Source organism: Dendropsophus ebraccatus, chromosome 6 (genome assembly GCF_027789765.1).
Source record: "Dendropsophus ebraccatus isolate aDenEbr1 chromosome 6, aDenEbr1.pat, whole genome shotgun sequence".
NCBI lineage: Eukaryota > Metazoa > Chordata > Amphibia > Anura > Hylidae > Dendropsophus > Dendropsophus ebraccatus.
The window spans coordinates 7,668,785-7,949,362 of record NC_091459.1 but is presented as its reverse complement, the minus strand read 5'-3'; the positions used below and the strand labels follow the sequence as shown (position 1 = coordinate 7,949,362).

The window sequence follows — 280,578 nt, the reverse complement described above, 5'->3', positions numbered from 1 at the left end:
CTGTACTCTGACCCAGGAAGTCTCCTTCACCTTCCAAATCATAGCAGATCCTCTTCAGGCTGGGGCTTGCATCAGGGGACAGGACTGTGGAGGTAATCTCTCCATAGCTGTAACCCCTCTCTCCCCAGACAGAGAGTGCTGCCTGTATGTGCCCACATCTGCCCTGCTCATTCCTTCATGCTCCCTGCAGTCTCTGTCCGCCCTTGTGTTTCCCATCCTCTCCTTTACTGTACAGTAACTTATAATATCACAGATTCTGCTGTTTCTGAATGTTTGTTTCATCTGTTTTACCTGTTATTCAAAATAAAAAAATCATTATATTTGGGGCGGGGAACCAATTGTCTGCATTTCTATGATTTCTTATGGGAAAATGTGCTTTGGTGTAAGAGTGGATTTGGATTACAAGTGCCGTCCCGGAACGAATTATGCTCGTAATCCAAGGCACCGCTGTATTTAGTTTTTAAAGAGTCACTGTCGTATTTTTTTTTTTTTGCAGAAATCAATAGTCCAGGCGATTTTAAGAAACTTTGTAATTGGGTTTATTAGCCAAATCTGCCATTATCTGCATGTAAAAAGCCTTTTCCCAGGTCCCCCCCTCCCTCCTTCCTCTTTTTCATCCACTCTGAAAAATCTGAAAATTGTGACTTGTTGCAGGAGTCGTCCCCTGTCTGCTCTAGGGAGAGGGGAGGGGGGAGGAGGAAGGAGGGAGTTAGCCGGCAGCAGAAAGCAGATAACAGAGGATTACAGGCACGGAGCTGGGTGACAGCTGTAATCCGAGCTCAGACAGGTCACTGGTGACTGTCACAGGAGATATCCCGTGAGGGATTTGTAGATTAACTCTTTGTTGTCCTGTTTTGGTCTTTTCTTTAGCTCTCTCCATAGGAGAACAATGAAGACAGGGGGGAGAGCTTCAAACTGCTTTTTCATGATAAAAATGCATTTTTCGGATAATAAACCCAATTACAAAGTTTCTTAAAATCGCCTGGACTATTGATTTCTGCAAAAAAAAAATTCACGACAGTGACACTTTAAGTAGTTATATAGATCTGACTAGATAATAAAAACTAATAGTGTAACTTTGACTACACCGTTTCCCTGAAAATAAAACTTAGTAGAGTTTTTGCTGAATTGCTAAATATAAGGCCTATCCCGAAAGTAAGATCTGGCAAAGTTTTTGTTTGGAAGCATGGCCGCCGAGCAGAACACCAGGGCATGTAACTGGGATTGTTTTTAGCCCGCCGACGTTGTCCCCTACCTTCACCGTCCGTTGCACAGCAGCTGCATGCAGGACATGAAGATCGTCACCTGCTGCCAACCCCAATGTTACTTTTCCTTGCCGTCCTTGCCTGCCACCATCCCTGTTGTCCCCTACTGCCAGATGTAGAGCTGCACCCAGTATGCTGTTATCCTGTCACCTGCCGCCACGCCGTACACTGTCCCTGCTGAGCTGTACGAGTGTGCTGTAGTGAGCTCCCCCTGGTGGCCAGAAGCCACCATACCGTGTGCTCTGTCTCTGCTGTACGAGTGTGCAGCGGTGAGCTCCCCCTGGTGGACAGGAGGCTCCATACCGTATGCTCTGTCCCTGCTTTGCTGTATAAGTGCGCTGTGTACGCTCCCCCTGGTGGCCAGAAGCCACCATACCGTGTGCTCTGTCTTTGCTGTGCTGTACGAGTGTGCTGCGGTGAGCTCCCCCTGGTGGACAGGAGGCTCCATACCATATGCTCTGTCCCTGCTGTGCTGTATTAGTGTGTTACCATTTACCATAATGTGAACAGGACCTAAAAAGCAACAAGAAGATGGGGGGTATGTACCACCCAGTACAGAGTGCTCACTTGCTGACATATCAAAACAATACACATGAACCACAAAAGAAGAAAGGTGTATGTCAAAAATCGCAATGGCACCCCAATAATATCCAAATTTCCCCATCTTTATTCCAGATATATCAATAATCAAAGGAGAACACACACGTTCCTAAGCCAAAATATTAAAAACATATAAAAATTCCCACACATTGGGTACAAGCCAGTACAGATCACTTTACAGCAAGGGCATAGCTAGGATTTATGGGGCCCCATAGCAAAAAATTTTAAGGGGCCCCCCCTTCCCTACGCACAACACAAAGCACTGCGCATATATATATATATATATATATATATATATATCTGCTTTACTGCTGGTGCACTGATAACCCCTGACCTCTGCACCTGCCCCTCTTACACACTGCAGTACATAAGGGGTTAAGCAGAAGGACACACGCTCTCACCTTCTCCCCCCCTAGGCCCACCTCCTGCATGGGCCCCATAGCAACTGCCAACCCTGCCTCTTTGGTAGCTACGCCACTGCTTTACAGCAACCTCCTCTTATCACCACAGACAGAACGGGAAGTCTCAGCTTAGTAATAAGGTCCCCAAACACGTCTGTTGACCGAACCCGCCACTCATGGCTATGACTACCATCGTTATTGTACTGACTGACAGAGCACAGTTGCTCAACCAGGAATCACCATATAGCACGACCCCTTTATTCGTACAGGTGGATGGGGTTATCGGCATGCGGTAGGCAGAAGGTGGAAAGGCCGTCTGCCCATAAGTGTCCAATTGTATCTGCGTCCTGGAGATGCGGACACCACTGAAAGTGCTGCCCACCTTAGGATCTGGGCATGAGCCTTGAGTCTCCAGCCAACCCCCCCCCCCCCCCATCACCTCCCGTAACCCTCCATCACCACCACCCCTATCACTCTCCATAACCACCCCCACCCAGGGCCGCCAACAGGGCATTACTGGCAGTACAGGTGTATGGGGCCCGGCCTATGGGGGGGCCCGGGTCTCCCACACACTTCACTTTTATGAGAAGCCTGGTATACAGACAGTGCAGGGAGAGGGGAGAGCTCCCGCAGATGTAAGGGGCCCCTTCTACTTAACTAAAATCATTAGGCCCTCCTCCCCCCTGCACTGTCTGTGGACCGGGCTGCAGAATCCCCCCCTCCCTCCACAATGGACCGGCCCCCTCCTCAGCAGCTCCCAGGCTCATGTGGAGCTGGTGACTTCCGGCCTGTGTGCTCTCCCAGATGACAGGAAGATGCAGCGGGCCCCCTCTCCTCTCTCCTGCCTCCCCCTCTCCTCTCTCCTCCCTCCCTCCTTCCATCTCCTCTCTCCTGCCTCCCCCTCTCCTCTCTCCTCTCTCCCCTCTCCTCTCTCCTGCCTCCCCCTCTCCTCTCTCCTGCCTCCCCCTCTCCTCTCTCCTTCCATCTCACAAACTTCTCTGGCTGCCGTCGTCTCTGCTGCAAGGTCGGAACATGAGGGGGAGGGGAGGAGCCGCTGTGTGAGGAGCACTGAAGACTGAATGGGTCCTGGAGCTTCCCTGCATAGAGTAAGTGTGTGTGAGAGAGTGAGAGTGAGTGTGAGTGTGTGAGAGAGAGAGAGAGAGAGAGAGAGAGAGAGAGTGTGTGTGCCCCCATCCTGGTATAGTATATAAATCTGCTACTGCTGAACCAGTCCCTACCGTACTGACAACTCGGCTCTGCTGTGCCTGACCAATGTAACTGACAACTCGGCTCTGCTGTGCCTGACCAATGTAACCGACAACTCGGCTCTGCTGTGCCTGACCAATGTAACCGACAACTCGGCTCTGCTGTGTCTGACCAATGTAACCGACAACTCTGCTCTGCTGTGCCTGACCAATGTAACCGACAACTCGGCTCTGCTGTGCCTGACCAATGTAACCGACAACTCTGCTCTGCTGTGCCTGACCAATGTAACTGACAACTCTGCTCTGCTGTGCCTGACCAATGTAACCGACAACTCAACTCTGCTGTGCCTGACCAATGTAACCGACAACTCAACTCTGCTGTGCCTGACCAATGTAACCGACAACTCAACTCTGCTGTGCCTGACCAATGTAACCGACAACTCTGCTGTGCCTGACGAATGTAACCGACAACTCAGCTCTGCTGTGCCTGACCAATGTAACTGACAACTCTGCTGTGCCTGACCAATGTAACCGACAACTCTGCTGTGCCTGACCAATGTAACCGACAACTCTGCTGTGCCTGACCAATGTAACCGACAACTCTGCTGTGCCTGACCAATGTAACCGACAACTCAGCTCTGCTGTGCCTGACCAATGTAACTGACAACTCTGCTGTGCCTGACCAATGTAACCGACAACTCAGCTCTGCTGTGCCTGACCAATGTAACTGACAACTCTGCTGTGCCTGACCAATGTAACCGACAACTCGGCTCTGCTGTGCTTGACCAATGTAACCGACAACTCGGCTCTGCTGTGCTTGACCAATGCAACAATGCGTCTGAAGCACTGGAGGCGGGCCGGCTTGCCCTAGTGGGAGGGAATTCCCTCCCCTCTATGACGGGGCTCCATTATAATCAATGGAGCCGCGTCATAGGGGGGCGGGGGATTCCACCCACTGGGGCAAGCCGGCCCGCCTCCTGTGCTTCAGACCTAGCACGGTACCCGTGGATAGAACGGCGCCGTACACGGGAACCGGGCCGCAGTTCTAAAAACATACCACGGCATCGGCTTCACCGTGATGGCGGCGTTCTATCTGTGGGTCATATTAAAGAGGATGTGTGTGTGTGTTGATTTCTGTGGACATGGAGTCTGGAGGGGTGATGCTGTATGGTATCTGTATATTATATCCAGGCTGTATGGTATGTGTATACTATATCCAGCATATATATATGTGTATACTACATCCATATATATATATATATATCAGCAGCGGCTGACCAGGCATGCTGGGGGTTCTAGTTGCAAAGCAGCGGCAGACAGCACATCTAATTTCAATTTGTATGTTAAGTGTGCTGTTTGTCTGCCGGTACATCCCCACCCCAGCTAGCTGGGAGTGATGTGCCCTGTGCCAACCACACAGGTCGCACCCCCCAAAGGCCAGCCCTGAGTCAAAGATACGTTCCATAGTTTTCGTTAGTGGGGGGGGGGGCCCAGACAATTTGGCTGTATGGGGCCCCGAAAATCCTGATGGCGGCCCTGCCCCCACCCCATCACCCTCCATAAACAGCCCCCTCCCCATCACCCCCGTTCCAGCAAATCCAACCTACCTGATGTTCCAGAACTTTGCTGGTGTATTCTGGTCTTCCGTGGGGGATGGTCTTTGGAGCTGACCGTGACTGTCTGTATTTCAGGATCAGCTTCCTTTTTCCTCTATCGCTCGGCTTTGCTTTATTGTTTGATGACTCTTATTGGAGGCTATGGGGGCTGTTTTGCGTGACATACAGTAATATTGACAAATTAAAGCTCCACTTATTAAAGGACACGCTGTGAATTTCAATGACCTGCACCTCTGATTCACTGTCCCTAATGAACCTTGCTGCTCACTGCTGGCCGAAACATCATCAACATCAATATCACAGCATCGTTTCATCACTCATAGGGTCAGCCTTATGTACAATGGTTGAGGCCATCATGTTCTGCGCCTAAAACAGCTTCTAAAATTTGTTAAATTGCTCTCAACTAATATAGTTAAAGGGGATGTGTCACCTAAATTTTCTTTTCTAATCTTTTATTCTATTCTGTCTTTTTTTATGACTGTAAGTTTTTTATTTCACTATTTTTACATTGTTATGGGAGCGGCCATTGTACCTGGGATGTTTTTAACAGCATTTAGTGACCTGCTTTACAGCAAGACTCATGGACATAGATGACAATAGACAGACTCTGTGCCCTTGAGATGAATGTGAGACAATACTGAGCGCGCTCTGTGACCTGTGAAGAGGTCATTCCACAGGGAACTGCTATTGTCTCCTCTATCTACTGGTGTCACATGACGCTGCAATGCTGTACAGATCACTTTACAGCAGCCTCCTCTTATCACTATAGACACAACATGAAGTCTCAGCTTAGTTTTGCCCCTAGTGGTGAGAATGAAAACTGCAAGAAATCAGGATTATTTAATAATTAGATAAAAAATGAAAAATTATATAAAAATGTCACCAAAAATTCTTCAAAAATATGTTTAACATAAAAACATTATTTATACAATAAGTCATTTTCTGATGAGACTTTCCCTTTAAGCTTGTAGGGCTCATCTAGTTAAATATTTTGGCAAATTTATTTTGAAAACTTTTCTCTTCCTAATATTTCTGTGTAGATGTGTAGGGATACAGTGTATATACTGTAAAATAATATAGTATATATAATATAATACCAGCTTGCCAAAATTTTTACTTGACGAGCACTATAAGGTTAAAGGGGTAGTCAAAGCAACATAAAAATACAGGCAGGGGGTGGTAAAAACATTATGCCGGCATGCAGCACGTTCCAACACATTTGTTGTGGCACTATTTTTAGCCATGGTCAAAATCTTTTTCTTTCAAATCAACTGGGGTCAAAAAGTTATATATATATATATTTGTAATTTACTTCCTTTTTAAAAATCTCAATCCTACCCATACCTATCAGCTGCTGTATGTCCTGCAGAAAGTGGTGTATTCTCTCCAGTCTGACACAGTGCTCTCTGCTGCCACCTCTGTCCATATCAGGAACTGTCCAGAGCAGGAGAGGTTTTCTATAGACCAGGGGTAGGGAACCTTGGCTCTTCAGCTGTTGCAAAACTACAACTCCCATTGTCCCTGGGCAGCCAATGTCCGCTGAATTTAATAGTGAAAATGGTGAAAGGACAGCGTAAAAAGAAAAACTGTAAGAACAACTAAAAAATAACGTCCGGTGTTTGCAAAAGACGTCCGAAAATAATTGACATGATCATTATTTTGACATCTGTGCAGTAATCGCCCGTTATCTTATACACTATGTGCATTGGACGTCCGTCATTCCATTGACTTCAGTGCATTGCATTGAAGTCAAATAAATAGTGCCAAAGGACATCTTTTTTAAATAGAAAAAGCGGATGCCTTTTTTTTTTTTTTTTTGACATTGTGTGAACATAGCCAGGGGCTGATTGAATGTTGGGGCCATTTGCCAATGCTGGACGTCTTACTTGAAGGTCTTGGATCTCAGTAAAAAAAAAAAAAAAAATGTTCCATGTGCAATTCCTAATACTATTACTACAGTTCTGCTTGTCCAGTATGTTTTTCCTTAGAGGATCACTCACATGTGACAACGACAAGACAAGTCCATTTCCAGCCTATCCTGTACTGATGCTTAATCCTAATGACTGTCCATGTTTCCGCCTCTTCAGACATCTTTCTTCTCCATTGTATATGACCAAGTGTCACTTCTCAGAATGTTTGCGTCACCCTGGAGGATATACTGTATGTTTATTCCCATCCGAGGCGAAAACACTGAGTGAGAAAGTAGATCGAAGTTGCGGCCGAGCGAAGTGAAAAACTGATCCGGCCCATTAGAGCGTGTGTGAGATATTCATTTTCTTGACTAGAGATTTCTCGATGCCTCACAGTCACCGGCATAGATTTCCAATCCAATCTCGTCCTGTTGTTATGTTTAATAGCAGATCCCACCGAGCGGGGGCCATGATATCACTGCGCTTCATTCCAGGACAGCAGCACTGGTTTAACCCCGTACAGGACAGAGCTATCAAAAGAAGAGGAGGAATAGATTGCAGACTCATAGAAGGACGACTAGATAAAAATACTAAATATAGTTCCACGTACGAGGAAGAGTTTCATGTGTCTACACCAGTAAGGCTGCGTTCACACTATGTTTTTGCAATCCTTTTTTTTTTTTTCATTTTTGCAAAAAACGGATGCAATTGTGTGCATCCGTTTTTTTTTTCTAACGTACACAAAAACGAAATTGATCTTATTTTTGTGTATGTTAGGCTAGGTTAACACTTCGTCTTTGCAATCGGTTTGTTTCATCCGTTTTTTTGCAAAAAATGGATGAAAAAAAACGCATGCATTTGTGTGAATCCGTTTTGATCTGTTTTTCCATTGACTTCCATTGTAAGGCTATGTTCACACTACGTAAAAGTACAGCCGTTGTTGCCATCGGCAACAACGGCCGTACTTTGTACGGGTGAACACGCCGCATGCTTGTTTATGGCATCCCGGCCGGAGCGTATACACATCGTATACGTTCCGGCCGGGATCCCTTGCGGCACCCCAATGAAATGACGTAGAAACCCATGTCAGTTCACACAATGAAGCGAGAAGCTCCGGCCGCTTGCTTCATTGTGTGCTGTGAGATTTCTGATGTGGGCGTGCGGTGATGCGTCCGTATGAGAACACTGCGGCCGGAAACATCATCCGGCCAGTACTTAAGTACCGGGCGAGATGATCTTTGCAGAGACCGGCTGTTCCGTGACCCGGCCGGTCTCTTACGCTGTGTGAACATAGCCTAAAAAAAACTGATCAAAATGGATCCGTTTTTTTTTTGGCAGACACAAAAACGTAGCTGACACTATTGTGTCCGTTAAAAAAGACGGATCCGTTTTGATCCGTTTTTTTTACAATGCAAGTTAAAGGAAAAACGGATCCAAACGGATGCACACAAATGTATCCGTTTTTTTTACAAAATACGGATGAAAAAAACGGATTGCAAAAACGCAGTGTGAACCCAGCCTTAAGAAAAAACGGATGTGTTTTGATCCGTTATTTTTATAATAGAAGCCAATGGAAAAACGGATGGACATAAATGCTAACGGATGTTAGCATTTTTTCCTTTGTAAAATGAATCTATAAATAATGGAAGAAGGAAATGTGGATTTTTATTTACTATTTCTGCACATCTGCAGGTGTGAACATGGTATTAAAGGGAAGAATCTAATCATCTGATAGCTCCCTATAGCGTATGGGGCACTGAGGATGAGGGCAGACTTGGACTGGCCTGCAGGGGAGCAGGGAATCCCCCGGTGGGCTCTACACCTTAGTGGGCCCCTGAGCAAGAGGTGGGCCTCCCTGTTTAGCAGCTCCAGGATGACATATAATCCCCGGGCACTGCTGCACGCGCCTGTGAGTTATATGCGCTCATTTGTAACTCCTCCTCTTATACGTAAACCTGCTGACTAGTAGAGATAGCATCGCTGGTCACATACACAGCAAGTGGTGTATGTTGGGTGGGCCCCTAGAATCCCTGGTGGGCCCAAGGTACCCCATGCCGACACTGGATAAGGGTAAGTTTCTTACCTTCATCCTCAGCGCAGTTTTCTGTAATATAAGGATTTTAATCCCTATGTCAATAAGTTCTTTTGGTGCATTGGGGGGCAGGACTACTACCCCTAATGCACAGATTCAGCGGATCCTTGCAGGGTTCAGGGCAGGGACTCAAGTCTTCCAGTACTTATCAGCTGCTATATGTTCTGCAGGAAGTGGTGTATTCTCTCCAGTCTGACACAGTGCTCTCTGCTGCCACCTCTGTCCATGTCAGGAACTGTAGAAAACCTCTCCTGCTCTGGACAGTTCCTGACATGGACAGAGGTGGCAGCAGAGAGCACTGTGTCAGACTGGAGAGAATACACCACTTCCTACAGGACATACAGCAGCTGATAAGTACTTGAAGATGAGATTTACAAATCTCACTTCTGGCACCAGTTGATTTGAATGATTTTTTTTTTCTGCTGAACTCTCTCTTTAATGGTTTTCCTACCTTGAGGGCCTTTTGGTGGCCGCAAACCACTGCTTACTGGGAACAATCCACAAGATCTTAGTCTAGTCATTACAAAGTTTCCCCTGATGTCACTTAGATCCTAACGCTTATCCATTTTTTCGGATTCAGTCATAGCCACTTCAAGTACTTACTTCACATTCTGCCTAATACTTCTTAACATTGAAATTGCAGCACCAATAAGGACGAGCATAGATTTGGTTGTCGAGTCAGTGATATGGCCGCAGAAAAATACAGACGTACAATTTGTTTTGTGTTGCAATCTGTTTAGGCGGCCTTCCAATCATGTTATCAGAATACGTCTACAGACGGGTAGTCAGTGTATACTGCAGTGTATGTACTTCAGTCCTACAGCCTATAATCTTATAATGCAGCACGGCCCACAGGAATTCTGCCCGGTGCGGCACATTGTCAGTCTAGGCCTGGAATCAGGAGGCAATTTTCAACAGGACATCACTAAGCTGCATGTTACTCGTGTCACTGTGAGCAGCCTGCATGGCTGAAATTGCTACCATAGCTAGCTATATATATATATATATATATATATATATATATATATATATATATATATATATTTATTTTTTTTTTACAGAGAACCCTTTAATTCCTGCAGAATTAGAGATGAGGTGATAGCACCTCTGGCCCTGGTGCAATGTCACACTGTCCCCTCTTCCTCCTGAGTTATACTCTTCTGCTCTGTCTTAATCCTATGAACATCTTTGATAAAGAGACAAACCTTCCTGTGCTATAAGAACCTTCCGGATCTCACTGAAGTACGGCACAAAATGGGATTTCATTTTAAAAAGATAAAGAAGTGAAGAATGGGGCTTCACAGGGGCATTGTCTGATTTGTGGCAAGTAGCAGAGACTATTCATCTGAACAGAAGGTCTTGGATTTAGCTTAGAAGTGGTAGCATTGGGGATTTAAGTCTAATTCCCATTTCGAGGTGCTCTTCAGTCTATGCAGTAAAATCACACAAGTAATGGCACAGGTCGTAAATAAAATCCCAATCTGCCAGTCTCAAAAGTTAGTCCTTGCCGAGCACTATTATAAAGAGACAAAGGAGGGTTGTAAGGGAAAAGTTAGTGGCATAGCTACCATAAAGGCAGACCATGCAACTGCTACGGGGCCTGTGTGGAAGGGGGGCCCCCTCAGCAAAGTGTGGCCTGCCTCCATGGTAGCAGCCACAGGCCCTCACCAGCACTGACAATTTAAGCAGATCGCCCATATTCACTGCAGTGCCCACTCGCAGAGCAGGAAGAAGAAGGAGTCGCCGGAGGACACAGCAAGCAAGGTGAGTATGTGTATTGTTGTCTCTTACACGGGGCAGGGGGAAGGAGGGTTGCCAACAGGAGACTACCTACAGTGGGGTCCTACGACATTGGGGGATGCTACATAGTAGGTGGGCTATTTGCCAGGGGGGTGCCTGCTGGGGAGGGGGGTGATAACTACCACGCAGAATTACCTACCTTAGGAATACTTCATACTGGGCAGTTACCTACAGGTGGATTAGCTACATGGGGATACTGCCTACAGGGGGATTAGCTACATGGGGGTACTAGCTAAAAGGGGGATTAGCTACGTGGGGATACTACCTACTGGGGGGATTAGCTAAATGGGGGTACTACCTACAAGGGGGGATTGGCTACATGGGGGTACTACCTACAAGGGGGGATTGGCTACATGGGGGTACTACCTACAAGGGGGGATTGGCTACATGGGGATACTACCTACAGAGGGGATTAGCTACATGGAAGTACTACCTACAGAGGGGATTAGCTACATGGGGGTACTACCTAAAAGGGGAATTAGCTACATGGGATACTACCTACGGGGGGGGGGAAGGGATTGGCTACATGGGAGTACTACCTACAGGAGGATTAGCTACATGGGGGTACTACCTAAAAGGGGGATTAGCTACGTGGGGATGCTACCTACTGGGGGGATTAGCTAAGTGGGGGTACTACCTACAAGGGGGGATTGGCTACATGGGGGTACTACCTACAGGGTGGAATAGCTACATTGGAGTTCTATCTACAGGGGGATTAGCTACATGAGGATACTATCTACAGAGGGGATTAGCTACTTGGGGGTACTACCTGCAGGGAGGATTAGCTACATGGGGCTACTATACACAGAGGGGATTAGCTACATGGGGGTACTACCTAAAAGTGGGATTATCTATATGGGGGTACTACCTACAGAGGGGATTAGCTACATGGAAGTACTACCTAAAAGGGGAATTAGCTACATGGGGTACTACCTACGGGGGGGGGGGGGGGGATTGGCTACATGGGAGTACTACCTACAGGGGGATTAGCTACATGGGGGTACTACCTAAAAGGGGGATTAGCTACGTGGGGATACTACTACTGGGGGGATTAGCTAAGTGGGGGTACTACCTACAAGGGGGGATTGGCTACATGGGGGTACTACCTACAAGGGGGGATTGGCTACATGGGGGTACTACCTACAGGGGGGATTAGCTACATGAGGGTACTATCTACAGAGGGGATAAGCTACATGGGGGTACTACCTAAAAGGGGGATTAGCTATATGGGGGTACTGCCTACAAGGGGGATTAGCTAAATGGAAGTACTACCTACAGAGGGAATTAGCTACATGGGGGTACTACCTAAAAGGGGAATTAGCTACATGGTGTACTACCTACGGGGGGGGGGGGATTGGCTACATGGGGGTACTACCTACAGGGGGATTAGCTACATGGGGGATTAGCTACATGGGGGTACTACCTACAAGGGGGATTAGCTACATGGGGGTACTACCTACAGGGGGATTAGCTACATGGGGGTACTACCTACAAGGGGGATTAGCTACGTGGGGATACTACCTACAAGGCGGATTAGCTACATGGGGATACTACCTGCAGGGAGGATTAGCTACATGGTGAGTCTACCTACAAGGGGGATTAGCTACTTGGGGATACTACCTACAGGGGGAATAGCTACATGGGGGTACTACCTACAAGGGGGATTAGCTACATGGGGATACTAACTACAAGGCGGATTAGCTACATGGGGATACTACATACAGAAGGGATTAGCTACATGGGGTACTACCTACAGGGGGATTAGCTACATAGGGGTACTACCTACAAGGGGGATTAGTTACATGGGGGTACTACCTACAGGGGGGATTAGCTACATGGGGGTTCTACCTACAGGGGGATTAGCTACATCGGGATACTACCTACAGGGGTGCACACAGTCAGGGCCGTATTAACAGCTGCTGCTGCCCTAGGCACTAAACCTTAAGACGCCCCATCTTGGGGAGAGTGGTTCATGGTTTTTAACGGCTTAAAACATAAACAAATTTCCACATTGAATTAATGATTAGAGCCGTCTGCATTTTGTCTGAAGGAATTCTCACCACAGGATTGGTAGGTAATAGCTCCAGGCATCACATTTAACACTGCCATACTGTGACTGGGTAACACCGCCATACCCGACCTGACCAATACCACTATACCCCCCCCTTGAAAAGATACCGGATTTACTGGCAAGTCTGACCGGAAGGTGGGAAACTAAAAAAATAAAAAAAAATTACAAGTAGTTTCCTTCCCCCCTGCCACCTGGTGCTGCCCCCCTGCAAGGTGCTGCCCTAGGCACCGGACCATGGGTGCCTAGTGGTAAATACGGCCCTGCACACAGTGGCTGCATTATAAGACCTTTCCATGCTGATAACATGAAATCTGATGGAATCCTGCCTTCCCATGATGCTCGGCATTCTACTGCTGCTATGTATGTTCATGAAGAATAAATCCCAGCATAGGAATCCCTGGCTAATCTGCTCTGGAAATGCACAGTGTGCGCTCACTCTCCGCCTGATATAATTACCCTTAAGCTGCCTGTAATGGGTTTTTTACTTTGCACTGATATATTTTCTTTGTTGATTGGTGAGAACACAAATGTCTCAGGACCCGGGAATTAACTCTTTCATGGCTGCACTTTATTGTCTATTAATTTACTTCTATTGGACCAATCATAATAATGGTAAATACAATTATTTCATTTCATACACACAAGGGGGAGGGGGTCTAAATGATGGCGATCTACGCGCGGTTTCCCTTTAAGACTGTCCAAGCTCTAGACATAAGGAGCAGCGCTGTCAGAACGCCTGCCGGAAAACAGAGATCTGCAACAATGGGGATCACAGGTGACAAAACAACAACCACCACATAGCACAAAGCTGTCATGGAATGCTGACTTACAATTTAGCTTTAGAATGTTGACATAGAATGTAGGTGGAGATGAATGAAGCAGCCGGAAATTCGTTTCATGAGCTTTGCTAATTTTCGGTCAAACTCGTTAAGATTCGCAAATTGAATTTCATTAAAACAGCCCAAAATATAGTAGCTACAATACTGGGACTATTACAGAAGAATTGGTTAAAGCATGTTGTTGTAAAAGTGTGAAAAATCAGAAAATCACTATTTAAAAAAAAGTCAATCAGTCACAAATTTCCACCATTCCTCTCCTCTCTGTCCCTATATCACTCTGTTAGTCTCTCCTATCCTCTCCTCTCTGTCCCTATATCACTCTGTTAGTCTCTCCTATCCTCTCTGTCCCTATATCACTCTGTTAGTCTCTCCTATCCTCTCCTCTCTGTCCCTATATCACTCTGTTAGTCTCTCCTATCCTCTCCTCTCTGTCCCTATATCACTCTGTTAGTCTCTCCTATCCTCTCCTCTCTGTCCCTATATCACTCTGTTAGTCTCTCCTATCCTCTCCTCTCTGTCCCTATATCACTCTGTTAGTCTCTCCTATCCTCTCCTCTCTGTCCCTATATCACTCTGTTAGTCTCTCCTATCCTCTCCTCTCAGTCCCTATATCACTCTGTTAGTCTCTCCTATCCTCTCCTCTGAGTCCCTACATCGCTCTGTTAGTCTCTCCCTGCTCTGCTGTAACTGCCTGCTGTCATCCTGCTCTCTCCTCCACACACAGCCGACTGGCCGCCTCCATTACCGAACCTCCTTATATAGAGGGGGGAGGTGCTGACATCACAGAGGAGCCTGCAGCTGATTGGACGAGCACTAGGGATTATGGTTAATCCCTTTCTCCCGCCCAGTGAGATGCCTTTCTTATAATACTACACCAGAAGGTGCCCCGATGTCTTTTTTTCATACAATGTAGGTTTAGAATGTAGACGTTAGACTCCAAGGTCCCTGATTCCTGCTCTCTCATATAGTATACTGTCTGTGGTCCTCTTTTTCAGACCCATGTTTAGTGCCCCCAACTTGTCTCTGTCACCCTCTTTCCCTTTGCAAAACTTCCTTAGAGACTCTTCATTAGCTCATGCTCTTGTCATACAAAGGTCCTTAAGCTTCTAGTTTCTGGTTGGCTCTGCTGAGCTCTAGCTGGTGTGGAAGAATTGTAAATAACATCATCCTGGCTTCTAGCTTCTGTGTAGTTTTTGCCACAATTTGCGTAAAATAGAAGAACAGTACTTGACTCACTGTTCGGGAGGAGAAGAAGGGCCCACAGAGGGCAAAGGCCCATCTGGCATTTGCCAGAACTGCCAGATGGTCAGTCCGGCCCAGCTGTCAATCAGTAGCCGAAGGGTGAAGCCCATTTTCCTGCATATCAGAAGTAATCTGTGTTCTTCTGTTCAGCATTTCTGGGACAAGTTGATGCCGCCCTCATAAACCTAGTGACAGATTCCCATTAAAAGATAATTCCTTATAGTATGATGGCGAACATAAAGAAGCATCCTAAGCCTGGGCGTTCATATTTTAGAGGCCATTTCTATTTGCAGTGTTTACATGTTTGTACTCCAGCGTTTTCCATGGACAAGTTTTAAAGTTCTGCTGACTCTTGGTTTTGTTGTTTGTCTGCCCCTTTCATAAACTTTCATGTCTCTTGCTTCTCTGTGCCAGTTGTTCTATTAAAAACAGTGTATGAAAGGTTAACTAGAAAATGACTTGTTATAAGCCAGAAAAAAAATGATTAAATAAAAAAAAAAATAATTAATTGACGGTCACAAAAAGTGGACTAGTATCATGGCATAGTATCAAGGCGTTGTCCAAATGGTTAAAGGGGTACTCCAGCGAAAATCTTTTTCTTTCTAATCAACTGGTTTCAGAAAGTTATATAGATTTGCAATTTACTTCTATTTACAAATCTCAGGTCTTCCCATAGTTATCAGCTGCTGTATGTCCTGCAGGAAGTGGGATATTCTCTCCAGTCTGACCCAGTGCTCTCTGCTGCCACCTCTGTCCATGTCAGGAACTGCCCAGAGCAGCAGCAAATCCCCATAGAAAACCTCTACTGCTCTGGACAGTTCCTGACATGGACAGAGGTGGCAGCAGAGAGCAGTGTGTCAGACTGGAGAGAATACACCACTTCCTGCATGATATACAGCAGCTGATAAGTACTGGAAGACTTGATATCTTTAAATAGAAGTAAATTACAACTTTCCAAAACCAGTTGATTTTAAAGAAAAATATTTTTTTAAGGAGGTGTTGTGCTGCTTTATTCTTCAGTGATCAGCTGTAATGTGTTCGGGATCTCAGCAGCATCACCACAGGAGAAATAAGAGAAGGTAAAGTTATGTATAATGGAAAAGATTCTTATACTGACAAAATCTCCTTGAAGGACATCTCAGCAGGTCCCTAACTCTCTTCTCCGTGCATGGTACTGTAAGGGGCATTGTTATTATATAATCCCTTCTTAAATGCAAATCAGATCCACCAGGAGTCAATGTCCTCGGAGTTGTAACATTGATGCAAATAAAAATAGTAACGAGGAGTCAATAAATGCAGCATTGCAGCGCAATCTATGGGACCATCGCTATTGGCTGGGAGCTGTCCAGTAACCCCCCCCCCCCCCCCCCCCCCCTCTCTGCAATATAAAAATTAAATAAATAAAACACCCATAAGCATTAGGCTCCAGGCAGCCCACCTGCATCTCCTCCCCCCTCTTCCCTGCTGGCAGTCAATGACCCTTCGCTGTCAGGGTGCTGCATTTAACTGTTGCAGAACTACACATACAGTAAAAGGGCCTCCAGTCATACCTAGTCCAGTATGTGTTATAGCCACAACCCTTTAGGATCTCCATCCTGCCATTGGGAATTGTAGAACCAGCAAGACAAGTGTACATCATTTTTCCACCTCCAAACTCTAGAAACCCTAGAAACACAGATATTTTTGGGTTACCCTGCTCCAGCCAAAAGCCTGCCTTCTTAATGCAAGAACTGCACCTTCTTAGTAGGTAATTCATTGCACTAAAGTCCCTAACTAGTTATAGTCTAATACAGTGTAAGACTTCATCTATGTACATAACCACCAAGGGCAATCCAAAACACTGTTAGGGTCCTATTCCACGGCCGATCAATAATGTAAACGAGCACCGATCTGCTAGATCGGCGCTCGTTTACTGGGCCTATTCAATGGACCGATAATCGTTTAGCGAGGGCTGCAGGGACATTGTTAAACAGCATACATTACCTCAACGGGCTGCAGGTCTTCTCCTGCGCTCCTTCTCCCGGTGCCGCACGCAGCAGCAGCTTCAGAGAGGCCTGTCTGAGCTGACAGACCGCTCAGCCAATCACTGGCCACGGTGGTCCTGGCCACTGATTGGCTGAGCAGTCTGTCAGCTAAGACAGGCCGCACCGAAGCTGCTGCTGCGCGCGGGATCGGGAGAAGGAGCGCAGGAGAAGACCTGCAGCCTGGTGAGGTAATGTATGGTTTGTTAAATCGTTGGTCGCCCGCCTCGCACCTCTATTCCACGTAGCGATGCATGGTCGGTGACTGATGATTTTAGGTTTGCACCTAAATGAACGATCAGCTGATGACACGATCATGGCCTGATTGTTGTCTCTATTCCACGGAGCGATAATCGGCCTCATCACTGTGCTCGCCTTGGACAGGTGAAGGATCCTTACAGAAGTTTTCAAGGGCTTTTGTATATTGTTACCCCAACCAGGCCTGGCATATATCCCCATTTCACTAGAGCAGGGGTAGGGAACCTTCAGCTCTCCAGCTGCTGCAAAACTACAACTCCCATCATGCCTGGACAGCCAAAGCTTTAGCTCTCCAGGCATGATGGGAGTTGTAGTTCTGCAACAGCTGGAGAGCCATGGGGGTATAAGTATATATTGTGTTGTATTGTGTTATGTGACTTAGATCCTCCCTAACAGTCACTATAGGAGATATCCAGGTAACATACAGAGATGCGCCATTCCTCCTCTCATCTAATCGCTATGGCTTCTTCTTAGCAATAAATGCTCCAGAAAGAGAATAAACCATATAATAAGAGATTATTTTACAGATTTATAATGTAATTGGCTGTGACTTGCTCCTGATGAGGGGGGCTCCCGGGATCAGCAAATCACTAATTCCAGTTGGAGAATCTCACTGCCGGGGTCATAAATCCTCTTGTTGTTCTATTTGCTGGTTAGACCGCTCGGCTTTTATTTAAAGGGGTACTTCGTCAAAATGTTTTTTTTTCTTTTAAATCAACGGGAGCCAGAAAGTGCCAGAGATTTGTAATTTGCTTCTATTGAAAAAAATTTATAAATACACAAGTCTTCCAATACTTATCAGGTGCTGTATGTTCTGCAGGAAGTGGTGTATTCTTTGCAGTCTAGAAAGCAGGAGATGTTTTCTATGGGGATTTGCTGCTGCTCTGGACAGTTCATGACATGGACAAAGGTGGCAGCATAGAGCACTGGACAGCAGACAGCAGGACATACAGCAGCTGATATGTACTGGAAGACTGGAGATTTTTTAATAGAAGTAAATTAGAAATCTATATAACTTTCTGGTACCAGTTGATTTAAAAGAAAAAAAAATAGACAACCTCTTTAATAGCTGAGAGAGTGTTTGTACCGTGCTCCTGTGGGCAGGAAGAGGTTAACCTACCCGTTTCCTCCTCTGTGTATTTTACTCATTGAAGGAGCTTGTACTTTTTCCCATATTTACCAAGCCTCCAGTGCTGATTTAATGAAGTGAGTCACTTTATAGGCTTTTAATTATGTTGCTATAATTAACATTATGATTATCAACCAACAGATCCTCCAGTGTGGATATAAACTTGCAGGAGGGTGGAGAGGTGAGTCAGGAGGACAATGAAGATTCACCTCCCATTGACGGCTAGTAGAAGTTATCAAGGTCATTATATGAAGGGGATCTCATTACGGAGAGTAGTCTTATGATGTACAACACCCAGCTGACACTTGACTGTTAACCCTTTATTTTTTTCAAGTATTCATCAGAGGACGTTGGGCCTTGGGGTCGCCCTCCCATAGATGTTCCGCAGCAATTCTGCTAATTTTCCTGTTGTAGATTTACTATCTATATTAACCTCTGTCTGTTACTGTTTTATTCATTGTTATTCGGGTAATTTTCCTTTAAGGGTGCGTTCACACCTACAGCATCAGCAGCAGATCCGCAGCAGATTTGATGATGCAGCTTTCATGCTGTGTTCAGTTATTTAAATGAAATCTGCTGCAGATCCGGTAAGTGTGAACGTACCCTTAGGAGTTATCCTTCCAGTAATTTCTTCAGTAATCTGCATAATTACCTATTGGATATGAAGTATATGTTCTATAATTACATTTTCAACATTTACTCCTTCTGCTTGGAGATACAGTTTTCTTTAAAGGGGTATTCCACTCAAACATAACTTTTGATATGTTGCTGCCCATGGTGAGACAAAAAATTCCTTCCATACTTGTTATTATCTATTCAGTCTCCTTCCCCCAGTTCTCAGCTGCTGCTTTCTGCTGAACACACAAAAATCCGTCATAAACAAGTCCCTGGCAGGCTTTATCTGCAACATTGTAGCTTCTTTGTAATGCTGGGAGGATTATTCTAAGGTTAAGTTGCTGATGAACTCAAGTTGCAGCATTACAAATAAGCTATAATGTTGCAGATACAGCCTGCCAGGGACTGGTTATCCATTCCCCACAGATATAATATCAATGTTCTATCTTTAGGATAGGCCAAAACATTTTAAATAGCCCCTTTAACTATTAGCGTCTCTATGTTCCTGCACTTATATCTTTATACCTATAACTGCCAATTATATTACATTAACATTGGTAAATCCTTTCAATTTTGTCTGTATCTGGCAAATGTAATGTATGAGTATGGCCATAACCCATAACTGGCTATAACTAAGACCCTTGATAAAACTTGTTGGCGAAATGCAGCGTTGGGTGAGTGGTGATGCTGGGCAGAGGGCTGAAGTGGTGAGGAGTCTTCACATAGGTTATATGAGAGATTATTAGTGGCTCAAATATAGGTGTTTTTAGTTACGCATTATTATATGTGATTATATTTGTGGCCCCCCTTTACTTTATCTTTTTGGCATTTGTTTAGTGTGTCCCTCCCACCCTTGATTATTATTACTTGTGTTTTGTGCTTGCCCTCTCTACCGTTCATATATATACATATATATATAGGCGTATGCATATTTGTACATATATTTCATTTGTTCTCTGCCCTGCTATCCCTCCAATGAACACTACCGTCCAAAAGTTTGGGGTCTCATTGAAATGTCCTTATTTTTGAAGGAAAAGCACTGTACTTTTCAATGAAGATAACTTTAAACTAGTCCTAACTTTAAACAAATCCATTCTATACATTGCTAATGTGGTAAATGACTATTCTAGCTGCAAATGTCTGGTTTTTGGTGCAATATCTACATAGGTGTATAGAGGCCCATGTCCAGCATCTATCTCTCCAGTGTTCTAATGGTACAATGTGTTTGCTCATTGGCTCAGAAGGCTAATTGATGATTAGAAAACCCTTGTGCAATCATGTTCACACATCTGAAAACAGTCTAGCTCGTTACAGAAGCTACAAAACTGACCTTCCTTTGAGCAGATTGTGTTTCTGGAGCATCACATTTGTGGGGTCAATTAAACGCTCAAAATGGCCAGAAAAAGAGAACTTTCATCTGAAACTCGACAGTCTATTCTTGTTCTTAGAAATGAAGGCTATTCCATGCGAGAAATTGCTAAGAAATTGAAGATTTCCTAAAACGGTGTGTACTACTCCCTTCAGAGGACAGCACAAACAGGCTCTAACCAGAGTAGAAAAAGAAGTGGGAGGCTGTGTTGCACAACTAAGCAAGAAGATAAGCACATTAGAGTCTCTACTTTGAGAAACAGACGCCTCACAGGTCCCCAACTGGCATCTTCATTACATAGTACCCGCAAAACACCAGTGTCACCATCTACAGTGAAGAGGCGGCTGCCGGATTTTGGGCTTCAGGGCAGAGTGGCAAAGGAAAAGCCATATCTGAGACTGGCCAATAAAAGAAAAAGATCAAGATGGGCAAAAGAACACAGACATTGGACAGAGGAAGATGGGAAAAAAGTGTTGTGGACGGATGAATCCAAGTTTGAGGTGTTTGGATCACAAAGAAAAAGGTTTGTGAGACGCAGAAGAAATGAGAAGATGCTGGAAGAATGCCTGACGCAGGGGCGGATTACCTTTACCATAGGCCCCGGGCTGTTCACCAAGCCTGGGCCCCCCCACCCCACTGTAACTATGGCAGCACTAGCCTGGCGTTCATAGTACAGGACAGATAATGTCATGATGTCCTGATTTTTGCAAAATTGCCATAAAAAACCTGTGATTTTTGCAAATCATGGCGGAAGTGTAACCAGGAGACAGTGCACCACTGAAAGTATAAGTCTTTTTGGGTGGTCATGGGCCCCCCAGGAGCTCAGGGCCCCGGGCTGCTGCCCGGAACGCCCCTATTATAATCCACTACTGGCCTGACGCCATCTGTTAGCATGGTGGAGGTCATGTGATGGTCTGGGGTTGGTGCTGGTAAGGTGGGAGATTTGTACAGGGTAAAAGGGATTGTGAATAAGGAAGGCTATCACTCTGCCCCGCCATGCCATACCCAGTGGGCAGCGCTTGGTTGGAGACAATTTCATCCTACAACAGGACAATGACCCTAAACACCTCCAAATTGTGCAAGAACTATTTACAGCAGAAGCAGCAGCTGGTATTCTATCATAGGTAATGGAGTGGCCAGCGCAGTCACCAGATCACCACCCCATTAAGCTGTTGTGGGAGCAGCTGGACCAGGCCCGCTTCTGCCATGAGGCGGAATGACCGACCCGCGCGACCCGATCACCCCACTCACTCACCACAGCCTGGAGGTCCGTGACAGCTGCAGGGTGACATTGCGGGACCTGACGGGATCTGGAGACAGCAGAGAGCGCGGGCCGGCTGCGGCGTGGGACAGGTGAGTGGATGGCTGCGGCGACGGGGGGGAGGGGGGGGGTGCCGGCCATCACTCGGGGCGGCCGCCTGAGGTTTGCCTCAGGCGGCAGAAACCCCAGAATCGGCCCTGAGCTGGACTGTATGGTACGCCAGAAGTGCCCATCCAACCAATCCAACTTGTGGGAGCTGCTTCTAGAAGCGTGGGGGGCAATTTCTCCAGCTCACCCCAACAGATTAATAGCTAGAATGCCAAAGGTGGGCAATGCTGGAATTGCTGCAAAAGGAGGATTCTGGGAGGAAAGCAAAGTGTGATGGAAGAACAATGTTATTTCACATACAAATCATTATTTCTAACCTTGTCAATGTCTTGTCTCTATTTTCTATTCATTTCACAACGTATGGTGGTGAAGAAGTGCGACTTTTCATGGAAAACACAAAATTGTTTGGGTGACCCCAAACTTTTGAACGGTAGTGTATGTACTTGCTTCCTGCATTTTTAATGAATTTGTGCTTATTTATGCTATGTAATAAATAAAAAAATATTTTTTGGTAATATTTGAAGTTATTGTCCAGCATTGTTGTTTTCTATTGGGTATATATTGTATATATATATTCCAGAATAAACCCCCAGGTCATAGCGGGGTTAATTAACAAAAGATGGTCGTCAATGAAAAGAGCCTTTACCTTGTGAATATGGCTAAATTTAAAGGGGCTCTCCGGAACTAGAAAAAACACAGTTACTTTCTGTAAAAAACAGGAGCCCCTGTCTGAGTCTCTGGTCCGCGTGTAACACGTATTATCTTCCTTATCAAATATTTGTAGAATGAGAACTGATTCTTGTAAGTGTTTTCCCCTCCTCTTATTACAGGCTTTTAGCGGTACTTTCCATCTGCTTTTAGAGCATTGGTGAAGTAACAAATACATAAAACATAAAACTTGTGCTTTAGCTTCTTGTAATCACTGCTTATAGAAAAAAAAGTAATGTATGTATATATACTGTACACCCCCCAGGATTTAATTACCCCAAGTTTACTCTGAAAGTGGGACAGATTGGATTGTATGTAAGAACGGTTATTATTGTGAAACATGAGAGATTATTTGGGACTTACAAATATAACAACAGATTTATCTGCACGGAATTCACAAAATGAGATTTTCTGTCAGAGCAGGATAAGCAGCTGCTGTATGTGCCGCCATATTGTTCAGAACAGTCCCAATGCCTATTGGCAAGGGTGGGATTAAAATTTTAAACAAGTTCCCTGTCCACTAAGGTGTACTATCACACACTTTGACCCTGAATATAATACTGCCACACACTATGCCCCCTGAATATAATACTGCCAAATACTGTGCCCCTGAATATAATACTGCCACACACTATGCCCCCTGAATATAATACTGCTACACACTATGCCCCTGAATATAATACTGCCACACACTATGCCCCCTGAATATAATACTGCCAAATACTGTGCCCCTGAATATAATACTACCACACACTATGCCCCCTGAATATAATACTGCTACACACTATGCCCCTGAATATAATACTGCTACACACTATACCCCTGAATATAATACTGCCACACACTATGCTCCTGAATATAATACTGCTACACACTATGCCCCTGAATATAATACTGCCACACACTATGCCCCTGAATATAATACTGCCACACACTATGCCCCTGAATATAATACTGCAACACACTACTACACTACTGTGCCCCCTGAATAAAATTCTACCACACACTGTGCCCCCCGAATATAATACTGCCACACACTGTGCCCCCTGAATATAATAGTCACATACTGTGCCCCTGAATATAATACTACCACACACTGTGCCCCTGAATATAATACTGCCACACACTGTGCCCCTGAATATAATACTGCCACATACTGTGCCCCCTGAATATAATAGTCACATACTGTGCCCCTGAATATAATAATACTGCCACACACTGTGCCCCCTGAATATAATAGTCACATACTGTGCCCCTGAATATAATGCTGCCACACACTGTGCCCCTGAATATAATACTGCCACATACTGTGCCCCCTGAATATAATACTGCCACATACTGTGCCTCCTGAATAAAATTCTACCACACACTGTGCCCCCTGAATATAATACAACCATACACTGTGCCCCTGAATATAATACTGATACACACTGTGCCCCCCGAATATAATACTGCCACACACTGTTTCTCCCTGGTTTAACTGCATCTGTTCTCTTTACTCCAGATTGATCTACTAACATCCAGAATTATCTGTCTTCCTCCAGGCTCCTCTGTTCCACCACCAGACTCCTCTGCCCCCAAAAGACCCCTCTGTCCTTCTGCAAACTCCTCTGTTGTTCTCCACACCACTCTGTCCCCTCCTCCACACTTGGCATACAGAACATAGAAACACTGATGGGGCCGGCCTATAGTATATGGTGACTGCACAGAGGGGCCTATTACTACAAGGGAACTGCACAGAGGGGGCCTATACTATACAGGGGCTGCACAGAGGGCATCTATATTATACAGGGCTGCACAGATGGGGGCTATAATATATGGGGGCTGCACAGAGGGGGGATATATTATACAGGGGCAAAGAGGAACCTATTCTATATGAGGGTTGCATGTAGAGCCTATACTATTCAGGGACATATCTGAAACCTATCCTATATAAGGCTATGTTCACACTACGTAAGTTTCCGGCCGTAGCACGTTCCGTGAATAAGCGGCCAGAGACTTACGTAGTTTGCGTACAATGGAAAGTATACGATGTACGGCTGCACAGTTCAAACTATATACAAACTTACGCCCAGATTGTACGTGGTGCCGTAAAAAATGAACCAGACCATTGTTTGCGGACGAAAATGCCGTAACTTACGCCCGTAGCGTTACATGCGGTCCCGTACGTACTGGTGATTTCTTCATTTTTGCAGCTTTTTGTGCGATCCAAAAGGTTCTGTGGGGTGTCCGGGGCTAGGCAAAGATTTCCAAGTAAAAGACCGCTGTCATATCGCTACAAAGGGCGCTCGGGAAGCGTAAGTAGACTACGGGCGTAAGTTCGCGGTCCATACGTACAGAAAGGCTCTGTTCACATAATGATGAAATTGAGTGGATGGCCGCCATATAACAGTAAATAACGGTCATTATTTCAATATAACAGCCGTTGTTCTAAAATAACAGCAAATATTTGCCATTATATGGCGGCCATCCACTCAATTTCACCATTGTGTGAACAGATCCTTTCTGTGTTTTTAATCCACTCCTGGTTTTGGTTGCAATATGAGGACCACAATACTGACTGAAATATACGTAGTGTGAACGCAGCCAAAGGCTATGTTCACACTGCGTATATGTCCGGCCGCATATTTTCGCGGCCGGACATATACGCAGTAAGCTGCAAAAATGAAGAAATCACCACTACGTACGGGACCGCATGTAACGCTACGGCCGTAAGTTACGGCATTTTCGTCCGCAAACAATGGTCTGGTTAATTTTTTACGCCGCCGCGTACGATCCGGGCGTAAGTTCGTACGTAGTGTGAACTGTGCAGCCGTACTTCGTATACTTTCCATTATACGCAAACTACATAAGTCTCCGGACGCTTATTCACAGAACGTGCTACGGCCGGAAACTTACGTAGTGTGAACATAGCCAAAGGCTGTAAAGATGAGGCCTACACAGTCTGGGACCTTACTGTAGAGGGGCACTGAAGGACCCTACACTATATGGGGGATGTAGAAAGGAGGACTATACAGGGCCTAATAGTATAGGCGCAGGGAAGCCTAAATACTATATAGGGGCTGCACACAGAAAGTATATCTATGAGCCAGATGGAGAAAAAAGGAAAAACAAACAACTTTGATTAGCAAAAAACATCACCTGCAATTCAGGCAGAAAAGAATCCCCCTGTGAGTCACTGGATGTAACTGCACTATAATCACTTATAAGGTCTGCAGAACCTCTGTACAGCTGGATATACCTCTGTTCTGTCACTGCTTAGGAAAAATATTGGTCTTTAAATAGTGGATTTTATTCGGTGACAGTATGGTTGTATTATCCAGTCACTGTACACTGAGGGTAGTGGTCATGGTGTGATGGTATTATTTGTCCTGTATATACTGGTATAAGTTTTTACTGTAAGCTTTCTTATGTCAGTTTTACCCAGTATTTTTCTACTTAGTACATAATTATCCCGCAGATCCAGATGTAACATTATACTGTCCTCCCTTATAGTCCTCACTTCCAGTATCCTTCCCCCATTTATAGCCTTAATATCCATTGTTTTTTCAAGATGAGCTTTACTTTTTAAGGTTTTCTTCCAAACCCATAAATAACCCATAAAATTTCTATAAACTTTTATTGGGCGTAAAATGCAGAAAAAAAGCAATTACATCATTTTTATTTATAACATTCACCAATCACCTGAAATAATGCGTTCTATTTTACAGGTTGTTACCGTCTCAGTTACACCACATACGTCTCGGTTATTTACTGCTTTGTGATGGTTATTTAATTAAGTGTACAAAATGTTTTATTGTGGCTCTTTTTATGCTATTGTTTTGTAGTCACTTTATACTATATAGATATAGCTTTATATACCAGAAAATAACATCTGTGATGGAGAACAGAGATAGAAATCGCCCCAACAGGTAGCAGTGTAGCATGAGGTTTACTATCCGGCCCCATTCACACATCAAAATATTCCAACAATTTTGTCCGTGTTCCGCAAAAAGTTACTTGCAATGCATCCATATTGTAGTTGTGTCTTGCAAAAAGAGCAAAGATGCCTGTAAAAGAGGGGATGGCAACGTATCCACAAATTGCAGAGGTTTACAGGTATCAAGTCTATACGGCACGGATCACGGCTGCAACAGAGATCAGTAATAAATACTGACGTACGCAAGGGTCCATCAAATACTGACGCAAATAAGGATCTGTATTTGCGCATACTTTTAGGCTATTTTAACACATTTGTACTAAACACGGCCGCTGTTTGGCACTCTAAAACAATGACGCTGTAGTGGATGTCAAACATCGTCCTTTGTCGCACTGAAAATTTTATTGTTTTCAATGCACTACAGACGGAAATAAATGACGTACGTTGTGTGAACAACGTCCGCTGTTTGCCTTGACTTTAATGTAACACATTTTTATACCAGGATGGTATACAGGTGATAGGGAGTGACAAACAGGAACATTACAAAATCGAAACATGTTACATGAATGAGGTAAACGGCAGTCTGGTACATGAGGAAAGAGAACCCTGCCCACAAGGGCTTAGGGTCCTATTACACGGGACGATTATCGTGCGTAAAATCGTTATATCGTTCAAATTTAAAAGTTCTGTGTTATTGCAGGCAACGATCGAAAAATCGTTTGTGTGTCGTTGATTGTTGATTTAGATCTGAACCTAAAATGATCGTTAATCGTTCGCTGTAATTCCACATTCATTCGCATTTGGTCACTAATCGTTCAGTGTAATTGCACATCGTTCATTGTTTTGCTGGGATCAGAAGGAGTAAATGACCATAGTAACGATCGTAACTAACGACCATCGTTCTGTGTAATATGGTGAACGTTTTCAGGTTAACGATCAACAATATCGTTTTCAATTGTTTATCGTTAGTCGTGAATCGTTAAAAATCGCTACGTGTAATAGGCCCCTACCATCTACAGCAGGGGTGCCAAACTCAGGCCCTCCAGCTGTTTCAGAACTACAATTCCCATCATGCCTGGACAGCCAAAGCTAAAGCTTTGGCTGTCCAGGCATGATGGGAATTGTAGTTTTGTAACAGTTAGAGGGCCTGAGTTTGACATGTTTGATCTACAGGTTAAGGGGAGGGAGACAGACGATAAGGGGGATAAGGGGCATAATAGAATCTTTCTGGCACCAAGCTGAGTGGCGTACACAAGGATGGGCTTATCTGGCTTCATACCACTGCTCTCCACTTCTAGGTCATGTAGGTTTACAGTCTATGTAATGCTGGCTGCCATCTTGAAAATGTTTACAGTCCCCGAGCAGATGGCAGATACCATTAGAGCTGGAGGAGGAAGAAGTTCTGATGTCCTCAGCATAGAAAGTCAGGAGCACAATTTTCTGGTTATGGTTGGAGAACAAAAGTTGGGTTTTCAGAGCGAATTGGACAGAAGATAAAATCGAGTTCCTTAGATGAAAAACCTAGGATGTCTAGTAGGAAAACCAAGAAAATATGTTCTTATATGGTCTAATAGGTTATCACATCCCCAGAGTAGATACCATTCAGTAGGCTTCATATGGAACAAAGACAATGGGCCTTATTTACTCACAATCCGGCAATTTTAAGCCGTTATGGTGATTTATTTTTTTTGCCAAATTCATTCATGTGGCACATGCCCTATGTAAATCACAAAGGTTTTTCACAGGACAAAACTAAAATCTGGTTGTCCCGCTAGAAGTTACTGTTTTTTAGAATAGAAAACCTGTCAGGTTTATGGACAAAAACAATGGGTTTGTTGAGTTTGTGGACAAACTATGTCGTGTGCCTTTAGTAACAGTAGAGATGATCAAACATCGGGATTTTGCAGGTTCGATCGAACTCAAACATTCTCAAACCTGATTCCCGATGCCTTCCCGTTCTGTGGGGAAGGAGGAGACAGCACGGGTACCGCCTGGAATTCCGGGATACAGCCTGTTACCTATTCTGTATCCCGGAATTCCAGGCGGTACTGGGGCTTTCTCCTCCTTCCCCACGGAACGGGAAGGCATCGGAAATCAAATGCGGAAGGTTTGAGAATGTTCGAGTTTGATCGAACCTGCAAAATCCCGATGTTTGATCATCTCTACCCAACAGATCCAGTAGGACATCTCTGATACGGGAAGAAGCTTACGAGTATCCTCTCGTGAAATTTGTAGCTGGTTTTAAACATTTTGGGTTGGTTTCGGGGAAGTTTCTATTTCGGGGCTATGATGAAAGCTTCTGGAGTGGTCGGACGGGCTTCTCAGTTCTAGAGTCGTCTCTATACAGCCAGGGCTCAAACACTGAAGATTACTTTCCTTCTGGAGCAGATGTCCTTATGATACCCGAAGTAGTGAGATGAAGCGTCAGCTCTATTCTCCCGATCAGTCCTTGTTTTCCTGCAGTGACCTGCTCTGTTCCTTCTATATCTCCCATAACTCCTCGGCTGACATGTTTAAGGCAGAACTTGTGCTGTTAATGGAAAGCTTTACCAGTCATATATTCCACTGTCCTCGGAGCGGCAGAGATTAAATATGTGATATCCTCAGCGAACAATTCATCCAAACTGCCGGAATTAAATATAGTGACCGGATCCGCTTACACACCGGGGAGTTTTATTCTGAAGGGCTGGATGTAAATGGATGCCACCCAGCTGCAATAAAACCAAATCAGATCTACACAGCAATACATACCTGGAGCAGGGGAGGGTTTTTTTGTTTTGTTTTTAAAAGTTTTGGGTTACGTCAAATATATTCTCAAGACTCAACCCCATTAAGACTAGCATTTGGAAGTGAAAAGATTTTAACTTCTTGAAAACGCTATATTCTGACAATTATAATAGTAAAAAGTGTCAGAAAATGACTTATTGTATAAATGATGTTTTTATGTTAAACAGATTTTTTAAGAATTTTTGGTAACATTTTTTCAAATTTTCTATCTGTTATAAAATAATCTGGAAATCTTGCAGTTTTCATCTCACCACTAAAACTAAGCTGAGACTTCCTGTTGTGTCTGTGATAAGAGGAGGCTGCTGTAAAGTGATCTGTACAGCATTGCAGCATCATGTGACACCAGTAGATAGAGGAGACAATAGCTGCTCCTTGTGGTCCTCCTCTTCACAGGTCACAGAGTGTGCTCAATGATGTTTTACATTCAACCCAAGGGCACAGACTCTATTGTCGTCTATGTCCACAAGTCTTGCTGTAAAGCATGTCAATAAATGCTGTTAAGAACAGCCCAGGCAATATGGCCGCCCCCATAACAATGTACAAAAAGGGAAATAAATAAAAACTAAAGTCAGAAAATAGAAACAGATTAGGATAAGAACAAGTTTTAATATCTGATACTAATCAGTAACAGAAAATTTAGGCGACACATTCCCTTTAATCTTGTTTCTGACTGTCATGTTGTTACTGCAAAAAAGGTTTATAAATGGTTAAAAAAAGGTTTAATTTATTTTATTTATGGACAAATGGACATGTAAAATCCAAATATAAATTTCTCTATAAATTCTGTGGTCCCTCAGGTTACCAGGAAATAATATGTATAAAATACACAAGGAGCCGGGTTATTGGGAAACTACAAATTACCAGAGAGAAATATTGCAATAACCATATAATCATAAGTAATTGTAGAAAGGAATACAATAAACCGAGAAATACAACGGACAAACATTATTTTCAACTTTTTTTTTCTTGGCCATCTTAAATAGATTGTTTTGTGAGAAGATAAACCATCACGTTTTTTTTTATGCTTTTTTTTTTCTTTTTGTCATTTTCTATATCTAAAATTAATCCTATAATCTTTCCATTTTCTCATTGACCACTGAGCCTCACTGAGCTGAAAATGTTTTTGTTCTGTAGAGATCATTCGTCAGCTGTTAGGCTGAGTTCACACTACGTTTTCTTTTTTCATTTGTATGTATTCATTTTGATCCGTTTTTCCTTTGACTTCCTACTAATGTCTGCAGGTATCGTGCAGGAGAGACACTGAGTCAGATCCCCGGATCGTCCTAGAAGTGACAGGACACTGGTGGGTTTCTGGGTAGGTGTTAGGGTTCTGCTGCTCAGTTTCCTCCGTCAATCCGTTCTCCATGGATCTGGGGTATTCTGTGTGCATTCAGGGCTGTGGATTTTTGTCTGCATTTTATGGCCAGTGAAGCCGTGTTATGAGGTTTTGTTAGGCCTGTTATATGCGTTTGATGGTCTCCGATGTGTGGTCTAAGAGGTGGGGGTCAGACCTCAGTCTCAGCAAGCAGATCTGGTTCTTTTCTTATAGGATGTTCACAAAACAGAATTCAGGCAGAATTTCAAGCTTGAGATTCCGCCTGTCCCATTGCCTCCGTCCAAATTCCACAGTGTGAACGGCCCCTAACATGGAATCCCTACAGGCAAATAACTGATCCAGAACGATTACTTGTCTAGAAAACAGCACAAATAGATGTAGGTGAAGGTGTAAATGTATGTGTAGTAATGGGCTGCAGATTTTTGGTGCTGAAGGGGGAAGGGGGGTTAGGGACGTCATTTTACTATTTATCTCAATGAACATAAAGGCTAGATGCATCCCTGTCAGTAATCTCTTCACATGTTTAAAAGCATGTCTAAAAAAAGCGACTTCCATAGAAACTATGGATATCTTGGTTATACATTGCTGCCATTACAGCAAAAATACATTCAGCCAAAACAAAAAATAAAGAATCAATACTTACCTGTCCCTGCAGCTCGGTATCACCAGCTCCCCGACTGCCAGCCGCCAATTCCTTTTGGGTTCCAGTGTCATCATGATCTAGCAGGAAGGGCCTGCTCAGTCACTGACTGCAGCGGTGTCCTCTCCTGTCACTGACTGGCTGAGCAAACATTCCTAAACTAGGCTGTGACGAGGCAGGAGCTGCAGGACAGCATCTGGGAGCAGTGATGCAGGGGAACAGAGAGAGGTAAGTATTGATTCTTTTTTATGTTCCCTCATGCCCCCTGCCTGCACTGTAATTTTTGTTCTAGCTGGATTTCTCCTCTGGGTCTGGGGGATACTAGTTCTCCTTAAGAAGAGTAGATCTTTCATATGATCACTTCCTTCTATGAACGTGTTGTATTGCTGTTCCTCTTACAAAACAGAGACTTTATTATTCTCCTGATAAAATTTTGTTTGGTTTAACAAAAGGGAAAAAAAATAATATACAGTGGTACCTTAGTTTAAGAGTAACTTGGATTAAGAGCGTTCTGCAAGAAGAGCTCACAGTTTTTCAAAATTGTAACTTGGTTTAAGAGCATTGCTTTGGTTTAAGAGCTCCCTGTACTGGGTGGGAGGAGAGTGGGGGAGGGGCAGGGTCTGCATAGTGGGGTCTACAGCCCCGTACTCTGACCCAGGAAGTCTCCCTCACCTTCTAAATCATAGCAGCTCCACTTCAGGCTGGGGCTTACCTCAGGGGACCGGACTGTGGAGGTAATCTCTCCATAGCTGTAACCCCTCTCTCCCCGGACAGAGAGTGCTGCATGTATGTGCCCACATCTGTCCTGCTCATTCCTTCCTGCTCCCTGCAGTCTCTGTCCGCCCTTGTGTTTCCCATCCTCTCCATTACTGTACAGTAACTTATAATATCACATATTCTGCTGTTTCTGAATGTTTGTTTCATCTGTTTTACATCTTATTCAGAATAAAAAATCATTATATTTGGGGTGTGGAACCAATTGTCTGCATTTCAGTGATTTCTTATGGGAAAATGTGCTTTGGTTTAAGAGTGGATTTGAATTAAAAGCACGGTCCCGGAACGAATTATGCTCGTAATCCTAGGCACCACTGTATATATATATATATTTTTCATTGCCCCCGGTAGCCAGAATCCTACTCCACACTGACGAGGGCCAAATACCCCGAAACTGCAGTCTGTGGATGGATGCCTAGCCTTGGTAACCCTTGTCTTATGTCGTTATACTCGCCACAGAGTTAGACTTTGACTTACAGGGGCCACCCTGGTGTTTCCCTATTTAGGTCCCAAAGCTCGCAACAGAGTGAGGACCTGAGGGACTACGTATCAGGGTGGTTTGGTGCTCTCCCCAGGGCCGCTTTAACCAGAGAGCACATGGTGCACGTGCACCGGGCCCACTGGTTAAAGGGGCCCCCCAGAGCAGGCCGGCCGTTGCTATGTGCGACCAGTGTGGTCGCACAGGGCTCCGGCCACCAGCCTGTCAGGGGGGAGCACCATAAATGAGTAATCTACTTACCCCTCCATGGCGCCCCCTGCACGGCCCCCCCGTCCGCCGCTGCCCCCGCCCGCCCGCTGCTGCTGCGGCGCTTCAGCAGCAGCGATACTGACAGAGAGAGAGCCATTGGCTCCCTCCCTGTCAGTCACTCTTGTGGCCGCACTTCCTGCGGACACAAGAGGCGCACTCTCCCTCTAGCGCCCGACGTCACTGGAGCGTTGGCGCGAGGGGAAGGGGAGTGCAGCTTCTTGTGACCGCAGGAAGTGCGGCCTCAAGAGGGAAGAGAAGAGGAACGCGTGGACCTAGGTGAGTAAAAGTGTTTGTTTTTTTCAATGTTATATGGGAGGGGGAGCACATATACTATTGGGGAGCACAGGGGGCTATATACTATGAGGGAGCACAGAGGAGCTATATACTATTGGGGAGCACAGGGGGCTATATACTATGGGGGAGCACAGGGGGCTATATACTATGGGGGAGCACAGGGGGCTATATACTATGGGGGAGCACAGGGGAGCTATATACTATTGGGGAGCACAGGGGAGCTATATACTATTGGGGAGCTATATACTATTGGGGAGCACAGGGAGCTATATACTATTGGGGAGCACAGGGGGCTATATACTATTGGGGAGCACAGGGGTCTATATACTATGGGAGAGAGCACAGGGGGGCTATATACTATTGGGGAGAGCACAGGGGGGCTATATACTATTGGGGGGAGAGCACAGTGGGGCTATATACTATTGTGGGAGAGCACAGGGGGGCTATATACTATTGGAGAGCACAGGGGGGCTATATACTATTGGGGAGAGCACAGGGGGGGCTATATACTATTGGGGGAGAGCACAGGGGGGGCTATATACTAATGGGGGAACGCACAGGAGGGCTGTATATAACTGGAGGAGCACATGAGGGTCTATATACTACAGGGACACCTTAAAACTATGGAGGCACAGAGGGGTGTAACTATGTAGGAGTACAGAGGGGTGTAACTACTGTATAGGGGTACAAGGGACCTAACTACTGTATGTGTTGGAGCCTAAAATATTTCTCTGGCAGATTCTGGAGAGAAGATTCACAGCCAGGAGAAGACTTCAAGGTGGCCCAGGCTGGATGGAGAGAAAAAGAAAAGGTGACAGACTCTGATCGGAGAAGACGCCCCCGGTGAGTCACTGGATGTAACTGCACTCTGTTTTAGGGTTGTAGTGTTAGGGGTCATGATGTGGCGGTATTATGTAATGGTATCATTGGTGATATCTTTCTGTTTAGTTTAGTGCAGTTTTTATGTAATATGTAATCACTGTATGGTGGAAATAGTGGCACTCTTGAGGGCTGTGCACTGGGCCCACCAATGTATTAAAACGGCCCTGGCTCTCCCCACTAGGAGGCACCCCTTGGCAACGGGCTTCCTTCTCTGGAGAGAGGGATATCTGGCTATTCCCGTGTTTTGAGACTCGTAACTGAGACTCCACAGACCCCTTCTTTGCATATCAAATTTTGTATGGGACAATCATTGGAGACTCATAAATGAGTACTCCATTGGCTTTTTTGGCTGTTCTCCCTGAGTTCAGTGATTGTTGTGTTTTGTTGGTATATATATATATATATATTGCCCTAAATAAAAAATAAATAAATATGTGCAACAACAAAGCCGTATTTATGCATATTTAAATTGAAATAAAATAAGATTTATGGAAGAAATGTATAAACTTACAATTGTCGGTAATCCCCATATTTCTCTGCTTGGAAATCCTGAAACTCCCAACACTGTCCATCTATGATCAAAAAATCAATGAGTAAATTATTATTTTTGGTAGAAAAGTCATTGCTCTGAAGAGGATTTCATCTGAGCTGTGGGAAGGTCGCTGCAGGTTCAATACAGCAACAGGGCAATTCTAAAGCTGTGTCACATGATCACATTAGAGAGTGGGCAATATGGTGGTCTCATATATATATATATATATATATATATATATATATATATATATAAAACATGATAGATGGACAGTAGTAGTAAAGTAGAGAGAAAAACAGGAATCTGGAGAAGAGGAAAAGAGAAGAGCGGAAGATGTTCCTGTAATACTGTTTTTACTTTATTTATGGAAACCATATCTAGTATATCTTCATATTTTAAACATATACTAGATAGTACTAGATATACTAGATAGTACCATATCTTCATAGTTTAAAGAATTTAGGCTGGGTTCACACTGCGTTTTTGCAATTTGTTTTTTCCCATGCCTTTTATGCATTTGCATGCATCAGTTTTTCCATTGACTTTCATAATTGACAAAACAGGATCAAAAATGGATCAAAACGCATTTCTAGGCATTGACAAAAACGTGATCAAACACATTTTTGTGTACGCTAAAAAAAAAAACGGATGCATTTTGATTCCTTTTTTGATACTTTTTTCTAATAATGAAAGTCAATGGAAAAACTGTTGCATTTGTGCGCATCCGTTTTTTCGTCAGTTCCTCCTCCATGTTTTGCATATAATGGATTGCAAAAACGCATTGTGAACCCAGCCTTATAGGATTATTTTGAATATTAAAGGGGTCATGTGTGATTAGAAAAACACAGCTACTTTCTTACAAAAATAGCGCCACTCCTGTGCCCAGGTTGTGTGTGGTATTGCAGTTCAGCTGCATTCAATTCAATGGAACCGAGCTGCAAAAACCCCCACACCCAAACTGAAGACGAGTCATACTGTTTCTGGAAGAAAGCGGCCATGTTTTTCTATCACCCCCTTTAATGAACATATGTGTACTTAATATTAGAGAATATGTAAAAATATGAACACTAGTGTAAGAAAAGATTAATCAAGTATAGTATATAGCAAGATTGTCTGTATTACCCATAGCAACCAATCAGGGCTCAGGATTCATTTTACCACTAATTTAATGATAATCGCCAGTCTTCCGGTACTTATAAGCTGCTGTATGTCCTGCAGGAAGTGGTGTATTTTCTCCAGTCTGAGACAGTGCTCTCTGATGCCACCTCTGTCCATGCCAGGAACTGTCCAGAGCAGCAGAGGTTTTCTATGGGGATTTGCTGCTGCTCTGGACAGTTCCTGACATGGACAGAGGTGGCAGCAGAGAGCACTGTGTCAGACTGGAAAGAATACACCACTTCCTGCAGGACATACAGCAGCTGATAAGTACTGGAAGACTGGAGATTTTTAAATAGAAGTAAATTACAAATCTGTTTCTCTTTCTGACACCAGTTGATTTGAAAGAAAGAAAAAAAATACCAAAGTATTAAAACTGGGGAATATGCAAAGAACGAATCCTTTGTGTCTGTACAAATAATACATATGACCTTACCACATAATAATAGAGGTATTACTATAGCAGGATGAGATATTATAACTAAATTCTTAATAAGTGACAGTTTTGGTTTCCTTGGTTTGCTAAGGTGTCTATTTTAGAAATCCTACTGTTATTCATCCCTGAATGTTCAGCCATGAAGGGGTTAAGCAGGGGTGCTCGGTCTCCCCCACACTTGGTGTAAGTGATTGCTCACACCTACCATCCACCTTCAGCTCGTTCTCTCTACAGCTTTCACCTGCTCTGGGGCTAATAGGAAACAATCCATCATATTTGGGTCCCGGAATCTCATCAGGCAGTGTCAGCCGGCTGTATATTTATCAACAGTCACTGAAGCAATTTCCCTTTTCTCTTTGTCCTGTCTAATCAATATATAGCAGCTCGATAGGAAAATGAATATTGTCACTGCAGGGGCCGGCTAAAGTGTGCGGCAATATGCAGCCAGCCGGATGGCTCAGGCCGTGGAGGCCGATAGAGGGAGATTAGCAGTCGGTATAGAAACAGCTGAGATGCAAACACTCTAACGGCACACAAAGTGCACAAGGTCCGACAGCCTGGTTATTAAAGTGTATCTGCCATTTTTTATTTTATTTAATTTTTTTTGCAGGAATCAATAGTTCAAGAGATTTTAAGAAACTCTGCAATAGGTTTTATTAAGTAAAAAGGTCTCTTTCTGTACTAAAAAAAACTGTTTACTATCCTCTCCTTCCTTCTTATCAGGCAAAGCTGTTTTCATTACATAGGAGCAAAGTGAAGACAGGTTTGCTGAGTCCATTATAACCTATGGAGGGTGAAGGAGCCGAGGGGGATGAGTGAGCAGGGAGAGAAGAGAAGCAGATTTATAGTTTGGAGACTGTCTGGGCACATAAAACGCTGGATTCACAGGTCAGAATGCTTATCTGGGAACTTGGTGAGAGAAGATTGCAGGATGATGTGCTGTGCAGGGCTGCCTTTTCTACTCTCCGTGCTCCCTCATCCCCCTTGGCCCCTCCCTTCTCCATAGAGCATAATGGACACAGAAATCCTGCTTCTTCTGAAGTGAGGGGGGGGGGGGGGGTAGGAAAACAACTTTTTGAGTACAGGAGGAAACTCTTTTGCTTTAAAAAAAAAACATACTACAGAGTTTCTTAAAAATGAAAAATAGTTATTGATTCCTGAAAAATGACATTTATATCACAGTTACATTTTGAAGACAATGAAAACGTTTCCAAGAAGGTGTTAACAAACAAAGCTATCCAAGGAAATAGCACATAAGATCAATGCATGTGCAGCTCACAAAGGGAGATGGATGGGAAGGATAATAAAGTTTCCTCATGCCTGACGGCTGAATAGTGCCTGATGTCTCAGTGTGAACTAGGACATGCATCTACTGGGAACGGCTCATGGTGGAATTTCACCTCGGTCACAAAGTAAACAATTTTTCAGCTGCAAATAATTTATTTGTAAGTTTTCAATCTATAAAATCTGTGCCGGATCGGCTTGGTGGCTGTGTCACTAAAAGAGGTGTTTGGCTCCTGTAGTGCAGAACAAAGTATAAGCTAAAACCCATAATACTATAACTAGCGGCATGGTGCCACATTAAACAGGACACCGCTTAGCAACAAAGCCGTCATACTGTTGAATGTTTTGATCACAGACAGTATCAGTAGCTTCCTATGCACTATGCTGCAGGAGTCAGCTGACCAATTGATTGTTAGCCAAACTATAACAAGCATTTAGTATAAAAAAGGGTCTGGTTAAAGGGGTATTCCTCTTCTGATATGTCGCTGCCCATGGTGAGACTAACAATTTCTTCCATACTTGTTATTATCTATTCAGTCAGCTTCCCCCAGTTCTTAGCTGCTGCTTTCTGCTGAAAACACAAAAATCTGTGTGTGAGGTTCTCTCTCTGTCTGTCTCCCCCTCCCCCCCCCATCCCTTCTGAGATGGCCGATGTAATCAAGTCCCTGGCAGGCTTTATCTGCAACATTGTAGCTTTTTTGTTATGCTGGGAGGGTTATTCTGGAGTCAAGTTGCTATTGATCTCACTGTGATGATTTCTCCCAGCATTACATAGAAACTACAATGTTGCAGATAAAGCCTGCCAGGGAATTGTTTACATCGGCTGTCTCAGAAGGTAGGGGAGGAGGAGGGGCAGACAGAGAGAAAAGCTCACACACAAATTTTTGTGTCTTCAGCGGAAAGCAGCAGCTGAGAACTGGGGGAAGGAGACTAAATAGATAATAACAAGTATGGAAGGAATTGTTAGTCCCACCACGGGCAACAACATATCAAAAGTTGTTTGAGTGGAATACCCCTTTAATATAGTCCCAGGATCCCCATCAATTTGTGACTGAAGGCTATATCTAATGTTTTTGTAATGGGGCCACAGAAGGGGGCCTAATACTATATGAGTATCTTTGTGCAGAGAAGCTGAACTGTTCAGGTTCAGCAATGTTCTCTAAACCGAATGCTCTGCATTGGACTCCCTGCAGCTGCAGACGTTGGATGCCGCCCTTACCGTGTATTGCCTCTTTACCTGCTGATTTCATCTTCTCCTGCTCTCCTGGCTAAGATCCTTGCACTGTGTACCTGTTAACCCACAGCCTGCTGAATCTGACTATATGTGTTCTCCTGGACTCTAAACCTTGGACTGTTAGGGTCAGTTCACACTACGGAATTGGTGAGGAATTTCAAGTGGAGTTAACGATGTGGATTCCGCTGGAAATTCTGCCTGTCTCATTGATTTCATGAGATTCTTAAATCTGAATCTTTGAATTTGTGAATCTGCCATCTGCCCAAACAACATGAAATGTCATTTGGGCAGATAGTGGAATTTGCCCGACCTAAGAATGGAGTCTATGGTACGGGCACAAGGTGGTGGGGGGTGAGTGGTGGAATCCACGTGGGATTCTCAATGTGAACCCACCCTTAGGGCCCTATTCCACCGGACGATTATCGTTCGCATAATCGTCAACGATTAACAATCTTAAACGACCGCTGTTGCGAAAGACCTGAAAACGTTCACTCATTCCCATGGAACGATAATCGTTACTTATGATCGTATTTACGATCGTTTTTTCTCCGCTATTTCTTCGCTATTGCGTTTGTATCTACTGCTAACGACCGAACGAGGTCTTATTTAATGCGAGCGATTTGCGAACGTTTTGCGAATGAGCAACGATAAAAAGAGGTCCAGGTCTTATAAAGCGATCAACGATTTCTCGTTCGGTCGTTAATCGTTAATTGCATTTCAACCGAACGATTATCGTTTAGATTCGAACGATTTAACGATAATCTGAACGATAATCGTCCGGTGGAATAGGGCCCTTAGGGCCACTATATGATAATCCTGATTGCTCTGCAGAATCAAAGTTTTTCTCACTGTCGCCAGACAATTAGAATCAATGGAGCCGGGTCACGGGGGGAAATGGGGGGGTGTTGGAGATCGTCACACTGGGGGCCGATATTGGGGAATAAACTGGTGCAGTTCGCGGGAACCTGTCGCGGCACCAGCATCCCCGCTCCGGCACCAGTCTATTCATGTAAGAAACACAAAGTGATGTACTAGTGATAAATTCACTTTCAATGAGCTAATCTCCCCATATTACCTATATTATTCCCTATATTCTCTCATATTTACTAACACGTAAGACATTCCCGTTATGATATGAGCCGATATCATTTACATCCTAATCCAGCTGTGTCCTGCCTTTTAACCATCATTTCTTAGGCCAGAAAAAAAGGCTTGAAACAGAGAGGACATATTGTCTAAAAAGTGAATTTCACGCACGACTATCCTCCGAACTCATTCACATCAGCGGGATCCTTTTTACCACGAAGAGAAGAAAAAGTTAATTAAAAATCTCCCACAGTCTTTAAAAAGACGGCTGATTTTATAAGAAGAAAAATAGAGAAAAAAAATAAGAAGATATTAGAGATGAAAAAGAAGAGTAATAGAGAGATTGTTTCTGAAGAACCGACCGACGCGACCAACCGAGTGTGAAACGTCAGCGACGTCCAGCAGCTGGAGAAGCTTCTCTAATCCAAGGTAATTGCTTCATTAAATTGCTTCAATATTTTCCCACCTTCACTTATTGGCGACCGGTCCGGCTTCTGTTTATCAACATTTTAATCAATTTTTATCTCTTACTTTCTTATCCTTTGGAGCATGATGGAACACGGAAAGCACCTGACTGCATCATTTTCCATTATTAAAGGGGTAGTTCAGCAAAAAAGTTTTCCCTTTCAAATCAGCTGGTGCCAGAGATTTGTAATTTACTTCTATTAAAAAAATCTCAAGTCTTCCAGTACTCATCAGCTGCTGTATGTCCTGCAGGAAGTGGTGTATTTTTTCCAGTCTGACACAGTGCTCTCTGCTGCCACCTCTGTCCATGTCAGGAACTGTCCAGAGCAGAACAGTTCCCCATAATGTTTTCGTTATAGTTGTCATGAAGATGAAAGGTTATGGCGTACTCCATGTACTGTGTCTACTAGAGGCTACATTAAAGAGTCAGCAGGTTTATGGCGTCCTATCTCAGGGTAGGTAACTACTGACAGAGAAGCTGAACAGAATGATGTATCACTTACATTGTTCTGTGCAGCTGATCCAGAGATCTCCTCCTGAATAACATGGACAATAAGTAGTCCTCCCCATTATGTGCATGAGCTCAGTAGTCCTGGATATTCATAAGAAGCAGAAAACTCCGCCCACCATCTGCTGATTGGCAGTTATCTATCCATGCTGTGTATAGGCAGTCAACTGTCAATCAGCAGCTGGAGGGCGGGGGGAGGGGTGTGTCAAGAATCCTATTCTCCTGCATATTAGGAGAACGGCTGAACAGAATGCTGTAAGTAATACACCGATCTGTTCAGTATTTCTGTCAGTAGTTTAGGCTGCCCTCATTTAAAGCGGTATAAACCTACAGATTCCCTTTCAAATCTCGTAAATATTTATGCTGCTTGCTTGTAAACATGTGACTTGTTTCTCTAGTGGACCCTGAGGGGTTAAATTGTAGTTGTTGTCATATTTTTTAAGTGTCCCGTTTGTTTTTTCTTTCCTTATTTTATTTTAAGCGTGTTTGGCAGCAATTCCGACTCTAATAGCTTCACTCTCCTCATTCCTCCGGCAGGTCAAAGCTGGAGAGAAGGAGAGTGGGAGGAGAGAGGAGGGGAAGGTGCATTTGGAAATGAAAAACTGGCTGTAACAAACCTCAATTACGCTGCCGACCTCCTTCCCTTTGTCTGACTGATTGAATTGCACTAATTAAAACAAGCAGCGCTCAGTCTGGAGGCCTCGGGGACAAATTGCCGGAGATAAGGTGATTGCCAACATGAGCACAGACCATCCTGGCCACAATATGGGGCATTCTGTACATGTACTAATCTGTGTACTTCCCGTTTATACTATGTCAGACTCGTGGTACACCCATTGTGGCAGTGCGGCTGCTGGTGCATCTTTATGCTACTAAAGTAGAAAATGTTGGGTAGTTAGGGTTGTGCAGTGAGAAAAAATGGTATTTGTACAACTCATAGGGTGATAAGGAGCAACCAGAGAGCTCTGTGAGGCTGCCGAGCCTTTCTGGAAAAGCTCTTAGACTCGGGAAGTAACCAGATTTTCCAGTCTGTGGGACCCAGAGGAAAAAAACAAGACTGGTCAAACACATGGGCCCAGTTTAACCAATTTGCCGAAAACTTTTTTTTTTTTTCTTTAAGATATTTTATTGATGGCATTTCAAGTTAAGAAGCATACAGAGTAGTATTCCTTATTGATAAAGATGACAGAAAGAGTCGCACGCAGGCGCCATAGGACAGTATGTTTACGGCATTTTACTCTGGTGTTTTCCATAGTAACCAATCTCAGCTCATGCTTTACAAGTATATCTTAAAGGGACAGTGTCATCAGAAAATGACTTATTGTTTAAATATTATTTTTATGTTAAACATATTTTTAAAGAATTTTTGGTAACATTTTTTTTTTTAATTTACCATTTTTCTATCTATATTATAAAATAATCCTGATATCTTGCAGTTCTTATTCTCCCCACTGGGGCTAAAACTAAGCTGAGACTTCCTGTTGTGTCTGTGGTGATAAGAGGAGGCTGCTGTAAAGTGATCTGTACAGCACTGCAGCATCATGTGACACCAGTAGATAGAGGAGACATTAGCAGCTCCCTTTGGAGTCCTGCTGTAAAGTGTGTCACTAATTGCTCTTAAAATGAGTAAATTTTTTATTACATAAAATCAGCTCAGTAGAGATGGCCGCCCCCCATAACAATGTAAAAATAGTTAAATAATAAAAAAAAATTACAGTCAGAAAATAGGAACAGATTAGAATAAAAGAACACATTTTAGTATCGGACAAGTTTTAGTAATCAGTAAAAAAAAATCTAGCTGACACTTTCCTGTTATTGAGCGCTGGTAAAATTAAATTTGAGCTTTGATTGGTTGCTGTGGGGAAAACCAGACAATATGGCAGCTTGATAAATCTGGGCCCTGGGGTTTGTTGTCCCCAGTGTGTCCCTGGTGCCCAGTAGTCGGTTGTCCCTGGTGCCCAGTAGTCAGTTGTCCCTGGTGTTCAGTAATTAGTTGTCCCTGGTGCCCAGTAGTCTGTTGTCCCTGGTGTCCAGTAGTCAGTTGTCCTTGGTGTCCAGTAGTCAGTTGTCCCTGGTGTCCAGTAGTTTGTTGTCCCTGGTGCCCAGTAGTCGGTTGTCCCTGGTGTCCAGTAGTCGGTTGTCCCTGGTGTCCAGTAGTCTGTTGTCCCTGGTGCCCAGTAGTCAGTTGTTCCTGGTGTCCAGTAGTCGGTTGTCCCTGGTGTCCAGTAGTCAGTTGTCCCTGGTGTCCAGTAGTCAGTTGTCCCTGGTGTCCAGTAGTCAGTTGTCCCTGGTGACCAGTAGTCGGTTGTTCCTGGTGTCCAGTAGTCGGTTGTCCCTGGTGCCCAGTAGTCGGTTGTCCCTGGTGCCCAGTAGTCGGTTGTCCCTGGTGTCCAGTAGTCAGTTGTCCCTGGTGCCCAGTAGTCGGTTGTCCCTGGTGTCCAGTAGTCGGTTGTCCCTGGTGTCCAGTAGTCAGTTGTCCCTGGTGCCCAGTAGTCAGTTGTTCCTGGTGCCCAGTAGTCGGTTGTTCCTGGTGTCCAGTAGTGGGTTGTCCCTGGTGCCCAGTAGTCGGTTGTCCCTGGTGCCCAGTAGTCGGTTGTCCCTGGTGTCCAGTAGTCGGTTGTCCATGGTGCCCAGTAGTCAGTTGTTCCTGGTGTCCAGTAGTCAGTTGTTCCTGGTGTCCAGTAGTCAGTTGTCCCTGGTGTCCAGTAGTCAGTTGTTCCTGGTGTCCTGGTTGTCCCTGAGTCTTAGTATTTTTTTTTCCCCTTTCAGACTAATTTTGATGTTTTGTACAAGACCTAACCTCTCCACGTGGCCTCGGCGTTCGCTTTCTCTCCTGGTGCCTGTAGTCGTAACAAATACTTCCCTTGTGAATTAAATAAATGTTGTCATAGCAGAGCTGTAACGGCTATGCTTTTAGGAAACTATATCTGAAGTCCCATACAATGATCAGTGTTTGGGGTACCAGCACAGTGACAAGAAAATATCAAGTCTATTCTCCTGAAGAGTACAGAGTCTTTTATGTACAGTATTAAATCCAGTGTTTTTTCAGCAGCATTTTAAAGGAACGGCTTCTATTTATAATGAAACACTGACAGCGATTCCACAGCCATTTACTGACAGGTGTGATGTTGATACCTGCTGGTTTTGGGGTAGCGAGTTCCAGAGTATGGAGGGGGGCTCGGGCAATGTCTTGGAGGCGGTCGTGCAAGGTACGAACAAGGGGGGAGCGCAGAAGGAGGTCACTGGAGGATCAAAGGTTGCATGAGGCACTGTAGCGGGATATCAGGTCAGACATGTACAGAGGGGACAGGTTGTGGATGGGGAAAGGGGATGAGTTCTGTTTTGTCCATGTTGAGTTTTAGAAAGCAGGAGGAGAAGAAGGAAGATATGGCCGATAGACACTCTGGAATCCTGGATAGCAAAGAGGTGACATGTATCATGAATTACAGGCTATATAGGACCCCATAATTACTGTCAGAGCATCTACAGGGCACAAGCAGGTACAGGAATCGGGCAGTGATCTGGAGGAGCCTCTCTATGTACATGATAGATCCATACGTCATTAGGCCAGAGTTATTTCCCAGCCCTTCAGATCTTTTACTATATGAACTTGTGTGGTGGACGTTATTTAGTATTTTTATGGGAACCTCTTTATGGACCTTTCGTCCGTTATCTACGAGACGCAGCAGAATATTTTAGTGTTTTGTAAATAGAAGATAATAATGTTATACGTCGCTCCAAGCGCAATAAATGAACAGATGCTAGACCCCCGGGCTCGGACGTTCTGCAACCAATGTGGACAAATCGGTCACACTTTCAGAGGCCTAAAGGATAAATCCTGTATGGTTCCCCGCGTTCTGCCGACGTACCTGACAATACTGTTCTGCTGTGCTGCTGGTGCACAGGGCTTTGTATTAGGAGCAGGTGCCTCGTCCCCCCACCCCCCAGGGAGGGCACTAATCAGGGTCAGCTGGTGTCATCACCACCCCCGCACATGGCTGACCTGTATATGAAGGGAGCCCAGCAATCCTCACTATTGTTAGACACCAGATAATCACCAGTCGTGGTAAATCAATCAGTTTTAGATTGAAAAAGAAAGTCGAGAAATACGCCGAGTCTGTTTAAAAGTAGCAGAAACTGATCGGGCGGGAACGGTGGAGGATTTGGCAAGAAAACAGTGGAGAATTATATCACATTGGACTGATTAAAAATAATAAAAAGCTAAAACCTAAAATGAAAATCTAAAACTTCCCCATCGGGTCCTCATGCCAGAGAACTGGTAGTCAATAATAACTTTGTTCTCAAACAAAATTAGAAGGGTATTCTCTCCAGTCTGACACAGTGCTCTCTGCTGCCACCTCTGTCCATGTCAGGAACTGTCCAGAGCAGCAGCAAATCCCCATAGAAAACCTCTCCTGCTCTGGACAGTTCCTGACATGGACAGAGGTGGCAGCAGAGAGCACTGTGTCAGACTAGAGAGAATACACCACTTCCTGCAGGGCAAACAGCAGCTGATAAGTACTGGGAAACGTGAGATGTTTAAATAGAAGTTATTACTGATCTTTATAACTTTCTAAATCCAGTTGATTTGAAAGATTTTTTTGCTGGACAACCCCTTTAAAATTCTCCTGCTTAAAATAAGTCAAAATTTTATTTTTACCTTGTAGGGATAATATTTTGCTAGATAAGAAAAACACAAGAGACAAACACCTCCTCATATCTCAGCTTTATGTCTCTGCGTGTTATAAGAAAGTAGGATACTGGGGCTAACCACAGATAAGCCAAAGTTTTCACCCTCTATTAACCCATAATCCACTGAACCATATTTTGTAAACGTGTGAGATTGTTTTTACAATTTCATTTACTGTTTATGTTTTTATATTAGACTCAGGCTATGTTCACACACGGTATTGTGGTAATATTTTTCAACCAAGACCAGGAGTGAATTGAACACACAGAAAGGCTATGTTCACACACTGTTAAAAATAAGTGGATGGCCGTCATTTAATGGCAAATAATGGCCGTTAATTCAACAGCCATTCACTCAATTTTAACAGTGTGTGAACATAGCCTTTGTGTGTTTTAAATCCACTCCTGGTTTTGGTTGAAAAATACTGAGCCAAAATACTGTGCCTAAGGCTATGTTCACACACCGTACTTTATAGAAAAAAAACGACTGTTGTTTTAAATTTACACAACAGTCTTTTTATAATGCAATGATTTGCATTGAAGTCAAAGCAAACAACGGCTGTTTCACACAATGTATTGAACAACGGCCATTGTTTTTAATGCAATAATGGCCGTTGTCTGTACCTTGTGTGAACATAGTCTAAGCAAGGGAGAATGCATCCTTCTCAGATTAGCGCCAAAACTTTGAGGCTTCCGAATGTGTAGATCTTACTTAGTTGATGTGTAAATTAGTCTCCCAGTGCTGGCTATGTCATCTTGCCCTAAATATTCCAGCATTAGAGCGTCCCATCCGTTCCAAGGAGAAAAGTCAGGAAACCATTCACTAACACTCGATCTCGGGAAGGATTTCTATTCTCTGCTGTCAGAGTTTCTCCCATTCTTCTTGATTACGGCCTAAAGGATTAATCACAGTTATACTGGATGATCCTTCACAATGGCCGCCCAATGGAATCAGCTTTATAAGCGTCACTCCATTACGGTACATCACAGAATATTACAGTGGAGTCAGGTCATGGGAGGGGGACAAGTTTCTTTTTACTAACATTTTGAATCCAATATAAACAATTGGTTGTAGTGTTGGATTCCAAGAGGTATTTAAAACTTGATTTCATTTAAAAGTATGTGTTAAAATGTAAAAATCCTTAAAGGGGTTATTCGGGTAAGTAAAATATATGCTGAATTATCCCTCCCTCCTGGAGACTAACAATCCATCCCATACATGTCATTACCTTATCTGTCTCCTTCCTTGAGATTTGAGCTGCTGCTTTTTGCTAAAGCCACAGAAAACTGTGTGAGAGCTGTTGAGTCTGTCTATGCTTGAAGCCTCCTCCTCCTCCCTTCCTTCTGTAAAAAAGACCCGATCTGCAACACTGTAATAAAGGGAGAGATAATCACAGTGAGTTCATCAGCAACTTGACCTCAGTGTAACCCTCCCAGTATTACAAAGTTGCTGCAATGTTGCAGAAAAAGCCTAACAGAGACCTGTTTAACTGAACTGTCTCAGAAGGGAGGAGGAGGAGGGGGCTGAGTGCAGAGTCAGACTCAGCAGCTCTCACACAGTTTTCTGTGTCTTTAGCAGAAAGCAGTAGTTCAAATCTCAGGTAAGGTAATGACATGTATGGAATTAATTGTTAGTCTCCAGGAGGAGTGATTATTCATTATGTATTTTATCTAATTGGATAACCCCTTTAAAGGAGAATTCAGGACAAAACATAAAATCTGGTGCAGGCAGTGGGTGGGGACGTATACGTACCCGTCCCTGAGCCCTATGCAGCGCAGCATCACTATCTCTCTCACACTGTTGCAGTCACTGACTGGCTGAAAGTGGCCATGTTTTTGTGGTGCTGGATAACCCCTTTAAGCATCAGGAGTTATATTGTCTTTGAAATAGCAGTGGGTGTGAGCAGCTATGAATTGACAAAGCACAAAAGGGTGAAGACTTGCTTTTTTAGCAGCCGGTGAAATACAGGGGGAGGACAACAGTATACATTATGTCCTCAATGTATGATGGGAGATGTTGTCCACAACGCACATAGGTTACCTCTGAAACCTAGCACACTTTTGCTGCACTCAAAAGGAGCACATAGGGAACAATAGAGAGACAAAAAAGTTATTGTTTAGGATGTGGGAGTAGTATTACATTGTTACCTTTGTGCAGCCTCTTTCCACACTGTGGAATACCCCTTGAAAAAACAGAAAGGTTGGAATACACTTTTGTATTCAGAGCTTGGACAGAGCTGCCGAGGTGATAGGACTGGCCGTTGGCTGAGCCACAATCTTTTGTTGAGATGGAGACCAGAATGTGCCAAGCAGCGGGGCCGAGCACTGTTATACTGCAGGAGCAGGTGATCAGGCAGCCCCTTTAAACTTAAAGGGTTTGATTTACTAAGATTGCCTGGTCTACACCTACACCTCAGGGTTATAGTTTCCCAAACCAATAGATTTATCAAAGTGTCCTATTGCCTTTAGTTAACTAAAACCCAACCTTCCTGCCGCACTAGAAGTGGCTGATATTTAGAATGGAAAACCCGTAAAAAAATTACAATTTGTTTAATAAATATGTGGGTTATGTCGGGTTTTAAAGGACACGCCCACTTTACGGTTTTGCGCCACAAAATGACGGGTGTGTCAGGTTTTTGGCATTTTTGCATCGCTTAATGTTAGTAAATAAGGTGAACAGTAAACAGCAAGGAAAATGGACGCAAAACCGGCGCTTTTCTGACAGAAGCACTTAAGTAAATCAGCCCCAAAATGTCACTATGTGCAGTCAGCAGTTTTAGGCTGCATCACTTGTTCAGTGATTTTCAAGGATCGTGGATGAAGTCCGCTATCTACCTCCGCGATCAGTGGTAAACCATCTGGTTTGTATCCGTTTTGCGTCCGTGTTTTTCAAGGATCTGTTTAAAGCTTTTGAAATTACACTGATTACATCATATCCGTGTTTTTTTCACGGATTGTACGGATGTCCAAGGAAGTCAGATCCGTGCAACTTGTGATAAACACGGATCTCATAGACTTCTATGGGGGAATCTGTGCTGTGATCTCGTCTGAGTTACGACATGTCCTGTTGTTTCACAGAACAGGTTGCAGATCCATGATCACGGACAACTTGGTGGACGGTGTGAATAAGGCCTCAGTGTCACTGTGAAAAGTCTATGGCTACTCCTGTAGATCTCCAGGTATAATAAAAGACTTCAAACATATAGTCAGAGGTAAATTAGGAGACCCAACTTTAATGCTACTCGCATTAGTGCTCATCTCCCCCCTCAGCCTGTAACTTGGTTATATCTCATAGGGTCAGAGCGGCCATCTATACGGGCAAAGTGCATTACATACAGGTCATCTAAGGGTAATTCCTCCAAGGACGGCTCCATTTTTAACCCGGTCTTTTGTTAGACTTTAGCCCTGAGTCTCATCACTCATTGTGGTTGTCAATTAGAATTGGACTTATTAATGCTCTGATTAATGAGCTGCACTGCTTTTATCCATTTACCAGTCTGTGACATAGTTACATCCATCACACTGTTCATGTAGTATTGCTGTCACACTTTTTCTTTATGACCTATGAACAATAACAGTGGAAGTAACAAAAACCTCAAACCTTCCCACAGCAACCAATCAGAGCTCAGCTTTAAGATCTTAAATACTGTGACTGGTTGCTGTAGGAAAAGAAGACATGCATTGTGTACATACAGTATATGACTAGTCGCTGATCTGGTGTAGCACACATAACAACTGTAACAACATAGTGCCACCATATTTTCTAGTGATGTACACAGAAGTATCTGCTAATATCAGTTCTTGTTCCTACCACATTTTCCCAAAAATAAAACAGTGTCTTATAATAATTTTTGCTACCAAAGATGTTCTAGGTCTCATTTTCAGGGGATGTCTTATTTTTCTATGAAGAAGAATACGCATGTCACATGAACAGCAGGAACAGAGCGTACAGTATGGCAGCTTCTGGCCACCAGGGGGAGCTCACCACAGCACACTGGTAAAGCACAGCAGGGACAGGGTACGGTATGGCAGCTTCTGGCCACTAGGGGGATCTCATCACAGCACACTGGTACAGCACAGCAGGGACAGTGTACGGTATGGTAACTACTGGCCACCAGGGGGAGCTCACCACAGCACACTGGTACAGCACAGCAGGGACAGCGTATGGTATGGCGCCAGCCGACAGTATGGCAGCAGACTGTGTGCAGGTCTACATCTGGCGGTAGGTGACAAGGATGGTGGCAGACAACAGGCCTTTCGATGCCTTGCTTGCATATTTACAAGTGGTGGCGGCGAAAGGGAACATCGGGGTTGGTAACAGATGACGGTCTTCATGTCCTGCATGCAGCTGCTCGGCAACGGACAGTGAAGGTAGGGGATAATGGCGGCGGGATAAAAAGAATCACAGCTACATGCCCTGGTTTTCTGTTCGGCGGGCATGCTTCCAAACAAAATCTTTCCTAGGTCTTACTTTCGGGGGAGGCCTTCTATTTAGCAACTCAGCAAAACCTCTACTAGGTCTTATTTTTGGGAAAACAGGGTAGAAGTGCTCATAATCTTATTTTCTTATCTCTTACGCCAACATCAGACCTAATCTTCTAGTAGGCCAAATGACATTACCAACATGGTCATGTAACAGAATTATTATTATTATTTTTTTAATTTTCTGCATATTTACATGTCAAGAATGGAAACAGTTAATGCACCGATTGTCATTATTCATCTTTATGGGTTTTAGTCACAGGTTTTGCTCAATTCTCTTTTAATTCTTGGATCTGGTTTGACCTCTGAATATATAAATATACGTTATACATTTACAATTGACTAAGAACACGGGGGGGAACGTGGGACGATCAGTTGCTAATTTGTTACAAGAATAAAGTTAAAGGAACACTGCACAATATATAGGAGACCCCCAATATTTAAGAGGGCAAAAGAATTCTGATTTCCCCAGGGCCTCATAAACCCTGCGGGTCCATCCTATAACTACGCTCTCCCAGTCTGTATTATGAGGCCGCAGAGAAATTGATTTCAATAATTCCAAGAATGACAATGCAAATCCCTCTGGATGACGGCCAGGTAATTAGCAAATGTGCGGCAGAAGAAAACACACCGGGAAAAGAACCCAACCATGGCTGGAGGTCACTGACACCGGATACTGAACATTGACTATGATTACAAATTCAGCCCATGATGAGGAAAGCAGATGATGTCATGTTTAGTCCATTTAAAAAATAACACATGACAAGTGATAATATCCACGTCTATGGATAGAGCGCAGTCATTTAGAAATATGACTATGGCTATAGTAATACCAGGATTTATACCGCTCCCACACTGACATGGAGGGGGATTTGTGTATCGGTTGTTCTTTTCCCTTGTGATTTATGTCGCTCAGGCCGCCATAAAAACCACAGGAAAATGAGTTGCACTAGTAGTCTGAGGAGGCCCTCATCGATTGTCTAGGCAAATATAAAAAACTCAACTTGAGAGCAATTTACACCATCCCACAATCTACAAAAAAAAAGAAAAAACAATAAAAATGACATTGTATGATTTTCAGTTTAAAATGCATCTCTATTAATGCACCTGTTCTCGATCTCTATTCAGGTCTAAATAGAAATTTCCTCTGGTTGCTTTTTAGCATGATGCCTTGTAGGATTTAATGCTAGTTACAACCACAAGAAAGCACCAATATTGGGATAAACCAACATATTGAAAGAAGCTATTTATATAACGAAAAGGAAAAAAAATATTCAAAATTTATGAATAAAACAAGCAAAAAAAAGGGATTGTTCACCCCCCCCTAAAATGTTTTTTTAAATTAACTGGTGATAGTAAGCTTTGTAACTTACTATTAAAAAAAATCTCAAGTCTCCCAGCTGCTGTATGTCCTGCCTGCAGGAAGTGGTGTACTCTCTCCAGTCTGACACAGTGCTGCCACCTCTGTCCATGTCAGGAACTGTCCAGAGCAGGAGATGTTGTCTATGGGGATTTGCTGCTGCTCTGGACAGTTCCTGACATGGACAGAGGTGGCAGCAGAGAGCACTGTGTCAGACTGGAGAGAATACACCACTTCCTGCAGGACATACAGCAGCTGATAAGTACTGAAACAATTGATACTTTTTAATAGAAGTAAATTACAAATTTTTGGCACTCTCTGGCACCAGTTAACATATATATATATATATATATATATATATATATATATATATATATATATATAAAATGTAATGTATATACTTTAATATTTACTATAAATAGCAAGAGCTGCACGGACATCACTAACTATATATATCATCGATCAGTAACAACATCCCGTGGTTTACTGAGTTCCCTGGTTTGGATCATCCCTTGTCAGATCAGTAGGAGATACATGCAAGTAATGACTTGTGGTAGAAAGGAGATTGGGGACGGTCATCTAAATGTCCCCGGAGCCGAAAAACCCTAAGTCCATTGACCAGTAGTATTATTGAAGTGAGTGACAGGGGCTCCCAGAGACCGGCTTCATACAAGAGTGTAGCCTCTATCTATTATTCATTAGCATGAATGGATTTTTAATTGGAAAAAATGAATTGTATAAGGAGGCTGTGATTGATGGTCCTCGCTCGCTCACTTATGTAGAGATGAGAAGGGAGGGGCAGAAGTCAGCGGGAGAAGGAGGGAAGGAGAGAACAAGACGAGGTGTCATTCTCCTGGACAACTGCCAATCGCTAATATACAATCTCCAGGCTCTTATTTACAGCCAAACCCGAGTTCTTTACATGAAAACCTATCATCTCTGCCACATGACGGCAATCTCTCCAGGTAGAGAAGGATAGGTTGAAAAATGTGTTATTACATTGTCAAACCCCCCTACTTGCCGGAGAAAGTTATTATACTGTCACATATATATATATATATATATATATATATATATATATATATATATATTGCTCCAAAAATAAAGGGAACACTTAAACAACACAATAAAACTCCGAGTGAATCAAACTTCTGTGAAATCAAACCGTCCACATCAAACTGTCAACACTGATTGGCAATTTCACCTGCTGTTGTGCAAATGGAGGTGGAAATTATTGGCAATTAGAAAGACACACTCAATAACGGAGGGTTCTGCAGGTGGGGACCACAGACCACTTCTCAGTGCCTATGCTTTCTGGCGGATGTTTTGGTGACTTTTGAATGTTGCTGGTGCTTTCACACTTGTAGTAGCATGAGACGGACTCTACAACCCACACAAGTGGCTCAGGTAGTGCAGCTCATCCAGGATGGCACATCAATAGTGTCCAGAGGCATTACCAGGAGACAGGCCAATACACCAGGAGACGTGAAGGAGGACGTAGGAGGGCAACAACCCAGCAGCAGCTACCTCCGCCTTTGTGTAAAGAGGAACAAGAGGAGCACTGCCAGAGCCCTGCACAATGACCCCCAGCAGCCACAAATGTGCATGTGTCTGCAAAAACGGTTAGAAACCGACTCCATGAGGATGCTATAAGGGCCCGACTACCACAGATGGGGGCTGTGCTTGCAGCTCAACAACATGCAGGACGCTTGGCATTTGCCAGAGAACACCAGGATTCACCACTAGCGCCCTGTATTCTGCAGAGATGAGAGCAGGTTCACACTGAGCACATGTGACTGGAGTCTGGAGACGCCGTAAAGAGCGATCTGCTGCCTGCAACGTCCTTCAGCATGAGCGGTTCAGCAGTGGATCAGTAAAAGGGTGGGGGAGGGGGGCATTTCTTGGGGGGGGGGCAGCACAGCCCTCCATGTGCTGCCACAGGTAGCCTGACTGCCACTAGATACCTAGATCCTCAGAGCCCCTGTGAGACCATATGCTGGTGCGGTTGGGGTTCCTCCTAAAGCAGGACAATGCTAGACCTCACATGGCTGGAGTGTGTCAGCAGTTCCTGCAAGATGAAGGCATTGAAGCTATGGACTGTCCGCCCGTTCCCCAGACCTGAATCCCATTGAGCACATCGGGGACATCATGTCTCCTCCATACACCAAGGTCATGTTGTATCACAGACAGGGAGGAGATCCCTCAGGAGACCATCTGTAAGCCGTGTACCGGGGTGGGCTCCCCAGCGAAGTCAAGAGCGAGAGAGACGACTCCAACACCAAGGTAACCCAAATAGAAATTTTACTTAAATGCATCAATACTAGTCCCACAGGTAGCAATAACCCCAAACCCTGACAATAATACAATAATAACAATAATACAACAACTAGTGGAGACCCCTGTGCTACACAGCGTGTCGTTACACTGTATCTAATGCGGATGTTCACAACAACTTTTACCTACCAGCAGTCTCAGATAGACCGGACGCTATTTACCTCTTAATACCCTCATAAGACAGGAACCAGTGGGTGTGGATGCGTTCCTCAGGCGCACTCGTGGTGCAGCACAGCAGTTTACAATCTTAACAATAAATCTATAAATCCCAAACCACAATTTGTAGGTAAGACGACAATCGGCCGAGAATATTGTCAGACGGGCAATGCCGTGGTATATGAGTCCCACACGGAAAGGCTTGTGGCCTAATACAAACAAGAAACCTAACTAACTACTTGTAGGCCGTGACTCAGTCTCTCATACGTTGGCGTGCAGCTACTGTCTGTTTTACATGAACACTCGGTCACTGTGTCCAGATGAGAAGCTCCTCTGCCATCATCCAGTCCCACGATGGCGACCACTGTTCACAGCAGCACGATCCAGCAATCGCCAGCAACAACAGCTGATCTGCACCGCAACCAGAAGTCCCAGCAAACCAATTCCCAGCTTGGATGGATCAGGATCATCACCAACAGCTCACAGGGAAAATGGCTGCCCTCCTTGACAACTGAAAGACCGTTAGTGATGTCACAGACATGTGACCAGTCACATGTACTTCATGTTAATGCTCAACAGTGGCATCTTGTGGCCAAAATAAAGAATTGCAGGTACAGTTACAATGACATCTCCTACACATCGCCCACCTCATCAGGAGCATGCCCGGGCCTTGTAGGGAGGTCATACAGACACCTCATCAGGAGCATGCCCGGGCCTTGTAGGGAGGTCATACACCTCATCAGGAGCATGCCCGGGCCTTGTAGGGAGGTCATACAGACACCTCATCAGGAGCATACCTGGGCCTTGTAGGGAGGTCATACAGACTCCTCATCAGGAGCATGCCTGGGCCTTGTAGGTTATACAGACACCTCATCAGGAGCATGCCCGGGCGGTGTAGGGAGGTCATACAGCCACCTCATCAGGAGCATGCCCGGGCTTTGTAGGGAGGTCATACAGCCATCTCATCAGGAACATGCCCGGGCCTTGTAGGGAGGTCATACAGACACCTCATCAGGAGCATGGCCGGGCCTTGTAGGGAGGTCATACAGACACCTCATCAGGAGCATGGCCGGGCCTTGTAGGGAGGTCATACAGACACCTCATCAGGAGCATGCCCGGGCCTTGTAGGGAGCTCATACAGACACCTCATCAGGAGCATGCCCGGGCCTTGTAGGGAGGTCATACAGACACCTCATCAGGAGCATGCCCGAGCCTTGTAGGGAGGTCATACACCTCATCAGGAGCATGCCCGGCCCTTGTAGGGAGGTCATACAGACACCTCATCAGGAGCATGCCCGGGCCTTGTAGGGAGGTCATATACCTCATCAGGAGCATGCCCGGGCCTTGTAGGGAGGTCATACAGACACCTCATCAGGAGCATGCCCGGGCATTGTAGGGAGGTCATACAGACACCTCATCAGGAGCATGCCTGGGCCTTGTAGGTTATACAGACACCTCATCAGGAGAATGTTTGGGCCTTGTAGGGAGGTCATACAGACACCTCATCAGGAGCATGCCCGGGCCTTGTAGGGAGGTCATACAGACACCTCATCAGGAGCATGCCCGGGCCTTGTAGGGAGGTCATACAGCCACCTCATCAGGAGCATGCCCGGGCCTTGTAGGGAGGTCATACACCTCATCAGGAGCATGCCCGGGCCTTGTAGGGAGGTCATACAGCCACCTCATCAGGAGCATGGCCGGGCCTTGTAGGTTATACAGACACCTCATCAGGAGAATGTTTGGGCCTTGTAGGGAGGTCATACAGACACCTCATCAGGAGCCTGCCCGGGCCTTGTAGGGAGGTCATACAGACACCTCATCAGGAGCATGCCTGGGCCTTGTAGGGAGGTCATACACCTCATCAGGAGCATGCCCGGGCCTTGTAGGTCATACAGCCACCTCATCAGTAGCATGCCCGGGCCTTGTAGGGAGGTCATACACCTCATCAGGAGCATGCCCGGGCCTTGTAGGTCATACAGACACCTCATCAGGAGCATGCCCGGGCCTTGTTGGGAGGTCATACACCTCATAAGGAGCATGCCCGGGCCTTGTAGGTCATACAGCCACCTCATCAGTAGCATGCCCGGGCCTTGTTGGGAGGTCATACACCTCATAAGGAGCATGCCCGGGCCTTGTAGGTCATACAGACACCTCATCAGGAGCATGCCCAGGCCTTGTAGGTCATACAGCCACCTCATCAGTAGCATGCTCTGATTAAATATTATAAGTTTGATTAAAAAATATATCTAGAAATATATACATTCCTTCCTTTAGTATCGGCATAAAGTAAGTGTATGGAAGTATTTGGATGTCTAGAAAGATGAACATTTAGACCACAGTGCTGGTAAAGTGGACTAATGTTAAAGGGGTACCCCAGCAAAACAATATTTTTCTTTTAAATCAACTGGTTTTAGAAAGTTATATAGATTTTCAATGTACTTCTATTTAAAAATCTCCAGTCTTCCAATACTTATCAGCTGCTGTATGTCCTGCAGAAAGTGGTGTATTCTTTCCAGTCTGACACAGTGCTCCGTTGCCACCTCTGTCCATGTCAGGAACTGTCCAGAGCAGGAGAGGTTTTCTAAGAGGATTTGCTGCTGCTCTGAACATTTCCTGACATGGACAGAGGTGGCAGCAGAGAGCACTGTGTCAGACTGGAGAGAACACACCACTTCCTGCAGGACATACAGCAGCTGATAAGTACTAGAAGACTTGACATTTTTTATAGTAAATTTTTAAAAGTAAATTACAAATCTCTGGCACCAGTGTTTTGAAACCCCTTTAAATGTTCACGTTGCAACAAATATTCCACCTTTTTTTTTTTAACAAATAAAAATATAATTGAAGCGACAGAGGAGATAGAGGAAAACAAAATGCAATCACAGGCTAGCAACCTATATCAAAGGGAAGATTTATCCAGGAAAGAAGATGGAAGACACAAGGCTAGAAAATCTACTGACTGAAAGAGAACTGCCAGCAGCTTATGTACAGTACAGGGTGTATAGTCAGCTACACTGGTTGGAGGGACCTGAGAGTTACATAGATATTAATGTAGCAGAGGGCTCATAGCTATAGAAGGTCCCTGTTCCTCTTCTACATATGAGAGCAGTAGTATTGTGAAGGACACATGATGGTTGTCAGGCCTTGCAACAGACAGTGCATCAGAGCGTGGGAACTCGCAGTCTTATGGATGTCAATACAGAACATTTTATTCCAGAACATTTATAGTTATAGTATCTATAAAAATTGTTGAGGTTTAATATAGAGACTACCCCAACATACTGACTATATAATATGTGACTGCTGAGAATATCTTTACCATTCAAATTATAAAAAAATTCATAAGAAAATCACATGACAGCAGGAGTAGTTAAAGCAGGGGTAGGGAACTTTGGCTCTCCAGCTGTTGCGAAACTCAAATCATGACTGGACAGACAAAGCTAAAGCATAATGAGAATTGTTGTTTTGCAACCGCTGGAGAGCCAAGGATCCCTAGCCCTGAGTTACAGGCTATGGACACTTTTTCTTCTGGCTCTCTTCTTCTTATGCTAGGTCTGTATCTTCTCTCTCTCTATGGCCTGTGTGAGCTCTCCTCAGTGTTTCTCCCCCTCCGTGTTCTGGTGTGTAAGTCCTTCTACTGCTCTTATCTCTAACACTGATTGAGAGAGGAAAGTTCATCTGACAGGCAGCTAAATGGTAGGAAATTTTGAATAAAGACTATTTAGAAAGTAGCTGTCCAAATTGTTCTAGTAGCTCTAGCCTGGAATACACTCATTTACATGCAAATTTTTACTCATTTTTTTTCTTGTGTTTCCTGACTACTACACTACAGCTGCTGCGGCATCATATGCATTATATATCTGCTGCATAAAAGTAACATGTCCACTCATTACTGTAGGAAAACAGAAACTTTACCAACCTTGTCTCATTCAAAACTGGAGAACCTGGGATATGAGAGAAAAATTAAAGTCAGAAAATGGAAACAGAATAGAATAAAAGAACAAGTTTTAGTATCTTATGCTGCGTTAATTTGCCCGATCGTACAATTAACGATTTCGAAAGAATGATGTGTTTTTTATAACGATCAGCGTTTAGACGGAACGATATATCGTATAGAAATATCGCATTGCGATCGTTTTACGATCTCACACATAGGGTGAATCGGTGAAAGACCGTTTACATGTTGATGTGCGATTTTTTGCGAACGACAAATGACGATTTAAAAACATGTTGTAAGATCAAAATGAACGATTTTTCGCTCGTCACTTGATCGTTCGTTATCGTGCAAATTAGCACGATAATCGTTCCGTGTAAACGCAGCATTACTCTAATCAATAAAGGTGATCTGAGGAATGTTCTGCCATGATGAACGCACATGGGCATGGGCACATGGGAAAATCACAATCCGCTGCTTGCAGCTCAATAAAAAAAAACAAAAAACGGGATGTTTTGGATATTTCCATTTTTTATGATTTGCATATCATAGATACACCAATGGATCCAATGATTTTTATAATTTTGCAACAGTTTTTTTTAGTATATTTATGGTTTAGTGGGGTAAAAGAAATTACAGAAACAGGTGTCCCTCTAAGGGTGCCTTCACACCTACCCGATCCGCAGCATTCGCATCGAGATCCGCTGTGGATCCAGTGCCACTCATCCCTATAGAGCACATACTCGTGTATGTGTATGTGAATTAACCCCCCGCCAAGAGCATACATTACCTGCTCGGCGACGCGGCTGCATGTGAGGCTCCTAGCTCCGGTCAGCCAATCAGTGCTGCCATGTACTGATTGGCTGAGCGGGACTGGAGCCGAGAGCCTCACATGTAGCCGCGCCGCCGAGCAGGTAATGTATGCTCTTGGCGGGGGGTTAATTCACATACACGCAGTGGGATGCCAATCTTGCTGCAAGTATGTGCTCTATAGGGATGAGTGGCACTGGATCCGCAGTGGATCTCGATGCGAATGCTGCGGATCCGGTAGGTGTGAAGGCACCCAAAATCAGAAATTGGTGACCTATGGCCCTTCAGCTGTTGCAAAACTACAACTCCCATTATGCTTGGACAGCCAAAGCTAAAGCTTTGTCCGTCCAGGCATGATGGGATTTGTAGTTCTGCAACAGCTGGAGGGCCACAGGTTTCCCATCCCTGGTCTAAATATAAATATTTGGTTATTAGCCGGACAAGGACAATGTAAGAATGATAGACGTGTGCGGCCCTTTCATGGTGCAGGTGAGCGGCGGTGTGATTAGAGCCAATTAGAGCGGGGCATTATATATGCATGTCTTCTGAGGCTGATACTGCTCGCTCCTGCCAGAGGACAAGTTCACAGGAAAGTTAATATAATGTGTTTGAGCTCTGAAGAGCCATGTAATGTAACAGGACGTCAGCTGCAATTAAATCGGATGATAAGGTAAGTGAAACCCCAGAAGGGGAGAGACAATTGTGACATTGTGACACTTTTAATTGAAATGATTGGTGGGTTTTTTGTATTCGGTACAAGTCATCTGTGCTGAAGGAAAACTATTTATTCATCCGGTGATAGTTACTATTAAGGGCACACTGCATCATTATGGTCTGTGGGATACAGCTAAAGCCGGGACTAGGGCTCAGTCCAGGGATGGGGAACCTTCAGCCCTCCGGCTTTTGTAAAACTACAACTCCCATTGTGCCTAGAGAGCTTTAGCTTTGGCTGTCCAGGCATGATGAGAGTTGTAGTTTTGCAACAGCTGGAAAGCCAAGGTTCCCTGCCCCTGGCTTAAAATTAGACTAACCTAAGGGGACCATAGACTGTAAGATAAAGCTAGTAGCCATAAGGAACAAATGAATACACCTAATTCCAGTTTGTTTAAATCAGCTGTTTAGAATTGTATTTAAAGGGGCAGTTTAGCAAAAAAAATTAAAAATCGTTCAAATCAACTGGTGCCATAAAGTGACAGAAATTTGTAATGTACTTCTATTAAAAAAAAACAAAACTCCAGTCTTCCAGTACTTATCATCTGCTGCATGTCCTGCAGGAAGTGATGTATTCTTTCCAGTCTGGAGAGCAGGAGAGGTTTTCTATGGGGATTTGCTCCTGCTCTGGCCAGTTCCTGACATGGACAGAGGTGGCAGCAGAGAGCACTGTGTCAGACTGGAGAGACTACACCACTTCCTGCAGGACAAGCAGCAGCTGATAAGTACTGGAAGAATGGAGAGTTAATAATGAAGTAAGTACATTACAAATCTCCAGCACTTTCTGACACCAGTTGACTTGAAAGATTTTTCTTTTTGCTGAACTACCCCTTAAAGGGGTAGTCCACCAAAAAAAAATTTCTTTCAAATCAACTGGTGCCATAAAGTGCCAGAGATTTGTAATTCACTTCTATTAAAAAATCTTAAGTCTTCCAGTACTTATCAGCTGCTGTGTGTCCAGCAGGAAGTGGTGTTTTCTTTCCTGTCTGACCCAGTGCTCTTTGTTGCCTCCTCTGTCCATGTCAGGAACTGTCCAAAGCAGCAGCAAATCCCCATAGAAAACCTCCCCTGCTCTCCAGACTGGAAATAATACAACTTCCTGTTGGGCATACAGCAGCTGATAAGTACTGGAAGACTTAAGATTTTTTAATAGAAGTGAATTACAAATCTCTGGCACTTTATGGCACCAGTTGATTTGAAAGAAATTTTTTTTTGGTGGACTACCCCTTTAAATATAGGTAAAAATATACTTATTTTATAATATATATTTTTATGGAAAACCTTTTAGAAGAAACATTCCTCGTAAGTGTGCACGAGATTTTACGTTTTCAAGGCATTATCTTCTATTAGTGCAGCCACTGTCATTGTCTAGATACCGCCAAAATTCTAAAATGAAAATGGAAAAAAAAAAAAAAAAAAGTATTTGTTATAATATAATTTGTTTATGTACCATTACTGTTTGTTCCAAAATGTATTTCCCCCCTAATGATCGCCCATAGCTGTTTATACAGCGGTCACTAAGGGGCTTTATGTGATGCCCTTTCTATGGCTGCAGCCTAGCAGTCCGCTACATGTCTCCTAGGCTGAGTTTCGGTACTAACAACTCCAATCCAGGTTAAAGTGACACTCTACCCACAATCTGTCCCCCCCCTAAACCACTTGTACCTTCGGATAGCTGCTTTTAATCCAAGATCTGTCCTGGGGTCGGTTCGGCAGGTGATGCACTTATTGTCCTAAAAAATAACTTTTAAACTTGCTGCCCTGTGTCATATTGACATGGCCTAGAGTGTGTGTGCCCTAGACCTCCACCGCCTCTCCCTCCTTCCTCCCCGCCCTCCTCATCATTTGGAATGCCCCAGGCAGGATTTCTCCTGTTCATCACTTGTCTGAACACTGCGCAGGTGCCTTAATGATCCAACACATGTGCAGTGTTCAGACAGGAGACGATTAGGAGAAATCCTGCCTGGGGGTGTTCCTAATGATGAAGAGGGTGGGGAGCACGGACGGAGAGGCGGTGCAAGCCTAGGCCACCGACACTCAAGGCCACGCCAATATGACACAGGGCTGCAAGTTTAAAAGTTATTTTTTTAGGACAATAACTGCATCACCTGCCAAACGGACCCCAGGACAGATCTTGGATTAAAAGCAGCTATCCAAAGGTACAAGTGGTTTGGGGGGGTCGGATTGTGGGTACAGAGTCACTTTAACCTGTTACGTACCATGGTAAAATCCTAATCATGACATATATGGAGAGTGTAACCAGCCGGTTACTGGACCAAAGAAGGAGGACCCGTTCTACTTGGGTTAGCGCAGGAGTACTGGGATGTATAACCAGACATATATACCAACTTCGTATATCCACGGCACATGAGATATAAAGAACCGATTACCATATATATATTACCATTATATCTCTCGTGGCTGGACTATATGTGCCGTGGATATACGAAGTTGGTATATATGTCTGGTTATACATCCCAGTACTCCTGCGCTAACCCAAGTGGAACGGGTCCTCCTTCTTTGGTCCAGTAACCGGCTGGTTACACTCTCCATATACTCCTTTCCCACCCCTGGTGGTGACAAACAGCTGCGGAGTACTACTTTACATGCTATCAATAGAGTTGTGCCTAACTTTGCACAACTCCACCAGGTGAGTGGTTTTTTGTAGTTACCTACTACCATACACCTGATCCTCACCTACTGCACAAGGAAGCGCCCCCGCCTTCTTCCCTTTTCTCAATCATGACATATGCATCTGTAGGCCTCGCACCATCAGCAGTCCTGGGACACAATCACTGGTTATCCATGGCAGCGGGAAAGCTTCTGGCAGCCTTCTAAAGCAGCATTTGCATATGTCTCTCTCCCCCATTCTTTGCAGCTGCTCTCCCAGTCCTCTATAGAGTTCTATGGGTGGCAGCTTTAGGATGCATTCACAAGTTCCTCGTGGCTCTGTCATTACAGCGTGGTGCGTATCTGTAGAGTTCCCCCGCTCCCAGCAGCATATCAGAGATGCTGCTGTGCGGGGGCCAGACTCCGGTACAGGCCTTTCCCGGCCTTAATACGATCTGATGAAGGTGAAAATCCATTTCCTCTCTGCCTCGTAGAGTTCATTAGTGAATCCAAAGTAAGTGAGCAGGAGAGGGAGAGTCATAGGTTAAAAAAAAAAAAGCATTTTTCGGCAATTCAATATTTTACAAGTTTTTCTTTTAGTTCTCACCTGTAGTATTATTTATGGAGAATGGAGTGTATCGAGATACACAGATACTATTGATACACAGATACTCTCTATACTTTATGTATATAAGTAATTCAATGCGAATTTACATAAAACCACTTCTTGATAAATCCTCCCCCGATCATAATATTCCATTGACTTCCAGCTAACATTGGGCCCCTGGTGTTTTTCTTGCAGTTTTTCCTAGATTTTAAGGCATTGGTAGAATTGTATGTTTCATAGCATGGTAGATTACAGGAAGTTGTGGAGCTGAGGTCCATGTTCTAGCTAACCATGGACATCTGACAATACCCCGTCACATCTGCCTAACAGTTGTAGTTTCCATGAATCCAGGATAAAATAGCACTGCACGTTGTGGACAACATGATGGGTGCTGCTGGTGTCTGGCATGTGGTGGATCTGCTTTGTTTTCTCACTATTCTATTCATAGTATGCAGCTGAATAAGGGACAGTAAGATGCTGATGTGAACAAGGTCTAAAGCTGTTTCTTAGAACAGGCTCAGGGGTTTATTTACTGTATTTTCCAGCATATAAGACAACTTTTTAACCCTTGAAAAATCTACTCTAAAGTCGGGGTGTTGTCTAGCCATTTAGATGCAGCTGTCAAAGCTGCAAGCTGCAATTAAATGGCTATAAACAAGCCATCCCTGGTGTCTAGTGGCGGGATTGTCCCCCCTGTATGATACAAATATGGAGGGGAGCGATCCCTGCTTCTTACACGGCCGGGCCTCAGTATCACAATAAGCTGATCATGGCTCGGTAAAGGATTGCTCTGGATCTTATTGAAGTGTGGCTCCGACTGCACTTTACATTGTGTGCTATGGGTAATTGGAATGCGCCCGCATCCCAATTCTGAAGAAATGAAGTTCATCCGGCTGGTACTGCAGTACTGGCCGGAACGAACTTCACTGACACTGGCCGTTCTGTGAAAGTTGGGGGTTGTCTTATACGCCAGAAAATACGGTATTTATTTTCCAGATCGTCATTGCTGAACCCAATAATAAACTCCTTTACTTATCTGTATTTATATATAATTATTTATAAATAGTTATTATCTATCAATGATGTTATAGTCATTACTGAATACTTTACCCGACATATGTAAATATTGTCGCTGCGGTTTCTTACATCTTTAATTTTCTTTTTATTCTTCCAGGATAATTTCTGCTTCTGATGTTAGAAAAGAAAAATGAATATTCTAAATTTCAGTCCTGGACAAATTCTACTACAAAGAAGATCTGCTTCAAAAAGTAGAGATGGGAGGGGTAAAACAATTACTTCTCTAGAGAGGAATTAAAATAGAAAAAAAAAAAAAACACTTTAACGCCATAAAGAGCCACCTTCTAGATTCCCTGTCAGACTTTCCACATGCTAATGTACACTCAAATGTGCATTTTTGCTAAAAGCCTGGAGTCTTCACTTTTCTTATACGAGATTTTATTTACAATCCCATTTCTTTAGAATCATTAATTCACATTTTCAGAAAAGCACAGAAGTTATTTCACTGTGAAATCTCTATCTGTATAGGAGCTAAGGAAAGTCCACGAGGAAAGGAAACCTCTATTATATGGCCTGGTGGTAGGAGAGCCTCTAAATCAGATTCTCTGTATTATATAAAGATGGGAGATCTCTTGATTTTATGGTCAAATAAAAAGACAGTAATTTCTCCTTAAAGGGGAACAATCAGCAGGTTATACAAATCTAACCTGGTGATATGTCCCTATTGTACAGGAGACGCTGAGGAGGAAGCTATGTCTCTTATAATATGTCTCTTATAGGGTGTCTCTTATAGTGTGTCTCTTATAGTGTGTCCCTTATAGTATGTCTCTTATAGTGTGTCTCTTATAGTGTGTCTCTTATAGTGTGTCCCTTATAGTGTGTCTCTTATAGTATGTCTCTTATAGTGTGTCTCTTATAGCGTGTCTCTTATAGTATGTCTCTTATAGTGTGTCTCTTATAGTATGTCTCTTATAGTATGTCCCTTATAGTGTGTCTCTTATAGTATGTCTCTTATAGTGTGTCTCTTATAGTGAGTCTCTTATAATATGTGTCTCTTATAGTATGTCTCTTATAGCATGTCTCTTATAGTATGTCTCCTATAGCACGTCTCTTATAGTATGTCTCTTATAGTGTGTCTCTTATAGTGTGTCTCTTATAGCGTGTCTCTTATAGCATGTCTCTTATAGCATGTCTCTTAGTGTGTCTCTTATAGTGTGTCTCTTATAGTATGTCTCTTATAGTATGTCTCTTATAGCGTGTCTCTTATAGTGTGTCTCTTATAGCATGTCTCTTATAGTATGTCTCTTATAGCATGTCTCTTATAGCGTGTCTCCTATAGTGTGTCTCTTATAGTATGTCCCTTATAGTGTGTCTCTTATAGTATGTCCCTTATAGTGTGTCTCTTATAGTGTGTCTCTTATAGTGTGTCTCTTATAGTACGTCTCTTATAGTGTGTCTCTTATAGTATGTCTCTTACAGTGTCTCTTATACAGGGCTGTGGAGTCGTAGTTGGAGCTAGCTTTGGCTGGAGTCGGAGTCAGAAAAAAATGTACCGACTCCGACTCCAGCTTTAAAAAAATCTTTAAAAAATGTAGAATTGAATTTTGATATGAATTTTACAACTTTTGCTCATGAATATATATTATGAGCAACATTCTAATAGGACACTGTCCCTATTAGATAAGGGTGGTCGGGGAATATATCAGTAATAGGACACTGTCCCTATTAAGATAAGGGTGGTCGGGGATATATATCAGTAATAGGACACTGGCCCTATTACATAAGGGTGGTCGGGAAATATATCAGTAATAGGACACTGGCCCTATTACATAAGGGTGGTCGGGGAATATATCAGTAATAGGACACTGGTCCTATTAGATAAGGGTGGTCGGGGATATATATCAGTAATAGGACACTGGCTCTATTACATAAGGGTGGTCGGGGAATATATCAGTAATAGGACACTGGCCCTATTACATAAGGGTGGTCGGGGAATATATCAGTAATAGGACACTGGCCCTATTACATAAGAGTGGTCGGGGAATATATCAGTAATAGAACACTGGTCCTATTACATAAGAGTGGTCGGGGAATATATCAGTAATAGAACACTGGTCCTATTAGATAAGGGTGGTCAGGGAATATATCAGTAATAGGACACTGGCCCTATTACATAAGGATGGTCAAGGAAAAGTTGTCGGTCACTATTTGGCAGATTGTTTCTGAGCTGGAAGAGTCCATTGTGTGTGGGGGGAGATCTGTGCTGTTCTTTTCCTGGATGCTGAATGACTGTATATGAGCAGCAGTGTAATATGAAGATATCCTGTGTAATATAGAGGAGGAGGAGAAGACATAAGTAGTGTAGCTGTAACCTCTGTCCTCAGTGTGGTGTGTTCTCTCTGGGAGAATATTGTGTGTTTTTCTTCAGTGTTCTATGGCTGCAGCTGTGTGTGTGTGTGTGTGTGTGTGCTATGGCTGCAGTAGGCTGTGTGTGTGCTATGACTACAGCAGGCTGTGTGTGTGTGCTATGGCTGCAGCAGGCTGTGTGTATGTGTGTGTGTGTGTGCTATGGCTGCAGCAGGCTGTGTGTGTGCTATGGCTGCAGCAGGCTGTGTGTGTGTGCTATGGCTGCAGCAGGCTGTGTGTGTGTGCTATGGCTGCAGCAGGCTGTGTGTGTGTGTGCTATGGCTGCAGCAGGCTGTGTGTGTGTGCTATGGCTGCAGCAGGCTGTGTGTGTGTGTGCTATGGCTGCAGCAGGCTGTGTGTGTGTGCTATGGCTGCAGCAGGCTGTGTGTGTGTGTGCTATGGCTGCAGCAAGCTGTGTGAGTGTGTTATGGCTGCAGCAGGCTGTGTGTATGTGTGTGTGTGTGTGCTATGGCTGCAGCAGGCTTTGTGTGTGCTATGGCTGCAGCAGGCTGTGTGTGTGTGTGTGCTATGGCTGCAGCAGGCTGTGTGTGTGTGTGCTATGGCTGCAGCAGGCTGTGTGTGTGTGCTATGGCTGCAGCAGGCTGTGTGTGTGCTATGGCTGCAGCACGCTGTGTGTGTGTGTGTACTATGGCTGCAGCAGGCTGTGTCTGTGTGCTATGGCTGCAGCAGGCTGTGTGTATGTGTGCTATGGCTGCAGCAGGCTGTGTGTGTGTGCTATGGCTGCAGCAGGCTAGGTGTGTGTGTGCTATGGCTGCAGCAGGCTGTGTGTGTGTGCTATGGCTGCAGCAGGCTGTGTGTATGTGTGCTATGGCTGCAGCACGCTGTGTGTGTGTGTGTGCGTGCCCCCACAGTGACTTTCTATATGACTATGTGTGACCTCTATATCACTATGTGTGACCCCTCTCTATATCACTATGTGTGACCCCCTTTATATCACTATGGCTGACCTCTATTTCACAGGGTTCACACAGGAGAATCTGCTTTATATACAGTATTCCTTTATTCCCTCAGAAGTCGCCCCAGGATCATGTAGGACATTTGGGAAAAGAGTCAGAGTCGGTCCTGATAAAATTCAGGAGTCGGAGTTGGAGCTGCGGCTTACCAACTCCACAGCCCTGCTCTTATAGTATGTCTCTTATCTTCTTCTCTGTGTGTTGTTAGTCGTGTGTTACACGGTCCGGTGAGACCATTAGGAGCACTGCTCTTTCCACAGCACCGATCCTTGACCTTGGCCAGCCCGCCCCTTTCTAATGATAATGTAGGTCCTGCAGGAAGTGGTGTATTCTCTCCAGTCTGACACAGTGCTCTCTGCTGCCACCTCTGTCCATGGCAGGAACTGTCCAGAGCAGCAGCAAATCCCCATAGAAAACCTTTCCTGCAGTCTGATATAATCGATGTTCAATTATAAAATAGGTGGTTACCCTACAGACATTGGTGGTCCTCTATTTGTCAATGAGCAAAATACATTAATCCAACTTAAAGGGGTAGTTCACAAAAAAAGTTTTGTTTTGTTTTTTTCAAATCAACTGGTGTCAGAAATGTATATAGATTTGTAATTTAGTTCCAATACTTACTAGCTGCTGTATGTTCTGGAGGAAGTTGTGTACTTTTTCTAGTCTTGAGAGCAGGTGAGGTTTACTATGGGGATTTGCTGCTGCTCTGGACAGTTCCTGACATGGACAGAGGTGGCAGCATAGAGCACTGTGTCAGACTGGAAAGAATACACCACTTCCTGCAAAACATACAGCAGCTGATAAGTACTGGAGGGTTTGGCCATTCTCATCCGTTGGTTGTTGTTTTGCAGGGAAAATACATTTTTCTTTCATAACCTATGTTCATAGCTGAGATCTGTCATAGTATTGAATGCTATATACATACCCAATATTTCTCAAAGCTGAGAATTTGCTACAATTTGATCTGATCCAGGCAATCCTCAATGGGCCGACAACATTATCAGCAGACTTGCCTAGAGTGGATACAATTACACTCCTCATTCACTGACAGCATACAGATATGTTGACAGTGATGAACATGGCAGTGATCACATTTTTCTCTATATGTAATAACATGAAATACAGTATGAGGCTATGTTCACACTACGTAAAAAAAAAAAAAAACAGAAAAAGCGTCCACTTTTTCTATTTAAAAAGACGTTATTTTTTGCCATTATTTCGTTGACTTTAATGTAATGTATTGAAGTTAATGGAATGACAGACGTCCAATGCACACAAGGTATAAAATAAAGGATGTTGTTCGTGCAGATGTCAAAATAATAAATATTTTCAGGCGTCTTTTGCAAACAGCGGACGTTATTTTTTAGTTGGTCACACACAGTTTTTCTTTTTCCATCGTCCTTTCACCATTTTTACTATTAAATTCAGAGGACTTACCAATTAAAGATAAAGGGGGATCAGTCCACCTGATAATGGACCGACAGCCGCCACTGCACTGACCGGCGGCCAGACAACCAAATGATGGACATAATTTTTTCTTTTCAAAAACGAAGATGAAAAAAGGCTGTGTGAACATAGCCACAGAAGGCAATGTAGACTTTTTATACGATCAGTGGTGTGACACATGTTACAGTATGGCAGCCTTAGCCTCATAAACTTTTGTTTGTAGAAAATAAACTTTTGTCAAAAGTTTCTTGTGCGTTTTCATACTTTTTGCAGGGATACTTATTTTGTCCTAACACACATGTATACCTTGCATAATATGTACTGGAAAAAAAAAAAAGAAAAGCAAAAACAATGCACATCCAACTGTCCACCATGGTACAAAATAAACCATAAAACAGTGAAATGGGTAAACATGTTTTTATAGAACAAATCTTCCACAGAAGAAGCATTTCATAAGGCACAAAATATGGGAGTAAGTACAATAATAAAACATGAGAACAGGATAAAATCTGTCAGGGTAAACATAGACCATATGAACGTTAGACCTCCATAATGGGACGGGTGTAGTAAAACTCTCTATGAGCAAACTTAGGGGTAGACAGAATTCAAATGCAGCAGATTTCTCAGTGTGGTGCCGGCGGTTTGATAAATCTACCCAAATGGTGCGTTCACACGAACAGATTTCACGTACAGATTTTCTGACGCAATTGGTGAAAACAAAGTCAGGAATGGATTTCATAGGAGGAGAAATTTCCTTTTTCCCATTCTCTAGTTATAGTCTGTTCTTGGCTTAGGCTTCAATAATTGAATGCAAAATCTGTCTGTGTAAACACACCCTAAGGGCCCTACTACACGGGACGATTTTTAACGATTAACGACTAACAATAAACGATCGCAAACGAAATTGTTTATCGTTAACCTGAAATCGTTCACCATATTACACAGAACCATGGTTGTTAGTAACAATCGTTACTATGATCGTTTACTCCTTCTGATCCCAGTAAAACAATGAACAACGTGCAATTACACTGAACGATTAGTGAAAAAACACGGAACTTGAGCGAACGAATGTGGAATTACAGCGAATAATAAGCAAACGATTAACAATAAATTTAAGGTTCAGATCTAAATCAACGATCAACGACACATGAACAATTCTTTAATCGTTGCCTGCAATTACACAGAACGATTATCATTTAAAGTCGAACCCTAAGGCCTTATCACCTGATCGTTATCTTCGTATTCAAGCGTTAATCTTTCCGTGTGTATGCAGACAACAATCCAACAACTAACAAATACTTGTTCCAATGTCATTGATCGCATCTTTGGAGCTGATCATACAATCATTGTTTATCGTTCGCAAATCTTCTGGTGTATGTACACATTATTCATTCAACGACTAGAGTATACAAACTATCTTAATCATGACCGTAACTGCAACAACTACTATGGTTCTGTGTATTATATGGTGAATGATTTCAGGTTGTTCCCAAAAGCGCTCGTTTGTAATCATTTATTGTAAATTGGAGAAAACAAAAAATCACTTCATCTAATAGGACCCTAACGGTGCGTTTACACAGACAGATTTATCTGACAGATTAATGAAGCCAAAGCCAGGAACAGACTATAAACAGGGAACAGGTCATAAGGGAAAGACTGAGATTTCTCTTCTTCTCAAATACAATTATACAGCTAAATATAATATACAAAATGGAGAAAATAAAGTAAATCTTACCTATCCATTATTGGACATTTTAACATACATTAATTGTGCAGAGTAAATGTGTTGTAAAATGTGCATCCACAAAAACAGAAAACTTTACAATTCAGATTTCAAATTAGAAAATTTTTATGTATTTTAAGATTTTTAAAAACCATAATGTAAAAAAACCTTGTATACTTTTTTTCCCATTAACAATGAATATTTTTAAAGCATTTTTTCCCCCCATTATGATGGGTGGGGTAATAGTGGTGGTGAGTACTGGAGATGTACTGAGTTTTGTGTAGAATGAGGTAATACACACAGTATATATTATTAAATACATTTTTGTATAATTCAGTGATGCATAGCTGCATTATTCCTTTGTATCTGTATTGTAAGTTATTGTTCAGAGTCAGACAGATCAGGAAAACTGAAGGAAGACAAAGAAGTTCCCTTTAGGAAAAGAGGAGCCTGTGGAGCCCCACTGAAGAGTCTCGAAACACAGGACTAGCCAGATAGCCTCCAAGAAGGAGCTAGCTTTCACTAGCAGCCGGCAGTGTTATCTTTGGCTGGTCTCTCTGAGATCAGTGATCTGTTTCTCTTATGACTCTACTAGGCATTGCTCCACCTAACCAGAATCCTGCTCCACACTGATGAAGGGCAACACCCCGAAACAGCTGTATGTGGATACCTGGCCTTGGTTTTTCCCTTGTCATTACATTGACTTTTAGGGACACTTAATATGGTGGTTTTCCTACAAGAGCTACCCCTTGGCAGGGTCCTTTCCGGAGGGATATCTGGCTAGTCCTGTGTTTCGAGAATCTTCAATGAGGCTCCACTGGGTTTTCTTTTGCATATTCATGTTTCCCAGGGGGCAATGCACCTAGGATTTCACTGCATTGAGCGCTTTCGGTAGCAGCCGGCAGTGTTTTCGTTTGGCCAGCAATGCCATAACAATCTCTTATAAGTTCCCTGTAGAACACAAGAAAAATGAATGAATGAAGAAAGCTTAATATCAAGTCCTGAATAAAAATATAATTGTCCCATAAGGCGGCAGCGATGCCAGAACAATCAGGAGATGATTCTGCGCACTAGCATCACATATCACTCCAGCCCACAGTTATGGGAAATGTCTCTGTCACCGATACATGAGGCCTTTCAGATAATTGGAAAAAAAAGAAAATACTGATCCTAAAAACTTTTTGGATGTCCTTTGTATGGTAATAATTTATAGTGTACCTGTCGTTACAAAAAACTTTTGAAATGTCCTAGGGACATAATAGAGACATGTCTAAAGTTTTGATCGGTCTGGGTCTGAGTGTTGATACGAGCCAAGAGAAGACCGTGCTGCAGCGCATCCACTCTCTGCTATGGGTTAGAAATAAGAGTAGGACTTATAATGGAGCTCTATGGAGCCTGACTTCTTTAGAACTTAAAGTGGAGGGCTTCATCGCGGTCTTCTCCCGGCTTGTACTCCCAATTGGTACAGGTGTGAACACGGACCTCTCAAAACCTTTCATATGTCTTTATGATGTCTCTATAGAAATCTAGGGGGTCGTCACTTCCACTTGCGGTGCACGTGGATATGGGAGTAGGCAACCTCCACAATGTAGCAAGATGGAAGGAATTCCCGACACTAGCATAGACATGAACTTATTGCCTGTATGTGGATGTTTTCCCATAAAGAAGCATCCTTAAAGTGTCACTGTTGTTACAAAAAACTTTTTACATGTCATAGAGACATCATAGCAAAATTGGAGGAATTCCCGGCACTCGCTATTCTTTGCAATATCTTTTACTCCACAAATGGACGTTAGTCACACAGGACGCGTTTTGGCTCGTCCGTTAGCCTTTATCAACACAATTAAAGGCTAAAACGCATCCTGTGTGAATAACGTCTATTTGTGGAGTAAAAAATATTGCAAAGAATAGTGAGTGCCGGGAATTCCTCCCATTTTGCTATGATGTTTTTTGTAACAAACAGTGACACTTTAAGGGCACTTCTTTATGGGAAAACATCCACATACAGGCAATATGTTCATGCCTTGTGTTTACTGAAGCAGAGTACATATATATTGTTCCCTGTGACTTCTTATGAACACAGGGCTCATGTAAGCCATCTTGTTCAAGGCTGACATCTCAGCATGTATCAGCACCTAAGCATAACTCAGCTCAGTGACAGCGATTCCTGGGGTGCAAGGCACAAACCCGTAGCAGGTTCTGATCCTTGGCCATCACACATAGTGCATCTTGAAAATATTTAATGTATCAGTAGTTTTAATATTTGGCCCAAGTTTTAGTTAACCTGGAGGAAACAATGCCCCGAATGTAGTTATACTGATGACCAAAGCAAATGGCTGCAGAATAAAATGGAAGGAATCTCTCCTGTAAACCAGTAAACCTGAGTACGACTATCAATGAGTGCATGGATGTGTATGGGCCCCTGAACTTATTATATTCAGGTTCAGGTCAATCTATTAGAGCTCGGTGCTTGTAACAGGAGTGACCCCATGAATAAGCAGCGTTGGTCCCAAATTCCTGCTGATCATCTCCACCTGGTGCAGGAACTTATTATAGACAGCTGTGTCTGCAGGGGGACGAGGCAGATACAGGAACCTGACCGCTGGAGGTAAGTGAGGATTTTGCCCAAGAATCATTTCATTGACAGCGTCCAAATAATCAGTTGATATCCTTATTGAGTTATTTGGAAAGTTCAGGTAAGATTCTCCTTCAGTTCCGGAATTTCCTTCCACTTGCTTGTGCCAATGAAGAGCAACCACAGAGTCCCAAACCACGGTATGGATGGAGGCCTTGATGCGGAGGTCTTTTAGTAGCTGCTTAAGTTTGACTTCCTGGCCGTGCAGGCCGCTTCCGCTCTCGACACACAGATACAAGCGCAGTTTGGCTTTTTTCCAGGATCTTACCATGTTCAGCACGCAGGCCATTTGTAGAAGAAATAGACTGCAGGTGTTTACGTAGGTGGCGCTATCTGGACGCAGAAGGTTTAAAGGCCACACGTCTATGTAGGTCTCTTTACCTCTCAGGTTGCAGATCCGATTTCTGTCAAACTCTGAGAAGTATCTTGCTAGCACCACGTTTTTGGACATTTTTATAGAATCTGATATTATGGCAACATATTCCCAGGAAGAGAAGTTTTCCGTGGACCTTTTCCTTCCGGCTGTAGTATACATCAATGGAGATAATCCACCTTGGTTCGCTTCAAGTTCATTCCTTAGAAGCTCATCTGGTGAGGAGCGAGTATAGAAGCCCATGATGACTGTGTTTGGTCTCATTCCACCTGCAAAACACAATTACGCAGACTCTGATGGATCAATATGTTACAACAGGATTGTGTGAGTGTCTCATTGTGTGTGCAGTTAAAGTAGTCGGGGTTATTGGAATACAAGATATTGGTATAATGACTCTGCTTAGAGGCATGTTTGGAATATATTAGCCGGTAAATGAATATTCAGTGATACAGATATAGAAGGGTTTCCTTTGGCGGATACCTCATTGGTTTATATTGTGTACATTGTTAATGTTTCAATGTGATATTATCAAAATAATTACTATGTTAATTGAAAAACAGCAAACGAAAATTACAGCACAGTGCGGCATAAATATGGAGTAAAGAATTACGAGATCGTGTCAGGAAACGACTTCACTGTAAACAGAACTACCGCGAAAATAATGAAAGGCCGGCCTATATTTAGATTGACCAGATTTACTGAATTTTATTCAGCTGTATTCAATAGTTATTGTAGGGATCTTCCCGGGGGATGGTGTGTTTGGACACAGTTCACAGCAGACTTGGACTTGTAAAACAACAGCTTGGCGTTTATTTGCAGCATAAACAGTCCATAACAGAAATATAGCAACACTGTGCTTTAAGAACAAAACAAAAAGGTCTTGCCCGTCTGGGCGCTAACTAACAACGCAGGTTACCTCTCTGGCACTTCAGTGGTCAGTTTTGCGGGGTGTGAACAGGCCCCAGCAGCGGCTGTCTTCCCAGCTCTCACCAAACAGCATGCAGGCTGTTCACTCCTGGCTGAGAGAGAGAGACCTGTATACTGAGCCCACCTTTTGCCTTCTCAGGCTGATTGGGATCAGAGCTCACCTGATCCCAAAACCCACACTGGATCGAGGGGGAGGGAATGGCAAGTCCCACTACCAAAACCTACCTGCCATTCCATGTAAGTCCAGGCCCGGCAATAATAAATAATAGCTCAGCAGCATAACACTGCTGAGCACAGATGCCTCCTGGACTCACCATCTCACACTATGTATCAACCTGGGTGAGATGTACATCCCCTCGAGCACTTTACCAGTGACATGTCCACATATCCCCCCCCTCTTCTTCAGACCGGAGGGCTGAGCATTTTGTCCCCACAGACAGTGTACCCTAGATAGGGCGTCAGCATTTGCCTGTAATTTCCCTGGCCGGTGTTCCACCATGAAATTAAAGTTTTGGAGGGAAAGAAACCACCTAGTCACCCTTGCGTTTTTCTCCTTGTTTAATTTCATCCATGTTAGGGGGGCATGGTCTGTCACTAACTTAAACCTCCTGCCTAGTAAGTAGTACTTCAGGGATTCTAGAGCCCACTTCACTGCCAGACATTCTCGCTCAACTATGGCGTAGTTTTTCTCGGCCGGGGATAGTTTCCTGCTTAAGTACATCACCGGGTGCTCCTCGCCATTCACGACCTGTGAGAGGACGGCACCTAACCCTGTGTTAGAGGCATCTGTCTGTACTAGAAACTCTCGCCTAAAGTCAGGGGTAACTAGCACAGGCTGTTGGCACAAGGCAGACTTAAGGCTTTGAAAAGCTTTCTCAGCCTCTGGAGTCCATGTCACCATTGCGGACTTCGCACCCTTTGTCAGGTCAGTTAGTGGGGCTGCAACTGAAGCAAAATTCGGCACAAACCTTCGGTAATAGCCCGTAATACCCAGGAAAGCTCTGACTTGTTTCTTTGTGAGGGGTTGAGGCCAATTCTGTATTGCCTCAATTTTATTTAGTTGTGGTTTCACTAACCCCCTCCCAATAATGTAGCCCAAGTATTTGGCCTCCTCTAAGGCTAGTGCACACTTCTCTGCATTGATGGTTAACCCCGCAGCACTTATGGCATCTAACACCGCCTGGACCTTACAGAGGTGACTTTCCCAATCCGGACTAAAAATGACCACATCATCGAGGTAGGCAGCAGAGTAATCACGATGTGGTCGCAGAATCAAGTCCATCAACCTCTGAAAAGTGGCAGGGGCTCCATGTAACCCGAATGGCATCACTACGTATTGGAAGAGCCCATCAGGGGTGGAGAATGCAGTCTTCTCTCTAGCCTTAGGAGTGAGTGGGATCTGCCAGTAGCCCTTAGTGAGATCGAGGGTAGTTATGTACCTGGCATTACCCATCCTTTCTATCAACTCATCTACCCTGGGCATGGGGTAGGCATCGAACTTGGAGATCTCATTTACCTTTCTAAAGTCATTACAGAACCTCCAAGTTCCATTGGGCTTTGGGATTAACACAATCGGGCTGGACCACTCGCTCTGGGACACCTCAATGACTCCTAGGTCAAGCATACGTTTTACCTCAGATGATACCGCCTCCCTCCGTGCTTCTGGTATCCTATAGGGCTTCAGGTTTACTCTGCTTCTAGGCTCAGTTTCAACATGATGACGAATGAGATGCGTACGCCCTGGTAGGTCAGAAAACTTGTCTTTATTTCTCTGCAGGAACTCCTTAGCTTCCTGCTTCTGGGATACTGATAGGGTGTCACCAATCCTGACCGGAGGGATTGGTGGTGACAGATGACCAACAGGCTTTGTCGCCACCAAGGATTCCCTGTCTTTCCAGGGCTTGATCAAGTTTATGTGATAAACTTGGAAAGGCTTCCTTCTACCTGGTTGGTGTACCTTGTAGTTGACCTCACTGATCTTCTCTACAATTTCATAGGGACCCTGCCACTTGGCTAAGAATTTGCTTTCTACCGTGGGAACAAGTATGAGTACCCGGTCACCTGGGCTAAATGTCCTGACTCTTGCAGAACGATTGTAAATTCTGCTTTGGCCCTCTTGCGCCCTCTGGAGGTGTTCCCTTACTAGGGGCATTACAGTGGCTATACGGTCCTGCATTTGTGCTACATGCTCTATAACACTCTTGTATGGGGTGGACTCACTTTCCCATGTCTCTTTCGCTATATCCAACAAACCCCTAGGGTGACGACCATAGACTAATTCGAAGGGAGAGAACCCTGTGGACGCTTGGGGTACTTCCCTAATAGAAAACATCAGGTAAGGTAGTAAGTGATCCCAATCACGACCATCCTTTTCCACCACTTTTTTTAACATATGTTTCAGGGTTTTATTAAACCTCTCCACTAACCCGTCTGTCTGTGGGTGATATACAGAGGTACGTAGGTGTGAGATTTTAAACAGTTTGCATAGCTCTTTCATCACCTTTGACACAAATGGGGTACCTTGGTCAGTCAAGATTTCCTTGGGGATCCCCACCCTGGAAAACATATAAAACAATTCCCGTGCAATTGTTTTAGAGGCAGTGTTTCTTAGGGGTACAGCCTCAGGATAGCGGGTCGCGTAGTCTAACACAACTAGAATGTACTGGTGTCCCCTAGCCGACTTTACAATGGGGCCCACCAAGTCCATTGCGATCCGGTCAAAAGGTACCTCTATGATGGGGAGTGGGACCAAAGGACTGCGGAAATGCGACACTGGAGCGCTAAGCTGACATGTGGGGCACGACTCACAGTATTTTTTTATGTCAGCATAAATCGCAGGCCAATAAAACCTCTGGAGGACTCTCTCCTGCGTTTTATCTGTCCCCAAGTGGCCCCCAAGGACGTGATGATGGGCCATGTCGAGTACCTGACGCCGGTACGACTTAGGCACCAGGAGCTGTTCCACAACCTCATCATTAATTTTAGTGACTCTATAGTAGAGATCATTAGCCATAGAAAAATGTGGAAACTTTCTCTCAGCTTCTGGTTCCTGAGGTACCCCATTCATAACAGTGACCTGCTCTCTCGCATTTTTGAGAGTGGGGTCCTGTAATTGTGCAGTACCAAAATTATCCCTAGACACCTCTAAGTCTGGAACATTCTGCGCAGTGGGAGGAGCCTCTTCCTCTCCAGCCAGGACCTGCAAAGGAAAAGCATCATTTTCATCCTGTACATTTTTATCATTTACCGTGGGTAATGCAATAGACTTAGGGGTCTCCTCACTCCTTTCAGGGGATTGTTGTTTTCCCCATAGAGCCCAGAACAATGGAAAATCACGCCCCAATATCACATTATGCATAAGATTTTTAACCACACCCACTTCATATTGTACAGCGCCTAGTTCAGTCCCGACATTAGCCCGTACTATAGGGTAAACCTTTGTATCACCATGTATGCATACCACACTCATATGTCTTGCTGGCACAAAGTCCCCAGTCACCAGACTGGCATGCACCAGGGTGACAAGGCTTCCTGAGTCCAGCAACGCCTTAACAGGAAAGTTATTTACAGTAATGTTGCAGATTTGCGGTTCAGTCTCTAGTCCAGTGACCGCAACAAAAGACGGTTCCGCAAATAGCGACTGACGCCGGCTAGCGTCACACTCCATGGGCTCAGTGGTAAGAGGGCAATGGGCAGACATATGTCCCGTCTCATGGCATCTCCAGCACTGGATAGGGCCTGGTCTCCTTGGCAGGGAGTCCTTTTTAGGGCCACTTAGCCACCGGGGACCATCACCAGTCTTTTGCCCCTGAGACACCTCCTGAGCGCTCTTCCCTCTATCAGCCCCCCTCCACACTCCCCCAATAGATGGAAGTCTCTTACCAGCTGATGGCACAGATCTGGCACTCCGGGGAGGTGACGGTGCTGCAGGAACATCACGGAGGTAGTCCTCAGTCGCCTGGAACCTCTCCACAAGGTTGACAAGTTCGTCGGCACTCTTAGGGTCGCCTTGTCCCACCAAGCGTTGCAGATCAGCAGGAAGTGCACGGAGGTAGCGATCCATCACGACCCTCTCTAGGATCTGGGCAGGAGTAGAAGTGTCTGGCTCCAACCATTTTCTTGCCAGATGAATCAGGTCGTACATCTGGGACCTCGCTGACTTGTCCAGACTGTAGCTCCAGTTGCGGACCCTCCGGGCACGGACAGCAGCAGTAACTCCTAGTCGGGCGAGTATCTCTGCTCTTAGCCGAGCATAGTCCTTGACCTCTTGCTCACTGAGGTCATAGTAGGCCTTTTGAGGTTCGCCTGTTAAATAGGGCGCAATCACTTCTGCCCACTCAGTGGAGGGTAACTTTTCTCGCTCAGCCACACGCTCAAAGACAGTTAAGTAGGCCTCAATATCATCATCAGCAGTCATCTTTTCCAGCTCACGCTGCACAGCTCTTCTTACAGACAAAGTCTCTGGCGCGGCTGCTGCCACCAGCTGGGGATTAGCACCTGCAGACGCCTCTTGCTTTGCTATCAGGTACTCAATAAGTTTCTGTTGTTGAGCCATCGCCTGTTCATGGCGCAGATTAGCGGCTGCCTGATCCTGTTTAGCGGCTGCCTGAGCCTGTTGTTGTGCGGCCAATGCCTGTTGTTGTGCGGCCAATGCTTGCTCATGGCGTAGGTTAGCGTCTGTCAGAGCCTGTTGTTGCTGCCGATTAGCCTGCTCATGGCGTAGGTTAGCGTCTGTCAGAGCCTGTTGTTGCTGCATATTCACTTGCATTAACTGCTTCATCATCTCCTCCATGTTGCTTGACTGTTTTTGGAGTGAAGCCGCAGCCTTCACCCAGGACATAAGCAGCTGTAGCCAAGTTGATGCACACCGTTGCCCCTAGCAACCCTTTTGCCCGCATCCTCCACCAATTGTAGGGATCTTCCCGGGGGATGGTGTGTTTGGACACAGTTCACAGCAGACTTGGACTTGTAAAACAACAGCTTGGCGTTTATTTGCAGCATAAACAGTCCGTAACAGAAATATAGCAACACTGTGCTTTAAGAACAAAACAAAAAGGTCTTGCCCGTCTGGGCGCTAACTAACAACGCAGGTTACCTCTCTGGCACTTCAGTGGTCAGTTTTGCGGGGTGTGAACAGGCCCCAGCAGCGGCTGTCTTCCCAGCTCTCACCAAACAGCATGCAGGCTGTTCACTCCTGGCTGAGAGAGAGAGACCTGTATACTGAGCCCACCTTTTGCCTTCTCAGGCTGATTGGGATCAGAGCTCACCTGATCCCAAAACCCACACTGGATCGAGGGGGAGGGAATGGCAAGTCCCACTACCAAAACCTACCTGCCATTCCATGTAAGTTCAGGCCCGGCAATAATAAATAATAGCTCAGCAGCATAACACTGCTGAGCACAGATGCCTCCTGGACTCACCATCTCACACTATGTATCAACCTGGGTGAGATGTACATCCCCTCGAGCACTTTACCAGTGACATGTCCACATAATTTAAAGGGAAACTACTGATAGGTACTTGTACTGGCGGAGCTGCACATTCCAGTGCTGGTCTTATGCTGGTCTAATGATATACAAGTTACTCTGTTCGGAGTACTGGGGTTGTGCACCTTCCCGCCTGCCTGCCACATCCTATGTCCCTTCCTATGATGCATATGTATATATACATAAATAGCCATGACTATCTCCCATGCATACAGTAAGTAGGAGGGGATCTAGGAGGTGGCAAGTAATTTGCATATTATCATTGGATCAAACCACAGGAAAATGGTGGCATGGAGAGAAATAGGAAGACTATTGTTGTAACAGATACATATTAGCAGGATGGTGTGTACAGACCTGCAGATAGTTTACCTTTAAAGGGGAATTATCCGCAGAATAGATGAATCTAAGCTGCAGATATGTGCCTATTGCACAGGAGACGCTGAGGAGGAGAGTATGTGTCTTATCATGTGTCTCTTATAATTTGTCTCTTATAGTATATCTCTTGCCTTCATCCTCAGCGCTGTTCCGGTGCAGTTAGTAGTTTACTCCATAATCTGGTGAGACCATTAGGAGCCGGCCAGGATCGGCACTATGGGGGGCGGGCAGTGCTCCTAATGGTCTCATCGGACAATGGAGCAAACTAACAGCACAGGAACAGCTCCGAGGAGGAAGGTAAGAGATATACTATAAAAGACATGCCTCCCTCCTCAGGGCTAATATCAGCAGACCATGAAAGCTGGTGGTTCTAGGGGATTTTATAATTAGAAAGACAGATAGAATAATTTGTCACCAAGACCGCCTCAATTGAATGGTTTGCTGTGTTCATGTGACCCTGTTCCAGGGTTCCGCTTATGGTGGAGTAGGAGGACAAATTAGTAGAGGGTGCTGGAAATGATTCAGATGTTGTAGTACATGTAGGAACCAATACACACTCGGTGGAGGCTCGTAAGATCAATTCTAAAGCTGAAGGAAAGAACCTCCAAGGTTGTATTCTCTAGAATACTGCCTGTGCTATGTGCATTACAATGAAGACAGTGGGGCTAAGGAGCTTAAATACAAGTCTTGTTGTAGTGGAGAAGGGTTTGGGTGACTTTTCAATCGGGTACAATTTGTTTTCTGCAGATAATTTGCACAGAAGCGGTCTACTATGCTGGGGTAGAAAACTGTATGTAAACCAGGGATGTAAAGGAGAGACAAAGCAGTAAATCAAGCAGATGATAAAGTGGCAGAGAGGATTAGGGCTGTAAATAAGATCAATGGGATACAAACTAGCAGGGAAAACAAATGTACCCACTAAAAAAGAAATAAAATAAAACCTATTACTAATATTAAATGTATTAAACTTTCTTTCATACTTATTATCTATTCAGTCTCCTTCCCCCAGTTCTCAGCGGCTGCTTTCTGCTGAAGACACAAAAATCTGTGTGTGAGCTTTTCTCTCTATCTCCCTCTCCTCCCCCTCTCCCTTCTGAGATGGATGATGTAAACAAATCCCTGGCTGGCTGTATCTGCAACATTGTAGCTTCTTAGTAATGCTGGCAGGATTAATCACAGAGAGTTCATCAGCAACTTGACCTCAGAATAACCCTCCCAGCATTACAGAAAAGCTACAATGTTGCAGATAAAGCCTGCCAGGGACGTGTTTACATCACCTGTCTCAGAAGGGAGGGGGGACAGAGAGAAAAGCTCACACACAGACTTTGGTGTTTTCATAAAAAAAGAGCAGCTGAAAACTGAGGGAAGGAGACTGAATAGATATTACATTTGGAATGAATTGTTAAAGGGAACCAATCACCCAGAAAATCAATGTAAAGACAAGGATATGTGCTGATAGATCACCCAGCACACTTCCCAAATATGCCCCTGTAACCTCTGTGCCCCCCTCAATTAGACAGTAATCTTACTTTGTTCAGGTCACGCGCTGTATGTAAATTTTTGCTAAGTAGTCCTGGTGGGCGTATGTAGTCCTGGTGGGCGTATGTAGTCACGGTCCGGGGGCGTATCTAGTCACGGTCCGGGGGCGTATGTAGTCACGGTCCGGGGCTGTAATCACGCCCAGAGGGGCGTGATTCGGAGGCTTGCGGTCCAGTGACGTCATCCGGCGGCTTGCGTTCCGCGTCGCGGCCGCGCTGACGTGTTCGGGAACCCGCGCATGCGCAGTACGGCGGGAGACGACGCTGACGTACTGCGCATGCGCGGGTTCCCGAACACGTCAGCGCGGCCGCGACGCGGAACGCAAGCCGCCGGATGACGTCACTGGACCGCAAGCCTCCGAATCACGCCCCTCTGGGCGTGATTACAGCCCCGGACCGTGACTACATACGCCCCCGGACCGTGACTAGATACGCCCCCGGACCGTGACTACATACGCCCACCAGGACTACATACGCCCACCAGGACTACTTAGCAAAAATTTACATACAGCGCGTGACCTGAACAAAGTAAGATTACTGTCTAATTGAGGGGGGCACAGAGGTTACAGGGGCATATTTGGGAAGTGTGCTGGGTGATCTATCAGCACATATCCTTGTCTTTACATTGATTTTCTGGGTGATTGGTTCCCTTTAATCTCACCATGGGCAACATATCAAAACTTATGTTTGAGTGGAATACTCCTTTAGGCCATGTTCACACGCTGTAAAAACAATGGCCGATGTCATGAGACATGTCAAAATTTTTAATCGATCCAGGTCTGGGTGATCAGGAGAACGAGCAGGGAGAAGACTGCGCTAAGTGCGGTCCCCTCCCGGCTCTCTGTCACGTGATCAGTCGACTATCAGTCGATAATGTAAGTCTATGGAGCCGGACTGATTATTCTGACACAAAGCGGGGAGAGAACGCGCTGCAGTTTGGTCCTCTCCTTCTGGTGATCTTAAAGGGTGTGAACTGATCAAAACTTTTGACATTTCTTTATGACATGTCAAAAGTTTTCTATGATGACACTTTGATTATGGGGATAATCTTATGTATATAGTTTACTGGCCACGTCGGCCCATAACATTGCATGGTATATAATCCATATGTTTTATACATTGTATTATTGCCTCTGATTGCTATAATATTATACTGCCTAACTTGGCATTTCATGTGATGGTGCTGGGAAGAGTCTCACATACCAGCATTCCCATTACTTTACACTTCTAATTAACGTATAAATTATTCAAACAACTTCAGCAATTGGAATACATGACTTTCTATGCTTATCAAACCATGATGCCATCCAATTCATCTGATCAGTTTGACCTCTTACTTGCTACAATCTGACATTCTCAGTCTGACTATATAGACACTTCCAAAACCAACTCTGTGGCCATCTTCAGTGATAAACCTAGAAAGAGAATTACGCTGAAAATGGAGAACCTACCCAATCCAGAAATAAAGAGCAATTGCTGGGCTCCGTATCTCACAGAATCGGACAATGTCAAGTTGACAAATGCCTTAATGTTGAGCTCATCAACTAGCTGTAACCACAGATCTGTTTGTGCCTGAAGAGGGTCAGAAGGCAGCACATCTGCAAATACAAAAAGCAAATAAAAAATTGCAATATAGAAACATAAATAAATAAAAATGCATAGAAAAAAAACAAGTATCCAAATTAATTCAAGGGCGTAAACAACCCACAGCAACCAATCACAGCTCAGTTTTCAGTTCCTGTAAGATTCAGCTGCACTGGAAGATGGAGAGGGAAGTAATGCACTAGACACCAGGTAAGAAAAATGTCTCCTGTTCCTGACCTAGACAAGAAAGAATCCTGACATTAAAGGGGGATTCTGCTCAAACATAACTTTTGATATGTTGCTGTCCATGGTGGGACTAACTATTCATTCCATACTTGTTATTATCTATTCAGTCTTCCCCCAGTTTACAGCTGCTGCTTTCTGCTGAAATTCTGTGTGTGAGTCTTTCTCTCTGTCTCCCCTTCCTCCCTTCTGAGACAGCTAATGTAAAGAAGTTTCTGACTGTCTTTATCTTCAAAATTGTAGCTACTTTGTAAGGCTGGGAGGATTTAAGTTAATGATAAACTTACTGTGATTATCACTCCCAGCATTACAAAGAAGCTACAGTGTTGCAGATAAAGCCTGCCAGGGACTTGTTTTCATCAGCCGTCTCAGAAGGTGGGAGACAGAGAGAAAAGCTCACACACAGATTATTGTCTCTTCAGAAGAAAGCAGCAGCTGAGAACTGGGGGAAGGAGACTGAATAGATAATAACAAGTATGGAAGGAGTTGTTAGTCTCACCATGGGCAGCAACATATAAAAAGTTATATTTGAGTGGAATACCCCTTTAAATTTTGACAAATAGGAGAACATGGTCAACCACAATTTTGTGTACCTGAAAAAAATTTATATATGCTCCAATCTGTATTTTTTTTTAATAATGGGAAACTTTTTTACCATCCATTAACGTACAAGTATTTTTCCTTTTTAAATGTAAGTGTTAAACGGGAACAAATATGAGCATAAACCCAATCTAATCCACCCCTTATCACTGGCTTCTGCACACTACTGTTATCACATGTCAGGGCACCATGTGTCAAGAAACAATGTACATATCTGGTGGTTCCGTGTTTGATTACCTCCATAAAACTTTCTACACAGAGGAACAACCATTATTAGCAGAGTGATCTTTGTCCCTGCAGTATTATCAGTTCACTGACTGAGGTCCGGGGAAGGCTACCTTTCAGACAGGAGATATATAATTTGCTCTCTTAAAGTGCCAACTCCGCGTAATGATAATCTGAATGTGATTGCGGAATGAAAAGCACTTTATGAAATACAAATCCGCCCTTTTAATGTTCTTTTTGTATAACACGGCTTATTAACCTTAGATCTGAGAGTCTACCGTACCGGGTTGTCATAGCAACTTACGACAAGTGAAGGCTTTTTTCATTCTGTCAGAATGAGAATGATTCGGGTAAATTCGCAGAGGGGCTAGAATTGCTGTGGATTTGCAGCGTGTCGATTTCTGTCACGTATTGGTTTTTTTTTTTCCCCGACTGACATCAATGATTAAAAAATCCGGAACAATTTTCCAATAAAATGTATTGTTGCAGATTATGCTCAAAATCTGTAGGAAATTTATTTGATATTGACAGAATGAACGGAGACCAACAGTGGACCAGGAAACGTTGGTACGGAGGGCGGGATTGGTAAAAAGAGTATACTGCTTTTTACATTTGAGGTAATCGGCTATCTGATTCTGCAGCATCAAATCCGCATCAAAATCTGCACAGGTCTGCGTGAAGTGTAGACTTCACCTTAGGCTGGACTAACACGCTCAGTGTTCACTCTGTGGAGCACGGACAACACAAATGGTAAATCCCTGTCCTGGACTGTTTCCCCGCCCGGCATGATGTATCAATATCATGCCAGGAGCAGGGAAACTGTTTGAAACTCCGTGGCACTGTAATGACAGATTTAAACAGTTTCCCCGCTCCCGGCATGATACTGATATATCATGCTGAGCAGGGAAACACTTCTTTATTACAGGGCTTCTCCATCCGCAGGGCCCGTATAATACAGGACATGAGAATAATGTGTTAAAACACAAACTTGATCAGGATGAGATGCAGTTGCACAGCAGTTTCCAATACTGCAATCAAAAACTTTTATTAGTTACTGCTGGAAACTGATGTGACGCAATTTTAGGCTCTTTTCACACATAGTATTTCCCTTAGTCTTTTTTCAACCAAAATCAGGAGTGGAACTGACGGGGCAAAATTATAATGTAGAGATCTGCACAGCTTTTAGGTTTTCAACCCTCTTCTGGTTTTGATTGAAAAAAGACTTATGGAAATGCTACGTGTAAACACAGCCATAAACTGCAACGCAACCTAATCATGGGCTGTCACTAGGATGGCTCAGCACAATACAAGCACCATAACGGAGTGAGTGCCCCTGCTACTTAGCAATTATTACTATTAAGTCAATAGAGGGAATGCAGGTTCACCATTTCTTTTAATGTCACTTACCTAACTCCTCCAAACTCACATGTCCCAGAACAAATAGGCCACTTTTCTTCAGATCATTTGCAAAGGTGATCAGGTTTTTGTGACTGTGTGGATTGGAAATCAGTAGGAGAATCTGAGGACGCCAGAACTTAACATGATCCTTCCGCACATCCAGCATAAGCAAGTACTTTCTGACCTGCAGGATTTAGGAATCACACATTGTTATGTTCATGCATATAAGGACCCAATGTAAAAGTGGAGTTCTGAGATTTCACATATTCTGGACATAACATATATTAATTTGTCCAGTGCAGATGAGGCCGAAAATTCCCACTTATTTAGGCCAGGTTCATACACTGGCTGTTCTGTGATCCCGCGGGGTCACAGAACGGCTGGTGTCAGTGAAGATCATCCTGGCCGGTACTGCAGTTCACTTTAGCTAAATTGGGATGTGGGCTCACCCGTGTGCGCCCGCATCCCAATTCCCCATAGCTGACAATGGAGAGTGCGGCTGAAGCCGCACTCTCCATTGTGTGACCTGTCAGGATTGTGAGCCCGCTATTCAATGAATAACGGCCGCACAAAACTGACATGTCAGTTTATCGTGCAGCTGCTAGGGATCCCAGCCGGAGGGTATACTATATGTGTCACTGTCTCTGGAAGAAAGCAGCCATGTTTTTCTAAATTTGGATAACCCCTTTAAAGGTACATTTACATTTTTAGTTCTCTTAGTTCTTTTGTTACTAGGAGCACAAAAACAAGCAGGGGTAAAAGGAAAAACATGCTGTGAATGCTGTAAATGTAAATGTACCCTAAACATAAACAATTCTTAGCTACCTCCTTTTTGTTGTGAAAATGAACAGTGTTGAGTGCAGAGCATTTTAATATTCTTTCTGGTGCATTTGAAGCATAGAAAATGTGGGCCATTGTTTCTGTGTGCTTGATGTATCCAATGTATGATGTACGGCTGATAACTGCATTGAAAAAACCTTCACAATTACTCCTTAGGCGGCTATAGATATGTATAATGTGTAAAACTACCAAACAATAAGTAATTATGATTATGGTAATATATTAACTTAAAGTGATAATAACAAAAATATCTGGAAAAAAAACTGAGTAAATTTATAGAAAAATATGAACAAAGCCACACAGGAAAATTATCTTGGCAACAAATGTGCATGGAGTACAGAGCAATTGCTAATGTTGTAGAAATGATGTATGACAATAGTAATTTGTGCAAAGATAGAACCATTAAAATAAGCCGTAAAAACTTTGGTTCTCAACAATTTACTCCACAAAAGCGAAACATACTGAGGAGAAAATAAAATAAACGTTATTAAACAGCAGAAAATACATTAACCGATCATTACAAGAGCTTAGGACCCCTCATTCTGACATCTGAATAAACTTTTCTTTGGTTTATTTTTGTGAGACTGCTAAACGTAACACATCACATGGTACTAAATTCATCAGCTTTGAGATTCATCGCTGCGAGATCTAAGGGAGAAACTTAAGGCCTTTAACACTGGCTGATTATCATGCAAAAAAATTATTAAATCGTTCGGATTTAGGTAATAATCTTCTGTTGTAAACATGGCAATGATCAAACGAGAAACAAAAATTTGTTCGTAAACAAGTGCTTAAAGGGGTACTCGAGGGTTATTCCAAGTCCTGTGAGATATCTGAACATATCCGCCATCTGTGTCTGAACTGTCTTGCTGAGTTTTTGCATCTGTGTCTGAATTGAGTCAAGCGCCTGTACCAGCTCATTTTGTACCAGTCCCTAGAGTTCCTGTGTCTGCTTTAGAGGATTCCTCAGCTCCTCTTTTCTATGATCCAAAGTCTTGTAATAGATCTGAACTAACAACTATTTTGTTGAACAGTTTTGTCATGTTTGTGTTTGAGCCTGGTTTGTCATCTGAGGTCATTTTATGTCCGTTCCTATACAAGTTATTTCCAAGACCTGTGAGTACCTGCACCTACTTCATTCTTATTTGAACCATCTAGTCAAGTTTTTCCACCAGCTCCACTTGTGTCTGTACTATTTTGTCCTGTGGCAGGTTTATATTCTAAATTCCTTGTATCTGTTTTTGGTTCTTCTCTAAGGTGAATTTTATGACTACCTGTTGAGTGGATCTGTCAAAATGTTCTGGTTTGGCAACATTATCTGAACCCAATCGCTCAGCAGCATTTGATTCCCTGCGGCTACAAAATTTGGATGCAGCCCTGATATGATTACAGTGAATGGCTGTATCCATGTTTTCCAGGACTCCCTGGGGTGGCATCCAACTTCTGCAGCCGTGGGGATCAAAATTATGAGTTTAGATAAAGTTGCAGAACCCGAACATTTTGACAGATCTGCTCAACACTATTGTAACTGTAACTTTGTAGGTGTCTGTTCCAGCCCCCCCTCTTTTCCTACACTTTGATCCTCCTTTTCCTTCCACAGAGTGCCGAGGATTGCAACCCATGTATGGCTGCTGTTTTCAGTCTTCCTCGAATGCCTTTTGAATCAATGGTGCCAACCTCTCTGCAACTTTTTGGCGACGTACTCCCTGCTTGTCTGATGCCCCTCATAGTAAATACAGTGTTGGGCATAGGGGAGTAATGACCAGCATAAAGGTGTACATCCACCGCTCAACTCTATGATTGGGGAGCAGGATTTTATTATAAGCTGCCAAAATGGGAGTTCAACTGGTACCAGATGTGACCGTGTGAGCTCTGGGGTAGTGAGGTGGGTAAGTATGTATGGTAGTGAGGCAGTGAGGTGGGTAAGTATGGGTTCTTTTATAGTTTTAGTGCAAAGGGAGGCAGTGAGGGAAGTTTTTTTGTTTGCCTGGAAAATCCCTTTAGGTTACAAACCCACTTGGCGGGTCTGCAGCGAGTCTCCATGCTGCGTTTTTGCAGCGAGACTCGCTGCAGATCCCGGCCCTATGCTTTTAATGGCAGACAAACACGCAGCAGGGATGTACATCCCTGCTGCGAGTTTGTCTGCAGCCCTCCACATTAACCCCCCGGCCGCCGGCTCCGGCGGTTCCCGATGTCTTCAGCAAGCCGGAGCGGGGACCAGGTGAAGTATATGCTCCAGCCAGCCGCCCGCAGCCCCGGCTGCCGATCGCCCCCCCGCAGCCCCGGCCGCCCCCCCGCAGCCCCGATCGCCCCCCCGCAGCCCCGGCCGCCCGATCGCCCCCCCCGCAGCCCCGACCGCCCCGCCCCCCCGCAGCACCGATCGCACCCCCCCCCCCCCCCCCCCCCCCGATCGAGCGGCCGGGGCTGCAGGGGTGTGTGTAAGGGATCGGTGCTGTGGGGGGGCATGCGATCGGTGCTGCGGGGGGGGGGGGCGATCGGGCGGCCGGGGTTGCGGGCGGCTGGCTTCACCTGGTCCCCGCTCCGGCTTGCTGAAGACATCGGGAACCGCCGGAGCCGGGATCAGGTGAAGTATCAGCTCCGGCAGCCGGGGGGTTAATGGGGAGGGCTGCAGACAAACTCGCAGCAGGGATGTACATCCCTGCTGCGTGTTTGTCTGCCATTAAAAGCATAGGGCCGGGATCTGCAGCGAGTCTCGCTGCAAAAACGCAGCATGGAGACTCGCTGCAGACCCGCCAAGTGGGTTTGTAACCTTAAAGGGGATGAGCAGGTTACACTAATCTAATCTGCTGATGGCCCCCTATTGCCCACAGGGCGCAGAGGAGGAAGGAATGTCTCTTACCTTTCTCCTCTGTGCCATTCTGGTACTGATAGCACTGTTAGGAGCACTCTCTTGTTCTCAGAGCATGAGTCAGCCCACCTGCTCCATTGATTATCATTAGAAGGAGAGGCCCGGCTTGCGCTCTGGGGGTGGGCAGTGCTCCTAACGGTGCTCCAGACCAAGGATTACACTGCTATCAGCACGGGAACACCACTGAGGAGGAAGGAAAGAGACATACCCTCTTCCTCAGCATCTCCTGTGCAATAGGCACATATCAGCAGGTTAGATTCGTCTAACCTGCTGCTAGTTCCCCTTTAAATCGGTCAACATACAGTATATTTTTTAAATAACATAAACCTATAAATAAACTACAGATGTGTCTCTAATAAATACAACTTTTTTTTTTTTACATGTTTTGGTATAAATGACTTCCCCTTTAAATCAATTAAAGTGTGCTACGGTGCAGAATAAACCGTATGGGGTAACAGTTGTAATACATGAAGAATTGAATAGTGTAGGATGGACTCATTACTAAAGGTAAAGATTTATAGCATGGTGGAGAATGTCAGGCACAAATACTGGTAGAGGAGCTATCACGTATAGCACTGTTTTCCTAGGCTGTCATTCAGCACATTATATCAGTAAGAATGCGGCTGGCTCTTTGCCTCTTAGAGGGCAGCTCGTGAGCTCAATGGCATGGACATAATAGCTGTTTTCATAAGTGGCAGGTTCTTTTGTACTTGATTATAGATGCAGGCACTCACAGGAAATGATGAGCTATTAATAAAGGTTGTGCTTTAGTCTTGCAGAGATGAATTAGTGGACAGAGGGAAGGGGGAATAGTCTTAGTGTGATGGGTGAGGGGAGATGCAAAATGTCACCATCAGCTCAAAAACAGCATTGCCATTTAAATAAAACTTCTGCTCTAAGTTTCCTGACTTCCCCTCATTGGCAGCTGAGCAGATGTGATGACACCTGAGTGGGCCGGATTAGGATTTTTTGGAGTGTTTCCTTCGGGACTTGATCTCCCCGACTTTGGCTTAGTGCATGTCAAGCATTCTTGCTGGTTTTAATTATCTGTCTAACAGGGTCAGGGTGTAAATAAATCGGATTAATTTATCACTAGAATGAAGGGAGCCTTATAAATAAAAGCTGCTCTCCCCATGCCGGCTGTAAATAAAAACTTCCTCACTTTTACAGATAATTTAATTCTCCGACATTGGCCGGTCCTATCTCAAGTATCAATCATTAGACTGTAATGTTCTGCGCTAGATGGCTCTAATACCAGGACTGGCTGCACTGGAGAAGTGTTTACTTCAATCAGGCACATTTGTTACAAGTGAGGATATGCTGTAGCCTAGATTCTCTTAAAGGGATAGTGTCCCCCGATTTCCATATCAGGTGTTCTTAGCACCATTCTTAAAGGGGTAATCCGGGGGGGTCATTTTCAGTGTACGGCCGGGGAGGGGGTCGATATAAAAGCCGCCGGTCACTTACCTCCCCGATTCCAGCGCTGGGTCCTAAATCGCGCCGCCCTTTTCTCCCATCCGGCTGCTGCTTCCTGGTCTGAGCTGCGGCTTGAGACGTGACGTCTGAAGACAGTTTAGCCATTTAGCGGCCGAGGCGGGACTCCGCTACGACCGCTGAATGGCTGAGCTGTCTTGAGATGTCACGTCCTAAGCCGCAGCTCAGACCAGGAAGCGACAGCCAAACTTAAGAACAGGGCGGGGTGATCCGGGACCCAGCGCTGGAACTGGGGAGGTAAGTGACCGGCAGCTTCTATATCCACCCCCTCCCCGGCCATACACTGAAAATGACCCCAGCCCGGATTACCTCTTTAAGCTTATATTTTGGACATTTCATATCTTACTATACAAAGAATTTCTTGGTGGTCTCTCCCCTCAAAATGCATGTTATTATACAGTGCCACAAGGGCAGGGCTTCACAGACATAGTGCCCCATATCCCCACCTACATCTGAGTTGTAGTTGAGTTGTAGCCTCTAGGTCGGCCCATTCTGATGACACTGTGAAGGAGGCATGGCCTAGGCAGTGAGGACGTCCCAGAGGGGTGGGGCCTACAGGCATATGGTGGCAAAAAAAGTTGCATGCAGCCCTATGGAGTCTGGAAAAATATGGATACAGCCTAAGTTGTGCTCATCTTTAAAACTAAGGAGGGGCATAAACTTTTTTTTCCCCCTTTACCCCAAATAATCCATAATAGTTTGGGAGCAGTGTTACAGATTTTGTGCTAGGAGCTTGAAATGACCCCTTAGCATACAACCTAATATGTGGGCTTATGCACATTGAACAAACTGTAACTAACTCCTGATATTCGTAGTATCCAGTGCTGAGAAGCAGATGGTCAGTCATAAGTTTATGGATGTGCTACCTTGTATTTTTTTCTCCCCATTAAATTACTTTGTATATTCTGTCTCCTCTTTTTTTGCCTTGGTCCAGCACTCCTCCCCCCCCCCGGTGGTGTTAATTAGTAGGTGTATATAGGGTCAGAGCATGGCTTCCCTCAGTCTTGTGGCGGATAGCAGAGGGTATGGTGTCTTTTTTCCATCTGCTTTTCCTTGTGTGGTTTGGTCCATATTGCGGCCATTGCTGTGGCGGTCTAGTGTCTGCAGGTGGTGTGGCCCAGAGCCTAGGGGGACTACGGCACCATTGATGCTGCTGGCCAACTGGGTCAGTTTCCCCTCTGGCGCTGTTGTTGTCATGGTGTTGGTTGCCGCTTGGGGCTGAGACATTTTTAAGTTAGGAACCTTGACGTGGTGTGTGGGCTTATGCACTTTGATCAAATTGCTTATCGTTCCCTGCTCGCTGCCGCTGCTATTACAGCCGTTATCAACGTAAGGGTAAGAGCCGGGGGGCTGCGAGGAGCTGACCGGGCGATAGCCAGATCGTCCGGGCAGCCCATAGAAGATAGCAACGGTCTGCTGCCACCTTTCCTATTTCCTATTCCACAAAGCAATGGCAGCAGATCGTTGCTATCTTAGTCGTTTGTCTTTCAACATGTTGAAAGACAACAACAGACAACGATCATCCGACACGTTTCGTGTAATAGGGCCTTAACTCCTGATGTTAGTAGTATATAGTGCTGAGAAGCTGATGTTCAGTCATGAGTTTATCGATGTGCTACCTTGTCTTTTTTTTCTTCTCCCCATTAAAGGGAACGTGTCAAGCGGTGTGCCGGGGCAGACCCCACCCGACCCCCCATGGAGCCCTGGATAGTTACTCTTTCCTGGGACTGAGATATCGCCGTCGGAAGCTGAGCGTGCGCTGTATGCTAATTATCAGAGATGAGTCCGACGTCCATGGAAAATGACTGGAGCCGTCATTTTCTATAGGCGTCAGACTCATCTCTGGTGAGCCGCGTGCTCAGCTTCCGACGGCGATATCTCCGTCCCAGGACAGGGTCCAGGAGAGGGACTTCCAGGAAAGAGTAAGTATCCAGGGCTCCACGGGGGAAGGGGGTCGGGCAGGCTCTGCCCCAGCACACCACGTAACAGGTTCCCTTTAATATTGGGTTCTGCCAATGCTTATCTAAGGTCTGTAGACCGCTTGTTAGATGCCTTCAGTGTTATTAAAACCTTGCAGTCAATGTCCCATATTATAAATTATCAGTTAAAGCGCTGCTAAATTTCATGTATTGTAACATATATAAGGTCAAAACTTGGTACGAATAAATGTGAGACCATTAAATAGAGCAAGTCAGATTGGATTTGTCACACAGTAAACCTAATTTGATGTGCCTCATCAAAGATCATGTAGTAATCCTGATTTCATGGCTATGGGCCATATATGTATTGCAGATTTGTTAGCATATTTAATGGAAAAGAGAAAATTCATGGCTATCTTTGCGGAATGTTTTATTAAGCAAAAAAAAAAAAAAAAAAAAAAGGGCCTGGAGCGACCATTCCACACATATGCTGAATTCATATCATGATGTTAGTCATGGCATCAACATGAGATGGAAGGGACCTACTGTATTTATATGCAATGCGTAATTCCTTGGCCTTTATCTATGAACTAACAAAGACATCTGAAGCGTCAAGTATCAGCGGATGTCTCATCTTGTCTGCTCATGTGCTCTTAAAGGGAACCTACCATCATTTTCATGCTGCCTGAATCACCAGGGCTGAAGGGACAAGCAGATGCCTCTGGAGAACAGCCCGATGGTTTAGGCAGCATGAATGACATCACAGTTTTCCTTTAAAGCCAAGTTCAATCTGCATTAAAACAGCATGCAAAGAGGGTTTCTAAAGAAGCTGGTGAGTTGGCAGTGGAATACTCTTAAAGGGATTGTTCACCCAAAAAATTATTTCAAATAAACTGCTGGCAGAAAGTGACAGAGATTTGTCATTCACTTCTATTAAAAAATCTCCAGTTTTAAGTACTTAACAGCTGCTGTATGTCCTGCAGGAAGTGGTGTACTCTCTCCAGTCTGAGACAGTGCTCTCTGCTGCCACCTCTGTCCATGTCCATCCCCATAGAAAACCTCTATTGCTCTCCAGACTAGAATGAATAGACCACTTCCTGTAGGACATACAGCAGCTGATAAGTACTGGAAGACTTGATATTTTTTAACATAAGTAAATTACAAATCTCTGGCACTTTGAAACTTGATTTGAAAGAAAACATTTTTTATATAACTACCCCTTTAAATGTTCCCTTACTGTTTGCCAGGACTACTATTTCACACATCCTATTCTTGACAAAAGCATCCGTCCGAGCTTCGTGATGAGTAATATACGGCAATAAGATGCTTTTACATCACATCATCTCTGTTAAATGTTGTGCGGAGGAGGAAGAGTTAAGAGGCTGCATAGAAAAGGATGAAATTTGCAGTAAATGGACAGCTAACAGGGTATGTAAAAACAGCAAAGTGTCAAGCGCTTTGTATTAAACAGAAAGCCAGCTCTGAAAAGATAAGTGAGGCGGGTAATAATATTACATTAGAGTGTAATGTGGCCGATTTCACTGCAGAGATTGAACAGGTGGTGGGCTTTGTGTCTGCACAATGAGACCCCACTATCATCAGCGCAGGAAGATAGGAGATTATTCCCGGTGGGATCCTGCAGACATTGCATATACCGCTAGTGGCTATATCTCATAGCAAACTCTATTACTGAATGCAGAGCTTGTATGGAGGCTGGTCTAGCGTGTGTGTATATGGAGATATACTCTCTCCTATCAATAATAAGGGGGTGGCGGGGGCTCCCTGCCATCCTCCTGCTTTATTTCATTAGTCGGCATTGATTTTTTTTTTCTCCAATGATTTTTAATTTCTGACATGAATAACGTATTCCTATTCAGTAACATTTCATCTTCTCTTTAAAATACTGTACCTTTCTCAACTCCACAATATCCTGTTATACTGTAACTACAGGGGCCGCGCTCCGTGCAGGAAAAATAAAGGACATGTTGTAATGCGACCACATTTTGCGGCACGAATCGCTACGCTAATAAAGCGGCTACGTAGTAGTACCCCGTGAAGAATGGAGCACTACTGATGCACATTCGTAGTGCAGGCCTGCGGTCACGGGCTGCACTACAGATGTGTGAATGTAGCCTTACAGAATGGTAACCATGTATGAGAGAGCCAAAAATGGTCATAAAAAAGAAAAGTTAGGCTGAGTTCACACTGCGTTTTTGCAATCTGTTTGATTCCATCCATTTAATGCAAAAAAAAAAAAAAAGGATAAAAAAACAGTGCCATAACCTTGGCTTGCGGGCCTCCGCTCCTGCTGCTCTCCGCGCAAAGAATCGACACGTCAATTCTTTGCCTGGAGAGCAGCAGGAGCGGAGGCCTGCGAGCCCTCTCATAGACAGGTTATGGCACACTGAGACAGGCGGGATTCCGCAGCGAAACATTTACTCAGTGTGAAAAAAAAACCACTAACCCATCTTAATTTATCTTTTGGTATAAGGACGGTTTTGTATCACAGTGAATTAGTTTTAACATTTACCACATTATACATATACTAGACATATGTCATTCATTCTGTATTAGTGGACTAGTGGACTTACTTCCTTCAGCAACAATATAAAGTAATACTATAAAAAGGGAGAGAGAACCTACCTCAAAGAAGGGAGCTTACACTATTTTCTATATGAAATAAAATGTATGTAATATATTTTTTTGGTCATTCTCCATTGCTCTATTAACTGGAAATTTGGGCTTTGCCTAACCAAGCCTGACACTAAGGGGCCATGTACACAGAAAGATTATCTGACAGATTATCTGCCAAAGATTTGAAGCCAAAGCCAGGAACAGACTATAAACAGAGATCAGGTCATAAAGGAAAGACTGAGATTTCTCCTCTTTTCAAATCCATTCCTGGCTTTGGCTTCAAATCTTTGGCAGATAATCTTTCTGTGTAAATGGACCCTTAACAGGATAATGTGTAGAGAAACTGCTTGCACCTGACTACAATATTTTATATACTATGCAGTATGCTATACAATCCAATATACAGTACTATCTGGAATTGCAGATGGCATGGGACCTATTCTTTGGCTCTTCTGGTCCCGACGATGATCCTATCCTGCTGCCCCCATGACAGGTTCTCCCGATAGCTCCTCAGCTCCATAATTGGCTGATCAGCAGAAGATAACAGACTGGGAGCCCAGCTGGGCCTGGAAGACTGTGCAGTGGGGGGAGCAAGAGGGGATAAGTATGGCTGGTTAGTTGTTTTATGATATAAGGAGGCAGTGGGGAGAGTTTCGAGGGGTTGTACATGAAAAAAAAAAAAAAAAAAATTTAACTGGTGCCAAGAAGTGCCAGGAATTTGTAATTTACCTCTATTAAAAAATCTCAAGTGTTCCAGTTCTTATCAACTGCTGTATGTCCTGCAGGAAATAGTGTATTCTGGAGAGCAGGAGAGGTTTTCTATGGGGATTTTCTCCTGCTCTGGACAGTTCCTGACATGGACAGAGGTGGCAGCAGAGAGCACTGTGTCAGACTGGAAAGAATACAGCACTTACAGGACATACAGCCGCTGATAAGTACTGGACGTCTAGAGATTTTTTTAATAGAAGTAAATTACAAATCTCTGGCACCAGTTGATTTGAAAGAATTTTTGGGGGGTGAACTACCCCTTTAGGATTTCCCCAATCTCTTTAATAATTGATTTTTCTTACCTGATGAAAGATGAGTGCCTGAGATATGAATCCCCAACTATGACTGGGTGACAGGTAGTGTAGACACAGGAGTAGGATCAACATGAACACAATGCTGGCGGATGCATAGATGGCATTTATAAGGAACATCATGGTCACACAACCCAGAATGCCCAGGATACAGGTGTACCAAGTGAAGTAGCGAAATGTTGGCCTATGTACATGGAGAGAAAATCCAAAAGGATAAGTGAAGGCTACAAATAGATAAGAGATATTAGAACTTAGTAATGAGCAAATTTATAGTACAAAAGGAGCAAATCGATTAGTAAGCTTGGCAATCTGCTCATCAGCCTGCTGCCCATGAAGTCCATGCTGCTCTGTCCTGGGTGGTTGGAAAATCTGAATCCAGTCCTGGGTGAAGTTTTCCAGGAAAGGATCCAGCTTTTCCAGGCACCCAGGGTGGAACAGCATGGAGCGTCATGGACTTCAAAAGCAGAAGGTTGATACCTACGTTTTTGCAATCCGTTTTTTGCAAAAAATGGATTAAAAAACGGATAGAAAAATGGACACGTGAGTGCATCTGTTTCGATCCATTTTTTTTTTATTGAATTCCATTATTTAAAAAAAAAAAAAAAAAAAAAAAAAAAAAAGGATCCATTTTTTTTTTTAACCATTTGAGGACCAACCAAGCCCAAAATGACCCAGTGGACTGTGCAAATATTCATTTTTGTGTTGTCGTTTTTTTCCTCCTCCACTTCTAAGAGCTCTAGCACTTTCAGTTTTCTATCTACAGGGACATGTGGGGGCTTGTTTTTACAGGAATAGTTGTACTGTGTAATGGCGTCTTTCATTTTACCATAACATGTATGATGGAATCCCAAATATATTATTTATGAAGATATAAATAGGTGAAATCGTAAAAAAGAATGCAATATGGTAACGTTTGGGGGGTTCCTGTGTCTATGTAATGCACTATATGGTAACATGATACCATTATTTTATAGGTCAGCCCGAACACAACCATATGCAGGTTTACACAGATTCTCTAATGTTATAATTTTTTTTTAAATGGAATCCTATTTTTTGGGAATTAAATATTAATAAAACAGGCCTATTGTGACGCTTATAACGGTTTTATTTCTTCACCTATGGGGCTGTATGAGGTGTCATTTTTTCCACCATGATCTCTAGTTTTTATTAATACCATATTTGTGAAGATCGGACATTTGATCACTATTTATAAATATTTTATATATAATGTAACAAAAAAATCTGTAATCCTGACACTTTTTTCACTCTTTTCATCTATGCCGTTAGTGATGACACTTTTATTTTATTTTAATAAATTGGACAATTACACACGCTACGGTATATTATATGTTTATTTATTTTTACATGTTTTATTTATATTTATAATGGGAAAGGGGGTGATTTAAACTTTTATTGGGGGAGGGGCTTTGGGGCATTTATATAGACATTTTTACTTTTTTCTTAACACATGTTAAGTCCCCTTGGGGGATTTTACATACAATAATTACTTAATACACACTGATCAATGCCATGCCATAAGCATAGTATTGATGTATGATAGGTGCTTTGCTGATTAAGTCTGGCTGTGGCAGACTTAATTAACAGAGCACTGTTCGGACCGCATGGAGGAAGGTAAGAGACCTCCGGTGATCTGTTAAAACAATCGGGACCCCCGCAGTAACAATGTGGGGGTCCCGATCAGTAAGTAACAAGGGACTGCCTCTGTCACTTACACTTAAACGTCGTGGTCGCTGCAGCTTGTCATTAAGGGTGAGGGCTGTGCTGCTTACTGGCCGGCCCCCACCCCTACGTTTTTGTGTTCGTTAAAAAAAATTGACCCGTTTTGCAAAAAAACCGAAGAAAAAAACGGATTGCAAAAATGTAGTGTGAACCCAGCCTAACCAGATTGCAGAGCTATGTGATTTGCTGTGTTTGTACTGTAAATTGCCTCATCTTAGTACTTAGTAATTAAAGAATGTGTCTGATATATATATATATATGTACATGCGCCCAACATATTGACATTGGATTATACAGATGCTGCTTTCTTTATAAAAAAAAAAAAAAAATTACATATATATCTGTTGATTTGAAAAAATAACGTAAAATAATAATAATAATAATAATAACTCACTAGAGTACCCCTTTAAGGAATTAAAGTCTATGGTTGTGTATACCGATAGAGTATCCCCGCAATGTAATGTAAACACCTGATCATAAATGGCAGAGAAGAGGCTCTAAGATGTATTCCCTATAAATACATACTAAATGTATGTAACATTACATACATTCTGGCACTAAGAAAAAATAAAAATTAGAGACATTTTTTTTGTTCACAAGAACATCATTGGTCTAAGTGTGGAGGCGACCGCAGCATGTGCTTCTCTTGCAATAAGTAATAATGCTGCACTTCACATGGAGCCTGATAATAAAACCTTGATTTGCATATTTTAGCACCAGCAGCGCTAGCAATAATCCCATGATTATATAATTAAGACTCATCTTTACATCTGTTTTTTTTTTCTTTTCTCTTTTTAATTCAGATATAATTTGACCCTTTTGCATATTTCTTCTACTCTTTGCTTTCTCAGACAGAAACTTTTATGCTCGAAAACTTTTGTAAGGCCCTTTTTACACAAAGCTTTTTTTTTGCAGAATTTGATATTTTTGCTTTTAAAAAAAAATCCTAAATTTCATGTGTTTTTTTTTTTAAAGAATTTTTTTATCTATATGTTTTGTTTTCATAGAAAAGCCGATGAGTAAGATGGGTTTTAAAAAATAGATATTAAGCGAATAGAGGATGTCATGGCTCAGCTAAATGACCGCTCAGCCCCCTTCTTCCAGGCGTGGTACTATTGAGACCAGTTCATGGACTCAACTGAGCTGTAATAATGTTTCCCAGGAGGCAATGCACCTAGGATTTCACTGCATTAAGCGCTTTCACTAGCAGCCAGCAGTGTTATCGTTTGGCTGGTCTCCCTGAGATCAGCGATCTGTTTCTCTTATGGCTTTATTAGGCATTACTCCCACCTAGCCAGAATCCTGCTCCACACTGATGAAGGGCAACACCCCGAAACAGCTGTCTGTAGATTGAGACCTGGCCTTGCTTTTTCCCTAGTCATTACAATGACTTATAGGGCCACTTAATATGGTGGTTTTCCTACAGGAGCCGCCCCTCGTCTGGGTCCTTCCCGGAGGGATATCCAGCTAGTCCTGTGTTTTAAGACTCTTTAGCGAAGCTCTATTGGCTCTTCTGTTGCATATTCAACCAAATTCAAGGCTCTTCTAGCTCAGTGATGGATTACACCTCACGTTTTTTTACCCTCTTTGGTTCTTTCACTTCTTCCCTTTCTGTATTCTCTTTTCTGTCCGGCTCTTGGCCTCCTTTGGAAATAATTTATCTTACAGTTTTATCTATGCACAAGTATGTATCAAACAATCTTTATTCCCTGTAGATGCATTTGTTATGTCTCAATGTCATTTCTATCTCTGTTTTCGCCCAATTGTGTGTGTGTGTTGTTGTTATGTTTTATCAAAATTCTATAAATTTCAGAAATTATATATAAAAAAAAACCAAAAAAAAAACAAAGCAAAAGGAAACATAAAAACACAAAAAAATGCACCAAAAGTGAAGAACATACGGCAACCAGAAGACAGATGATCAACCAATCCACCAGGAACTTGATGTGCACTGTGGATGCCTAGAATGGATTCTACACTTACAAAGCATGGAGACATCACACTAAAATAGGTGGACATCTCCATTTAAAATTCTTTTTTCATTGATAAAAACTATGACACATTTTGGCCCACTTTCAGTGCCCATGGGGCTCCCAATGGACTGGTGTTGAACTGCATCCTGGTTGCTGTTTGTTTTATACTAAGAATATGTAACCCTTTGTGAGGAGGCTAGGGGATTCCATCAGGAAGAGCAGCAGGATGATTGACACATGCATACAATGGAATTGTGTCTACTACAGCATTACTTGTGATGCCCAGAAACAACATATAGGGGGGCATTTATGAAACTTGTGCTCCTGGAGTATGCTGCGGAGAAGGCACAGATTCTTACCTTCTCTGTGGAGTAGGCCAGCTGTGACACCTGCTTATCCTGTGGGCGGCTGGGGGTGCAGCAAGGAGGGAGAAGGCTTGGTCACCCCCCACGTCTGCTAGCAGGTGTAAGGGTCCTATTCCACGGGCCGAGCAGGGCCTGATAAATGATGTAAACGAGTGCCGATCTGCTAGATCGGCGCTCGTTTACTGGGCCTATTCCATTGCCCGACAATCGTTAGCGAGGGCTGCAGGGACACCGTTACCAATGTCCTTGCAGCCCTTGTTTCATACATTACCTGTCCAGGTGCAGGTCTTCTCCTCCCCCTGGTCCCGCGCGGCAGCATCAGCTTTGGAGCGGCCTGTCTGAACTGACAGACCGCTCAGGACCGGGAGGAGGAGAAGACGTGCGTTTGACAGGTAATGTATGATGTTTGTGGAATCGTCGGTCGCCCGCCGCGCCCGTTATTCCACGTAGCGATGCGCGGGTGGCGACTAATGATTGTAGGTTTGAACCTAAATGAACGATCAGCCAATGACACGATCATCGGCTGACCATTCTCTCTATTCCACGGAGCGATAATCGGCCGAATTGGGCCGATTATCGCTCTGTGGAATAGGCCCCTAAATCATGGCAGAAATCTACACCTGCTCTGAAGTTGGTGTAGATTGTGCGCTCGGTTGGTGGCAGGTGCCACCAACTTTTTCCAGGAATACAGCGTAAAAATTACATAAGACAACAATGTGATGTATTGTTAAAATGTTTGCAGAAAGGTTTCTCATATCTGTCTCAAAAGACTGTGTGAATATGTAACTGGGAATGAGGAGATAAAAAAATCAGACAATTTTTAGGTGCAGGTGTAAAACTCTGTGCAGCTCCTGTCGGCTTGCAATTCTTAGTAAATCCAGACAGAAAAATGGGGGTGGGGCTTTATTTAAGACTGTTGTAAAAGTAAGTCAGTCTTAATAAAGGTCCCTCATATGTGTTTATTTTACTTTATTATTTTTTAGGGTTTATTTTATTGTCCCACCTACAGAACTTAACTATTTGAATGTTTGATGACAAGTATAATACACTGCAGTGTATTATACCTACTGTTTTAGATAAGACTCTCCTTCCGTAGCTATGACATTGGAGGCCTCAGTGAGGCCTCTTGTTATCATAGCTACCATCAGAACTCTGCAATCGCTTCGCAGAGCCACAATGGTGAAGAGAGGAAGATTTCTTTGTCTATTGCACTTACTGCAGCATCTATAGGGTTAACTGCCAGGATCCAAGCAGGCTTGGGTCCCAGAAGTGGTGGCGGGATTTTGGCTATCACTGAGAGCTAAAAGTCAGGTGAAGTCTGCTTTCATATCACTCAGTAATTCTTCCATCTGCCTTTGTGTAAAACAGGATTGGGTGGCTTGTCTTCTGCCACGGACTCTTTAGGTAAGTGTTGGTGACTTTTGGCCAAACATAACACCTATACAAACCGCAAATTCGTATACTTTATAACCAGCAACTTGATGCTACAGAAAGCAGGCAGTTTCGCTTTGAAGGACAACTGCAGGCAAAATTTATTTTTTAATATGTTATTACACAAGGCAAGTTAGACAAATTCCTAATATACACTAATTATGGTAAATGCACACAAAGTGCTACTTCCCTCAATTTAGTAGATATAGCAAGCTTCAATTCCTCTAAAAAACTGTGACATCACGAATTAGGTGTAATTCATATGTCCAGCAGGGGGCGAAGTATATGAAGAAATTACATTGTAAGAATAACTATATCAGAAGTGCCAGCAGCCCTGTCCACGGCACATAGGACTGGGCTGCTGGCACTTGTGGTGTGGCTGAACCTCCATCAGCTGCCTCCCCCCAGTAAACACCCCCACCCTCTAAAGACCCCCAAACTACCCCCATCACAAGTGCAAGCAGCTCCACACATAGGATAGGGCTGCTGTCACTTGTGGTGCGGCTGCCCCCGCCATTGGACACTTCATATGAATTACCCCTGATTCGTGACGTCGTGTTTTTTTTTTTGAGGAATTGAAGCCTGCTTGATCTACTAAATTGAGGGAAATAGCAGTATATGTGCATTTCCCATAATTAATGTACATTAGGAATTTGTCTAACTTTTCCTTTAAATATTCCTTGATATCTTCAGCTTCATTTTATGAACGTGCTATTTTTTTTTCCATCCGTTTCTGCAAAAAAATAGATGGAAAACAGATGGAAAAATGTTTTTTAACGTACACAAAAATGTGATAGGGTGAAAAAAAACATAGTGTGCAGTTTTACATATACAGCAACTTGACCCTAACACAGGACAATCAGTATAGATTCAGTTTACATACTGTACATAGCCTCAAGTGACCTTGGCAGTGCATAGGTTAAGAGATCATAGCTCACGAGTCAGGATTAGGTGCACTTTACAGTCAGTGGGTGCATTAGACACTCCGATACCCAAGTCTGACCAATATGTAATGGATTGCAAAAGCTTTTACAAGACTCGTTTCCTGTGGTTCTCACCTGCCCATAATCAAGACTTCAATAGGATTTGGCTAACTACCATCTCTTCCTGCTGAGGATACATGCAGGGACAGGTCTTTGCCAACCTGACTTATTTATTGAGGCTATAATGTCAAGAAAAATTATTTATTGGAAAAGGAAAATGCCTTTTGATGGATAACAACATGTTAGATGCAGTTCTTGTGCTCTGTGCCGGTCTTTTCCTGAGCACCGGCCCACCCCCGAGCAATGGGGGGTAGGCCTGACACCCACCCCAGTGGGGCGATATCCCCTCCCCTCTGTGACGCAGCTCCATTGATTCTAATAGAGCTACATCACAGAGGGGATGGGGTTTTGTCACAATTACATCTTCACACATGCTCCTCTCATTCTGACATGGCACTGTGCAGCAACAAGAGTAAGGCCAGGTTCACACCATTTAAAAATGACGTTGGTCTTTCATAACAATGGCCGTTATTGTACGAATAATGTCCTTCATTTAAAAAGTAACGTCCGTTATGTGCGCAATGACGGATATTGTTATGAAAGACGGCTGTCATTTTTACATAGTGTGAACCTAGCCTATGGGTACATTTACAGACAAAGGTCATGATGTAACAGAGAACTGCATGCGCACACTTATGATTTTGTGGTGGTCCAATGATGTGGTAATCTGTGGCATCATTACTGCTATGTGTAAATGTAGTCTTACTGGTCATTAACATGGACAGATTATGTGCCAACAAACCTGCAGAGAAGTGCACATATGCATCAGCGTACGAAGCTGCACACCCTCCATTTGCTGTCATAAAGGCATGACATGAAAATCGGCTGGAGCATGCCATAATGTGTTTTTTGAGCAGAGAATTTAACAGAAATTAAAAAAAAACCTTCTGTAGCGTTACTGTACACCAAAGGCCCATATTTACATCTATGAATGCTTAAAGTGTCACTGGCATTTAAATGTTTTGCAGAAATCAATAGTCCAGGCAATTTTAAGAAACTGTACTGATAAAGCTGTTTTCCTACCTCCCCCCCTCCCTTCTTATCTGCTCAATATCAGGCAAAGCCGTCATCATTACAGAGGAGTAAAGAGAAGACAAGTTTCCAGAGTCCATTCTAACCTATGGAGGGGGGGGGGGGTTCCGAGGGGGATGAGTGAGCAGAGAAGCAGCTGTTTAGTTTGGAGACTGTCTGGGCACATAAAAAGAAAGGTCAGTGCTTATTTGGGAACTTGGTGAGAGAAGATTGCAGGATGCATTGCTGTGCAGGGCTGCCTTTTCTCCTCTCCTTGCTCACTCATCCCCCTCGGCCCCTCCCCCTCTTTATAGACCATAATGGACACAGAAATCCTGCTTCTTCTGCAGTGAGGGGGGAGATAGGAAAACAGCTTTTTGAGTACAGAAGGAAACTCTTTTGCTTAATGAAACCTATTACATAGTATTTATTGCTTTCTGAAAAGTGACATATATATGATGGTTACTAGTCACAGATGGCGACGTACAACATAACTTTTACTAGTGACTAATGAAAAAGTATATATCCCACAAAGACAAACACAACACACAATGTCCACGACTCTGGAATAACAACAACACCAGACCAAATAATCAGGGGTACAATGCACTCAAATAGCCCAGTTTGCAAAAAGGGTTAGGTCTCCCCAGATATTGCAGCTGTTTTTCCAACCCAATAACTTGCTAAGCCTTGTAGTGCAGATGGTGATCGTGGGTCTATATGTCCCCGACACCGTAAACTCCCTGCATGTATCAAACTGCTTACACATGGATTAGTGGGGCACTCTTATAAGGGCAACCCTTGACCTGAACTACCCCTTTGTTTTGAGCCTGCAATGGCCCTACTGTACCCTCCCAATGAGTTTCCTCTACTGTTAAAATAGATTTATCAAGGGCCGGGCACCAGGTAAGTATTTGTGAAGGATATTAAGATGGATAATAAATAGCAGATTCTATATTCAGAAGCACAGTGGCTCCAATATAGTAAATAGATATGGAGTTGTGCAATGGTGCTGACACTCTGGGGTGCAGGGGGAGGCCTGGCCTTGAGGAGCCAATAGTTTGCACACTACCATACCAAACATGTTTATTTATTTATTTTACATATTTTTATTTGTAAAATGGGAAAAGAGGGGTGATTTTAACTTTTATTGAGGGAGTAAGATTTTTTAACAATTTATAATTCTTTTTTATACTTTTATAAGCAATGATTACATTGTACCAGCAGGTACATCACTTTAAAATTTTTACATCAATAGACCAACGCGGGGATGCCAATGCTGCAGTTCTGTTTTTCAACTGCGTCCCAGTTACCACCAACGCCAGTCTGTTACCAGTCACTAGCCCGGTCTAAAGCGCTGGAGGCGGGCCCGCCGGCCCACAGTGTGACCTTCCACCCTCCCCTCTGTGACGTGGATCTATTAGAATAAACGGAGCTGCGTCACAGAGGGGTTTCGGTAACAAGGAATAGACCGATGCCGCAGGGCCGCAGTTGAAAGAAAAAGACAGCGGGAGCGGCATTCCCGCCCCAGCTCCAGTCTATTGATGTAAAGATCTTAAAGCGATGTACCTGAAGGTACATTGGCTTTAAACAGGTCAATGATATATTTTGCATACCACTGATCAGTCATATTGGAACTCTACTACAGTCCGCCTTAGGGCCCTATTACGCGGACAATTATTGTGCGAATTATAGTTATATTGCTCAAATTTAAACGATAATAATTTTGTGTAAATGCAGGCAACAATCAAACGACCAACAAGAAATCGTTCATCGTTTTGGTGCTGAAACCAAAATCATTATTAATCGTTCGCTGTAATTCTGCATCCGTTCACTAATTGTTCACTGTAATTCCATATCATTCCTTCATTTGCCGGGATCAGATGGAGTAACAATCACAACTAACGACTACTGTTCTGTGTAATATGGTGTGCAATTTCAGGTTAGCGATAAACAATCTTGTATGCAATCGTTTAATGTTAATTGTTAAAAATCGCTTAATAGGACCCTTAGGGTCTTATTACACGAGCTGATGGGGGCCCGATAATAACTGTTATTAATCGTTTAACAAGGGCTACATGGATATTGTTACCGATGTCCTTTCAGCCCTTGCTTAAACTGTATACATTACCTATCCATGCTGCAGGGCTCCTCTTGCTCTATGCTTCTCCCCTGGTCCAGCACGCTCCAGCTTCAGATCGGCCTGTCTCAGCTATAAGGCTGCGGTGGTCCCAGCCTGTGATTGGCTGAGTGGCCTGTCAGCTTAGACAGGCCGTTCTGAAGCTGGAGCGTGCAGCATGGATAGGTAATGTATACAGTTTAGAAATCGTTAGCCGCCAGCTGCGCGCCGCTATTACACGTACCGATGCACGGTCGGTGGCCGATAATCATTGGTCCAAACCTATATTAACGATCAGCCAATGATCGTTGTCATCGGCTGATCGGTGTGTTAATTACACAGAGCGCTAATCGGCCGGATAGGGCTGATTATCGTTCCGTGTAAAATATATATATAAATATATACACAGTGGTGCCTTAGAAAACGAGCACAGTTCGCTCCGGGACCGTGCTTGTAATCCAAATCCACTCTTATACCAAAGCAAATTTTCCCATAAGAAATCCTAGAAATGCAGACAATTGGTTCCACACACCAAATATAATGATTTATTATTCTCAATAACATGTAAAACAGATGAAACAAACATTCAGAAACAGCAGAATATGTGATATTATAAGTTACTGTACAGTAATGGAGAGGATGGGAAAAACAAGGGCGGAGAGAGACTGCAGGGAGCAGGAAGGAATGAGCAGGGCAGATGTGGGCACATACATGCAGTACTCTCCGTCCGGGGAGAGAGGGGTTACAGCTATGGAGTGATTTCCTCCACAGTCCTGTCCCCTGATGTGAGCCCCAGCTATGAGTTGGAAGGTGAGGGAGATTTCCTGGGTCAAGAGTACAGGGCTGTAGACCCCGCTATGCAGACCGTGCCCCTCCCCCCCAGTACAGGGAGCTCTTAAACCAAAGCAATGATCTTAAACCAAGTTACAATTTGGAAAAACTGTGAGCTCTTAAACCAAAACACTCTTAAACCAAGGTACCACTGTATACACATTCAAGCTGCAAGGGGCATGTAAAGGGGTTATGGAGAAATTGGAGTATTTTCGATATTTTTGTTTCTTTAAATATGTCTGCAATTCATGCCCATTTTAAAATCTAACTGGATCACATTTAAACTTTTTTTGACACAAACAGCTTTTTTTTTGTCAGAACCCCATTTTTGTGCTACTGCTTTCCTTTAATCTATAAAGCAGCCCCCGCTGATCTTTCCACACAGCATGGTGGTTTTGTATACAATTTAACAGTAAAGCACTTAGCAAATGCAAATTATTATTGTTGTTTTTATTACTGTGATTATTATTAATAGTTCTCTTTAGAACAGTGGAATATGGAATAATATGCTCCCTTTTATGTTTTCCTCTTGCTCTTTTAGAGACAGCTCTTATTCTTCTGTATGACACCTCAGCTGGAGACTGTGACATGGTGGCAAGCAGGGGCTGTCTATTAGGAAGGTAATTGCAGAGGAGGGAAGTGCCATTGTTAGTAGTGTGGAGGAGAGGTCTCTTACAGGTGGGAATTACACCGAGAAAACACAGTGGCTAATACAACAATTTAACTATTTCACTAGCATGACATTCAGTGTGTCTGATGTGGAAACCTGACCGCAGCCAGAAGATGCCTGCCAGAAAGAGAACTATCAAGGATCCAAGTTATTATTACTTAAAGAATCAAAAGTGTCACTTAAAGGGACCGTGTCTTCAGAAAATGACTTATTTTTTTTTATAAATAATGTTTTTATGTTAAACACATTTTTTTTTCAAATTTTCCATGTTTCCATCTATATTATTAAATAATCCAGGTATCTTGCAGTTTTCATTCTCACCACCAGGGCTAAAACTAAGCTGAGGCTTCCTGTTGTGTCCCTGGTGATAAGAAGAGGCTGCTGTAAAGTGATCTGTACAGCTTTGCAGCGTCATGTCACACCAGTAGATAGAGGAGACAATAGCAGCTAAATGATGTTTTACATTCATCGTAAGGGGACGAAGTCTGTCTATTGTTGTCTATGCCCATGAGTCTTGCTGTAAACATGTAACTAAATGCTGTTAAGTACATCCCAGGCAATATGGCTGCCCCCATAACAATGTACAAATAGTGAAATACATACAAATTACAGTCAGAAAATAGAAACAGATTACAATAAAAGAACAAGTTTTAGTATCTGACTCTAATCAGTAAAAGAAAATTTAGATTACAACTTTTCAGATAAGAAATCTGAGTTTTAAATCAGCTGGATTTTGAACCCTGTATGAGTTTTCCGTATACGACTCTAAGGCTTGGGTAGAATCAAGATTTCATCTGTGGAGTATATGGTAATAAAGGTTTAACTAAAACAGTAGTTACTATACTCTTAGTAAGAGACCTAACAGTCTGTTTGCAATAGAAGAGTATACTTTAGGTTAGGTGACAACACAGTATACAGATGGATATAAAAAGGGGTACCATCTAGAATGTAAAGCGCAAGCAATATAAAAGCACAGAAGAAGAAACACTGAAAACTATTTACTGCCAATAATAATAATAATAAAGAACAGTAATTACAGTCAAGTCATTGTCGTCAGGTTTTACAACATTATCCACATCATCGTGCATCCATTGCAGTCTGTGATTACTACTATAGTTTTATACTGGCAGGCGATACAAGTGAGATGGTGCTCCTCATTACTATTCATATCACAGTATAGGCTGTGTGTTGTGGTCACATAACGCTGCGGCACACAACCCACCGGTGTTATCATGTCATCAAACCTTTACACACATAATGATAACTGACAAGAAGACAACTGGTAGAAAAGTGTCCACCGGGGTGCCTGTTCAGCTGGGGCCTGTTCACACTGACCTCTACTGTTCGGCCATGTTCCCACTATATATAAACGTCTGTTGTTTTAACCCCTTAACGACAAAGGGCGTATATTTACGCCCTATTGCCGGTAAGGGTGTTCAGAGCGGGGCCGCGCGGCGACCCCGCTCTGAACCGCCGCGATCCCGGGTGCCACGTGTAGCTAATACCCGTGCCCGCTAATACAGTAATCAGATGCAGCTGTCAAAGTAACAGTAACCCCAGGGGGGCTTCTAGTATATGTGTAAAAAAAATTAAAAAAGTGTTGTTGTCAATAAAAAGCCCCCTCCCATAATAAAAGTCAGAATCACCCCCCTTTTTCCAGGTTATAAATAAAAATAAATAAATGAATAAATAAACATGTTTGCTATCGCCGCGTGCGTAATCGCCCGAACTATTAATTAATCACATTCCTGATCTCGTACGGTAAACGGCGTAAGCGCAAAAAAATCCCAAAGTGCAAAATTGCGCATTTTTGGTCGCATCAAATCCAGAAAAATTGTAATAGAAAGCGATCAAAAAGTCGCATATGCGCAATCAAGGTACCGATAGAAAGTAAACATCATGGCGCAAAAAATGACACCTGACACAGCCCCATAGACCAAAGGATAAAAGCGCTATAAGCATGGGAATGGAGAGATTTTAAGGAACATACATTTGTTAACAATGGTTTGAATTTTTTACAGGTCATCAGATACAATAAAAGTTATATATGTTATATATTGTTGTAATCGTAACGACTTGAGGAACATATATAACATGTCAGTTTTACCCCAGGGCGAATGGCGTAAAAACACAAACCCCCCAAATAAACAAAATGCGTTTGTTTTTTTTCAATTTCACCACACATGGAATTTTTTTCTGGTTTCGCAGTGTACTTTATGCAAAAATTCAGCCTGTCATTGCAAAGTACAATAAGTGCCGCAAAAAATAAGGGCTCATGTGGGTTTCTAGGTGGAAAAATGCAACTGCTATGGCCTTTTAAGCACAAGAGGGAAAAAACGAAAACGCAAACATCTAAATTGCCTCTGTCTTTAAGGGGTTAAATGAAAAAATGCATTAAAGTCTATGGACAACGGCATCAAATAAATGACACAAACAATGATTGTTGTTCAATACCTTGTGTGAAGCAAGGGCCGTTGTTTGCACAAATCATTGCATTATGAAAAGAACGTTACCTCCACAGTCCTGTCCCCTGATGTAAGCCCCAGTCTGAGCTGGATCTGCTATGATTTGGAAGGTGAGGGAGACTTCCTGGGTCAGAGTACAGGGCTGTAGACCCCACTATGCAGACTATGCCCCTCCCCCACTCCCCCTCCCACCCAGGGAGCTCTTACACCAAAACAATGCTCTTACACCAAGTCACAATTTTGAAAAACTGTGAGCTCTTAAACCAAAACGCTCTTAAACCAAGTTACTCTTAAACCAAGGTAGCACTGTAATAATAACTGTGAATGATTTTAGGTTAACAGTAAACAATCTTGTTTGCGATGCTGAATGACCCAGCCATGGCCTATCTTTAATAATCTTACTAAGGGGAGGAGTTTGTTGGCCCAAATCTTGCGATACATGACTCCATCCATCCTTTTTTCAATGTGGTGCAGTCGCACTGTACCCTTTGTAGAAAATCACCCTCAAAGTATGATGCTCCCCTGTGCTTCACGGATGGGACTGTGTTCTTGGGGTTGTACTCATCCTTCCTCTTCCTCCAAACACGACGAGTGGAGTTGATACCAAAAGGTTCTATATTGGTCTTATCTGACCACATGACCCTCTCCTATGCTTCCTCTGGATTATCCAGATGGTCATTGGTGAACTCCAAAGAGGCCTGGACAGGGGAACCTTGTGTGCCCTGCAGGATTTGAAACCATAATGGTTTACTGTGTTACTAAGAGTAATCTGAGACTGTATTGGTTCTGGGCTGGTGCCTGACTTTTATTTTAAATCCTTCTTACCCCACAAGGCAAGATCTTGCATGGAGCCCCAGACCAAGAAAGATTGACAGTCATCTTGTTTTTCTTCTTGTTGTCTAATAATTGCGCTAACAGTTGTTGCCGGCTGCATTCAGGGTTGTCCACCGAGCAGGGGTGCATCATACAGTAAACAGGGAGGGAGAGAAGACTCTCTGTATTAGTTAGGGTCCTATTAGACAAAGCAATTTATTAACAATAAGCGATCCCAAACAAAATTGTTTAACGTTAACATGAAATCGTTCACCATATTAGGGTGGGTTCACACTACAGAATCCTCACGGATAAGTTCTGGCAGATTCCGTTGCTCATACCTGCTCGCGGGGGTGCGCATCTCCGCCCGTCCAATAGATTCAATTCTATCGGCAGGCGAATTCCGCCGTCCGCTGAAAGAATTGACATGTCAGTTCTTTGGGTGACGGCAAAATTGGCCTGGCCACAGAATGGTGTCTATGGCACAGGTGGAGATGCGCGCCACCGCGAGCGGGTCCGAGTGACGGAATCCGCTGGAACTTATCCACGTGGATTCAGTAGTGTGAAACAACCCTTACACAGAAAGATAGTCGTGAGTTACTACGATCGTTATTACGATTGATTACTCCATCTGATTCCAGCAAATGAAGGAGCGATGTGGAATTACACTGACTGATTAGTGAACGAATGCGGAGTTAGGCCTCATTCACATGTTCAGTGTTTTTCAAGGAGCATGATTTTGTCCGCTCCATGAACAACACTGGACGTCTGTTGTTTGCATCCGTTTGGATGCGCTGGGTTGGGGGTCGGGAGGCGCTGGTGTTGTCCGAGGGTGGAGTGGGGGGCTGACAGGAGTGGGGAGGGACAGAATTTAATGGGCCCTAAAATTGTCCATGGTCGTGGATCTGCAACCACAGACAATTCTACGGGACATGTGAATAAGGCCTTACAATGAAAAAATGCGGAATAGCAGTGAACAAAGGTGGAATTACAGCAAAAGATAAACAATGATTTTGGTGTCAGCACAAAACAAACAATAAACGATTTCTCGTTGGTCTTTTGATCATTGCCTGCATTTACACAAAACAATTATCATTTAAATTCGAACGATAACAATCATTTGCACAATAATCGTCCCATGTAATAGAGCCCAAACTATAAACCCACATAGCTCGAGAACAGGCGCATATCTAGAAACTGGAAATGTGGCATGTAATCGGGGCGTCCTTTGCTAAACGAGGGCAAGACTTTGGTAAATCTATGGCTTTCTGCATGTGGCAAGGGCAAGACAAAAATGATAAAAAGGTTGACATTTTGCACAAATGTGACATGCAATGTAATGTAACTTCTCTATGCCAGAATACTATCTGAGAAGGCTTAGTGGATTTCTCTTATAGTGTAAAGAGGCTGGTATACCTCCCATGCCCAAGCAATCTATTTCAGTATTTAAGGGTTGATTGAAAGCTTAGAAAATATGGCTGCTTTCTTCCAGAAACATCATCTCTCCTGTCCTCACCTCAGTTTGGGTGTGGGGTGTGGGGAGAAGGAGGGGGGGGGAGTTACCCGGACTAGATCTTCGGGTGGCCCATAGAAAGTGGCACTCTGCCGCGGCCTCTCCTCGTGAATGAAGCGACAGCCAACTACTCAACTTCTAATAATAATATTTGTATAGCTCCAACAGATTTCACAGCGCAACATGCTGAGAGAAAATGATCAGCCGACCTCATGCATGTCAGCTGATCGTTGTCTTTCAGCATCAGCTATTACACCAAACGATTATTGGCTGGAGCGGCTGGTAATCAGCCAAGTACTGCCGATAATCGTTTCATGTTGAAGCGGCGTAAGGTAGGGCCAGATAACGCTCTTCTGCAGCAGCCGATATAACCAAATCTCTGCACTCTTTAGTAGAGATGATCTAACAGGGCTGAGGCTGTATCTAGGCTGTATCCCTGTTTTCCAGGCGGTACTCGGGCTGTCTCCACCTTCCCCACGGAACGGGAAGGCAGCGGGAGTCAAATGCCGATGGTTCGGGTTCGTACGAACCTGAACATCAGCGTTGTTTGATCATCTCTACTTTTTAGTTGTAATCTTTCCTTGAAGATATTCAGTTCACCTTCAAAAAGAAAAATATTCATATGACCAATTTATTAAATGGATCTGAGATGACCCTGGGTCGAAGGGGGCAGAATATTAGATTCAATTCACAGTCTACTGTGCAAGTAGTTTTACATCTTTTCCCATGATGCACTTATTTGGCAACTAACAAGTTAATAATAGCAATCCCTAAGACTGTGCAAATAAAATCTAATACAAAGCGCATCTATGCGCCGCTCCCCCCCAAGTGAAAGCATCCCCCTCATTTTTGCAATGTACCTTCCTCACTAATATGTCCTAATCATAACATGCAGCCGGCGAGGTCCATAGCTGGTAATTACCATTCCAATCAGCAGCCCCCTCTATCATTAATGCATCCAGCTGGGAAAATATACAAGCCACTTAAAAGCCAGCTCTCTCATCTCTCGCTTACCCTTACCCTCCAACAAAGAGATAGTGGAGAGAGGGGACGAGGGCCGGCAGAGAGGTGAACATCTGTATACGTCTGCTTTCTTAAGACAGCGATGAGCTGTATAAGTGACATTCAGTAATGGAGCTAAAATTGAAGAGAACAGCTGACCGAGTAACCAGCTGCTCGGTGGATATCATTTAAATCATAAAAATTACTGAAAAACAGAACTAACGATGAACTCGCTCACTTTTTTAAAGCCCATAGACCAAGGCTAAAGCTTTGCCTATCCAGGCATGATGGGAGTTGTAGTTTTGCAACAGCTGGAGAGCCAAGGTTCCCTACCCCTGCCATAGACTATAAAGGGCTGGTCTTTACCATTGCCACAATGTTTTAAATTATGTTGTGCTGTTGCCATTGGGCCGGTTCTGAAGGTGTGAGGATGAAAAATATCTATGGCAGAGGGCTTACAATGGGTCAAGGATAATGATGTTAAAAGCATGGAGGTTTTATAGACGTTCTTCCTTCCGTCTTTCTTCTACAGAAAACAGCTGGATTGCTTCACGAGGAAGAACGATAAAAGGGAGATCAGGGAGGAACACAGACAAAAAGAGAATTATTTCAGCAGTAAGTCCCTTTTATCAACTTTTCCTCCTCGTTGTAGCGGGTAGCAATCATCTGATGCCGGCAAGCACTTCAAGTCCGAATAATACAAGAGCTGGCGTTCAGTCTATAGGAACAATGAAGTATTATACAAGAATGTAACTTGGGCTATGTTCACACAACGTACTTTTTATGAAAAGAACAGCCGTCGTTTTCAATTAAACCAACGGTGGTTCTTTTCATACTGCAATGATTTGCATAGAAGTTGACGCAAACAACGGCTGTTGTTTCACGCAATGTATTGAATGACGGACGTTGTTTACTACGGCCCTCGAAATAACGATTGTGTCGATTATTCCCGGTCATTATCCATAGACTTCAATGCAATTTTTATTTAAACCAACGACCATTGTTTAATATTCAAAACAATGGCTGTTGTTTTGAGTGTCGAATAACGGCCATTGTTTATACATTGTGTGAACATAGCCTTAGGGCCATATGACGCGGGATGAATATCGTATCGAAAAATTGTTAGATCCTTCGGATTTAAATGATAATCGTTTCGTGTTATAGCAGGCAACGACTAAACGACCAACGAGAAATCGATGATCATTTGATAGAATCTTGACTTTATTATTATTTAGTTATAAAGCGCCCTTAATTCCAGAGCGCTAAGCAAGCAATAGGGGTAACAAACAGGAATAATACAAGATCAAGTTACATGAAGACAAGTGGCAGACTGATACATTAGGGGGGGGGGAAAGGACCCTGCCATCGTTGACCGTTCTCAAATCGTTCCGTGTAATAACACGTCGTTCGGTTGTTCCCTGGTCTATCAGCCAGGAAAGGATGAGCACAAGAACGTTCATAAGTAACAACCATTGCCTTGTGTAATAGGGTGATCGATTTAAGATTGTTTGAGATCATTTATCGTTAATCACTTAAAAGTCCGTCCCATGTAATACCGCCCTTAGAATGACTATATATATACAGTATGTATATATATATATATATATATATATATATATATGAATTGTCCTTTCTGATCTCACAGACTGATACTGCAAAATGGCCAGTGGAAAGCTTTTTAGCTGCAGAGATAAACCTCTAGGGGACATGAGGAATCTGCCAGTGATGAAGGAGTTAATTTATTTATTTATTTTTTTTTAATCCCACATAGTAATGCATTGGTATATTAGCATTTGGTCGGAGCTCTGATTAGCTCTGAAAGGCTGCAGACACATTAAGCAGAAGCTGGGCTTGTAGGTGGAGTGGATGACGCGGGAGGTGTGAGGAAATGCTGTTATTTTCTCTAATTGTTGTTTTTGCAGAAAGGTAATTAAAATCCCTTTTATTTCACACGTCAAGGGCCGCAGCGGTAGAAGAGAATGAAGCTCAGTCAGACACAATGCGCTGCCTGGTGGGGGAGCCTGGCACAAAGTTTGCCAGTCAGTGCCCGTCACCTCCGGCTCCTTTATTTTGCACACTTTTTCAGTCCGTTAACCGTGTCGTAATAAAAGGAAGAAAAAAAAAACTTTGCATGAAAAATAGAGCCGAGATGACTGTAGAGTTTACTTTCCAAGTCCCCATTAAGTATTATTTCCATAATCGATATATGAGATGGCTTTGTTGATCCCCAGGAGTAAAACAAAAGAAGTTCCAGTATTGTTCTCCACCCTATGAAAGGCCGGCTGCTTATTGCATCAAGTGAATATCTATCAAATCATTGATTTTGCTGTAGGTGATATTTCTAAATAGCTTTTAACCAGAGATGCCGTTACTTGCCACGGCATACACAGTCTATGGATTAGTTGGCTATTTAGTTGGTCGTAACTTATAGTTTGTGGGGTTGTAGGTTCTGGAAAAATAATCCACTATATACAGACACGATAAAGGTTTACTCAGGTTTATATACAATGTGTTTTATAAAGAAGTAAATTAGAGAGAAAAGTCATTGTATGTCAGTAAAGCAGGGAAGAGGAACCTTCCGTCCTCTAGTTGCTGCAAAACTACTAAGCTTTGGGTTTCCAGGCATGATGGGAATTGCAGTTTTGCAACAGCTGGAGGACCGAAGGTTCCCCATCCCTGGTGTAAATAATTAGTGTTCCCTAACCTAAACCCAACATCTCCCTCTCAGTCTGTGGTACTAGCGTCACTCTTGTGCATCAAGCTCGATGTCTGGCGGTTATGCTAAACTCTGATCTATCCTTCACTCCCTATATTCAAGCTCTTTCAGCTCCTGTCATCTTCATATTAAAAACATCTCCAGAATCCGCCTATTTCTCACCACTGACACGGCTCAGACTCTGACTGTCGCCCTGATCCATTCTCGTCTTGACTACTGTAACTCCTTACTAATCGGTCTTCCTCTCTCTAAGCTCTCCCCTCTCCAGTCTATCCTTAACGCAGCAGCCAGGCTCATCTTCCTCTCCAGCCACTATACCGACGTCTCCTTTCTGTGCCAGTCACTGCACTGGTTACCCATTAAATCCAGAATCCACTTCAAGCTCCTCACCCTCACCCATAAAGCTCTCCACAACTCTGCCCTCCATACATCTCCTCCCTCATCTCCACCTACCATCCTTCCCCTGCTCTGCTAATGATCTAACCCTAACATCTTCCATAATCAGAACCTCTCATTCCCGCCTCCAAGACTTCTCTCATGCTGCACCAGTTCTCTAACGTTCCCTAAACTTGTTTCCCCCTTCTGTTGTTTCCCTCGCTCTATTTCTGACGGTTCCTGCACTCTATATGTTTACTTGCAATAAGACATTGGCGCTGTTACTGGCTCATCCTGTATTTCTAACTATGTACAATGGCCGGGCCATGAACAAATAAAGCACTTATGCCTGGTGTCAACCCAAGTTGCAGTCTATAAGCTCCAACGAGCAGATATTGTTTACACTTTGTATTTTTATGTTGTTTTTATTTATTCTAATTATTTAACTGTGTATTATGTACCTCTGTACTGTATGCATAGAAAAAAGCGCTGCGGAATCTGTTGGCGCTATACAAATAAATAAATGTTATTATTATTATCATCATCCCTGGGTCCTTGGCGTTGCTTAGTAACTGCTTAGGAATTTCATTCACACGTCCGTAGAATTCCATACGTACACGAACGGTGTTCTGAAAACTGGACCTCGGATTAGTTATGATTTTGGGAGCTCCTAAATAGTTTAAGGGTATAAACCCACACACCGTATATGCAGCGTATTTACTGCTGCGATACGCAGCAAACTCGCAGCAAACTCGCAGCAGATTAGATCTAAATAACTGAACACAGCATCAAATCTGTACCAACAAATCTGCTGCGTATTTGTTGCATATCTGCTGCTTATACGGTGTGTGGGTTTATACCCTTAAAGTCTGCCCTAGTGTACTGACACATCTGCGCAGCTGTGTGGTAATCTACAGTACAATCTACAGGTAAATCTACAGTAACTGAATGTAAACCTGGCTGGGATAAAATATACAGTATCTATCCTAAGATAATAGGAAAGGAAATAATATAGAGACTAAGGGCCCTATTAAAGGGAGAGATTCGGCCAATTATCGTGATGTGAGATAGAAACAATGATCATCGGCTAATTATTGGTTTAGGATTGGACCTACATGTAATAGTGATGCATTAAATGTCCATGCAGCCCTTACTGCCCGATTATTGGGCTGTCTAATAGGTCCAGTAAACAAGCGCCAATCTAGCAGTTCAGTGGTTGTGTACTAAAATGAACGGGCCATAGCCACCCCGTGTAATAGGACATCAGGCTAGATAGACTAGGTAGTCTTTTTTTGTGGATAATTTATTTTTATGTATCTTTTATATGTGCATCGTACTGTTCCAATCATGTAACTGCACAAGCTTTGGATCTTGATGCATTTTAACTAATTTTAACTGGTCTGTCCATAAAAAATAAATACGTTACAGCATACTTATCATTTAAACAAACTTCTGACATGTCATAGTGACATAGGTTAGTATCGGTCGGGGTCCGGGTGCTAGACCCGCTGCCAATCTCTAGAATGAAGAGGCAGACGTGCTCAGCAGCGCACACTATGCCTCTTCTTCACTGTAAGTGCTAATGCAAGCAAAGTAGCCAGCGCACTACTGCTAACGAAAGCAGCCTATGGTTAGAATGGGAGCCTACGGACATTGCCAGAAGTTCCATTGACTGCTACTTTTAGCACTTACATTGGAGATGAAGAGGCAGAATACGCGCTGCTGAGCTGAGGTTTTCAATTGGGATCTGCTAATGCTCTGGACAGTTCCTGACATGGACAGAGGTGGCAGCAGAGAGCACTGTGTCAGACTGGGGAGAATATACAACTTCCTGCAGGACATACAGCAGCTGATAAGGACTGAAAGACTGGGGATTTTTTAATAGAAGCAAATTTCAAATCTCTGTCACTTTCTGGCACCAGCTGGTTTGTAAGAATTTTTTTTCTGGTAAACAACTCCTTTAAAGCAGAGTAAGATAAGCTCCAGTATAGAGTAGGAGTTGCATTCACTTTTACCATTTCAGGCATATTCACAATGGAGGCCCTCACTTACTGAAATAACAGGTTTCAGAAGACCAATCTCCTGATGGATTTTCATTCCTAATAATATTATGGTATTGATATGTGATTGTGTTGCGGCTGTAGCTCTCGGATCAATAGGAATATTTACATGATGGCAGCGGCTTTATTACATCTCCCGGAATTAACCCGTTCATGACTGAAGGTATTGAGCTGCCTTCTAAAATAACTAAATCCTGTAGGTGATGTTACCAGCAGTCAAGCAGATGTGTCACAATGACTAAACAGAGTAAAGATCCTCTGGAAACCAGCGAAAGGGGATAAATCACTACTGGAAATGATGAACAGAGCATTGCTTACCCCAGAATACAGAGTATTGCTTACACCGGAATACAGATCACATCCACCAGAACCAGCACATCAGGCATTCATCTCATCTAATAGGACAGGTTTCATCCATTTTTCAGCTGCCTCTAAAAGCATAGCTTCTCTGTGATCTGACATTTCACCCACGTCCTCCGCGATCTCCCTTATCCTCCTAAATCATGTATTTTGGGGTTTGTACAAATGAATATTGAAGCTGACGGCAGAGGTGGCATGTTACTGAGGAACATAAAGAGGAAAAACACTCAGGCTTTGGGAGTACTATGCTACAGTCTGATATAATCGATGTTCAATTATATAATAGGTGGTTACCCTACAGACGGTGGTAGTTCTCTGTTTGTCTGTAAATACCCAAAATACATTAATCCAACTTAAAGGGGTTAAAAGTTATAAAGATTTGTAATTAAAGGGAAAGTCTAAAAAAATGTATTTAAGTATTGTATTGCCCCCCAAAAGTTATACAAATCACCAATATACACTTATTAAGGGAAATGCTTATAAAGTGCTTTTTTCCCTGCACTTACTACTGCATCAAGGCTTCACTTCCTGTATAACATGGGGATGTCACTTCCTGGATAACATGGTGATGTCACTTCCTGGATAACATGGGGATGTCACTCCCTGGATAACATGGTGATGTCACTTCCTGGATAACATGGTAATGTAGCTTCCTGAATAAAATGGTGATGTCACTTCCTGGATAACATGGTGATGTCCCTTCCTGGATAACATGGTGATGTCACTTCCTGGATAACATGGTGATGTCACTTCCTGGATAACATGGTAATGTAGCTTCCTGAATAATGGTGATGTCACTTCCTGGGTAACATGGTGATGTCACTTCCTGGATAACATGGTGATGTCACTTCCTGGGTAACATGGTGATGTCACTTCCTAGATAACATGGTGATGTCACTTCCTGGATAACATAGTGTTGTCACTTCCTGAATAACATCGAGATGTCACTTCCTGGATAACATGGTGATGTCACTTCCTGGATAACATGGTAATGTAGCTTCCTGAATAAAATGCTGATGTCGCTTCCTGAATAAAATGGTGATGTCACTTCCTGGATAACATGGTGATGTCACTTTCTCGATAACATGGTGATGTCACTTCCTGGATAACATGGTGATGTCACTTCCTGGATAACATGGTGATGTCACTTCCTGGATAACATGGTGATGTCACTTCCTGGATAACATGGTAATGTAGCTTCCTGAATAATGGTGATGTCACTTCCTGGATAACATGGTGATGTCACTTCCTGGGTAACATGGTGATGTCACTTCCTAGATAACATGGTGATGTCACTTCCTGGATAACATAGTGTTGTCACTTCCTGAATAACATCGAGATGTCACTTCCTGGATAACATGGTGATGTCACTTCCTAGATAACATGGTGACGTCACTTCCTAGATAACATGGTGATGTCACTTCCTGGATAACATGGTGATGTCACTTCCTGGATAACATGGTGATGTCACTTCCTGGATAACATGGTGAAGTCACTTCCTGGAAAACATGGAGATGTCACGACCCGACTCCCAGAGCTGTGCGGGATGTGGCTGCTGGAGAGGATGATGGCAGAGGGATGCTAAGTGTCCCTCCAGTGCCCTGTGTCCCTCAGTGTCCCCCTGCCTTCATCCTCTCCAGCAGCCACAGCCTGCACAGCTCTGGGAGTCGGCTCATGACATCACCATGTTATCCAGGAAGTGGCATCACCATGTTATCCAGGAAGTGACATCACCATGTTATCCAGGAAGTGACATCACTATGTAATCCAGGAAGTGACCTCACCACGTTATCCAGGAAGTGACATCACCATGTTATCCAGGAAGTGACGTCACCAAGTTATCCAGGAAGTGACATCACCATGTTATCCAGGAAGTGACATCACCATGTTATCCAGGAAGTGAAGCCTTGATGCAGTAGTAAGTGCAGGGAAAAAAATCACTTTATAAGCATTTCCCTTAATAAGTGTGTATTTGTGATTTGTATAACTTTTGGGGGGCAATACTATACTTTAATAAAAAAAAATTGCCGGACTTCTCCTTTAAGTTCCATTATAAAATCTCAAGTCTTCCAGTACTTATCAGCTGCTGTATACACTGCAGGAAGTGGTGTATTCTCTCCAGTCTGAAGAGCAGGAGAGGTTTTCTATGGGGATTTGCTGCTGCTCTGGACAGTTCCTGACATGGACAGAGGTGGCAGCAGAGAGCACTGTATCATACTGGAAAAATACACCACTTCCTGCAGGACGTGCAGCAGCTGATAGGTACTGGAACAATACCATTGTTTTAATAGAAGTAAATTACAAATCTTTACAACTTTCTGTTACCAGCTGATTAGAAAGACAATTTTTTAGTGAACTACCCCTTTAATGAATAAATAAATAAATAAATAAAAAAGTTGTAAATATTTCAAAAATATTAATGCATTAAACATGATCAATGTTCCTAATATAAAGTATGCTAAAATGTGGTGCCTGTCTTGATCTCATGGATTCTGGGAGCACTTTTGGCAATATTTCCATCTGACGCACTGACAGCTGCTCTCGTATCTCATCCGTACAGCCTAATACGGCATAAACATCCTAATAAACAATCCTCCCCCTGCACAAGCCCGTCTCAATATTATTGGAAGTCATTCAAACAAGCCACTTCCATGAATTCCTGCATTAACCTGTTCCATGTTTACAGGGTGAATCCCACCTGACAGTGCGGTATACACTATGTCCGCCGCCTCTCTGCAGCTGCCCGGCCGCGGCTGTGCTCTCCCTATCTTGTTAGTTAATTACCACTAATGGAAAGAAAGGGATTGCTGGCAGACGGCCAGGGAAATCAGAGGCAAGTTGGGAAAAGTTTCATAAATTTAGTGTAAGTATCAATTTCAGAGCTCGCTGTCAAGGGAGGAGTATATATATGTGGATGTTGTTTGAAGGGCAAATGCAAAAGAAGAAAAGAAATTGCACACTCAGAGAAGGGAGTCGGTGCCAGCTAAGCGGGGGGAGACGGGGGAGGGGGAGTCATCTCTTACCAGCCATTCAGATCTTATATCAGATTTATAGCATGGTTCTATGGTGGTGTCTGGATGAAGATAAAAAAACCTGGACTTTACGCCAATCCTCTGATAAAATCAAATTTTTCAACATTCTAATGCTATCATTACAGCCCTGCATCTACCGCAACATCAACCATGAATTCTACTGTGTTTCCCTAAAAATAAGACAGTGACTTATATTAATATTTGCTACCAAAGATGCGCTAGGTCTTATTTTCAGGGGCTAACTTATTTTTCCGTGAAGAATTCACATGTCACGTACACAGCAGGGACAGAGCGTACAGTATGGCAGCTTCTGGCCACCAGGGAGAGCTCGGCACAGCACATTGGTACAGCACAGCAGGGACAGTGTATGGTATGGCGGCTTCCGGCCACCAGGGGGAGCTCCCCTAAGCACACTGGTACAGCACAGCAGGGACAGAGCGTACTGTATGGTGGCTTCCAGGCACCAGGGGGATCTCACCTAAGCACATTGGTACAACACAGCAGGGACAGAGCGTACGGTATGGTGGCTTCCGGCCACCAGGGGAAGCACACTACAGCATACTCATACAGCACAGCAGGGACAGTGTATGGTATGGCGGCTTACGGCCACCAGGAGGAGCTCATCACAGAACACTTGTGCAGCCCAGCAGGGACAGAGTACAGTATGGTGGCAGGCGACAAGCCTCTAGATGCTTAGCCTGCCGCGGAAGGGAGCATCAGAGTTAGCGGCAGTTGACAGTCTTCATGTCCTGCATGCAGCTGCTATATAACAGACAGTGAAGGTAGGGGACAACGGCAGCAGGCTAAAGTCAATCACAGCTGCATGCCCTGGTGTTCTGTTCAGCAGCCATGCTTCCAAACCAAAACTTTGCTGGTCCTATATTCAGGGAAGGCCTTATATTTAGCAATTCATCAAAAGCTCTACTAGGTCTTATTTTCAGGGGATGTCTTATTTTTAGGGGTATGTATACTGACTGGAGATTATGTTATGAACCGTATGAGCTATGATCACAACGTGTTTGGGTGAACACGTTTGGCATATGCGCTGGGAGTGCTCCTTGCACATGTGCCTAATGAAGCCACAAGCTCACAATGACCCAATGGAGACCAAATGAGTTTCCTTTTACAGACTGAGCTTTCCTATGTGATGGACTACCACAAAGAAATGGGGTACATGTAGGTAAAAACTACCGACCTATACCATAACCACGTGAGGTTTAATGCTGTAGTATTGTATCATAGTGTTACACTAGGTCAAAGCTTTCATCAGGAAATAGGTTCTCTCATCACCTAAGAGCATTGTGGTGTGTAATCAGCTACATAAGTCTTAGCTAGTCTATATGACTGGCTGAAAGTTTTGGAACTCTAAACATTTTTTACACTTTGCAGTTTCGATCTTCTGATCACTCACATAATACAGTGTATTATACCTGTCAGCATTATACACGTCCATAGACTGGCACATAGATGGCAGGATCGAGGGGTCTGGGTGCCATGGAAACCTACACCTGGTCATAGTACAGTCATGGCCCAAAGTTTTGAGAATGACACAAATATTTTCCCATTACCTGCTGCCTTCTGGTTTTTATGTGTGTTCGTCAGATGTTTTTATCACATACAGAAATATAATTGCAACCATATTATGAGTAACAAAAGCTTATATTCACAGTTAGAAATAGTTAACGCAGCAAGTCTATATTTGCAGTGTTGCCCCTTCTTCTTTAGGACCTCTGCAATTCTCCCCGGCTGGTCTCAATCAACTTCTGGACCAAAGCCTGACTGATAGCCGTCCATTCTTGCACAATCAATGCTTGCATTTTGTCAGAATTTGTTGTTTTTTTTTTGTCCACCCGTCTCTTGATGACTGACCACAAGTTCACAATGGGATTAAGATCTAGGGAGTTTCCAGGCCATGGACCCAAAATCTCTATGTTTTGTTCCATGAGCCATTTAGTTATCACCTTTGCTTTATGGCAAGGGCCTCCATCATGCTGGAAAAGGCATTGTTGGTGGCCAAACTGCTCTTGGACGGTTGGGAGAAGTTGATTTTGGAGGACAGTCTGGTACCATTCTTTATTCATGGCTGTGTTTTTAGGCAAGACTGTGAGAGAGCCGATTCCCTTGGCTGAGAAGCAACCCCACACATGAATGGTTTCAGGATGCTTTACAGTTGGCATGAGACAAGACTGGTGGTAGCGCTCACCGCGTCTTCTCCCAATAAGCTGTTTTCCAGATGACCCAAACAATCGGAAAGGGGATTCATCAGAGAAAATGACTTTCCCCCAGTCCTCAGCAGTCCACTCCCTGGACCTTTCCCCCAGTCCTCAGCAGTCCACTCCCTGGACCTTTTGCAGAATATCAGTCTGTCCCTGATGTTTTTTCTGGAGAGAAGCGGCTTCTTTGCTGCCCTCCTTGAGACCAGGCCTTGCTCCAGAGTCTCTGCAGTCTCACAGTGAGTGCAGATGCACACACACCTGCCTGCTGCCATTCCTGAGCAAGCTCTGCAATGCTGTTAGCCCCATCCCGCAGCTGAAACACTTTTAAGTGACGTTTCTGGTGCTTGCTGGTCTTTCTTGGGCGACCTGGAGCCTTTTTGGCAACAATGGAACCTCTCTCCTTGAAGTTCTTGATGATGCAATAGATTGTCGACTGAGGTGAAATCTTTCTAGCTGCGATACTCTTCCCTGTTAGGCCATTTTTGTGCAGTGCAATGATGACTGCACGTGTTTCTTTAGAAATAACCATGGTTAACAGAAGAGAAACAATGATGCCAAGCACCAGCCTCCTTTTAAAGTGTCCAGTGTTTTCATTCTTACTTAATCATGAGAGATTGATCTCCAGCCCTGTCCTCATCAACACCCACACCTGTGTTAATTGAGCAATCACTGAAACGATGTTAGCTGGGCCTTTTAAGGCCAGGCTGCAATTATGTTGAAATGTGTTTTGGGGGATAAAGTTCCTTTTCTAGGCAAATATTGACTTTACAAGTAATTGCTGTTAAAGGGAACCTGTCACCCCCCGTGCCGGGGTGACAGGCTCCCGACCCCCCGTTAGAGCCCCCTATACTCACCTAATCCCCCCGGGTCCCGCTTCTGGAGGTGGTCGGGTGACGGAGATCTCAGCCGCTGCAGCCCGACGCGCGCGCTGAGAGATGGAGTCCAACACCCATAGAGAATGACAGGAGAGTCCAGCGCTCCGTCATTCTCTATGGGTGTTGGATCTCTGTCACCCAACCACCTCCAGAAGCGGGACCCGGCAGGATTAGGTGAGTATAGGGGGCTCTAACGGGGGGTCGGGAGCCTGTCACCCCGGCACGGGGGGGTGACAGGTTCCCTTTAAGCTGATTACTCTTTATAACATTCTGGAGTATATGCAAATTGCTATTTTAAAAACTGAAGCAGTAGACTTTGTAAAAATTAATATTTGTGTCATTCTCAAAACTTTTGGCCATGACTGTATAAGGGGAGCCCCGCAGATTTATTACATACCACAGCCATAATTTGGCACAGAAGACCCATGCAGGGATGCTAGACTGCTGTCCAAAGCCCTTTATGGTGCGTTTACACAGGCAGATCTGACAGAGTTTGGAAGCCAAAACCAGGAATGGATTTAAAAAAAAAGCTGAAATCTCAGTCTTTCCTTTATGACCCGTTCCCTGTTTATGGTCTGTTCCTGGCTTTGGCTTCAAAAATCTGTCAGACAAATCTGCCTGTGTAAATGCACCATTAGTGACTGCTGTAGAAACATGTATGGACAATTGCGGAGCACATCCCCACCTGCACGGACAGCATCTCTGATAAGATGCTGGGTGCAGGGGAAATGTATGAATATGCGCTGTACTGAAATGAAGCAGGCCTTCCACGTCCGTGTTCCATGTGAAACATGGAACGTGTGAATGCAGCCCATGCAGTCTATGTTCACTCACAGTATTTTTGCTTAGTATTTTGGTCAATATTTTTCAACCAAAACCAAGAGTGGATTGTAAACACGGAAAGGCTATGCTCACACATTGTTGAAATTTAGTGGATGGCCGTCTAATGGCAAATAATTAGTTATTGTAAAACAATGGCCGTTGTTTTGAACAAAGGGCTGTTATTTGCTGTTAAATGGCGGCCATTTACAATTTCAGCAATGTGGGAACATAGCCTTTCTGCGCTTTCAATCCACTCCTGGTTTTGGTTGAAAAATAATGACCAAAAATACTGTGTGGGAACATAGCCAAAAAAATTAATTGTGGCAAACACATATGGAGTTTTTGTACAATTTTTGGTGTTGTTTTTTGAGCCAGAGAGAATTGTACTGAAGAGGAAGGGTAATTAGAAAGGAAGGATGTCTCCTCATGTGTTTAAAAGACTCTGTCAGTAGGATTATGGTGTTCTATCTCAGAGTAGCATAAACTAGTGACAGAGAAGCTGAACAGAATGATGTATCACTTACATTGTTCTGTGCAGCTGATCCAGAGATCTCCTTCTGAATAACATGGACAATAAGTAGTCCTCTCCATATTTGCATGTGCTCAGTAGTCCTGGATATTCATGAGAAGCAGAAAACTCTGCCCACCAGTTGCCGATTGGCAGTTATCTATCGACGCTGTGTATAGGTAGTCACCTGTCAATAAGCAGCTGGAAGGCGGGGTTTGGGAAGAATCTTATTCTCCTGCATATTAGGAGAAAGGCTGAACGGAATGTTGCCCTCATTTAAGCGGCATAAACCTAGTGACAGGTTCCCTTTAACTTGAAAAACTGCATCAAAAAATGCCATAAAAAGTGCATAAATGATTTTATCCTTATTAAACGTTAAATCAGCGGAGACAGACAGAGGTAGGCTCTAAATGAGATTAACGACTGAAATAATACATTCTGCTATACAAAGCAAGGTACCGTAGGTCTGGGAATGTAAACCTCCTGCTGACCACAAAGTTTCCATAACAGAATACAAAGCAAACTAACAGCATATCTGTAACAGTGATCGGGTATGGATTTTATAAAATGTCTTCAGCTTACCTGAAATTTGGTGCTGATGCCCATTCCAGTGCCAGACAGGCAAGGCCCACAGCGGCATACACCAGCAAGAAGAATATGGTCACAATTGCTGCAATTGTGTTTAGTTTCCCAGCAAACAGCACCAGCTGAAAGGAAGGCAAATCAGGTTTAGGGATTATGTACCAAGAACGTAAGAAAAGAAAATCCAGATAAAAAGAGGATACCACGGTCTGGTGAACGAACTTAGTATCACGTTTCAACATACCTGAGGAGTCTCTGTCTCTCCAATAGTCGATGAAGACATATATAGCCCTGCACATAATTGTAATAATCTACAAGTAATTGCCATCATTAAAACAGTCACTAATTTTTCAGCAAAGTTTTCAGGATAAACAATCATATAAATGTATGGACATGAGGAGTAACACAATAGGCATTAAACAACTTGTATCTGCCATTTTTCACAAGTTTTACCTCCTGCAAGCTTAAAGGGGAACTATCAGCAGGTTACACAAATCTAACCTGCTGATATGTCCCTATTGCACAGGAGACGCTTAGGAGGAAGGTATGTCTCTTATAATATGTGTCTTATAGTATGTCTCTTATAGTATGTGTCTTATAGTGTGTCTCTTATAGTGTGTCTCTTATAGTGTGTCTCTTATAGTGTGTCTCTTATAGTGTGTCTCTTATAGTGTGTCTCTTATAGTGTGTCTCTTATAGTGTGTCTCTTATAGTGTGTCTCTTATAGTGTGTCTCTTATAGTGTGTCTCTTATAGTGTGTCTCTTATAGTGTGTCTCTTATAGTGTGTCTCTTATAGTATGTCTCTTATAGTATGTCTCTTATAGTGTGTCTCTTATAGTGTGTCTCTTATAGCGCGTCTCTTATAGCGTGTCTCTTATAGTGCGTCTCTTATAGTGCGTCTCTTACCTTCCTCCTCTGCGCTGTTCCGGTGCAGTTAGTAGTTTGCTCCACGGTGAGACAGTTAGGAGCCCTGCCTGCCCCCATAGCGCCGATCTGCCCTCAGCCTCCCCTTTCTAATTATAATCAATGCAGCAAGCTGGCGGAGTGGGCTGCATCGGCAATATGGGGGCGGGCAGTGCTCCTAACAGTCTCACCAGAATGTGGAGCAAACCACTAACTGCACCATAACGGCACCAAGGAGGAAGGTAAGAGACATACTATAAGAGACATACTATAAGAGACATATCTTCCTCCTCAGCGTCTCCTGTGCAATAGGGACATATCCGCAGGTCCAACTGAATTTTCAGGGTGCAAAATAATTCTATAATAATATATGCCACCTCTGAAAAGTGTTGAGCTGTTAAATCCAATTTAAATGGTCCTTTAATACTCACTGCATTTATTCAGTCATTTATTTTGCGTGTCCGTATCTGGGCCAATACAGTTATGCAAACAATGTAGTAGTATAGGAAAGCAGAGCTGAGTGGAGACGTGTGGGTGAACAAGTCTGTCTGTGCCTTCAGGCTTCTCTGAGAAGAAAAGCTTTCCAGGTGCACTCAGAATTCGAGGCATTGGTCTGATGGTACGCGGCAAAGCATTCCATTAAATAACTGATATTATGTAGATAGTGGACTGTAACGGCCATATGCAATAATTCAGAAGAACCTGCATCAGACCTACGGACAATCAGATCACTTTGTAATTCAATTTCACCCAATACAATGTTTAGAGTCGGTGTGGTTCCTTAATAAACCTAAATGGGTTAACGGTTGGGACTTGTAGCGGACTGACATTTCCACAGAGGGACAATGGAAAGAAGGAAAGAAAGGTTGGATAAATAAAGTAATGATAAAATATAGCAGTGCCACTTTCTGTTTGGAGGAATTGACTTCTTTAAGTAAAGTTGACAGTGGTGATTTATCTGCCAGGTTCATGGCCATCACCCATCGTCTGCACACTCCGGCCCTCCGTCCAGGAGCATCACGCTGGATGTTGATGACTCTTTAACTAAATAACTGAGCATGGGGAGCAGACACCATCTATCAGAATAAAGCCAGCGCTCGCTGCACCTGCAATCCTATTTGTTCATAAAATCAGTTCCAGTGCATGGGGGATTTGTAGAGAAATAGAATTTCTCTCTGCAGGAAGACAAGGTGAGGAGCCTGATAAAGAGAAATATGTTCATTATGTCCCTGACAGGAGGAGATACCATAATTACTGCAGTTATAGAACTCTGGCTTACTCACTATGCCATATTCTGACCGTTCTTCCCATGCTCCAGCTCCCATCTTTCACCATGGCTCTGCTCGTCCACCATGGTGCTGCTCGTGCACCATGGCTCTGCTCGTACACCATGGTGCTGCTCGTCCACCATGGCTCTGGTCTTCCACCATGGCTCTGCTCGTACACCATGGCTCAGCTCGTACACCATGGTTCTGCTCTTCCACCATGGCTTTGAAGGATTGGACTGTAAGGGCCCTTTTACACAGAAAGATTATCTGACAGATTATCTGCCAAAGATTTGAAGCCAAAGCCAGGAATGGATTTGAAAAGAGGAGAAATCTCAGGATTTCATGTATGACCTGATCTCTGTTTATAGTCTGTTCCTGGTTTTAGCTTACAAATCTTTGGCAGATAATCTGTCAGATAATCCTTCTGTGTAAAAGGGCCTTTACTTTCCAGGCAGCTGGGTCAACCAATCCTGATACTGTCAGCATGGCAGCCTATGTATAGAGCAATCATCCTGCCATGCATTGTTGGTCAGGTAAGTACAGTTCTACTCTGGTTGTCCCTGACTACTTCCTGGTTTATCTGCTGGCTTGTTGCCTTCTGACAGACCACCTGGTGACAACCTTCGGCTCTGTTCCTGACCACTGCTGCCAGTTCATACCTACTTAAGGCACAGTAACCGAGGAAACCTCCTGCAGCAATACCCATGCCTAATTCTGGAGGTTAAGGCTATGTTCACACACAGTAAAATAAAACTGTAAAATAGGTATATAATAGCTGTCTGTGCTCAGGCTGTAACGAAATTTTTTCAGCGTGTGCACAGACTGATTTCCATGGACTTGAAAAGTGAAGACCAGGAGATTTCTAAGGGGGCCTTCACACAATCCATGGATGATATACTACAGACTGGGATTCAGAACACTCGGCACCATCATTTACTATGACGCTGAGAGCTCCAAAGCTGTTTCAATCTGTATGCTCCTGTACTGACACTCTGAGCAGTTTCACAGCTCCTGGCATCATAATGAATGATGACGCCAGGAACTCTGAGATTCCATTTCATAGCACATTGTCCGCATTTACGGACCATGCACGGAATGTGAGATTGCCCCTTTAGGGCCGATTCTCACTCTGTGTAATGGAGGTAACAATCATCGGCTGATCGGGTCAAATGGTCTGACATCATGTAATAGTGATGCGTGGGCCATGGGTAACGACTGACCTCTGCTTTCACTCCCGGCGCCACAGCTGCAGCTTCAGAGCGGTCTCTGAGCCACCCAGCCAATCACTGTCCACGGCAGTCTTGACCAGTGATTGAGAACGATTGAAAGCTACAGCCGCAGCGTCGGGAAGCAAGTAGAGTGCAGGAGGAGCCCTGGAGCATGGATAGGTAATATATGAACAGTTTAGGGCAAGGACTGCTCGGACAACGCTAATGATATGTGTGTATATATATATACACAGCCCTTGCTAAACAATCATTGAGCAGTGTAATAGGTTCAGTAAACCAGCAAAGATCTAGCATATCGGCACTCATTTACATTACATTAAAGCGAATGTATCTGGATGGTACATTTCATTTGCTTAAAATAAACTAGTGTGAAAGTAATTTTTTAACCCAGAGAATATATGAAATTTCAAGTAGAAGGGTAAAGGGTTAAGACACCTGGCTCTCTCCCTCTCTGCTCTTATCTCTGCTCTCATCCCCTCCCCTATATCGGTCGGCTGCAGCTTGTCCTTGATATGTTTAACACCCCATCAAGCAAAGTGTGGCAGTTTAACATGAAAATCAGGAATAAATAAGCCAGGTACAGGGGAATGGGAGCGACATGGCGCCACTTAATGGTCAATTACCTCTTTCCAATGGGAGCCATATATATCCGACACAAGAGAATCAGGGCACATGACAAATCAAGCATCCTAGCCACTTTTCCTGCACAGTACTGATAATAACTGAGCACCAGATCTAATATGCAATAACAAAATGTTGTGTCTATTGAATATGATGCATGTGAGATGCTATATTATATGAAAGACTTGTACTATTACACCATTAAGACCAGGGGTAGGGAACCTGCTGCCCTCCAGCTGTTGCAAAACTACAAGCTTTAGCTTTGGCTGTCCAGGCATGATGGGAATTGTAGTTTTGCAACACCTAGAGGGATGAAGGTTCCCCATTACTGCTTTAAAAGGAACCTTGTTTATGTCGTCCTTTCTAAGGGTCCTTTTAGAAGTGAAGATTTGTGGGCTGCGAGGTTAGATCAGTGTAGTGCCTTTACGTGGCAGAAGAAATCGATGGGTCCCGGACTGGGTGAACCATTGTATTGTTCCTGCAGCCCAGAAGAGTGACAGTGACAGATAGGTTTAATTCATATTGCATATTCAAATCTTTTAGGTTGCAGTGTATCAATGGAGACTCTTGAATGAATACTCCATTGCATTTTTTGCTGATCTCCCTGAGCTCAGTGATTGTTGTGTCTTCCAGATATATATCTGTGCTGTCAGTTTCCAGATCGCTAGCAGTTTATGTATATATATATATATATACACACACAAATATACAGCATTTTTCCTGTCCTCAGGTGATCGGTGTCACTTTCATAGGGGGCAAATATTGGTCGTGGAAACCTTTCTAGTAACGCTTGTTGCCGATGGTTGGCCCGCCCGTGTAACAGGCACTTTATTCACCAAACAATGGAATCAGTCGGATCCGACCAGTGTCAGATTATCGGATAGCCTTATGCAAACAAAAAAAAAAGCTGGACACTATAGAAAGCGCACACCACTATATCCAAACAAAATACAATGCTTATTAGGACAAACAACAAGACACCACAACAAACAGCAATAAAATCAATTAAAAAACCACATAGGTATATTGAAAACTAAGTAGGACTATATACTCTCCTACTTTACCAGGGAATCAAAAATGTTAGTAATGCTCCACATGATCAGATGTAAAATATAAAATACATAACTAGAGTGGCTCCCAAGAATACAAAAAAACATCTATAGATAATAAATATAACATAATGTAAGAAGCAAAAAGTGCTACAGTGCAAACGTGCAAATAGATTATTGTATCATTGTAAACACCAATATAAACCTCTAGCATAGAAAGGGAGCCAAACCATGTATACAACACCTACTCAATTACATGGACCCAACGCGTATTACATGGACCCAACGCGTATCGTCACACACAGCGACTTCGTCAGGGGTGGAGCTTAGGATGAAATGGTGTCTTTTTATAGCAAAAATAGATTACATTACACATGATCATCAACTTGTATAATTACCTGTGGGACCCTTATGCGTGGAGAGAGCACCAAACAAAAGCACAGAAGATGGCGCCGGCGGTGTATATTGTACCGTACTGCGCGTGCGCAAGTGAGTTATGTCATATGATCACATCAACGTGTCCTGTCGTATACTGCGCATGCACAAATGACGCGTGTCATGTGACCACATGCGTTCCACGCTATTATTGGATAGCCTTAATTCTTGTTGGATAAAAGCACTGCCCTGTGTGAACTAGGGCTTATACTACCTCTTTCTTTAGAATTGTCTCTGAATTTTGATAAAATAGACAAGGCATCAAAGGTATCCATGTTTTTGTATAATATATTTAATGTGTTCTGTTCATCTGCTTTACGCCTTGTTCACACAGTGCAGTTGTGGATCTGTATTAAAGGTAAAGACTAAAGGCATTTGCATATACTAACTACCTCAGGCTATGTCCCACACTGTCTTTTTTTGGCTGTTTGACCTCCGGCATTTTAAGACTAAATAACTTAAATGTACAGGTATATTGAGTTTAATGGAAGATGCTCTTAAGACGAGGGTGGCTGCTATGAGCCCAAATACTTATTTCTAAATAAAGCCTTAAAGGAGTAGTTCACAACAAAAAAAATCTTTCAGATCAATTGGTGCCAGAGATTTAAAACACATCTCAAGTCTTCCAGTACTTATCAGCTTCTGTATGGCCTGCAGGAAGTGATGTATTCTTTCCAGTCTGAGGGTGGGTTCATACTGAGGAATTCTCGCGGATAATGTCCGCGGAATTCCGCTAACTGTCAGTGCGCACGGCCGCACGCCTTTCCGCCGGCTCCATAGACACCATTCTATGGGCCGACGTATTCCGCTATTCACCGAAAGAATTGACATGTCAGTTCTTTTGGTGGATAGCGGAATATGCCAGCACATAGAATGGTGTCTATGGAGGCGGCGGAAAGGCGCGCGGCCGTGCATGCGGACAGACAGCAGAATTCCGCAGACATTATCTGCGAGAATTCCTCAGTATGAACCCACCCTGACACAGTTCTCTCTGCTGCCACCTCTGCCCATGTCAGGAACTGTCCAAAGCAGTAGCAAATCCCCATAGAAACCTCTCCTGCTCTCCAGACTGGAAAGAATACACCACTTTCTGCAGGACATACAGCGGCTGATAAGTACTGGAAGACTGGAGATTTTTTTAATATTACAAATCTTTATAACTTTCTAACACCAGTTGAAATAATTTTTTTTTTTGCTGAACTACACCTTTAAAAGGTGTACTTTTATTAAAGTATTGTATTGCCCCCCAAAAGTTATACAAATCCCCAATATACACTTATTACTGGAAATGCTTATAAAGTGCTTTTTTCCCTGCACTTACTACTGCATCAAGGCTTCACTCCCTGGATAACATGGTGATGTCACTTCCTGAATAACATGGTGATGTCACTTCCTGGATAACATGGTGATGTCACTTCCTGGATAACATGGTGATGTCACTTCCTGGATAACATGGTGATGTCACAACCCGACTCCCAGAGCTGTGCAGGCTGTGGCTGCTGGAGAGGATGATAGCAGAGGGATGTTCAGTGTCCCTCCACTGCCCTGTGTCCCTCAGTGTCCCCCTGCCATCATCTTCTCCAGCAGCCACAGCCCCCACAGCTCTGGGAGTCGGGTTGTGACATCACCATGTTATCCAGGAAGTGACATCACCATGTTATCCAGGAAGTGACATCACCATGTTATCCAGGAAGTGAAGCCTTGATGCAGTAGTAAGTGCAGGGAAAAAAGCACTTTATAAGCATTTCCAGTAATAAGTGTATATTGGGGATTTGTATAACTTTTGTGGGGCAATACAATACTTTAATAAAAAATTTCACCGGCCTTCTCCTTTAAGGCAATGTACACATAGCATCTTTTTATGCAAAATTTTACGACGAAGATCGCCATTTATGATCATAAACAATTACTTACGGACGGCATTATCAAACAACGGCAGTGATTTTGCCTAAAAAAAGACGTTGTGTGAACACAGCCTAACAACTCTGTAATACAAGCAAAATTAAATCCCAAGATACGGAATAACACCCTGTGTGGTTTTCTTAATAGCTTCTGCCTTTATTGTTTTTTATGCCTCTTTTAAGGCACGTCTGTCACTTTTATGGCTGTACGAGCACTTTTTTAAATCACCGGCATCTTGGAGAAATAGGTGCACTGCAAAATGCTCCAGTCAATGCTACAAACGGTAAAAGGCAAAGTTGCTCAATCTGTTTTAACAAGGAAACAGCTTCACAACCAGGGAGAGCCGACCACTGAAAGCAAATGAAGAAGCTACAGCTACAGCAAGAGACGTCTGTCAGATGGCTAAAACAATAAAAGCCCCATGTAAGAGAATAATAACCTGACACATCAATGACACGCCGATATCACTGATCAAAGCACCTAAACTAACCGGGACACATACTCACCAGTGAGACACACCGGAGGCTACTGTCCGAGAGTATAGACTTCTCATGAGAGGCCTAGAGCTACCAAGCTGGAGATACATGGTACCGACTGACATCCTGATAGTTTATTCTGAAGCCGCATTTCCTTTTACTGTTCTTTTATGTCTTACAATGCACATATATCACTTTTATAGCTGTATAGACTTTTTTTTTAAACTGCTGGAAATGTTAAGAAACAGGTGCAGAACCTAATACATCCCGGCTCTGTACACACTGTGTGTCAATGGTGAATCGGCAGACTCTGGCCTGCGCAAATCCACTTACATGCTGACATTACACATATGAGGGAGATTTATCAAACTGGTGTAAAGTAAAATTGTCTTAGTTGTCCCTGGCAACCAATCAGATTTGATCATGTAGGTGTTGTTGTTTGCGCGCATTCAGTGTCAGTGCTGGAAGGGCTGCCTGTAGGTAGGACCATGGAGGCAGGCCACGTGTTTTGCTGAGGGGGGCCCCTTGCTGCTCAGGTCCAATAGTGGTTGCATGGATGGCAACTAGTTTTCTGGGCGGGGAGCCGCCTGTGACAAGTCGCCTCTCTCTGCCTGTCAGCACGCAGTGTGGGGATGATTTGCCACTAATGGGTCTCTCTGCCTGTGAATCATCCCTGCACTGCACATTGCCAAGCAGAGAGGGGTGACTAGTACTGGGTGGCTCCCCGCCCAGATAACTAGTTGCCACCCCTCTCTCGGCCGTGCGCGGTATAATAAAACTTCTTTCTCGCCCGCATGTACAGCTGCTGCTGCAGCCATGGCTGGTATGCTTGGCGAGCTCCTCAGTAGATCTTTACTGTGCTGCAGGGAACTATATCAGCACAATCTTCCCTTTGTTGATTGGTTCCTTTTAAAGTGACTCTGTACCCACAATCTGACCCCCCAAACCCCTTGTACCATCAGATAGCTGTTTTAAATCCAAGATCTGTCCTGGGGTCCATTCGGCAGGTGAAGCAGTTATTGTCCTAAAAAACTACTTTTAAACTTAAAGCCCCGTGCCCAATGGGAGAATCTGTGCCCTAACTTTGCACCACCCCTGCGTCCCTCCTGCCCACCCTCTTCATCATTAGGAATTCCCCTAGAGCATTTTATCCCGTCTGAACATTGCACAGGTGCCTTAACGATCCAGCCCATGTTCAGTATTCACATAGCTGATGCATAGGAGACAATCTGCCTGGAGCATTCCTAATGATGAGGAGGGCGGGGAGGAGGGATAGAGAGGTTGTGCCAGCCTAATGCATATACAATCAAAGCCCCGGGCGTTGGGCACAGGGCTGCTAGTTTAAAAGTATTTTTTTAGGACAATAACTGCATCACCTGCTGAACAAACCCTGGGACAGATCTTGGACTAAAAGCAGCTATCCGAAGGTATAAGCGGTTTCGAGGGGTCAGATTGTGGGTACAGAGTCGCTTTAATTAGTGTTTCTATGGAGAACCCCAATAACAATACTCCATGTAGGTCACTAAAGAGTGGATGCAGTTCAGAAAGATACAAAAGAGGAATACTATAAAATAAAGTAGTATTAAATACCGGCTGTTGAAAATCATTGTGTGAACATAGTATAAAAACTAGCATCGATAAGTTAAAGGACTTATCCCCCTAAGAGCTTAAAAATGAGATGCTCCCAAACCTAGCTGTTCTTACTCCCCCCACCTCAGTATTTTGAGCAATCTTCTGTCTTTCCAGCTGCCGGCCAGGATACTACATTTCCCATCATGCATCTGTGATTGGTCTGTTTGTGTAATCGCCCCCTTAGCTTTCTTTCCTGTACAGAAAACTCCTTTCAAACTCTCAAACTAACATAAGGGTATTAAAGGTGTACTCTGGCGAAAACCTTTTCTTTCAAATCAACTGGTTTCAGAAATTTATATAGATTTGTGATTTACTCCTATTTAAAAATCTCAAGTCTTCCAGTACTTATCAGCTACTGAATGTTCTGCAGGAAGTGGTGTATTCTTTCAAGTCTGACACAGTGCTCTCTGCTGCCACCTCTGTTCACGTAAAGAATTGTCCAGAGCAGGAGAGGTTTTCTATGGGGATTTGCTACTTCTCTGGACAGTTCCTGAAGTAAATTACAAATTTATACAACTTTCTGGAAGCAGTTGATTTGAAAGAAAAAGATTTTCGCCAGAGTACCCCTTTAAGAAGCACATCATGGTAACAGGTATATAACTAGACCTAAAGAGACTATAATGTTAGCCGTGATGATAGCAGCAGGTCTTTTTCAGCTACAATATTCCCTTGTGAAGTTTCTGTTCACACGCCTATTATTTATGTGTACGACACCACCAGGTACGCAGGGTTTATTTATTTCTATTACAAGCATTACAATAAAAATACAATCAAAGGAATAAATAATCTAAATGGGCTAAATGCGGCAAGACAGTAATAGAACGCAGTCTACTGCATTAGCATTTTTTTCTCATAAAGATTCTCTTTCTGTACCCGGCTGCTGATTTGAGATATTCCATTTCATTTAGCTTCTCTCTTCGATTCCAGTTTGGTTTTTTTTCAGCAGTGTTTTCTTTAAAATATCCCGGTTATAAATTTCCTCGGCGGCGGCACGCAGTGTGACCAGTAGGTTGTCAGGACACCCTGCCTGAACATCACTGATCTAGGTAATCGATGCCAGGCTGTCAGACGTAAGTGATGGGCATAGACTGTGATAGAGATGTAGTCTGCAAACGCTGACCCGTGGCTTAGAGGGGGATGAGCCTGGGGCCCAGCCAGGCAAGTGTTAATCAGGTGTAATTAATGCCAGATAAATTAATCAGCCCCATTTTACTGATCGGTTAATACACAAATACAGAGCTGAAGCCAAGACGCCCAGACTGGGCACGGAGAAGTACCCATCTTCCTCCATGCACTGCCTAATGCACAGAATATATCATCCTTTTAAAGCTTTGTTCACACACAGTAAAATAAAAGTAAAATACAACAGTAAAACAGCTATAAAGCATGGCTAACAATGTGCTATGGACAAAATGTGTGCACACATTTTAATAGATTTATTTTCCCCTAACAATTTGTGCATGGATGGCTGTTTTTCTATAGCCTTAAAGCAGGGATGGGGAACCTTTGGCCGTCCAGCTGTTGCAAAACTACAATTCCCATCATGCCTGGACAGCGAAATGTAGTTTTGCAACAGCTGTAGGGCCAAAGGTTCCCCATCCCTGCCTTAAAGGGAACCCGTCATTGCGGCTGCTGTGTCAGAGCCCGCACCCCTACCCCCCCCCCCCCCCCCCCCCCCCTCGATTAGAGCCCTGCATACTTAATCCTTCCAGGAAGTCCCGCTCCTGGACCAGTCCCGAGGCAGAGAAATCGCCACCTGAAGTTTTGCGCACGCTATATGCAAATCAATACAAATGAGTCCAACGTCTATAGAAAATGACAGCTTTTGCAAAAACAGACTTTTTAATCTGTTTGCACATTGTTTTAATACTGCTGTTTTTAGCTTCTATTAAATTGAATGCTGATAATTGACGCAGAAGCCTTCTGAAGGCAGAGCAAACAAGCACTGATCATTGCAATGAAAAGTACTCCATACTAAAGTCAAGTCATCGCCATCAATCACATGATACGACAATTACCTGAACCAAGAACCAGGACATGATGACAGACACCCATGGGTTTCCTCCCTGTGATGTCTTCTTTGCTGGTATTAAGAGTTTTCCTGCGGAAATATGCAAAATATATAGTATCAAAGTATTACCAAGAAAATAGGTACCATAAAGACACTCCATGCAGCTATCTCCCTGGTGGACAGGCAGGAGCTTGATCTTCCTGTAGGAAGGTATGATAGATCCTAATGGTTAGCTCACCTACCAAATACTCCAGTGCATAGACCCACATTTGGTCCGATGTGCAGGCCAATGTCCAATAAATAAAGGATGATCAAGCAATTTGGCTAAAACTTAAATTTCTTTATTGAATTTCCATTAAAATCCCCCAACAAGATGCTTGTGCTGTGACCCCGGGATCCGAGATGCATTTCAGGTATCTTCTAATCCCATCAGGGGGAACTATCATCAGGTCAGACAAATCTAACCTGCTGCTATGTCCCTACCGCACAGGAGATGGGCAGGTGGATAGGGCTCCTAACAGGCTCACCACTCCATGAAGCATGGAGAATACTATCTGCACCAGAACGGCGCCGAGGATGAAGGTAAGAGACATACTATAAGAGACATACAATAAGAGACATACTATAAGAGACACACTATAAGAGGCATACTAGAAGAGGCATGCTATAAGAGACACGCTATAAGAGACACACTATAAGAGACATACAATAAGAGACATACTATAAGAGACACACTATAAGAGACACACTATAAGAGACACACTATAAGAGACATACTATAAGAGACATACAATAAGAGACATACTATAAGAGACACACTATAAGAGACATACTATAAGGGACATACTATAAGAGACATACTATAAGAGGCATGCTATAAGAGACATACTATAAGGGACATACTATAAGAGACATGCTATAAGAGACACGCTATAAGAGACACACTATAAGAGACACACTATAAGGGACATACTATAAGAGACACACTATAAGGAACACACTATAAGAGACACACTATAAGAGACACACTATAAGGAACACACTATAAGGGACATACTATAAGAGAAATACTATAAGGAACACACTATAAGAGACATACAATAAGAGACACACTATAAGAGACACGCTATAAGAGACACACTATAAGAGACACGCTATAAGAGACACACTATAAGAGACACACTATAAGGGACATACTATAAGAGACACACTATAAGGAACACACTATAAGAGACACACTATAAGAGACACACTATAAGGAACACACTATAAGGGACACACTATAAGAGACATACTATATGGGACATACTATAAGAGACATACTATAAGAGACATACTATAAGAGACACATACTATAAAAGACCTACAATAAGAGATATGCTATAAGAGACACACTATATGGGACATACTATAAGAGACACACTATAAGAGACATACTATAAGAGAAATACTATAAGAGACACACTATAAGAGACACACTATAAGAGACACACTATAAGAGATATACTATAAGAGACACACTATAAGAGACACAATATAAGAGACACACTATAAGAGACACAATATAAGAGACATACTATAAGAGACACAATATAAGAGACACACTATAAGAGACACACTATAAGAGAAATACTATAAGAGACACACTATAAGAGACACACTATAAGAGACACACTATAAGAGACATACTATAAGAGACACACTATAAGAGACACAATATAAGAGACACACTATAAGAGACACAATATAAGAGACATACTATAAGAGACACAATATAAGAGACATACTATAAGAGACACACTATAAGAGACATACTATAAGAGACCTACAATAAGAGATATACTATAAGAGACACACTATAAGAGACATACTATAAGAGACACACTATAAGAGACATACTATAAGGAACACACTATAAGAGACACAATATAAGAGACGCTATAAGAGACATACTATAAGAGACATACTATAAGAGACACACTATAAGACATACTATAAGAGACACGCTATAAGAGACACACTATAAGAGACACACTATAAGAGACATACTATCAGAGACCTACAATAAGAGATATACTATAAGAGACACACTATAAGAGACATACTATAAGAGACCTACAATAAGAGATATACTATAAGAGACACACTATAAGAGACATACTATATACTATATACAAAGAAGTCAACAAAACCTGTAAAAATGTAATAAAAGCAGCAAAAATTCACAATGAAAGGCAGGTAGCTATAGAAAGCAAAAGAAACCCCCAAAAATTCTTCAAATATATTAATGCAAAAAAAACAAGGTCAGAGCATGTAGGACCCCTAAATAATGGTGACAGGGAATTAATAACTGGGGATCAGGAGAAAGCTGAGTTACTTAATGGGTTCTTCAGTTCTGTATATACAAAAGAGGATGGAGCTGTGGTGGGTGGGGCCAGTACTGAGGTGGGTGGGGCCAGTGCAGCTAACACATGTAATGTACTGAACTGGTTTACTATAGATATGTTCCAAGATAAATTAAACAAACTCAATGTAACCAAAGCTCCAGGGCCTGATGGATTACACCCCAGAGTTCTTAGTGAACTCAGTTCTGTAATTTCTCTACCCTTGTATGAAATATTCCGTGATTCTTTGCTTACTGGTATTGTGCCGAGGGACTGGCGTAAGGCAAATGTAATACCGATCTTCAAAAAGGGCTCTCGAACTTCCCCAGGTAACTATAGACCCGTAAGCTTAACGTCCATTGTGGGGAAACTATTTGAGGGGCTTATAAGGGACTACATCCAGGAATATGTAGTGGCTAATAGTATTATAAGTGATAACCAGCATGGTTTTACTAAGGACAGAAGCTGTCAAACCAACCTAATATGTTTCTATGAAGAGGTAAGTAGAAGCCTGGATGGCGGCGCGGCTGTGGATATAGTGTACCTGGATTTTGCAAAAGCGTTTGACACAGTTCCTCATGGACGTCTGATGGGTAAGTTAAAGTCTATCGGTTTGGAAAATTTAATGTGTAACTGGATTGAAAACTGGCTTAATAATCGTACCCAGAGAGTGGTGGTCAATGATTCCTGCTCCGAATGGTCCCCGGTAATAAGTGGTGTACCCCAAGGGTCAGTACTGGGCCCTCTTCTGTTTAACTTGTTTATTAATGATATTGAGAATGGAATTAACAGCAATGTTTCTATCTTTGCAGATGACACCAAGCTTTGTAGTACAGTACAGTCTATGGAGGATGTGCAGATGTTACAGGATGACTTAGACACACTGAGTGTTTGGGCGTCCACTTGGCAAATGAGGTTCAATGTGGATAATGTAAAGTTATGCACCTGGGTACTAATAACCCGCATGCATCATATGTCCTGGGGGGAGTTACACTGGGAGAGTCACTGATGGAGAAGGATCTGGGTGTACTTGTAGATAATAGACTACAGAACAGTACACAATGTCAGTCAGCTGCTTCTAAGGCCAGCAGGATATTGTCATGCATTAAAACAGGCATGGACTCTCGGGACAGGGATATAATATTACCGCTCTATAAAGCTTTGGTGCGGCCTCATCTGGAGTATGCCGTCCAGTTTTGGAACCCGATTCATAAAAAGGATGGAGAAAAAAAGGTTCAATCTCCGGAGGCGACAAGTCTTCTTTACCATGAGAACTGTGAATCTGTGGAACAGTCTACCACAGGATCTGGTCACAGCAAAAACAGTAGAGGGCTTCAAAACCGGCCTAGACAAGTTCTTAGACCAAAATAATATAAATGCATATGTATAGAACCTATCGCCCCTCCCCCTTCCCTGTATCCATCCCCTCCTTGGTTGAACTTGATGGACATGTGTCTTTTTTCAACCGTATTAACTATGTAACTATGTAACTATATATGGGACATACTATAAGAGACATACTATAAGAGAAATACTATAAGAGACACACTATAAGAGACCTACAATAAGAGATATACTATAAGAGACACAATATAAGAGACACACTATAAGAGACACACTATAAGAGACACACTATAAGGAACACACTATAAGAGACACACTATAAGAGACACACTATAAGAGACACACTATAAGAGACCTACAATAAGAGATATACTATAAGAGACACAATATAAGAGACACACTATAAGAGACACACTATAAGAGACATACTATAAGGAACACACTATAAGAGACACACTATAAGAGACACACTATAAGAGACACACTATAAGAGACACACTATAAGAGACACACTATAAGAGACACACTATAAGAGACATACTATAAGGAACACACTATAAGAGACACACTATAACAGACACACTATAAGAGACATACTATAAGAGACACACTATAAGAGACATACTATAACAGACATACCTTCCTATTCAGCCTCTCCTGTGCAATAGGGACATATCAGCAGGTTAGAGTCGTCTAACCTGCTGATAGTTCCCCTTTACATAGAATATGGGGCAATGTGATGACAATCAATCGTTAATTACCATATGCATAATAAAACAGATTAAAAAGAAATATTTGACAAGACTGCAGATACCTACCATTATCGTGAGTCATATAAATGTTACATTATAAATACTTGGAGGAAGGTAAGATGACATGTAGCAGCACCATAAAGCGAGTCCAATTTATTCCAGCTGTTACAGAGCTTGGATAGCTGGAGTAAAATGGCATGTGCTGAAGGAATGGGTATCACCTAAATCTGTTTTTACCAGTGGGGTACTCTTTCCAGTAGTTATCAGCTGCTGTATGTCCTGCAGGAAGTGGTGTATTCTTTCCAGTCTGGAGAGCAGGAGAGGTTTTCTATGGGGATTTGCTCCTGCTCTGGACAGTTCCTGACACGGACAGAGGTGGCAGCAGAGAGCACTGTGTCAGACTAGAGAGAATACACCACTTCCAGCAGGACATACAGAAGCTGATAAGTACTAGAAGAGTGGATTTTTTAATAGAAGTGAATTACAAATCTCTGACACCAGTTGATTTGAAAGAAAAAAAAGGTGAACAATCCCTTTAAGCAATTTTCCTATTAACTATCAACAGTTATGTCGCATGTAGACTGATAGAGTGTGAGACAGGAGGATTGGATTTATGGAAACGTTTCATAAAGCGTTGAGGACAAACAAAAGCACGGAAGCGTACGATGAGTCTCATAAGGGGAATAAAGACTAACACATAGAGTGGAATCCTATCATTAAGCAAATGAAACATTTCGCAGCCACTGTACTAATTCGATTAGCAAACAAAACATATTAAAATTTACACCCTCCATTCTAGACACATTTGTGCGGCTTTCAGAAGAAGAGACCTGAGTGACTTCAGAAGTGGAAGCCATTAAATGCCCCAAACTATATTGATATGAATGATGCATAGAGGCTGACTGCAGAGGTATAGCGGTAGATGTCACCCAATGTATCACAATATGAGCTGGGATTAGCACGTACCAAGCTGTTAACAGCGGAGCGGAGACACAAGAACACCGGATAATGGGACAGAAGAGCTATTAAAAGCAGAAATGACTAGTTAGGGCCCTGGCATGGAATAGAGCAAAATAACAATCCTCCTAATTGTAATGATGCAGAGTGTGTTTGATGGGTAATTTACTAGGCTTTGTGGTGATAAATCTGCGAGAGGAGATAGCCGCACACATTGCACTCCATTCATCTCCCACCGCACACATTCTCCGGGCTCCGCTATGTAAATGGTTAAATGGATGAGGCTGGAGGAGACTGTCACGCATTAAGTGTGTAAAGTGGCCAATATTTCTTACACCGAAACACCAGAGGGGACGTCAATGGGAGTTTTAAAAGCTTTATTTGTTTCTTTATGGCTACGGTTGATGATGTTTGGGGTGTGAGTATAAAACGCCCTCTCTATCACAGCGCTGTCATCGGAGAGGCAGCAACCTCAGGAAACTGGCTTCTTCTATGGCTCCCACTATCCGTAAAACACCTTACGTGTGTGCACAATTTCAATGAAACAGCTGTTCAACATACTGAGTAAAGGTAGCTTTCCTGTACTGCTAGATCACTTAAAGGGGAACCAAGCTGCTGATATGTCCCTGCTGCACAGGAGGCGCTAAGGAGGAATCTATGTCTCTTACCTTCCTCCTCGGCGCTGTTCCCGTGCTGCTAGCAGTGTAATCCTCAGTCCGGAGCACCGACAGGAGCACTGCCCACCCCCAGAGCGCCAAGCCAGCATGCGCTTTCTAATTACAATCAATAGAGCAGACGGGCCGGATCAGCGCTGTGGGGACAGGCAGTGCTCCTAACGGTACTCCGGACCAAGGGTTACACTGCTAACAACACGGGAACAATGCAAAGGAGGAAGGTGAGAGACATAAGATCCTCCTTGGTGCCCTGTGCACAATAGGGGGATATCAGCAGGTTAGATTTGTTTACTTTTAAAAGGGGCCAAAACAGCTACCAGAGAGGTCCCCATACTACAAAGCTGCTCCAATTGTCAGTGACAGAATACAGACCCTACATGCTATATAAAAACCTTTTTTCTTAACTTTATCCAGAAGTTATTATTTTAGCAGACAGTGAAAGAGAAGCCAAGGTCATCAAGTCTCCCTCCCTGCACAGGTCACGAAACATGCCTAGAACACTTTCTCATAGAAGTAATTTAATACACTTGCCCTGCCTATCCCTTTAAGGCCATGTTCACACAATGTATTTTTTCTGATGAGAACAGGCGTTGTTGGTGATCAAAACAACGGCGGTTCTTGTCATAAAATAATGCACTGTATTGAACTCTTTGCGAACAGCAGCTGTTGTCCATACACTAAATTGAACAAGGGCCATTTGCTACGGCCACATAATGAATTGATTTGTCAATTATTTGCAAGCGCTAGTGCACCAACCACGGTCTTTGTTCCCACTCTGTGCACATAATGTACGGCCGAGTTCTATGGTTAATTGGAGTGATGGCACACCCAAACGTGCCTGCAATCCAAATAAAACCATATGATGATATGGCAGTATCGGACGCAAAAACATGTAAAACAGTGGCCGTTGTTTTTTCATAATGTGACTTCTTGACAGTTTTGGTTGGTGACGTGATGCAGGAACATCACCGACCTGGTGCCCGCCCTGTACATGGGACTTCACCCCAGTGGCATTCCATGTAGAAGGCGTCTCAGTTTGGCGGGGGAGCACTCCTATGTATTCACATAGCAGCAGAGAGTACTTCCCTGCTGCGCTGAGGCATGTCCGCTACACGGAATCTCATTGGGGTGGCGTTCTGCATACATTGTGGAACTTTTAAAATAGCATACAAATCGGGCACCGGGTGATGTCACTGCATCACGTGACCGACACCAGGGACCCCAAAACTACAAGTAATTGGCAATAGAAGACAGTTTAGAAGGGCTAGGCATTAGCCAACCCTTTTAATACCTGCAGCATAAAATCTACAGCAGATCTAGTATGTGTGAACATGGCTTAAAAATGCACATTTCTAATATGGGTTTTAGATTACTTGTGCAGCCATTTAACATTAGGATTAAATCTTCATCCCTTTCCTTATACTCATATACCAATTGTATAGTCTGTAAACAGTAGTCATGGCTCCATCCCTGTGCATACCTGTATTCAGTAATAATGTCACGTTGCTCACGTTGAGTTACATGGACATCATGTAAAATGTTTTCCTAGATGGTGCTACTTTTTTCCAGGGAACAATAGGAATGGAAAAGTGCCCTTTTATTCTGTAAGGGTTCATTCACACTACGGAATCCGGGAGGATAACCCGCCACGGATTCCAACGCTCGTCCCCATTCGCGCGCACCTCAGCCTGTGCCATAGACGCTATCTAGACACTTCAATTCTTTGTGCGGATGGCAGAATGAAGTCTATGCACGGGCAGTGATGCGGCGATAGCGAGTGGCAGAATCTGCGACGGGTTATCCACCTGGATTCCATAGTGTAAACGCACCCAAAAGGTGTAAGGTGCATTTGTATCTCTGTATATCTCTTACCTTCCTCCTCGGCGCTGTTCCGATGCAGTTAGACTTTTGCTCCACGGTATGGTGGGACTGTTAAGAGCACTGCCCACCCCAATAGCATCGGCCTGCCCCTTTTTAATAATAAAGAATGGAGCGGGCAGGTATATGGACATATAACTTGAGTGACAGCACATCATTATGCGCATCCTCCATTCTTTTTGACTGCATCTCCCATATAAGAGTTTGAAAGGTCTTGCTGTACACCAGGTGTACACGTAGTTTATTACCTCCCTTATAAATTACCTAAGGCTGGCTCCTGCGACCATTCACAGACCTGATTCAATGTTCTGCTCGTCTGCTTTTTATATCCGTTCTTTTTAACCTAAATGACAGTATAATGTGCAAAACCATTGTATTATACTTTTCAAGTCATATTTCCCCAGAAATAAAGAAACAAAATCAGCAGAGTTAATGACCCGATCAAACAGGAATCCTCCATCCCCGGTTGCAGGAATTTGCAATCTGCGCGTCTGTCTTCTGTCTGATGCCGTTTCTGCCAGGACTCGGAATGGGTTGTTGCTTAATACATATGTATTTTCAGCACTTATTTTACTGGGACGTGCATTAATAGGCAGCGTCCTCATCATGTAAAACAGCATCCCAGTTGTGCCACTGAGATGAACATCAGGTTTTTTTTAACCAAATATACAGGACCCTGGAGTGATGTTTGTCTTAAGGATTTGGATCTAGCTGTTAAAAAGAACTAGTCGCGACTGCACAGATATCACCGTGGTGCGCTATTACGGCTTTCAGTCTAAATTATTGTTGAATTATAGGAAAATTAGATACCGCAATGGCCAAGTATCCCAAGGAAGTCGAGATATGAAAAATAAATGAATTCTGAACTGAACAAGGTTTGCTGAAGAGCTCAGTGTCATATCTGTAATTCTGGAATACACCTCCCATCACAAGTATCGCTCCTCTTCTCAACAGGTCCACACCGAATAGGAAACAAGTGATGAATTCTCTGAGCTCCAGAAAGTGACAGAAGACATTGTGACAGCGGCTGCATGTGATAGATTCTCACCCCATACAAAGAATGAGAGTCTTATCACTAATGCACCCCTTCTCCTTATTCTCATTATCACAGACAGTCAAGACAGGATTCCAGTGAAAGTCCGCCAACGAAACGGACAGAAGACGGACACCGCTTCACAGGGCCGCCATAACAAACTTAGCCAAAGAAAACATTGATATTCCTATCTCTCAAGCGATGGCTGGTAGTCTCTGCCAAGCGTAGGGAAGGCTTGACAAGGACGTCCAGCAGGATGAGTGAGCTGCACTTGGAGAGGAGAGGAGGAATTAATTCAAATGGAAGAACAGATAAGGAGAAACAAAGTTTAATTATAAAGTGTCAGGAAAAAGAAGGGAGTGTGACAGAGAACATACGTGCTAAATAAATCACACCACAACAGCGCTTACATTGTGGCAACATGGCAATTTTGTAGGGCTGCAATTCTTGGAATAGCAGCCACATGAAATTGACAGTGCAAACAATGTAAAGTGCGGCACTAGCAGGACTTTACGTTGTCTGCAATGGCTAATTGGAAAGAGGGCACACCCGCGTGTAGACCCGAATCTACACGCATTCCAATTCCAAAAAAGTTATATTCATCCGACCGGTGTTCCAGTACCGGCCGTGGTGGACTACAAAGACAGAAAAAAATCAGAACTTCCGGCCACAGAGAGCAATTCTGTCATTCTGTTAAGTGGACGTGCCGAGAGGTACACTTTAGAAAAGTCACGTCTGCTGCAAAGATTAACATACAATTCAATATTGATAATTCTGATCAGGAATATAGTTGGTAAGATGACTTTGTTTAGTTTTTAAAGAACTTTCGCTAGTTTTACTGCGCCCATATGGTGTAACAGTGTGAATAATTACTGATTTCTTACACCACTGCAAGACACTGCGACTGTCACTATGGAGGTATAAGCAACAGTAGGAAACAGAAGACAGATGCAGAGTATATTAAATTAACACTTTAAATAATACAAAGCTACTGTAATTATGGCTTCACACACACACTCACACACACACACAGACACAACACACACACAAATAATATATGGCACCCAATATTACAGACCTAAAGTTATCACGTTTTCACACATTTTAACAATCACCCTATATAATAAAGACTTAATAGGGAATTCTCATTTCAATTAATAAAATAAGACAGACCGGTGGTCAGTTGGGCTGGGTTCACACCACATTTTTTTCATCCATTTTTACAAAAAATTTATGGGAAAAAAAACGATGGAAAAATGGATGTATGTGTTTGCATCCGTTTTGATCCTTTTTTCCATTGACCTCCATTATATATATATATATATATATATATATATATAAAAAAAAAGGATCAAAACGCATCCTTTTTTAACATCCACAATAATATTATTTATAATAATAATTATAATGGAAGTCAATGGAAAAAAGGATCAAAACGGATGCAAATACATCTGTTTTTCCATCAGTTTTTTTTTTCATTTAGTTTTTGTAAAATAAAAAACAATGGGAGAAAAAGCGCAGCATATCAGGAGAAGGAGACAAGTTTGCCTTATGAACGTATATGTAAAAATATTTAACTCGATGACTCCAACAGGAATAACTAGGCCTTTAGGACACGTTCACACAGTGTATTTGGCCGCTAATCTATGGAACCACGGCCATAGTGTATACACCCTGTATACACTACAGCCAGTGTTCTCTGCGGCCACACAAAATAATTGACAGGTCTATTTTGTGAGTCTGCTATCCAGTGAACAGCAGCCGTACACAATAGACTGTGCACACAATGTATAGTACGGCTCCCGGCTATGGCAAATTAGAGCGCAGACACTCCCGAATGTGCTTGCATTGCAATTAAAATAAAGTGATGTTCATATGTTCAATACTGCATCTTATAGCATAGCCCACTGGACATCGGGGATTCCAATCAATAGGTTATACTAAATCTTTTCCAAAAAAGATAGATATCAAACTGCTCAACAGCTCCTTCTGCTCTAGAACATGATGCCAACATATGAGATGGCACCTTCATGGCGACAGGTTCCCTTTTAAATAGGCGCTGCCACTTTTAAACCTCTTCACAACAACAACAAAAAATCAATAAAAAATAATAATAATTATAATAATACTATACTCCCTTAGAAAGCAGAATGATGTACATTAGGAAATGTTTAATACATAAATAATCCATATATTTCACTTTTGGGTAGACCCAAGGATATCAGTGGCTGAATAACAATGAAGCTTGGATCTCCAAAGCCAAACCTCTCTGTAATCTGTGTGAGGGCACTCTAATCAGAACAAGAGCTCTGAAGAAGCGGAGACACACTGCTGTGTTATTAGCAATGCTGCCTCATAAAGGGAAGGAGAACTTGTTTTTACATGTGTAATAAGAACTGTTGGTTTAAGAGAGAGTCCCTAACCCCAACAAGAAAGATTCTCATATTTTGGAGAGTTAAAGGGGCACTCCAGTGAAAATCGTTTTCTTTCAAATCAACTGGTTTCAGAAAGTTATACAGATTTGTAAGTTAATTCTAGTTAAAAATCTACAGTTTTCCCATACTTATCAGCAGCTGAATGTCCTGCAGGAAGTGGTGTATTCTCTCCAGTCTGACACAGTGCTCTCTGCTGCCACCTCTGTCCATGTCCATGTATGGCGTGGGAACAGAAGAAAACTGTATGTCCTAACAAATGGCATGCGTTAAAAGTGCTGGCTGCATGCGCTCCAGTCATTTGGGCCCATCTTCCTGAGCTGTTGCAGTCAGTGAGGGTCAGAAATAAGGCATCTGTCTTACAATTTCTCCTAATTCTCCTAAGAATGCTTAAAACTTGTACAAGATGAAGACATTTATAGACTAAAGGAGAAGTCCGGCCATAACAAACTTTTGTCAGACAGCAGGGGAGAAAATGACGATTTATTTCTTACCTCTCCCTGTGCCCATGAAGCATCGCCCATCGCCTCACTGGCACCCTGGACCCCCACCGGTAGGCAACTTTCCCTGAATTGTGATGACAGGATAAATGCCCGACCTAGCTGATGGAAAGCCTGCTCAGCCAATCAGTGACTGGGGCGGCATCCCATCCTAGTCACTGAATGGCCGAGCAGGTTGTCAATCAGCCGGGTTGTGACGTTGGCTGAGAAGATGATCCCGGAGACGGGCGGGCGGGTCCTGGAGTGGCGATCCGATGCTGGACCGGCACAGGAATGGGTGAGTAGTGTTGATTATTATGTCCGTCCGTGCCCCCCCCCCCCCCCCGGGCCCTTTATAGAAGCACCGGGCCCCTGCTTTAACTATTGTTTATAAATAGAGTTCTTATATAGGAAAATGGATTAATATCCAGTATTATGGACCAGCATTAAAGGATTTCTTTTACCAGCTTTCCCAATAAGACAAACCAAGGCAATAAAGTATAGAGAAATAAGGCAGAAAGGATGGACAGAACAGATTGATCCCTTTATTGAATATTAAGGGTTATTTGCTAATGCTACCTATGAAGAGACATTGCCTGATGACACATGAATGGTAATGAAGCCCATCTCACCAGCAGCAAGCTGATAAAAGGCATTTACAACATAATGAAATTTCATTTAAGAGGCATTAGGCCAACTATCTAATGAATAGGAATTGTGGATATAGGATAAGTGGTTGCATTGCATTGTTTTGATTCCTTTGTTATTACAGAGAGTCTTCACGGTGATATTGACTATTTCTATCTGTTTGTTGTCCTACATAAGAGTACTCACCAAACAGCTCATCCTTTGCCAGTGCATAGAGGATACGGGACGCCCCAATCAGGTTACTCATGGAGGCCGACAGGGTGGAGCAGCAAATCCCAATAGTGACGAGAGGCGGCCACACGTTAATATCTCGTAAGAAACTGTAATCATTCTGCAACAGAGTCCTGCAAAAAGACAAAAGATCTATCTATCATTTACTAGAAGGTTGTTCTTCTCATCAAGAAAGTGATAACTGTGCAATAGTATATGGCTATGTTCATACAATCTATTATTTTTTAAAACAGTGGCCGTTCTTTTCAGCATAGACGGCATTACATAGAAATCAATGCAATGCTGCCCATTCCATGCACACGCAGCACTGACAACGGCCGTTGTTCGGTGCAGCCGTGCAAAATAGTGATCATGTCAATTAATAACGGCCCCTGTTCCAGCAGCCATTATTATTCTTCCATGCACATGGATGCAGTCTATTCATCCATGGTGTGTATGGAAACCAATGCTTAATTGATTTCCAAACACCCCAAACGGGCTGTATGGAAATAAATGTTCCTGTGGCTGTCAGAACTCTGACAGCCACAGGAACAGGCAGACACCTGCCAGTGTTTGGCCAGTATATCAGATCCCAGGAATTGGGTGACCAAATGAAAAATAAGGACTGCATCATCTGATTTAACAATGTGAAGCTTATTATTGTAATTGAAATGGTACATTCACTTTAAATAATTTCTCTTTATTTATAGAGCACCATCATATTCTGCCGCTCTGTACTGAATTTGCCATCCAGTATGTGGACAGTAACACCTAGACATAACCCATACAAGCAAAAGGACAGTGTACATCACCCAATGCAGACGTGGCCTATAACCCAGGACCTCAGTGCTGCAAGGCAAGAAGACCAAGCACCAAGTCACCATTCACCTATATGTGCCTATATTCACCTATTCTTTTTGTAAAGCTATGTGATTATTTGTTTACAGTTGGGTGACAGCTACAGCCCACAGGATTGAATGCAATGTAATGTACTGTTTTGTCCTGCAGCCCTAGCTTAAAGGGATATTCCACTCAAACATAACTTTTGATATGTTGCTGCCCATGATGAGACTAAGAATTTCTTCCATACTTGTTATTATCTATTCAGTTTTCTTCCCCCAGTTCTCAAATGCTGCTTTCTGCTGAGCCTCTTCCTCTCCTCTTCCTCCTCCTCCCTTCTGAGGCGGTTGATGTAAACAAGTCCCTGGCAGGCTGTATCTGCAACATTGCAGTTTCTTTGCAACGCTGGGAGGACATCTCGGCCATTGCAGTATCCAATTTTTGTTCAGTTTTAGCACAATGTAATATTGTAGCCCCAAAATGTCTACAGTATGTGCAGGAATAAAGACAAACGACAATTAAAGTGCTATTAGACAAAGCGATTTCTAACAATTAACGATTGCAAACGAGATTGTTTATTGTGATGGTGAGTTCACACAGACAGGTTTATCTGACAGATTTTTGAAGCCAAAACCAGGAAAGGACTATAAACAGGGAACAGGTAATAAAGGAAAGACTGAGATTTCTTTTCTTCTCAAATCCATTCCTGGCTTTGGCTTCCAAAATCTGTCAGATAAATCTGTCTGTGTAAACGCTCCATAAGGCTGCGTTCACACTACGTATATTTCAGTCAGTATATGTATATTTCAGTCAGTATTGCAACCAAAACCAGGAGTGGATTAAAAGCACAGAAAGGATCTGTTCACACAATGTTGAAATTGAGTGGATGGCCGTCATTTAATGGCAAATATTTGCTGTTATCTTAAAACAACGGCTGTATTATTGAAATAATGGCCGTTATTTACTGTTATATGGCGGCCATCCACTCAATTTCATCAGTGTGAGAACAGATCCTTTCTGTGTTTTTAATCCACTCCTGGTTTTGGTTGCAATACTGACTGAAATATACATATAATGACTGAAATATACGTAGTGTGAACATAGCCTAAAGCTGAAACTGTACAGCATATTTTACACAGACCGATAGTTGTTAGTTAGGGTACTATTACATGGCCCAATGGGGGCTCGATAATAATTGTAAACGAGCACCAATCTGCTAGACCGGTGCTTATTTACTGGGCCTATTACACGGCCTGATAAACGTTTAACAAGGGCTGCATGGACATCATTACCAATGTCATTACTGATGTCCTTGCAGCCCTTGCTTAAACTGCATACATTACCTATCCATGCTCCAAGGCTCCTCTTGCGGTCCGCTTCTCCCTGGGTCCCCTGTGCTGCAGTTTCAGAGCGGCCTGTCTTAGCTGACAGGCCGCTCTGAAGCTGCAGGGCAAGGGACCCGGGGAGAAGCAGAGCGCAGGAGGAACCCTGGACCATGGATAGTTAATGTAATCACTTTGCAAATTGTCAGCTGCCGGCCACGCACCGCTATTGCACGTAGCGAGGCGCGGTTGGTGCCCGACAATTTTAGATCCAAACCCGGATTCGGACGATTATTGTTCCGTAATCATTACTACGATCCTTTACTCCATCTGATCCCAGCAAATGAAGGAACGATGTGGAATTACAGCGAACAATTAGCGAACGATTAATGATGATTTTGGTGTCGCCACCAAATGAACAATGAACAATTTCTTGTTGGTTGTTTGATCATTGCCTGCATTTACACAAAACAATTATGGTTCAAACTCAAACGATATAACAATAATTTGCATGATAAATGTCCCGAGTATTGGGGCCCTTAAAAAATAAGGCTCAGGAATCTGCGGAGTGGCGGCTTTGGGTGGAATATAAGTTTCAGGAATCTGTGGAGCGGCGGCTCTAGATGGAATATAAGGCTCAGGAATCTGTGGAGCGGCGGCTCTGGATGGAATATAAGGCTCAGGAATCTGTGGAGCGGCGGCTCTGGATAGAATATAAGGCTCAGGAATCTGTGGAGCGGCGGCTCTGGATAGAATACAGGGCTCAGGAATCTGTGGAGCGGCGGCTCTAGATGGAATATAAGGCTCAGGAATCTGTGGACTGGCGGTTTCAGGCAAAATATAAGGCTCAGGAATCTGTGGAGCGGCTGCTCTAGATGGAATATAAGGCTCAGGAATCTGTGGAGTGGCGGCTCTGGATGGAATATAAGGCTCAGGAATCTGTGGAGCGGCGGCTCTGGATGGAATATAAGGCTCAGGAATCTGTGGAGCGGCGGCTCTGGATGGAATATAAGGCTCAGGAATCTGTGGAGCGGCGGCTCTAGATGGAATATAAGGCTCAGGAATCTGTGGACTGGCGGTTTCGGGCAAAATATAAGGCTCAGGAATCTGTGGAGCGGCGGCTCTAGATGGAATATAAGGCTCAGGAATCTGTGGAGCGGCGGCTCTGGATGGAATATAAGGCTCAGGAATCTGTGGAGCGGCGGCTCTAGATAGAATATAAGGCTCAGGAATCTGTGGAGTGGCGGCTCTGGATGGAATATAAGGCTCAGGAATCTGTGGAGCGGCGGCTCTGGATGGAATATAAGGCTCAGGAATCTGTGGAGCGGCGGCTCTAGATAGAATATAAGGCTCAGGAATCTGTGGAGCGGCGGCTCTGGATGGAATATAAGGCTCAGGAATCTGTGGAGTGGCGGCTCTGGATGGAATATAAGGCTCAGGAATCTGTGGAGCGGCGGCTCTGGATGGAATATAAGGCTCAGGAATCTGTGGAGCGGCGGCTCTAGATGGAATATAAGGCTCAGGAATCTGTGGACTGGCGGTTTCGGGCAAAATATAAGGCTCAGGAATCTGTGGAGCGGCGGCTCTAGTTGGAATATAAGGCTCAGGAATCTGTGGAGCGGCGGCTCTGGATGGAATATAAGGCTCAGGAATCTGTGGAGCGGCGGCTCTAGATAGAATATAAGGCTCAGGAATCTGTGGAGTGGCGGCTCTGGATGGAATATAAGGCTCAGGAATCTGTGGAGCGGCGGCTCTGGATGGAATATAAGGCTCAGGAATCTGTGGAGCGGCGGCTCTAGATAGAATATAAGGCTCAGGAATCTGTGGAGCGGCGGCTCTGGATGGAATATAAGGCTCAGGAATCTGTGGAGTGGCGGCTCTAGATAGAATATAAGGCTCAGGAATCTGTGGAGCGGCGGCTCTGGATGGAATATAAGGCTCAGGAATCTGTGGAGCGGCGGCTCTAGATAGAATATAAGGCTCAGAAATCTGTGGAGCGGCGGCTCCGGACAAAATATAAGGCTCAGGAATCTGTGGAGCGGCGGCTCTGGATAGAATAAAGGGCTCAGGAATCTGTGGAGCGGCGGCTCCGGACAGAATATAAGGCTCAGGAATCTGTGGAGCGGCGGCTCTGGATGGAATATAAGGCTCAGGAATCTGTGGAGCGGCGGCTCCGGACAGAATATAAGGCTCAGGAATCTGTGGACTGGCGGTTTCGGGCAAAATATAAGGCTCAGGAATCTGTGGAGCGGCGGCTCTAGATGGAATATAAGGCTCAGGAATCTGTGGAGTGGCGGCTCTAGATAGAATATAAGGCTCAGAAATCTGTGGAGCGGCGGCTCTAGATGGAATATAAGGCTCAGAAATCTGTGGAGCGGCGGCTCCGGACAAAATATAAGGCTCAGGAATCTGTGGAGTGGCGGCTCTAGATAGAATATAAGGCTCAGGAATCTGTGGAGCGGCGGCTCTAGATGGAATATAAGGCTCAGAAATCTGTGGAGCGGCGGCTCTGGACAAAATATAAGGCTCAGGAATCTGTGGAGCAAGCTACAGGTCCTCTTTAATGGTGCGTTTACACAGAAAGATTATCTGCCAAAGATTTGAAGCCAAATCCAGGAGTAGATTTGAAAAGAGGAGAAATCTCAGGCTTTCCTTTTGACCTGATCTCTGTATATAGTCTGTTTCTGGCTTTGGCTTCAAATCTTTGGCAGATAATCTGTCAAATAATCTTTCTGTGTAAATGCACCCTAAGATTTACTTATAAGCAAACTGAGTGAGTACTTGGTAGACTTCTCAGTCAGTAACCACACAGATAAAAGGGTTTGTCACATCCATTAGGTTTTAGCAGTCTTCCAGGGGACTTATTTAAACACAATATACACGCTATATAGAAATGCACTTTCTGCCATTAGAACTAATATAAGGACAAATTCAGGCTTTTACTTGCTTAATATCATAGGAGAAAACATGAAACAACACAAAAAATAAAAGCTCTAAATTACCTCTTTGAGTCAACTCTCTGTCCCTCACTGCCGCGAAGAGGTTAAATGTAAGAAAATGCTAAGACCGTGACTTCTAAGAGAAACAGAAATATGACTGACACACATGGGTCCCGGTATGTTGGTGAATTATTACTGTGCATTAAGATATTAGGATGTGACAGCTATAATTGTAACGCATTTCACTCCCTTTCTTGTTAATCAAAAGTGCAGAAATAAATGTTATTTATGAGTGCACTTTCCAGTGCTGGGAATTGGCGGGGGGTGAAAGGCCCCCCTCCCCCAACACCTCTGCCACCCACTCCTGACACCAGGAGAATTACATTGCCCCCACCACTCCAGTTAGGAAAATAATGCTAGAGACCACTATAATGACAGCCGGGTAAATGACATTGGAACTACTCAGAATGATACAAGCATAGAGCTCTCGCATGAAGCCCCTCCGCTGCCCTGACACGCCGACAATTATTCACTCACAGTCACATAGACTTTACAGTGGGTAAGGCGCCCGTCCATCATGCCACAGGAACTTAGGCGGCTTTTATTTATCTACCAATTAACCCCCTCTCCGGGGCACGGTGAACCCGCCGTCCGGCTACAGGCACTGACAATAAACCGGTTTATTGGGACTGTTGTATATTACAATTACATTATTCCATGTCAGGTATAAGTATCTGTAAGAAGAACAGTTTTCCTTAGACAAACCCGGTAGCATCAATCATAGACGGGAGCCAGCTGGCACCATGGGGCCTGGTAATAGAGAGTTACTAGTCACGGGGGGAGATGCCTAATGACAACACGATGAGGTTAGCCAGCTGGCTGTGAATGTGAACAGGCACAAGTGCCAAACTGTGCGTGCCACATAATTACTGAAAGCCCAATTGCCGTTCATTCCAATTACATTCGATAAACATTGGCTCAATGAAGCCAAACCCAGGTAAATAAGAAAAAGCTTGCGTCGTATGCATCCAAACAGCGTGCTGGGCCATACTATGTGATATGGACAAGCAAAAGCACTTATATCACAGGTTATGGGGGGACGCAAGGTTTAGTAAAAGGAATAAGCAAGGCTGTGCAGTCAGTAAGTCAAAGTCCCAACTCTGATTTTATTACACTCCTTCACAAATGGTCAATAATTATTTTATATATTATTATTATTATGTTTAATTACTAAAACAGTATAATTATTAATTATTATTGTTACTTATTATATAATTATTATTTATATTAAAATATATTTATAATATATATTTAATATACAGTGGTGCCTTGGATTAGGAGCATAATCCGTTCCGGGACGGCGCTTGTAATTCAAATCCACTCTTAAACCAAAGCAAATTTTCCCTTAACAAAATATAGAAATGCAGACAATTGGTTCCACACCCCAAAAAGAATGATTTATTATTCTGAATAACATGTAAAACAGATGAAACAAACATTCAGAAACAGCAGAATCTGTGATATTATAAGTTACTGTACAGGAATAGAGAGGATGGGAAACACAAGGGCGGACAGAGACTGCAGGGAGCATGAAGGAATGAGCAGGGCAGATGTGGGCACATACATGCAGCACTCTCTGTCCGGGGAGGGAGGGGTTACAGCTATGGAGAGATTACCTCCACCGTCCTGTCCTCTGATGTAAGCCCCAGCCTGAAGTGGATCTGCTATGATTTGGAAGGTGAGGGAGACTTCCTGGGTCAGAGTACAGGGCTGTAGACCCCGCTGTGCAGACCATGCCCCTCCTCCACTCCCCCTCCCACCCAGTACAGGGAGCTCTTACACCAAAGCAATGCTCTTAAACCAAGTCACAATTTAAAAAAAAACTGTGAGCTCTTAAACCAAAACACTCTTAAGGGTGCGTTCACACGTACAGGATCTGCAGCAGATTTGATGGCACAGATTTGAAGTTGCAGATTCAATGCAAAGTAACTGTTGGCCATCAAATATGCTGCAGATTTGCTGCAGATCCTGTACGTGTGAACGCACCCTAAACCAAGTTACTCTTAGACCAAGGTACCACTGTATAGGTAAATGATAATTAGTAATAGGAAATTTACTGTACAACAAAGTCTGGAGAAGATCACCGGCACTACTTCCACGAAAACCAGAACGGACCTTGGATTCACTCTGGACTAGCATATAAATCGCACCGGGGTGCCCCTCTCATGGTAGATACGATGCATGAGTAACAAGTAGTAAGAAAAGTTGAGGGCACTCACCGGTTTGATGCGATACTTCTTTATTTCAACGCAAGTAAAATGGATTAATACATCTTACAGGATGGCAGACGCCACGATCCTACACAAACAACGTACTCACAACGGCCATTTCGCGCGCATGCGCGCTTCCTCAGATGACACCCCTCTCGCAGGTCACAGGTAAATACCTGTAGTGACGTGCACAGAGTGGGCGTTGTAAAAATCAGGTTACTTCATGTACTGACTAGTGCATTATTGTGCACTTAGGTACCTTAGGTATGTTTGCACAATAATGCACTAGTCAGCACATGAAGTCACAGCCCTTGAGATAAACTAATAATTATTTCATGTTGTTTTTATATGTGTAGGGGTTAAGTAACCCGACTTTTACAACGCCCACTCTGTGCACGTCACTAGAGGTATTTACCTGTGACCTGCGAGAGGGGCATCATCTGAGGAAGCGCGCATGCGCGCGAAATGGCCGTCATGAGTACGTTGTTTGTGTAGGATTGTCTGCCGCCCCGTTAGATGTATTAATCCATTTTACTTGCATTGAAATAAAGAAGTATCGCATCAAACCGGTGAGTGCCCTCAGCATTTCTTACTACTTGTTACCCACTTTAGGAAATTTACTGTAGTACTATGGCATGCTTCAGTCTTTATAGTGGACTTTACAAATATTTTGCATATAAATTAAAGCCAGTGGATTTGTGATCACCTTACATGTGTATGTTATATACAATACATCAAGCCATGTAGTTTTCTACTTATTATTGTAACAGTCCAAATTATAATAGGAAAAGTCTAATGAGAAAGTATCAACAATACTATAGAACTTTGTTTTATATTGGAGTTAAAATTTTTTGGGAATTTAGCAGGTTGCACTATTTCATACATTAGTATACAGCAATTAAAAGTGTAACTTGCTGTAAAGGTTTTTTTTAAATCTTTTTTTAAAAAAAACATGGTCTATGTATGACAGACATCACAATGTGCGCCTAGCGCCAACTTTAAGAAACAGTGGACATTTTTTTGTATGGACCCCCCAAATGCACAGAAACTGAGCGCTTTTTTTTAAGTTTGTGCCTTGTGTGCCATATGGGCGGGGATGGGCTGGAAGGGGGCGTGGGATTGCACAAGGGGAGGCGTATCCTCTGTGTCCACAAAGTTTATTAATATTTGCTCCCTCATTAGCCAAAAATCAGGCTAAAATCTTAAAACAGGCAAAAAAATTTTCACCAGTTGCGCAGCAGCCTCTGCTACGCTGGATTTATTAAAAGGTGTGCGCCACATCATAATAACTCAGGCATGATAGAAGCCCATGCCAGCCCATCAGGTGAGCAGTGCATACTTTAGGAAAAGATCAACGCCTTTTTCCCAAGGTATGATAAAACAATAAACCACATGCAAACACCAGAAGAACATACAGTACAAACTCCTTGAAGATAGTAACAATGGTGGGATTTGATCTCACAGGTAATAGCCAGCCTCTGGTCTCCACGTCTTGCATCTCTTACTGCTGCAGCTTTCACTAGACGCAATAACTAGACGTTATTAGTTGTGTCTTTAGGGGCAAGGCTAAAGTCCATGTGGATTCCAAGCAGCCTATGGGAGGGAGGCCTGCCCACAGTGGACGGAATTGTTTTTATCCACCAAATTCCTGGCCATAGTTAAAAAACTTCTCCGGCCCGAAGTACCCCTTTAGCTATGTTCACACTACGTAAAAGTACGGCAACAACAGCCATACTTTATGCGCCTGTGAACACTGCCCTATCTGCTATGGGATTCCGGCTGGAGCGTATACTCATCGTATATGCTCCGGCTGGGATCCAGTGCAGCTCCGCAAAGAACTGACATGTCAGTTTTCTGCGGCCGCTATTCAGTGAATTGCGGCCGTAGGAAACCCTGTCAGTTCACACAATGAAGCGAGCGGCTCCGGCCGCTTGCTTCATTGCGTCCTATGGGGAGTTCTGATGCGGGCGCCCGCTGATGCGCCCACATCAGAACACTACGGCCATAAAGATCATCCGGCAGGTGCTGCAGTACCGGCCGTGATGATCTGTGCAGGGGTCTCTTACAGAGTGTGAACATAGCCTTAAATTGTATTGGTAAAATGAAAGGTTTCATTAGAAAGTACATTTGGTTCCACAAAACATGAGCCTGTATATGAAAATAATAAGAGTGTTAAAAATGAAAACTGGCTAAGGAGTGAGGATCACCATCTTGACAGCTCTGTAAGCTAGAAGTTACAATTACACACAAGGTTTGAGATAAGGGGAACGGGGTAATCTCACAACTCAGGCTGCAGTACCACCCTGCACCACCAGATGTCACCTTATCAAAGAAACAACTCACACTATAATTTATACAAACGAACACTGGGTTTTAGTTTATAAAAATATATATAGTTTTTATTATGTATACATCGGTACCAAATACACACTATATCTCATTAGAAAAAAGTTTAAAAATGACCACAAAAATTAAAATAATTACATAAAAAAACTGGTGTCAGTAGATATAAATCATCATGGAAGGTGCAGCTATGATAATCTCTTTTTGTTCTAGTACTCTACTTCAATATGTTGCACAGGGGTATATATGTATCTAGGGGCTAAACAGTCTCCTAGTATCCCATCTGATTGCATACAATTTACAAGAGGTCTAAAATCAACTATTATTATCTTCTAATTCTATTGCACTCACCCATGCTGCCAGAACACCAGAAAGAGCCGGCTCTTTCTGGTGTTCTGGCAGCATGGGTGAGTGCAATAGAATTAGAAGATAATAATAGTTGATTTTAGACCTCTTGTAAATTGTATGCAATCAGATGGGATACTAGGAGACTGTTTAGCCCCTAGATACATATATACCCCTGTGCAACATATTGAGGTAGAGTACTAGAACAAAAAGAGATTATCATAGCTGCACCTTCCATGATGATTTATATCTACTGACACCAGTTTTTTTATGTAATTATTTAAATTTTTGTGGTCATTTTTAAACTTTTTTCTAATGAGATATAGTGTGTATTTGGTACCGATGTATACATAATAAAAACTATATATATTTTTATAAACTAAAACCCAGTGTTCGTTTGTATAAACTGTAAGCTAGAAGTGTCTATTGTGTTCCTTTAGCACTTGCTGATCTTCGGCCGTCCATGGCAGCAAATGAGCGCCAATGAGTGAGATCAGCGCCTGTTTGCAGTGCCTTTACATAATAAATTACCTGCTCGGGATACACAAAAGGTCACTGCATCATTCGTGTGACCATTAACATTCATTGTTATCATCTCATGTTTACTAGAGGGATAGATTTTAATAATGCACAAAACATCCGATCAGCCAAAGATCGGGCATTTTCCCGCTTGTCAGCTGATCGCTGGCACTTTTACACAGGGCGATTATCAGCTGAATAAGAGTTTCTAGGAACATTTCTTGTTGACAATCAGCTTGTGTAAAAGGACCTTTACTGCATGCGAGATGTTACTATCAGCTGTGCGGCTGGAAGGAATGCGTATCTTTGGCGTGCCTTCATTGGCAGCGGGGCAGAAGTAGGCTGTAGAGCAGCGGCAGGTTTTTTTGATGGCGTATATTGCCGCCCGCTAAACATTATAGTTGCCCTTTAACCATCTGGTAAAGCCCTTAGGGAACTCTTTTGTTTTAGCCTTTGCTGACACGTGAAATTCTATACACTTTCTAATAAAAAAAACTGTCAATTCCTTTTTGACACTGCATAACCTTTCCCAAAAAGCAAGAAATAAAGAATGGGCTAATGACAGTCATCCAGCGCCCGAGAATGACGGGTACACAGTCCGGACCCGCTCCCTTTGTTCTTCTATATATAAATGTTGAACTAATTTTCCACATGCGGCTGACATATTCCTATATACCTTACAGTAGTCTAGAAATGAAAGCTTTATAATTTATTCATTGGAGTCATTTGCAGCTATAATTTCCCTTGGGATGAAATTTTGCATGAGAAGTTTAATGCCCCCATGTACCTCTAACCACTCATGTGCTGTTCTCACACGGCCATACATTAGGTACGCGGTTATCAATCACACAAAGTTACCCTGTACAGTGCTCCTTCTACACCCGCTCATTACAGATGTACCAATGTAGCAGAACCGGTGTGTTATTTAAAGGGTGATTACGCTCAAAAATAACTTTTGATATGTTGCTACCCATAGTGAGACTAACAATTCCTCCCATACTTGTTATTATCTATTCAGTCTCCTTCCCCTAGTTCTCAGATGCTGCTTTCTGCTGAAGACACAAACATCTGCGGGTGAGCTTTTCTCTCTCTCTGTCTCCTCCTCCTCTCCCTCCCTTCTGAGACAGCTGATGTAAACAAGTCCCTGACTGGCTGTATCTGCAACTTTATAGCTTCTTTGTTATGCTGGAATAATTAATCTGAGGTCTGAGTTGCTAATGAGCTCACTGTGAATAACCCTCCCAGCATTATACAGAAGCTACAATGTTGCAGATAAAGCCAGTCAGCTGTCTCAGAAGGGAGAAGGGAGGAGGGGGAGACAGAGAGAAAAGCTCACATACAGTTTTGTGTGTCTTCAGCAGAAAGCAGCAGCTGAGAACTGGGGGAAGGAGACTCGTAGATAATAACAAGTATGGAAGGGCTCTATAATTTGCGTAGCTTGAAAACTGTGACATAGTTTATTTGCCTGCATTCCTATGTAAAACCACAGCTAACAGATGGTAAAATTACTATATGGTGTCACAAATGACAAATTTATCTGTGCTCCAATACTCAGATGGTTTGTTAAAAGAAGATTGTCTGTTTGTAAGAATGTAGAAGTGATTTGGCGCTCTGCTCCTGCTTGCGCTTCCTTCCTCCCCCCGTCATCTTGTGATAGTCTCTTAGCCTCCCTCTCCAGGTGATGTTGTTGTTTCTTTATGCGGCCGTTTGCTGATGGTAAAGTCACTTTATCGACCGAGAGCTGTTAAACAGCCTGTGATTATCTGCATGAGAGTCAGCCAGCCTTGCAGCGATGTGACAGGAATGGCTGGATTCTAGTTGATCTTTACTTAATAGGGATTTTACTTCCCTCACTCAGGAGATTTCTTCTGTCTATACACTGACTCCAGGACAGGACTATTCAGTGACTCCGCTAATACAAGAATCCCTTGAATTACATTTTTGGGAAGTTAATAGAGAATCATAGGCGAATGTTGGTGATATCAGTTTTATCTCACAGAAAATGATCACTCATCTGAAATAACAATCTGACAGGTCGACAAATGAACCGTGTATGACTTTACGGCAAAGGCAATTAATCTGTGAGACACAATCCTTGGAGGCTGAAGCGTCAAACTGCCTGTCTAAATGGTGAGAGGGTCCGACACTGTCAAAATGAACAGTACATATAGTGGTGTGCAAAATATTTTCACTGTATCTGAGTTAAGGAAGAACTCCGGACAAATCAATTTTTTATTATGTTATTGATTAAGCAAAGTTAGACAAATTAATTATGGGAATTGCACATATATTGCAATTTCCCTCAATTTAGTAGATCAGACAGGGTCAATTTCTCTAAAAAAAAATGTGACGTCACTACTCAGAGGATATACCTGAAGGGTCCAGCAGGGGGCACAGTATATGTAGAAGTATAGAAGTAGAAGTCTATGTAGAAGTAGAAAGTATATGTAGTGGAATCATCCCCATCTCCGCTCCCCATTCTGCCCGGTGTCCGTGCATCTGCTTCCCTCCCTGTGCTGCCGGTGCCATGCAGCGGGGTGAGTGCTACTTATCTGCCATTCACCCCACTGCACGGGGCGGGAGGGGGATGAGCGCATGGGCATCGGGCAGCATGGGAAAGGAGGGAAATGCATGGGTACTGGGTACCACAGGGAGAGAGGGAGATGCACGGGTATCAGGTAGCACAGGGAGGGGACGAAAATGCATGGGGAGGGGGGGACATGGATGATTCCACTACATATACTTTCTACATAGACTTCTACTTTTATACTTCTACATATCACTTTTTTTTTTTTTTGAGAAATTGAAGCCTGAGGGAAATCGCACTACAGAGGTGAATAACTAGATGACTGACCAATGAAAGTGTCCATTTTACTGGTAAAACCCCAGTATTCCTAACTCCATGCAGTGATTTGCTGTCTAGTGGTGTCTTTCTACAGTGCAGTGTGATACTACATGTCCTGTGCTGCTCTTTACCTGACCTGTATCAGGATGAGTTGCCCCTTCGGGCCCCAGGTGAGGGTGGCTTCATCTCATCTTGTAGAGGACGTTTCAGTCCTCTACATAGAAAGTAATTTACAGCTTCCAGTAGCTTCTTCTGACTGTTATATGTAAGGACTTGCTTTATCTGTATTAGTTATATTCTTATTTCCCTTTAAACTTTATTTTTTTTCTCATTTTGGGGGCTTCAGAACCAATTACCAGTTTCCCATAGAGTTTTTGTCTCATCATACAATGGTCATCCTGGAACCAATCAATATCGTATGTTGAGTATATATATATATATATATATATATATATATATATATATATATATATATATATATATATCATGCTTATGCTACGTTTCACACAGCCCATGCACAACTACAGTCATAATTCAGTCTGTTAATTGGAATCTGTCAGCACCCTGTCATAAGACAGACCCTGTCACCAAACACAACTGAGAGATTTGGGGGAATGCAGCAATGGTTTCTGTTTTCTGCACACTTTACAGTATGCACATTATATCTGGTGAAAAAGAGATCCCAGATAAGGCTATGTTCACACTACGTAAAAAAACACAGCCGTATTTCATAACAACAGCCGTATTTGTGCAAATAAAGGCCGTTGTTTGCACAAATACGGCCGTTGTTATGAAATTCGGCGGCGTTTTTTACGTAGTGTGAACTAGGCCTAAAACTGTATATAAAGCTGTATAGGTTTGCAAGTAGATTGCTACAGTTGATATACTACAGTTCAACTCCGGCACATGAGAACACATCTTCCCATGAAGGTAAATCCTGCCGGCTGCCAGCTGAATGTATTGGCACCTTGCTGACTGACAGACCCAGCACTTCTGTATGCTGCCTCTAGCAACGCTTCATCTCCCAGAATGAGAATTTACAAAGCGTGTATGAACCAGCAGGGTACTCTGAGGAGTGTGAGAGCGGAGCAGAGAGGAAGGCCAAGGATTCTGACTGTAGTTCACATTATATGAGGACTATATGACATGAGCTAAAGTAAGAAATATCGCCGTCTACGGAAGCAAACGTTTGCTGTACTGCGGCTGTATCGTTTGTGTGGCCATTTAAATATGATGCTATCAGCCACACATTCTGGGGGACATGTATCAAGTGGGGAAATGTGTTTTTTCGTCGGAAAGGGACGATTTGCGAATGATTTTATGTGCAAATGGCCGATTTGCGAATAAAATATTTGCAAATGGGCACTTTCCACCAGGTACGCTAGGGGGAGTGGGTGTAAAGGGGGCGGAACGGGGGGCGTGGACTCAGAGTCTCTTAAAGATACGCAGAAAACCTACTCCAGCTCTCAGCTGGCATAGGTTTTCTGCCGTGCGCAGTCCGCCTCTACAAAAATCTCCGTAGTGCCGGAGATGCGGGGGGACATTTTTAGGTCCGTCGCAGAAAACGCCCCCCTTTGTCTGTGCTGACACTTTCTCAGACGGGACGGGAGGGGGGGCAGTTGCAGGTATTGATCAATAGCTGCCCAATGTTACAGTGATATCGGGCAGCTATTGGACACTGCAATCGCGCATGGTTTTGTCCACATGTAATACCGTTAGGGCTAATTCACACATCCGTTGTTTTAACCGCAATTGCGGGCACGCAATTGCGGACAGAATATGGAACCAATGTTATCCTATGGCCCCGTTCACACGTCCGTACTTGTACACGGGGCCGCGATCCGTACCGGAAAAAAAACGGACATGTTGTAATGCAGACTGTTTTTTTGCGGCACAGATCGCTGGGGTAATGATGTGTGAACGTAGTGCTCCATGAAGCACGGAGCACTACAGATACACATACGGTAGTGCGGTCCGCGGCCTGCAGTACAGGTGTGTGAATGTGGCCTTAGTGTCTGCAACATGCTTGACCTGCACAGGGTGGTCTACAACACTGTACTCTGACCCAGGAAGTCTCCTTCACCTTCCAAATCATAGCAGATCTACTTCAGTCTGGGGCTTGCATAAGGGGACAGGACTGTGGAGGTAATCTCTTTATAGCTGTAACCCCTCTGTCCTGGGACAGAGAGTGCTGCATGTATGTGCCCACATCTGTCCTGCTCATTCCTTCCTGCTCCCTGCAGTCTCTGTCAGTCCTTGTGTTTCCCATCCTCTCCATTACTGCTATAATGTGCCTGCACTCACACTCAGCCATACACACTGCTGCTATACTGTGCCTGCACTTACACTCAGCTATACACACTGCTGCTATACTGTGCCTGCACTCACACTCAGATATACACACTGCTTCCATAATGTGCCTGCACTTACACTCAGCCATACACACTGCTGCTATAATGTGCCTGCACTCACACTCAGCTATACACACTGCTTCTATAATGTGCCTGCACTTACACTCAGCTATACACACTGCTGCTATAATGTGCCTGCACTCACAGTCAGCTATACACACTGCTGCTATAATGTGCCTGCAATTACACTCAGCTATACACACTGCTTCTATAATGTGCCTGCACTTACACTCAGCCATTCACACTGCTTTTGTCACACAGTCCTCAACAGCCCTGCTTCTCTATTCTACCCTGTTGTACTACGCTACTGCATCATGGGGATCTGCAGTTCCATCCTGTATCTAGAACCTGCTGCTGTTTTTCAGGGTTATGCAGTTACTAAACATTATACACCACATGCTGATTGCTATACTGTACAGTAACTGTATAATAACAATATATTGATCGATGTCCATGCAGCGCTTGTCCTAACTAGTGATGCACCGAAATATTGATACTACTATGGATATTTCGGGCAGAAAAACGGTTCGATACCAGGATTTCTGCATAATAGTGCAGATTAACATGAAGTATGGTGCAGAGAACATGGCCGGCAGCTACCTGAGCGCCGGCCGTGTGCTCTGTGTGCCGCCCCCTGTCGTCCCCTCCTCCGCCCGCGCGATCTCCGATCCCGGCGGCGCCAAATTTAAATAGCCGGCACATAGCGATCGCTAGTGCCGGTAGATGCCGCTGTCATAACCGACAGCAGCATTTAACCCCCGCAGAGCCGATCCATATGCAGCACGAGTCTGCTGCATATGGATCGGCCCCTCACTGCTAATGACTGCGGCCCGCAATCCCGCGGGCGGCAGTCATTCAACCATTCCAAATACGGGACCCGCCGGTGCTGCGGCAGTGGTCCCTTACACCAGCCAGTTCCCCAACCTCCGGGTCCACAATCCTGTCGCCCCCCCCCCCCTTCCCGCGGGGCCCACCGATACAGTGGCACAACAACTCCCAGAATACCTTCTTGTGGGGAGTCGTTGTTCACAAGGAGGTATGCTGGGAGTTGAGTTGTTGTGCCAGGAGGCTGCTAATGCATTACAACTCCCAGCAGCATACCTCCTTGTGCACTACATCCCCCAGCATACCTCTTTGTGCACGAGGAGGCATGCTGGGAGTTGTAGTGCACAAGAATGTATGCTGCACGGAGTTGTTGTGTCAGGAGCTGCACAACTGCAATTCCCTGCATACCTCCTTGTGCACTACAACTCCCAGCATACCTTCTTGTGGGGAGTTGCAAAGCACAAGGAATTATGCTGGAAGTTGTTGTTCACCAGGAGGTATGCTGGGAGTTGTAGTGCACCAGGAGGTATGCTGAGAGGTGTAGTGCACAAGGAGGTATGCTGAGAGTTGTAGTGCACAAGGAGGTATGCTGGGAGTTGCAGTTGCGCGGCAGCAGCCTTTCAAAACATCCCAGCATACCTTCTTATGCACTACAACTCCTAGCATACCTCCCTGTGCACTACAACTCCCCACAAGAAGGTATTCTGGGAGTTGTTGTGCACAGGGAGGTATGTTTGAGGTTAGAGGGGAATTAAAAAATGTAAAAAAAAGTGTTTTTAAAATAAAACAAAAAAAATAATAATAAAGGTTGTAATAATCCCCCCTTTTCCCTTTAAAAAAAAAAAAAAAAAAAAAAACATACATGTATTTGGCATCCATTACATGGGAATTGTCCGAACTATAAAATGTAACAAAGTGATCAAGAAGTCACATAAATAAAAATGTTGTGCATGGGGGGAACATATCTGTAGTCAGGGAGGAGGGAAATTATATTTGTATTTTTACATGTTTTTTTTTTCTCAAACTTTTTATTTAGTATCAAATTGGTATTGAGTATCGAAATCCGAAAGCTGGTATCGGTATCGAACTCAAAATTTTGGTATCGTGACATCCCTAGTCAAGACAATCTCCTGCAGTTCAAACCGAGCATCAGTATGGGGAAGAAAGGTGATTTGAGTGCCTTTGAACTTGTGATGGTTGTTGGAGCCAGAAGGGCTGGTCTGAGTATTTCAGAAACTGCTGATCTACTGGGATTTTCACGCACAACCATCTCTAGGGTTTACAGAGAATGGTCCGAAAAAGAAAAAAACATCCAGTGAGCGGCAGTTCTGTGGGCGGAAATGCCTTGTTGATGCCAGAGGTCAGAGGAGAATGGGCAGACTGGTTCGAGCTGATAGAAAGGCAACAGTGACTCAAATAGCCAACCGTTACAACCAAGGTAGGCAGAAGAGCATCTCTGAACGCACAGCACCTCCAACTTTGAGGCAGATGGGCTACAGCAGCAGAAGACCACACCGGGTGCCACTCCTTTCAGCTAAGAACAGGAAACTGAGGCTACAATTTGCACAAGCTCATCGAAATTGGACAGTAGAAGATTGGAAAAACGTTGCCTGGTCTGATGAGTCTCGATTTCTGCTGCGACATTCGGATGGTAGGGTCAGAATTTGGCATCAACAACATGAAAGCATGGATCCATCCTGCCTTGTATCAACGGTTCAGGCTGGTGGTGGTGGTGTCATGGTGTGGGGAATATTTTCTTGGCACTCTTTGGGCCCCTTGGTACCAATTGAGCATCGTTGCAACGCCACAGCCTACCTGAGTATTGTTGCTGACCATGTCCATCCCTTTATGACCACAATGTACCCAACCTCTGATGGCTACTTTCAGCAGGATAATGCGCCATGTCATAAAGCTAAAATCATCTCAGACTGGTTTCTTGAACATGACAATGAGTTCACTGTACTCCAATGGCCTCCACAGTCACCAGATCTCAGTCCAATAGAGCATCTTTGGGATGTGGTGGAACGGGAGATTCGCATCATGGATGTGCAGCCGACAAATCTGCGGCAACTGTGTGATGTCATCATGTCAATAAGGACCAAAATCTCTGAGGAAGCTTCCAGCACCTTGTTGTATCTATGCCACCAAGAATTGAGGCAGTTCTGTCAATCACTAATCACAGCCGTGACCCACCCAAGACAGCGACTGGCTATGTGTCATCTCCTATACAGAGACTATTTCATATCTATCTTGAGACAAATAAAAGAAAGTTCTGAGTATGAAGACTATGGAAATTGTTTCTAGGATCAGTCTTTTAAAGGGAACCAATCACTCTAAAACGGCCATAAAGCTAAGGAAATGTGCCGGTACATCACCCAGCACGCTTCCCAAACACACCCTTGTAGCCTCGTTCCCATGTACATATAAACCGCAAACAATCTCCTGCGCTGTATTTCAATTACCAGCTAAGTAGTCATCTGGGCGTGTGGCTGGTCAGCTAGTCCCGGTTCTGGGCGGGTACCGGCACTGTAATCACGCCCCTCTGGGTGTGTTGGAAAGCACTGCATGCTGACGTCACCCGGGGGCCGACATTGCACGTCAACCAAGCCTACATCTTTACTAAGCTGCATAAGCGCAGTACAGCGGGGGAAGCCGCTGCTGTACTACGCTGCGCAGGCGTAGTACAGCAGCGTCTTCTCCTGCTGTACTTTGCTTATTCAGTGTAGTAAAGACATCGGCATGGCTGGCGTGGCTGATGTGCAATACTGCTGGGGTCACCCCCAATTTTCAAAACAAGGCCCCCCGGACTTTTGTGCTAAAGAAGTGGTGACTACCAGATGTGCTTCACCCCACCAGTCACTGTCTATGGAGCAGGGGACAGCAAGCGCCTCTGTTCAGCAGCCCCATACACAATGAATGCCGGTCACCGCTGCCTTCTAACAAAACACATGGGGCCCCCGCAGCCTCACACTTATAACCTACCCACAGTATAATAGATAAGTGAAACTGACTGTAGATGCCCCTTTAAGAGAAGAAAGTGACGCATTTCAAGCCGTGACCCAGCTGCCCTTTGTACAGTAGTTCCCAGTCACATCCAATCTTCATCTCTGATTAGGAAGAGACCCCATTACTGTCACATATATACTATGTTACATTGCGGACCCCCATTACAGTCACATATATACTACATTACATCATGGACCCCATTACAGTCACATATATACTACATTACATTGTATACCCCATTACCGTCACATATATACTACATTACACTGTGGACCCCATTACCGTCACATATATAATACATTACATTGTAGACCCCATTACCGTCACATATATACTACATTACATTGTGGACCCCATTACCTCACATATATACTACATTACATTGCGGACCCCATTACCATCACATATATACAACATCACATAAACTACATTACACTGTAGACCCCATCACGGGCAGGGGTGTATGGGTACACAGGGGGGCGGGCAGGGGTCTATGGGTATACAGGGGGCGGGCAGGGGTCTATGGGTATACAGGGGGGTGGGCAGGGGTCTATGGGTATGAGAGCTGTAGTTCCCTCAGTAACAGTACAGGACTGTAACATAGGAGGAATAATGGGCTCCAGCAGGCAGGAGACCACACACAGCAATAACTTCTCCTGCCTGCTGAGGCCCATTATTCCTCCTATGTTACAGTCCTGTACTGTTACTGAGGGAACTACAGGACAGCCGCCCCCATGTGCTGCTCCTCCACCTTCAGCTCTGACATGGCCTCTTCCCTGCACACACAGGACAACGTGTGCAGCGCTCGCTCGCCGGTCGGGGGGGTTGGGGGACCGGTACCAGTCCCGTCCGAGTGCCCTTCTCCCCCGGCCAGCGAGCGCTCGGACTGGATGGGTGCGGGGAGAGGGCTGTGCACTCGGGCATTCTCACCTGGGCCCTGCTGCTCCTCCACCTCCCGCTCAGATTCCGGCGTCCCTGCACATAACGTGCAGCGATCACGCCGGGCCGCGAGTTTGTGTGCAGGAGCTCTCTGGGAGATAAAAATAAAAAATTACCGCAGATACCGTCCTGGCTAGGTTGAGGTCGGTTAACCGACGCCAGTGACGGTATCTGTATTTTTGCGGTATACCGCCCAGCCCTGTATAGTTAGCAATGTCCGTGCAGCCCTTGCTGTATATAGTAAATAATAAACTGTATACATTACCTCTCATGCTCCCTGGTATCTTCCTGGCTTCTCACCAGCCACCGGTACAAGTTCAGAGCCGGTCTCTGAAGCCTCAGGCTGCTCAGCCAATCACCGGCTGCGGCGGTACTGTTCCGGCCAGCAGCCTATCACTTCAGAGACGGCTCTGAACTTGTACCGGCGGCTGCGGGGAAGCATGGAGAAGCGAAGAGAACACAGAGGAGCGTGGAGAGGTAACGTACAGAGTTTATTATTTTCTTTACAGATTCATCAGCCGTCGATCGCGCATCACTATTACATGTAGCGATGCGCATCCGGCAGCTGATGATTTTAGGTCAGCATCAGAACGCATGACCAGCCAATCATTGTCTTTATTACATGGAGCAATGATCTGCTGAATCGGCAGATCCGTGTAACTTTAGAGGCATACCAGACATGTTAAGACTAAATAACCACAGCTAACCAGTAACCAAGTTGTAGATCATAAAGGTATATAAGTGCTCTCTGCTGCCACCTCTGTCCATGACAGGAACTGTCCAGAGCAGCAGCAAATACTCTCCTGCCCTCCAGACTAGAAAGAATACAACACTTCCTGCAGGACATACAGCAGCTGGTAAGTACTGGAGGACTTGCCTTTTTTTTTTTTTTTAATAGAAGTAAATTACCAATCTCTGGCACCAGTTGATTTGAAATAAAAAAAAAAATATTTTGGGTGAACATCCCCTTTTATATCAACAGACCAGCGAGGGAATGCAGATGCCGTGGACCTTTTTTTTAACCAGCACCCAGTTCCCAGTGTATACACTATGGCTGTGATTCTTTGCAATCTAATGTAATGCCGCAGTGGCAATAAACTACTGCTGTGTCTGCATACTGCAAAAACGGACGTTGTTTAAAAGGGGGTTATCCAGAGCTACAAAAACATGGCCACTTTTCCCCCAACTGTTGTCTCCAGTTCAGGTGCGGTTTGCAATTAAGCTCCATTTACCTCAATAGAAAGGAGTGTCAAAAGCCCACCCATTATGGAGACAACAGTAGGGGGAAAGTGGCCATGTTTTTGTAGCGCTGGATAACCCCTTTAATGAAAAAATACCCTGTGTGAACGTGGCCTCAGAGCAGGAAGCAGAGTAATGACGGGTTTAGGTGTAACTGTCATGTCACACAACTGTACAGAAAGCAAATAGTATAAGTGATAGGAAACTGACTGATTTTGGGAGGCAAAAAAGTCTCTTTCTGTCCTTAAAAAGTGCCCCCCCCCCCCCCCCCCTCCATAGGTTATAAATGACAGTTACACTATAACACTATTTTATAGCTTCCATATAAATTATGATGGGGAGGTTGTGAGACGCCTAACAGCGGCATCTACCATCCAGAACATAGGAGCCATCTAACAGATATATTGGGAGCTCATTCATGATGGAGCCGTCAGGTTGTACAACACTCAGCATCTACTATAAAGCATCATGTCAGCCTAGGAGGGGGTGTATTCCTGATTATCACCATAAATAAAGCCCCTCTATAGACCCCGTCCTGCACTACCAGGCAGACAAAACACTGGTTATTACTTTTATTTACTAATGGGACTAAAAGTGGAGCAGAGAACAAATCCTGTAATCTTATAATGTAGAAGTCCAGTGCAGGTACATATAGGGGGAGATTTATGAAACATGGTGTAAAGTGAAACTGGCTCAGTTGCCCCTAGCAACCAATCAGATTCCACCTTTCATTTTCCAAAGAGTCTGTGAGGAGTGAGAGGTGGAATCTGATTGGTTGCTAGGGGCAACTGAGCCAGTTTCACTTTACACCATGTTTGATAAATCTCCCCCATAGTATTCATCTGAGTGCTCTGGCCACACCCCCTGCTTGTGATGTCATCATGACACGTATGAGGATGATGTCACAATAGAACCTGATTGTGGCAATAAAACCAAGCTGCACCCTGACAGCAGTGTTAGTCCAGGCTAACTTTTGTTGGAGTTGGAGTGTTGGAGAGTCTCTCAGGATGACAATCAGGAAGAGAAAGATTTCGACTGTGGCCCAGCCACCAAACCCTGCCCCACCACCACGCCCCGCCCCATCCCACCCTGCCCCACCACCCCGCCCCGCCCCATCCTACCCTGCCCCACCAGCACGCCCCGCCCCATCCCACCCTGCCCCACCAGCACGCCCCACCCCATCCCACCCTGCCCCACCACCACGCCCCACCCCATCCTACCCTGCCCCACCAGCAAGACCGGCTCGCATGCTCAAGAGGGCATACAAGAGTATTTGCGAGCCCATGGAGGTTGGCGGACGCCAATTTCCAGATGATGTGGAGATGGTGGATGTATCAAAGAAGAAGAGGAGGAAGATTTCCACATCTCGCCTGCCGGCGGTGGAGGACATGGAGGTGGACTGAAGGCTGCAGATTGAGGATCTGCCTACATGCAACATCTATTGGGACTCATCTAGAGGTAAGAGCCTGACAGTGACAACCCTCTCATCTCTGACTGTTCTACAACTGTGAAAAGACAAAATGTTCATTTTCTCACTCATTTATTTCTCTTATTTCTTTGCAGTTTCCCAATAACCTCTATAACATCCGAGGCTCCTGAAGACTCCAACAGAGAGGAGACCATCTATAACATCCGAGGCTCCTGAAGACTCCAACATTGAGGAGACCATCTATAATATCTGAGGCTCCTGAAGACTCCAACAGAGAGGAGACCATCTATAATATCTGAGGCTCCTGAAGACTCCAACAGAGAGGAGACCATCTATAATATCTGAGGCTGCTGAAGACTCCAACAGAGAGGAGACCATCTATAATATCTGAGGCTGCTGAAGACTCCAACAGAGAGGAGACCATCTATAATATCTGAGGCTGCTGAAGACTCCAACAGAGAGGAGACCTTCTATAATATCTGAGGCTCCTGAAGACTCCAACAGAGAGGAGACCTTCTATAACACAGGTGTCAAACTGCTTAGACTCTCATGAAGACTCATCCAGAGAGAAGACCCCAGTTTAGCAGACCATCAGTAGCCGACCACTCATCCTCACAAAACTTTTGCAATTTATTCAATTATTAATAAATATATATTTTTATATCAAGTTTTCTTTTTTTAAACTTTGTTTCTTCCACAGGTCTTATATAGTTTTTTTTCTGTAAAAAAAAGGCTAGGGCTTTTTTTTTTGGAGATAGGTCATATTGTCCACACAGTATGCCCCTACACTGTAGCCCACTCTATACGGTAGATAGCCGCCATACTGTACGTACCACTGCTGCTAGGCTTCTATAATAAAGGGTTCTCTGTAGTTTGGTCCCCATAGGGTGTGTGTGTATGTGTGTATGTGTGTATATATATATTACACACACACACACATATATATATATATATTTTATTTTTTTTTATTTAGTGTGTCGGGAGGCTGCTACTGCACAATTGCAACTCCCAGCATATTTTCTTGTGCACTACAACTCTTAGCATACTTCCTTGTGCACAAGGAGGTATTCTGGGAGTTGTAGTGCACAAGGAGGTATGCTGAGAGTTGTAGTGCACAAGGAGGTACAGGGGAATTAAAAATTGTAAAAAAAAAAAAAAAGTGTTCAACCTCTTAAGGACGCATGACGTACCCGTACGTCATGCGCCCGTAAGAGGTGTTCAGAGCAGGGTCGCCGCCTCGGTCCCGGGTGCCGCTTGTAGCCCGTGCCCGCGGGTATTAGCGGGCACGGTCTGATCGCCGTGCCCGCTAATACAGTAATCAGATGCAGCTGTCAAAGATGACAGCTGCATCCGATTACCGAAAGCAGCGCTTCCCTGGCGTCTAGTGGCGGAGATCGCTCCGCCGGGACGTTGTCCCGGAGAAGCGATCTCCGTTACTGGTGACAGCCAGGGTCTCCGCCAAAATGGCGCTGATCCCGGCTCGGCACTCGGATGCCTTCGGCTGCAGCAGCCGAAAGCATCCGAGTGCCGATCTCATTGATCTCTGCTGTATAACTATACAGCAAAGATCTCAATGAGAGATCAGTGTGCATATACTAGAAGTCCCCTAGGGGGAACAACCGTAACCCCAGGGAAGGGGGGGCTTCTAGTATAAGTGTAAAAAAAAAAAAAAAAGTGTTATTAGTAAAAAGCCCCCTCCCCTACTAAAAGTCTGAATCACCCCCCTTTTCCCAGGTTTTAAATAAAAGTAAATAAATAAACATGTTTGCTATCGCCGAGTGCGTAATCGCCCGAACTATTAATTAATCACATTCCTGATCTCGCACGGTAAACGGCGTCAGCGCAAAAAATCCCAAAGTGCTAAATTGCTCATTTTTGGTCGCATCAAATCCAGAAAAAATTTAATAAAAGTGATCAAAAAGTCGTATATGCGCAATCAAGGTACCGATAGAAAGAACACATCATGGTGCAAAAAATGACACCTGACACAGCCCCATAGACCAAAGGATAAAAGCGCTATAAGCCTGGGAATGGAGCGATTTTAAGGAACATATATTTGTTAACAATGGTTTGAATTTTTTACAGGCCATCAGATACAATATAAGTTATACATGTTGTATATCGTTTTAATCTTGAGGACTTGAGGAACATGCACAACAAGTCAGTTTTACCCCAGGGCAAATGGCGTACAAGCAAAAAAACCCTAAGGGTATAAACCCACACACCGTATATGCAGCGTATTTACTGCTGCGATACGCAGCAAACTCGCAGCAAACTCGCAGCAAACTCGCAGCAGATTAGATCTAAATAACTGAACACAGCATCAAATCTGTACCAACAAATCTGCTGCGTATTTGTTGCATATCTGCTGCGTATACGGTGTGTGGGTTTACACCCTAAATTAAAAAAATTAGTTTTTTTGTTCAATTTCACCACACATATAATTTTTTTTCTGGTTTCGTAGTATACTTTATGCAAGAATTCAGCCTATCATTGCAAAGTACAATTAGTGACACAAAAAATAAGGGCTCATGTGGGCCTTTTAAACACAAGGAGAAAAAAACAAAAACGCAAAAACAAAAATTGGCTCTAAAAAGAGGTTAAAAAAAAAATTAAAAAAAATCACAATACAAGTTCTAATAATCCCCGCCTTTTCCTTTTGTTCAAAAAGCATAAAAGTAAAAAATAAATAAACATTTGGCATTATTGCATGCTTAACTGTGCAAACTATAAAACGTAACAAAAAAAAAGTGTTAAAAAAAAAGTCACAAATAAAAATGTGGTACATGTGGGCCTCCGGTCCTGTGCTCCTCCTGACCCGGCGACTCCTTTCCCCTAATGTAGGGAAAAGGAGTCACTGGGCCAGGAGAAAGACTGTGTGCAGCTGCCTGGGGTGTCCCATCCTATCCCCGGGCAGCACGCGCATCAGAGAACTCTCTGTGGTAGTGATGCACGATGCACCGAAATATCGATACTACTATCGATATTTCGGGCAGAAAAACGGTTCGGTACCAGGACTTCCTGGTATCGAAACTTTATGTTAAGTTGCGTAATAGCGCAACTTAACATGAAGTGTAGTTCAGAGAACACCGCTGGCGACTAACTGAGCGCCGACTATGTTCTCTGGGTACTGCCCCCTGGTGTCCCCTCCTCCGCCCACGCGCTCTCGGCTCCCGACGGCGCGGAATTCAAATAGCCGGCACATAGCAATCGCTAGTGTCGGCTATTTGTACATGCCGCTGTCATAACTGACAGCGGCATTTAATTCCTCCCAAGCCGCTCCATATGCAGCAGAGGTCTGCTGCATATGGAGTGGCCCCCACTGCTAATGACTGCGGCCCGCGATCCCGCGGGCGGCAGTCATTTAACCATTATCAGTCTCCCCACCCCGGGACCGGCTGGTGCAGCGGCGTCCCCCGCACCCTCCAGTTCTCTACCTTCCAGGACCCGCCGGTGCAGCGGGGGTCCCCCGCACACTCCAGGACCCACTAATACACCGGGGTTCCCTGCACCCTTTAGCTCTCCCACCAGGACCTGCCGCTGTAGTGGGGTCCCTCCACAATCCTGTCGCCGTCCCCCCAGGGCCCGCCGGCACAGTGGAACAACTCCCAGCATATCTTTTTGTGGGGAGTTGTGCACAAGGAGGTACGCTGGGAGTTGTGTCAGGAGGTTGCTGCTGCACTACAACTCCCAGCAGCATACCTCATTGTGCACTAGTACAACCCACAGCATACCTCTTTGTGCACAAGGAAGTATGCTGGGAGTTGTAGTGCACAAGGTGGTATGCTGCTGGGAGTTGTTGTGCCAGGAGGTTGCTGCTGCACAACTGAAACTCCCACCATATCTCCTTGTGCACTACAACTCCCCACAAGAAGGTATGCTGGGTGTTGCAGTTGTGCATTAGCAGCCTCCTTGTGCACTACAAGTTCCAGCATACCTCAGTGTCCACTACAACTCCCAGCATACCTTCTTGTGGGGAGTTGCAGTACACAAGGAGGTATGTGGGGGTTTTAGTGCATACGAAGGTATGCTGGGAGTTGTTGTGTCAGGAGGTTGCTAATGCACAACTGCAACCCCCAGCATATCTTCTTGTGGGGAGTTCTAGTGCACAAGGAGGTAGGTTGGGAGTTGTAGTGCACAAAGAGGTATGCTGGGAGTTGCAGTTGTGCAGCAGCCTCCTGACACAACATGCCAGCATACCTCCTTGTGCACTACAACTCCCAGCATACCTCCCTATGCACTACAACACCCAGCATACCTCCTTGTGCACTACAACTCCCAGCTTACCTTCTTATGTACTACAACTCCCAGCATACCTCCTTGTGCACAACTCCCCACAAGAAGGCATGCTGGTACTTGTAGTGCATAAGTAGGTATGCTGGGAATTGTAGTGCATAGGGAGGTATGCTGCGAGGTAGAGGGAAAATAAAAAGTGTTTTAAAAAAAAAAAAAAAAAAAAAAAAAAAAATAATAATAATAATAATAATAATAATAATAATAATAAAGGTTCCAAAAATCTCCATTTTCCCTTTTTTTATTTCAAAGTAAAAAAAAAAAAAAAGGAACATACATGTATTTTGCAACCATTGCATGCATAATTGTCAGAACTATAAAATGTATCCAAAGTGATCAAAAAGTCAGATAAATAAAAATGTTGTACATAGGGGCATCATATTCGCAGTCTGGGCGGGGGGAAATTACAGTATATTTGTATTTTTACATGTTTTGTTTTTTTTCAAACTTTATTTAGTATCGAATTAGTATCGAGTATCGATAGTATCCCTTGTCCTAACCTGTTATACATTACCTCTCCACACTCCTGGTCTTCTCCTGCCCTCTGCTCGCCTCCCGGGTCTGAGGCTGCAGTTTCAAAGCAGTCTCTGAGCTCAAAGGCCGCTCAGCTAATCACTGGCCAGGACTGCTGCAGCTAGTGAGTGCCCTGTCAGCTCAGAGACTGCTCTGTGAAGCTGCAGCCGCAGACCCAGGAAGCGAGCAGAGGGCAGGAGAAGACCGGGAGCGTGGAGAGGTAATGTATAACAAGTTATTCAGTCTTTGGCCGTTTGTCGGACCTGAAGACACGATCAGGCGATGAACGTTGTCTCTATTACACGGAGTTATAATTGGCCGATAATCGCTCCATGTAATAGGGCCCTATAAAAGTCCAACCTCACAAATGCGCTTCTGGATAAATGTAGTCCTCCCAGAAGAATGGAAGGTGATACAACTGCAAACGGGGGCTGACTCTGTATTACTGCCTCTGGAGAAAAAAAAAGTGATGTATTGGGGGGTGTAACGTGTAAATGGCCCGACACGGTTGTACATTTTGATAAAAGCAACTTTTCCTTTGCGTTTCCCGATGTGACAAGAATGTGCACGGATACCGTTTCTCTGCAGAGGAACACTGACATCTATTGTCTAATCCCATTTGGTGGTAACGGAAGGGTTACCGTTCTGACAATAAGCGGCAGAAAAGAAGCGACGTTTACTACTTTTAGTGAAAATGAATTTCTGACCAGAAGAGCGAGTCTAGGAATGTGTGCCTGGTTCCCCAGCTCTGCCCACCGCGTCCGCTCCCCCTAATTAATTCCCTGCTCAGCCAGCCAGCAGATGCCGCGTGTGACAGCGTTGTTGGATTTCAATCTACAGAATAATAACCAAAACAAGCAAAAAGATAGGCCGGCCGGTGGGAGAGTGTTTAGTAGGTGAATGCACACGCACAATCATATAGAGGCCAAAATTACTTATTCTAAATTGCCAGCGAATTCAATTTAAGAAGAAGCAGCTTTTTCCCGACTGATATTGACTCTCTCTGGCCCAGCACTGCGTGAAGCCTTCAGAATAAACTGCAGAATTAATATTCCCAGCCCTCTTGTACATGCGTATGACGTGTAGTCAATAAACCAACACGTCTTTAAAAAAAAACGAATAAATTAGAAGAAAATGGACTTTTGAGACTATACGCCCCCCCCCCCCCATTAATAATTCTAGTTATGTGGGGGTGGAAATTTATACAAACGTACAAAATAAAGTCTTATTTCTTCTGCCGTTTCCTAAGATTTATGTGCTAAAGCGGATGAGGGCTTCAGAGCCCCCTTCACACCTAGCTAAGCCTCAGGCCAGGAAATGCCCCTTGGAGCTGCACTTGCTGCCATCTGCTTGTGCTGATCGGAGAAGTACAGCGCAGCAAGAGACGCAAAGACTGATGTGCTGCGAGATATAGAAACACGGCTGTTAGCAATGTCTGGTAACCCTTTAATGTGCCGTGATGCCTTTTACAAAGCCGACACCAACATGAGAAAGGATAACAGTTTGCAGAGATTCAGATGCACCAATGAAAATGTTTCTCTTTGCATTAGGCAGAGGATGGTAAAACACTGATATTACAGATATAGGTGATAAAATTGCCTCTTTAAAGGGGCACTTCGGCGAAAATATTTTTCAATTAAATTAACTGGTTTCAGAAAGTTATATAGATTTGTAATTTACTTCTATTGAAAAATCTCAAGTCTTCCAGTACTTATGAGCTGCTGTTTGTCCTGCAGGAAGTGGTGTATTCTCTTCAGTCTGACACAGTGCTCTCTGCTGCCACCTCTGTCCATGTCAGGAACTGTCCAGAGCAGGAGAGGTTTTCTATGGGGATTTGCTTCTGCTCTGGACAGTTCCTGACATGGACAGAGGTGGCAGCAGAGAGCACTGTGTCCGACTGGAAAGAACACACCACTTCCTGCAGGAAATACAGCAGCTGATAAGTACTAAAAGACAAGAGATTTTTAAACAGAAGTAAATTACAAATCTATATAACTTTCGGACATCAGTTGATTTGAAAGAATAAGATTTATGGTGAACTACACTTTTAAACACATAAAAAAACAAAACAAAAACCATCTTTATATTTACATTTCAACACAATTTGGTCACTAAAGATTTACATGTAGAAATGCTGTGCAAAATCTTCCCCAATTCGGTCTCATGTAAAAGTACCCTTAGGGTATCTGGAGGTTATGGAGGATGGCTTCTCCCTCAGGGCTCTCCTCTATTATACAAAGCTAAGTGCTGCAACAATGACAGCTCCTCGTTCTGGATGAGATCTGTGATATCCATTTATATCTTATTAGCCTATGGGTGACAGACGCCAGTATATGAATTCTGTGACAGCTACGTGTTAAACAGATACGTCAGGAGCTTTTCATGATGTATTCGTTACAGTCTAGTCTAGTTCAGCTTTGACTGGCTGCCCAGACACAAAGAGAAATGAAACAGCTGGAGATCCAAAGGTTCCCCATCCCTAAGTTTAAAGCGGTATTCCATGCAAACATTATTTTTGATATGTTGTTGCCCATGGTGAGACTAACAATTCCTTCCATACTATTATCTATTCAGTCTCCCTCCCCCAGTTCTCAGCTGCTGCTTTCTGCTGGAAACACAAAAATCTGTGTGTGAGCTTTTTTCTCTGTCTCCACCTACTCCCCCCTCCCTACTGAGACAGCTAATGCCTGGGCACATGAAACGCTTATCTGGGAGCTTGGTGAGATAAGATTGCAGGATGTAGTGTTTTGCAGGGCGGCCTTTCCTCCTCTCTGTGCTCCCTCATCCCCCTCGACCCCTCCCCCCCCTCCATAGAGTATAATGGACAAAGAAATCCTGCTTCTTCTAAGGGGGAGGTAGGAAAACAGCTTTCTGAGTACAGAAGGAAACTCTTTTGCTTAATAAAAACCTATTACAGAGTTTCTTAAAATTGCTTGTAATATTGACACTTATTGATTTATGAAAAGTGACATTTAAATGAGTTACACTTTAAAGCTTCTCCCGGCCTATACATGAAATGAGGGGGAAAAACATGATGTGAACATGGCCATGGAACAACCAAATATTACAAAATCCTGTTATGGTGCTGTATGTGTTAACACAGATAGCTAACAGCCGGGGTGCTGCAGCTTGACCCCCGGAGGTCAGATCAGAGGTCAGAGGAGCGGCATAACAATAGGGAATTGTCCTAAAGGTAAAACCACTGTCATTATCAGATGCAGAAGGATAATAATAATTGTGCAGCCCAATGTGTTTTACAACAAAACAGCCACAATCCTGGACTGTGCAGTGACTACTAGGTAATTTATTACGGCGGTCTTCAGAATGTTATATAATATATTGCAGTATAGCACAGCCCAGGCTACATGGATGTGCAAAGTAAATTTATGGTCCATAAATAACTGATCATATGAATAGCTCTGAGCCTCCATAATGCAGAAATCCTATTATGAGACTGCTCAGAAACACAGATAGAACAACGTATAACAGCGAGCCAGGACCTCTATGATATAGAGAGCGACCACACCAGCAGGGTCTTACTATGCCTGCTGCTGTCTGGGAATTCTCTTCCATACTCTTCAATAATATAAAGACTAACTCCGATGCGGCTCTAGCTTCTTTTCCAATCAAGCAAACGCGTTTCAAGCTCGGCCATAATATAAGACTATTCCCTGGGTGTGACAATCATGTGGCACCACCCACCCAAATATGATTTAACACCGTAATAGGCCCAATGCATAATAATACAAAAATACGGGTTTAGGCTGGGTTCAAATTTTTGCAGTCTTTTTTTTTCTCTAAAAGAAGATGAAAAATGGACAAAAAAATAGATGTATTTGTGAGCATCCCTTTTGATCCGTTTTTCTTCTGACTTCTAATTATAAAAAAAAAATGGATCAAAATGATTTTTTTTTTATGTACACAAAAGTGTGGTCGACCATGCTTTTTTTTTTTTTTGTACGTTAAAAAAAGGATGCATTTTGATTTGTTTTTTGATCCATTTTTTTAAATGGAAGTCAATTAAAAAACGGATCAAAACAGACGCACACAAATACATCTGTTTTTACATGCGTATTTTATATAAAACGGACTGCAAAAACGGATCGCAAAAACGCAGTAAACGTCTTACATGTACAAAAACCCCTCCCGCTGTCACAGCACAGCAATGGCACTTTGTGGTGCTGTAGGGCAGCCATTGTTCCTGTGCCATGATGTATGTGGGTTGGTGTGACCCAGAGCCAGGAGGCTTGGTCTTGTGGCAGTGGTGTTGGCATTCAGCAGTACTCCATTTAGGTTAGGAACCCACAAAAATCAGGAACCATGAAATGGTGTGTGGGCCTATACACTTTCATCACATCACACTTATACACTTTCATGATGATAGTAGTATATAGTGCTGAGAAGCGGTGGATCAGTGTATAACATTACAGATTGTGGGTTGGTGTGGCCCAGAGCCAGGGGGCTTGGTCTTGCGGCAGTGCTGCTGCTGTACCACTGAGTCGCTCCCCTCTATGGACATTGGCGTTGTAAAGATGGTGTTTGAAACTGAACACTACTCCATTTAGGTTAGGAACCCATATGAGCCATGAAATGGTGCTACATAGTGTGCACCACAACGGCCGTTGTTCTACTGAAACCAATGATAATGAATGAATGCTGAAAACTACGGTCATGTGAACATAACCAAAAACCATAACTCTCTCATTCACTGCTCATTATCAGGAAATCTCGACTCTTTTACATCAGTCGGGCCCTGTGTAACCTATGGAGAGGGGAGGGGGGAGATTAGTCACCAGCAGAGAACAAAGGATTACACAGTGGGACCTGTGTGAAAGCCAGTATTCAGAGGTCAGAGGGGTCAGTGCTGACTTCAGAGGAGATAGCCCAGTGATGTAGCTGTAAATTAACTCTTTGTTGTCCTGTTTTGGTGCCTCATCTCACTTCACCCCTCCCCTCTCCCCATGAAGACAGGGGGGAGAGCTTCAAACTGCTTTTTCATGATAAAAATGCATTTTTCCGCTAATTAACCCAATTACAAAGTTTCCTAAAATCGTCTGTACTATTGAATTCTGCAAAAAAATTAAACAACAGTGGCACTTTAAGGGGGAGATTTATCAAAGGGTGTAAAATTTAGACTGGTGCAAACTGGCCACAGCAACCAATCACAGCTCAGCTTCCAGCTCTAGTGAAAGGAAAGAGAATCTGTGATTGGTTGCTGTGGGCAAATTGCACCAGTCTAAATTTTACACCCTTTGATAAATCTCCCCCTAAATGTTCTAAAGGTCTAATTGCTGGACCTTCACTTAAAGATGAATAAATGATCCCAGATCAAAAGTAAATAATATTCAGTACATTTGACTAAAAAAAAAAAAAACCCCAATGTTTGGTATTCCGAATGTATAATATACCGATACCCAGCATGCAGATATTATACACCAATCACAATGACCTGCGGAATTATTCTCCAACTCTTTCACTTTATAAAACAGAGCTCCGATGAGGGGAACATGCCACTGTAACTAGCGCTTTGTTAAATGACCCTCAAAAGACCTTAAAAGCAGTAGACATTCAGGCCCTCTCTGAATAGCCTGGAAAATGAATTCGGCTACAGCATTGCTTCCACAAGGAGCCTTGAACAAAGCAGACCCCATTAAACAAGATGTCTTCTGTATTAATAGGAGGCTGCGATGGGCATGCTGAATATTTAATAAGTCCTCTAAAAGCTTTGCTTAAAATTGCTGTGAGTGCCCGTTCCTATGGACAATACATCTTCCTAAACAAGGTGTCAGAATTCAGCAGCAATGGGAGAACAGGAAGGGACAAGGTGTTACCCAAAGCCATCATATAAACTTCTGCAATTTCTTGATTTTTTTTATAATTCAGGTATTAGGTAGAGAAATGCTGACGTATTCTTACTAAAAGTGACAGCACCCGGCTCCTTACCCCAGCTGATTAACCTGGCCGCCATTCCTTCCTGGTTGGGATACGCAGTTACTGCTTTATAGTAACAATAGATTATTTTCATATATAAGGAAGACAAGGCCAACGCGAAGCAAACTTCATTTCTAAGATATTTTAATGGAATCGGATTTTTAGGAGCTTGCAATGGTCGTGATACAGTCTGCGCCTTAGTCTGGGTTCACACTGCGTTTTTGCAATCTGCTTTTTTCATCTGTTTTATGCAAAAAAAAAAAAAAAAAAAAAAGAAAGAAAGAAAACGGATGCATTTGTGTGTGTGTCATTTAAAAAAAAAATAGGTGGTTGAAAAAACGATGTTTTTTTTTTTATAATGGAGGTCAATGGAAAAAAAGATCAAAATGGATGCACACAATTGCATCCGTTTTTTCACCATTTTTTTTTTGCATAAAATAGATGGGAAAAAAAAATCAGTTTGCAAAAACGTAGTGTTAACCCAGCCTATTGTCTTACACAGTGTTTTTGCCCAGTATTTTGTTCAGTATTTCCAACCAAAACCAGGAGTGGATTGAAAACACAGAAAGGCTATGTTCACACACTGCTGAAATTGAGTTGATGTGAAGGTAGAAGGACAGCACTCTGAGGGGTGGTGGTGCTAGTGGTGGAGGATTCCAGCAATATGTAGATAAATGGACCCAGCACTCACCATAGCTAAACCTGATGAAGGCCATGCTTGGCCAAAAAGCGTCCTGCTGTAAATATTGAAGCATTTCTGCACTGAATAAATCACTGAACTAACTGCTGAGTGCTGATTCCATTTATCTACGAAATTGAGCAGATGGCCGCCATTTAATGGCAAATAACGGCCCTTTTTTTAAAAAAAAAAAAACAACGTCCGTTATTTTTTTTTATATTGCTGTCCTCTCCTAGGCTGACCAAGTCAATGTGAAGGAGCTACAATACTATACACACATCACTACAATGCAGGTGCAAAGCTAGGATCCATGGGAACCCATAGCATAGTTTCGCCGGGCCCAATAGCTGTTGCGAGTTCTGCTATCATGGTAGCTACAATGTATGGAGTTGTGTCAGGTAAAACACAATATATACCGCTGTATGCATTGTTATATGATGGCAAACGGATTCTGATGCAGATGCTGTCGTTTGTGCAAACTATTTTCATTTTGTTATGTTTCTGATTATTCATATTTTGAATCTTTGTTTTGTAATCTGTTTATTTGGCATCGTACTAACAGATATGTGATGTTGTACTTTTCCAAGCACTGTGTGTGCACTGTATCATTGTACAAATGACTTATGCACTCCTTTGTATATGCTTGTTTACTATAACCATGCCTTAAAATTCTTAATAAAACAAGTTAAAAAAAAATAAAAAATAAATCTGCTGCAGATCCTGTAGGTGTGAACGCACCCTTAAGAGGTATTTTGGCTTCTGTTATTAATATGCTACCCTAAAGCAGATAAACGTCTAATTTATCTGCTTTTGGGGCAGCATATTCATTTATTTTTTTTTTAATATTTAAGTTTTTTATTTTTTCAAAAAACAAACATTTACCGACATAGCAAGACACGGACCTTGAAAGGTCCCAAAATACAACAGCATATTAATTTTTATACAGAGGTTGGAATACCCCTTTAAGAGTTCAAATGCCAAAACGTTATGGTGAAATGCTCCTAGGTTAATAGTGACAGAACGGCTGATACCGTCAGACAGAGACTCCATTGTACAACAGCTTGTTAAAAGAAACAGCCCTGAGATCAAGTCAAACTGCAATAAAAGATAAAGTCAATTCAACAGACCCTCATAAAAGTGAAGTGAGGATCCTGTCCATCTTCTAGTGCTGATACTAATACAGAGTAGGTATATTGCTCACAAGGAGCACTATTTACTGGGTGCAGTATTTCTGTCACTTTACAATACTACATTCATTGGTCCTTGTCAGGTGTACAGCAGAATACCAGATTAGGAAGTATCTTCACTTACTGCCCTTTGTTACCCACTTAAAGTTTATTGCAATTTTTTCTGAAGTCTGGTTTCATCTTGATGCATTTGGCCAAATCTATGCCTAAGTATACCAGTCTATCAGAGGGTCAACACCCTAGATCTGTTGTGAAGTGCCGATTTCATATGTGTAGAACACTTGTTTTAATACATTTTTTACTTTTAATGCATATCTAATAAAAGTTAGATTTTATACGTGATTCTGGGAAATTAAATATAATTTACACGTAATTGGGTCGTGGTTATTGCACGCCCATACGAGGTGGTGCATCTGTGACTTCTACACTGCTTGATACATGTCCCTCTAAGTAATACAGAAGCCCCACCACTTTTCCTATATCTGTAAACAGAGATGTTAAATCTAAAATCTGTAAAACTTTTGCAGACAATACCAGCGATAAACTGTAAGGCAGGGTTCACACTGCGTTTATTGCAGTCTGTTTTTTCATCCATTTTTCTGCACACAAAAAAAAAAAGAATGGGCTTATGTGAATCCATTTTTTCACTGACTTCCGTTATAAAAAAAAAGAGGAACCAAACGCATCAGTTTTTCTTTTTAACGTACACAAAAATGTGCTTGATCACGTTTTTGTGTACGTTAAAAAAAACATGCATTTTGAGCCTTTTGTATAATGTAAGTCAAAGGAACAACAGATGCACACAAATACATTCTTTTTTTTTTTTTTTTTTGCAAAAAACGAATGAAATAACGGACTGCAAAAAACACAGTGTGAACCCAGTCTATGAGCTGTGTCTCTTTCTTAAAGGGGGTCACCTGTGGTTTCCTTCCTTACTAGTTATTCTCTGTAGAAAGTGGACCACAAAATCGATCTCCTTTCTTCACCGCGCATGGCTGTATTTCTCACCAGACACTGGAGGAGGGGGAGGGGGGTGCCTGAAGCAGACTGCAGGGAGCGCCACTTACTGACATGAAGGAAAATTAAATACTTTAACACAACCGGCTGAACAATCATGTATAAGGGGAAGTCCGGAGAGATTAACTGTCAGCCGAACAAATATTTAGCAGACAGTCATTGAAAATGTATGCTTAAGGCTATGTTCACACTCAGCATTTTTTCCAGTTTTGTTCAGCTGTAAAAAAACCAAAAAACACAGGAAAATGTGTTTCTCCTTTTCAAAGTGGGCAAACAATGAGTTTGTGTTTTTTTTTATCTGTATTATTTTATTTTTTTTTGTGGGGAGGGGGCATAGTTCAAAAATGCAGGGTGAATATGGGGCTGTTTACTGCCCAGAATACATGCCAGAATATGGCTATAGAATAGGTGTTTGAACAATCAAATTGGAAAAATATGGCCTGTTTTAGTCTATGTTCACACTACGTAAAACTACGGCCGTAGTTCTCGCTGCAGAACTACAGCCGTAGTTTTGCGGTGTGTAACATAGCCTTATGTTCAATGGGATCCCGGCCGGAGCGTACACACATCGTATGCGCTCCGGCCGGGATCCCACGCGGCGCCGGAAAAAACTGACATGTCAGTTTTCTGCGGCCGGAATTCAGTAAATACCGGCCGCAGAAAGACCTGTCAGTTCACACAGTGAAGCGAGCAGCTCCGGCCGCTTGCTTCACTGTGGGCTATGGGAAGCTCTGATGCGGGCGCACACTAATGCGCCCGCATCAGTGCTCCACGGGCGGAAAGATCATCCGGCCGGTACTTAAGTCACGGAACGGCCGGATGTTCACGTAATGTAGAAAGGAAACTGAGCCACATAGACTAAAACTGCTCTAGAAGGATAGGCTACATACAGTATAAGGCTGTTCAACAACTTGCAAGAGAAGATTGCCACCAACACTACTAGTTCTGGGGCTAAATGGAGGGTAACAGGGTAGGGATCACTTGTCCTAACTCTGTAGAAACTAGGAACTTCGTAAAAATCCAAGCGAGAATATAACGAGAGGGCATTCACTGTACAATCTGATCCTGTTTTATTAGTTGTGAAGTTTAAAACTTGCAGGACATACAGGAATGGGCTAGGAATGCAAAAACATGTAGCAGTTGTTTATCTGTGGGATTCCCCGGTCACTGCAGCCACAGCTCTCACTTCTGGTCCTGTCTCTAAAATGACAGGCTGCTCAGCCATTCAGTGGCCGCAACAGAACCAGCAGTGAGAGCTGCAGCTGCAGAGACCAGGGGATCCCACAGACAAGGCCTGAGGGCATACGGGAACGTTATCAGGTAAGTATTTATCTTTATTAAAAAAAGAAAAAAAACAGATCAGTTTTTTTAAATCAGTTTTGTAAGTAAATGGGGAGCGGATTCTGCAGTATGGCATACAGCAGCGTCTGCTTTACCATCTGTTTCAATCGTTTTAACATATACTTTAAAGCGACTCTGTACCCACAATCTGACCCCCCAAACCACTTGTACTTCCGGATAGCTGTTTGAATCCAAGATCTGTCCTGGGGTCCGTTCGGCAGGTGATGCAGTTATTGTCCTAAAAAACAACCTTTAAACTTGCAGCCCTGTGCCCAACGGCCGTGGCCTAGATTGTGTATGCATTAGGCTGTCACAACCTCTCTGTCCCTCCTCCCCATCATTAGGAATGCTCCAGGCAGATTGTCTCCTATTCATCACCTGTGTCAGCATGGCACATGGGCTGGATCGTTAAGACCTGTACAATGTTCAGACAGGAGAAAAAGTTTCAGTGCCATTCCTAATGATGGAGGGGAGGAGGGACGGAGGGGTGGTTCAAAGTTAGGGCACAGATACTCCCGTTGGGCTGCAAGTTTAAAAGTTGTTTTTTTAGGACAATAACTGCATTACCTGCCGAATAGACCCCAGGACAGATCTTGGATTAAAAGCAGCTATCCAAAGGTACAAGTGGTTTGGGGGGGTCAGATTGTGGGTACAGATTTGCTTAAAACAGACAGAAAAAGGCATTCCATGTTATCTGACATGTTGCTATGAAGAAAAAACCTGACACTTAGTAAAAAAAAAAAAAAAAAAAAGGTGGAAGGATCCAAATAATGACACTAGCTAGAAATACGGATCTGTATATTTTACCTACACAACATCTGCAAACTATGTGACAATATAATGGACTTTTACTGGTTTGTCTGTGCAGCAATGATGGACCGCATTAGGCAATGAGTATTTTTTGCAGCACAGATCAAGGATCTGTAAAATTAAGGACGTCCCATGCGGCTGGAAGATTACAACTATGGTGAAAGTGTAAAGACATATTATCTTATTTCATCGATAGAAGTTATTGTTTTAACCACATTGTATTTTCATGTATCAAGATTTTTGTTAAAAAAAAAAAAAGCAGTGTGAACCCAGTCTAAAGGAACTTTACTTTGAGTACTTGCAGCATAAGGCTATGTTCACATACAGTAAAATAGTGATATAATACGGCCGTTATTTTGAGGTGAAAATATAGCTGTATCTTAGCTGATAATATAATGTTATCTATTGAATTCAATGGGAAATTGTCCAGCAGTGCACACACAAAACAGAATTAACGGCCATAATTGATTACGTCCATCTAAATAATGGACATGCCCATTATTTACCACCTGCTTTTACACAACACTGCCATTTTTTCTACATCTGTTCACACATTGTTTTACTTTCACTGACAATGTGTGATGTGTGAACATAGCCTAAATATAAAATGCTCCCAGATACATATCCAACACCTTAAAGGGACAGTGTCATCAGAAAATGACTTATTGTTTAAATAATGTTTTATGTTAAACATATTTTTAAACAATTTTTGGTGACGTTTTTACTAATTTTCCATTTTTCTATCTATATTATAAAATATTCCTGATATCTTGCAGTTTACATTCTCACCACTAGGGGCTTAAACTCACTGACTTCCTGTTGTGTTTGTAGTCATAAGAGGAGGCTGCTGTAAAGTGATCTGTACAGCATTGCAGCGTCATGTGACACCAGTAGATAGAGGAGACAATAGCGGCTCCCTGTGGAATGACCTCTTCACAGGAAACAGAGCGCTCAGTAATGTCTCACATTCATCTCAAGGGGACAGAGTCTGTCTATTGTCGTCTATGTCCATGAGCTTACTGTAAAGCATGTCACTAAATGCCGTTAAGAACAGCCTAGGCAATATGGCAGCCCCCAATGTACAAATAGTGAAATAAAAAAAAAAGTAAAGTCAGAAAATAGAAACAGATTAGAATAGAACAAGTTTTAGTATCTGACTCTAATCAGTAAAAGAAAATCTAGGCGACACATTCCCTTTAAGCTCAAAGCTTTTCAAACAATGAAAGGTTAATATCTTTTTTTTTTTTTATAATCAAAAGGCTAAGAAAAATTATCATATGTAATATAATCAGGTGATAAGCGATGGGCTAAATGATGCTGAAGTTTTAATTGCCATGCCGGTTCCATATGCCTGCCCACAAGCAACGTAGTGACACACTAGTCAGATTACAGACAAGAAGCAGGGTTCCTCTATTGGGAACCTGTTATAAGAAGTGGCAGCTTCAAATGAAGACCGTGTAAGGACTGTATCTGAATGTGAATTGCAAAATGTCAGATGTGCCTGACAAAAGTAAGATTACATGCCCAAAAAACATTATCAGCTTTAAGAAAAGCAGAAAAAAAACAAAGTGTGATTGGACTAGCAAATACCAAAACATTATTTGTATTCCCACAGCCAGATGAATATATATCCTGTGATGAAAGTGCTGGGGTGATATTATGAAAAACACGTGTAGAGAACTAATAATAATAATTTTTATTTATATAGCGCCAACAGATTCTACAGCACTTTGGTTTTATTCCTCCTTTCTTTAACTTACAAAGGGTGTGTTGCCGAAATAAACAATGAGCATGTAAGGGTAGTATTACACGGACCGATAATAATTGTAAACAAGCGCTGATATGCTAGATCGCTGCTCATTTACTGGGCCTATTACATGGCTCGATAATCGTTTAACAAGGGCTGCATGGTCATCGTTACCGTTGTCCTTGCAGCCCTTGCTTACACTCTACACATTACCTATTCATGCCGCAGGGCTCCTCTTGCGCTCTGCTTCTCCCCGGGTGCAGCGCGTTCCAGCTTTAGAGCGGCCTGTCTCAGCTAACAGGCCGCTCAGCCAATCACTGGCAGTGGCGGTCCTGGCCTGCGATTGGCTGAGCGGCCTGTTAGCTGAGACAGGCCGCTCTAAAGCTGGAACGCGCTGCACCCGGGGAGAAGCAGAGCGCAAGAGGAGCCCTGCAGCATGGATAGGTAACGTGTACAGTTTGGAAATGGTCAGCCTCTGGCCTTGCACCACTATTGCATGTAGCGATGCGCGGTCGGCGCCCAACAATTATAGGTCCAAACCTATATCAACAATCAGACAATGACGTTGTGTTTATTACACGGAGCTATAATCGTCCGGATAAGGCCGATTCGGTCGATTATCGTTCTGTGTAATAGGGCCTTTTGTCATCTTTCATTTCTTCCTGAGCTGCCAATAGGCTTCCACACTGCAATGTGTGATGGTCTAAGGGTCCTATTAGACGGCCCGATCAATAATCTAAAGGAGAGCTGACCTGATCGGGGGGTCGTTTACTGAGCCTAATACAAGGCTCGATGATCGTTTAGCAAGGGCTGTATATATATCCTGCCCTCTGCTTGCTTCCCGGCGCTGCGACTTCTGAGCTGACAGGCCGCTCAGCCAATCATTGGCGGCAGTGGTCCTGGCCAGTGATTGCCTGAGCGGCCTGTCAAATCAAAGACTGCTCTAAAGGCTGCAGGGCGCGGCTCCAGGAAGCAAGCAGAGGGCAGGAGAAGACCGGGAGCATGGAGAGGTAATGTATATCAGTTTAATTATCGTTAGATGTAGGCACGCATAGCTATTACAGGTAGCAATGCATGGTTGACGGCCGATGATTTTGGTGTCGAACCTAAAGAAACGATCAGCTGATGATCGTTGTCTCTATTACACGGTTCGTCCGAATCGGTCTGGTTTGGCCTATTATCACCCCATGAATAAGGGCCCTAATGCGCCCTCAGCGCTAGAAGAGCTCAGCTGGCTAGAAGACCCTACAAACCTAAAAAACATATTTACCTATAAAAGGTAAATATTTTTATTCTTATATGGAGATCCTGAATTGCTTAACAGGAAAATATGTAAAGGGGTAAAACAACCACTTTGCCAGCTACATAGCCACTCTGTCAGCCAATGTAAGCTGGCCTTATACAATAGAAAAATGTGGGATCGGCTGCTTATGACTCTAACCTGCTGACATGTCCCTATTGTACAGGAGACGCCAAGGAGGAGGGTACGTTTCTTATAATATGTCTCTTACCTTCCTCCTCAATGCTGTTCCGGTGAAGTTAGTCGTGTGCTATGCGGTCTAGTAAGACCGTTGGGAACACTGGGGGGGCGTCATGAGCACTGCCTCACCACCATAACGCCGATCCGTCCCACCCCAGCCGGCCGGCTCCATTCATTAGCAGTAGAAAGGGGCAGGCCGGCCAGGGGTGGATCAGTGCTCCTAACGGTCTCACAGCACCGTGGAGCAAAAGACCAACTGCACCAGAATGGAGGAGGAAGGTAATAGACATATCTTCTTCCTTGGTGTCTCCTGTGCAATGGAGACATATCGGCAGGTTAGATAGTTTCCCTTTCAGTCCTGCCTTTGCTGTGGAGCAACACACTGCCCCAACTGCTGGTGTCATGATGTGGGGAGCCATCACATATGAAGGTTGATCCCCTCTCATAGTAATATGAGGGGCACTAACAGCTCAGCGATATGTGTAGGACTTTATGGCACTTGTGTAGCCTCTCACAGCAATTGCCATTATTGACCAGGATAATGTCTGCCCACACACAGCAAAGATTTCCCAGGAATGTCTCAGCCAAATTGCAACATCTTCCCAGACGCCAAATTTATTACCAATGAAGCATTTATGGTAAGCCCGCTCCGGCTAGAGGCAGCCCAACGGGGTACCAGGGCCTCCTTATATTTGCAGTTTCTGCCAATTAACTCTCTGATAGTTCTGATTAAGTCACTTACACGTATCATCATCATTAAATTCACATAAACAACTGCTTCTTAGTACATTTTTTTCTTGTCAATGACTATGTATAAAAAAAGAAAAAACACAGGGAAGTAATATGAGAAAGGCTATGTTCACACAATGTTTTTTCAGCCCAGTTTAAAATTACGTCCGTCATTTTGAGTCTAAAATAACGGACATATTTAGCTGTCTGGCGGCTGTTAGTACATTATTCTACTTTGGATTACTAATTGGCCTTTGGATGTGTCTTAATTAAAAGTAAAAACGGAGAAAGAACAGTGACAAAAGAAAATCTTTGTGTGAACAACTAATAAAAACAGTCCGCTGTTTGCAAAAGACGGCCGAAAATAATGATCATGTTCATTATTTTGACATCCGCGGCAAAAATGTCCGTTATTCAATACATTGTGCGCATTTGAGTTAAATCAAGGCAATAACTGATGTTTTTTTAAATATCAAATTCGGACGCCTTTTCTCTATTTTTGACGTTGTGTGAACATAGCCAAAGAGTGCAAGCCTACAAGGCTGAACTTATTACATCTTGCAACGTTTCTGCTACACATGAATGTTTCTGCTACACATGAATGTTTCTGCTATACATGCTTTTCCCAAGCAGAAACGGCTTGTATAGCCCAAACATTGCAACATGACTGTTAGAAAAGTCTTTTCTAGTCTGGGTCCATTAAAAAATAAATAAAGAAAAAAAAAAATTATATACAGTACATGGAGCCAAAAGGTAACAACCTACATTTTCTTTTAGTCTAGATAAAAGTTTTGTCAAAAAATTAATTCTGTGGGAAAAACTGATTCAATAAAATGCCTGGTGGGGACCGTGGACTGGTTTATTGGAATTTGATTAGAAAGAGTTAGATTTTTGTGTAAAAACTGTGTAAAACATTCAGGGGGTTTCAGACCCTCTTCTTGTCCCTGATAATTAGAGATGTGCGCAAATGAAGTCCAGCCGTCCAGTCCAGCATTTGAATACGGCTGGCTGAAAAAGTTGGATGCAGCTCTGGAGAGTGCGATAAAATATGGACACAGTCTATCTATGCTTTACCGGACTCTCCAGGGCTGCATCCAACTTCTTCAGCCAGCGGTATTCAAATGCCAAAGGGTTGGACTCAAGCGATCTCTCATCTCTACTACTATACTACTAGTACACTATACTATCTCTACTAAAATATCTATTCAGAAGGATTTCTATGTTGCTTGGAAATTATCAGCTAGGAGTTGGTTATCAAAAGAGGCACAGAAAGTATTCTACTCTATAAAAAATGGATATTATGCTAAATGTAATAAAGTAAATTGGTTTATTAAACGTGGATTCTTGGATTGATGCCCTGAATATTACTCAAATATCTGCGATTCTCCACTGAATACATTAGGAGAAATGAATCGATAAAATTGATGGCTCTGATGATTATGTTTACTTGTTTCCTGACTGTCAGAGGAATTTGTAATTGTTGTCACTCAGTACATTCTAATATGAATGGCAACAGATAATATTGTCCTGTGCATTTAAGTCTCTCTCCTTATTTTCTAGGGTTAGTGATAATGTAGCGCTTATGTAACACAAGTAAAATGTGCTACTGCCTCCCTGGTGACACTGTGCTAAGCACTGAAACATGCTGGGCAAAAACAACTGACAGTATTGATCTGTCACCACATTACATCTCGAGATGAGAGCATTGCTCTTGGCTCTCATGGAGGTCTATGCTGCAGAGCTGTCTGTCCTAAAAGGATTTATATCTCTCTAATGATTAAGGATAAAGTGCAATATGCTACAGTTTCCCCAAAAATAAGACATCCCCTGAAAATAAGACCTAGTAGGGACTTTGCTGAGTTGCTAAATATAAGGCCTCCCTCAAAAGAAAGACCTAGCAAAGTTTTTCTTTAGAAGCATGCCCGCCGAACAGAACACCATGACATGCAGCTGGGATTCTTTTTAGCCAGCCGCCGTGGTCCCCTACCTTCACTGTCCACTGCAGAGCAGCTGCATGCAGCACATGAACACAGTCCCCTGCCGCCAACCCCTGATGTTACCTTCCACAGCCGTCACTTGTTAATGTGCAGGCAAGGCATCAAGAGGCCAGATGATGAGCTGCACACAGTCTGCTGTTATCCCCCCTCACCTGTCGCCATACCGTACACTGTCCCTGCTGTGCTGTACGAGTGTGCTATTATGAACTCCCCCAGCTGCCGTAAGCCACCATACTGTACGCTCTGTCCCTGCTGTACTGTCCGAGTGTGCTGTGATGAGCTACCCCTGGTGCCGGAGCGTCAATACCATGCGCTCTGTCCCTGCTTTGCATGTGACGTGAATTCTTCTTCATAAAAAAATAAGACATCACCTGAAAATAAGACCTGGCATACTTAACCCTACCTGCAAGTCCCGCTCCTGGACCCACCACCATAGCCAGGCTAAAAGGTCCTCTTTAAAATGACAGCCTCATTCACTTTCTAACCTCCTTTGGGTAAAAGCTATTTACAAAGTATAAACACTAACTAAATGTATTAATAAGCTGTAATATAATAAGGTATTTACACAGACTGAAGTTACCAGGGATTACTATTTTTGGTGAAGGAGAGATACAATACAATTATTGTGAATCCTTTCTATGAGATTCTCTCTCACCTGTCGCATGTACAGCTGATCATCAGAGCCAGCACATTATAGATTATATAGGTAAAGATCACAGCGGTGATCGTTCCTCTGGGTATAGAGTAACTTGGGTTTTTTAAATCCCCTGTAACAAAAGGACAAAGAAAAGGTTAGCAGAGGAACCTTTTTTTTCTATCAATACAGGCTGAATTTAATGTTCACCTAAGAGAGAAAATACAAAAACCCAAAGAAGCATTGCCCTTACCTGACATGTTTGATCCCGCCATAATCCCAGTGCAACCATTGAACATGACGGCAAAGACTGTGGTGAAGCTCATCATTCTTCCTGTAGTGTAGTCTCTGGCATACTGTGCTATAATAAAGATAATAGGAATATGTAACTACTGACAGTACTGTGACTAGGCCTTCACCCCATGGGAGAACAGATACAGGCTCATAAACAACATGACTCATTTTACTATTTTATCATATCAAACACTTATCATGTAAACGCAACAAGCAAGACAAAACCTGCCATATATAGCTCATAAAGCTAGGCCAAGCAAAACACTATGGCAATTCAGCAGCCTATATACAGTGAGCAAACGCTCTATGGCAGGTGCATGTCTGATAGCAAGCAATATCTCCCTTGGTCCCATGGGACAGACTCTATGCCCTTGAGATGTATGTGAAACATTACTGAGCGCGCTCTGTGACCTGTGAAGAGGTCATTCCATAGGGAGCTGCTATTGTCTCCTCTATCTACTGTTGTCACATGATGCTGCAATGCTGTACAGATGACTTTACTGCAGCCTCCTCTTATCACCACAGACACAACAGGAAGTCTCAGCTTAGTTTTAGCCCCAGTCGTGAGACTGAAAACTGCAAAATACAGTGGTATCTTGGTTTAAGAGTCACTTGGATTGAAAGCTTTTTGCAAGAAGAGCTCACAGTTTTTCAAAATTGTATCTTAGTTTATGAGCATTGCTTTGGTTTAAGAGCTCCCTGTATTGGGTGAGAGGGGAAGTGGGGGAGGGGGATGGTCTGCATAGCGGGGTCTACAGCACTGTACTCTGACCCAGGAAGTCTCCTTCACTTTCCAAATCATAGCAGATCCAATTCAGGCTGGGGCTTACATCAGGGGACAGGACTGTGGAGGTAATCTCTTCATAGCTGTAGCCCCTCTCCCCCTGGACTGAGAGTGCTGCTATACTGTGCTCACCCTATACCCTGCTCATTCCTTCCTGCAGTCTCTGTCAGCCCTTGTACTTCCCATCCTCTCTATTCCTGTTATAACGTGCCTGCACTTACACTTAGAAAAACTTCTGTCACTGTCCTCCTGCACAGCTCTGTGATTCTTACTTCCATGCTAAACACTCCCCCTTCCCCATTGCTGTCATGTGACCACATAGACCTCTGACAGCAGCCCTGCTTCTATATTCTAGCCTGTTGTACTACACTACTGCATTATGGGGATCCACAGCTCCATTCTGTATCTACAAATTGCTGCTGTTTTTTCATTCTTATGCACATACTATACATAATACACCACTTGCTGATTGCTATACTGTACAGTAACGTATAATATCAAATATTCAGCTTTCTAAATGTTTGTTTCATTTGTTATTCAAAATAAAAGAATCATTATTTTGGAGTGTGTGGAACCAATTGTCTGCATTTCAATGATTTCCTATGGAAAATTAAAAGCGCGGCCCCAGAACGAATTATGCTCGTAATCCAAGTCACCACTGTATCAGGATTATTTAGGAATATAGATAGAAAAATGGAAAATTTTAAGAAATGTCACCAAAAATTCTTTAAAAAATTTAACATAAAAACATTATTTAAACAATAAGTCATTCTCTTATGACACATTCCCTTTAAGCTGCCATTTGCTACTACTGAGGAAAAACACGCCACTTCCATCCACAGTGAACATTGTCTTTGGCGATGCTATGTGAGTCACCGTGGCATGACTGAGAGCTTTCACTGTGAAATGGGAACCAGCAGGATAAGAGAAGCCAAATGTGAACTCCAGGTATTTCCTGCCATTGAGCCCGGAATATACATCCATAGCTTTTTGTTCCTAAGAATGTCCTTATTCTACAGGTCAAGACGGCTCTTAGGATAAGTGATATCAGCCATTTCTTGTAACAAATTGATGATTACTGAATCTTTCCACTTCTTGCCAGAATCCCTCGGTGGACTCCTTTAATTTCATTTTCTCCTGACCTTTACACTGTCATAATGTAAGATTCATCAGGGAAATGAGATTTAGCTCTTTGTTCCACAAATGCTGTACGCGGGCTGGAGATGGTTCACGTACAGCAATGTGGTTCAAAGCATTTAATCAAATGTGGATGTTTCAATGAATTAGATGGTGCTGGAAAAGGAATGGAATACTACAGTCCTTCTTACAAAGACACTTCTGCTGAATTAAGCCTCATTATACTTCACACAGATACAAGAACGTCAGACGGCTAAGAGCGACTACCTTATGGGGGTAAGTTCACACAAGGATTTTCTGCCAGGATTTAGCAAATTAAAAAAAATAATTCATCCCCACATTACACAATCAGCAACCAGGTTGTTTCCACAAGTCTGAGATATGTGGTAGACAGATTTAGCGTGGTTCAAAATCAAATTCATTTAGTGCATGTAATGGATGGTCCAAGTATGGGGAGGTGGATGCCTTGGATGACCGCGGAGTACTGACGTTCCTTCCCCGAGGAGCGAAGTCAAAGGAGTTCCCGATTTTCACCATAGTCCGCCACAAGGCTGGATGGACTTCGCTGCAGAAAACTCCCAGGTCGCTACTATCAGGGAAGGAGCTCAGTGACCACCGACTAAAGAACTGGAGTCAGGGACTAGGTAATCTTCCACTGTGGTAGAAGTGCAGGATGCAGCGTTAGGATGTAGTTCTGACTGGAACTTAGAATGGACTGAGATCCAAAGAGCAACAAGATCGTTAGGAGTGGCGGATAGCCAGGGAGCACAGACGTGTTGTTGCTTACTGACAAACAACAACGACTGAGCAAAGAGGTGGAGACTGTATATAACGTGAGGAGAACATGCCAGAAGAGTCCAGAGCCTGTGGGCTGAGCTTACAAATACAGGTGGACAGGTGCATGTCTGTCACTAGAGGGAGCCCAATCCTCCAGGATACCAGCTCAGAGCAAGAGAAGCTGCCAGAGGACAAGCAGGCTGAGAGAAAGAGAGATGATCACAGCACAGTGTGACCCAGAGCAGGTAGAGGGTTACGGACACGTCAGCATGCTGTTACAGTGCACTTACTGCCAGGCCTTCGGTATCCAGTCCCACACATTGGGAATACAGAATGTGATTAAACAGTGTTGCAGAATAGGGGCCCAATGTCAGGGATGAATTCCTATTAAGCCCTGCCTATCACATCTGGAGACCGCTGAATCAGGCGTCCCCTACACCAGACGGGACTTACCCAACTCTTGGTGCTGATCCATAAAGAAATACAGTCAGGAGTACAGTCTCATAGAGGTAGCGTAGAGATAAGGTATCTTAGTCGAAGAATATGGTGTCCAACACGGTAATGGTCACAAAGAGTAATGTTGCAGTACGGTATGTAAGCACACTTCTTAAGTTTCACAGTATATAGGCCATGAAGTTTACAACATATTGCACTACTGACGCGTTTCCCCCATAGTCAATGGATGGGTTCATCAAGTTGTATGTGGAGTCATAGGCAGTCTTCACTTAACATCCCGGTAAAAACAATTGGAGATGTGTGAATAATGTGTCAGTCCTTTTTTTCGAGGTAAGATGCTTCTGACCTTTTTTCTGGGTCAAGGACTGTAACCGCTGTAGCCTATGTCCTGAATACGTCTGTGAGGTGGCTCTTGCAGCTTGACTCATGTCTCTCCTCCATATACTTGAATGGCCTTTTCTTGACAATCCTTTCATGGCTCCGGTTAGCCCAGTTGCTCGTGCATCTTTTTCTACAGCACTTTTTCCTTCCACTCAACCTTCCATTAATATACTTGTATACAGCACTCTGTGAACATCCATGATAGCGGAGCTGTGATTGGTTGCTGTCAGCAAATTACACCCCAGTTTCTGTTCTAAGCAGACTTTAAAGAGACTCTGTCCGCAGGTTTATCCTGTCCTATCGTACGGTAGCATAAAATACCGCCAGAGAAGCTGAACAGAATAATTTATCACTTACATTGTTCTGTGCAGCTGATCCAGAGATCTCCTCCCGAATAACATGGACAATAATAAGTAGTCCTCTCCATTATGTGCATGAGCTCAGTAGTCCATGAGAAGCAGAAAACTCTGCCCACTAACTGCTGCAGTCAACGATTAATCAGCAGCTGGAGGGCAGGGGGAGGGGTGCAGCAAGAATCCTATTCTCCTGCATATTAGGAGAACGGCTGAACAGAATGATGTAAGTAATACACCGATCTGTTCAGCATTTCTGTCACTAGTTTATGCTGTCTTATTTTAAGGTGGAATAAACCTAGTGACAAATTCCCTTTAATTCTGGGCAACTGTCAAGTGAGCAGTCTTCCCCATGATTGTGCAGTCTACTGAACCAGACTGAGAGACTATTCCAAGCATACCTGTCATTAATAAAAACTTTAGACATATCCTAAGTAACAATCAGTTGAATGGCCACATGCTCCTTTCCTTGCTCTATGTCCGAGACCTAGAAAACCCCATACACTTGCATTGGGAGTGTGTCTAGGTCACGTGACACAGAGCCAGAAGTTAATGCGATAATCACATACGTCTCCCCACTTGTTTTTCTGATAAGTTGCGGTCTGAACAGTGAACCCCGACCATTCAAAACTTTGGATGTTTCACTGTGACAGGTCAAGAGTTTTTTTTAATAACAGGTGAGCATTAAAGGCTTAGGAAACCTTTGCAAGTGTTGATTAGCTGATTAGATAGCAGGGGGAATCTGTGACGTTTCTCACACTAGTTCTTTGATATTTACACCGTACCTTCCTGTCAACAAGTTGCACCTTGGTGATAATTAAGTCTCATGTGGCTTCATAACTGAAGTGCAAGTCTTCATGCGAGGTCTAGGGATCTGCACTGTTTTGACTGTATCTATGTGTGGTCAGGGCTGGAGTAGCTTTGGTGCAAAAAATTGTGACTTTTCATCAAAGTCATAAATCAGGCATGAAGGACGTAAAACCACAAAGAACATTGAAAACTAAGTTTTCAATTCAATGTGTCATGAGTTTCATAGACATCAAGAAGTCGCAAAAAAAGAGAAAATTGCTTAAAAAAGTAAATAGATCACTCTGTGTAATAAATCTATATAGTATATGAGTTTCAGTTTTTGAATTGAATTACTGAAATACACACAATTTATGATAATATTCTAATTTATTCCAAGGCGACAGTAATATATCCACAGTGTCAGGAACCGGACAGCAGGACAAGACAACACAGTGAGCCCTAAGCTCAGCCCCGCCCACTGTCCTCTACCTATTTGCCACAATCCGCCCTAAGATGGCGGCGAGCAACTGGGCGTCAGTCCCTGCACTGGCTAGGTGGGACACAAGGACAAGACAGACAGACAAAACACAATAAAGAATGGTCGACAGTCCGGGTCACAACAATCAGGCAGCAAAAGTACAAAATCACAATCCAAAGGCAAGGTCAAAAAACAGGCAGTATGGTCAGGGGCAGGCAGCAAGCAGGAAAGGTCAGAAATACAAAGCAGAGTCACAATAAACAGAGCAAGAATAGCAAACACAGAACCAGGCAGAGACAAGCTCAATATTCGGCAGTGAGAGGCAGGCTGGCAGACACTATATAGGAGACCAGAGGTCCAGTGCAGGAGCTGATTGGACCAGACCCCTAATCTCCTCAGAACACCTGGGGCAAGAGCAACCTGACTGGCAGAGAGAACAGTCTGTCAGACTAGCTAACCAGCATCAGAGTTAAGTCCGGAGTGGCCAGGAGTATCTCAGGCAAAGCGGGTGTGGCTGAACAAACACAGAAGGAATTAGAGCAGTGTTCAGACAAGGTTCAGGACACTGCACAAACATACAAAAACACTGAATATCAGCGCCATCTCAGGCGCGCAGCACGAGCCAAGGGGCGCACGGAGTTCGGTACAGGCACATTCATGACACACAGGGTATCAAATTATCCTGTCATATCAATGGGGAAGTCAAAATCTACAAATCTACAAAAATTCAAAGCCCCAATAACGTCTATGGGATTTCTCTAGCGGACATGGATCCGCAGCAGAACATTCCTCGCATAAATTCCGCCGTGTGAACAACAGGGGGGAATTCCTATTGAACTCAATGGGACATTGCTCTCTACATATTTTACAGACGGAATTTCAAGAAGAATACTTGTAAAATTAAGCGCGAATTCCACTTGAAATTCCTCCCCTATTCCTCAGTGTGAACATACCCGAAATCAACAATGATTTTTTTTTTTCTATTACAGAATATGCAAATTTTCCATTGCAGATTTCCCTGTAAAAACTGCTGATTTTAAACCTGCAAATACGGATAGAATATCTGCAGATTATTCATCACGTGTGAAAATTCATCCGACCCTAAGTCGGATCTAATACACATTGAAAGCGACAGTGCATGTAGAATTGTTATTGCAGAATCCAATGTAAAACCTATTTTTAAGAAGCTTTCTTCCATCTCATTATTATATTTTAGCACAACGTTTATTCAGACTGGATACTTACGATATACATTGTCCTTAAGAGTGGATAACTTGAAGCCAGTAAATGTCCCGTTAATGTAATGGGTGCCATTTGCATCGGTGGTGACAATGGAAACAACCTTCTCTCTGACAGCAAAGAAACTGATAAAGACGGTGATCAAAACCACCATGACGATAATGAAGATGAGAAAGGTGGCCTTAGCATATATACTGGCTCCAACCAGGCAAACCAATAGACACAGGAAAAGCAGAACGGAGCCATATAGGAACTCGTACCAGTAGCTCTGAGGCAAAACATGGACTCCACTTCTTCCATCTGCACCTGAAACAAACAAATATATTAGCTCTTAGATGGATGTACAGAGAAGATTTAGAGCGCCTAAACAATATCAAAGAGGAGAGACGTCAGATGATTAGAAATGAATAGCCTATCCTGAGGGGTTAAAGGGGTAGTGCAACGTTAGAAAATTACTCACTAAATAACACACATTACAAAGTTATACAACTTTGTAATGTATGTTATGTTAGTGAATGGCCCCCTTCCCCGTGCTCCCCCACCCCCGGAAGTGTAGTGCAGTATACATACCTGATTTGTGTCAACCCCGGCCGCCATCTTGGGGACAATGACATCGTCTTTGGGAGGCCGGTCGGACCGCACCAGGCAGCCTTCATGCCGGTCCCCCTCTGCCGCGTCATCAGCTGCTCAGCCGCGATTGGCTGAGCATAACTAAGCTCAGCCAATCGCGGCTGAGCAGCTGATGACGCGTCCCTCACGCCAGCCCCCCCCCCTGCCGAGTCATCAGCTGCTCAGCCACAATTGGCTGAGCTTAGTTATGCTCAGCCAATTGCGGCTGAGCAGCTGATGACACAGCAGAGGGGACCGGCATGAGGGACGGCTGCAGCGGTTCGGCCGGCCTCCCGAAGATCACATCATTGTCACAAGATGGCGGTCGGGGGTCGACATGAATCAGGTGAGTATAATGCACCACGCTTCCGGGTTTAGCGTGGGTGGGATGGAACGCAGGGAAGGGGGCCATTCACATACATAACATACATTACAAAGTTGTATAACTTTGTAATGTTTGTTATTTTGTGAATAATTGCTTAGCGCCACACTACCCCTTTAAAGAGCATATATTAGCAGATTAGACGGATCTGACCTGCTGATATGTCCCTACTGCACAGGAGATGCCAAGTCTCTTATAGTATGTCTCTTACCTTCCTCCTCCGTGCCGCTGCAGTTAGTAGTTTGCTCCACGGTCTGGTAAGACCGTTAGGAGCACTGCCCACCCTCATAGCGCAGATCCGTCCCGCCACCAACAGGCCCGCTCCATTATCATTAAAAATGGTCTGGCTGGCGGGGGTGGATTGGCGCTATGGGAGCGGGCAGTGCTCCTAACAGTCTCACAGGACCATAAAGAAAATTACTAACTGCACGGGAACAGCGCCGAGGAGGAAGGTAAGAGACATGCTATAATCCTCAGCGTCTCCTGTACATTAGGGACATATCAGCAGGTTACATTCGTCTAACCTGCCGATGGTTCCCGTTTAGCATGTAAATGTAAAAGGACAAAAAGAATTTTGATAGTTATTTGTATCGGATTTATAAAATAGAATACATATTTTGCACTACATGTCCGGGGCTACATGTACACTTTTGCTTAAAGGATTCAAGTAATAGCATATATATAAGGATAATGCCATCATTTGCATTTCACAGGCAATCTGACTGCCAGATGTCCCACCAATCCTAAGGCGGCTTTTGCCCTGTATAGTTTCTCCCTTCACATCCACTGTGCAGGAAATTGAAACACACATCCATTGAGATTAATGGTGCTGTGCTATAGCTCCCTTCATAGCCAGTGGACGGGAGTACCAATGTTCTGTAATGTACCAGTGCAGGAAAAACTTTGGGGGTCCTGCCATTCAGACCCTCAATGATCAGAAAATTCTGACATAGAAAAAGAAAAGAAGCAAAAAACATAAGCCAGCACAGAATGAGTTAATGAACGGCGCTCTTTGTGACAGCTATGGGAGCGTTGCGGCTTCCATCTCAGCATCATATTCGTGATTGCGAATCGTCCATCTGTAGATTGGCGTGAAATGAGTGGAAAATTAGGAGTAAACAACATTTTTTAAGAAGGGACAGCGAGCCGTGATTTCCGAGAGCAGATCAGAGCGCTCTGTACTTGTGTCTTGGGGGAAGAGAGGCAGAGAGTGTGTTTATCTCATGCGTCTTCATCAAGGCAGAGGAATCACTGATGAGCGTAGGCAGCGGCGGCAGCAGCAGCAACTTTTCACATTTCACTTCAGGGAGACTTTCCTGCTCATGCAAATTGAAGATCATCAGGGGCCCCGGTAAAAGGAGCTCGCAACAAGAGAAAGAGAGAGCTGGGAGAAGCAAAATGTCTGATCAAACCCAGAATTATACAGAACATCAGACTTGTTTCATCTCCTTATTCTAAGTATGAGACCCTTGCTGGCCCTTAGGGAATAGAAACATGTTTAAAAATAACATTATGGGCAAGGGTCCCTGATACTGAGAAACAATGAGATTCCTCGCAGCCCTTCAGGCCAGACATTATACTGCTCATGTGGCTTTCAAATAGGTAAAACTGCATAAAGCAATTACTCAAAGGGGAACTGTCAGCAGGTGAGACGAATCCAACCTGCTGATTTGTCCCTACTGCACAGGAGACGCTGAGGAGGAAGGTAAGTCTCTTACAGTATGTCTCTTACCTTCCTCCTTGGCGCCATTCCAGTGCAGTTAGTAGTTTGCTCCATGGTCCTGTGTGATCGTTAGGAGCACTGCCCACCCCCATAGCACCGATCCGACCCACCCCCAGCCGGCCCGTTCCACTCATTATCATTACACTGTATCATCCTTATTGAGAAGCCTTACCTGCTGGGATCCCAAACATGGCCACGATGGTCTCTACCAGACCAAGAATGTACAGAGCACTTCCACAGACGTTAGCCAAGAAGAACATTATACCGATACTGCCACCAAACTCGGGCCCCAGAGCCCTGCTGATCATATCTGAGGGTTACTGTTAAGGGTAATAGAGACGTCTGCTAAAAGACACAAATATTAAGGCGATGTTCACACTACGTATTAGACCGGCCGTTCCGTGACCAGGCCGGGTCACAGAACAGCCGGTCTCTGCCCGGATCATCCTGGCTGGTACTTAAGTACCGGCCGGGTGATCTTTCCGGCCGCAGTGTTCTGATGCGGGCGCATCAGCGCGCACCCTCATCAGAACCTCCCGCAGCACACAATGAAGCAAGCGGCCGGAGCCACTTGCTTCATTGTGTGAACTGACAGGGTTTCCTACGGCCGCAATTCATTGAATTGCGGCCGCAGAAAACTGACATGTCAGTTATTTGCGGCGGCGCACGGGATCCTGGCCGGAGCGTATACACATCGTATACGCTCCGGCCAAGAGCCCATAGAACAAGAGGCAATGTTCCACACTGCCATCGGCAACATCGGCCGTACTTTTACGTAGTGTGAACATAGCCTAAAGATGTATAATAACATCTTACTGCAAACTAAAACATAAATGTAAGCCTTTCGTTGGATTATCAAGCTATCTGTATCCTGTTACTGGAAAAAGAAAGCTTAGCTGAGATGACATTAAAGGGGTATTCCACTTAAACATAACTTTTCAAATGTTTCTGCCCATGGTGAGACTAACAATTCCCTCCATACTTGTTATTACCTATTCAGCCTCCTTCCCCCAGTTCTCAGCTGCTGCTTTCTTCTGAAGACACAAAAATCTGTGTGAGCTTTTCTCTCTGTCTCCCCCTCCCTCCCTTCTGAGACGGCTGAAGTTAACAAGTCCCTGGCAGGCTTTATCTGCAACATTGTAGCTTATTTATAATGCTGGGAGGGTTATTCTGAGGTCAAGTTGCTGATGAACTCACTGTGATTAACCCTCCCAGCAGTCAAAAGCAGCTACAATGTCTACAATGTTGCAGATACAGCCAGACAGGGACTTGTTTACATCATCCGTCTCAGAGAGACTGAGAGAAAGGCTCACACACAGATTTTTGTGTCTTCAGCAGAAAGCAGCAGCTGAGAACTGGGGGAAGGAGACTAAATAGATAATAACAAATATGTAAGGAATTGTTAGTCTCACCATGAGCAGCAACATATCAAAAAGTATATATGAGTGGAACAAAAATAATAAAAAATAAAAAATACCAAAACCATTCACCCCTAGCAGAAGACAAGGACTAAGAAAAAAGGAAGAACAAATGTAACAGATTATATCTGTAACATCTATGTTATTAGGATCTGGTTACTGTGTTCGATTCAATGATGGGTACCATAAGCCTAATTGCCCATAGGGAACGAGTTTACAGTGCCAGGTGACCCATGAACACTGCCACTAATCACACCATGTCGCCGACTCATTTGTAGCACTTCTTAAATTATTCAGCTTTACCTGGTAAACGGTTCCCTCAGACCGCGGCAACCATTAACCTACCGCTAGGTCATCTCTGCTACCTCTTGGCTCATCACAATTTAACTCTTTCTCAGCCTGAGGAAAATGACATTTCTCTGTATGAATATCCTGTCCTCTGTGAGTGCAGAAAATTTGGGGGCCGTGATTTTTTTTTCCTTATCGTGAAAAGGGCCGGTTTGTGCTGAAGTGAAACGGCTTCAGCCTGATGAGTCTTTATTTGAAGAGTAATTCATTCTCTTCTACTATCCAAGAGGGAATAATCATTCTTCTACGTTTTAAGCCGCTGAAAAGGTAATAGAGAAAATTATATCCTTGCAATGATTTGTGTTAAGAACAAAAAGTCACAAACAAAGACACAGAAACTGAAATCCATCATCACAAATCTTACATAGTGTTATCTTGGGCTAAAAAAAATATGCCATAAAATAATGACCAAAAACAGGTTTTTATTGATCCTTGTGGCATATTCTCCTTTTTGTGTAAATATTACTAGTGATTTCTTCCGTGCATTTTTTTTCAATACAAGTCATGTGATTCTTTCATCACGTGACTCCAGAATTTCAATTAAAGGGGTACTCCGGCAAAAATATTTTTCTTTCATGTCAACTGGTTTCAGTTGAAGGTTTATAGATTTGTAATTTACTTCTATTTAAAATACTCAACTCGTCCAGTATTTATCAGCTGCTGTATGTCCTGCAGGAAGTGGAATATTCTCTCCAGTCTGACACAGTGCTTTCTGCTGCCACCTCTGTCCATGTCAGGAACTGTCCAGAGCAGCAACAAATGCCCATAGAAAACCTCTCCTGCTCTGGACAGTTCCTGACATGGACAGAGGTGGCAGCAGAGAGCACTGTGTCAGACTTGAGAGAATACACCACTTCCTGCAGGACAGCTAGGCAGGGTCTTGGGCGGTTTGAAGCGCTGTAATCCCGCCCAGAGGGGCATGATTCAAAGACCTGCGCTCCGCTGACGTCACCCGTAGCTTGTGTTGCACGTCCCGGGGCCTGCAGTCAACGTCGGCTGCGCTGCGACGTCTTCAGCACGCAGCGCAGGCGCAGTAGAGCAGGAGAAGACGCTGACGTACTGTGCATGCGCGACCTGCTGAAGACGTCGCAGCGCCGCGGACGTGAATGAAACCAGGCCCCGGGACGTGGAACGCAAGCCCTGGGTGACGTTAGCGGAGCGCAGGTCTTTGAATCTCACCCCTCTGGACGAAACCGCCCAGGACCATGACTAGTTCAGCCCACCGTGACTACTTACCATACAGCTAATTATCATACAGTGCGGGACTTCGGAAAAGTAAGATTACGGTGCAATCAAGGAGGTGACGAAGGGTACAGGGGGATGTTTGGGAAGCTTGCTGGGTAATGTACCAGAACGTTTCCTTATCATTAGGGGCATATTTGGCATGATTGGTTCCCTTTAAGTGGGTGAAAGTAAAGAACTTTTTAAAAAATAATAAAAAAAAAAAAAACACAACAAATGAGCTGGTCAGCCAGGACTGGGCGGGATGACTGGGAAGTGTGGGTTGACTAATACATGATTCCCGAGCTGCAGCTATAACCGATTCTTATTAATAATCCTTGAAGGTGAATAAAACCCACATATGTAGGAAGAGAAAGTACAGAGCAAAGAAATATTTCTACACACATCTCATGAAACACTAACACATTGTACCGTATGTAAGAAGCACAGTGCGTTGCTGAAAACGTTCCTTCGGTCAATAATTGGCACATGTACAGTGACAATAATTGGCAAAGTGACAGCGATCAGCCAAGGAGCGGTAAAGTGCCTGATCTTGGGCTGATCACATCTTTTGGGCCACACATCTTTCCGTGTAAACAAGCCATGTGCGGCTGACAGCAATAAATTTAAAGGGCCACACGAATGATGCAGGGATTGTTCATGTGGTCCGGCAGCAAAAACTGATGATGCCTTCTGAAGGCACTGCAAACAAGCGCAGATCTTGTTGATCAGCACTCATCTGAGCCCTTGCATGGCCTCATATCGGACCGAGGCTGAATAATAACTTATGTCCGTTCAGTACATGCTGATCCAGAGGATGGCTAAAAAACCCATGCGAGGTAGAAGGTAGTGGAAGGTAGTGCCCCCGAATTATTTAATTATTGATACATAGTTATTAGGCCTCAGCTATATTTTTTCTCTATACTTAATAACCCTGACCGTGCTGATCTTTACTGTAGTCCATTCACTACATTAAACAAGACTATGGGCGACATTTACTATTGAGTCTAAAACATGTGATTTTTCTACAGCGTATTTGTCTGTTTTTTACTGAGCCAAATAGGATTAATTTAACAAACCTTTAAAAAATTTGTGAAAAGAATATTCTCAGAATATAAGCAAAAAAATTTGCGCAAGCAAATTCACCTGGTACTGACCAGACGTAGGCATTCACCATGCGAAATCAAAATTTCAGATTATGTGAATTTTTGGGTGAATACTCAAAACTGGCAGATTAAAAAAAAAGAAGTTGCATCTAAAAAATATTGGTTTATAAATAAAACTTAGACCAAAAATAGGTTAAAAAAACTATTATTTACCTAAAAATAGGCGCAAAGCCCTTGATATATCTCACCCTATGTCTTTGTTGTACACTGGTGCCCAAAGCTGTACCCAGTATGAGGTGTAGCTAGTGATTAGTACAACGGCAGGGCTATGATTTCAGCAGATACATCTATGTCCATGATCTTATTCACCTTGCAGCAACTGCCTGACACTGGTTTCTATAGCATAAGTTCACAAAGCTGTTGGGTGGGAAGGTAAACGGGCCAAGTAGACCTGGATGGCTGATATATAATGGCTCACTATACCCCTACAGCATCCTTGGGGTATATATGTCTCATTCTCCCATTAATCATGGCCTCTGCCGCGCTGTGCTGTCTGTAGGTCTTTCCCAGATGCTAGACACTGTGTGTGAGGGAACTGTGAAATACTCGGTTCCTTACAGTAGATCCCTGGGTAGGTGACATTAATCTACATCCTAATAGCACATTTTGACACATTTAGTTCTCAAACATTAGATTCTACTAAAAGAAAACTGTGTCAACTCACCATGACACATCCAGCATCCCACATATAGAGATGGTGCAGGAAAAACACCAGGTCAGCAAGGGGTAGCAAACTATACAGGATATATCCAGCCCCGGCTTTATAGAATTTTTTTTTTTTTTTAAAGCAATGACATTTATATATCAAATTAAGAACTAGCAAGGGAACCCCGGGTGCCAAGAGAACGCAGATGGGGTCTTACTCATAGCCCCCCCCCCCAATCCGTTCACAGTGATCTATTAATGAACCAGAGCTGTGATAGGCAAATGATGGGGAGATTAGATAGAAGTGGGATCCCTATCAACAATATCCTGTGAGACTGAGCTGATTGAAGTCTGTTCACACTTTGCTTTTGGCTTCCATCACAGGTATACAGCAAGAGCACTCCCAAATGTATACAGCTACCAGGGCTATAAAGGGAACGTTTCACCTAAATTTAGAGTCAGATACTAAAACTTGTTCTTTTATTCTAATGTTTCTATTTTATGACTTTAATTTTTATTTTTGTCACATTTTGTACATTGTTATCGGGGCGGCCATATTGCATGGGCTGTTCTTAAAGTGACTGTACCATCAGGCCCGGGCTGAAGCACTGGAGATGGGCCAACTCACCCCCAGAGGGAGGAAACCCCGCCCCTATTTGATAAGGCTCTATTGATTCTAATGGAGCAGTACAGCAAGACTCATGGACGTAGACAACAATAAACAGACTCTGTCCCCTTGGGATGAATGTGAAACATTACTGAGCACGCTCTGTGACCTGTGAAGAGGTCATTCCACAGGGAGCAGCTATTGTCTCCTGTATCTACTGGTGTCACATGATGCTGCAATGCTGTACAGATCACTTTACAGCAGCCTCCTCTTATCACCACCACAAACACAACAGGAAGTTTCAGCTCAGTTTTAGCCCCAGTATTGAGAATGAAAACGGCAAGATATCAGGATTATTTTTAAAATATAGATAGAAAAATGGAAAATTAGAAAAAAGTTTTTAATAAATGTTTAACATTATATAAAAATAAGTCCTTTTCTAACGACACATTCCCTTTAAGACCAAAACCTATCCTGATGGTAGAGTCACATAAAACCAGAGAGAGTTCCTGATTTTACATAAAGCCAACCTGACAGTTCCCTCTAAGTGATGCCGCGTGCCGCGCTGATCCTTTCCCAGCGGGCCTCTGGTCACTTCTCCTATGAGGTTTTATAATTAGTAATACGTACTGATGTAATACATAATAAATGTGCGGGCAGCTCACTTTAAAGCATTAGATAATTGTATCAAGTACAGTCTCTCTCTACAAGAATGACAGGCTAAAATCCCTTCCCCGTGCTTCATTGTGCAGAGCGTGGTGTGGTTTTAACGCTGCGGGTCTCCTTTGTTCCATTCCCTCTGGGGTGCGTCTTAAAAGGCAGAATAGAAAATGAGCATCGTGGAAATAAATCCTCTGCACATTTCTACACTCTGCATATTATATGAAGGACCCCCATTGTCTCAGCTCATAGGCCTGCTCTATCAGACACATACCATGCCAGAAAATAATGACTCTAGATGTAAAAAGGGAAAAAGTGTCCGGCTTAACCCATCTCTAGCCACATGGTCTTACAATGTAATCCTATGCAATTATCCATAGCAATTGTGTGCAAAGGGTTTACCAGATACTCACAAACCTGCCATCTGAATAGCCTGATTTGCCGCCACTGTAATCCTAAAGCCATTTCTAAATGTTTTTGATTCCAATAATTTTGGAGCTATTTGAGCCTGTATACCTGCGAGCGGCTTAGTCGAATGTGAATACATTTTATTAGGATGATAAAAATCCAAGCAATGTTGTGCACTCCTCTGTACTCGTCCAGATAGAAACGTCCACTCTACTTCCCCTGTATAACAAATTGCAAAACAATAGGCCCATCAAATTATAATGAAAGATACAAGTGTCACATCCCCGACCTCTGCTGAGGTGGAAGGAGGTAACAGACAATGTAGAAAAACACAAACCTCATACAAAGTAATCTCACCTAACAAGTACCTCACAGACATCGGACTCGATTATATGTGTATTAAGGGGTACTCTTTTTAAGCATGTTTCCCAGGACTCCCTATGGCGGCATGGGTCCCTCATCTATTAATATTATTTATTTATAAAGCGCCCTTAATTCCAGAGCGCTATACAGGCAACAGGGGTAACAAACAAGAATATTACAAGATCAAAACACATTACATGAAGGCAGATGGCGGACTGGTACATGGGGAAGAGGACCCTACCCGCGAGGGCTTGCAATCTATAAGGTAATGGGAGAGAAACAGGAGGTAAAGTGCAGCCAGTCAAGTGTGATGCAGAATTATTATAGGTTATAGCCAACTTCGAAGAGATGGGTTTTCAGGTTACCTTTAAAGGACTTGATGGTGGATGAGAGCCAGATGTGTCCGGGTAGCGAGTTCCAGAGTATGGGGGAGGCTCGGGCAAAGTCTTGGAGGCGGTTTTGCGAGGTACGAACAAGGGGAGAGCACAGAAGGAGGTCACTGGAGGATCGAAGGTTGCGTGAGGGACAGTAGCGAGATATCAGGTCAGAGATGTACGAAGGGGACAGGTTGTGGATGGGCTTGTACACCATGGTCAACAATTTAAAGTGAATACGTTGGGCAATGGGGAGCCAGTGGAGGGATTGGCAGAGGCAAAGCGAGGGGAAAAGTGGATTAGTCGGGCGGCAAAGTTAAGGATAGACTGGAAGGGAGCAAGGGAGTTAGATGGAAGGCCAGAGAGGAGGATGTTACAGTAGTCCAAGCGGGAAATAATAAGAGCATGTACCAGCAGTTTGGTGGAGTCAGGGGTGAGAAAAGAGCGGATTCTGGAAATGTTTTTGAGGTCAAAGCGGCAGGAGGTGGTCAGGGCCTGAATATGTCATTTAAAGGACAGGGCAGAATCAAAGGTGACCCCAAGATTTGGGGGACAGGGGACAGAGAGCAGCCACTGATAGTGATTGACAGATTAGATGGCAGGGTGGAGCGGGATGGGGGAAAAATGAAAAGTTCTGTTTTGTCCATGAGTTTTAGAAAGTGGGAAGAGAAGAAGGAAGATATGGCCGATAGACACTCTGGAATCCTGGATAGCAAAGAGGTGACATCCGGACCAGAGGTAGATCTGGGTGTCATCAGTGTAGAGGTGGTACCTGAAGCAGTGGGATTCTATGATATGTCCCAGGCCAGAAGTATAGATGGAGAAGAGAAGAAGCCCGAGTAAAGAGCCTTGGGGAACACCAACTGTGAGCGGACGAGGAGAGGAGGTGGTGTGAGAATGGGTGACGCTAAAAGTGCAGTTGGAGAGGTAAGAGGAGATCCAGGAGAGGACACGTGGAGAATCTTGGGAAACCATTGCTTTGTGTGGGTGAGAATTATTCAGCTGAAAATGTGGCCAGAGGATGTCCCTAATATCAATGCTATGAGTGATCAACTGTCATATGGTGTGAGTGGGGGGACAGAAAAAAGTCCATTGTCAGCTCTTCCTATGAGGCTGTCGTCACACACAGCAGCTTTTTTTTTTTTAAATGCCATGGCAGTCATTCAGCCAAAGCGAGAGGTGGATCTTTATATTTACCATTTATTTTGAATCCACCCCGATTAAGACAGCCGTCTGAGCTTACTATTACATGAGCTAATAACAGCCCGATGAATAATAAAAACGATCTGCTAGATCTACGCTAGTTTACTGAGCCTATTACATGGTTCACGGTCTTCTCCTGCCGTCTGCATGCTTCCTGGCGCCACTGATGTAGCTTCAGAGTGGCCTGTCTGAGCCGCTCAGCCAATCACTGTCTGGGACCGCCGCGGCCTGTCAGCTCAGAGACCACTCTGAAGTATAGGAAGCAAGCACAGAGCAGGAGAAGACAGGCAGCAAGGACATCTAATGTATGAACAGTTTATTCAATAGTTAGACGTCGGCCGCACATCATTATTACACGTAGCAATGCACAGTCGGTAGCCAATAATTTTGATAGTTGATAGTTGCCTCTATTACACGGAGCAATAATCGGCCTCATTCGCTAGATTATCGCTCCGTGTAATAGGGCCCAAAGGTTTTTTCAAACCCACATTAGGATTAATCCTGCAGACAGGAGAACAGGCATACTCCATGCAGATGTTACACTGGTCTGGGGTATTACGTCAATGGCAGATAAACGTTTTTCACAGATAAAAGTCTGTGTGGAAAAACAACTTCATTTTTTCTTTAAAAAAATACACATATACCCATCATAAAAGCCAAAGCTTTTGCCTGCCTCGCCTGCTCATTGATCTTCACTTTATTTCTGCAAATTTCAACAATCAAGAACGTAACTTGTATTCGATCAAAAAAAAAAAAAAAAAGAGGGATGCGAGTAGCGTGTGTGATGAGTATTGCAGCATAATACCAGGATCTCAACCCTGGTAAGATCTTGTGTGAGAAAATATAAGACAGTTGTAGTTATGGAAAAAGTGGAGTTGTAGCTTGAAACTTCCCCAAGAAAATCTTCAAAAACTGACAGCTGTAAAACTAGAATGACTGCAAAGCTGTAATTACTGCAAATGGAGGATCTCACCATGAATGATTAATGACTTCTGTAGGACATGAAAGAATAAGTTATGACATGGTCAGTACACAGACTATAATTTCAGGAAACAGTAATTCACCAAGGATCAGGGAAAAAGGGATCAATTCTTTTAAAAACAGCATACTCACATCCTTATAGTTGGATTTATGTTTTCTGCCACTTTAGAGTAAAATTCAGTGTACAATATTAGGCTATGTTCACACAACGTATATTTTCGTAAAACCACGGCCATTGTACAACGGCCATGATTATTACGAAAATATACGTTACTTTGCAGTCTATGGGATCCCGGCCGGAGCGTATACACATAGTATACACTCCGGCCGGGATCCCTAGCTGCGCGACAAACAACTGACATGTCAGTTTTTTGCGGCCGCTATTTAATGAAAACCCTGTCAGTGCACACTGTGGAGCGAGCGGCCGCATCAGAACTCTGCGGCCCCAAAGATCATCCAGCCAGTACTGCAGTACCAGCTAGGATGATCTTTTCAGAGACCGGACGGTCTCTTACAGCGTCTGCACATAGCCTTAGGGTGTTATTACACGAGCCGATGGGGGCCTGATAATAACTGTAAACGAGCGCCTATCTGCTAGATCAGAGCTCGTTTACTGGCCCTATTCCAAGGCTCGATTATCGTTTAACAAGCGCTGCATGGACATTGTTACCAATGTCCTTGCAGTCCTGTCCAGGCTGTAGGGCTCCTCTTGCGGTCTTCTTCTCCCCGGGTCCCACGCTCCAGCTTCACAGTGGTCAGCCACCGGCCGCTCACAGCTATTACACGTAGCAATTTGTGGTCGGCGCCTGATAATTATAGGTTCAAACCTATATCAACGATCAGCTGATGATCATTGTATTTATTACACGGCCCGATACGGACAATTATCACTCAGTGGAATAGGCCCCTTAGTAAGTATAGAGCTAAAATCAGACAACCCCCCCCCCCCTCCAGGCTGTGTCATCCTGCTCTGTATACAAAACAGTCCATAATATGAATGAGCATGAGACCATGTCCCTACCTCTGCATGCTTATACAGGCTCAGTGGAGGACACAGAAGGAGGGGTATGGTCACATGGTCAATTTATCAGCCATCAACTCAGTTTAAGGTGCATTCCCATCCCCTAAACTTTTGTTAGGCAATGGTGAATGCAAAAGAAAGCAATTTTGTAAATGCTTGACATTAGCAAAATTGCTTTCTTTTGAAGTTTGGCCTCTTTCTCTCATTGTCATGTTGAGTGCAGGTGCCTAGGATCCCGACCACTGTCCTCAGCTCTGAGAACAGTGGCTGGGCAGTGACGGGCTCAGGTGGTCATGGGAGAGGATGCATGTTGTCACTTCTTAGCCGAAAAATGTCAAAAAAGCACAAACTACTCTGTTTACAATAAAAATAGCATAATAACAGCACAACAAATATGGCTTTAAACCCAACACTTACTACTAAACAGCTAAGGTCTCAAAATACCCTGGAACTGAACTGGTTAATCTCATCTCCACAATTTCTTTGAAAGCAAGGCATGACTCATTGCACTAAGCTGTACTTGTAACCCTGTTGAGCTCTATAACAAGAGGCCTTTATAATGCAAGCCTATGATCAGTGCACAGAGTTATCAGTCTGTTCATTGGTTTTGGAGTAGTTATAAATCTTATTAGTGACATATTACTTATTTTGCTATCACTATGATGTATAATTAAGTGTTGGAAGTAACAAATGTACCTTTAGTTTCATAGACTATTAAAATCAGCAGTATGGAGGAATCAGAGGGAGATGCGCAGCCGGTAACAATGACTTTATTGGCTGCACAAAAGATATGACTGGCCAAAGAAAGAGCTAATCACTCGCCCTTTAGGGGAGAAGTCCAGGCCCAGATCTTTTTTTTCTTTTTCCCAAAAGAGATGGGGAGGAGGTGTCTGGACATAACAATATGCACTTACCTGCCTAGCTTCAGAGGTGAGGTCTGCTGTCCTCTGCTCCGGTTCCCAGTCCCCCGGCAGCTTCCTGATCTGAGCAGGGACCCGGGTCATGACGTGTCAGCCTCGCTCATCCAGTCAGCGGCTATGGAAGGGTCCTGCCTCGGCCGCTGACTGGCTGAACAGGCCTGACACGTCACGACCGGGGTCTTCACGACCAGGAAGCGGCTGGGGGACTGGTAACCGGAGAAGAGGACTGCGGACCCCAATGCTGGAGCCGGGGAGGTAAGCACATGTTGTTATGTTCAGCCACCTCCTCCCCATCTCTTTTGGGAGGAGAAAAGTCTGACCCCGGACTTCGCCTTTAACATGGGCCAATTCTTTTTCTTTTTAAACATCTTTTTATTTGAGCATATGAACAAATATACAAATAAACAGTATAAAGCATAAACCCAACAAGCAGCGCAGCGCTCATTTTTCAATTTTAATTGTAGGTACAACAAAGATACTCAAGTAAAGTAGTTGAGGTCCTTGAGATGGCATACGGGCTATTAGCACAAATGCTAAAAAAGAAAGATAGAAGAGAAGCAATTGTACAGTACCCGTGAATGATCCTTATATAGTAAAATAGTAGTGAGGGGAGAGGGAAAGAAGAGAGATAGAGAAGAGGAGAAGAAGGGGAGGGAGAGAAGAAGAAAAAAAATCACACATCCCATTCATACATACTTATGACGTTAATTCCTAAACCCTAGAAAGAGATCTCATCGGAAACACAAGAAACCATCTCACACTCAAGAGGGGGGCAATTTTAGACCGCTTAGAGTGCCACTTATGTCAGCTTTCCTGTACCAGGTAGAGTATCGGTATGGTCTTACAAAGGCATGAATCTGCTGCGAGGAAAAACGTGTTAGTAGCAAAGTTCTCCACTTCATGAAAAACTTTTTAGCATGTTTGTCCGTGTTGTGTTCAGCCTCAAGTCTATCAGCTGCCAAAAAAGTTTTGAGATCTGTCACTATCATTGGTACCGTAGGCACCGAAGGGTTTAAAGGGGTATTGCGGCGTTTAACATTTATTCACTTAATAACACACATTACAAAGTTATACAACTTTGTAATGTGTGTTATGTAAGTGAATGCCCCCCTTCCCCGTGTTCTCCCCACCCCGGAAGTGTGGTGCATTACACTTACTGAATTGCTGTCGACCCCGGCCGCCATCTTGGGTTGACGACGTCATCTTTGGGAGGCCGGCCGGACCGCTACAGCCCTCTCTCATGCCGGTCCCCCTCTGCCGCGTCATAAGCTGCTGATGACGTGGCAGAGGGGGCCCAGCATGAGGGACGGCTGGAGCGGTTCGGCCGGCCTCCCGAAGATGACGTCGTCGACCCAAGATGGCTGCTGGGGTCGGTGAGTATAATGCACCACACTTCCGGGGTGGGGGGCATACAGGGAAGGGGGACATTCACTTGCATAACACACATTACAAAGTTGTATAACGGCCGGGGTCGACAGCAATTCAGTAAGTATAATGCATCACACTTCCGGGGTGGGGGGAACACAGGGAAGGGGGCCATTCACTTAAATAACACACAGTACAAAGTTGTATAACTTTGTAATATGTGTTATTTAGGGAATAAATGTTAAACACCGCACTACCCCTTTAACCATTCCCGCATCAAGACATGTTTAGCAATTAGCAGAATAACGTGAACCAGGGTAGGCATAGACTTGAGACCAGAGGCTTCCACCACAGAAACATCAATTGCCTGGAACACTAAAGGCAGCGGTTCCAGCGTCACCTTTACTTTCTAGTGATCAGAAATGTAAGTACACACTGTTTGCCAGAAGATCTGAGTGCGAGGACACAACCATATGCCATGCCAGAAGTCAGTCGCAGGTAACTTACATTTGGGACAGTACAGAAGTCTTTCCGGGAATCTAGGAGAAGGAGGTAGATTAAAGCCAAAATAGGCCTGGTGTATGACCTTAAAGTGAGTTTCTTGCCATATTTCACTAATCACATGTTTACGAACGCTACACCACCTTTCTAAAAAATTGTCTCGAGAATCCTCCACTCGCAGCCTCCCTGCCCATTTGGAGAAGATGTCTTGTTTATGCACCCTGAGAAGGCCAAGTATTCTTAAGAGTGTTCTTTCCCACAATAATCGGCCTGTGTAAAGGTGCATTTAAAGGGTATTGTGGACACTATAATTTGTTTGTTTATTGCTAGTGCTCCAATAAACTAATGAAAAGATTATACTAACCTTCCACACTCCCTCAGGGATCCCACTGTAACATCTTCCTGCCCCCACCCATTGAATGCTTCGGCCACTGCTTCCAATATGGACTTGTCTCAGCAGTGACAACCTGCTTAGCCAATCACTGGCTACATCACTGTCCTGTCTTGATTAGTGATTAACTCAATGCCCGTCACTGCCAAAAGGAGTTGGGAAATAGTAGTCAGAGCATTTGGCGGGGGACTAGAAGACTTTGCAAGAAGACCCCCCCCCCCCCCCCCCCCCAGGGTGCATGGTAGTTGAGTATGTTGTTTTTTTCTTTCTGCAAAACACACATCAATGCTGTCAGGTGTCAAACAAGAACAGCAACTCACCAGGATGATGAAGCAAATCATGATGGAGAAATCATGAAGTCGGAAGCAGAATATAACAAAGAGGAACAAGTACAATGAACAGACCCCAGCTACCAATCCCTAAACTTAGATTCACTGTCTTTGTAAGGGTACTATTACACGGAACGATAATCATCAGACACGGCCCTACCCGATTATCATTCCGTGTAATAAACACAACGATCAGCCAATGATCGTTGTCATCGCTGATCGTTGATATAGGTTCTGACCTATAATTGTCAGTCCACCGACCGCGCACCGCTACGTGTAATAGCGGTGCGGCCGGCGGCTAACGATTTGCAAAAGAAATACATTACCTATCCCGGGTCCAGGGCTGCTCCCCGGGTCCCGCGCGCTGCAACTCCAGAACAGCCTTTCTTAGCTGACAGGATGCTTAGCCAATCACAGGTCGGGACCGCTGCGGCCAGTGATTGGCTGAGTGGCCTGTCAGCTAAGACAGGCCGCTCTGAAGCTGCAGCGCGCGGACCCAGGGAGAAGAGGAGCAGGAGCAGCCCTGGACCTGGGAAAGGTAATGTATACCAGTTTATCAAAGGCTGCAAGGACATCGGCGCTCATTTACATTTATTGTTGGGCCCCCATTGGCCCGTCTAATAGTACACTAACTATCCCTATAAGAACCTTGGGTTAAAGGGAACCAATCATGCCCTCCATCTTGGCGCCCGGGAAACATTAGGGGGCTATCAGCAGGTTAGATTCCTCTAACCTGCTGATACTTCCCCTTTAAAAGTCCGGGCAGTGATGCAATATTTTACTCTTTCTATAGAAATGGGAAGGATTCTTCACTGCCCACTAGGAGCGTAGCGTGATTCTAAGCACAGGCAGATGTCTCCCCAGCCGTGAGACATCTGCCCATGTACAGCCCCCTTTAGGCAGCTATTAATCAGAGTTTTATGCCATGAAAGACAGATGACAATGTCAGTTTTATGATTTACAAACATTGTTGATGAAATGAATCCACGGGCCGAATACACCAGGAAACTACAACAAAGATCTTCCAGCAGTTTTATATTTAACATTTCAAAATATGACAACAAAAACCTCCTCCACATATTCCCTCCCACAGTCACACATGCATCTAGATCTACGGCCTAAAAGAGTCATGAGCAAATCACATAGGAAGCAATCACATACACATACTGCTAACACAAAACATAAAGGGGGAGATTTAGTAAGGATGCACCCAGGGCATACGCTAAGAAGAAGGTGCAGACTTACTTTGAGGGTACAAACCCACACACCGTATACACAGCAGATACGCAACAAATACGCAGCAAATACGCAGCAGATTTGTTGGTACAGATTTGATGCTGTGTTCAGTTATTTAGATATAATCTGCTGCGTATTTGCTGCGTGTTTGCTGCGTATTTGCTGCGTATCGCAGCAGTAAATACGCTGCTTATACGGTGTGTGGGTTTATACCCTAAAAAAGTCTTTCACTACTTATCAGCTGCTGTATGTCCTGCAGGAAGTGCTGTATTTTTTCCAGTATGGAAAGCAGGAGATAAGCTGCTGCTCTGGATAGTTCCTGACATGGGCAGAGGTGGCAGCAGAGAGCACTGTGCCACACTAAAGAGAAAGCATCTCTTCCTGCAAGACATACAGCAGATGACAAGTACTGGAGATTTTTTTAATAGATGTAAATTACAAATCTCTGGCACTTTCTGGCACCAGTTGATTTGAAAGAATTTTTTTAGGGGTGAACTACCCCTTTAAGAGGCATGCATCTCCTGGTAAATTTGGCCAGGAAAGGAGGGCAGGGCTTTATCTAAGCCAGTCTTGATAAATGTCCCCTAAAATGTCTACATGTGCCCAGAGATTGGAAATTGGAGAGTGTTAGAGGGTGGGGCTTTATGTTGGAGGGTGATGCTTTATATTAGAGGGTGGGGCTTTATATTAGAGGGTGTGGCTTTATGTTGGAGGGTGGGGCTTTATGTTGGAGGGTGATTCTTTATATTAGAGGGTGGGGCTTTATGTTAGAGGGTGGGGCTTTATGTTGGAGGGTGATTCTTTATATTAGAGGGTGGGGCTTTATGTTGGAGGGTGGGGCTTTATGTTGGAGGGTGGGGCTTTATGTTGGAGGGTGATGCTTTATATTAGAGGGTGGGGCTTTATGTTGGAGGGTGGGGCTTTATGTTGGAGGGTGGGGCTTTATGTTGGCGAGTGATGGTTTATGTTGGAGGGTGGGGCTTTATGTTGGAGGGTGGGGCTTTATGTTGGAGGGTGGGGCTTTATGTTGGCGAGTGATGGTTTATGTTGGAGGGTGGGGCTTTATGTTAGAGGGTGATGGTTTATGTTAGGGGATGAGGCTTTATGTTGGAGGGTGGGGCTTTATGTTGGCGAGTGATGGTTTATGTTGGAGGGTGGGGCTTTATGTTGGAGGGTGGGGCTTTATGTTAGAGGGTGATGGCTTATGTTAGAGGGTGATGCTTTATGTTAGGGGATGAGGCTTTATGTTAGAGGGTGGGGCTTTATGTTGGAGGGTGATGGTTTATGTTGGAGGGTGATGGTTTATGTTGGAGGGTGGGGCTTTATGTTGGTGGGTGGGGCATTATGTTGGAGGGTGGGGCTTTATGTTAGAGGGTGATGCTTTATATTGGAGGGTGATGCTTTATGTTGGAGGGTGATGGTTTATGTTAGAGGGTGAAGCTTTATGTTGGAGGGTGATGGTTTATGTTGGAGGGTGATGGTTTATGTTGGAGGGTGATGGTTTATGTTAGAGGGTGAAGCTTTATATTGGAGGGTGATGCTTTATGTTGGAGGGTGATGGTTTATGTTAGAGGATGGGGCTTTATGTTGGCGAGTGATGGTTTATGTTGGAGGGTGGGGCTTTATGTTGGAGGGTGATGGTTTATGTTAGAGGGTGGGGCTTTATGTTAGAGGTTGGGGCTTTATGTTGGAGGGTGGGGCTTTATGTTGGAGGGTGGGGATTTATGTTAGAGGGTGGGGCTTTATGTTGGAGGGTGATGTTTTATGTTAGCGGGTGGGGCTTATGTTAGAGGGTGGGGCTTTATGTTGGAGGGTGATGCATTATGTTAGAGGGTGATGATTTATGTTAGAGGGTGGGGCTTTATGTTAGAGGGTGGAGCTTTATGATAGAGGGTGGGGCTTTATGATAGAGGGTGGGGCTTTATGTTAGAGGGTGGGGCTTTATGATAGAGGGTGGGGCTTTATGATAGAGGGTGGGGCTTTATGTTAGAGGGTGGAGCTTTATGATAGAGGGTGGGGCTTTATGTTAGATCAGTGTACAAGTAAATAAACTTAATAAGTTACCCACTCAGAGTACATTCACACAGCAACTACAGCAGATATCAATGTAACTAACGGCCCTTTTACACAGGCTGTTTATTGCTAAGGAACATTCATTTAGCCAATAATCGTTCGGTGTAAAAGAACCAGAGATCAGTCCATGAGCGAGGAAATGGCCACTTGCTGGCTCATTTGATCTTTTAAACAGCCATAAAAATCATCATTATCGGTCGGAACCATCTACCAATTAATCCTGGTTCAGACGGCAACAGCTGCTGGGAAACGCCCCAATGACTCATGGTTCAGGCAGCATGAAAGGTTCATAATAGGTTTCCTTTAACTTAGCATATCCCGTTAGCTAGGAGCAGACGAACCCAATGCTGTGCTTTGAAAAACATGACATGTTCTAGAACAGGGGTCTCAAACTCAGGCCCTCCCATTGTTACAAAACTACAATTCTCATCATGCCTGGATCTAAAGCTTTGGCTGTCCAGGCATGATGGGAACTGTAGTTTTGCAACAGCTGGAGGGCCTGAGTTTGACACCTGTGCTCCAAAAGCCGACATATTCTACAACCCCCTACGTATCATTCACATTCACTCGTTCCATCCTGGTAAAAATCCTTGTCAAAAGACCTTGAAATCGACAGCGTCATTTTTGTAAAATGTTCCCCTTTAATAATACATACAGTTATATATAAGGCTTTAACCATGATAATAAATGACACCCATTCACCGCTGTTAGCAGCAGAGATGCTTCTTTCACAACCACACATTCATTTTCATGACACATTGGTTTGGCTGTCACCATTATATATGCAATATCTTTAAAACTGTGACTGACACTGCAGAATTATACATTAATGGGCCATACTACTTTGTATTTGTTTTCGACTCGTTTCACCATATAAAAGAGATGATTTCATAGATTTTATACTGCTAATTCTTGTAGAAGGTGGTTTAAAGGGGAACTCCAGTAAAAATCTTTTTCTTTGAAATCAACTGGTTCCAGAAAGTTATATAGATTTGTAATTTACTATTTAAAGTGGTGTATTCTCTCCAGTCTGACAGAGTGCTCTCTGCTGCCACCTCTGTCCATGTCAGAAACTGTCCTGAGCAGTAGCCAATCCCAGTAGAAAATCTCTCCTGCTCTGGACAGTTCCTGTCTTGGACTGAAACGAATACACCACTTCCTGCAGAACATACAGCAGCTGATATGTACTGTCAGACTGGAGATTTTTTAAATAGAAATAAATTAAAAATCTATATAAGTTTCTGAAACCAGTTCATTTGAAAGGAAAAGATTTTTGCTGGAGTAACCCTTTAATATTTCAATACAAAACATAACAGATTTTAAAATCTTGACTAAAACAGATTTTCCACATACCATAAAAAAACAATATCCAGTAGACAAGGAAATGAATTTGAGGATTAGGATTATGCATAGAATCTACATAGAGAATTCTTGAAGGATTTGGGAGTGATTGTGGACCTCAAACTGTGTAACAGCGAGACTAATCTTAATCAGTGACAGCTCAATCTAGTAAGACGTTCTCCGGCCATCACAACACTTACTGGGGGGGACATATAATTCTACCTAGATAAATCCCCTTAAAGTCTCACCTAAACATCAGGACATTTCTGGTCAACAGCAAGAGGAATATGAAGATAATGGAGCTGGAAAATGTCCGGTGGAAGGGAAACCATTATTCTAAATAGTAATAGAGGGCTTCATTATGAGCAGAAGGTGTCTAAATAGAAAGTAACCGCACCAACAGCACAGCCTGGCTGTGCCCTAGTTTCTTAAAGGTGTTTTTTTCCTCACCCCCATTACTGTGATATACACTCACCGGCCACTTTATAAGGTATACCTGTCCAACTACACGTTACCACTTAATTTCTAATCAGCCATTCACATGGCGGCAACTTAGTGCATTTAGGCATGTAGACATGGTCAAGACAATCTCCTGCAGTTCAAACCGAGCATCAGTATGGGAAAGAAAGGTGATTTGAGGCCTTTGAACGTGGCATGGTTGTTGGTGCCAGAAGGGCTGGTCTGAGTATTTCAGAAACTGCTGATCTACTGGGATTTTCACGCACAACCATCTCTAGGGTTTACAGAGAATGGTCCGAAAAAGAAAAAACATCCAGTGAGCGGCAGTTCTGTGGGCGGAAATGCCTTGTTGATGCCAGAGGTCAGAGGAGAATGGGCAGACTGGTTCGAGCTGATAGAAAGGCAACAGTGACTCAAATAGCCAACCGTTACAACCAAGGTAGGCAGAAGAGCATCTCTGAACGCACAGTACGTCCAACTTTGAGGCAGATGGGCTACAGCAGCAGAAGACCACCTGTTACTAGCATGGTGTACCTAATAAAGTGGCCAGTGAGTGTATATCAATGTTCACATTTGAGAGAAATCACTTAGACAGGGACACATTTCTCGGCATGCAGTGTTTTTTAGGCTTTTTTCACACTTGCATTGTGAACTTGTGAAGTATTATCAAGCTCAACTACAGCGCTAAAATACTAGAACCTTGACACAGAGGTGAAAGTATATAGCTTACAAGGTCTGTTTACTGACTCTACAGGAAATTAAAGTAGAAGTCCAGCCAGACCCACTGTTTTTGCAAGTACCGGGGAGGGAGGATAAAAGAAATAACATTCCCTTACCTCCCCCGCTCCAGCCCTGAGGGCCGCATCCCGCCGCTCTGGTCTCTGGCTGCTTTCGGGTCTGAGCCGGGACCGGGTTGTGACGTGTGAGGTCCACTCAGCCAGTCAGCGGCCATAGTTGGGTCCTGCCCAGACCAGGAAGCAGCCGGGGACCGGAGAGGCGGTATGCGTCTTCGTACCCAAACTTCCGGATGAACAGACAAAGTTGTCACTGCTCCGTCAGCAGCCCTGTTGACAAGTACACTTTAAAGAGACTTTGTCAGTAGGTGTATGCCATCCTAACTCAGGGTAGCATAAACTAGTGACAGAGAAGCTGAACAGAATGATGTATCACTTACATTGTTCTGTGCAGCTGATCCAGAGATCTCCTCCTGAATAACATGGACAATAAGTAGTCCTCTCCATTATGTGCATGAGCCCAGTAGTCCTGGATATTCATGAGAAGCAGAAAACTCCGTCCATCAGCTGCTGATTGGCAGTTATCTATCCATGCTGTGTATAGGCAGTCACCTGTCAATGAGCAGCTGGAGGGCGGGGAGAGGAGTGTGGCAATAATCCTATTCTCCTGCATATCAGGAGAACAGCTGAACAGAATGATGTAAGTAATACACCGATCTGTTCAGCATTTCTGTCACTAGTTTATGCTGCCCTCATTTAAGGCAGCATAAACCTAACAACAGATGAACATATATGTATAAAAAGCTTTTAAATTTTCAACCAATGTTTGTGGTTCTGTATGGACAAAATGATCAACTGATACTAGGGATGGTCTGAACCCGCCGAGGTTCGGGTTCGGCTGAACTTGAACGCTCGGCATCGGATTCCCGCTGTCTGCCCGCTCCGTGCAGCAGGCGGATACAGCGGGAGGACCCTCCCACTGGGGGCGGCTGGCCAGCCTCCTGTGCTTCAGCACCGGCCGGTACTGCTGGATCAAACGGCGCCGTGCTCGGGAAACGGGCGGCGGTCCGAAAAATGGACCGTGGATCTGTGGGTTCAGGTTAAAGAGGATGTACCGGGTGGTACATCCTCTTTAAATGAAAGAACTCTTTACGAGCATTTGCAGTTATGACTACACTTGACGTCTTAGGGTATGTGCACACTGCGGAATACTGACGGAAAATCCGTTGTGGATTCCGTAGCTCACACTCGCTCGCGGCCGCGCAAGTCTCTGCCCATGCCATAGACACCGTTTTATGGTCGGGTGGATTCTGCCGTCTGTCCGAAGAATGAACCTGTTCATTCTTTGGACGGATGGCGGAATCCGCCCATGCATAGAATGAAGTCTATGGCACGGGCGTACATGCACATGGCCACCAGAGCCCGCAAGCGGGCGCAAGCTGAGGAATCTGCAACGGATTTTCCGTCGGGATTCCTTAGTGAGTACATACCCTTAGTGGTCAGTCAGGAAGGGTGATGGGGCCCAGCCATTTCTAGTTATACCCCTGGACATGCCGGTATCTTTATGCTTATAACATAAAAGGCTATTTACATGATAATAATAATAATAATAATAATAATAATAATAATAATAATAATAATAATAATAATTAAGTAGGACTCAAAATAAGCTCCAACAACAGGTTACAGGTCTTCCTTAAACTTATATCATAGAGAACATAATTTCTGCACATCTCATGTTTTCTTCTATCCGCCTCTTGAAAAACCCCTTTAAATGTGTCTTTTTTTTGCATATGATTTATTGCCTAAAATCCATTTTCAGGACGGGTGGCAGGTGCAATGTTCTGATTGATATGCCAAGTACTAGAGAGGAGAAACCTGCTGGAACAAGTAATAGCATGCAACAGGCAAAAACCGAGCGTTTAGGATATTCAGCCTCACATAAGCAACCCTTCCCATAGACTAGCTTCAGGCAGTCACAACCTACTGTAGTGCTTCTTATTTTATAATTCTGCACACCATACATCCTTATATACATCATCCTAGCTGACAGCAAATATGCCGCCTTTGCTGAACGTACCAAATGCTAATTCGGAAAGTGAACTTCATCTACATTTACCGCATGTCCTTTAGTGTTCCCATGCTCCATTCTCATTCTCTCTCCTCCTTGAACTGATTTTTTTTCAACTAGTTCAAAACTGTTGCCCCCTGCTAATCTGTCCTGTGCCTCGCCAGGCTGCCATATGAATTAATCAGACTTTAGCCTCTGAATATTTCCTAACTTTGTTGGTCCTATGTTTTCAGTACATTTATAGCCTTGCAATTTATCATTTAAAGGTTAAGCCCATAATTCAAGTGAATCAAGCAACAGATTTGATGGATCTGGCCTCAGCTGCTGCAGCACATCTCCTTCCGAATATTCCTAAGAGCAGTATGCATAACTCTACAGTGAGCGGTGAATGACCTCAGTGGCCTTTATGAATATTCGTAAGGAAATGTGTGTAAGGAGCTGGTGAGCGGAGCACCGAGGGCCACAGGACAACCTCTAGTGCACCAAACAGCCTCATTTACATATTAAGAAGAAGAATTTATCACTAACTGGGCAGTGGACTTTCTAAGTAAAGGTATGGAAGCACTCCCCATCATCTGCCCTACTAAAAACTATATATCGCACTCCCCGTCCTCTGCCCTATTAGAATCTATATATCGCACTCCCCGTCCCCTGTCCTATTAGAATCTATATATCGCACTCCCCGTCCCCTGCCCTACTAAAAACTATATATCGCACTCCCCATCCCCTGCCCTATTAGAATCTATATATCGCACTCCCCGTCCCCTGTCCTATTAGAATCTATATATCGCACTCCCCGTCCCCTGCCCTATTAGAATCTATATATCGCACTCCCCTTCCCCTGCCCTACTAAAAACTATATATCGCACTCCCCGTCCTCTGCCCTATTAGAATCTATATATCGCACTCCCCGTCCCCTGTCCTATTAGAATCTATATATCGCACTCCCCGTCCCCTGCCCTACTAAAAACTATATATCGCACTCCCCATCCCCTGCCCTATTAGAATCTATATATCGCACTCCCCGTCCCCTGTCCTATTAGAATCTATATATCGCACTCCCCGTCCCCTGCCCTACTAAAAACTATATATCGCACTCCCCATCCCCTGTCTTATTAGAATCTATATATCGCACTCCCCATCCCCTGTCTTATTAGAATCTATATATCGCACTCCCCGTCCCCTGTCCTATTAGAATCTATATATCGCACTCCCCTTCCCCTGTCCTATTAGAATCTATGTATCGCACTCCCCATCCCATGTCCTATTAGAATCTATATATCGCACTCCCCATCCCCTGTCCTATTAGAATCTATGTATCGCACTCCCCGTCCCCTGTCCTATTAGAATCTATATATCGCACTCCCCGTCCCCTGTCCTATTAGAATCTATATATCGCACTCCCCGTCCCCTGTCCTATTAGAATCTATATATCGCACTCCCCTTCCCCTGTCCTATTAGAATCTATGTATCGCACTCCCCATCCCATGTCCTATTAGAATCTATATATCGCACTCCCCATCCCCTGTCCTATTAGAATCTATGTATCGCACTCCCCGTCCCCTGTCCTATTAGAATCTATATATCGCACTCCCCATCCCCTGTCCTATTAGAATCTATGTATCGCACTCCCCGTCCCCTGCCTATTAGAATCTATATATCGCACTCCCCATCCCATGTCCTATTAGAATCTATGTATCGCACTCCCCGTCCCATGTCCTATTAGAATCTATGTATCGCACTCCCCGTCCCCTGCCTATTAGAATCTATATATCGCACTCCCCATCCCCTGTCCTATTAGAATCTATATATTGCACTCCCCATCCCATGTCCTATTAGAATCTATATATCGCACTCCCCGTCCCCTGTTCTATTAGAATCTATATATCGCACTCCCCGTCCCCTGCCTATTAGAATCTATATATCGCACTCCCCATCCCCTGTCCTATTAGAATCTATATATCTAGACACCTGAGTTTGATCTACCATTGTTCTGCTAAATTGTAACATCCTCTTATAATATAGTGCATGACATACTGTACAAAATATTTATTTTTGTCACAATGCCGAAAACCAATGAAATATTGAAAAAAAAAAGAATCTACATATCGCATTTCCCATCCCCTGCCCTGTTAGAATCTCTATATCGCACTCCCTGTCCCCTGTCCTGTTAGAATCTCTATATCGCACTCCCTATCCCCTGTCCTGTTAGAATCTATCAGCAGGTTAGATCTGTCTAATCTTCTGCTAGAGGTAGTTCCCTGAAAATTTTTTATTAAAAAATCTTCAGACCTCCAGTACTTATCAGCTGCTGTATGTCCTGCAGGAAGTTGTGTATTCTTTCCAGTCTCACAAGGTGCTCTCTGCTGCCACCTCTGTTCATGTCAGGTACTGTCCAGAGCAGCAGCAAATCCCCATAGAAAACCTCTCCTGCTCTCCAGACTGGAAAGAATACACCACTTCCTGCAGGACATACAGCGTGTTTTTATCTTTTATTTTTTTTTTGTTTTCTGTTTTGTGATGTCCCAATAAAGCTACCATAATTTTATTGAAGCCGTGGATGGAATTTTTCGTTTCATGATAAGTACTGCAAGACTTGATATTTTTTAGTAGAAGTAAATTACAAATCTCTGTCACTTTTTGGCCCCAGTTGGTTTGAAAGCAAAGGTTTTTGGTTAACAATCCCTTTAATTCTAAAATAAACAGGTAACTGGTGTAATGTAGGACAAAGAGAGGAGGGCTCCAGTACTTTCTCAATTCTTCTCAGAATTTCAGATTTTCTCCTACCCTGCATCATCGCAGACCTTATTTTTTACCTAAAGAAAGCCAAAAAGGCCATGGTCCTTTTGTTCTTGTAACAAAAGCAGGTATTCTCTGTGGTCGAACCCCTGCTGATAAAACAATAAAGGGGTACTCCAACCATTTAAACATTTATATATAGTACTGAGGCTGCATAGAAAACAACACACATGCTTTTTTTTTACCTACCAAGGTCCCCCGGGGTCCTCCTGTCAGTCTTTGGGCCTCTGATGAACGCTCCGGCCACCATCTAGAGGAACTCGTCTCGGCAGTAGACTCGTCAATGGCCGTGGTCCTGTCCTGCTTCAGTCACTGGCTGGCCGGGGTACCACTACTGAGAGGAGTCCATCTAGGAAGTGGCATCCAAAGTGTTCAGTGGGGAACCCGGGGGAGTGTGCTTAGGTACAATAAGGAGGTCTGTTATTTTCTTTGCAGCTCCAGCACTAGAGCAAAAATTGTAAATGGTTGGACTACCCCTTTAATACTTACTCAGTTGTTATAACAAGAAAGGCCTACAGAAACTTCTCCATTAACAGCCTCATTTATTTCAGCACTGTACACACGATCAGACGCCGTCGGTCGGTCGCTGGTATATCACACTTTCATGCCTGAACAGGAAACCTGCTGCGCTAATCTACTTGTATAAAGAAAGGGCTCAAACATTAGTCTGAATAGAGCTTACTTCATTGTATATTGTAAAATTAAGAGATTCACTGGCTTATCTAGCCACAAATATAAACTCAGGGAACTACTCCTCACTTTAAGGAGTAGTATGCCATCCAGTGGACGATGTAAGTAACTGCAGTATATCACAAGGCACTTGTAAATTTTGAGGCGACACGGTCTTGGTTTAAAAATTGATCTGCGACAAACCTACAATAACTATCGGTCCTTGATCCCCCTGTTATCTTTACGCATTCTTTTTTTCAGGTGCTGAGACTCCAACTTATCTCTAAGCATGCAGAAGTGTTTGCTCCAGATTTATGCCACTGAAAGGGAAACGGAGTCATGCCACTTAAAGGGAGACGGATCTAACCTGCTGATATGTCCCTATTGCACAGGAGCAGCCAAGGAGGAAGGTATGTGTCTTACATTCCGGTGCAGTTAGTATTTTGCTCCACGGTCTGGTGAGACTGTTAGGAGCACTGCCCACCCCCATAGTTCCGATGTGCCCCCAGTAGGCCTGTTCCATTCATTATCATTAGAAAGGGGTGGGCTGGCCGGGGCGGATTGGCGCAATGGGGGCGGGGCAGGGCTCCTTATAGTCTCATCGAACTCACTAACTGCACCGGAAAGGCACCGAGGATGAAGGTAAGAGACATAGCTTCCTCCTCAGTGTCTCCTGTGCAATGGGAACATATTAGCAGGTTAGATTTAACTAACTTGCTGATAGTTACCCTTTAATCGGCACAGAAAATAAAATGAAAAATAAGTGGCCGGAACTTAAAATACATAAAAAAAAGAATATGTTTCAGTTTTTTTAGGGTGACACATGGAATGTGTGATGTACTGTAGATTCTACAGCATAAACCTGCAACAATGTACAGTACAGAAAACCAAATTCAGATGCAATGGAATAAGAAAACCCTGTATCATTGGCCGATCCCACACACACACACACACACACCAAAACAGGAAGAACCTTTCCAGATGATTTGCTCTCATGTCGCCATACTTGTAGAGGACGGTGAACAGGAAACAGCTATTCTTTTTTAAGTTCTACTTCTCTTGTGAAATGAAATCACTGCGTGTCACCGTATTTTGACAGCCATGACTTTCATATTTTTCTGCTGACTGGTTTTAATATTTATCGGTTCATATGATGTTTTGATAACGTTATATTCAGGTTTTGGGAGGCAGAGGCTTATAAGAATGTTATACAATTTTTCACTGCAGTCAATGTTCATATTTTATTAGTAATTCTGTGATTTCTGTGTTCTCACTATGTCCAAAGAGGTACAACAAGCTCTGGACTGAACCCATCTCTGTAATTTGGAGGGGCTGCCACAGCCGGCTAGAGTACATGCGGGATGCTCTGAAGAAGGGGCCCATAAAGTTGTTGAGCTTTACTATTAATAAACATTATTGGATTGCACCTTCATACTTCATAAGAAAATCAAGATTAAAATGAAGAACTATCTAATAAACAATGTTACATTTCAGTAAGAATAGACAACCGTATAAAGAAATGTCTTCTCAGTATTATCACCCACAGTAGTATCCAAAAACTAAGCAGCGGAATGAACAGCACAGACAAAAATATTAATTGCATTCATTTATTTCTGCTGCCTAAAGGAGTAAGACGAATAACCGTAAGGTAAAGTAATGCAGGTAATGGATGGGGACGGTCTGATAGAACATTATTCCTGCTTATCAATGGGAGAAAAGGAGGCGGTATGGGGAGAAGCATTATTATAAGTCTCCTCTCTATTAAAGGGTTATTCCAATCCAATGAAGTGATGGCATATTGCTTGATCGGGTCGCAACTTAGACAAGTCTAACCTGCTGATACCCCCCCCCCTATTGTGCACAGTTCCATTCCTGAGCTGTTAGCAGTGTAACCTACGGCCTGGATCAGCACTGTTAGGAGCACTGCCCTGCTGCCATCGCACGAGCCGGCCTGCTTCTTCTAATGATAATCAATGGAGAAGGTGGACCAGATTGGCGCTCTGTTGTGGGGCAGTGTTCCAATTGGACCAAGGATTACACTTCTAACAGCACCGAGGAGGAAGGTAAGAGACATACTTTCCTCCTCAGCGCTCCGTGTGCAATAAGGGTTCAATGTGATTCCATACATAGGTCCTGCTCAGCCAACCAGTGTACGGCCCCACCGCAGTCACTGATTGGCTGGGCAGGACCTCCAGGAGCCTCAGATGCAGCTGGAGTGTGAAGCAGGTAAAGTATGTTCCAGGCGGCAGGAGGTTAAGGGGGCCGACATTTACATACTCACATCGGGATAACTATCCTGCTTCAAATATGTAATCACATTGAAAATGACAGGGACGGTATTCGCAGCAGATACGGTATGTGCGTTTCTACCCTTAATGATATTTAGAGTAGCCACAGAGCTCAAAGAAGAAGTCCAGGCAAAAAAACAAAACAAATCAGAATGGGCAGGGGACATAATAAAAAACCTATACTGACCATGCCTTTGCAGCGCCACATCCCGCTCCTGAACCCCCACGCAAATTTAATATCTCTGCCCTCCTGCTACGCCACAACCCGGCTGCTGTATGCCCGCTTAGTCAGTCAGTGACTGGGGCAGGACACCACTTGCCGCATTGTGACATTGCAAGAAATGGTGAGAAGATGTCATCCGGCAGGGTCCAGAAACTTTGTGATGCTGTGCTGCAGGGGCATGGGACCAGTAAGTATAGGTTTTTTTTTATTGTGTTCCCACCACCCCCACCCCATGCCTGCCTTGTAACTATTAATTTGCCTAGATTTCTTCTTTAAAGGGAACCTGTTAGCTGCAATCAAACTGCTGACAATGTTAAGGGCCTATTACACGGGTCGTTTAGAGGAGCAAACGAGCGCTCTCAACGGAGCAGCAGCAGCAGATCGCTGCTATATCAGTCGCTTGTTTTTCAACATGTTGAAAAACAAGCGACTGCAACGATCAGCCGACATGAACGATGTCGGCTGATCATTGCACTCTATTCCACAGGACGATTACGGAATACGGACGATAATCGTTCCGTGGAATAGGGCCTTTAGATCTTAGGTCAAGCAGACACATGGCACCTTTCATGTATCCATCTGTGCTTCAACAGATAAAAACGTTTTATTCTCAAGTGCCAGGTGTTAAAATGGCTTTTCCAAACTTCCGACGTGTTGAGGATTGTAACATCCTATTGCTTATCCTCCCAATTCCGGCTTGATTTAAAAGTCACAAACAAGTCCTGCTTCCAAATCTTGTATCTGCACACAATTTCTATGTACACTGCAAGAATTATATTTGGAAGTAGGGCCTGGAGCCGGATGCTGTCAGTCAAGCAGGGATAGGTTTGGGAGAGCAAGAAAGCATCCCAGCACTCAGCCCTTCAGGTTGGGAATGCCTCCTCGAGACTTTACACCAGAAAATAAAAGCTTTCTTCTATCTTATGGAAGCACAGACAGGTATATGAAAGGTACTGTGTGTCTTTGTGTCTTAACCAGGGCTGTGGAGTCGGAGTCGTGGAGTCGGAGCTAGTTTTGGCTGGAGTCGGAGTCGGAACTAGCTTTGCCTGGAGTCGGAGTCGGAAAAAAATGTACCGACTCCAGCTAAAAAATCTTTAAAAAAATGTAGAATTGAATTTTGATATGAAATTTACAAGTTCTGCTCATGAATATATATTATGAGCAACATTCTAATAGGACAATGTCCCTATTACATAAGGGTGGTCGAGGAATATATCAGTAATAGGACACTGGCATTATTAGATAAGGGTGGTCGGGGAATATATCACTAATAGGACACTGGCCCTATTACATAAGGGTGGTCAGGGAATATATCAGTAATAGGACACTGGCCCTATTACATAAGGGTGGTCGGGGAATATATAAGTAATAGGACACTGGCATTATTAGATAAGGGTGGTCGGGGAATATATCAGTAATAGGACACTGGCTCTATTACATAAGGGTGGTCGGGGAATATATCAGTAATAGGACACTGGTCCTATTACATAAGGGTGGTCGGGGAATATATCAGTAATAGGACACTGGCCCTATTACATAAGGGTGGTCGGGGAATATATAAGTAATAGGACACTGGCATTATTAGATAAGGGTGGTCGGGGAATATATCAGTAATAGGACACTGGTCCTATTACATAAGGGTGGTCGGGGATTATATCAGTAATAGGACACTGGCCCTATTACATAAGGGTGGTCGGGGAATATATCAGTAATAGGACACTGGCCCTATTACATAAGGGTGGTCAGGGAATATATCAGTAATAGGACACTGGGCCTATTACATAAGGGTGGTCAGGGAATATATCAGTAATAGGACACTGGTCCTATTACATAAAGGGGTCATGGAAAAGTTGTCGGTCACTATTTGGCAGATTGTTTCTGAGCTGGAATAGTCCATTGTGTGGGGGGAGATCTGTGCTGTTCTCTTCCTGAATGGGGGATGACTGTATATGAGCAGCAGTGTAATATGAAGATATCCTGTGTAATATAGAGGAGAAGGAGAAGACATAAGTAGTGTAGCAGTAACCTCTGTCCTCAGTGTGGTGTGTTCTCTCTGGGAGAAGGTTGTGTGTTTTTCTTCAGTATTCTATGGCTGTGTAAGCTGTGTGTATGTGTGCTATGGCCGCAGCAGGCTGTGTATGTGTGTGTGTGGTGTGCGCTAAGGCTGCAGCAAGCTGTGTGTGCTATGGCTGCAGCAGGCTGTGTGTGTTTGCTATGGCTTCAGCAGGCTGTGTGTGTGTGTGCTATAGCTGCAACAGGCTGTGGGTGTGGGTGTATGCTATGGCTGCAGTAGGCTGTGTGTGTGCGTGCTATTGCTTGCCCCCACAGTGACCTTCTATATCACTATGTGTGACCCCTCTATATCACTATGTGTGACCCCTCTCTATATCACTATGTGTGACCCTCTGTATATCACTATGGCTGACCTCTATATTACAGGTATTTGGCATTGTTAGCAGTAAGCAAAGTTGTAAGCAGTGTTGTAAAGTAGTTCTTTAGGTATGGTGAATATTTAGTTAGAAATAGTTAGAACTAGTCTAGTTCTGAGTAGTTCAGGACATGGAGGCTGGAGACTGGCTGCATCCACAGGAGAAGCTTCCTTTGTATGTTTTATAAGTCGCCCCAGGATCATGTAGGACATTAGGGAGAAGCTGCTGAGCCAGTGTGATAAAAAAAAACTCCCCTGGTACATGACTGGCCATTTATGAAGGAGTCGGAATCGGAGTAGGGAGTCGGTCCTGATAAAATTCAGGAGTTGGAGTCTGAGTTGGAGTCGGATCTGCGGCTTACCGACTCCACAGCCCTGGTTCTAACAGCTATCTAATGGTGTCAGTAGATTACAATGTGAATTGCAGGTCCAGTCAGACCATTTTCATCTTTGGGCAGCTGGCAGGGGCAGGGGCAGGGGGGAAGTTATTAGAGACCACTAACTTACCTCTCCACGTGCCTACACCCCACTGCTACACCAGCTCCGGGACCCCCACAAGGAGACATTTAGTCATGATAATGTGACAATGAGGGGGAAATACATTTCCAGCTGATGGATTGCCCGCTCAGCCAATCAGTGACTGCAGCAGAGTCCTGCCCCAGTCACTAATTGGCTGAGAGGGCAGTCAATCAACCGGGTCCTGACATTGGCTCAGAGAAGATCCCTGAAGCTGGCGGGGTGCGTTAAGGTTGTTTTTTTATGTTCCCCCCTGCCCCTGCCTTCTTATAAAAAAGGTGTGTGTCCATGCGTCTTCCTCCTACATGATAGTGAGCGTCGACAGCGTCAAGTCTCTTCAGTAACTTCAAGTACCTATTCACACGTACCTTATAAAGGCGGAAAGCTATAAAGTCTCTGGAACAGGTCTGTCTCTTTGAAATCCTATTTATCCACCAAGTCTAAGCTATAGTAACCAAAGTAACCCTCCCCCTGAAGCAAAGGACTCTGATCAAGCCAACAGTTTGCCATCATTAGATGCCCCCTGTATTGGATTGTATATATTTATCCTTCAAGTAAAGTCTTGATATACTTTCACCGCTATTGTGTGAAGACTTTTATTAAAAATGATATGTCCCTGCGAGTATGCTGAAGAAGACAAGGGCCCCAGCACCCTCGGACCCCACCGTGACAGGAAGGTTTCAGAAGGTGAGCCCTAAGGTTGCACTACACCACCCAGCAACACAATACCCTCAGCATATTACCAAAATACCACCAAAGGGACATGATAATTTTTCTTGGCGTCATGCATAGGACACTATAAAAGCACATCACATTACTATGAAAAGCCAATGTAAGAAACACCTCTACCTTTATGTACCTTACACTGTTTTCCCATAAAGGATACAGTAAGCTCCACCAGCATCCAGCGCTCCATTGGTAGATATGGCACAGACCGACAGCACAGTCATACCAATGATAAAATAAGAGAGGACTAGCATGCCCACTGCCTCGTACAGGCCAGACTGCCCAACCACAAACCCTGCAAAAAAAAAGAACACAAGATTAGATTTTACCAGCACGGATCAGCCATATTCTATATGTACCACAATGTGTAGGTGTCACTAAGCCCCGACTAAAACACGTTTGTCTGCACAGATATTCTCTGCACAGTTATTTACATGGTGTGTATTGGTCCTGTATTATCCATACAGTACAGTATAATCTTCACATGGTCATGTACATGTAGTGTATTGATATTCACAGAATGTCTTATCTACAAGACAGTTTTGCAGCAGATTTCACCAATTGTAAGAAATGCTGATTTTGCTGAGGTTTTTCAGCCACGTGGACACGAAGCCTTTGGCTGAGCAGCAGGATTGGCGCTGGCTCTCTCATCTGACCTCGGACACATCTTTATCCATTATACATATGACCTCAGGGCTGCACTATGGTCCACTCATGTATCATTTTTCTCTTGACATTGTTCTGCTTAGAGCGGTGCCAGAAAACAACGTTGGGCTAAACTTAAAGTGTCATTGGCATCATAGAAAACTTTTAACATGTCATGTATCAGTGCTGATACCATGATGATCGTCAGAACGATTTAGGAGAAGACCATGCTGCAGCACGCTCTCTCCCCACTGTGTGTCAGCATAATTAGTCGGGCTCCATAGACTTACATTATGAACCCGACTGACACAGAGCTGGTAGAGAACCGCGCTCAGCGCAGCCTTCTCCCTGCTCATTCTCCCGACTAGTATGGGTCTGAACACTTGAACATAGACCAATCAGACTGGCACTGCTCATATGGCACACCAATATTAACCCCTTAACAATCAGGCCTAATTGCTTTCTGTCAATATACATATATAGATGTATAAGGACAATGTAGATGTACTGTTTGTTTTTCTGTGGGATAGATTAGATTTATCAAAACAGGGTTAACAAAATTAAACTTCTGACTCTGCGGCTCCAAATGAGATTTAAATAAAAGCAAGAAAATTAAGAGATGCGCTCCCTATTTGTTAGTTTTAAAAAATTTGTACAAAAAGTCACCCATTGATGGCACTGTAGCAATAGATGGGACTGCAGCAATAGATGGGACTGCAACAATAGATGGGACTGCAGCAATAGATGGCACTGCAGCAATAGATGGGACTGTAGCAATAGATGGGACTGTAGCAATAGATGGCACTGCAGCAATAGATGGGCCTGCAGCAATAGATGGGACTGTAGCAATAGATGGCACTGCAGCAATAGATGGCACTGCAGCAATAGATGGGACTGTAGCAATAGATGGCACTGCAGCAATAGATGGCACTGCAGCAATAGATGGGACTGCAGCAATAGATGGGCCTGCAGCAATAGATGGGACTGCAGCAATAGATGGCACTGCAGCAATAGATGGCACTGCAGCAATAGATGGGACTGCAGCAATAGATGGGACTGTAGCAATAGATGGGACTGCAGCAATAGATGGCACTGCAGCAATAGATGGGACTGCAGCAATAGATGGCACTGCAGCAATAGATGGGACTGCAGCAATAGATGGCACTGCAGCAATAGATGGCACTGCAGCAATAGATGGCACTGCAGCAATAGATGGGCCTGCAGCAATAGATGGGCCTGCAGCAATAGATGGGACTGCAGCAATAGATGGCACTTTAGCAACAGATGGGACTGCAGCAATAGATGGCACTTTAGCAACAGATGGGATTGCAGCAACAGATGGGACTGCAGCATCAGATGGGACTGCAGCAACAGATGGGACTGCAGCAATAGATGGGACTGCAACAATAGATGGGACTGCAACAATAGATGGGACTGCAGCAATAGATGGCACTGCAGCAATAGATGGCACTGCAGCAATAGATGGGACTGCAGCAATAGATGGGACTGCAGCAATAGATGGTAATAGCAAGTAGAAAGCCACCAGAATGTATACCATTATACCTGAGCACAGCACCAAGTACCTGGCAAAATCTAAATTTTCTTTTACCCCGACCACCTGCTCAGGTCGTGTGGAGACCTCTGGTATCATTACAGACATTATTGAATGTAACCAGATACCCATTGATAAAGGAGTAATACAGCAGCTGCACTTCATTACCCACACTTAAAGCGACACTATCAGCAAGTTCTCAGAGAACCCGCTGATATGCCGCAGTAGCTGGGTCCCTCAGTATTAGATAGCCGTTACTTTAAGCCCTGGATCCCCCGCCCCCCCCCCCCCCAATTGTTTGTAAAATCACTAAATCCTCTTATGCAAATTACTAGCATAAGAGCATTTAGGCCGTTGCTCTGGGCCAGAGAGCATCGCCGAGCCCCGCCCAGACCCCCCCCCTCCGGTCCCGCCCACTATGCATATTCATAATTGCATAGAGGGCTCTATATAGGACAGCTGTGTAGGGAAGCAGTCCTGCAGTCCCATGGGCCGCGGTGATGCTCTCTGGCCCAGAGCAATACCCTAATGCTAGTAATCTGCATAAGAGCATTTAGTGATTGAACAAACAATGCGGGGGAGGAGAGGGGTTAAACTAATGGCTATGTACTACGGAGATACACAGCTACTGCGGCATATCAGCAGGTTCTCTGGGAAGAACCGCTTTAAGGGTAGCTTCACACCTACCGTATCGCAGCAGAAAATCCGCTGCGGATCCGCAGCAGATTTAATTAAATGAATGAACACAGCATCAAATACACACTGTCAAATCCGCTGCGGATCCGCAGCAGATCCGCAGCGGATTTGACAGTGCGTATTTGATGCTGTGTTCATTCATTTAGTTAAATCTGCTGCGGATCCGCAGCAGATTTTCTGCTGCGATACGGTAGGTGTGAAAGCACCCTAAAGGGGTTATCCAGTGCAACAAAAACATGGCCACCTTCTTCCAGAGACCTTCTTGTCTCCAGGTCAGGTAAGGTTTGCAATTAAAAGGGTACTCCAGCGGAGGGGGGGGGGCTATTTTTGGATATGGCCGGGGAGGAGGAGGCTGAGAGAAAAGACGTCCACTCACCTCTGATCCAGCGGCGGGTCCCGTGTCGCAGCGCTCCGTTCCCCGGACGCTTCCTGGTGTCTGATGCAGGCTCGAGACGTGACATCTCAAGTACGCTCTGCCTGTCAGTGACAGAGGCGGGATCTGTTTCAAGTCCGCTCAGCCTGTCATTGACAGAGGCGGGATCCGTTTCAAGTCCGCTCAGCCTGTCAGTGACAGAGGGGTGATCTGAGCGGACTTGAAACAGATCCCGCCTCTGTTACTGAGACCTCACTTCTCAAGCCTGCGTCAGAAACCAGGAAGCGGCCAGGAACCGGGGACCAGAGCGCCGCGATACGGGACCCGCCGCTGGATCCGGGGAGGTAAGTGGACGTCTTTTCTCTCTGCTATCTCCTCCCCGGCCAGATCTAAAAATAGCCCTCCCGCTGGAGTACCCCTTTAAGCTCCATTCACTTCAATGGAACAGTTACAGAACCTGCACCCAAACTGGAGACAAGAGGAGTGCCGTCTCAGAAAGAAAGTGGCCATGTTTTTGTAGCACCCCATTAAAGCAAACCTATTACCTCAGGAGTCACCGCTACATAGAAATTAAAGGGGTACACCGGGCTGGGGTCATTTTCAGTGTATGGCCAGGAGGGGGTGGATATAGAAGCCGCTGGTCACTTACCTCCCCAGTTCCAGCGACGGGTCCTGGATCGCACCGCCCCATTCTCCCGTCAAGCTGCCGCTTCCTGGTCAGAGCTGCGGCTTGAGACGTTACGTCTCAAGCCGCAGCTCAGATCAGGAAGCGGCAGCCGGACAAGAGAATAGGGCAGCGCAATCTGGGACCCGGCACTGGAACCGGGGAGGTAAGTGACTGGCGGCTTCTATATCCACCCCCTCCCCGGCCATACACTGAAAATCACCCCAGCCCTTTAATAAAACCACAGAGTGCGGCTGGACCGACCTGGAGATCCCCGCTGGATGTTTTTTTTCCTCGAGTTGTGATGTTGCCACGACTTGGGGGGGAAATGCCTGTCCTGGCTGATGGACTGGCCACTCAGCCAATCAGTGATTAGAGAGGCATCCCAACCCAGTCACTGATTAGCTGAGTGGCCGAGTCCAACAGCCGGGTCTTGATGTGTCGGCGCTGGAGATCCCAGAGCTCAGCGGGGTTCCCGTGGCCGGTCCTTCCGCTCCCCACAGGCACTGGGAGAAATAAGTTAATATATGTAATCAATTTCCTCCCCTGTCAGCTGCAGGATTTTATAATCCTTTAAAGGAGAAGTCTGGCAAAATTTTTTAGTAAAGTATTGTATTGCCCCCCAAAAGTTATACAAATCCCCAATATACACTTATGCACATAAAGTGATTTTTCCTGGCACTTATACACAATATATAAATGTTATAGCCGTGTACACCTACATCAGCTTCCTGCTTTACAGCACTTTAAGGGCAGGTCTAATTTTCTTTGTTCAATTTTTTCTACAGAAAGGAATGTGCGCTCCTATTCATACAGCTCCGGGTTTCAGTTTCAGTCTCTAAACCTCATACACTGTACAAACAGCTAAACATATGACAACATATTACCAAATCAGGTTGGTTTGGTTTTGTTACTTATCAAAAAGGGAACATGGCTGGAAAAACCCACTTGATATGGCGACTAGCAAAATGGCCTTGTGGGTAACACACGTCTATATCCACCTGGTACTAAATCCATGATAAATGGTGCTGGTCCATTGGCAGGTGCAGGTACAGAGAGCAGAACAGAGAAAGAGCCCTGGGAAATTTAAGGGGTTGTTCACCAAATATTTATTTCTTTTAAATGAACTGGTGCCAGAAAGTGCCAGAGCTTTGTAATTTACTTCTATTTAAAAAAAAAAAACAGTCTTCTTGTACTTATCAGCTGCTGTATGTCCTGCAGGAAGTGGTGTATTCTCTCCAGTCTGACACAGCGCTCTCTGCTGCCACCTCTGTCCACGTCAAGAACTGTCCAGAGCAGAAGATTTTCTATGGGGATTTGCTGCTGTTCTGGACAGTTCCTGACATGGACAGAGGTGGCAGCAGAGAGCACTGTGTCAGACTGGAGAGAATATACCACCCACTTCCTGCAGGACATACAGCAGCTGATAAGTACTGGAAGACTGGTGACTTTTTAAATAGAAATAAATTACAAATCTATATAACTTTGAAAGAAAAAGATTACTCATTGAGGACTCCAAAGCAGGTTAAATCCTCAAGGGGTTAAAGCTGTCGATATGGACCTGTGTACGTGAAGGGGCAAACACTGAACCAGAGACAAGCGTCCATTATATATAACACATCATAAGGTAGCCATACCAATAAGATTTATATTGATTATATACTGCTGATCAGCAATCTGCCCCAATCTCTCCAAATACATGTGGGCTCAGCTCACCCGGACACTTGGAATGGAGGGCGAGCTGCTTCCAGACACCTCTTGCAGTGGTTTATCTCCCTCAGTTTCTTTAGAAGGTCCCAATACACTCTAGATTCAGGGGTATCAAACTCAGGCCCTCCAGCTGTTGAAAAACTACAATTCCCATCATGCCGCTGGAGGGCCTGAGTTTGACACCTGTGCTCTAGGCAGTCAATTGGTTTGGATGAGACATGTCCAAGTGAATGCCTGACTATAGAGCATTGCTATCCTGTCTACTGCAACCGTACACGACAACAACCACCATCAAACAGGGCCAACAGCCCACCGCCATTGTCCCCTACTTTGACCGTCCACTGCAGAGCAGCTGCATGCAGGACATGAAGACCTGATGTTCCCTACCGCCAGATGTAGAGCTGCACACAGCCTGCCGTTATCCCGTACTCTGCCCCTGCTGTGCTGTACGAGTGTGCTGTGGTGGTTCTATAGTGGGTGCTTTATACTTATATCGGGGCTCTGTACCTGGACAGCATTATGGGACTATGTGGAGAGTAGAATGCAGCTGTGTCTGGGGGCGTCACTGGTCCACTGGTGTGGGGTATTCCATGAGATGCTTTGTTGTGGAGGCGTATAAGACTGGCACCCTGGGGGTATCTGCATATAGTACTCTACACTATTATTGGGATATCATTCCTGCTGCACTGGTTTAGGGGTCCCTGTACCTCATGAACTGCTTTAGGGGACCTGTAGATGATGCCCAGTTCTGGGGGGACCTGTAGCCGAGTCTCTTCTTCTGGGGGTCCCTATTGCCGAGTCTCTTCTTCTGGGGGTCCCTGCAGCCGAGTGTCTTGTTCTGGGGGTCCCTGTGCACTGTTCTGGGGGTCCCTGTGCACTGTTCTGGGGGTCCCTGTAGCTGAGTCTCTTCTTCTGGGAGTCCCTGTAGCGTAGTTTCCTGTTCTGGGGGTCCCTGTGCACTGTTCTGGGGGTCCCTGTTGCTGAGTCTTTTCTTCTGGGGGTCCATGTAGCTGAGTCTATTCTTCTGGGGGTCCCTATAGCGGAGTCTATTCTTCTGGGGGTCCCTATAGCGGAGTCTCTTCTTCTGGGGGTCCCTGTAGCTGAGTCTCTTCTTCTGGGGGTCCCTGTAGCTGAGTCTCTTCTTCTGGGGGTCCCTGTAGTGGAGTCTCCTGTTCTGGGGGTCCCTGTAGCTGAGTCTCCTGTTCTGGGGGTCCCCGTAGCTGAGTCTCTTCTTCTGGGGGTCCCTGTAGCTGAGTCTCTTCTTCTGGGGGTCCCTGTAGCGTAGTTTCCTGTTCTGGGGGTCCATGTGCACTGTTCTGGGGGTCCCTGTAGCTGAGTCTCTTCTTCTGGGGGTCCCTGTTGCTGAGTCTCTTCTTCTGGGGGTCCCTATAGCGGAGTCTCTTCTTCTGGGGGTCCCTGTAGCTGAGTCTCTTCTTCTGGGGGTCCCTGTAGCTGAGTCTCTTCTTCTGGGGGTCCCTGTGCACTGTTCTGGGGGTCCCTGTTCCTGAGTCTCTTCTTCTGGGGGTCCCTGTAGCGGAGTCTCTTCTTCTGGGGGTCCCTGTAGCTGAGTCTCTTCTTCTGGGGGTCCCTGATGCTGAGTCTCTTCTTCTGGGGGTCCCTGTGCACTGTTCTGGGGGTCCCTGTTCCTGAGTCTCTTCTTCTGGGGGTCCCTGTGCACTGTTCTGGGGGTCCCTGTTCCTGAGTCTCTTCTTCTGGGGGTCCCTGTAGCTGAGTCTCTTCTTCTGGGGGTCCCTGTTCCTGAGTCTCTTCTTCTGGGGGTCCCTGTGCACTGTTCTGGGGGTCCCTGTTCCTGAGTCTCTTCTTCTGGGGGTCCCTGTAGCTCCTCAGATAGGTTGATACCATCAGGTCATCCATAAGGAGATCTATGAGGCGATCTATGAAGTGATCTATAAGGTGATCTGATATATGAGGTAATCTGTAAGGTGGTTTATGAGGAGATCTATGAGGTGATCTGTGAGGCGATATATGAGGTGAGCTGTGAGGTGATCTGTGAGGTGATCTATGAGGTGATCTATGAGGAGATCTATGAGGTGATCTATGAGGTGAGCTGTGAGGTGGCAGGGACAGGAGAGCCGCTGGACATAACTGGAGGATATGAGATATATGAGGTGATCTATGAGGTGATCTATGAGGTGATCTATGAGGTGATCTGATCTATGAGGTGATCTATGAGGAGATCTGTGAAGTGAGCTGTGTGGCGATATATAAGGTGATCTGATCTATGAGGTGATCTGTGAGGCAGTCTATGAGGTGATCTATGAGGTGATCTGTGAGGCGATCTATGAGGTGATCTGTGAGGTGATCTATGAGGTGAGCTGTGAGGTGGCAGGGACAGGAGAGCCGCTGGACATAACTGGAGGATATGAGATATATGAGGTGATCTATGAGGTGATCTATGAGGTGATCTGATCTATGAGGTGATCTATGAGGAGATCTGTGAAGTGAGCTGTGTGGCGATATATAAGGTGATCTGATCTATGAGGTGATCTGTGAGGTGATCTGTGAGGCAGTCTATGAGGTGATCTATGAGGTGATCTGTGAGGCGATCTATGAGGTGATCTATGAGGAGATCTATGAGGTGATCTGTGAGGTGAGCTGTGAGGCGGCAGGGACAGGAGAGCCGCTGTACGTTACTGGAGGATATGAGATATAAGCCGCGGGTATATACAGAGGGAGCTCGTCAGTAAGGAGGGGAGGAGGTAACTTACCTATCCTGAGGAAGAGCACCACACTGAACATAGCCAGCAGGGTGGGCACCACGACCCCCAGGAAGGTGGAGAGTTTCCGGGCGCGCTGCCGGTTCGGTCCATTCCGCGCCGTCTCGTCTGTGGAGACGCTGAGCTTGTAGGTGACCAGCGGGCTCCGCTCATCCATGGCCGCTCTGTGCCGGGACACCGTGTGACAGCTCAGGTACCGTCCTCCCCGCCCTCCGAGGCGTCACCCGGAGCCCTGAGCACACGGCGGGGGATGTACGGGGCTCTGTCACCCGGGGAAATCACCAGGAAGTGTGTGAGGTGTCCCCGTCACGTGACCGCGCCTCCCTCTCACACCACAACTCCCAGCATGTCCGCCCAGCGAGTGATCCGTGTACAGCGCCGAGACCACTGCCGCCCCGGGCACCGAGCTCTGTACAGTACTGTGTGCCCATCCTGCTGATCACACCGGAGCTCTGTACAGTACTGTGTGCCAATCCTCCTGATCACACCGGAGCTCTGTACAGTACTATGTGCCCATCCTGCTGATCACACCGGAGCTCTGTACAGTACTGTGTGCCCATCCTGCTGATCACACCGGAGCTCTGTACAGTACTATGCGCCCATCCTGCTGATCACACCGGAGCTCTGTACAGTACTATGTGCCCATCCTGCTGATCACACCGGGGCTCTGTACAGTACTGTGTGCCCATCCTGCTGATCACACCGGAGCTCTGTACAGTACTATGTGCCCATCCTCCTGATCACACCGGAGCTCTGTACAGCATTGTGTAACAATCCTCCTGATCACACCGGAGCTCTGTACAGTACTATGTGCCCATCCTGCTGATCACACCGGAGCTCTGTACAGTACTATGTGCCCATCCTGCTGATCACACCGGAGCTCTGTACAGTACTATGTGCCCATCCTCCTGATCACACCGGAGCTCTGTACGGTACTATGTGCCCATCCTGCTGATCACACCGGAGCTCTGTACAGTACTGTGTGCCCATCCTGCTGATCACACCGGAGCTCTGTACAGTACTATGTGCCCATCCTCCTGATCACACCGGAGCTCTGTACAGTACTATGTGCCCATCCTGCTGATCACACCGGAGCTCTGTACAGTACTATGTGCCCATCCTGCTGATCACACCGGAGCTCTGTACAGTACTATGTGCCCATCCTGCTGATCACACCGGAGCTCTGTACAGTACTATGCGCCCATCCTGCTGATCACACCGGAGCTCTGTACAGTACTATGCGCCCATCCTGCTGATCACACCGGAGCTCTGTACAGTACTATGTGCCCATCCTGCTGATCACACCGGGGCTCTGTACAGTACTGTGTGCCCATCCTGCTGATCACACCGGAGCTCTGTACAGTACTATGCGCCCATCCTGCTGATCACACCGGAGCTCTGTACAGTACTATGTGCCCATCCTGCTGATCACACCGGGGCTCTGTACAGTACTGTGTGCCCATCCTGCTGATCACACCGGAGCTCTGTACAGTACTATGCGCCCATCCTGCTGATCACACCGGAGCTCTGTACAGTACTATGCGCCCATCCTGCTGATCACACCGGAGCTCTGTACAGTACTATGTGCCCATCCTGCTGATCACACCGGGGCTCTGTACAGTACTGTGTGCCCATCCTGCTGATCACACCGGAGCTCTGTACAGTACTATGCGCCCATCCTGCTGATCACACCGGAGCTCTGTACAGTACTATGTGCCCATCCTGCTGATCACACCGGAGCTCTGTACAGTACTATGCGCCCATCCTGCTGATCACACCGGAGCTCTGTACGGCATTGTGTGCCCATCCTGCTGATCACACCGGAGCTCTGTACGGTACTGTGTGCCCATCCTGCTGATCACACCGGAGCTCTGTACAGTACTGTGTGCCCATGGTGCTGCTGATCACACCGGAGCTCTGTACGGTACTGTGTGCCCATCCTGCTGATCACACCGGAGCTCTGTACAGTACTATGTGCCCATCCTGCTGATCACACCGAAACTCTGTACAGTACTGTGTGCCCATCCTACTGATCACACCGGGGCTCTGTACAGCATTGTGTGCCCATCCTGCTGATCACACCAGAGCTCTGTACAGTACTGTGTGCCCATCCTGCTGATCACACCGGAGCTCTTTACAGAATTGTGTGCCCATCCTACTGATCACACCGGAGCTCTGTACAGCATTGTGTGCCCATCCTGCTGATCACACCAGAGCTCTGTACAGTACTGTGTGCCCATCCTGCTAATCACAACGGAGCTCTGTACGGAATTGTGTGCCCATCCTGCTGATCACACCGGAGCTCTTTACAGAATTGTGTGCCCATCCTACTGATCACACCGGAGCTCTGTACGGAATTGTGTGCCCATCCTACTGATCACACCGGAGCTCTGTACAGCATTGTGTGCCAATAGAAGTAAAATACAAATCTCTGGCACTTTCTGGCACCAATTGGTTTGAAAGAAATAAAATTTTGGTGAACTACCCCTTTAATGGGGTTTGTCGTCCCTCTCTGGCGCCCATCCTGTGATGACTCCACCAACCATTGTTCTGCTCCTTCGACAGAAAAGAAAAACAGCAATCACATTGCAGGTGACCTCGGCCTCTGTCCCTGCTGAACACTCTGTATCCCACGTACTAGAGATCCCAGACGTTCCTGGTCTGATGGGTTTCCATAGTAGTTTCCTTTCTTTTCTGGACTCTTCTCTGTGAAGCTGAAGGATCTGCTGGTGGATGAATATAACAGTGTGACTATAACCTGGAGAGGAGCACAGATCCGGCGCAGCGGCTGCTGGATACATGAGTGACCCATCTCCAGACAATAGTTTACATATGGTTGGAAGAAGGTTATGTGTTTGTAAAGGTGGTGTGAACACTGCCTAACTGTGAGCGCCGATACCACTACTGCTCTAGCATATCGGTGTGAACACTGCCTAACTGTGTGCGCAGTAGCGAAAATAGGCGGGGGCAAAGGGGGCGGTCGCCCCCGGGCCCACTCAGGCAGGGGCCCACTAAGGTCTCAGACAGTTAATGCTGTCTGCAAAAGCTATTGCTTTTGCAGACAGCCTTAACACATGTCTGTCCTGGCCGGGGCCCCCAAGAAGCCAACAGCACCTGGCAATAGCGGGCCCCCTCAGCTGTCGGATGCCGTGCCCGGCCAGGGCAGGATCTTCTCCCTGCTTCTTCCTCACAAGCTGCTGCTGGCCCCTCCCCCTCATACCACACTCTGTAGGACAGTGAGGGGGAGGGGAGAAGCAGCAGCGTGTGAGGAAGAAGCAGGGAGAAGATCCAGCCCTGGCCGGGCACGGCATGCGACAGCTGAAGGGGCCCGCTATTGCCAGGTGCTGTTGGCTTCTTGGGGGCCCCGGCCACTACAGACATGTGTGGGGAGGGACCAGCAGCTGGAGGGATCCTGCCGTCCATGGCTGCCAGAGAGGGACTGAAGTCATCCAGCAGCAGCTCTGACAGTAAGTGAGGCTGCTGAGCGCTGGAAGGTGTCAGGTACTGTGAGAGGAGTGACAACACACAGACAGACACACAACCACCCACCCACACCACTGACCAGACACAGCAGCTATATACAGTATATATATGACCAAATAATCAGGAGGAGCCATATATATATATATATATATATATATACATACAGCTCTGGGACCATCTTGTACTCAGTATGATGGAGGTCACACAGCTTTCCAGAATCTTCTATTCAGTATAATGGAGGTCACCCAGCTTTTCCAGTATCCTGTAGTCAGTATAATGGAGGTCACCCAGCTTTCCCAGTATCCTGTAGTCAGTATAATGGAGGTCACCCAGCTTTCCCAGTATCCTGTAGTCAGTGTAATGGAGGTCACCCAGCTTTTCCAGTATCCTGTAGTCAGTATAATGGAGGTCACCCAGCTTTCCCAGTATCCTGTAGTCAGTGTAATGGAGGTCACCCAGCTTTTCCAGTATCCTGTAGTCAGTATAATGGAGGTCACCCAGCTTTTCCAGTATCCTGTAGTCAGTATAATGGAGGTCACCCAGCTTTCCCAGTATCCTGTAGTCAGTGTAATGGAGGTCACCCAGCTTTTCCAGTATCCTGTAGTCAGTATAATGGAGGTCACCCAGCTTTCCCAGTATCCTGTAGTCAGTATAATGGAGGTCACCCAGCTTTCCCAGTATCCTGTAGTCAGTATAATGGAGGTCACCCAGCTTTCCCAGTATCCTGTAGTCAGTGTAATGGAGGTCACCCAGCTTTTCCAGTATCCTGTAGTCAGTATAATGGAGGTCACCCAGCTTTTCCAGTATCCTGTAGTCAGTATAATGGAGGTCACCCAGCTTTTCCAGTATCCTGTAGTCAGTATAATGGAGGTCACCCAGCCTTTCCAGTATCCTGTAGTCAGTATAATGGAGGTCACCCAGCTTTTCCAGCATTTGTACTCAGTATGATGGATAGATAGATAGACAGACAGACATACATACAGACAGACAGACAGGAGATAGATAGATGATAGATAGGAGATAGATAGACAGACAGAGAGGTAGACAGACAGACAGATGGAGTGATATATAGATAGATAGATAGATAGATAGATAGATAGATAGATAGATAGACAGACAGGAGATAGATAGATAGATAGATAGATAGATAGGAGATAGATAGATAGATAGATAGGAGATAGATAGATAGATAGATAGATAGATAGATAGATAGGAGATAGATAGATAGATAGGAGATAGATAGATAGATAGATAGATAGATAGATAGATAGATAGATAGATAGGAGATAGATAGGAGATAGATAGATAGATAGATAGATAGATAGATAGGAGATAGATAGATAGATAGATAGATAGATAGATAGATAGATAGATAGGAGATAGATAGATAGGAGATAGATAGATAGATAGATAGATAGATAGGAGATAGATAGATAGATAGATAGATAGATAGATAGACGGATAGATAGATAAATAGACAGACAGGAGATAGATGGATAGATAGATAGATAGATAGACAGACAGGAGATAGATAGATAGATAGATAGATAGATAGATAGATAGATAGATAGATAGATAGATGTCTAAAAGCTTATTACCTATACCACTATTATTTTTAGGCAAAGATAATCTGGTTAAAAGGGTTCTCCAGAATTAAAAGAAAAACAGCATAATTGTTTTCTTCCAAAAACAGCGCCACCCCTGCTCTTAGGTTGTGTGTGGTATCACAACTTGGCTCCATTCACTTTAGTTGAATACCACACACAAACTGAGGACAAGAGTGGTGCTGTCTGTGGAAGAAGGTAGCTATATTTTTCTAATCTTAAGCCCTTTTACTTTTTTGCGGTTCTATATTCCAGATGTAGAAGCCTCTTACACGGCTCTGTATCCTTATTCACTATCAGAAATGTAGAACAATATTCCCTTTATTATTCAGAAATCCTTGTCGACTGCTGAGGTTTCCTATGGGTAACCTTGGTTGGGGGCCCACTCAGACTCACTCGCCCCCCCTAGGCTGAACCCCTAGCTACGCCCCTGTGTGTGCGTCATTACTACTAATACTCCAGCATATCGGTGTGAACACTGCCTAACCGTGAGCTCCGTTACTGAGCTGCTCCAGCGTATCAGTGTGAACACTGCCTAACCTTGAGCCCCACTACTACTACTACTACTGCTCCAGCATATTGGTGTGAACACTGCCTAACCGTGAGCCCCACTACTACTACTACTACTACTGCTCCAGCGTATCAGTGTGAACACTGCCTAACTGTGAGCTTCGATACTACTACTGCTTTAGCATATCGGTCACAATGACACAATGGCTCCTATATAGTGTTCAGCCAAATTTGTGAACTGTTCTGGTTCGGCAACATTGTTCAAACTCGCAGCAGAGAAGTTGGATATTCCCCTAGGGAGTCCTGGACAACATGGACACAGGCTATGTTCTCACACAGTCTTACAACGGCCGTTGCTTAGCACCGGACGGTGTTTGCATGTTCCTGTGGCTGTCCGAGTCCTGATGGCCACAGGAACCTTAATTTCCATATGGCCTATTCCAGGTGTGTCTGGAAATCAATTAGGCATTGGTTTCCATACACACCAGGGATGAACAGACTGCATCTGTGTGTACATGGAAGATTAAAGACGGCCGCTGTTCACGTAACAGCGGCCGTTATTTACTAACACGATCATTCTTTTGCACGGCTGCACAGAACGTCCTTTATTGCCGCGATGTGTGCATGGAACGGCAACATTACATTGATTTCAGTGCAATGCCGCCCAGGCTGAAATTTTAATTGAAAACAGCGACCTTTCTTTTAAAAAATAATACATAGTGTGAACATAGCCATAGACTGTAAGGAGCAAACGAGCGCTTTTAGTGCTTGTTTGCTCCTCATTCCCTGCTCGCTGCCGCCGCTACTATACGTGGCAGCAGCAAGCGGGTAAGTACAGGGGGCGTTCCGGACACATGCACTGCTGCTGATCCCCCTCCAGGCCTATTGAGGCAGTTCCCATGTGGAAGAAAAGTGAGAAGGTGTTTCATTCTTTTCTACATGAGGATTTATAAATGACTTTGCCCACGGAAATCAATACATCAGACTCGGGGGCTTTTGTGAGGTCCCAATCTACTAGCGGTCAGCAGTCCCCGCAATCATGTTGCAAAGTTGTGGTGTGTTTACACAGAGAGATGTATCTGACAGATTTTTGAAGCCAAAGCCAGGAATGGATTTGAGAAGAGGAGAAATCTCAGTCTTTCCTTTATGACCTGATCTCTGTTCATAGTCTGTTTCTGGCTTTGGCTTAAAAACCTCTGGCAGTTAAATATCTCTCTCTAAATACAATATTACTGATGGACGGAGTCTCCTCACTCATACATAAACGGGATCTGTCAGCTGCAATTCTTGTTCCAAACTGCTGACACTGTTAAAGGGGTACTCAAGCGGAAAAAAATTATCTTTCAGATCAACTGGTGTCAGAAAGTGCCAGAAATTTGTAATTTAATTCTATTAAAAAAAACGCCAGTCTTCCAGTACTTATCAGCTGCTGTATGTCCTGCAGGAAGTGGTGTATTCTTTCCAGTCTGACACAGTGCTGCCACCTCTGTCCATGTCAGGAACTGTCCAGAGCTGTAAATCCCCATAGAAAACCTTTCCTGCTATCCAGACTAAAAATAATACACCACTTCCTGTCTGTGTTTCCATACTGCCATGAAGCTCCGCCTAGGTGACACTGTCCATATAGGAGAGGGGGCCCAACTGCCATGAGGCCCCCCCCTAGGTGACACTGTCCATATAGGAGAGGGGGCCCAACTGCCATGAGGCCCCGCCTAGGTAACACTGTCCATATAGGAGAGGGGGCCCAACTGCCATGAGGCCCCGCCTAGGTGACACTGTCCATATAGGAGAGGGGGCCCAACTGCCATGAGGCCCCGCCTAGGTGACACTGTCCATATAGGAGAGGGGGCCCAACTGCCATGAGGCCCCGCCTAGGTGACACTGTCCATATAGGAGAGGGGGCCCAACTGCCATGAGGCCCCGCCTAGGTGACACTGTCCATATAGGAGAGGGGGCCCAACTGCCATGAGGCCCCGCCTAGGTGACACTGTCCATTAAGGAGAGGGGGCCCAACTGCCATGAGGCCCCGCCTAGGTGACACTCTCCATTAATTTAATGAAGCTATTCTAAAGCAGAAAGAGAACGGAGAACCACACAGAGTAAAGGGGTGACAGTATCACTTCAATGAATTAGCCAGTTTTCCAGTACTTATCAGCCGCTGTATGTCCTGCAGAAAGTGGTATATTCTTTCCAGTCTAAAACAGTGCTCTCTGCTGCCACCTCTGTCCATGTCAGGAACTGTCCAGAGCAGCAGCAAATCCCCATAGAAAACCTCTTCTCTCCAGACTGGAAAGAATACACCACTTCCCGCAGGACATACAGCAGATGATAAGTACTGAAAGACTGGAGATTTTTTAATAGACGTAAATGACAAATCTCTGGCACTTTCTGGCACCAGTTGATATGAAAGAAAAACATTTATGTTGAACAACCCCTTTAAGACCAGTGTGTAGCACGCCAGGCTTCATAATGCAAAGTCTTAACCCCTTAACGACATCGGGCGTAAACTTACGCCCTCGCGCCCTGGTACTTGGCGCATCAGGGCGTAAATTTACGCCCGATGTTTCCCCGATCGCTGCGTGTTCGCACACAGCGATCGGGGAAGATGGCCTGCTATAAATCATAGCAGGCCATCTTAGCTTCACGGCACGGGGGGTGGTTAACACCCCCCGTGCTTACGATCGCCGCTATAGGCTGATCAATTCAGATCAGCCAATAGCGGCGATCGGAACCTTTCCGGGTCATCGGCGACCCGATGACCTGGAAAAAAATGGCGGTCGGTGCTGTCCGAGGACGGCACCGACCGCCATTACTGTAAAAAGTAATGGTGATCGCCGTGCCACCGGCCCGATCGCCGTGAACGGCCCGCCGGCCGTTCACGGCGATCGGGCCGGTGGCACAGCGATCAGAGTCCCACAAAATAGTAAATACCTGCCCTGGACCCCTCAGCTAGGTAGCCGAGGGGTCCAGAGCAGGTATTTGTACATTACTCACCTGTCCCGGGCTCCTGATCGGCGTCTTCCGGGTTCGCGGCGTCCTCGTCTTCGTTCGGGTCTTCCGGGTTCGCGGCATCCTCGTCTACGTTCGGCTTCTCTCGGCTATTTTCGGCTCCAGCGTCGGCTTTTTCCGTATTTTGCGCTCTGCTGCCCTCTAGCGGCTGATATGTGTAATACACTTATCAGCAGCTACAGGGATGTTCAGAATGTAGAAAGTTTTTTTTTTTTTTTTTCAAATTTTTTTTTTTCTATTTTCCGCACCCTATCGCCGCTGAGTGTTGATCAGCATCGCACGAAAGTGCGCTGCTAATCAGCAACTCCTCCTTTTTGGCGTAGGGTGTTTTTTTTCTATATTCTACTGCCACGGTCTACTGATAAGTGCCGAACATAAGTGCGGCATTTATCAGCAACTCCTTTGTTGGCGTATTTTTTTTTTTTTATACTTACTGTAAAAAAAACGTAAAAAACACTACATTACACCACACTACATTGAATAAAGTTTGACACTACACCACTACATACCCCATATACTAATCCCCGTATAAAGATGGCCCCCAGGGTGTTTTCGGCGTCAGTGGGATACGTTATTATTGCCTCCGACACCGAAACAGCCAGTGAGGATGAATGGGGGGATCCTTCTTTCCTCCATTCATCCTCATCCTTATCATCCAGTGACGTGTCTGGGGGTAGAGTAGCGTACGCTGCCCCCCAGACACGTCTTTTCCGCCAGTACCGTCCCAATAAGAGATGACGGTATGGAGTGAAATTCTACACACTCTGTGAGAGTACCTCAGGGTACACTTACAGATTTAGGGTACGTGCACACTGCGGAATGGCGAAGGATAACCCTTTGTGCATTCCGCAGCTGGCACCCGCCGGCGGACTGATGCGGGCGCATGTCTCCACCCGTGTCATAGACTCCATGTTATGCATGGGCGGATTCTATCGTCCGTCCAAAGAATGAATACGTTGGACAGAGAGCGGAATCCGCCCGTGCATAGAATGGAGTCTATGACACGTGTGGAGACGTCCGCCTGCATCACTCCGCCGGCGGGTGCCAACTGTGGAATGCACAAAGGGTTATCTGTCGCGATTCCGCAGTGTGCATGTACCCTTAGAGTGTATGTAGGAAGGGACACCCGAATGCAGCCCCCAGATGCCCCCCCCCCCCCCATCCTCGGAACAAGTGGGAAGATCGTCCGGGAACTGATCTTCCCACTGCTGGATAAAGGTCACCACCTGTACGGGGATAACTTTTATACCAGCGCCCCCTCTTCTGGTCCCTCGCTGCCCTGTAGCTTGCGGCACGATCCGAAAATATCAGAAGTAGTAATAGCGCCCTAATATTTAGCAGCCATGGAGCGGACCCAGCGCTTCTGGATATGAAGGACCCCGTATCGCACCAGGACAACATTTTCCAGGTGACGTCCCCCACACTGGAAAACAGGAGACCCCAGAAGAAGTGCAGAGTGTGGTGTAACAGGGGGATCAGGAAGGACACCATTTTCCAGTGTGACACCTGTCCTGATCCCCCCGGCCTCTGCATACTGGATCGCTCCAAGGCGCACCACACGTCACTGGGGTTCTACATTATCTAAATTCTGTCCCTTATTCCTATTTCGGGTCACGTTGATCCAGGGATTATTCTGATCGCCATTATGGAGTCAGGAAGGAATTTTCCCCCTGTGATGAGGCTACTGTCGTCTGCCTCACGAGGGTTTTTTGCCTTCCTCTGGATCAACACAGGTTGAATTTGATGGACACCTGTCATTTTCAACCTTATAAACTAATAATTGGCCTAATACCCCCAAAATAAATTAGAATTGTCCCTTTTCCCCAGCTAAATAGGTATGGCCGCCATTCCCATTAGAGGATGCCATGATGCAATTACAAAGCCTCTGTGCGGCCAGGACAGTAGAAACCCCCGACAAGTGACCCCATTCTGGAAACTACACCCCATAAGGAATCTAACAAGTGGGGCAGCGGGGATATGGCCCCCTGGTGACGGCCACATTTGGGACGTGAAAATGAAAAAAATTGTATTTTTTATTTTCTCGGCACATGTTCTACGTAAGTGCCCGTCACCAGTGGGGTCCATATGCTCACTGCACCCCTTGTTAGATTCCTTATGGGGTGTAGTTTCCAGAATGGGGTCACTTGTCAGGGGTTCCTACTGTCCTGGCAGCACAGGAGATTTGTAATTGCGACATGGCCTCCATCCTCCATTCCAGCCTCTAAATGGCGCTCTGTCCCTTTGGTGGCTTGCCCTGTGCCCATATAGCACATTATGTCCACATGTGGGGTATTTTCGTACTCAGGGGAAACTACCCTACACGTTTTGTGTTCATTTTCTTTTTTAACCCCTTGTGGAAATGGAAAAAAATCAAGGCTAGACCAACATTTAGTGTAATTTTTGTAAAATTTTTACTCTAAATCATTAATCTTGTCATGATTTTTTCATTTTCACAAGGGGTTAAAAGATTAAAAAAAAAACATTTAATGTGTAGCGCAATTTCCCCTGAGTACGGAAATACCCCACATGTGGACATAAAGCGCCATGTGGGCGCAGGGCAAGCCTCCGAAGGGAAGGAGCGCCATTTGGATTTTGGAGGTTGGATTTGGTTAGAATGGATGATGAACGCCATGTCGCATTTACAGAGCCCTCGTGCTGCCAAAACACTGGAAACCCCCCACAAGTGACCCCATTCTGGAAACTGCACCCCTCAGGGAATCTAACAAGGGGTGCAGTGAGGATATGGACCCCTTGATGACGGGCACATTTGTGCCATGAAAGTGAAAAAATGAAATTTTTCCCTTTCACGTCACATTGTTCCACATTTGTGCCCGTCACCAGTGGGGTCCATATGCTCACTGAACCCCTTGTTAGATTCCTTGAGGGGTGTAGTTTCCAGAATGGGGTCACTTGTGGGGGGTTTCCAGTGTTTTGGCAGCACGAGGGCTCTGTAAATGCGACATGGCCCTTGAAATCCTTTTCAGTGAAATTCAGCTTCCAAAAGCCAATTGGCGCTCCTTCCCTTTGGAGGCTCGTCCTGCGCCCCCTTGGCACTTTATCGCCACATGTGGGGTATTTCCGTACTCGGGAGAAACTGCGCTACACATTTTTTGTCTTTTTTTCCCTCTTATCCCTTTAAGAAAATGAAAAATTGAAGGCTAGAACAACATTTTAGTGTAAAAAATTTTTTTTTCTTTTTTCAAGCCATATTGTTCTGAAAATCTGTGAAGCACCTGTGGGGTCCAGATGCTCACCGCACCCCTTGTTACATTCCTTGAGGGGTGTAGTTTTCAAAATGGTGTCCCTTTAGGGGTGTTTTTTAGGTTTTGGCACCCCAGAGCCTCTGCCAACCTGAAGTGGTACAGTCAGAAATGACCAAATATAACGGAGGCGTTGAAATTCACTAGGCGCTCCCTTATATCTGAGGCTTGTGGTTGCGTCAAATAGCGCAATAGGGCCACATATGGGGTATTTCTATAAACTGCAGAAACGGGACAATAATTATTGGGGTGCATTTCTCTGGTAATAGGTTTACAATTATGAAAGATATTGGATTACAATAAAATTTCTGCACAGAAAATTAAAATTTTAAAATTCCTTACACACTTAGCTTTTATTTCTGTGACTCCCCTAAAGGGTTAAAACACTTTCTGGATGTGCTTTTGCAGAGTTTGGGGGGTGCAGTTTCTGAAATGGGGTGCTTTGTGGGGCTTTCTAACATACAGGCCCCTCAAATACACTTTAAACCTGAACAGGTCCCTAAAAATATCTGATTTTGAAATTTTACTGAAAATTTGGAAATTTGCTGCTAATGTTTTAAGCTTCCTATCGTCTAAAAAAAATGAAAGATAGTTTAATAAATGCCGCCAACGCCCTTGACCCTATTTCTTGGTCAGACCACGGCCCTGTAATAGTGCAACTTAAGGCTCCTCTGTCCCCTACTAGGCAATGTCATTGGCGCTTAAATGACACATTGCTGAAAAACCAAATTACACGCGACTCCATCAAGTCGAGCATTTCTAATTACTTCTTAGAGAATGGGGGTTCGGTTTCTTCAGAAGGGATCCTGTGGGAAGCCCATAAAGCTGTAGTTAGGGGTCATTGTATAGCGGTCAGTTGTCGACAGAAGAGGGATTCTTTGCTTGCGATTCAGAATGCCAGGTCCTCCATTGCCTCCCTGGAATGCCTTTTGGCCCGGCGGCCCTCCCTGGGGGTTCTGCGAAGGCTTGTGGCGGCACGTGCTAGACTTAAGGAGCTTTCCCTACATAAAGTGGAGAAACTCCTCATGTACTCCAAGCAACGCTTCTATGAGAAGGGAAATAAGGCCCACACCCTACTAGCACGGATGCTCAATGACCGCGTAGCTGCCCGCTCTCCGCAGGTCCTCAGGGACTCTGCAGGGGCCCTGAGATACCACCCTTCTGACATCTCCTCTATTTTCCTCCAATACTACTCTAAACTTTATTCTCTCCCGTCTTCCTTACCCTTGGATCCCGAGGCCCGGGCCCGTTGTATCTCGGAGTTCCTTGTTGACTGTGGCCTCCCGTCTTTGGCTGTTGAGGCACTTGAGGAACTAAATGCTCCGATTACTGCGGAGGAGCTTACAGATGTTCTTAAATCTCTCCCGACGGGACGGGCCCCTGGACCAGATGGGTTCTCTTACCTCTACTACAAAACTTTCTCCTCAGAACTCTCCCCCAAACTACTTTCACTATTTAATTCCTTCTTACAGGGCTCTCCTATCCCTACTTCCATGTCTCATTCTTTCATCACTCTTATCCCCAAACCTGGCAAAGACCCCATGGACTGTGCAAACTATAGGCCCATAGCCCTCCTGAATTCAGATTATAAAATATTCACCAAAATACTAGCCACCAGACTAGGCTACTGGCTGCCCTCCCTTATTAACGCGGACCAGGTGGGCTTTGTACCGGGGAGACAGGGTGGAGACAACACAAGGAGAGCCATTGACCTTATAGATGCGATTAATCAGCAGAAGGACAGTGCTCTCATGTTGAGCCTTGACGCTGAAAAGGCGTTCGACCGCCTAGGGTGGCCCTTTATGTTTGAGACCTTGAAGTGCTTCGGCTTCACTGGCTCTTTCATGACAGCGATACAGGCATTGTATTCACGCCCCACGGCAGCACTCAAATTCCCCCATATGATGTCTGAGACCTTCCCTCTTTCGAATGGTACCCGCCAGGGGTGCCCTCTGTCTCCTTTGCTTTTTGTATTGTGCATAGAGCCCCTGGCGGCGGCGATCCGAAATTGTCCTGACATTAAAGGGGTCTCGGTAAGAGGGAAAGAATTTAAAATTATGCTGTTTGCAGATGATGTTCTCCTCACCCTGTCTCACCCGCTCACTACCTTACCAAATCTCCGAGCGTTATTAACTAATTATGGCCGCTTATCGGGTTACAAGGTTAATACCTCTAAGTCGGAGGCTATGCCCTTAAATTTGTCTGGACCTCTGGTTACCCAGCTTAGTTCCAACTTTAAATTTAAGTGGACTCTGTCCTCTATTAAATACTTAGGTGTTCGCCTCACCCCCAAATATTCCACATTGTATTCTGCCAACTTCCCCACACTCTTTCGGGAAATACGGGCTCTTATGACCAAGTGGACAGCACACTATATTTCTTTGGTCGGAAGGGTGGCGGCTGTGAAAATGACTATCTTGCCTAAACTTCTATACCATTTTGAAACACTTCCAGTCCGTATCCCCCTTTCCGAACTTAGAAGCCTTCAAAGAGCCATATTTAAGTTTATTTGGGCCTCTAAGAGACACCGTATACCCAGCTCGGTCATGATGAGTAGCAAATCCCAAGGGGGTCTGGCGGTCCCAAATCTCCTCCATTATTACTGGGCCTCCCACCTACGTCAAATCCCAGCATGGTCCAGATATTTGGCTTATAAGAAATGGACGGAAATAGAAAAGATATGGCTAGCTCCATATCACCCTAATTCTTTTTTATGGCACGCCATGCCGCCTAGTTTCACTCATCTTTCTCTACTGGGCCCTATACGTTTCTCTCTCCATATATGGTCTACGTGTAATGCCAGGTTTGGGTTGACCTCCCCAGCCTCCCCTCTAAACTCCTTTTTACTTTTCCCTGACTTCCCTCCGGGACTCCAATCTCCAACTGTCAAACTATGGGGTTCAAAGAATCTCTTCCAATTTGCTGACATTGTCGATCCCCTGACTCGTACTCTCTTTCCATTTGCCAAGCTCATGGACAAACACGCCCTCCCATCATCGGAGAGTTTCACATATCTCCAGCTTCGTCATTTCATGGTGTCTCGCCTGGGGTCCCTTACGGTCTCTAAGCCGTCTGCTTTTGAGCAACTAGTCAGAAGGGGAACTTCGACCTCTGGTCTTATCTCCGATATCTATCGCATTCTAGGTTCGCCCGATGGGGACACCCAGGTGAGGCACTCGTATATGGCTAAGTGGGAATCCTGGTTGGGACGGACACTGCCTCCGGAATGTTGGACTGTCATTTGGGATCGTGCTGCCACTTCCTCGATATGTACCACATATAAAGAGTCCCATTACAAGGTGATGATGTTTTGGTACCACACTCCAGAGCTGCTCCATAAGCTTAATGCCTCAGTCTCCCCACTATGCTGGAGGTGTACCAGAGAGCGAGGCTCCCAATTTCATATTTTCTGGGAGTGTGAGCTTGTGAAGCCCTTCTGGACTGAGGTTTGTGCTATATCGTCGGTGGTCCTCGGTATGAATATCCCCTGTGAGCCAAGCCTTTGCTTGCTCAACTTATTCCCTAAGACCCTTCGTAAAAAGAGAGCCAAGTTATTACTAGTCTTACTAACGGCTGCAAAATCTCTGATCGCCAAATGCTGGAAACAGTCCTCCCCCCCCTCTATCCAGCACTTCAGAGCGAGGATTGGGGAGCTACGCTCCCTGGAGCGTCTTACGGCATCTTTGAACAATAAAATAGAAGCCTTCGACCAGATTTGGGCTCCTTGGGACTCCTATAGTTCTCCTTCAACATCCTCCAGCGGTACATCCTAGATCCTCCTCCCTCCCTCTACCTTTCTTTCCCACTGTTTCCTCTTTCCCCCTTCAATGTTATGTCTCTGTATGTCCTATGTCCGTGTAAATGACTGGATTGCTAAGTAGCTCCTTTTGTTCCATTTTAGCCTTAGATGTTCCTTAGGCGACAATTACCAATCTGTGTACTGATCGAGCGCTAGGGGACAGGTAATGCTGTTAGAAAATGTCTATCTCTCCCGCGCTCAGGTACTCTAGTTGGGCTCTGTTAAGTGCCTTTTAAAATTGGTCCTACTACAATTGTTATATGGAAATCTTTATGACCTGTCTAGTCTGTTTGACTGTTTGTATATATTGTTGGAAAAATTAATAAAAAATTTACAATTTAAAAAAAAAAATAAATGCCGCCAACATAAAGTAGACATGTTGCTAATGCTATTTAATATATAATTTATGTGGTATAACCACTTTCTGTATACGCAAAAAAGTTTCAAAGTTGGAAAAATGCATTTTTTCACATTTTTTCACATTATTTGGTTTTTTTTCATAAAGATTTGTTATGAGTATCGACTCCAATTTACCAGAAATGTAAAGTACAATATGTCACGAGAAAACAATCTCAGAATCAGCCGGATAGGTAAAAGCATCCCGAAGTTATTAATGAATAAAGTGACACTGGTCATAATCATAAAATTTGTCTCTGTCATTAAGGCCATTTCAGGCTCTGTCCTTAAGGGGTTAAAGTTTCCATCTTGGCGACCTGAAAATACAATCCATCACAGTCTTGTAAAGGAAATAGTTTTTCTAATCTTAGTGAAACTGAAATCTCTTTACAGATAGAGGAACTAGCGGAGCCTATAAAACACTGCTAGTTTGTCCTAACTTCCCTCTGTATCAGAGAAATGAGTGTGAGGAGTGCATGACCCTGATCTGCAGAAGTCTCCTCTATACTTCCTATTTATGATAGAAGCAAATGAGGAACAGACTCCTACTGACAGATACTGGTAGAAAGCGGCGGTGCTGGAGTTTCCACATGTGGCAGTTTTATTGCAGACATCTCGTGTGACCGGGGATCGGTCCCGTGTATCTGACTCCTGCCGCAATGACAGTAAGCTTCTGCAAGAAGACCTTGTCCTTGTGCTTCACCCTGAGGCTCCAATCACACCAGGAAACTTCACTGCAGATTTCACACAACAGGTTGTGCCTGTAATTTGCAATGGATTTGCTGCGGGTTTTACACTCCATATGGGGGAGATTTATCAAACATGGTGTAAAGTGAAACTGGCTCAGTGGCCTCCGGCAACCAATCAGATTCCACCTTTCATTTTCCAAAGCACACATGTGATATGGCACGCCTGCTTTTATTTGACGAGGCCGGTTGTACCCTTTTTCCCTGTGGTCAGTGTCCTGCCGGGATAGTGTGATCATGGATGGCCAGAGTAGTGTAGTGATCTTCTCGGACTACTGGAAATGCCACCCACAGAGAGAGGACGTGTCCTAAGGTTAGGTGATGTGCTGTGTCGGTGGAAAGCGAAAGATCACAGAGTCTCTTTAACTTAAATAAGCTTGTTTTTAAGAAGATACTTGCTTGAGGCAAGGGTACACGATTATGAGGTTTCTCTTGATAAAGCACTTGGTAATACACTCGACAGTAGTTCCAGACAAATACTTGAGAATACAGCAACCAAATCTGTTGTAGGAATGCAGTACTGGATATAGTCGTGTCGACTGGGTAGTGTACTGAGTGATAGGAAGAAGCAGAGTAGCAGAGACGAGGATGTCGTGAGAGTCTCAACCCATGTAGTACTGTGCTCTGCCGGGATGTTGGAGGATGAGGTAGAATACTTAGAAGAAGAAGACCTGTGCCTGTGTATTGACCTTGAATAGTCTTCACACTTTCTGCTCACTAGATTCGGCTGAACCTTCCTAGAGGGTGACACAGGCCCCAGAACTTGTTACCTGGGATGAGCGGAATGCTGAGGGTTCCCTGCTGACACCCACGCAGCAAAATAGAGATTACCTGGGAGCGGAGCCCTTTAGCACTGTGTGGGTGCTCTTTCCTTCTGCGCTTATAAACTGCAGGGGGTCTCTCTGACCTCACAGCCATCTAACAGTGTCAGCAGTCTGCAACATGAAATACAGCTGACAGATTCCTGTTCATAGACTTTTACGGCATATCCCTTCAAGTCCAATGAATGTGTGCTAAATACCTTATAAATACCTCCACGAAAGAATCACCAGATTTTTTTTTTACTTTGGGTATAGTGGGACAGGACACATACATAGCTGTAAAGCAGTAAAAGACACGCGAAGGGTGCGTTTACACGTACAGGAGCGCAGCAGATTTGATAGCGCAGATTTAAAGTTGCAGATTTGCTTTGAATCTAATCTGGGCCATAAAATCTGCGGATCCTGTACGTGTGTGAACGCACCCAAAGGGAAGTATTTCCATTATTACCCATTGTATCTGAGCAGTTACGGAGAGCCGGTACGTGTAACCCTTGTACCCGGGTGTCACGAGAATAGTTATTGTTCCTGGAAAGGTCTGGCTGTAAGGAGGAGCTGTCAGGGATAGTAAGAGGCTGTGAAGATACAAGGCTGAGGCATTCTGCCATTACTCCTCCTGGAAGTGTAGGGATGCATCTCCTAGGTCTCATCCCCCCTGTAATAAGGTGATTCCTCACACAGCCCTGTGATCGGACGGATAAGGGGGATGGGAACAAACAGTTGTCACTACAGTTACACATATCCTAAAGGAGCAACTGAGGGGCGGCAAGAAAAGATACTCAGAATTGTTATTTCCAGGAACGCTGACTAACACCCATACATAGGGGAGAAGAGTTCATACAATGTGTAGGAGATATGATACACAGAGGCCTAAGGCTATAATCCCACACAGGATTGTTGTTCAGTATTATTCAACTAAAACCAGGAGTGGATTGAAAGCACACAAAGGCTATGTTCTCACACTGTTAAAATTTAATGGCTGGTCGCCATTTAATGGCAAATAACCGCATATTATTTTAAAGTAACAGACGTTGTTTTGAAAGGAAAACAACAGCCATTATTTTCCATTAAAGTGTCACTGTTGTTATAACTTTCAAAATCTAAATCAACAGTAGATGTGAAATAAAGCAAGTTTGCAATTTAAATTCTTTTTTTTTGTTGTTGTTGTTATCATGCTGTAAAACAAAGCTGAACTTACCAGAAATCCAGGTCCAGTCTCCTGAAGGCAGCTATGTAACAGCTATACTTACTGTATCCAGGTCCCGTGTCCTGAAGGCTGCTATATAACAGTTATACTTACTGTATCCAGGTCCAGTCTCCTAAAAGCAGCTATATAACAGCTATACTTACTGTATCCAGGTCCAGTCTCCTGAAGGCAGCTATATACCAGCTATACTTACTGTATCCAGGTCCAGTCTCCTGAAGGCAGCTATATAACAGCTATATTACTGTATCCAGGTCCAGTCTCCTGAAGGCAGCTATATAACAACTATACTTACTGTATCCAGGTCCAGTCTCCTGAGGGCAGCTATATACCAGCTCTACTTACTGTATCCAGGTCCAGTCTCCTGAAGGCAGCTATATAACAGCTATACTTACTGTATCCAGGTCCAGTCTCCTGAAGGCAGCTATATAACAGCTCTACTTACTGTATCCAGGTCCAGTCTCCTGAAGGCAGCTATATAACAGCTATACTTACTGTATCCAGGTCCAGTCTCCTGAAGGCAGCTATATAACACCTATACTTACTGTATCCAGGTCCAGTCTCCTGATGGCTGCTATATAACAGCTATACTTACTGTATCCAGGTCCAGTCTCCTGAAGGCTGCTATATAACAGCTATACTTACTGTATCCAGGTCCAGTCTCATAAAGGCAGCTATACAACAGCTATACTTACTGTATCCAGGTCCAGTCTCCTGAAGGCAGCTATATAACAGCTCTACTTACTGTATCCAGGTCCAGTCTCCTGAAGGCAGCTATATAACAGCTATACTTACTGTATCCAGGTCCAGTCTCCTGAAGGCAGCTATATAACACCTATACTTACTGTATCCAGGTCCAGTCTCCTGATGGCTGCTATATAACAGCTATACTTACTGTATCCAGGTCCAGTCTCCTGAAGGCAGCTATATAACACCTATACTTACTGTATCCAGGTCCAGTCTCCTGAAGGCAGCTATATAACAGCTATACTTACTGTATCCAGGTCCAGTCTCCTGAAGGCTGCTATATAACAGCTATACTTACTGTATCCAGGTCCAGTCTCCTGAAGGCTGCTATACTGGTTGAAAAACAGACTAAACTCATGAAGTCCCGGCCAGTACAGAGAGTCACGGCTCAATGTGTCCATCAATCGCATGGCTGCCTTCTCTCTGTGAGCGCTCAGATGGCCTGAGATACACAAGACTTCCTGTTTTCAGACTGTTTCCTGTTTTGTTTTGTTTTTTAAAAAAAGGGTCATAAAACAGGCAGTGCCTTGTTTTCCAAAGAATGTAAATTGCAAACTTGCGTTATATCACATCTACTGTTGATTTATATTTTGAAAGTTATAACGACAGGGACATTTTAATGGCGGCCATCCACTCAATTCCAGCAATGTATAAGCATAGCCTTTCTGTGTTTTCAATCCACTCCTGGTTTTAGTTAAAAATTATGGAGCAAAAATAGTGTGTGGGAACATAGCCTTATATTGTATAGATCCCCCTTGTGCCACAAAAACAGCTCTAAACCATCCATCACAGTGTCATCTTTTGCAGTACTTGTCAGGTTTATTTTACTACCTTTGCCCTCATTCCTATTACCTAACAAGTCTTTGCTTTCACTGTATAACAATGAGCTGTACAAGGCGAGGAATGGACAAGCCTTGTAAATAATTACACACTCACATTGCCGACATGTGTAATGCTGGTTAGAAAATAGCTTTAGTTTAAGGGGTATCTGGTGTTATCTTTGCCAAATACCTGCAGTTGTATCTCCCAGTGTCCTCCTGCAGCATCCCCTGCTGACCCCCTAGTACAGTCCTGTCAAACTCTGGCCCACATTGCCATAATTTTAGTCCCGCTGAGCTTTTCCATTGCTGTATTAAAGGGGTACTCCAGCGGGGGGCTATTTTAGGATCTGGCCGGGGAGGAGGTGGCTGAGAGAAAAGACGTCCACTCACCTCCCTGGATCCAGCGGCGGGTCCCGTATCGCGGAGCTCTGGTCGCCGGTTCCCGGGCACTTTCTGTGTCTGACGCGGTCTCGAGACGTGATCTGAGCGGATCCCGCCTCTGTTACTGACAGGCTGAGCGGACTTGAGACGTCACGTCTCGAGCCCACGTCACACACAGGAAGCGGCCGGGGACCGGAGCGCCGCAATACGGGACCCGCCGCTGGATCCGGGGAGGTGAGTGGACGTCTTTTCTCTCAGCCTCCTCCTCCCCCGCCAGATCCCAAAATAGCCCCTCCCCCCCGCTGGAGTACCCCTTTAAATCTGGCCCACCTTACATTGCAGCAGATTATAATATGGGTGGTCTAGACAGCCACTCGGACTGACTACTATATAGAAGACTATTTGGAGGCCTTGCTACTATATAAGAGACTATTGGGAGGGCTGGCTACTATATAAGAGACTATTGGGAGGGCTGGCTATGTGGGGCTCTGATAGTAGGCCTGGCTAGAATTTGTGGCACTATGGGGGGGCTACTACATGGGGCACAAATATGGGATTACCTACTGCTTGAGGGATATAATGGGTAACAACCATGTGTGGACATTTACTTTAGGATAGACAGTTCCAGAAACGCTGCATGCAATCTTCATTAAATATTAGGGTTGGCCCGCGACTTTCTCCAATTTTTTAATTTTGGCCCACTGTGTATTTGAATTTGACCCCCCTGCCCTAGTATATCTTACTAATATGTATTGCTAGTTGCATGTTAGGGACAATGCTGTTACTAAGCTGCTCCCCACAAGGAGGAAGAACTATTTTGGGAGGATGACTCATATAATGTCCCTTAGGCCATTCAGACTGCAGCGGGGGTGTATGAGGGTGTATTAACGCCCTCAGGTTCTGTTCCAGATGGCCAAAAAACACAGGTGGTCAGTAGGAAAATAGGGGTGTAAAAATGCTATGGCTATTATAGCCCAGTAATAGTCCAGGTTAGTCCGGCCCATGTCCAGCCTACAGACCACACAACACTAGGCTCAGGTCATTAGGGCGAATTAGAAGCTGAACGCTCGGCGTTTGTCTCCTGGCGGCTGGAGAAGTTGGATGCCGCCCAAGTTAGTCCTGTAAAATATGGATACAGCCATAGGCATAGGGTATCCATGTTTTCCAGGCAGCCCTGAGGCAGCATCCAACTTCTCCAGTCACCAGGAGTCAGGAGCATTTAGGTTTGGAGAACGTTACCGAACCCGACCAGTTCCTGCACTTCAGTAATACTGAGGTTTAGTGAAATGGCCACTATGAGTAATCTCCACGTATGTGCGACCATTGTTGAACACTTTGGGCATTTACTCTGGGCAAAAATTGTTATGGACGCTCGGCATCATAGCGATAATTGTAGAAAGGAGGTTACAGTGATCTTTTCTTAGATTTTGTTTCTCTTTTACTCTTTTTTTTTTTAACATTTTCTATTTTTTAGAAATGAAAGCGGCCGGTCAGGCATGTGCCGTCTATCTGCCAGTTTTTACACCTCCTCGCTAATAGAAAGACTATTCCGGAATGTCAGTCCTTCAGCCGGCCGAGCACATTACAGCAGCGTGTTAACCGGTTTGAAGGTTCGCTTTACAGGATTTCATCTTCTTAACACATTTCTCATTTTATTGTTTACACAGATTTCGCAGTAATTACAGTAAAATGAGACAGCGCGGGAAGCGGAATTAATTAGGATGGTGTAGGGATGGTGTTTGGTTCCTTCAGAGGTAAGGGATATTGTATAGAAAGTGCTATAAAGTAATTGGTAAAGATTATTCTTCATAGCATGTATTATTTAGCCAAATTTCCCAGACAATGTCATGTCCAGTGGCGTGGCTGCCATGGAGGCATAAAATACGGATCAAAACACGTCCTTTTTTTTTTTTTTTTTAAGGGGACACAAAAATGTGGTCAACCACAAACAGATGCGTTTTGATCCGATTTTCTAATGGACGCCAATGGAAAATGGATAGAGATGAGAGAACCTGGAGCATGCTCGAGTCCATCCGAACCTGATCGTTCGGTATTTGATTAGCTGGGGCTGCTGAAGTTGGATAAAGCTCTAAGGTTGTCTGGAAAACATGGATACAGCCAATGACTATATCCATGATTTCCACATAGCCTTAGGGCTTTATCCAACTTCAGCAGCCACCGCTAATCAAATGCCGAAAGTTCGGGTTCGGGTGGACTCGAGCATGCTCCAGGTTCGCTTATCTCTAAAAATGGAACAAAACGGATGCACACAAATACATACATTTTTCATCTTTTTTTTTTTTTTTGCATAAAACAGATGGAAAAAAAAAACAGATTGCAAAAATGCAGTGTGACCCCAGCCTAAGCAACATTTTTTGGAATCCATGTGACTAAAGGATTCCTATGAGAAATTAAGCACTTGGTTGGGCACTCCACCCATCCCACCCTGGGGGTTATTTTTGCCAGTATTAGATGGATCCTGCATGCCCAGAGCACAGGCTTATTATATGCCATGGAGAGGCTAGTACAGTGTAGGCTCCATCCTGAGCATGAGGCCACCTTACCGTGGTATTCTATAATTTCCCCTGCAACATGCCCCCTGCTCGCTTTGCTCTCCCCGTCCGCCTCTGGTCCAGTCCGCCGGACACCATTTTAGTTATCAGGAAAAAGTTCAGTTGTCCACCACACATATAAAATTCCAAAATTTTATTGAAGTCTTCTTAAAACAATATAAAAGCACGCCAACGCGTTTCAGGACGCAGTCCCTTAATCATGGCAGCATTTTAGTAACCTGTGTTACTCACTGAAGACCTCTCAGAAGACACAGGGCTGACAGGGGGTGGACATGGATGGAGCAGGAGGCCCAAGAAGGCATCGGACCTCCAGGAAGGCGCAACAGGAGAAGGAGGGCCGACGTGGAGGAGGACGGCTGGAAGATGGCCCTAAACTCCTCCCCGGACCTCCTGACAGGAGAGGCTGCAGCCAGCGGCAGGTGTCCTGGTCAGGCTGTAATTGCAGGGCTCAGGGGCTGATGTCTGCCACCATCCTCAGGCTCTCTGCTCTCTCCTCCCCCTCACAAAGAGCTCAACTTGGCTGCAGCGGCAGATGAAAAGTGCAGGGCCAGCAGCATCACACAGCACACGGGACCGGAGGAGGACGGGGAGCAGATCGTGGAGCAGGAGGCATGTTGCAGGGGGTTAATGAGCGGCAGTCGTATGTCGCGGCAGGGCGCCGAGGGGGAGAACAGAGGCATGTTGCAGGGGAAATGATCGAATACCATTCCATCATTTCCCAGAAAGGGATCAGGGATTTGATCAAATCCCTGACTTTCTTCAGGGAAATGATGGAACGGCTCGGCCATTTCATCATTTCCCGGAATTTGATCAAATCCTTGATTCTATCATTTCACTGCAACATATACACTCTGTATACACTCCAGCCGGGATTCCATGCAGCCGCACAAAAAACTGACAAGTCAATTTTGTGACAAACGTTGGTTTCTCTGTTATTATTTCTGTTTCAGTATGTGACGTTCTCTGCATTCTTTCGGGGTGTATGTAAGCAATGCTCAGATAGCGGGACAACAATATCAAATGCAGAAGAGATCACACAGCGGGATTTTCTCGGGTGTGCACACTCTATATGCAACTTCCTCATTCCCCCCCCCCCCCCCATTTTTAGATGTTGCAATTATTCGCAGTGCAGAAACATTCCCAGACGTAGCCGCAGAATAAAACACAGTAACTGGGATGGTGATTTTGTGTGAAAGAAATACTGTATATTTATTACCAGCATTTCTTCTTGCACAACTTTAAATGGACTTACCCTTTCCGATGAGTCCCGTTCCTGGAGCCGGTCCCGGGATGAAGATATCATCGCCTAAAGCCGTGCGGGCACACTGCTAAGATGAGTCCGATGCCCATAGAGAATGACGGCTCCATCCATTCTCTATGGGAGTCGGACCCATCTCAGCGTCGCGCGCATGGCTTCGGCACTGATATCTTCATCCCGGGACCGGCTCCAGGAACGGGACTCGTTGGAAAGGGTAAGTATCTGGGGGCTGCACCGGGTGACAGGGATTGTTCACCAAAACTTTTTTTTCCTTTCAAATCAACTGGTGCCAGAAAGTTATATAGAGTTGTAATTTACTTCTATTAAAAAATGTCAAGTCTTCCAGTACTTGTCAACTGCTGTATGTCCTGCAGGAAGTAGTAATCTTTCCTGTCTGGAGAGCAGCAGAGGTTTTCTGTGGGCATTTGCTGCTGCTTTGGACAGTTCCTGACATGGACAGAGGTGGCAGCAGAGAGAACTGTGTCTGACTGGAAAGAATACACCACTTCCTGCAGGAACCAGTTGATTTAAAATAAATAATTGGGGGGAGACTACACATCGTTATCAGTGTTCCCAATATTTAGTTCTTTTCATGGGCTCTCCGGTCTTGATTTTAGAGAAAATCCAGAGCGGTCAACTTTCCCACCAGTGACATCAATATAGTGAAATACATCAGTAGCATAAACCTCCATCCTTTTTTATCCATCAAGGCCATGAAAATGGGAAGACATTAAAACCCAAAGTATTACAGAAGCTGGCCGAGCTTCTCATTATGTGGCTCCATTAAGAGTGGTAACCCTCCATTATATGCAGAGAATCCTTCCCTGGCAGTATCTGCTGCTCAGGGTCAGGAGCGGATTATACGGGAAGCCTCCGAGTTGGTGCATTAGTGTAAATGTAATACTGCTATATACTGTATATGTGCTATAGCTTTAGTTGTAGGTGATTACTGTACAGGTGGAGTTTCCAGCTCAGTAATAGAAAGTGTGATTTTTTTGTATGTGGATTCATTAGTGGAAAGAGCTTAACCCCTTCACAGCTTCCAGTACAGCTTTTTACATTAGCTGTTATGGAGTCTTATTATAGATCAAGGGTAAGGAACCTTGGCTCTCCAGTTGTTGACAAAGCTACAACTCCCATCATGCCTGGACGGCCAAAGCTTTAGCTTTGGCTGTCCAGGCATGATGGGAGTTGTAGTTTTGCAACAGCTTGAGAGTCAAGGTTCCCCATCTCTGATCTAGAGCTTTTGCACTTTTAGAAAGCTGGCCGGAGGAATACATTTTTGGACAGGTTTTGTGCAATAACATTGTATGGCTATATTCACACTGTCAAAACGATGGCCGTTTTTATCGGACGGCTGTCATTTAATGACAAATAATGGGCTTTTTAAAGAAAAAAAGCAATGGCCGTTATTCTACGACTGATAACTGTTATTTGCCCATAAGTGTCATATAATGGGTTAGTTCACAAAAAAAAAAAAAATTCTTTCAGATCAACTGGTGCCAAAAAGTGCCTTGTTGTTATCTTGACCATGATGTGTGTTGTTATAGCCCAGTATAGTCAGAACCTCGAGCGAGACTGTAAAAACTGCCCAGTTAGGGCCCTATTCCACCGGACGATTATCGTTCAGATTATCGTTAAATCGTTCGAATCTAAACGATAATCGTTCAGTTAAAATGCAGTTAATGATTAACGACCGAACGAGAAATCGTTGATCGCTTTATAAGACCTGGACCTATTTTTATTGTTGCTCGTTCGCAAAACGCTTGCAAATCGTTTGCATGTTTGCAACGTTTTCAGGTCTTTCGCAATAGTGTTCGTTTGAGATCGTTAACGATTATGCGAACGATAATCGTCCGGTAGAATAGGGCCCTTAGTGAACACCTGTGCACAGTGGTAGAGGATCACTATTAAAAGAGAAGGAGCAAGTGCTGGGGAGGGGGAGGATAAAGGAAATAACACGCTCTTACCTCCCCCGCTCCAGCGCTTGTGGTCACATATCACGCTCTGGTCCCCGGCCACCTCCTGGTCTGAGCAGGGATCTGGGTTCTGACCTGTGTAATCTGTTCCGCCAGTCAGCATCCGAGGCGGGACCCCACTATGGCCGCTGACTGGTTGAGCAGACTACACATGTAACAACGCGGGTCCCCGCTCAGACCAGGAAGTGGCCGGAAACCAGAGCGGCGGTATTCGGCCACCAGGGGAGGTAAGAGCATGTTATTTCCTTTGTCCTCCCCAGCACTTCCTAAAAAAATGGGTCTGGCTGGACCTCTCCTTTAAAGTGAATGTATCATCAGGTACATTCCCTTTAACATTAATGTCGTACTATTACACGGAACGATAATCGGCCAATTCGGCCCTATACGTCTGATTATCGCTTTGTGTAATTAACACAACGATCAGCGGATGACATTGATCATCGGCTGATCGTTGATATAGGTTTGAACCTATAATTGTCGGGCACCGACCGCGCATCGCTAGCGGTTTAATAGCAGTGTGCAGCGGGCGGCTGATGATATGCAAAGTACATACATTACCTATCCATGGTCCAGAGCTCCTCCTGCGCTCTTCTTCTCCCCGGGTCCCGCGTGCTGTGTTAGCTGACAGGTCACTCAGCCAATCACAGGCCAAAACCGCCACAGCCAGTGATTGGCTGAGCGGCCTGTCAGTGAAGACAGGCCGCTCTGAAGCTGCAGCGCGGGACCCAGGGAGAAGCAGAGCACAAGAGGAGCCCTGGACCATGGATAGGTAATGTATGCCAGTTTAGCAAGGGCTGCAAGAACATTGGTAACGATGTCCATGCAGCCCTTGTTAAACAATTATCGGGCCGTGTAATAGGCCCAGTAAACGAGCAACGATCTAGCAGATCGATGCTCTTTTACAGTTAATATGGGGCCGTCTAATACTACCCTTAGAATCAACATAGCTGCATCATAGAGGGGCGGGGGGTTCCTCTCACTGGCAGGCGGTGCATTTATATCCCACAGAGAGCACTGCCACATGCTTAGTAATGGCGACCAAAGTGTCCAACAATGTATATTAGATAAGCTCTGTAAACTATGGGGAGATTTATCAAACATGGTGTAAAGTGAGACTGGCTCAGTCGCCCCCGGCAACCAATCAGATTCCACCTTTCATTCCTCACAGACTCTTTGGAAAATTAAAGGTGGAATCTGATTGGTTGCCGGGGGCAACTGAGCCAGTCTCACTTTACCCCATGTTTGATATATCTCCCCCAATTTATCTGTATTGATGGAAAGAAGAAACGTTGGTAATCTCACACGGTCATCAATCTATAGTTTTTAATCCTTCACCGTCGTTTCATCCTAAACTTTTTAATGCACTAAAAATTAAAAGTTACGTTTTAGAATCTAGTCTCCATGACTAAAAGGATATTCAAAGTTGTTCATGCAAGCACCTGGCAAGGAGACTGTTGTTTTGAAAGAGATTTGTAATTTACTTCTATTTTTAAAAAAAAAGTCTCAAGTCGTCCTGTACTTATCAGCTGCTGTATTTCCTGCAGGAAGTGGTGTATTCTCTCCAGTCTGACACAGTGCTCTCTGCTGCCATCTCTGTCCATATCAGGAACTGTCCAGAGCAGCAGCAAATCCTCATAGAAAACCTTTCCTGCTCTCCAGACTGGAGATAGTACACCACTTCCAGCAGGGCATACAGCAGCTAATAAGTACTGAAGGATTTAAGATTTTTTTTTTTAATAGAAGTAAATTACAAATCTCTGGCACTTTCTGGAACCAGGTGATTTGAAGAAAAAATTATTTTGATGAACAACCCCTTTAAGTTCAGTTTAGCGAATCACCTGTGTGTGAACTGTCACTTGCGTCTGTGACATACACTCCTCTCCACATGGAGTCATCCTTTATCCTTTACCCCCTACCTGGTCATGTTACAATAAGACATGACCAAAAACCTGTAATTATGCTCTATTCAGAATTCTGCCTATCTGACATGGATGGGATGGAAGTTGACATTGTGCAGAATAGTGGACTGTTCCCTTTTGGTCCAGGAGGTGGGGATGTTGAGTCACTTTATACAAGCCATTAGTCATTGAGTGTACAACAAGTGTTTTTGGAGGAGGTTGTGTCATTGTGGTTTATTGCAGGACGCTATCCCTGCTGTCTTTCCCCCATATACCCCCCCCTTGTCTCCCACAGCCTTCTGCCAAACATCCAGACGTCTAATGTGGTGTAGGTTTATGCCTTCAGGACTGGATGGATATGGATATGAGACGCCATACTTTATTACTTATATATTTGGGGACTACATGTGTTTGTGACTATCATTGGTTCTAAAGATTTTCATTCCTTATTGAGCTAAGTTTATATCCTAAATATACAGATATCTATTCACCTCTGTATTAGTAACAGAGAACTAATATAGAGAGAGAGAGAGTTTATAGTAGAAAATGGGAAACTGTGTACATGAAGGTAATAAACAGTATTTCCACTTTGCAGTGATATTTAGATGTGATAAATATCCAACCTGATCGCTAAAGCCAGGTGCCACAGATTTGTAATTTATTTTAAATAAAAAATATTAACTCTTCCGGTACTTATCAGCTGCTGTATATGCTGCAGGAAGTGGTGTATTCTCTCCAGTGCTCTCTGCTGCCACCTCTGTCCATGTCAGGAACTGTCCAGAGCAGTAGCAGGGATGGAAGGGGAAGCAAAGAATCATTACAGCCCTCCTGCAGTTGCAAGGACCCAGGTAGGTGAGCTCTGTATTTTTCATGCTGTTTTGCTGCCCAGATGTCATTACAACGCCAACAGTCCGTAATGCATACCTGTCAGCAGAAATACAAGGGTGTAAATAAGCCCATGACTAGATTGGGCCAGTGATCATTATAGGACGTAACTTACTTTTTTTTATCCTCAACCCTCTTCAGAGCGGAGACATAACCCTTAAATAAGGGTTATATACCCAGCATGGCAAAAGCCCAGCTTATATCTCTGTGCTGGAGAGGACTATGGAGATTAAAAAAAAAAGGTATGCCCAGGAAACTGGACCTGGATACACTAAGTATAGCTGTTATATAGCAGCCTTCAGGAGACTGGACCTGGATACAGTAATATAGCTTTTATATAGCTGCCTTCAGGAGACTGGGCCTGGATACAGTAAGTATAGCTGTTATATAGCAGCCTTCAGAAGACTGGACCTGGATACAGTAAGTATAGCTGTTATATAGCTGCCTTCAGGAGACTGGGCCTGGATACAGTAAGTATAGCTGTTATATAGCAGCCTTCAGGAGACTGGGCCTGGATACAGTAAGTATAGCTGTTATATAGCTGCCGTCAAGAAACTGGACCTGGATACAGTAAGTATAGCTGTTATATAGCTGCCTTCAGGAGACTGGACCTGGATACAGTAAGTATAGCTATTATATAGCAGCCTTCAGGAAACTGGACCTGGATACAGTAAAGTATAGCTGTTATATAGCTGCCTTCAGGAGACAGGACCTGGATACAGTAAGTATAGCTATTATATAGCAGCCTTCAGGAAACTGGACCTGGATATAGTAAGTATAGCTGTTATATAGCTGCCTTCAGGAGACAGGACCTGGATACAGTAAGTATAGCTATTATATAGCAGCCTTCAGGAGACTGGACCTGGATACAGTAAAGTATAGATGTTATATAGCAGCCTTCAAGAGAATGGACCTGGATACAGTAAGTATAGCTGTTATATAGCTGCCTTCAAGAGACTGGACCTGGATACAGTAAGTATAGCTGTTATATAGCAGCCTTCAGGAGACTGGACCTGGATACAGTAAGTATAGCTGTTATATAGCAGCCTTCAGGAGACTGGACCTGGATACAGTAAGTATAGCCGTTATATAGCTGCCTTCAGGAGACTGGACCTGGATACAGTAAGTATAGCTGTTATAGAGCAGCCTTCAGGAAACTGGACCTGGATACAGTAAGTACAGCTGTTATATTCCACCTCCACCACAAAATCTGAATATGGTTGGGAATAATGTTATACCTTTAAATCTGTTGTTCCAGGAACAAATGTCTGTGCAATGTTTATTGGATTTGGAAGGGGAGGGCTCCACCCACCTAGAAAGGGTTAACTTTACTGATAGAATGCCAGTACCGAACCCGGACTTTTACCCAGTCAGCTCCAGGGCACCCTGTATGGATGTTTTCCAAACTAAAATTGAACAGGAGCTGACTGCTTTGGCACACAGGTCCGGTGCCGAACCTGGGAAGGACAATCTGTCTAGAGGTGAAAGATCTGCTCTTAAGGATTTGATGTCCAACCCCTACCTTGTCATACGCCCATCTGACAAGGGGGGGTCAGTGGTTGTCCTGGACAGGGACCTCTACGTACGTGAGGTTCTCACCATTCTTGGCGACACCTCCACGTATAGGCCCCTCTCCTCAGACCCCACGGACACAGTCAGGACAAAACTACAAGGCATCCTGGATACAGGCCAGGAGGGGGGTTTTCTGACCACTAAACAATGTAAACACATGTTGCCCCCCTTCCCTAAAATTCCTGTGTTTCATGCTCTACCCAAAACTCATAAGGGAGTATTTCCTCCACCCTTTCGCCCTATAGTTTCGGGCATTGGCTCCCTTTTGGAACCCCTATGCACCTGGCTTGATACTTTGTTACAGCCTTTGGCCACACGCAGCATAGGCTTTATTCGTGACAGCAAGAGCCTCCTCTCTGCTTTGGATAAATTGCCACCCATACGGGATGCCACTTGGCTATCCTGTGATGTGGTGGCACTTTACCCCTCTTTGCCACATGACCTGTCCATTACAGCATTATCCTACCACCTGCACAAATATGGGAATTACAGCAATCCTTTTTGTATGTTTATTTTGGAAGTCACACATTTTTTATTATCCAACAACTTTTTTCAGTTTGGAGATGCTTTTTTCTTGCAGGTCAGGGGCTGCCCCATGGGGGCTGCTTTCTCACCGTCCCTTGCCAACATCTACATGGCATACTGGGAGGAGGTCGTCCTGTACAATACACACAACCCATACCGAGGTTTTATCCTTTGGTATGGGAGGTACATCGACGACCTCCTCCTGGTATGGGCGGGCGACGCTGAGAGAGCCAAGGATTTCGTTAATTACATTAATGGCAACACATTGAACCTCAAATTTACTTTTCAACACGAGATCCACTCTATTCCTTTTTAGATGTTCTATTGTCCTGGGAGGGAGACAAAATCACAAGTACATTATACAGGAAACCTTCTGCTGGCAACGGCATACTCCACGCCCATAGTAGTCACCCGAAACATGTTACCAAAAATCTCCCCATCGGGGAATTCATAAGAACAATACGCAATTGCACCACTCAGCAAGCTTATTTGGCTAGTGCCATGCAACTCACTGAGAGACTACGTAACCGAGGCTATAATGACCATACCATCAATCGGGCACGCAACATCGCCGAGAGCCATGACCGCACATATCATCTCACGGATAGAAAAGATAACAAACACAAAATTGAACACACTACGAATGGCATAGTCCCACTCATTTTTTCCACCCCATTCAGTCCCCAGTTTAAGGACATACAGACTATCATAACTAAATATATTCCTATCTTGTATCAAGATACCCTGTGTGAACAAGCACTTACAGGGGGGGTTAAATGTGTGGCCAAGAAGGGTCAAACTCTGGGCAACATCCTGTCACCATCCACACTTAAAACTGAACATCTAGCAAGGACCAACAAGAACTGGCTCAACATGACTGGCTTTTTTAGATGTGCTGCCCCCAGATGTCCAATGTGCACATTTTCACTTAAAACCCATTCTTTCTTGTCACACATTACGGGAAACTCTTATACCATCAAGAGCTTCATCAATTGTTCTAGCACACACGTGATATACCTTGCGGAATGTTCATCTTGCCTCGTCCAATATGTAGGGTCCACTATCAGGAAACTGAAGGTCCGTTTCTCTGAGCACATGCGTGACATCCGTTCCACAACGGCACCATGGGGGACAAAATCTATGTCTGGTTTGTCCAGACATTTTCATCAATGCCACATGGGTGACACTAGCACGCTCAAAATAATAGCTATAGAAAAAGTGAATAAACCCCCTAGAGGTGGAGACTGGGCCAAGCTCCTCAGAAAACGGGAAGCATATTGGATCCTAAACTTGGCCACACGTTTTCCCCAGGGCATGAACCTAAAAACGGATCTCTTCTACATTTTTTGATAATACTTTTTGATAATAATAATGAATATGTGTTTTTTTTTTTTTGAAAAAAAAATTTTTTTTTTTTTTTTTTAAAAAGATTTTTTTTTTTTTTTTGAAAAAAATTTTTTTTTTTTTTTTTTTTGCCATTTTCATTCTCTGTCATTTCGGTTATCTTCCAACAATGTATCACAACGGATTACCATATACCTGCTTTTGTTATCACACAGTATACCATATATATATCACTGAATATTGATTAATTATTACGCAGCTACTTTTCCGTTGTTGATCTGTGGGACGTTCCTCCCCCCCCCCCCCCCCCCTTCCACTCCTTCTTCCCCTTCCCTCCCCTCTCCTTTCCCTCCCCCCCCCCCCTCCCCCTTCCTCCCCCCTTCCCCCCCCCTCCCCCCCCCTTTCTCCTTCCTTTCCCCTTCCCCCTCCCTTTCCCTCTCCCTCCCACCTTTGTGGGGGTGGAGTCAGTGGTATTTGGTACATCCTACACATTATATAAGGCTTATTTGTATAGTAGTTACATTGCCATGATTAAGGAGGGCTGCCTCCGCAACGCGTCGGCGTGATTTTAACCAGTTTTTAATTTCACCGTATATGTACCAATAAAGAATTCGCACTATCCTAAGGAGCTGTGGAAAATCTCTTTCTACGTTGGATAGCTGTTATATAGCTGCCTTCAGGAGACTGGACCTGGATACAGTAAGTATAGCTGGTATATAGCTGCCTTCAAGAGACTGGACCTGGATACAGTAAGTATAGCTGTTATATAGCAGCCTTCAGGAGACTGGACCTGGATACAGTAAGTATAGCTGTTATATAGCAGCCTTCAGGAGACTGGACCTGGATACAGTAAGTATAGCTGTTATATAGCTGCCTTTATAAGACTGGACCCGGATATAGTAAGTATAGCTGTTATATAGCAGCCTTCAGGAGACTGGACCTGGATACAGTAAGTATAGCTGTTATATAGCTGCCTTTATAAGACTGGACCCGGATATAGTAAGTATAGCTCTTATATAGCAGCCTTCAGGAGACTGGACCTGGATACAGTAAGTATAGCCATTATATAGCTGCCTTCAGGAGACTGGACCTGGATACAGTAAGTATAGCTGTTATATAGCTGCCTTCAGGAGACTGGGCCTGGATACAGTAAGTATAGCTGTTATATAGCTGCCTTCAAGAGACTGGACCTGGATACAGTAAGTATAGCTGTTATATAGCAGCCTTCAGGAGACTGGACCTGGATACAGTAAGTATAGCTGTTATATAGCTGCCTTCAGGAGATTGGACCTTGATATCTGTTAAGTATAGTTGTTATATAGCATCACTGTGGGACTCGCAGCATGAAATCCACTGCAAATGTGGTATTTGTGAAGTATTTTCTCACCAGAAAACCCCTTTAAGTATTCAGTGGATGTGGTAAGTGTGAACACAGCCTTATTAGCCTTAGGGTCCTATTTCACGGGCCGAGGAGGGCCCGATTCCGCTCATTTACTGAGCCTATTCCACGGCCCGATGATCGTTGAGCGAGGGCTGCAGGGACATCGTTACCATCGTTTCCTTGCAGCCCTTGCAGCATACATCAGCTGACAGGCCACTTAGCCAATCACAGGCCGCGGGGGTCCCGGCCTGTGATTGGCTGAGCGCTCCATCAGCTGACAGGCCATTCTGAAGCCAGACGCGCGGGACCCGGGGACGAAGACGGAGCGGAGCAGAAGACCTGACAGGTAATGTATGCTGCAAGGGCTGCTTCTCAAATCGTCTGTCACCCGCCGTGCACCGCTATTCAACCGTAGCGATGCGCGGTGGGGGAACGATGATTTTAGGTCTGGTCCTAATTGAACGATCAGCCGATGACACGATCATCGGCTGATCGTTCTCCCTATTTCACAGAGCGATAATGGGCGGAATGGGGCCGATTCGGCCGATTATCGTTACTACGGAATAGGGCCCTTACTGTATAG

General features: G+C 44.2%; 1 protein-coding gene across 1 annotated transcript; it reads right to left on the bottom strand.

The window, feature by feature from the left end:
* Positions 1-71,829: 71,829 nt before the first annotated feature.
* On the bottom strand, positions 71,830-246,265 carry LOC138794626 (solute carrier family 12 member 9-like). Its single transcript, XM_069973396.1, has 13 exons — positions 245,794-246,265; positions 237,585-237,719; positions 206,113-206,250; positions 203,233-203,532; positions 196,792-196,899; positions 196,560-196,671; positions 150,885-151,042; positions 138,125-138,207; positions 126,591-126,715; positions 96,060-96,252; positions 85,243-85,417; positions 82,635-82,781; positions 71,830-73,126 (listed from the first exon to the last, which is right to left on the bottom strand). The coding sequence occupies exons 1-13, from the start codon at positions 245,957-245,959 to the stop codon at positions 72,306-72,308; spliced, it is 2,661 nt and encodes an 886-aa protein (XP_069829497.1). The 5' UTR covers positions 245,960-246,265; the 3' UTR covers positions 71,830-72,305.
* Between the last annotated feature and the right edge of the window lie 34,313 nt (positions 246,266-280,578).

What these genes read in the sequence shown, in the direction of transcription:
- LOC138794626 (XM_069973396.1), bottom strand. Translation starts at nt 245,959, where the DNA reads ATGGATGAGCGGAGCCCGCTGGTCACCTACAAGCTCAGCGTCTCCACA. An exon ending in TCTTAAGGACAATGTATATC is followed by an intron (nt 196,900 to 203,232) that starts GTAAGTATCCAG and finishes TCTTTATTATAG; the next exon opens with CACAGTATGCCAGAGACTAC. An exon ending in GCTCTTTATTTCTGGATTGG is followed by an intron (nt 73,127 to 82,634) that starts GTAGGTTCTCCA and finishes TGTGTTTTGCAG; the next exon opens with GTGGAATGAGACCAAACACA.